The sequence below is a fragment of the Pelobates fuscus genome, chromosome 1 (genome assembly GCF_036172605.1).
Source record: "Pelobates fuscus isolate aPelFus1 chromosome 1, aPelFus1.pri, whole genome shotgun sequence".
NCBI classification, from domain to species: Eukaryota; Metazoa; Chordata; class Amphibia; order Anura; family Pelobatidae; genus Pelobates; species Pelobates fuscus.
The window spans coordinates 402,849,176-403,137,533 of record NC_086317.1 but is presented as its reverse complement, the minus strand read 5'-3'; the positions used below and the strand labels follow the sequence as shown (position 1 = coordinate 403,137,533).

At 44.5% G+C, this 288,358-nt stretch overlaps 3 protein-coding genes across 4 annotated transcripts in view; all 3 read left to right on the top strand.

The window, feature by feature from the left end:
- The first annotated feature begins 17,229 nt into the window (after positions 1 to 17,229).
- Positions 17,230 to 33,973, top strand: LOC134569165 (chymotrypsin-like elastase family member 1). Its single transcript, XM_063428078.1, has 8 exons — positions 17,230 to 17,306; positions 18,175 to 18,266; positions 18,726 to 18,826; positions 29,183 to 29,308; positions 31,177 to 31,310; positions 32,524 to 32,669; positions 33,472 to 33,621; positions 33,833 to 33,973. Exons 1-8 carry the CDS (start codon positions 17,267 to 17,269, stop codon positions 33,839 to 33,841), a joined length of 798 nt encoding a protein of 265 aa, XP_063284148.1. The 5' UTR covers positions 17,230 to 17,266; the 3' UTR covers positions 33,842 to 33,973.
- A 78,755-nt stretch (positions 33,974 to 112,728) lies between these two features.
- LOC134569137 (chymotrypsin-like elastase family member 1) lies at positions 112,729 to 231,468 on the top strand. 2 transcript variants are annotated; one of them, XM_063428052.1, is made up of 8 exons: positions 112,729 to 112,769; positions 208,041 to 208,129; positions 220,443 to 220,543; positions 225,013 to 225,138; positions 225,352 to 225,488; positions 227,052 to 227,197; positions 230,760 to 230,909; positions 231,214 to 231,468. In XM_063428052.1, exons 1-8 carry the CDS (start codon positions 112,730 to 112,732, stop codon positions 231,232 to 231,234), a joined length of 810 nt encoding a protein of 269 aa, XP_063284122.1. In that variant the 5' UTR covers position 112,729; the 3' UTR covers positions 231,235 to 231,468. The 2 variants fall into 2 exon arrangements, with proteins under 2 accessions (XP_063284122.1, XP_063284117.1); XM_063428047.1 differs by lacking the exon at positions 112,729 to 112,769 and adding an exon at positions 205,120 to 205,193.
- Positions 231,469 to 261,319: 29,851 nt separating this feature from the next.
- The window catches only part of GALNT6 (polypeptide N-acetylgalactosaminyltransferase 6), a 122,798-nt gene continuing 95,759 nt past the window's right edge, over positions 261,320 to 288,358 (top strand). Inside the window, exon 1 of the mRNA XM_063428018.1 lies at positions 261,320 to 261,804. Within this exon, the coding sequence (XP_063284088.1) occupies positions 261,320 to 261,804 (485 nt within the window). The remainder of the gene's footprint in view (positions 261,805 to 288,358) is intronic.

Below are 288,358 nucleotides of genomic sequence, written 5' to 3'. Positions count from 1 at the left end.
CAGTGCCACCACTCATATCTGGTGTCACAATAGCTTAAGCTTGCATTTAAAAACAAAATGTTTTTTTCACTGTAATAGATTGAATAGCAGTTAGTTGTCTGCAAGCGTCTGGGTGTCAGGCCATCAGCGTGTACTCTGCCAACCTCTGCAAGTGCACTTTGCCACTCATATCTGGTGTCACAATAGCGTGCCTTAAAAAAGCAAAAAAGGGGGGGCGTGTCCGACTTCCGGCCTGATCGGACGCATGGAGTGAGAGCTCCTCCAGTCACCGAGCCAAAAAGCTAACTAAAACGGACAAAACAGCACGGACAAACGCTAAACACCGGCAAGAGAATGCAGGGGTATATAACCACCGAAAGGATGTCTCCCTCGAAGCAGACAAAGCTCACTGACCCGTCCAGAAATCCTAAAAAAGACCGCCATAAACTAATCCAAGATGGCGCTGGACCGGAGACTCCAACGCAGGCCTCAGGAAACTCGACGGAGCCCGACCAGCCTCCAGATCCAGATTTGGAAGGGCATATTACCAAATCCTACATTAAAACCATGCTCCAGGATCTGAGAGCGACGATCAGGGAAGACTTTACTACTGCTATTTCAGGCATCCACCAAGAAATAGCAGAGCTGGGGGACCGCACTGACCACTTAGAACAGAAGACCGAGGAGCTCTGCTCAGCCCACAACGCAGCAGCAGACAAGCTCCAAGCACTGGAAGCTGATAATGCGAAATTGTGGCAGAAACTAGCAGATATGGAGGACAGATCACGAAGGAACAATGTGAGGTTTCGTGGAATAGCAGAAAACATCCCGTCGGACAAACTTCATGAATATATCACCAACATGTGCACAACGCTAGCTCCTGCAATCAGCAGCACGGCCTGGGAACTTGACAGAGTTCACCGCCTGCCGAGACCGCCACGCCTCACACCCGACACCCCACGCGATGTGATCGCTCGTTTCCATCACTATAAATCAAAAGACGCTCTCCTCCAGGCGGCTAGATCAACACCCAACCTACCTGCACCCTATGATGGCATTGCGTTGTATGCTGACCTGTCGGCCATGACTATGGCCCGCCGCAGGGACTTCTCCACAATCACTAAAACACTACAACAACACTACAACAAAATAGCTTACAGATGGGGATTTCCTACGAAACTGTTAGTCTGGAAGGAAGGAAAACTACACACACTGGCAGATCCTGACCGCGGTCTTACCGTCCTGAAAGAATGGGGCCTTTGGGACCCTCAGGGCCCGTCCGCTCCTCCAGAGGCCTCCCAGCAGCGATTCCGTCCGGAATGGAAGATGGTGGGCCAACCCAGGCGCTAACCCGACACACGTCACCAGCATAAAAGAACTTACAAAAGAACTTTCATAGAAACAAAAAAAGAAAAAGCAAGAGGTCTACTATCCGAGGACTCGCTCATAAAGTGACCGCGAAACTGTCTTTTCATGCTACTCGATTTATAGCTGACTACAGGACTGGTAGTATTACTTATGCACCATTGTTGCATCATAAAATGTATAAAATTGCTCATTTTCCAATTAACGTTCAGATACTAGAGTGTCCCTATTTTAATGTTGAATCCCTGGGGGTACTGGGGTTAGGAAGTGGGCCCCCAACACCACCCACCCACCGCTCCCCCTTCCTGCATGCAGGGCGCGAGCGGCTTTCGTCCCACAGAACCACCACACGATATGGCACCACGACCACCGGCACTGCTGGGCTACATAGGTGCTTATGACCACGTAGGGGCCACCGATAGGCACCAATTGCTGCATGGGGACGGGGCGGGAGGACAGGGTCTCCTTACCTTGGGCCACATCTTACATCACGAGGTGACCATGAGAGTGGGAGACAAGTCCACTTCTAACTATGAGACCATACAGGCCGTCTAAGCCTACTAACCACAGTACCTCACTCACGTAAACTAGCCCCCAGGGAGTTGAGAATGACAGTTACTAGTCCGGGCAAAGTTATTTTCTCTCCATTTCAAAAAAAAAAAAAGAAGAAGAAGAAAAAAAAAAAAAAAAAGTAAGCAAAAAAAAAAAAAAAATCCAAAACAAAGAAAAAATAAATAAATAAATAAAAAACAAACAAACAAAAAAAAAAATTACGATAGACAATAGAAAAGGAATACCGCCAAAGTTACCTACACAGACAAACCTATTACCATTCCCCACTATGCAGAGAGACTAGGATAGATAACCCATAATGACTCTGATACAGTGCCTCTGCATACCTGGAGGGCTAATTACATAGTTCTCCGGTCAAACTATCCCATATGTCAATTTGTGATGTTATGTTCTTCGCTGATACTACTATGGCTCGGGAGCACGCTCGCTCCACACGTTCCCCAATTAGGATGTACACTGGAGGTACGCTAATGTATTCTCCGGCTCATCCACAGGTTAACTCTCAATGGAGAGGATTCTGTACATACCTTATTTGTAATGTTTATGTTTTTGTCTCTGTCACCCTTCCCTTTGCTTCCCCCCCCAAAATCCCTAACCTTTACTTGTCCCACAACCAAGGTGGATTACCAAAGCTTAGATACCTGGTAGACAACTCTTATAGATATTACACGAATCTCGCCTATCATCGAGGCGGATGGTGGCATTATGGCACTACAACCCCAGCCCCAGCGACATACAGCTATAATAACGATTTCTCCATTTCCCTGATATGACACACCAATTTAAGTGCCTCTCCATGAACGTAAATGGTTTGAACAGCCCATTCAAGAGACACGTAGCCATGAGGGAAATACACGACTCCAAGGCTGCAATAATTTGCCTACAGGAAACTCACCTAAGCGCGCACAACCCCCCGGCCTTCAAACCAACCTGCTATCCACAAATTTTCCATGCATTCTCCCCAAACAAGTCCAAAGGGGTCGCTATACTGTTTCACCAAGACTGGGTCTTTCAACAGACAGGGATATATCAAGATAAATTGGGCAGACTATTAATCTTAGTGGGCACACTAAATGGCATAATGATCACGATAGGCTCCTTATACGCCCCCAATGAAGCTCAAGCACCCTTTTTACAATTAGCATTCAACAAAGTGGCTAAACTTAGACAAGGCCACACTATAATATGTGGGGACTTCAATTGCACTCTGGATCCCAATCTGGATATTCAGAGGGCGCAAGGTAAAAAACCCCTACAACACGCCACATCCTTGAGCCGCAAACTCTCCGCAATACTACACACTAACGACCTTTATGATACTTGGCGTAATCTTTTTCCTAGCGGGAGAGATTACACCTTTTTCTCACCCGTACACCACACGTACTCGCGCATAGACATGTGCCTGGTCGATGCAGTGACATTACAAAACGTAGAGGACGTGGAGATTAGAAACAGGACATGGTCAGACCATGCCCCGGTTATCACCACATTTAGAACTTTATATCCCACAAGGGGAAGGAGTACGTGGAGGTTAAACGACTCCCTACTTAATGAGAAAGCACTCATAACAAAACTAGCCAACGCAATTCAGATATTCTATGCAGTACATGATAAGGACGAGTCAACCATTTCGACACAATGGCTGGCTCTCAAAGCAGTAATTAGAGGTCTCTTAATACAAGCAGGAGCGCTCCGCAAAAGGAAAGGCAATCAGGTAAAGGCACAACTTTTAGAGGAACTCACACGAACGGAGGCCAAAAACAAAACCAATCCATCCAAGAAATTAACTACCCTAGCCAACAAAATAAAATCAGAGTTACATGCAATATCCCTAAACTCACTGGAACAACAAATGCGTAAACTCAACCTAACCCACTACATGCAAGGTAATAAGGCAGGCAGATCATTGGCTCGCCGCCTAAAAGCACAATACCTACAATCCAAACTCCCATACATGACCTCGGCCTCTGGCGAGAAACTCTATAACCCCCAAGACATAGTGGAAGAACTTGCATCATATTATGACGTGCTCTATAATTTAAAACATGCAAAAGACACCCACCAACCCTCCATAGACGAAATCCATGAGTTCATAAACAATGCAGACCTGCCACGTCTGACAGATACACAACTAGTATCTCTCTTAGCACCATTTACAGAGGAGGAAGTGCACAAAACCATCAACTCACTCCCCAAACACAAAGCACCCGGACCAGACGGGTTTCCCAATTCCTTCTACGCAACCTTTGCCACACAACTCACGCCACACCTCACCAGGCTATTCAACCACATCAAAGACACAGGGACCATCCCAGCAGAGATGCTCCTAGCTCATGTAATAACACTTCCAAAGCCAGGGAAAACTCCCACAGAATGTGCCAACCTAAGGCCAATATCGTTATTAAATGCAGACACCAAACTATATGCAAAACTACTAGCTACACGCATCTAACCGATGCTACTAGACATGGTCTCCCCGGAACAAGCAGGGTTTGTTCCGTCTAGGCAACCGGGAGACAATACACGCCATTTTTTAAACCTAATCCAATGGGCACAACATACCCAACAACAGGGCATACTACTGGCACTAGACGCGGAAAAGGCGTTTGATCGCCTAAATTGGACATACATGAGCGCAGTTCTGTCCAAAATGGGATTCCCCCCCAATTTCAAAGGAGCATACTGGCCCTCTACTCAAACCCTTCGGCCAAAGTGTACAATACCGGCTTCCTTTCTAGGCCATTTCCAATAACTAATGGCACAAGACAAGGATGCCCCCTCTCCCCGCTAATATTCATCCTATGTCTAGAACCGCTGGTCAGGCTCATCAAATCACAAGACTCAATCCAGGGTCTGGCCACGCCAATAGGGACCATGAAAATTGCATTATTCGCAGATGACATCCTTTTGTTCATATCTGACCCACCTCAGTCCCTCCCACACCTAATGACACTACTCGGCGAATACGGTAGAGTATCCTATTATAGAAACAACGCAAAAAAATCACAGGCCCTAGCGATCCGCTTGCCACACTGCACCATACAAGCTCTTAAAACTGATTTCCCATTCGATTGGCGCAGGACATCAATCTCATACTTAGGTATCCAACTGCCTGCCACACCTTCGCTAGTGACTAAGGTTAATCACACGCCCCTGCTGCACAAACTGGACCTCCAACTCAAACACTGGGACGCCAAAGGGACGTCCTGGCTTGGTCGTATAAACACTGTTAAAATGATGATCATACCACACATCCTATACCTCTTTCGCACTTTACCTATAGCGATCCCGAATGCGATAATAAAAAGATTCCAATCAACTATAAACGCACATATATGGAAGAGAAAACCCCCCCGCGTATCGCAGAAAATGACCTGGAGACCCTTCCTAGCAGGCGGCCTAAGCGTCCCCAATATTCAGTTATACTATAAAGCCTCCATTATGGCACAGGGCTTAACAATCCTGGAAAGCACGTCCTCCCCCATCTGGCTAAACTTAGAAAATGCCTGCATGGCCCACGGCACGATAACAGATGCCCTGTGGACACACTCGGAACGACAGATGAAAGACAGGGATATACTTCCACCCACGAAACTGCTACTCAGAACGTGGAGACAAGCGGTTATAAAAATGGGGATTGGGAAAGACCTTATGCACGCTGCCCCCCTACGTACTATGACCCCCCACACAACAGACATTTGCCTTGACACATGGACACGACATGGCATTATCCATATAGGTGCACTATACGACAATGAGGGAGTGATGCCCTTCCCAGCGCTACAGCAATCATTTAACCTCCCATCGAGGGAATTGTTTACATACCTGCGCATAAAAAACATATTACATGGCCGTAAACTACACAGTGATAGACACTACCCGTTACCACAATTTGTACTCAAATGCCAGGGAAAACTAAGAAACGCTAAAGCATTATCTTTCTGCTACTCGTCTCTTATGGAACTGGTAACCAAAGACAGCCCCCCATATATGAGCACGTGGGAGAAAGACTTACAGATACAAATTAGCCAAAGTACATGGAGGGCGGCATTGACTAGGGTAAAGAGGACCACACACAGCATGGCCCATAGAGAAGCGTTTTGCAAAATACTGATGAGGTGGTATTTAGTTCCCTCGCGTCTAGCACACATATACCCAGGCTCGACCTCCACGTGCTGGAGATGCCAGAGCAACGAAGGCACACTATTACATGTGTTTTGGTCCTGCCCGGTTTTAGCTCCATTCTGGAACGCATTGGAACAGTTTCTCCATAAAGAGCTGAAAATTCAGGTACCAAAATCCCCAGAATGCTACCTACTCCATATATTTCCGTATCCCCTAAAAGAAGATGAGCTACACATACTCACACACTGCCTCATAGCAGCAAAAATTACTATAGCGCACAAGTGGAAACAACCACAATGCCCTAACCTCTCAGAAATTCTCACACGCCTAGACCTGACAAACAATTATAAAAAAGCAAAAAAGTTTTGAAATGTAAGCTAATAGCAGTCAGTGTCCTTCAAGTGGGTGTCAGGCCTTCAGCGTGTACTCTGCCAACCTCTGCAAGTGCACTTTGCCACTCATATCTGGTGTCACTATAGCGTGCCTTTAAAAAGCAAAAACGATTTTCACTGTAAGCTAATAGCAGTCAGTGTCCTTCAAGCGGGTGTCAGGCCTTCAGCGTGCACTTTGCCACTCATATCTGGTGTCACAATAGCGTGCCTTCAAAAAGCAAAAAAGTTTTTCACTGTAAGCTAATAGCAGTCAGTGTACTTCAAGTGGGTGTCAGGCCTTCAGCGTGTACTCTGCCAACCTCTGCAAGGGCACTTTGCCACTCATATCTGGTGTCACTATAGTGTGCCTTTAAAAAACAAAAAAGTTTTTCACCGTAAGCTAATAGCAGTCAGTGTCCTTTAAAGCGGGTGTCAGGCCTTCAGCATGTACTCTGCCAACCTCTGCAAGTGCACTTTGCCACTCATATCTGGTGTCACAATAGCGTGCCTTTAAAAAGCAAAAAAGTTTTTCACTGTAAGCTAATAGCAGTCAGTGTCCTTCAAGTGGGTGTCAGGCCTTCAGCGTGTACTCTGCCAACCTCTGCAAGTGCACTTTGCCACTCATATCTGGTGTCACAATAGCGTGCCTTTAAAAAGCAAAAAAGTTTTTCACTGTAAGCTAATAGCAGTCAGTGTCCTTCAAGTGGGTGTCAGGCCTTCAGCGTGTACTCTGCCAACCTCTGCAAGTGCACTTTGCCACTCATATCTGGTGTCACTATAGCGTGAATTTAAAAAGAAAAACAGTTTTACACTGTTATAGATTGAATAGCAGTTAGTTGTCTTCAAGTGGGTGTCAGGCCTACAGCGTGTACTCTGCCAACCTCTGCCAGTGCACATTGCCACTCATATCTGGTCTCACAGTAGCTTGCACGCATAGTAACACTAATCCAAAAAAAAAATGACAGGCAGAGGCAGGCCACCCCGCAGGGGCCATCGTGGTCGTGGTGCTGTGATTCCCTTTTGCCCTAGAATAATGCCCAGTTTCCAGAGGCCACGTACCCCGAACTTGAAAAGTTCTGATGACATAGTTGACTGGCTAACAAAGGACACACAATCTTCTACAGCTTCCGCTCGGAACCTTGACGCACCGTCCTCCTCCAGCTTAGCTTCGGGCACCTCTCAAGATACCACTCACCCGCCTGCCGCCACCACCAACACTAGCACCACAGCCGCTTCACTTGGTATGTTAGAGGAGTTATTTACACATCCGTTTGAAGAAATGAGTGATGCGCAACCATTATTGCCAGAGGATGTAGATAACAGGGATATATCTCAGGCAGGCAGCATTACACATATGGACGTACGGTGTGATGATGATGATGTTGTACCCGCTGCTGCTTCCTTTGCTGAGTTGTCAGATACAAGTGAAGCAGTTGATGATGATGATGCGTCCATGGATGTCACGTGGGTGCCCGCTCGGCAAGAAGAAGAACAGGGCGAAAGTTCAGATGGGGAGACAGAGAGGAGGAGGAGATGAGTTGGAAGCAGGGGGAGGTCATCGCAAGGAGCTAGTGGCACAGTCAGACAGCATGCATCGGCACCCGGGGTCATCCCGACGGCACGCCAATCAACGCATGCTGTGTCCACCACCAGAATGCCGTAATTGCAGAGCTCAGCAGTGTGGAATTTTTTTTGTGTGTCTGCCTCTGACAACAGCGATGCCATTTGCAACCTGTGCCAAAAGAAACTGAGTTGTGGGAAGTCCAACACCCACCTAGGTACAACTGCTTTGCGTAGTCACATGATCGCACATCACAAACGCCTATGGGATCAACACATGAGTACAAGCAGCACACAAACTCAAAGCCGCCATCCTCCTCCTGATCCAGCATCTTCAGCCACGTCAACCACTGCTGTCCTCCTTGCCCCCTCTCAACCATCCGCCACTCCGTCTTTCGCCTTGAGCAGTTCCCGCTCATCTGCCCACAGTCAGGTGTCTGTCAAGGACATGTTTGAGCGTAAGAAGCCAATGTCAGAAAGTCACCCCCTTGCCCAGCGTCTGACAGCTGGCTTGTCTGAACTATTAGCCCGCCAGCTTTTACCATACAAGCTGGTGGAGTCTGAGGCGTTCAAAAAATTTGTGGCTATTGGGACACCGCAGTGGAAGGTACCCGGACGAAATTTCTTTGCACAAAAGGCAATCCCCAACCTGTACTCGATTGTGCAAAAGGAAGTAATGGCATGTCTGGCACACAGTGTTGGGGCAAGGGTCCATCTGACCACTGATACCTGGTCTGCAAAGCATGGTCAGGGCAGGTATATCACCTACACTGCACATTGGGTAAACCTGCTGACGGCTGCCAAGCATGGAATACGTGGCTCTGAAGAGGAGTTGGTGACACCGCCACGGCTTGCAGGCAGGCCTGCTGCCACCTCTTCTACTCCTCCTACTCCATCCTCTTCCATAACCTCCTCGGCTGAGTCCTCTTCTGCTGCTGCGTCTTGCTCCACATCAAGGGCACACCCCCAGCTCCCCAGGTACTATTCCACATCCCGGATACGGCAGTGTCACGCCGTCTTAGGGTTGACTTGCCTGAAAGCAGAGAGTCACACCGGACCAGCACTCCTGTCCGCCCTGAACGCACAGGTGGAAAAGTGGCTGACTCTGCACCAACTGGAGATCGGCAAAGTGAATTGAATTTGGGCAAGTTGACACATGTGCCGTCCATGGCACATGTGTGTAATCTGATCGTACAATGCTTTGTGCATAAGTACCCAGGCTTACAGGACGTCCTGAAGCCGGCCAGGATCGGCTTGGGGATTTCCGGAGGAGTATTCACAGATCACTGTTCAAGGTCTGTTTGTCTGGATAACCAGTCAGCATTGCCATTTTGCTTCCCAGGGCGATAGTGAATTGTAAAGTCAAAAGGCTGTAGCGCCAAACTCCAGCGCAACAGCCGGGCATTGTCTCCTGACACCCTGTTCAGCCACACCAACGGGTTGTGATAGGTGAGTAAGGTAAACGGTTGTCCATACAAGTAAGGTTTCAGCTTTTTGAGGGCCCACACCACCGCCAGGCACTCCTTTTCAATGGCAGTGTATCTACTTCCCTGGGCAAAAGTTTCAGACTTAGATAAGCTCCGGGTTGCTCACCGCCATCTGCTCCGACTTGGCTCAGTACTGCTCCCAATCCAAACATAGAAGCGTCTGTATGGACGAGAAAGCGTTTAGTTGGATCAGGAGCAGAAAGTACAGGTGATTTAATGAGCGCCGTCTTGAGCTGTTGGAAGGCCTGTTCACACTCTGGGGCCCATACTACTATCTTGGGGAGGTTTTTACGTGTTAGATCCGTGAGAGGTTTAGCTACGGTGCTGTAATTAGCTACGAATTTCCTCTAGTACCCTGTGGTACCCAGGAATGCGAGGACCTGGGTTTTAGTGCGGGGGGTTGGCCACTTGGCGACTGCCTCTATTTTAGCAGGTTCTGGTTTCTGTAGCAGGCTCCCGACTCTGTGCCCTAAGTATTGAACTTCTGCCATTCCTATATGGCACTTACTGGGCTTTAGGGTCAGTCCGGCCTCCCTAATCCGGTCTAGTACGGCTCCTATGTGGGTCAGGTGTTCGGGCCAGGAGCAGCTAAAAATGGCTATATCATCCAAGTAGGCGCAGGCATACTCCCGAAACCCATCCAGTAGCCGATCTACCATCCTCTGAAAGTTAGCCGGGGCATTCTTCATCCCGAATGGCATGACCTTAAACTGATACAGGCCAAACGGGGTGACAAATGCCGACTTGTGGATGGCGTCCTCGGCTAATGGAATTTGCCAGTACCCCTTGCACAGATCTATTGTGGTGAGGTACTGGCCTCTGGCCATTTTGTCTAGGAGCTCGTCTATCCGGGGCATAGGGTAGGCGTCTGAGGTTGTTTTATCGTTTAGCCTCCGGTAGTCTACACAGAAACGGGTCGTGCCGTCCCATTTCGGTATTAGTACTACCGGGGAGGCCTAGGGGCTGTCAGAGTGTTCTATCACCCCTAACTGCATCATTTCCTCAATTTCTTTCCGAATATTTTCTTTAACTGCTTCGGGTATGCGATAAGCGGTTTGGCGAAGGGGGGTCTGGTCTAGGGTTTCAACTTTGTGAGTGGTTAACGGAGTGTACCCAGGTAGGTTGGAAAACCTGGCCCCCTTGTCCTGGATTAGTCTTTGAAACTGGGTTCGCTCCTGGGGGTTTAACCATTCTCCTAACTGTACTTCTCCAAGGTCTCCGCTCTTGCCCTCTTGGTCTAGGAGATCTGGGAGTGGCAAATTATCATAATCTTCAGTGGCAGGTGCACAGATCGCGGTTACCTCTTCTGTGCGCTCGTGGTATGGCTTGAGCATGTTCACATGGAGCATGTGCTTGCCTCCCGTGCCTGTGACCGCACCAATCACAAAGGTGGTATCACAAACCTGCTCTACCACCTTGTATGGGCCCTGCCAGGAAGCCTGCAGCTTGTCCTTGTGGACAGTGTCAATCCATATCTGCCAAGTGACCCTATGTAGGGGTACCAGTCCCTATTCTGCTCTGTGTCAGTGTGTATCAGGGTCCATGAGGACAGGTGTCAATCCATACCTGCCAAGTGACTCTATGTAGAAGGAACAGTCCCTATTCTGCCCTGTGTCAGTTTGTATCTGGGTCTCTGAGGACAGATGTCAATCCATATCTGCCAAGTGACGCTATGTAGGGGGAACAGTCCCTATTCTGCTCTGTGTCATTGTGTATCAGGGTCCCTGAGGACAGGTGTCAATCCATATCTGCCAAGTGACCCTATGTAGGGGGAACAGTCCCTATTCTGCTCTGTGTCAGTGTGTATCAGGGATCCTTAGGATAGGTGTCAATCCATATCTGCCAAGTGACCCTATGTAGGGGGAACAGTCCCTATTCTGCTCTGTGTCAGTGTGTATCAGGGTCCCTGAGGACAGGTGTCAATCCATATATGCCAAGTGACCCTATGTAGGGGGAACAGTCCCTATTCTGCTCTGTGTCAGTGTGTATCAGGGATCCTTAGGATAGGTGTCAATCCATATCTGCCAAGTGACCCTATGTAGGGGGAACAGTCCCTATTCTGCTCTGTGTCAGTGTGTATCAGGGGATAGGTGTCAATCCATATTTGCCAAGTGACCCTATGTAGGAGGGGATAGGTGTCAATCCATATCTGCCAAGTGACCCTACGTAGGGGGAACAGTCCCTATTCTGCTCTGTGTCAGTGTGCATCAGGGTCTCTGAGGACAGGTGTCAATCCATATGTCGAGGTGTCAATGTGTCAGGTGTCAATCCATATCCATTGTGATTTAGGAATGTTAGGTGATTTATGCCCTTTATGGATTAAAACCAGACTCTGCATCAACTGTGTAATTTTCCATGGGAGTTTTGCCATGGATCCCCCTCCGGCATGCTACAGTCCAGGTGTTAGTATATTGAAACAACTTTTCCATCGCTTTTGTGGCCAGAAAGAGTCCCTGCGGGTTTTAAAATTCGCCTGCCCATTAAAGTCAATGGCGGTTCGCCGGTTCGCGAACATTTGCGGAAGTTCGCGTCCGCCGTTCGCGAACCAAAAATGTTGTGTCCGCGACATCACTATTATTATTATTATTATTATTATTATTATCATTTATATAGTGCCAACAAATTCTATAGTGCTTTTATTGGTATGCTTCTATGTGCATGTGTGTCTGTATGTATGTCAGTATGTATGTTTGTATGTATGCATGTATGTATGTATGTCTCTGTATGTCCTTATGCATGTGTGTGTCTGTATGTATGTTACTATGTGTCTGTGTGTGTGTGTGTGTGTCTGTATGTCTGTTTCAGTATGTGTGTGTGTCAGTAAGTATGCCAGTATGTGTATGTATGTCAGTTTCAGTATGTGTCTCTGTTAGTATGTATGTGTGTTTGTCAGTATGTTTCCGTATGTCTGTATGCGTCTATCTTTGTGTACGTGTATCTGTGTGCTTTTGTATCAGTGTGTGTATCTGTGTGTGTATTCTGTGTCAATGTCTGAGTGCCTGTGTATCTGTGTGAGTGTCTGTGTGGGTATATATGTGTGTGTGGATCTGTGTGCCAGTGTGTGTATCTGTGTGTCAGCGTATTTGTCTGTGTATACACTACAAACAAATGCACATGTGCATTCAAACACCAACATTTACACACACACTCCATACAAAAACATGCTAATATTCAAACACAACTTGTGTGTGTGTATATATATATACATGGGCATCCGCAGGAATTTTTCGGGGGGGGGGGCATAACTGTAATGACATCCATGCTTGGTCCCTTTTTGACAGTGTCATGAAAGGGAAGGGGCATAGTCATTATCACATAAAGCCAGGATGAATAGCGTTTTCACAACTATAGTGTCAGGAATAAATGTTTATATTCCTGACACTATAGTGTTCCTTTAAGCAAATTGAAGGAACATTCTGGTCACCATAACAACTTCATCTAAATGAAAATGCTATGATGCCAGGAAGCCCCTGGGTGCTCTCTTTCCTTTATGGGGTTAAACTGCTCTCAAGTGGTTTAAACCCAAAGGCTTCCTCCAGCTCCAGATCTCCAGGTCCCTCAATGGTATTCAGCTTCTGAAACGGAGTGTCAGGAAGTGCAGATTGACTTCAGGCATGGGTGCCGCTGAATGGCCAATCAGAAGGGAGCTACTGTAATGGTAAGTAAGCACTTGCTGCTGGGCCCCCACTGTACTTTCCAAGCCACCGGACCACCAGGGAATACTATATCCCCCCTCCCTGGTAAGAAGCAGGGAGGGGGGACTAAAAAAAACAAAAAAACATTTAATTTTTTTTTAAAAAAAGCCCTTCCTTCCCCCATTTTACACAAATTATATACCTACACAACACACACACACTCTCTGCATTATATACACACTGTGACAAGACCAATCTCGCCACATTGCATTGGAAGAGCCTGGTTGCCCGCCTCTTGCCCTGTGACTATGGACCCTGGGAGATTTGGCCCGTTCAATTCAGTATGATAGGAGTTATGTATTTTTGTATGGCATATGAGTTTCAGCGCTAAGTAGATATCCCCCTTCAAAAATAAAAAGGGTGCATTAATATGTAAAAAAAATATATAAAAAATCATATAGATCAGAAAAAAGAAAAAAGAAAAAAATGTCCAAAAGTTCTGTCTATAACAAAGTCCTGAACAAGAGTCCAAATTTCGTGATGGTTTGCAGGGACTCGGTAATGAGTGGAGATACCTTAGAAAAACGGAAACAGGGAAAGATACATAGCGTAATACTGTATCAAAAAATATTTATTGTCCAAAATACAGGATTTTCCAGCTAGCGTTTTCCCTTTGAACACATTACCGACAGCCTACCCGAGTGCACCGGAGAGGAGCTGTCACAGGGAAATACACGAGCCGCTGGGACAGATCTTTTTTCTGCATTACATATCACGATGAGTACTATATTTTATTCTATGTAAGAGTTTTATGTTGGGGGGATCCTTTCTATTTTGTTCCTGTATTTTGGACAATAAATATTTTTTGATACAGTATCACGCTATGTATCTTTCCCTGTTTCCGTTTTTCTAAGGTATCTCCACTCATTACCGAGTCCCTGCAAACCATCACGAAATTTGGACTCTTGTTCAGGACTTTGTTATAGACAGAACTTTTGGACATTTTTTTCTTTTTTCTTTTTTCTGATCTATATGATTTTTTATATATTTTTTTACATATTAATGCACCCTTTTTATTTTTGAAGGGGAATATCTACTTAGCGCTGAAACTCATATGCCAATTTGTTTTTTAGAATCTGGGAGAATTCTTTTCGTTTTAGCAGCTATCATTGTCTGAGTACCAGAAGGTACCATATTCATTGTATTATTTAAGCTATATATTGACTTTTTATACAGGTCCTTTATTTTATTTTCATATTGCGCTCTCTTTTCAAGTATTATTGTATAATGTATTTTTGTATCCTTTTGTGTTTTCCTGGTAACATGTGCTCAATGGAGTCTGCCTCTATCCCTGGATATAATTGGATTATTTCCCTCATTGTTTCCAGGATAGAGTGCTCTGTAAAACCGGTTTGGGCCAGATAGCCATGCTGCCAGCCAGGCCCCAAAATATACTTTACTAACTTCTGAACCCCTGGTCTGATTCATGCAATTTTTTGATATGTTGTTCCCCTGAATGGATTGATTGTGAATATATAATTTATGTGAATGTGATGTATATTTTAGAAGTTATGAATATGCTGTAAAAACTGTATTTTTCTTGCCTGTGATAATTGCATCTTCTTATGTATAAGATAATTGTATCACAGGCAGAGGGGAGGATTTTGTGTGTAAATGCTGGGAGTGTCTTTTGAAATGTACGTGTATGATTGGTTATTTTGTAACACCCTGTGGGTGGTCCTACCTAAGGGAAACTGTCATAAAAGAAGGTTCTTTGTGTGCCATTAAACAGACCACTGCTTGACTCTCAACACGGAGCTCTGTCTCGTTCTTGGGGGGATTTACTGTATGCTGTTAGAGACTGATTGCCAGGAGTGTAAGCTGATTGTCTGCTTTTCCTGTTCATCTGCTAGCAGCTATTCGTAAGGTTCCAGTTCGGGAGTTGGAGTGCTATTTCGTATCCAGTTCGGGTGTTCTGCAGTAGCTGTGCCTGTATCTCTGGAAGGGGAAGATCTTCTAAACGTCGGTTTAACCCCTTGTCTGCTGAAACGGTCCGTTGCACACACACACTATACAAACACACACTCTGCATTATATACACACTACACAAACACACACACTCTGCATTCACTATATATACATACTACACAAACACTCACTGCATTCACTATACACACTACACAAACACACTCTGCATTCATTATATACACACTACACAAATACACACTGCACCCCCATCTCTCACTTACCTAATCTACATACAGACACACACACACATACATACAGAGAAATACAGATACATACAGACAAACACACACACATACAGACATAGACACATACAGACACATACATACAGAGACACACACACATACAGAGACGCACACACATACACACACACATACAGACACATACATACATACTGTATGTATGTGTCTGTATGTGTGTGTGTCTGTATGTATGTGTGTATGTATGTGTCTGTGTGTATGTCTGTTGGGGGTTTGTGTGTCTGTCTGTATGTATGTGTGTGTCTGTAGGCATGTGTGTATGTATGTATGTATATATGTGTCTGTGTGTCTGTCGGGGAGTTATGTGTGTGTCTGTCTGTGTGTGTCTGTTTATGTGTCTGTATGTATGTATGTGTCTGTGTGTATGTATGTGTCTGGGGTGGGGGGCATGGATCAGTAGGGGGGGCACGGATCGGGGGACTAGACTTGGTCTTAGCCAAAAGGACAAGGTCAAGTAGCGATGTCATCATCTTTTTTTGAAAAGCAAATCTGGAATCTGATTAGCTTGGGTGATCTTAGAAGCGTAGAAGTTATTGTATTCCTTTTTTTGCAATAACGTTCATAGGTCAGACTGAATGGGAAAGCAGATATTTTTTTTTTCTACAATAACAAAATACTGGAAATGTTTATTATTGTAGAATAATTTTATATTATTATTATTATTAATAATAATATTACTAGCAGTTTTCATTTAATGTATTCAGTTTTTTATTATGCAATTAATTCCTACTTCATCTTATGTTATCTTTGAAGCAGAATATGTTATCATTATTATTACTAGTAATATTACATAAAATAAAACATTTTTCAGTTTCCAATTAATATTTTAAGATTTCTATTACACAAATCATTCTTTTTTATCTGACTGTGAGTATGTGTATGAAATTGCATTAAAAGTAATATTTTGCTCTCATATTGCATTTATCCTGTATCACACATATGATTAATTTCTATAGAGACCAAAAGTGGAATGAAATTGGTTAAATGAACAAAAAATTTTAACGCATTTCTGGCGAACCAATCAGATGTGTGAACAAATAAGATGATCCGAAACTATTTTCCTGAAAAAAAAATTCAGAACAAACGGAAATATATATTATTGCCTTGCACATGTCTGAGAATCAGAAATTATTCCATTCTAAAACTTTTCAAATAATTTTTCTACAGAAATCACCATTAATCTATGAAAAATGTTGTAACTATAACAATTTGAGGACTAATGCTTTGATTTAATATCGTTAGGTACATTTTACAAATAATCTAGTATTTTTAATATTTTTGGATAAACCTTTTAAAGGATTTAATAGTATGTTTAAATGTTTGTAATATTTTGATGTTATTTAATATATATTGATTTTTTATATATAGCATTTGATTTGATATTTTGATATGTTGAAAAAGATAATTTGAAAGGTTTATCCAAAAATATTAAATAATGTGGGAATCTTTCTAACAAAATTAAAATTAATTGATGCCTAAATAAGAGAAACTTTAGTAAGTAGAAAAAGCTAGCAAGTGAACGGTATATCCAGTTGAAGCTGATACACTAAAAGAAGTGTTTCACAATAATATGATATGGAAAAGGTCAGCTTGTTTTTAAAACAAAAATCTATCTCAACAACCTCTAAATATATATCAGGGCGTTGCTTAATTGTTTCCTGTTTGAGTATTCTTGGAATAACTCTACAAATATACTGAAGGAAAATGTAATAGTAATTGAGAAGATGTAATAGACAATTTGCCACCTGTTAAACTTTTAACATCTGTAACTAGTCCCACTATTGTATGGTTACGAAATGAATGCGGTATATCACTTGCAGAAGTGGTATATAAAGAGAGAGCACAGAGCAGTATTTCTGCACAATTTAATCAGTGGTTCTTCGAAGATGTTGAGACTCCTTGTACTTTCAGCTCTTGTCCTTTCTGGTAAGTCATTATTATGATGTTCACGTTGTAATGGACTTTGTGGGATACTCCTGTTGTACTTTGACAGCCTTCATACAAATGTTTCTCAACAAGTCAGGATCTACCTCTACCTACACTCAGAAAGTCTTCAGACCCCATTATTTTATTTTTTTCCTCTTTTTTTTTTTTTACATTTTATGTTGCAGCCTCACGCTACAATTGTTTGAATTATTTTTTTTAATTTTATATCAATCTACTCTAAATACTCCATAATGACAAAGCAAAAAACACATTCTTGACAGCAAGAATAACAGAAATATCTATCATATTGACACAAAGATCCAGACCCTTTTCTGGGACACTTGAAATTCAGATGCTTCCCATTTCACTGGCTCATGTTTGAAATGTTTTTACACTTTGATTGGAGTCCACATGTGGCAAAATCATCTGACATGATTGGACATGATTCAGCACACACCTGTCTATATAAGGTCTCACTGCTGTAAATGCATTTCAAAGTAAAAACCAAACCACGAGGTCAAAGGAACTGCTTGCAGAGCTAAGATACAGCAAAGATCTGAGAGAGGCTACAAAAAGCTGCATTAAAGGTTCCCAAGAGCACAATGGCCTCCTTAATTCTTAAATGAAATACATTTGGAACAAACAGGACAAGCAAACTTAAGGTTAGAGTAATAAACATTTGACAAATAATTAATGGTAAATATGCCCATTATTACATGTCACTGCCCACAATTTACTGATCTTATTATGATCAGTGTAGAAACCTAGAATGTTTTTGGAAAGAACAGACCCACCTTCAAATATTCCTCAGGTATAGTTATTTAAATTCAGGTGATGATAATATTTGCAATGATTTATACTCTCCTAGGACATTGTGCTGATGACCTCCAGTATTTGGGGAACAGCAATACCCGTGTGGTAGGAGGAACTGATGTTTTCAGAAATTCATGGCCTTGGCAGGTAAGTGTTGTCTTCATTAAATCTCAGTTACTCTTCACAGCAGAGGCTCGGACTGGCAAACCAGGCTAATGTTCCCTAGGCCATTTAGACCATGGACCAAGGCCGACAGGGAGGATCAAAGGATATCCCTGACAAACTCATAGAGAGCTGGTGCTACCTGAGCACTGGCCCAAAAAGGAGCTCCATGGTTAGTGGGGAGATCAAATATTTCCCGCACCTGCCAGCCCTCTATAATGTCGAGGGACCCATGGAGTTTGCACTTTACACCTCCAACTGGTGCAGACAGCATTAATTGCTCCAAAAAGTATATCAGCATGTTGTTGCATATATATATATATATATATATATATATATATATATAAAATTATTATTATTTATGTAAATGCCTTATATATTCATGTTATATATACATTTAATTTGTTTGATCATATTTATGTTGTATCTTTTCCCTTCACTCAGATATCTCTCCAGTTTTATTTAAATGGTGAATGGCTTCACTCGTGCGGAGGTTCCTTGATTCGAGAAAACCGTGTGTTGACCGCTGCTCACTGTGTAGACAGGTAACAGTTTCTGAAAGCAAAGGTGACCTAATACAAAAATATGCTAGCCAAAGTTAGTGGGAACACACTTTTTATTTTCATTTATTACTTCCCTAAATGGCCACCTTTTCTTATTGCGTAATCCATTTTTTCCCAGCTCCTGGTAAAGGCATGGTGCAATTAATAAAAGACAAAACAATGAGTGAGCGCTGGATAACACAGTAGGCAGCAACTTGATAAGGGAATCCCTCTAAAACCCTTAAGGGAGATATAACAAAAAAGAAAAAACAATAAAAGCTGCGCCTAACAACAGTCAAAAAAATATAGTCCAAATAAAATAGATGGATAAAAGGGAGAAAGTCTTATCTAAGAGTGTCCCGTGCAGTCGTCTAGTACGGCAGTATTCAGTCTGCAATAAATGTCCTTGTTTGATTCTTCCTTGTAGATCCACTCAAATATAGGAGACAAAAAGGGTATATACAGGAAGCCGGATAGTGTAGTAAGTTAAAATATAAGTGAATAAAATATATAAAACTTGTGAATGTAAACTCACATTTGAGAGAGCTAAAACCAGCTCAGGTGGAAAGGGCGTTCAGCGGTATGATCCCCGCTTATGGGATATACAGTGGGTATCCTCCGTCTGTGGGAAATTTCCTCCGTTCTTGGTACAATAGGCACTCGGGTACAAAGAAACAACCAATAGTGCACACTGGATAAAAAGCTGATTATAAAATAAAGAAATAAAATGGGTACTCACAAGGGGGGAGCAGAACAGCTGCTCTCTTTTGATAGCGCTGGTGGTATTATCCCCACCTAGGATTACTTGGAGTCCAGAGTGATGATTAAAATGCCAGGTAAAAAGTGGATAAATATGTATTAAAAAAATACAATTAAAAGTAACAAATTATACTTTAATATTTAAAATACATAATATTATAACCATAAACGCGTTTCGCCAATACGGCGTTATCAATATGGGAAAAGAGAACCTAATACCTGGCAGAAAGAGCATTAAATAGCAAATACAATACTTTAAAATTGGCGCCAAAAATTAGGCAACCAATCACAGAGAGAGTAAGAACTAATATAAAAAATCATTTTAGAAACAGTTAAAATCAGTTATGACGTGGTTACAATTTATAATTGCAGCAACAGTGTACTAATAAATATGTAAAACGAACTATTAAACAGAAGAAAATCAAAAACATGTATTGAATATAGCTCGGTCACATGACCGGCATAAACAACCAGGGGGGTATTGGGAAGTGTAGTCGGACGCCGGCGAGCACTGCGCAGCTGCCGGCGTCCTAATAGGAAATCGGCTGGGAAGGGGGCGCGGTCTGAATCACGTCAGCACGCACTCTAACGTGCGGCTGACGTGAAGGGGAGGGACGACGGCTCGCACCAGGCTGCGGCTGTCGACATGGGAGGGAAATTGGGTCTATGACGCGGCGGGTAGTAGCCGTTGTCATAGAAACCGAAAACAAAGTGCCGGTCGGCTCGCACACAGCTGCGGCCGGCTGGAGGGATGGGGAAAGATAAAATAGATGAAATATATATGATAATTGAATAAATATAAATAAAAACACCTCTTGTAAAATACATCATGTCCGATAACCTAAAGCAGTGTGACCAGGCATGATGAGAATAAAAAGGGGAAATACAAAACGGAGTAGAAGATGGCTTAAAGTGGCAGCTATAAAAATCTGATAAAATCCAGAGAGAATACAATATAAATAAAGGGAATAGTAGCAGCAGTGTGAATAATTATAAGAAGTTAAACAAGTCAAAATCAACATTCAGACCATGGGGGGCAAGGGTTTGGAGTGTGTGAACCCACTCCATTTCTTTTTTACCTAAAATCTTTTTAATATTACCACCCCTCCATGGAACAACACATTTTTTTATCCCAATACATTTTAACATTTTAGGGTCTCTGTTATGCATAATAAAGTGTTTGGATACTGAACGATTCAGGTATCCATTTTTGATGTTTCTGCAATGCTCGCTTAAGCGCGTCTTTAGGCACCTTGTGGTCATTCCAACATATTGGAGGCCACAAGGGCACTCAAGCAGATATATAACATTTTTTGTAGAGCAATTAATAAAATCGTTTATTTTAAAAACCTTGTTTGTCCTTTTTGATGTAAATTCAATAACTTTCTGAGGGACATTGGGGTCGGTGGTTCTGCAGACTATGCACATTTTACACTTACAGAAACCTTTAATTTGAGGAAAGAGAGATACTGGTGGGGTCTTTTTAATTTCTTTAGTAAAATTCTTAGTTAAAATTGACTTGAAGTTTTGTGCTCCCCTAAATATGATATTTGGACATTCAGGTATAATTGTATTTAGTATTTCATCTTGTTTCAAAAGGTGCCAGTGTTTTCTTATAACCTTTTTTATATTGTTGCTTTTATTATTAAAATTAAAAATAATTGGTAATGGCATCGTCATATCTGTGGATTTGGGTTTATATTTTAAGAGTTCATTTCTATCTTTTTTTTGGATATCCCTGATGGTATTCTCAAGTTCTATTTTAGGATAGTTTTTCTCAACGAATTTATCTTTTAGTAGATTTGCTTGCATATTGAAATCTGTAATTTCTGAACAATTTCTTCTGAGTCTGAGTATTTGGCTTTTCGGAGCGCTGTCTAACCAGGGTTGGTAATGGCAGCTACTTTTGTCTATAGCAGTGTTTGCACAGACTTTTTTAAAAAACGTCTTTGTATTTAGTTTTCCATTTGTTATAAAGATATTCAGGTCTAAAAAATTAATTTGATCTCTACTGTATTCGTGAGTAAGAATTATACCTCTATTGTTTCTATTCAAATTAGTAATAAAAGAGTTAAGATCATCTTCGGTGCCATCCCAGATAAAAAAAAGGTCGTCAATATATCTAAAATAGGAGACTAGGTTTGCTCTCCAAGCGTGATTGCTAAAAATGGCTTCGGACTCCCAATCTGCCATAAATAAATTTGCGTAGCTGGGAGCAAACCTAGTCCCCATAGCAGTTCCTCTCTTTTGAAGATAAAATGAATTTAAAAACCAAAAATAATTATTTTTTAGAATAATATTAATACCTTCTAAAATGAATTCAATTTGTTTGTCAGCAATTCTCCCTTCATCAATAAGTATATTTCTTACAGCCTGACAGCCAATATCATGGGGTATAATTGTGTACAGTGACTGAACGTCGCATGTCACTAATATAAAATTGGGTTTCCATGTAAAATTGTTTAAAAAGTTTAAAAGAGCCATGGAATCTTGGAGGTAGGATCTCATGAGTCTGACTGCAGGCTGTAAAAGGATATCTATATACTGAGAGAGATTACATAAGAGAGAACCTATGCCGGAGACAATAGGTCTTCCTGGGGGGGAGGTTTCATTTTTATGAATTTTCGGGAGAAAGTATATAACTGGAGTGATAGGGAATTTGTTGTTTAAAAAATTAAATTCGTGTTTACTTAAAATACCTAAAACTACACCATTATTTAAAAATTGTATAAAAGTGTTTTGAATTTGTTTGATAGGGTCGGAGGGGAGTTTCTCGTACACATTCGTATCATTTAATTGTCTATATGCTTCATTTATATACATTTGTGTGGATTGGATGACTATCCCTCCGCCCTTATCAGCATGGTGCAATTAATACCTATATAAAAGTAGTACTGGGATTGAAGGCACTGGGCTTTTTCTTAGAACAGTTTGAATAATGGATCCCAATATTGTCTATCACATGTTTGTTTGCAAACTATGGGGGATACACAAGACACAGAGAATGAAAACTTGAATCCAGAATGCAGAATAATAGAAAATGACATAAAATATGCATGTATAAAACATTTACTTAAATTAAATGATAAATAATAATACTGTACAAATTATCAAAGTTGCAACAGTTTATATGCCTTCAATAAATACCCAATAAAAGAGCAACTGACCCAGTTACTCACTGTGCACTTGATGAATTTGATGCAAGTAATGTCACTCAAACATTTAATGAAAATTCTGCAACATTCCATTCAGGCTATGTATACTGCATCCTTAACTGGCATTTTGAGCAGTTGAGTAGTGATGTACCGAACTGTTCGCTGGCGAATAGTTCCTGGCGAACATAGCGTGTTTGCGTTCGCCACGGTGGGCGAACACATGCGTGGTTCGATCCGCCCCCTATTAGTCAACATTGACTAAACTTTGACCATGTGCCTCACAGTCAGAAGACACATTCCAGTCAATCAGCAGCAGACCCTCCCTTCCAGACCCTCCCACCTCCTGTACAGCATCCATTTTAGATTCATTCTGAAGCTGCATTCTTAGATAGAGGAGGGAAAGTGTAGCTGCTGCTCATTTGATAGGGAAATGTATAGCTAGGCTAGTGTATTCAGTGTCCACTACAGTCCTGAAGGACTCATCTGATCTCTGCTGTAAGGACAGCACCCCAAAAAGCCCTTTTAAGGGCTAGAACATCAGTCTGCTTTTTTTGTGTGTAATCTAATTGCAGTTGCCTGCCAGCTTCTGTGTCACGCTCACAGTGGATACTGTGCCCACTTGCCCAGTGCCACCACTCATATCTGGTGTCACAATAGCTTGCATTTAAAAACCCAAATTTTTTTTTCACTGTAATAGATTAATTAGCAGTTAGTTGTCTGCAAGCGTCTGTGTGTCAGGCCAACAGCGTGTACTCTGCCAGTGCACAGTGCCACTCATATCTGGTGGCACAATAGCATGCATTTAAAAATCCCCAAACTTTTTTCACTGTAATTGAAGAGCTGTGATTGAAGAGCAGTTAGTTGTCTGCAAGCGTCTGTGTGTCAGGCTCACAGTGGATACTGTGCCCACTTGCCCAGTGTCACCACTCATATCTGGTGTCACAATAGCTTGCATTTAAAAACAAAAAAAATGTTTTCACTGTAATAGATTAATTAGCAGTTAGTTGTCTGCAAGCGTCTGTGTGTCAGGCTCACAGTGGATACTGTGAGCCTGACACAGTGCCACCAGTCATATCTGGTGTCACAATAGCTTGCATTTAAAAAACATTTTTTTTTTCACTGTAATAGATTAATTAGCAGTTAGTTGTCTGCAAGCGTCTGTGTGTCAGGCCAACAGTGTGTACTCTGCCAGTGCACAGTGCCACTCATATCTGGTGGCACAATAGCGTGCATTTAAAAACCGCAAAACTTTTTTTTCACTGTAATAGATTGAATAGCAGTTAGTTGTCTGCAAGCGTCTGTGTGTCAGGCTCACAGTGGATACTGTGCCCACTTGTCCAGTGCCACCACTCATATCTGGTGTCACAATAGCTTGCATTTAAAAACAAAAAACATTTTTTCACTGTAATAGATTAATTAGCTGTTAGTTGTCTGCAAGCGTCTGTGTGTCAGGCCAACAGCGTGTACTCTGCCAACCTCTGCCAGTGCACATTGCCACTCATATCTGGTGTCACAACAGCGTGCATTTAAAAACAAAAAGCTTTTTTTCACTGTTATAGATTGAATAGCAGTTAGGTGTCTGCAAGCGTCTGTGTGTCAGGCCAACAGCGTGTACTCTGCCAGTGCACAATGCCACTCATATCTGGTGGCACAATAGCGTGCATTTAAAAACAAAAAATGTTTTTTCACTGTAATAGATTAATTAGTAGTTAGTTGTCTGCAAGCGTCTGTGTGTCAGGCCAACAGCGTGTACTCTGCCAGTGCACAGTGCCACTCATATCTGGTGGCACAATAGCGTGCATTTAAAAATCCCCAAACTTTTTTTCACTGTAATAGATTGAAGAGCAGTTAGTTGTCTGCAAGCATCTGTGTGTCAGGCAAACAGTGTGTACTCTGCCATCCTCTGCCAGTGCACATTCACACTCATATCTGGTGTCACAATAGCGTGCTTATAAAAACAAAAAACGTTTTTCACTGTTATAGATTGACTAGCAGTTAGTTGTCTGCAAGCGTCTGGCACATCACAAACGCCTATGGGATCAACACATGAGTACAAGCAGCACACAAACTCAAAGCCGCCATCCTCCTCCTGGTCCAGCATCTTCAGCCACGTCAACCACTGCTGTCCTCCTTGCCCCCTCTCAACCATCCGCCACTCCGTCTCTCGCATTGAGCAGTTCCCGCTCATCTGCCCACAGTCAGGTGTCTGTCAAGGACATGTTTGAACATAAGAAGCCATTGTCAGAAAGTCACCCCCTTGCCCAGCGTCTGACAGCTGGCTTGTCTGAACTATTAGCCCACCAGCTTTTACCATACAAGCTGGTGGAGTCTGAGGCGTTCTAAAAATTTGTGGCTATTGAGATACCGCAGTGGAAGGTACCCGGACGAAATTTCATTGCACAAAAGGCAATCCCCAACCTGTACTCGATTGTGCAAAAGGAAGTAATGGCATGTCTGGTACACAGTGTTGGGGCAAGGGTCCATCTGACCACTGATACCTGGTCTGCAAAGCATGGTCAGAGCAGGTATATCACCTACACTGCACATTGGGTAAACCTGCTGATGGCTGCCAAGCGTGGCTCTGCACCACGACTTGCAGGCAGGCCTTCTGCCACCTCCTCTACTCCTCCTACTCCATCCTCTTCCATAACCTCCTCGGCTGAGTCCTCTTCTGCTGCTGCGTCTTGCTCCACATCAACGGCACCCCCCCAGTTCCCCAGGTACTATTCCACATCCCGGATACGGCAGTGTCACGCCGTCTTGGGTTTGACTTGATTGAAAGCAGAGAGTCACACCGGACAAGCACTCCTGTCCATCCTGAACGCACAGGTGGAAAAGTGGCTGATTCCGCAGCAACTGGATATCGGCAAAGTGGTTTGTGACAATGGAACAAATTTGTTGGCGGCATTGAAGTTGGGCAAGTTGACACATGTGCCGTGCATGGCCCATGTGTGTAATCTGATCGTACAATGCTTTGTGCATAAGTACACAGGCTTACAGGACGTCCTGAAGCAGGCCAGGAAGGTGTGTGGCCATTTCAGGCGTTCCTACACGGCCATGGCGCACTTTGCAGATATCCAGCGGCGAAACAACATGCCAGTGAGGCGCTTGATTTGCGACAGCCCGACACGTTGGAATTCAACACTCCTAATGTTCGACCACCTGCTCCAACAAGAAAAAGCCGTTAATAAATATTTGTATGACCAGGGTGCTAGGACAGCCTCTGGGGAGCTGGGAATTTTTTTACCACGTTACTGGACGCTCATGCGCAATGCCTGCTGGCTCAGGCGTCCTTTTGAGGAGGTGGCAAACCTAGTCAGTCGCACCGAAGGCACCATCAGCGACATCATACCATTTGTTTTCTTCCTGGAGCGTGCCCTGCGAAGAGTGCTGGATCAGGCCATAGATGAGCGTGAAGAGGAAGAGGAAGAGTTGTGGTCACCATCACCACCAGAAACAGCCTTATCAGCATCGCTTGCTGGACCTGCGGCAACGCTGGAAGAGGATTGTGAGGAAGAGGAGTCAGAGGAGGAATGTGGCTTTGAGGAGAGGGAGGAGGAAAACCAACCAAAACAGGCATTCCAGGGTGCTCGTTGTCATCTATCTGGTACCCATGGTGTTGTACGTGGCTGGGGGGAAGAACATACCTTCATTGAGATCACTGAGGAGGAGGAACGGGAAATGAGTAGCTCGGCATCCAACCTTGTGCAAATGGGGTCTTTCATGCTGTCGTGCCTGTTGAGGGACCCTCGTATAAAAAGGCAGAAGGAGAACGACCTGTACTGGGTGTCCACGCTACTAGACCTCCAGTATAAGCAGAAAGTAGCTGAAATGTTACCAAATTACAACAAGTCGGAAAGGATGCAGCATTTGCAAAATAAATTAAAAAGTATGCTTTACACAGCGTATAAGGGTGATGTCACAGCACAACGGGAATCTAACAGGGGAAGAGGTGAAAGTAATCCTCCTCCTCCCACGACCACGCCGACAAGGACAGGACGCTTTAAAGACGTGTTGTTGATGGAGGACATGCAGAGCTTTTTAAGTCCTATGCATCGCCACAGCCCTTCGGGATCCACCCTCAGAGAACGACTCGACCGACAGGTAGCAGACTACCTCGCCTTAACTGCAGATATCGACACTCTGAGGAGCGATGAACCCCTTGACTACTGGGTGTGCAGGCTTGACCTGTGGCCTGAGCTATCCCAATTTGCGATAGAACTTCTGGCCTGCCCCGCTTCAAGTGTCCTGTCAGAAAGGACCTTCAGTGCAGCAGGAGGTATTGTCACTGACAAGAGAAGTCGCCTAGGTCAAAAAAGTCTAGATTACCTCACCTTTATTAAGATGAATGAGGGATGGATCCCGAAGGTACTGACAGTGGGCGATACATTCGACTAAAAAAGGCCTGATGAGATGAGCTGCCTTGGGCTAAAAATGGTGACCCTATGTAGGAGGAACAGTCCCTATTCTGCTCTGTGTCAGTGTGTATCAGGGTCCCTGAGGACAGGTGTCAATCCATATCGGCCAAGTGACCCTATGTAGGGGGAATAGTCCCTATTCTGCTCTGTGTCAGTGTGTATCAGGGATCATTAGGATAGGTGACAATCCATATCTGCCAAGTGACCCTATGTATGGGGAACAGTCCCTATTCTGCTCTGTGTCATTGTGTATCAAGGTCCCTGAGGACAGGTGTCAATCCATATCTGCCAAGTGACCCTATGTAGGAGGAACAGTCCCTATTCTGCTCTGTGTCAGTGTGTATCAGGGTCCCTGAGGACAGGTGTTAATCCATATCTGCCAATTGACCCTATGTAGGGGGAACAGTCCCTATTCTGCTCTGTGTCAGTGTGTATCAGGGTCTCTGAGGACAGGTGTCAATCCATATGTCAAGGTGTCAACATGTCATATGTCAGGTGTCAATCCATATCCATTGTGATTTAGGAATGTTAGGTGATGTATGCCCTTTATGGATTAAAACCAGACTCTGCATCAACTGTGTAATTTTCCATGGGAGTTTTGCCATGGATCCCCCTCCGGCATGCCACAGTCCAGGTGTTAGTCCCCTTGAAACAACTTTTCCATCACTATTGTGGCCAGAAAGAGTCCCTGTGGGTTTTAAAATTCGCCTGCCCATTGAAGTCTATGGCGGTTCGCCCGGTTCGCCGGTTCGCGAACGTTTGCATAAGTTTGCGTTCGCCGTTCACGAACAGAAAATGTTATGTTCGTGACATCACTACAGTTGAGCAGAGCACTAGAACCTGGATGCTGGTGATAATACATAAAAAATTGAGCAGTTCTTCTTATGTATGTTTCAATACCCTTTTAATTGCAGCATTGTGGTGCACAAGGCAGACTTAAAGAGGATTTGTCACTTCCATAGAAGTTACAGTTCTTTGTATCTTTAAAGGGAATCTCCAGTGCCAGGAAAACAATCTGTTTTCCTGGCACTGCAGGTTCCCTCTCCCTCCCACCCCCCAATCACCGGTTACTGAAGGGGTGAAAACACCTTCAGTCACTTACCTGAGGCAGCGGCGATGTCCCTCGTCGCTGTCTCCTCCTCCGCGTCGCTCCTCCTACTGTCTCCGTCGGCCGGTGGGCGAGACTGATCCCGCCCACCGGCCGGGGCCCACCGACCGGCGACGCTGGAGGTCCTCACACAGCGTGCTAGAAATAAGGAAGTGCCCTCTAGTGGCTGTGTAGTAGACAGACACTAGAGGTGGAGTTAACCCTGCAAGGTAATTATTGCAGTTTATAATAAACTGCAATAATTACACTTGAGGGTTAGGAGTAGTGGGAGTTGGCACCCAGACCACTCCAATGAGCAGGAGTGGTCTGGGTGCCTGGAGTGTCCCTTTAACCCAGTAAACACAATTTCAGCGTTTCCATTTACTGGAGTGAATTACACAGCTGAGGTGATTAAAGGATTGGTTTACCTCCATGTTCTTCTGTATTGTGATGACTTTGCCATGTCATGACCATGTCCATCCTTGCTTGGACATCTAATGGAGAAATGCCAAACATGTGCATGAACAGATGGAATATTTTCCATTAGTGTTGTACTATAGCTTAAACCATGAAGACATTATTCACAGTAATGTCACTTAGAAGAAGAAGTAAAAGAAAATAAATGCTGGGTGGGGTGCAGTCAAGAACACCAGCTGTCAACCTGTTCCCTCAACCTACAGACCAGATGTGGGATTTTCCCTGAACAGAGTAACTTTAGACCAGGGGTGCCCAATAGGTAGATCCCCAGATGTTGTAAAACTACAACTCCCTTGATGCTTTGCATTCCTTTAGAATGACAAAGCATCATGGAAGCTGCAGTTTTTAAACATCTGGGGATCTACCTATTGGGCACCCCTGATTTAGACCATTCAGTTTATATAGTCATTCTCTAGATAATTACCTTGAAAAATTATGTATTTTGTTTCTCCCATTTGTACAGAGGTGGATCCTACCGTGTGGTTCTTGGAGAGCATGACCGCACAGTATATGAAGGAACTGAGCAAATCATCTCTGTATCCAAGGTTGTGCTACACGCTAAGTGGAACCCTGCCGATGTAGTAGCTGGGTGAGTACTGAAATTAATAACAACGTTTTTAGCCAGTCCTAAATAACAGTAAAAACAGATTCAATTAAAAAAAAAAGTTTCTCGCATATTTAAAGTTGATAATAGCCAACTTAATTTAGATGTAATAAAAAAAACAACAACAACACATTTGGAGGAGGAACACAATAGGGATATTATATATATATATATATATATATATATATATATATATATATATATATATATATATATATATACACACATATTATTTGTATTAATTTTTGTAAGGGTTTCTGCTTTTTTATTATTATTTATTTTTTGTATTTTTGCAGTACATTAGATTATAACAGGCAGGCTTGAGGTACCCTAACGGCAATCCTCAGGCATAGCATCACACATTTCACCTTGGGCAGTAGAGCGGACATACACAATTTAATAGGAACAAGAATTGGGAAAACACAAGAAAAACAGAACATTTCGCATGGGTACATTCTGTTAATATACTGATGTGTAGCTAGAAACATCATTAAATAACATGCTAGGTTAGGCTTGTTTGTCACTAGAACTGTCATAAAATAACAAGCAAAATAGACTGCAGTGTAGCTAGAGACGTCATGAAATAACATTCTAGGATAGGCTTATGTGTCGCTAGAAATGCCATGGCATAACATACTAGGTATACTGTGCTAGGTAAGACGTACGAGTTAGGTTTACCACTGTGTCACCCCACTCTAGAGCCTTTATTTTCAGCTTCAAGGGTAACCCCATTTGTGTTGCCCCGTCCCCCTCAGCACTTCCGATGGTATAACGAGAGAAAAAGAAAAAAAAAAAACATGGCTAGCTATAGCTAAGCACATGACTAGGAATAATGGTACCGGGTTATAAGGTGATGGTAATCGCCTTTTAGCAGACTGCAGGACACAGTTGCCTGCATCAGTCAATGCCAGTACTCGGAGGTCGGTAGGGACACCCATGGAGTGTTGACACACAGGCATAGAGAGGGGCTTCCCTGCTGCTCCAGGCCGTGATGAGGGCCTGCATCATGGTTCCATGGACTTGGGACCTCATGGCAGAGTCCAGGTCCTTCCCGTAATGGGAGTAGCTGCCGCTCCTGGTGTTGCTTCGCCACCTGCGGCACTGGGGCTTCAGCCTCTGTGGGTGATGCCGGGGGAGTGTTCCCCGTTTGACTCTCAGCCTGGATGGACCTTTGAAAGTTGTCGTACGCTGGTGCTTAATCGGTGTGCCCGGAAGGGGTCTGCTGACACCCTGTTCTCCTCCACCATGCTCCTTCCCTCTGCTCCGAGCCGTCTCCAACAGAAGGTGAGCCTCTAATTGTGCCCAGAAGCGGTTGAAGGCTACATCGATGCGTTGCGTAAGGCTGTCTGTTGTGTGCAGGGGGGCTGGTGCAGGATGCAGGAGCTCGCGCTCAATGTGCTTGGTCCAATTTTGGAAGCTTGTGCTGCAGTCGGGACTCATACTGAGCAGGCTACTGATAGTCTAGCAGGGCATAAGGAGTGGATTAGATAACCCCCGCCGGTCCATAGTGGGGGTAGCGGTAGATGGCGACCACCCGTTCGTGTTGTGAGCCAGGAGAGCGGCCGTCTCTCCACGGCTCTCACACGAGTACGCCACAAGCCTCATGGCGGGCATTTCAGCGATGGAGGCACTGGGGATAGGTACCCCTAGGTGCAGCGTCGTCTCGCAGACAAGATGATTGCTGGCAGTATGCATTACAGATAAGTAGACTGGAAATAGTCCCCAATAATCAAGTCCAGACATGGGAGCTGTTGCTGGACACGTCCGATCCCCATGACAGTCAAGCTCCGCCCCTCATTTCTGCTTTTTTATATACGTATTCTTTCTATGTATGATTTCTCCTTTCTTTACAGGTATGATATTGCAATCCTTCATCTAGCCTCCAACGCCATCCTGGACAGCACCGTACAGCTGGCAAAGCTGCCCAGTGAAGGAGACGTCACTAACACTAATGAATGCATTATAACTGGATGGGGCAGATTGAGCAGTAAGTTAGCTAAAAAGGGCTACTAAACTGGTTCATGGATTGCAGGGCAAAACTTACGAGTAAAGGTTAAAGGTTTTTAACATGTATAGCTTGGAGCAAAGGCAAGACAGGGGGAATATGATAAAAAATATGGAGTTTAAGCATGCGTGGGATAGGCATAAGGCTGTCCTACATATAAAACACTAGATTGGGCTGAAAATTGAGCAGACTAGATGGGCTGAATGGCTCTTATCTGCCGTCATATTTTATATTCTCTATGTTTATGTTAAGTCTTGTTAGCACTCATCAGAGCTGTTTTGTCAGCATGAGGTAACCTACAAAATATTAGGCAGGTGGTTTTAATGTTGTGGCTGATCAGTGTATAAAGATGATAAGTAAAGGCTCATTCTCATGAAAAGAGCCCTAAAACATCTGTTAGAATATGTAACACAGTGGTGACTCTCTAGGGGATATTATTCCTTAGTCATCACTTTCACAAGGCTCCAGACAGGAAAAGTATGGTAAATAAACATTATTGTGTTTTAATATCAAATATACCCTACTATAACAATAAAAGCAGCTTTAGCTCCCTGAGCCAAATGTACACGTGATCAAAACAAAACCTGGAATTTGACTACATGTCTGTTCAACCGTAATTCACTTCTTTTATATTAGGTGCACCCACACTTATTATATATCATTTTATTCAGGGGAAAAGGAGTTTTCATTTAACATCAAATATTTAGGTATGAAACATAATTTAATATGAATAAAATATAAAAAAAAAATGGGAATGGGAAAAATAAGAATTTAAAAATAAATGTTTAGTTCTACGTGACATTCTAACTGTGACTGTCATAATACTGTTTGCTTTTACTGCAATAAAATACACATATTTGTATTCAGCAAAGTCTCACATGTAAAACAGTACCCCCTATGTACAGGTTTTATGGGGTTTTGGGAAGTTACAGGGTCAAATATAGCATGTTAAATTTTTCAGCTTTTTCACATTGAAATGTTTTTATATTCATATACTATTACTTGCTATTAACTAGATTCTAATACTAAGACTATAACATCAATTTGATTGATTATGCAAATTATCAAAATAAACCCTGCAAATAATTATTATTTTTTTGTCTTTATCATATCATAATATAACACACTCTGTAACACCACAACGTCCTTATTTCCTGTTAACTGTGTGAAACAATAACATTTATTTTCTTTACAGCCGGGGGACCCTTGGCCATCATTCTCCAGCAGGCCAGTTTGCCTATAGTAGACTACCCAACATGCAACAGCAGCTCTTATTGGAATAATGTACTCAACTCCTCGATGTTGTGTGCTGGTGGTGATGGAATTCATGACGCATGCAATGTAAGATGAATATATTGTAAAATAGATAAATGAATTAATAATCTCCTCTCTTCAAAGAGATGTAAGGTGATGCGTCAACAATGCAAAAAGGAAAAAAAAAGATTTAAAAACTCTAAAAGCAACAAAGCATTTAGGGGAAGGGGGGCACAAAAACCTTACATAGAATTCAACCTACTTGATGATCACTACACAGCTCAGAATTTTTTACTTTTCTTAAATCTGAAATGACTTTAAATATGACAATTTATGGTTCCATTAATGTCTGATAGTTTTCACTCATTTATTCAATAAATTATGTTTCAACTTGTTTTTGTAATTAAAATAATCTGTATTTCCAACATTGTCTCTGCAATTTTCTGGGCATCCCTTAAAAGCTTAAACAAGAAGTTTACCATAGCACCCCATCACAGTGATGTGCTCAGCCAATCCAATTCTGCCCCAAGCGGAACAATTGTGGAGACTAATGTACGTGCGCCAATCAGCATCTCTTCATGCAGAGTGTGAAGACACAAAACATTGGTTCCTCAAAGATTGCAGGATTGCAGAAGGAAGCACCTGTTGTACCTGTCTGAGTGAAAGCCACTAGACAGCTACTAGAGGTCACCTTAGAACGCAATATAAACACTGCCTTTTCTCAGAAGCGTCAGTGTTTCCATAGCTGTGCCCGCAGGGAAAGTCTCATTGCACTAGAACCACTACATGAAGCTAGTGCTTAGAGTGTCCCTTTAAGAAACTATTCTTCATCATGACTGTATGTCATTTCTTTATGTTCAACTACTTTATTTTAATTTTTTATTTACAGTCAGATTCAGGTGGACCCCTCAACTGTGTCGTCAATGGAGTTTACGAAGTTCATGGTGTAACTAGCTTTGGATCGTCTTCAGGTTGCAACACATATCTCAAACCTACTATCTTCACCAGAGTTTCTACTTTTATTTCCTGGATCAATGCTGTGAGTACTTGTTCTATCTTGTTATATGTTCAACAAAGGCTTTCTTTGTCCTTTCTCTATCAAAACAACATCTAAATGAATCCAGCATTTATTACTGCTCACTTTACTGTGTTTATACTAACTGCATGACCTGTAGCATCCACTGTAGAAGACATTAGTGGTACAACATGTATTTTATTTGACTGATAAATATGTTTACTTTCTATTTCAGAATCTCTAAACCAGTTGCAGCTGAAATTCTGTTAAGAAACACTATTGACACATTGATGTTGTGAATTTTTAACAATGCAGATGGAATTCTTTTTTTTTTTTTTTGCAACCCACATTCTAATAAAGATTATTCTTGAATGATTTTGTTTTGTTTTAGCTTTCTCTCTATAGTCTATATTTTAAATTCGTTATTTTTATTGTGCATGGGATTTACAGCAGTGCTTGCATAGCCACAACAGCTTCCACAAGCGCAATAGTATTTGAACATAGGTACGTTATGCGTTAAACTAGCACATTTTTACATTTAGTGGTTTGTATAATGGGATTGTGTTAAAGAATCTCCAGTGGGAGATTTGCGTTATGTTTATAGATCTTATATGTTAGTCAGGTATGCCTAGATTGGGTGGGTGTGTAGTGTTGGTTTGTCTGAGAGAGTCTAGGCATGTGCTTAGGGGGTTTAAGCTGTTCGTCAGCTTACGTTTGGTTGGTGGAGGCTGAGGGGCCCCTGTATAGGCGCTACGTATTGGTTCCATAGGGGGTGTGGATCATTCCTTAGGGGTTTGGAGGAGTTGTGCGTATAGATTCGCTATGTGTGGAGCGCTACGTACATCTGGCTGAGCAGGCTCATACGCAGCCAACTGTTAGGGATTGTCGACTAGCATAGACCCCACTGTGTCAGAGGGAGGGAGGGGGGGGAGGGGGGGTGCTTGGACCCACTGGAGTCACATGAGCTCTTATTAGTGTAGGGAGGAGGATGCTGCAGCTGTGAGGGACAGATTAGGAAATAATTCTGTTGTTGAATCTGCAAACTACAGCAATTATTTTTGTGGGTGCTACTACATTTTTGTACCCTGCCCTGCAACTGCATGTTTGCCAGGCACATTACATTAATCCTGTTCTGGTAGCTCAGTGGGCAACATCTAGGCATTTGTAAATACTGCTGTGACATTGCAGTTTGACATTTTTTTGGTGCTAAAAAGTAAATTTGGGGCGTGCACTTCATATCTGAGAGTCAAATAGAACCGTCAAATACTGTGGTTACATCGCAGTTTTACCAATTCACATTTTTCTTGTGCTAAAAAGTAAATTTGGGGTGTGCACTTCACATCTGAAAGTCAAATACAACCGCCAAGTACTGTTGTTACATCGCAGTTTGACCAATTCATATTTTTTTGGTGTTAAAAAGTACATTTGGGGCATGCACTTCATATCTGAGAGTCAAATAGAACCGTCAAATACTGTGGTTACATCGCACTTTGAAAAATTCAAATTTTTTTGGTGCTAAATAGTACATTTGCGGCCTGCGGTGCATTTCTTGCAGTCCAATAAAACTGTTAAACACTACTGTTACATTGTTGGTTTTAAAAAATCACACTTTTTTGTGCTAAATAGAACATTTGCGGCCTGCGGTGCATTTCTTTCAGTCCAATAAAACCTTTAAATACTACTGTTATATTGTGGGTTTAAAAAATCAGTTTTTTGTGTTAAATAGTACATTTGCGACCTGCGGTGCATTTCTTGCAGTCCAATAAAACCGTTAAATACTACTGTTACATTGTTGTTTGACAAATTCACATTTTTTGAGACAATGAAGTAACTGTATTAATTACGCCTGTCACAGTGTTGTGTGACCTCTAGAATTTTTTTCTCTTTAGGACACCGGCACTGCCTTACTGTCAGTGAACTTAATTGTTGAATATTGGCGGCTACATTGTCCCCTGACATAAACCATCTGTTAGTTTGGTGGGTCAACGCAAAGAATGAGGAGAGTGTCAAATAAGGGACGTGGCCCTGGTCGTGGTGCTGCTGGTGTTGGTGGAGCTCCTGTTGCAGGGAGAGGACGTGGTCGATCTGTGCCAGCTACAAGCACAAGTGAAACGCCTTCCTCAGGTGCGAGTAGGCGACAGAACCTTCAGCATTATTTGGTAGGCCTGAATGCCGCTCTACGAATGGTGAGGCCAGAACAAGTAAAGGTGATAGTAGATTGGATGGCTGACAGTGCCTCCAGTTCCTTCACATTGTCTCCCACCTGGTTCCCTGCTGAAAGCTTAGAGTTGGCACCTGCAGCCCATGGTCATCTGTCTTTCACCTCACCCCCTTGCAAATCAGCCAAGCAGTCTGAGCCACAAGTCATGCAGCAGTCTCTTATGCTTTTTGATGACTCTGCTGGCAGGGTTTCCGTGGGCCATCCACCTAGCCCTACCCTAGAAGTGGAAGAGATTGAGTACACTGATGCACAACCACTTATGTTTCAGGATGTGGACATGCAAGGACCACCGCATCACGTCTCTGATGATGACGAAACACAGGTGCCAACTGCTGTGGCTTTGTGAAGACCAGCAAGGAGGGCAGGGTTGAGGAGTGGGTGGAAGATGATGTGGAGGATGATGAGGTCCTAGACCCCACATGGAATCAAGTGACGTGTGCAGTTTGGAGAAATAGGGGGTGGTCGCACAGAGGCACCAGCACAGCATAAGAGGGAGCAGGCTGCAAAAGTGGAGCAGCTGTCCCATAGACAGTACGCCTGCAACTGCCCACCGCACCCAGGGACCGAGCACACCAAAGCCAGCTCCAAGGAGTTCCCTGGCGTGGCAGTTCTTCAGACAATGTGTTGACGACAAGACACAGTGCATGCTGTGCAATCAGAGCCTGAAGCGAGGCATAAACGTTCTAAACCTGAGCACAACCTGCATGACCAGGCATCTACATGCAAAGCACGAGCTGCAGTGGAGTAAGCACCTCAAAAACCAAGAAAGGTCTTAGGCTCCTCCTGCTTTCTCTTCTGCTGCTGTCTCGGCCTCTTCCTCCACCTCTGGAGTTACAGTGGCACTTGCCACCCCGCAAACAGAGGATGTGGCAGCAACGCCACCACGTCCGCCACCGTCCCCAAGCATCTCTACACTGTCCCATGGAAGCGTTCAGCTGTCCATCTCCCAAACACTGGAGAGAAAGAGGAAGTACCTCCCTACCGACCCGCGATCCCTGGCCCTGAATGCCAGCATTTCAAAATTCCTGTCCTTTGAAATACTGTCATTCCGTCTGGTGGAGACGGACAGTTTTAAAAACCTGATGGCGGTGGCTGTCCCAGCCGCCACTACTTTTCTAGGTGAGCCATCCCTTCCCTGCACAACCAATTGGCGGACAAAATCAGGTGTGCACTGCGCAACGCCATCTGTGGCAAGTGTGATGGACCGCTGGCACTCTGACTGAGTACCTCCGCCAATCGATGATCCTAGTGCTTCCTGAGGACTCCAAGCACTCCAACTGACACCATCAGCACTGCAGACCCCACTTCCAGCGATGCAGCTGCGCCAGGGTTTCGCCGTCTCCACCCACCCTGGACCCAAGGCCAGGATCCAGCTTCCAGTGGGTGAACCTCTCTTTCCCCAGAGAGCGTAACAGGAACAGAACAGCTCTTACAAGAGCTCTGTGATTATAGCAAGAGAGTACGACGGGCAAAGCAATCCCTTGTAGCCGATTCCCCCAACAGGAGATAGAACTCAGATTGAGGGTGAAGAAGAACTGAAGCTTTTAATGAAACACTCTGCATTTACCCCCATTCTACACACATAGTACCGCCCACAGGGTTTTGTAAAACAACCACAATGGGTTAAAGTAATTATCACAGGCAAGAAAAATACACTTTTTACTCATGTACTGTAACTTTAAAAATATACATTCAATCTTCATATTAATACTCAGCACACTTTAATTACACACATATCCAAAATTCAGCCAATTACTTCCAGGGGTTAAAAAGTTAGCTGGAAGTCCTTTATGACTGACCGCAAGCACATTTTCATGCCCAAAACAGTTCCATAGATTTGGGCTGTGCGGTCGTTTTATTTCACACTGAAAAAAATGACCGAACAGGACTTAGTCTCTGCGGCTGCAAACTCAGTGGAGAAGAAGGTAAGGGTCAGCGGTGTTCGTTGAAATGTGCAGCCGATTTCAGTTCCATGAATTTGGCTGCACACACCGCTGACTGCGTTCGGCAGAACAAATATGTACGAACGGCGGCCACCCAGCGGTCGGCAATTTACCTACAGCAGGCTTCCAGCCTGGGAGGTAAATTGCCTGCACGCTTCCACTTCTGGGTGGTCCGCCTGTGTAATACTTGGTTCAGTAAGCCCCATTTACTGAACCAAGTTGGAGAAAGCCAGGAATAGTGATGTCGCGAACACGAAATTTTCGGTTTGCGAACGGCGAACGGGAACTTCCGCAAACGTTCGTAAACCGGGCGAACCGCCATTGACTTCAATGGGCAGGCAAATTTTAAAAACCACAGGGACGGTTTGTGGCCACAAAAGTGATGGAAAAGTTGTTTCAAGGGGACTAACACCTTGACTGTGGCATGCCGGAGGGGGATCCATGGCAAAACTCCCATGGAAAATTACACAGTTGATGCAGAGTCTGGTTTTAATCCATAAAGGGCAGAAATCACCTAACATTCCTAAATTGTTTGGAATAACGTGCTTTAAAACATCAGGTATGATGTTGTATCGATCAGGTAGTGTAAGGGTTACGCCCGCTTCACAGTGATAGACCAAACTCCCCGTTTAACGCACCGCAAACAACCGCAAACAGTCCATTTGCACAACCGCAAACTCCCCATTCGCACATGTTTTAGTGCAAACTAGTCTAACTACTAATATAGTTGAAACATGCTACTTTTATTCATGCCAGACAACCATGCAGGCCAGACTAACAAACATGCCAGGGCCAATCATAGTTAACCACCTCAGATAGTAACATGGCTCCCTCTATATACAGAGTAACATGGCTCCCTTTATATACCGTGTAAACATGGCTCCCTCTATATACAGAGTAAACATGGCTCCCTCTATATACAGAGTAACATGGCTCCCTCTATATACAGTGTAACATGGCTCCCTCTATATACCGTGTAAACATGGCTCCCCTCTATATACAGTGTAACATGGCTCCCCTCTATATACAGAGTAACATGGCTACCCTCTATATACAGTGTAAACATGGCTCCTCTCTATATACAGAGTAACATGGCTCCCTCTATATACAGTGTAAACATGGCTCCTCTCTTTATACAGAGTAACATGGCTCCCCTCTATATACAGTGTAAACACGGCTCCTCTCTATATACAGAGTAACATGGCTCCCTCTATATACAGTGTAACATGGCTCCCTCTATATACCGTGTAAACATGGCTCCCCTCTATATACAGTGTAACATGGCTCCCCTCTATATACAGAGTAACATGGCTACCCTCTATATACAGTGTAAACATGGCTCATCTCTATATACAGAGTAACATGGTTTCCCTCTATATACCGTGTAAACATGGCTACCCTCTATATCCAGTGTAAACATGGCTCCCCTCTATGTACAGAGTAACATGGCTCCCCTCTATATACAGTGTAAACAAGGCTCCTCTCTATATACAGAGTAACATGGTTCCCTCTATATACAGTGTAAACAAGGCTCCTCTCTATATACAGAGTAACATGGCTCCCTCTATATACAGAGTAACATGGCTTCCCTCTATATACCGTGTAAACATGGCTCCCTCTATTTACAGAGTAACATGGCTCCCTCTATATACAGAGTAACATGGCTTCCCTCTATATACCATGTAAACATGGCTCCCTCTACATACAGAGTAACATGGCTCCCTCTATATACAGAGTAACATGGCTCCCTCTATATACAGAGTAACATGGCTCCCCTCTATATACAGTGTAAACATCGCTCCTCTCTATATACAGAGTAACATGACTTCCCTCTATATACCGTGTAAACATGGCTCCCTCTATATACAGAATAACATGGCTCCCTCTATATACAGAGTAACATGGCTCCCTCTATATACCGTGTATGCTGTGTGTGTATAGTGTGTGTGTATAGTATGTATGCAGTGCGTGTAGTGCATGTAGTGTGTGTATAGTGTGTGCAGTGTGTACAGTGTGTGTAGTGTGTGTATATTGTGTGCAGTGTGTATGCAGTGTGTGTAGTGTGTGTGTATAGTGTGTGCATAATGCATGCAGTGTGTGCATAGTGTGTACAGTGTGTGTATAGTGTGTACAGTGTGTGTGTATATTGTGTGTATAGTGTGTGTATAGTGTGTATGCAGTGTGTATGCTGTGTGTGTATAGTGTGTATGCAGTGTGTGTATAGTGTGTGCAGTGTGTGTATAGTTAGTGCAGTGTGTGTATAGTGTATGCAGTGTGTGTATAGTGTGTGCAGTGTGTGCAGTGTGTGCATAGTGTGTGCAGTGTGTGTATAGTGTGTGCAGTGTGTGCATAGTGTATGCAGTGTGTGCATAGTGTGTGCAGTGTGTGTGCAGTGTGTGCAGTGTGTATGCAGTGTGTGTAGTGTGTGTATATTGTGTGCAGTGTGTATGCAGTGTGTGTAGTGTGTGTGTGTGTGTGTGTGTGTGTGTGTATAGTGTGTGCATAGTGTATGCAGTGTGTGCATAGTGTGTACATTGTGTGTGTATAGTGTGTACAGTGTGTGTATATTTTGTGTATAGTGTGTGTATAGTGTGTGTAGTGTGTATAGTGTGTATGCAGTGTGTGTATAGTGTGTGCAGTGTATATAGTGTGTATATAATGTGTATGCAGTGTGTGTATAGTGTGTATGCAGTGTGTGTATAGGGTGTATGCAGTGTGTGTATAGTGTGTGTAGTGTGTGTACAGTTAGTGCAGTGTGTGTATTGTGTATGCAGTGTGTGCAGTGTGTATGCAGTGTGCACAGAGTGTGTATATTGTATGCAGTGTGTGTAGAGTGTGTGCAGTGTGTATAGTGTGTGCAGTGTGTATGCAGTATGTGTATATTGTGTGCAGTGTGTATGCAGTGTGTGTAGTGTGTGTGCATAGTGTATGCAGTGTGTGCATAGTGTGTACATTGTGTGTATAGTGTGTACAGTGTGTGTATATTTTGTGTATAGTGTGTGTATAGTGTGTGTAGTGTGTATAGTGTGTGCAGTGTGTGTATAGTGTGTATGCAGTGTGTGTATATGGTGTATGCAGTGTGTGTATAGTGTGTGTAGTGTGTGTATAGTTAGTGCAGTGTGTGTATTGTGTATGCAGTGTGTGCAGTGTGTATGCAGTGTGCACAGAGTGTGTATAGTGTATGCAGTGTGTGTATAGTGTATGCAGTGTGTGTAGAGTGTGTGCAGTGTGTGCAGTGTGTGCAGTGTGTGCAATGTGTGCATAGTGTGTGCATAGTGTGTACAGTGTGTGTATAGTGTGTGCAGTGTGTACAGTGTGTGCAGTGTGTGCATAGTGTGTGTGGAGTGTGTGTAGAGTGTATGCAGTGTATGTATAGTGTGTATAGTGTGTGTAGAGTGTGTATAGTGTATGCAGTGTGTGCAGTGTGTGTATAGTGTGTGCAGTGTGTGCATAGTGTATGCAGTGTGTGTATAGTGTGTGCAGTGTGTGTATAGTGTGTGCAGTGTGTATAGTGTGTGCAGTGTGTATGCAGTGTGTGTAGTGTGTGTATAGTGTGTGCAGTGTGTATGCAGTGTGTGTAGTGTGTGTGTGTGTATAGTGTGTGCATAGTGTATGCAGTGTGTGCATAGTGTGTACATTGTGTGTATAGTGTGTACAGTGTGTGTGTATATTTTGTGTATAGTGTGTGTATAGTGTGTGTAGTGTGTATAGTGTGTGCAGTGTGTGTATAGTGTGTATGCAGTGTGTGTATAGTGTGTGCAGTGTGTATATAGTGTGTATGCAGTGTGTGTATAGGGTGTATGCAGTGTGTGTATAGTGTGTGTAGTGTGTGTATAGTTAGTACAGTGTGTGTATTGTGTATGCAGTGTGTGCAGTGTGTATGCAGTGTGTGCAGTGTGTATGCAGTGTGTGTAGAGTGTGTGCAGTGTATGCAGTGTGTGCATAGTGTGTACAGTGTGTGTATAGTGTGTACAGTGTGTGTACAGTGTGTGCAGTGTGTGCATAGTGTGTGTGCAGTGTTTGCAGTGTGTGTAGAGTGTATGCAGTGTATGTAGAGTGTGTATAGTGTGTGTAGAGTGTGTATAGTGTGTGCAGTGTGTGTATAGTTAGTGCAGTGTGTGTAGTGTGTATGCAGTGTGTGTAGAGTGTGTATAGTGTATGCAGTGTGTGTATAGTGTGTGCATAGTGTGTGCAGTGTGTGTATAAAGTGTGCAGTGTGTGCATAGTGTATGTAGTGTGTGCAGTATGTGCATAGTGTATGCAGTGTGTGTATAGTGTGTGCAGTGTGTGTATAGTGGGCGCAGTGCGTGTATAGTGTGTGCAGTGTGTATGCAGTGTGTGTAGTGTGTGTATATTGTGTGCAGTGTGTATGCAGTGTGTGGAGTGTGTGTGTGTATAGTGTGTGCATAGTGTATGCAGTGTGTGCATAGTGTGTACAGTGTGTGTATAGTGTGTACAGTGTGTGTGTATAGTGTGTGTATAGTGTGTGGAGTGTGTATAGTGTGTGCAGTGTGTGTATAGTGTGTATGCAGTGTGTGTATAGTGTGTATGCAGTGTGTGTATAGGGTGTATGCAGTGTGTGTATAGGGTGTATGCAGTGTGTGTATAGTGTGTGCAGTGTGTGTATAGTTAGTGCAGTGTGTGTATTGTGTATGCAGTGTGTGCAGTGTGTATGCAGTGTGCACAGAGTGTGTATAGTGTATGCAGTGTGTGTAGAGTGTGTGCAGTGTGTGTATAGTGTGTACAGTGTGTGTATAGTGTGTACAGTGTGTGTACAGTGAGTGCAGTGTGTGCATAGTGTGTGTGCAGTGTTTGCAGTGTGTGTAGAGTGTATGCAGTGTCTGTAGAGTGTGTATAGTGTGTGTAGAGTGTGTATAGTGTGTGTAGAGCTGCGGGTGGGGGCCCTAAATGAAAATCCCCCCCTCTCCCATCAAAGGTGACTAGGGGTCCCCAAGCCCCTAGTCACACAACCAAATAAAAAAGCCCCTACCTACCCCCCTCACCCTAAAAAATAGTGATGGGGGAATAAAATTACTACCCTGTAAAGTAAAATTCAACTTACTATTCAACGTCTTCTTTTTTCTAAAATCTTCATTTTTCAGCCCCAAAAAAGGCCAAATAAAAAGCCATCATACCCGTCGAACTTAAAAATAAAATAAAAAACCAGAGCGCAAAAAAAAATTAATCCATCTTCACCCATGGAGGGCTCCGTGTCAGTGTTTATCAGGGATCCTTAGGATAGGTGTCAATCCATATCTGCCAAGTGACCCTATGTAGGGGGAACAGTCCCTATTCTGCTCTGTGTCAGTGTCTGGAGGGAGTATCTGCAGTAACACAGAGTGTCTGGGGGGAGTATCTGCAGTAACACAGGGTGTCTGGGGGGAGTATCTGCAGTAACACAGGGTGTCTGGAGGGAGTATCTGCAGTAACACAGGGTGTCTGGAGGGAGTATCTGCAGTAATACAGAGTGTCTGGGGGGAGTATCTGCTTGTAACATTTATATGCACTAAAAAAAATAAAAAATAAAAAAATACTAAATTGAAAAAAAAAAATGGTTGCAGCTTCCGAATTAATCTAAAATGGATGCTGTCCAGTAGGTGGGAGGGTCTGCTAGGGGGGGTGTGCTGCTGATTGGCTGTAATGTGTCTGCTGACTGTGAGGTACAGGGTCAAAGTTTACTCAATGATGATGAATAGGGGGCGGACCGAACACCGCATGTGTTCGCCCGCGGTGGCGGACGCGAACATGCTATGTTCGCCAGGAACTATTCGCCGGCGAACAGTTCGGTACATCACTAGCCAGGAACACAGTATATTAAACGTTTGGGGACACCGTCTTAAAGGGTCATTGTCCCAAAAAGTCTCAATATACCCACATAGAGTTCTTAAAGGGCCAGTAGCAGCACAATAAAAATCCATTATGCCCAAATACTGTATTTAAAGGGCCAAACCTCCCAGGGACCATAATCACATGGCAAGAGGCTGGCAAGCAGTCCTATCCAGGCACAAGTGGCGATGTTAATTTCACCACAGCAAGGTCCACATAACCACTGATACGTGGACCACTAAGCACGGGCAGGGACGCTATATCTCCCTAACTGCACACTGGGCAAATGTAGTGGCGGCTGGGCCTGAGGCGGATAGCAGTTTGGCGCATGTCCTTCCGCCACCGAGGATTGCAGGGCATTTCTCTTTGCCTCCCGTTGCCTCCTCCTCCTACTATTCCGCTTCTTCCTCCTCTACCACCTCCTCATCCAGTCAGCGTAACACCTACACCACTAACTTCAGCACAGCCAGGGGGAAACGACAGCAGGCTGTTTTATAACTCATATGTTTGGGGAGAAAAACCCACATCGCGCAGGAGCTGTGGACGGGAATGGAACAACAGACCGATTAGTGGTTAGTTGCCACTGAGCCTCAAGCCCGGCCTGGGGGTGTGCGATAATGGGCGAAATCTCGTAGCAGCTCTGGGCCTAGCCGGTGTGACGCACATCCCTTGCCTGGCGCATGTGCTGAATTTGGTGGTGCAGAAATTCCTGTAAAACTACCCAGATATATCAGAGCTGCTGCAGTCTGTGCACGCTTTCGGCGTTCTCACCCGTGCACTGACTCACAGGCCAGGTGAATTCTTACCTGACCACCTTGGCCTGTGTATAATTGATAGAGTGAGCAGAAATCTCTGCCTACCGGACTCCCAACTAAGGTAAGCCATGACATTTGACTACAGTTATACTGTGATGTAATTCCAGTAAAATACAAGTTTAGCAGGCTAAGATTGCCACAAGGCATATGTATGTATATGTGTTTGTAGTATCAGTTAGTTAAGATACTGTCATCACTGTACTGACCAGGTGCAGGAATGTAAGAACTGGAATTACGCGTCCCTCTCCTTTGTATCAGATGAGCCACGTGGTTAGACCGGATGGATGAGTTTAGACTCTATTCATTAAATAGGTTAAGGGTATGTGTGGGTGTAGTTAATTGTGGGAGGAGCTACAGTGCTATATAAGGAATGTACTCTATGTATTCAGGACTCAGACTTTGCTGTATTTTGGTGACGCTAGTCCCTCTGAGTCCCGATCGGTGATCCAATAAAGAATCTCTTCCTTCCTGAAGAAACCTGTGTCCATCTCTCTGTGCTTGGCTTCCGTCAGTTTCTCCGGTATCAATACCTCCTCAGGACATGTCATTAACCCCTTAAGGACACATGACATGTGTGACATGTCATGATTCCCTTTTATTCCAGAAGTTTGGTCCTTAAGGGGTTAAGAGCAGTATTTGACAAAACAGAAGCTGAGAAGTTACTACCCCATAGACCGTTCAATTAGATTTACTACCTGGTTCTATACTTCCCAAGGGGAAAGTGTATCCTTTGTCTCCCCAAGAGAACCTTGCCATGGAGTAGTACATCAAGGAATCATTAAAGAAAGGGTTTATAAGGAGATCCTCTTCTCTAAAAAAGAGGGTGATTTAAGACCATGTATCGACTACAGGAGTCTTAACAAAATCACAACCAAAAATGCCTATCCCATTCCATTGATAACGGAATTGTTTGATAGACTTAAACAGGCTACAGTATTTACTAAGCTGGATCTCCGGGGTTCCTACAATCTAGTGTATATTAAAGAGGGTCATCAGTGGAAGACTGCCTTTAACACCAGGAGTGGTCACTATGAGTACAGGATGATGCCCTTTGGTCTCTGTAATGCCCCAGCAGTGTTTTAAGGGAGTACATACACACACTTAAATTCTTTATTTTTTTTTGCTACATAACCCTGTATAAAGAGTTAAAATGTAACTTTTAATGTTAAAAGTAAAGTCTTAGAAATAACGATAAAAACTAATAACACCCCAATCAAAGCTTAGCAAGCAAGTGAATCAGCATAAAGTCATTTGTTTTTATCGTTATTTCTAAGATTTTATTTTTAACATTAAAAGTTTAGTTTTAACTCTTTATACAGGGTTATGTAGGAAACATCAGTTCCTATTCTAGGAACTCTCCTCTGGTATTGTTGTTTGTGGGGTTTTTTGTGTTTTTTTTGTTTTGTTTTTTTTTCTATTGATAGTTACAGTTTAGGGTTTATCCACCCTTTTTCAGAGAATTTCACATATATAGTAGTGCCTAACCTTTCTTTCTCTCTTTAACTATCTTTAGTGTTGTGGCAAACCTAGCCACTTACAGAATGTCCTTGTATATATCTTGCTATTACTGCATTGCTATTCCTATCTGTGGCCAAACCAGCCACTTAAAGTGTAACCTCCCCTGAATGTAATGTGATGTAAAGTGTATTCCTGTGTACTGCTTGGTATCTCCTAAGGCAGGAGATGGCTATCTGTAACCCAACCCCCTCCTGCCTGGGACTAAGGGAAATGTATTGTGTGGAATGCAGACCCCCCCTGCGGAGGTCTGTGCTTAAAGGAAGCTGTAATCATTAAAGAGTTTGACTCAGCCTGGTGAGATGCCAGTGTTTTAACATCCAAGCTATGTGTCATCTAGTTTTTTGGGAGAAAAGGATTTTAACTACGCTACCTGCATTTTACCTACATTTTACCTGCTTTATCCTGTCTACCAGCGGAGATACCGTGGATAATACTACTACTCCGCCTCAATTGGTGGCAAGCGATGGGATTTAAAACCACACAGCAAATCCACGTTCGGCAGAAACTACACAAATAAAGAGGAGAGGCAGCAGCACAACGGAACAAACCATTCGGATAAAACGGATACAGTGTTCGGTAAATATGTCGAAGTATACGAACGATTGGTGAATGGAGGCAAACTATGCAGCATTGAAAAGAGCTACATTGAAAGAATTATTACAAGCAAGGGGAAGAAACGCCAGCAATAAGACAAAAGCAACGCTTGTGGCAGAGCTCATGGAGGGAGACAGAGCAACCCCTGCAGCAGCCCCACAGGAGGCAGAACGCAGTGAATTTGACAAGGAGCTACAGGGCAGACTAGCCTACTACCCAGAGCCCCACACGAGAGAAATAATAGACCGACTGATGGCGGACGTGCAAGAATACCTGGTGGTCAAACACCAAGCAAGTCAGCAAGCCGGGGAGAGAGCTCCAACGCCTGTCCACATTACCCAGGGGAAGGCCAAGATTCCGTACCAAGCGTTTAAAAGCTATACGGAAGCGGACGGCAAGGTAGATGACTACCTGCAAGATTTTGAGAGGTTATGCCATCTGCACAACATCAGTGCGGCGGATAGGGTACCTCTACTGGCAGGGAGATTATCTGGTCACGCAGCAGAGGCATATCGTGCCGTACCAGATGAGGACAGTACAGACTATGCAAAGGTGAAGGAGGCCATTCTAGCCAGGTATGCGATTACCTCAGAGGCCTACCGCCTAAAGTTCCGAGACATTAAAAAGCTCACCAAAGACACGCACACAGAATGGGCACACCGCCTACAACGAACTGCAAAAGGGTGGTTGGAAGCCACTCAAGTCACCACCCTAGAGGACCTGTTCCAGTTAATGGTAATGGAACAGTTCTTTGACGGGCTACCCCCACATCTGATGCCACACCTGGGCACACATCAGATGCCACACCTGCAACCAACAGGGGCATGTACAACGAGAATGCCCCCGAGGCAGGGCACGACAATCATGGTCCAACCAAGGCCGACCTCCTGGCTCTCGGGCTGCGGTACACTGCTATCAGAATGAATCATTCATCCAGCCCTCCACAGCCACCCAGGTGGAGGAACCTCTAGGCACCCTCCATGAAGTTAACCCCGTCCAAGCGGCGTCCGATAACCGCCAAAGCCACCGCCAAGTCATCCACGTAGAAGGGAAGCGTATGGAGGGACTGAGAGATTCTGGGGCCACCATCACCTTGGTCCGAAACCACCGTGTCCCAAAGGACCAGCTTACTGGGGATTGTGTAGCAGTACGGGTGGCAGGGGGAGCGATGTACAAGGTTCCCACTGCCAAGATACATTTGAATTGGGGAGCGGGGTCAGGGAATGTGGAGGTGGGGATGATGCAAGACTTGCCCGCAGATGTTATTTTGGGAAATGACTTGGGGGAGCTCACCTCCGCTTTTGTTCCGCGAACCACTGTACAGGAGGCCTACCCAGTCATCACCCGGCAGCAGGCCCGCACCACGGCCCCATCCAGTGACTCTGAGGCTCAGGTAAGCAATCAACCCCATAACCACACTGCCCTTCCCTGGGATGCCCCCCTAGAATTTGGTAGCGAGGTCGCTCTAGACCCATCCCTGCAGGTTTACAAAGACTGAATAGACAAGAACCAGGCAGGTTTAGAAGGAGAGAGATATGCTTGGGATCAAGGGTTATTATACCGGTATGCAAAGAAGGTAGTAGCCGGGTCTATTCCCATACCCATAAAGCAGTTGATTGTGCCTCGAAAGTATAGACAGGAGTTACTGCGCATAGCGCACGACATACCCTTATCCGGTCATTTAGGGATCAGCCGAACGAAACATCGGCTGACGCAGAACTTCTTCTGGCCAGGTATCTCCAAGGATATTAGGCAATACTGTAACACCTGTGATACCTGCCAGAGGGTAGGGAAGAGGGGAGACCACTACAAAGCCAAACTCCATTCCCTGCCCATAATAGAAGAGCCCTTTAGTAGTGTAGCGGTGGACATAATCGGACCCCTGAAAAAACCCAGTCCCTCTGGCAAGAAGTACATCTTGACCGTAGTGGACTACGCCACCAGATACCCCGAGGCGGTGGCTCTAACGAATGTACATGCAGAGACCATAGCGGATGCCCTTATGCTAATTTTGTCCCGCATGGGATTTCCACGGGAGATTATTTCGGATAGGGGTAGCCAATTCACTGCAGGGGTCGCCCGCCAGCTCTGGAAGGTCTGTGGGGTAAAACCTATCCTTAACTCGCCCTACCACCCTCAGTCCAACGGTCTCTGTGAACGGTTTAACGGAACACTTAAACAGATGATCCGGACGTTCATAGACACGCAGAAGGACTGGGAGAGGTTTTTACCTCACTTGCTGTTCGCCTATAGGGAAGTTCCCCAAGAATCCACTGGGTTCTCTCCCTTTGAATTATTGTTTGGAAGGAGTGTGAGGGGCCCCCTAGATTTAATCAGAGAGCACTGGGAGGGGGGAGTGACCACCAATGGTACCCCTATTGTATCCTATGTGCTAGAGTTCCGGGAACGCTTGGAGGCTTTGACCCAGACCGTACGTACCAACCTCCAAGCGGCCCAGCAAAGACAGTGCAGATGGTATGATAGGGGGGCCAGGGACTGCAGCTTTCAGGTCAGGCAGAAGGTGCTAATCCTACGACCCGTCCCTAATGACAAGCTGCAGGCCTCCTTGCAGGGCCCATTCAAGGTGGTAGAGCAAATCTGCGATACCACCTATGTAATTGGCCCGTGCGCTGGAGCAGGGGGCAGACGCATGCTCCATGTGAACATGCTGAAGCCTTACCACGAGCGCACAGAGGAGGTGACCGCGCTTTGTGCCACTGCCGCAGAGGATTTTGATAATTTGCCCCTCCCAGACCTCCTAGAGAAAGAAGGCCAAAATGAGGATCGGGAAGCAGTACAGCTAGGGGAGCACTTGAGTACCCAGGAACGGGCACAGGCCCAAAGCTTTTCTAACCTCCCTGGGTATACCCAGTTAGCCACGCACCGTGTAGAAACTCCAGGGCAGACACTCCTCCGCCAACCTCCTTACCGCATCCCCGAGTCTGTAAAAGAGAATATGTGTAAGGAGATCGAGGAAATGTTACAATTGGGGGTTATAGAACCTTCTGATAGCCCATGGGCCCCCCCAGTAGTTATGGTCCCGAAGCGGGATGGGACCACCCGCTTCTGTGTAGACTATCGAAGGCTCAATGATAAGACAGTCTCTGATGCCTGGCCGTGGTGTGGGCCCTCACGAAGCTGCAGCCCTATTTGTACGGACAACCATTCTCGCTACTCACAGATCACAACCCGTTGGTGTGGCTGAACCATCCACTACCGCCATGTGAAGCAAAATGGCAACGCCGACGGGTTATCCAGACAAACTGAACTTGAAAAGTGATCTGTGAGTACCCCTCCGGACATCCCCTAGCTGATCCGTTGGGATCAGACTGTGTATGCCGGCTTGGTTCTGGGGGAGCATTGTGGCAAACCTAGCCACTTACAGAATGTCCTTGTATATATCTTGCTATTACTGCATTGCTATTCCTATCTGTGGCCAAACCAGCCACTTAAAGTGTAACCTCCCCTGAAAGTAATGTGATGTAAAGTGTATTCCTGTGTACTGCTTGGTATCTCCAAAGGCAGGAGATGGCTATCTGTAACCAGGGCCGTCTTTAACACAGGGCAAAAGGGGCAGCTGCCCTGGGCCCTGTCATCCTAGGGGGCCCAAAGCAGCTGCCCCTTTAGTCCGCCGGCTGCCGTGGTGCGCGCGGCCCATGTGGAACTACCACCGCGGCCCACACGATGAGGGGGCCCATCGGGTGGCCCATGATCTAAGGGCCACCCGATGGCAATGTATGTTTGGGGGCCCGGTCAGCGCTGCAGCGCTTTAAAAGCGTGACCCTATGATGTTACAATGTTGGGAGGAGGTTACTGCCTCCCAGCATTCACCGAGCGCCACGCGGGAGGAGAAGGGAGTCAGATCTCACACTCATCAGCCTGAGGCAGCCACTGGACCCCTGGGGAGTCACAGGAGGGTGACTAAACAATGTACATTTTGCATGTTTGTATGTGTGTCTGTATGTGTATCTGTTTGTAAGTGTGTCTGTGTATCTGTTTCTATGTGTATTTGTTTTTGTGTGTCTGTGTATCTGTTTGTTTGTTTGTCTTTATGTGTATCTGCATGTGTGTCTGTATCTGTGTGTGTGTCCATTTGTGTATCTGTATGTCTTTCTGTGTGTCTGTATGTGTATCTGTGTATCCGTATGCCAATCTGTGTGTCTGTATATGTATCTGTGTGTCTGTATATGTATCTGTGTGTCTGTATGTGTATTTGTGTGTTCGTATGCCTGTGTCTTTGTATCTGTTTGCACGTGTGTAACTGTGTGTCTGTATGCGTATCTGTTTGTCTGTATGTTTATCTGTGTGTGTATTTGTCTGTATGTGTATCTGTGTGTGTTTATGTGTATCTGTGCATGTAAATGTTTGTCTGTATGTGTGTAAGTGTGTGTATCTAAATTTGCATCATTCTGTGTCTGTGTATCTGCATGTGTGTCAGTGTGTGTGTCTGTGTATCTGTGTGTTAGTGTATGTCAGTGTGTATATCTGTGCATCTGTATATGTATGTGTGTTGTTGTGTGTATGTGTATCTGCATGTGGGTCCGTGTATGTATCTGTATGTTATTGTGTGTATCTGCATATTTGTCATTGTATTTGTCTGTTTATCTGTATGTGTGCTAGTGTGTCTGTTTACCTGCATGTTTGTCAGTGAGTGTATCAGTGCATCTAAGGGCCACCCGATGGCAATGTATTTTTGGGGGCCCGGTCAGCGCTGCAGCGCTTTAAAAGCGTGACCCTATGATGTTACAATGTTGGGAGGAGGTTACTGCCTCCCAGCATTCACCGAGCGCCACGCGGGAGGAGAAGGGAGTCAGATCTCACACTCATCAGCCTGAGGCAGCCACTGGACCCCTGGGGAGTCACAGGAGGGTGACTAAACAATGTACATTTTGCATGTTTGTATGTGTGTCTGTATGTGTATCTGTTTGTAAGTGTGTCTGTGTATCTGTTTCTATGTGTATTTGTTTTTGTGTGTCTGTGTATCTGTTTGTTTGTTTGTCTTTATGTGTATCTGCATGTGTGTCTGTATCTGTGTGTGTGTCCATTTGTGTATCTGTATGTCTTTCTGTGTGTCCGTATGTGTATCTGTGTATCCGTATGCCAATCTGTGTGTCTGTATATGTATCTGTGTGTCTGTATATGTATCTGTGTGTCTGTATGTGTATCTGTGTGTTCGTATGCCTGTGTCTTTGTATCTGTTTGTACGTGTGTAACTGTGTGTCTGTATGCGTATCTGTTTGTTTGTATGTTTATCTGTGTGTGTATTTGTCTGTATGTGTATCTGTGTGTGTGTGTTTATGTGTATCTGTGCATGTAAATGTTTGTCTGTATGTGTGTAAGTGTGTGTATCTAAATTTGCATCATTCTGTGTCTGTGTATCTGCATGTGTGTCAGTGTGTGTGTCTGTGTGTCTGTGTGTTAGTGTATGTCAGTGTGTATATCTGTGCATCTGTATATGTATGTTGTTGTGTGTATGTGTATCTGCATGTGGGTCCGTGTATGTATCTGTATGTTATTGTGTGTATCTGCTTATTTGTCATTGTATTTGTCTGTTTATCTGTATGTGTGCTAGTGTGTCTGTTTATCTGCATGTTTGTCAGTGAGTGTATCAGTGCATCTGTGTATCTAGATGTGTGTAAATGTGTATCTGCATGTGTGTCTGTGTATGCACTTGTGTGTATGTGTATCTGTCTTTGTATGTCTGTACCTCTGTATGTGTGTATCCCTATGTATGTCAGTGTCTGCATCTGTATGTGTGTCAGTGTGTGTATTTTGTCTTTTTGAGTGCGGCAGAGTGTGTTTTTGTTTGTTTGTTTTTTTGTGAAGGGGTGGAGTGCATGAATGCATGCTATGCCTAAGGGGCCCAAGCAAATACCTGCCCAGGGTCCAATCAGTATTAAAGACGGCCCTGTCTGTAACCCAACCCCCTCCTGCCTGGGACTAAGGGAAGTGTATGGTGTGGAATGCAGACCCCCCCCTGCGGAGGTCTGTGCTTAAAGGAAGCTGTAATCATTAAAGAGTTTGACTCAGCCTGGTGAGATGCCAGTGTTTTAACATCCAAGCTATGTGTCGTCTAGTTTTTGGGAGAAAAGGATTTTAACTACGCTACCTGCATTTTACCTACATTTTACCTACTTCATCCTGTCTACCAGCGGAGATACCGTGGATAATACTACTATTCCGCTACAAGTGTTTACACTAGGGTTTCAATACCCATTCTCTGTAGAGCCATCCTAAATTTCTATCAATAATCAAATAGTAATTACCCTGTATTTTGTATATAATAATGTCATCATACCTAACAAATGTAATAAATCCAGATTTTGGATCCAGCGACATGAACACTGTGTTTTCATTAACCCCTTAGTGACCAGGCCATTTTTTAATTTTCTTACCGTTAAGGACCAGGGCTGTTTTTAAATTTCTGCGGTGTTTGTGTTTAGCTGTAATTTTCCTCTTACTCATTTACTGCACCCACACATATTATATACCGTTTTTCTCGCCATTAAATGGTCTTTCTAAAGATACCATTATATTCATCATATCATATAATTTACTAGAAAAAAAAAAGTAAAATATGATGAAAAAATGATTCTCAGCTCCTGTTAGGTGTTACAGCCAAAGAACACCCAAATATGTGTTCAGCAACATCTCCTGAGTACAGCAATACCATCCATGTATAGGTGCGTTGGGTTCTCTGGGGGCTGAAAGACATTATTTGGAGGGTGCGCATTCCAGTTTTCCAACTTGGAATTTTCACAGCTGGCCATCATGCACCCATTTGGGACATTTATGAAGCCGGACAATGTAATTTACCCCCATCAAACCATATGTTTTGAAAAGTAGACCCCCTAGGGTATTTCAAATGGTGGTATTTTAACATTTTCCATGCACTAGTTCTACCACCAGTCTCTGTCAAACGTTTGGGTAGTCATTTTGTTTGTGTTATATTTCACACACATTCTACTTTAGGCATGGATTCTCAGCTCCTGTTAGGTGTTACTGCCAAAGATCACCCCGATATGTGTTCAGCTCCTGAGTACAGTGATTCTACTTATGCATAGGTTTGTTGGGTTGTTTGGGGGGTGCAAAGACAAACATCTGACATGTGTTTTTCGAATTTTTCATATCTTCTTTGCCTATCTTCTTTTTGGGGGCCTTTTCAGATATCCAAATTTATTTTGCATATCTTTGAAAAGTTGACATCCCACAGTATTGTATATGGAGTGTTTTGGTGCCTTTGATGCAATTGTTTTAGTCAAAAAATTGGAGAAAGTGTGGTAATTTTTCAATTTTCATTTTGACACACACACTGCTTTTTGACTGTGATTTAGGAGAGCCTGTTGTTGGTTATTGCAACAAAACACTCCAGGTTTTGCAAGGCATCCTTAGTACATGCCCTCCATGCATAGGTTAAAAGTACAAAAAATAAAAAACGGACCAGTATGTGTTGTATTGTTTGAAGCAGTCCCCAATGCAGAGTCCAGGCTGTCCAGGGCAATCTCTTTTGGGGATTCTGCTTTGCCGCATTAAAGGGGAATTTTAAAAATAAAATGTGTAGCCCCAACTCTGCTCTCTCCCATCACCGCCCGGGGAGCAGGTGCATCAAGGTACAAAATCCCCAAAATGATCTGGAGCTGAAACTGTTGCATCCCGGGGTTTGCATTTTTGAACAACAAAAAAGCGTTTTGGGTTGCAATCTGCATTAGGTATATTGCAACCTATTTATACCAGGCCCTTGTCTTGCGTATAATTAGGTAGGGCTGCAGCAGCTGATCTGCCAGATCAACCCCACCCAGATACCAGTTATAGGCCTTGATGCACACTGGCTTCCTTGTGCTCTAAGCTCTGCCACGTACAGAGACCTCCACAGTCCCCTCAGTGTGGATGGTGGTAAGAAGGTACACATCCTTCTTGTCTCTGTACTTAACTGCCAACAGCTCCTCTTGGCGCAGAGCTGAGGTCTCCCCCCTTCGTAGCCGGATGCATGCAAGTTGTCCTGGGAAACCTGTGCTGTTCTTTTTGATTGTACTGCAAGCTACTTTATCAAAACAGTACAGTAGCTTGAACAAAGGGACACTTGTATAGAAAATTGTCAGTATACAAATGGTTCATAAGGGGGAATATCAGGTCCCAGACAATCTTGCCACTGGTTCCCATATGTTCTGGGCAACCTGTAGGGTCAAGGTCGCTATCCTTTCCCTCGTACACCCGGAAGACCTGAGTAAACCATGTCTCGCTATTACAGAGCTTATACACCTTTACACCATACCTAGAGCGCTTGGAAGAAATATACTGCTTGAATCCCAGCCTTCCCTTATGCTTCATCAGAGATTCATCCACGCTTTTTTATGATGCCCATCAGCATAGTCAATGCCCAGAATCTTTTAAATTCTGGCACATCGATGGGGGCCCATTGCTGCTTTGCAGCACAGAACTGATCGGCATATAAATTAGTTTGGGCAACAATGTTCCCCAATACATTATTGCCCAGAAACAGCTTCATAAACTGCTGAGGCCTAAATCTTGCGACATCCAAATTGATGCCAGGATTTGCAGTAAAGGGTGGGATATCTGGCCACTCCACAGCAGTACTGCCAGCTGGAGCAGCACGTCTCTTTCTGGCAGGGGGACTAGCAGGCAAAGATACAACATAACTAGATACATCACTAGCAGCAGTTACTGTATCTAGTGATGAAGTATCTGAGCACCTGCCAGGGTCAAAGTCAGGGTCAGAGTCTGACATAGATGCGTCACAAACTAGCGCAAGGATCGCATACGCCTGCTCAGCGCTATATGACCTCTGTGACCCCTGTGACAACAACAAAAACTAACCCCTAAAAAAATGCACAGACAACAAAATAAGTGCTGCTGTGCAAGAGTCTGTGATCTATACATTGATCACTGGCAGGACAGCGGTTAATAGCTCTGAAAAGAGCTTTTGGGTCTCACAAAAGAAAAAGTCACAAAAAATTAACCCCTAAAAAAATGCACAGACAGCAAAAAAGTGCTGCTGTGCAAGAGCCAGTGATTATAGTGATCACTGGCAATATAGGGGTTAATGGCTCTGAAAAGAGCCTTTGGGTTTCAAGATTATGCAAAGATTGCAGAGCATCTGAAGCCTACCCGATGGCTTCTGATGCTCTGCTTAACTGCTGGGTACCATGTGGAGCAACCCGGAAGTGATCGCTCCGGGGGGAGCGATCACCAGAAATGAACAGTATTGCACGATGCCTCAACATTGAGGCATCACTGCAATCCTATCAGAGCGACTGGAAGCTAGCACAATCGCTTCCAGCGCTCAAAATAGCCGCGGACATATCAGGTACGTCTGAGGTCCATAAGGACCGTTTTTTGTCGGATGTACCTGATATGTCTGCGGTCAGGAAGGGGTTAAATTCACTGACAGACTTTAAAATGACATATATTAACTTTTCTTCTCTGCTCAAAAATTATACAATGAAGAAATTAAAGGTTATTGGGAACTGGCAAGTTTAAGACAATATGTTGATCAAAAACTGGTACCAAGGAGTTTGAGACCTGAAATCGCAACCCCTGAGAAAGTAGACACTGAAGCAAGGTTGAATGAATGGAACGTATTTTACTGGACTGTTCACATAAATGAATGCATTTTCTGGTCGAAATTTAACAAGATAATTTTGAAACAGTAAATCAAAATCTCAAAGAAAAAAATATAACAGTTTAAGGAAATTCAAGGTAATTCAAATCATTCCTTTATAGAAACAAAAATACACTGAAAATTGGAAACACTTGAAATTCCAACGTGACCATTGAGATTTTAGATAAGGAAAAATATTCAGAGTAAAACCGAACTACAGGAGACGTTTTAAAGGACCACTATTGGCACCCAGACCACTTCAGCTCAATGAAGTGGTCTGGGTGCCAGGTCCCTCTAGTTTGAACCCTGCAGCTGAAAACAGTTTCATAGAAACTGCTATGTTTACACTGAGGGTTAATTCAACCTCTAGTGGCTGTCTCCCTGACAGCCACTAGAGGCAGCTTCCCTCATTCTCACTGTGAAAATTACAGTGAGAAGACGCTGAGGTCCATAGGAAAGCATTGCGTAATGCTTTCCTATGGGCGTTTTTAATGCGGAGGGGGAGGATAGGTCACCAGCGCAGAGGGAGCTGGATAAAGGTAAGTGGCTGAAGGGGTTTTAACCCCTTCAGTCCAGCAGAGGGGGACCATGATGGTGGGGGGACCTAAGGACTACATAGTGCCAGGAAAATGAGTTTGTTTTCCTGGCACTATAGGGGTCCTTTAACAAAAGAAACAGTTCAACATCAGGAAATATGGACTGGACTGATTCCGATTCTTCTAGAAACCTTATAAGAGCATTTTTAGATGCTAGGATAAAACAATGTAAATTTTGAATTCACCTCCACCAATAGAGACTATAATAGCCTCAGGGTCTTTTTTAGATCAGGACTGGCCAGCCCCTCAGAGGGGATGCTAGAGAGCCCGGAAACGATGGGGAACATATCAGACAGAGGACCACGGAGGAACTAATTGTAAATAAAAATCTGACAAACAAAGTGTGACAAACGCTCCTTTCCACGTACATCTGCCACGACTCCTGGAGGAGTGTGAAAGCCTCCTGCCCACTGACTATGGTCCAGGTCTGGGACACCATTTAGGAGTTACCCTGCCCAGTCGCCATTAGCAGCTTTCAATGGGTGCCCCTGGTTCGGCACTTTCCCTTCAAGTGAATAGAACCGAATGATGGATCTCTGGGGGCTGTTCGCATGAACCAAACCCACGAATAGTCCCAGCGGCGACATCTATTGAGTTAAATTCGGCATGAGGACTTTGTGGGTTCCTTGTCACCTTAGCTGGACTTAGCCGCGAATGTTATGGAACTGTTTTTGGCATGAAGTGACTGTGCGGTACCCGGACAACTTGGTTTGCGGTTTTGAACCACTTTTGAAAGCACTTTTTAGAGGGAAGGTGTCTGAGACTAAGTGGAACAAATGCTACCTAAGAGCCAGGCAGAGCACCCCGTATTGTAGCTGCAGGTGCTTCTGAAAGTTGACCAGCAAAAGCAACAACCATCCTGGGACTATTTTGGATATAGGACCATGTGTGTGGCCGGACAGAATTTTAACACAGTGACGTTGCCCCTATACTGCATGGATCTGAGCGCTATTTGGAGATCTTGGGCGCTCAGATCAGGGCTATTTAAATATGTATTATTTGTGGGGTTTCTCATGTTATTATTATGTTTTGGGGTACTTTTATGTTTTCATATTTTTGTGACTCTCTGTTCCTGGGAGATATGTAGCTTACCGGTCTTTAACCAAATTATTTCCCAGGCTCAGAGATTCCTGGGAGGGGCTTCTCCTGAATACAATGGAGACCCACTGCTGGGGTCTGTGCGTAAAAGGCAGAGTTTGGCTCATTAATATTAGTTATTCTCCCAGAACTATGTGTCGTCTATACTATGTGAAGTGCTATAATCACTGCTCAGCACCTTGTTCCAGCTCATGGAGGATTCGGTGGGAAAAGTCCTTGTAAGGACCAAAGCTTCTAGGACTGTGTGTTGTCCAGTCCCTGGGAAAGAATAGAGCTAGTCCCCTATCCTGTTTACATTACATTACATCCTTTGGTCACAGAACTACCGATACCGATTCAAGATACTAAACATAAATCTGGAAAATTTGATGGTTCCACCTTACACACTTCTAGCTAGCCTAGATGTGGTGTTACTGTAAAATAATATCCCGCATGAAATGGGCTTAAAGGCAACAACTTACTTTTTGGATCGCTCAAAGAGGTTTTCCCTGATACAAAGATATTTTCTTATAGACTTACTTGAGTTTGTTCTAACTCATAACTACTTTGTCTTCAATGTAGTTATTACCTACAAATAAGGGGCATTGCTATGGACAAAGCTTGTGTCCCTATCTATGCCAACCTATACCTAGGCTGGTGACAGGCAACCATCCTCAAAGAAGCAATGGCCACAAAATTTGCTAAGTATGTATCTAGTAGGGATTGTTATACAAACGATATCTTATTATTTTGGACAGGTTCTGAAAAACTCTTTGAAGAGATGGTGATCATGTTAAATACCAATACCATCGGTTTAAAATTGCCTCACGTAATTTAGTAAAACAGTTTGAAATTCCTAGATCTTATCATTAAACTGTCACCAAGTGGAGAAATTTAAACAGGGCTATATAGAAAACCTACAGTCTCTAACTATCTGCTCCACTAGAATAGCCACCAACCCTACAGAATGAAGGCTGGCATTCCCCATGGACAGTACTTGAGGGCAAAGAGGAACTGCTCAAATGAAAAAGCATTCTTAAAAGAAGCTAATGAATTAAGGATATGCTTTAAACAGCAGGGATACCCCAATAAAATTCTAAAAAAGTTCTTCCAACAAGTATGTAAGATCGACAGAGCTACTAGTCTAAGAACAATACCTAAATCAAACAAACCCATAATATGATGCAACGGTACTTTTGACCAACGATGGGATCCCATTAGGAAGATTTTTACACACAACTGGCCAATTCTGCAACATGATAGAGATATAGCTAACAACTTACCCTAATAAACAAGCATCACATCACATAGAGCACAAAATCACAGAGATATACTGGTTCATAGCCATCTGGAACTTGACAAACCTCCCACTACTTGGTTACAAAAGACCAGGGACGTTTGAAGGAATTTGGGGGCCCCAAGCAAAATGGACATGGAGACCCCTCCCCCCCCCCCCCCACGCACGCAAAGCCTACAGGAACCACAGCATAGCCATACAGTTTAAGTTCACCCACACTTTATATAAATAAAAAAGGTTTACAGTGCAAATACTGCTGTTGCATATACTGTGCATAAATAACAAATGTTTATAGTGCAAATACTGCAGTTGCATATAATGTGCATAAAATTTGAACATTTTCAACAATTGAAAATTCCCTGTGTTCTCCTCGTCTCCGCTTCTCCTCACCCCCTTCCCTGTGTTCTCCTCATCTCCCCTTCTCCTCACCTCCCCCTTCCCTGTGTTCTCCTCATCTCCCCTTCTCCTCACCCCCCTCCCTGTGTTCTCCTTTTCTCCCCTTCTCCTCACCCCCTGTGTTCTCCTAATCTCCCCTTTCCTCACCTCCCCCCTCCCTGTGTTCTCTTCATCTCCTCAACCCCCTCTCCCTGTGTTCATCTTACTCCTCCCCCTCCCTGTGTTCTTCTTACTCCTCCCCCTATGTTCTTCTTACTGCCCCATGTTCTTCTTACTCATCCCCATGTTCTTCTTACTACTCCCCCCATGTTCTTCTTACTACTCTCCCTGTGTCGTTCTTACTCCCCTCCCACCCTCCTTGTGTCCTTCATACTACCCTCCCCCCTCCCTGTGTCCTTCTTACTCCCCTCCCAGTGTCCTTCTTACTCCCCATTCCCCATTTTCTTTTTACCCCCCTCCCTCCCTCACTATGTCCTTCTTACTCCCCCCCTATGTTCTTCTCACTTCCCCTTCCCTGTAGCGTGGCCAAGCTCCTCTTCCTCCTGTCAGTCCGGCTGGGTACTGCGCGGTAACAGGAGATTCAGTTTACGGTTCCCGGCCGGACTAAAAGGAAGTGAGCACTCAGTGTGCACTTCCTGTCAGTCCGGACGGGAACAGGGTGACACAGGGTGCGTATGGCGCCATTATGGGTATACCAGAGGCTGGGCTGCAGAGTCGCATACTGGTAACGGCAATGTGAGTGGAGTCTGCTTGTTGGCTAATATTGTGGGTTTTTTTTTTTTAAACAGGGGCAGTGGTTTAGTAGAGGGGGTGTTGGGATTTAGTAGAGGGGGGACTCGGATTTAGTAGAGGGGGAGAATGGAGTTTAGTAGAGGGAGTGCTGGTGTTTAGTAAAGGGGGGACTGAGGTTTAGTAGAGGAGGATGACGGGTTTGTTTTATACAGTACTTTTCAAAATAAACGTAAGTTTATGCGAAAATTTACGTTTTTGTTTTTTTGCGGCCCACATAAACTTAAACCTTGTTTATTTGGCCTGTACTAGCCTTTGAGTTTGACATGCTTGGCTTACAGGATAGAGATAGAGTGGCTCTATCTCTATTGATTGTTTCTATAGATTTTCTTTTTCTGTTTGAGTCGATTTATTCTTTTGATTTTGTGTGATTTTGTTTTTTGTTTTTATATAGCTGTTATAGCTGTAATTTATTTTAACAGTATATATAGAATAAAAGTTAAGTTGTATTTCCCTACTACCTTCTTATCTGGAGTAATATCTATCCTCAATTTAACCTTTGTTAATTAGGGTTACCCTCTACTATTTTTCAGTGATTAATATTATTAGGCTCCTAACATCTCTCTACTAAAGTAATAGCTTTGCTATTTAAACTTCTACAGCTATTTAACCAACTTGCTCCATTTATTTTATGTTTAACGAGTTTACAATTATCTGGATTTGACATTATTCTACCTCTACAAGGTCTGACATAAGCTTGGTTGTTTACTTTACTGTTGTTTTGCTGCTCTAAATGTGCAGTAAAGAGAGAATGCAAAACATTTCCCTCCTGTCATTATTAAAATTAAGATTACTTCTTCATAAAAGCTAGTAATCTACAATTATTTTGACCAAAATTAATTAATGCATGTTCAGCTAATGTTTACTATTTAAAAAAAATACATAACTAAAAAGTGGAGAAATGTATGAAAATAAATTATCTTTTCACTCAATAAATAGTGGCGATTTAATATTGTTATGGCTAAAATAACAGACCATCAGCCATTTTAACCCCTTAAGGACTGAGCCAAATGTACACGTTGTGATGAACACAAATCGTAAACAAAAACTTGAAATTGCACTATTTGTCTGTTCAGGCGTAATTCACCTCTTTCATATTATGTGCACCCACACTTATTATATATCATTTTATTCAGGGGAAACAGGGCTTTCATTTAACATCAAATATTTAGGTATAAAACATAATTTAATATGAATAAAATATAAAAAAAAATGGGAGAAAATAATAATTTAAAAAAAGTTTAGACATTCTAACTGTGAATGTCATAATACTGTTTGCTTTTACTGCAATAAAATACACATATTTGTATTCAGCGAGGTCTCAGGTGTAAAACAGTACTCCCTATGTACAGGTTTTATGGTGTTTTGGGAAGTTACAGGGTCAAATATAGCATGTTAAATTTTTCCGTTTTTTTACATTGATTGGTTACGTTTTTGAATTGAATTTTGGCCAGTTCAAATAATTTTTTTGCATTTTTCACACATAAACAAATATTAACACTAAATTTGGCCAGTGTTTGTGACCAAGTGGCTACTAAAAAGACTGGACATACATTTGCAATAACTTGGGTTGTCTACTTTTGCAAATGGTATGCCATCATAGGGGTAATTCTCATTCCTGGGCTACCACATAGTCTCAAAGGCAACATAACCAACCTGGCGAATTTCAATGAGAAAAAAATGAATATTTGACTCGGTAACTTTTGAAAACACCATAAAACCTGTAACGTCGTTAAGAAATACCATCTGTTAATTATATTATTGTTTGCTGTTGAAGTAGAATAAATGCATATTTTTATAAAGAACGTCAGATTGTGTATTAGTACTTTTCATTAATATAGATGTATATTAATGTAGCGAGCCTTTCACCCAAGAAGAAATATCTACATATAAAAGACTTATTCAACGAAATAAACACAGACCAGTTATAATATTGATGAGCCAGCCAGACATTTTTTTCTGGTCTTTTCACACTTCCATTAAGGGGGGGGGGGGAGATTAGCAGAGGAAGAAAGAGACATGACAGAGCAAAGCATTATTTGTGAAAGCATCTTGAATTGAAGTGTGTGCAGACAGAAACAGAAAGAGAACCGTGTGTATTTATCAGAAGACAAGGATTTTTCAAATCACAAAGACTGTTCCAAGATTATTTTCTACAACAGACAAAAGCACGTGTTATAAAGAAAGCAGCACAAGTTACTACATGCATTCTGCAAGCAAGCATGTGGCAGGCATTGGCAAGCGTCCAGAAGAAAATCCACAGTGCGCAGCAGTACGAGTGAAGGCAGGCGGTGTGGTGCATTAAAGATTATCTTGTCTGGTGAGTAATAATGGATTTTGTTACTGATATTGCAGAGAAAAGTCAACTTGATTTTGTGTTTAATAGCTGCTATGCAGATAGTCAATTGTGGGCAATTTTGGATGAGCAGTGTAAACAAGCAAATTCAGCTATTGATAATAAACTGTTATGTTTAAATGAAATGAAAAAGAAGATTAGAAATGTTTTCAAATTAGTAGAAACATTTGACACAATGATCCTTAGAACAGAAATGGCTCCAACAAATTTGCAAGTACCAACACAAGTAAAGGTGCAAGATTTAAAAAGTACACAGACAGATATTAAAGATAAATCTGTATGTGTAACAGAAATTAAATGTACTAAATCTGATAGACTTCAGGCAAATGTTTGTGACTTGGAAGAACATTTGGATCTTAAATCTGAACTGATTTGTAAACTTAGAACTGAAGCCAAACAGTTGTGTGTAATTACAAGGAGTGATCATAATTTGATACCAGAGCCAGTTGATGTTACAGAAATATAATCACAGTCTGATTTGCAACGTAGAAAATTGTTAGATAAGGCTGCAAAACTGAAATAAAAAATTCAAGAGCAACTCATGAAAGTTACCAAAGATATTCCTCCATATAATCCATCAATGGATGCCTTTGGTAATGCAGATGTATTTGAGTCTAATGTATCTAAACATAATTTGTTTAAAATATGGCTTCCAACATACATTGCACGTCGATTGACACCACCCATCAGTTGCCCGTCTGATGATGATGGTGAAATGGTCCATGGGAATGAACGAAATAGATTGACACAATTAATAAGATTAACAACAGGAAATGAGCATGTGGATATTGAGATTTTAGAACAATTAAAACCAAATATAAATGAAGATGTATTCAGTTTCCTTTTAAAATTTGAGCTTGCATACAGGTTGGCAATGAGTATTCCTGATGATCAGACACCAAAATCTATGGTAAATGCATTTATAAAAAAATGTAAATATCTTGATCCAATATCAATTGCATGTGCACTACAGTGCCAAACTATGGAAGAGGCAGCAAGATTTCTAGATAGGGTTAGGAAAGAATCCAGACAACAAACTGTTAAAAAAAATCTGTCTGTGCAATTAGAAGAGACAGGAGAGAGGAACAGCCCAGCGTCAGGAAGAGCCCCCCTTACTCGCCTCCTGCAGCTGTTAGATCACAGACAAAGCTAAGAGAAGACCAAACTTTTAACAACTCCCACTCACACTATGAAAAAACTTGACACATGGTCTTGTCTGTTTCTATTGCAATAAGCAAGGCCATATAAAAAGAAACTGCAGGAAATATTTTTATGATTTACAATAATGGGATCATGGCAAATCAAATGGATATATTCAAAATAATCCTAATATAGAGAACACCAGAGATTCGCCATATACTCCTCTGATAAGGCAATTGAGAGAAATTGTAGATTCCTCAAATACAGGAGACAGACAGGGTGTGATTTTTAACATGTCTAATGAGGCTGACTACATTTTAAATTCACAATGACAAGCTAAAGGAATCAGGCCATGTCCACTTGAATTTTTGGCTCAATTAAATTTAGATGGATGTGGTAGACCATCTATGAAATGTTCTTTAAAAGGTTATGACACATAATTTCTAATTGACACTGGAGCTTAACTAAGTATAACAAGTTTACAATTACCTTTATCACCAAGTGCACCTATATGTACAATTGTAGGATTTGACAGAAGTGGAGGATCTATAGCAACATTAGTGAATAATGTTACTTTAGAAATACCTCAGTGTTTAAAAACAAAAATTGATATCTGGTACTGCAAAAATGTTGATAATAGCATAGGCACAGATGTAATGCAAAGAAGAGGTTGGATTGTTGATTTGGGAAACAAAGCTATTTGGAAAGATGCTCAGGGTAGGAAACCAGTGCTATTGATTACCCCCAGATTCAATTGATTTTATTGCAAGAGTCATTAATGATTTGGAACAGAGAGAGGTGATTAAGAAAGAAAATAGTCTATGTAACAGCAACATTTGGCCAGTGTTGAAAAAAGAAACAAATTCCTGGAGATTAACAATTGATTTAAGAACATTAAATAAATACACACCACCTTCTGCACATGTAGTAGCAGAAACCTCAGATATGTTGTCACGATTGATGTTGTTATGGTACTTTTTGAAAGTAAACCAAAATGTTCAAATGTCTATCTGTTCCTGTCCAAATCAATAAAATTAAATTGCGTATATACGCTGAAGTAATTAAGTCTGACACGCAAGGTTCAGGTTAAAATAACTTCGAGAAAGTTTATTGGCAAGTGAAGAAAAAGCGGGCGCGCAGGCCCTTTTAAGAGGCATTTTGCGTCATCATTGATTATTAGAATATCAGCAAATAAACATCATCAATTGGATTAATTGTTAAGTGTCGGTGTTAGTGTCTTACCTATTGGTTCAAAAAATTAAGAGGTTAGTCCCGTGTCCACCCACCAGAGGTGGGATTATTCTGGACACGGGTGGGGATATGGGGGTCCTAAGCGTCATTTTACACGGTCAATGATATCAGGCTTTATGTCCAGGTGCAAGGTCTCTTATGAATAGAACATTTCATTACTACTGTGTTCTGTGGCCTTCAAACTATACTATCTTACAAATTCTAAGGAGTAGCCAGCAAGTCTTAAGGAGTAACCAGCACCTCCTGGTATTTGTCCTTGCAGGAAAACACAGTCTTTGTCTACTGTACTAATTGGGTTGAGAAGTTCAGTCACGTAATGTAGTTTTAAAATGAACAAGTTAAGTCATGAGGACAAAATGGAGGATTGAAGAAGTCAGGTTAAGAGGACAAAATGGAGGATCATCACAGTATAAAGTTAAAATGGAGTTAGTACAATAATTCAATACAAGTACAATAAGGATTTTTTAATAATCCCACATCAGTCCCCCCTATGAAATGTTAGATTCTAAGAGATAAAAACTTTATTATGTTAGTATCAGAAGACGTGTTAACCCAAAGGCACAGAAACCCCGTGGCCGCTAGCTAGGTGTTAATGCAAAGTGCAAGTCTGTCCCTAGAGCTGACCCTAATAGGCTAACTCATCCATCAGTATGGCTCTCGAACACTTCACACCCATGGGTATCCCATGGCAGCTAACCCACCACTTCTCCGCACGGGGCCTTTACCATTCACTGACAGATGCTGTCCCTAAGCTAGTCCCTTCCTAGAATTCCTGCACTTTATCAACAAAAGGGATTGTTTGCAGCGGCAGACAGGGTGAGTTGACGTCTTGGAAGTCTTGGTCATCAACTTCGAGATGGGTGAAAGTGGGGGCCGCTTGGTCAACAGTCTTCATGAGGGATTTTCTCAGACATGGGAGGACACAACAAAAGAGAAGAGCAAAAATAAAAAGAAAAATTAGTATAGCCATACCAATCTGCATTAAAGCCTTTTGCCATCCTGTCATCCAACCGAACCATCTTTCCCAGGGATCTTTTATCCCAGAATTCCTTTTTAATTCTTCAGACAGGTCATTTAATTTTTCTATGGCTAATGTAACTTTACCATTAGGGCCTGTGTTTTCTGGGATATATGTACAACATGTCATGGTGTCGGGCAAAATTTTACAAACCCCTCCTTTCTCGGCTAAGATCATATCTAGGGCCATTCTATTCTGGAAAGTCATTTGGGATGTGGCCTGCAGCTGTTCGGCCAACCCCTGGAGGGCGTCTCTGGTGTAATTAACAAAACGCTGTTGGTTGTAATAAATATAATTTATCCAGTTTAAATTCATGTTTGCGGTAACTATGGTAAAAATTGATTCAAATCCTGCAGCAACCTCATCTCTTGCTTTAAACTCATTGGGTACCCCCCTAGGCACCCCAATGGCATCAATGTAAATGTGAGGGTCAAAACTTCCTTTTACTGGGGCTTCACGTTTAACCTTAGTGTGGCTGGGCCCATGGGTGTTGAGGTGTGTGTCAGAGATAATGTGTATAGGCATAATGGCCTTAGTCAAAGTACACTCCCCCCACCACGCTGTGTCCATTCTGGATCTTAACTGTAAATCCCCACACAACCAGTAAATATCTCCTAATGACCTAGTGTGATGCTGCAGTAAACGTACAGGAACAGTTCGGTATGTAGCACAATAGCCTTCGGGAAAGTTACCCACAAATTTACCAATCCCATCGTTCATGGCATAGCAAGTGTAATTACCTTTATATATTGTAATACCATCTGGGGGTTTGACATCCTGGGTTAGGAGAGGATACTCCTTTGTCCATGCAATACATATGGACCTGTTAAAATTATAGTGATAGGCAAAAAGGCTTAAAACACATTCTTCTATATCTACTGGTAGGATTAAAGGCACGGTACCCAGGTGAGGCCGGGCACCGCCACACACATAACATGCAGTTCTATTATGCTTATTGGCATTATATTTCATCCATTCTAACCATAGATTTACATCATTAAAACCTGTTTCAGCGGCCATGGTATCTTCAAAAGTGGGGTTAGCAATGGCCATCATGTCTTGAAAGGTCTGGATATGAGGTTTTAATGGGTTAGGGACCATATGGGTGGCCCCTTGCCACTCAGAAGAGTTGCACATATCTTTAAGGTAGAAATGCCCTAACTTTTTATAGGAACCCTTTTTCCAATACATTCCCATCACATACTGGTCTGCATCTGTTGGGCTTGGATGCTCAATGTTAAGAATTAATTTCATTGGTGTACTCCCCCCAGGCTTTCTCAAAGTCATCCTCTGGAGGAGGGATCTACCATGATCATCTACTTTAGATACGGCACTTTTTGGTTTGTAACCCCAGGCAGGCCCGGCATTCCATCCCGCCGCCCCCCAATGATCACAATTGTGCCCCCATTGTTTGTCAACTACACAAACATATGGGTCTTTCGAATGAGGGATATCTCTATAGATGCTCTGGATTTGTGGTGTGGGAAATGGGCATTCTACAATATCACAATAGTCAAAGGTATAAGTAGCCACCTGGGTGCACGATGAATTATACCAGAAGGTGTACCCACTAATGTCTTTGGTAATGGCTACTTGCTGGGCCTCCATGAGGCTAATTAAGGAGAAGATGTACCAGAGATACATGTTTGTGCGATATTCGCTTCCTCTGGGGCAGGAGATTTCTTGCAGTGGGAAGCGTGGATCCAATTTGGCCTACCGGCCAATTTGACGGAGGTTGCGGTAATCAGGAGAACTTGGAATGGACCGTCAAATCTTGGTTCCAGGGTATTTTTCCGCACAAACTTCTTGACCAGGACCCAATCTCCGGGAAGTAGGCTATGGGAACCTGTATCCAATTCGGGATCTGGAATTGAAGAAAAAACTTGGGCATGTATTTTGCTTAGGACACTTGCAAGTTCAGTTACATAGTCTACTAAAACATCGGATTGAAGTTGCAACTGCTGCGGATAATAACAACCTAGTCTGGGTGCTGTCCCAAATAGAACCTCATATGGGGACAGTGAATGCTTCCCTCTAGGTGTGTGCCTAACACTAAATAAAGCTATTGGTAGGCTTTCTGGCCAGGGCATCTTTGTTTCTTGTGACATTTTTAACATTCTGGTTTTTAGAGTGCCATTCATGCGCTCCACTTTACCACTACTTTGTGAGTGGTAAGGGGTATGGAAGGCTAGAGTCACCCCTAGGGCAGTCCAAATTTCTTTAGTCATAGTTGCTGTAAAGGCTGGGCCTTGATCACTCTCAATGACTTCTGGGAGTCCGAATCTACATACAATATCTGTAAGTAGGCGCTTTGCGGTTGTTTTTGCAGTGATATTGGTCACTGGGTAGGCTTCTGGCCAGCCTGAGAACATGTCCACTATTACTAGTGCATATTCATGGGGCCCACTCTTGGGCATTTGGATGTGGTCAATTTGAATTCGCTGGAAGGGGTACATGGGCTTTGCCAGGTGTTTCGCAGGCACCTTAATTGGTCTTCCTGGATTGCATTTTGCACAAATGACACAGGCCTTGCAGAAGCTATTGATCAATGTTGTGATTCCAGGTGCTTCATAATACTTCTGTATGAGGGCGGTCATCAATTCTTTTGACAGGTGTCCAGGCCCATGTGCCCATTGGACAACTGCTGGATACAAATTTCTGGGAAGGCAAAATCTGAAGTTGTTGTAATATATTCCGTCCTTTTGGACAGCTCCTTTCTTTTTCCATTTCTGGATTTCTTCAGGAGTGACTGCAGCTTGCTGTTCTTGTAAAATTCGCAAATCAGTAGGAAGAGTTTGCAGAGCAAAAATAGGAACTTCTTCTTCTTCTTGTCCGGACACTTCTTCATCCACTTCCTGTAGATCCCTGGCCGCTAGCTTAGCAGCCTGATCAGCTAGATGGTTGCCTTTTGCTTCATCTGTATCCAATTTCCCATGGGCCTTGACTTTCAAAACGGCCACTTCTTCGGGAAGTAGGAGGGCATCCATTAGCTCCTTGATTGCAGTGCTGTGTTTGACTGGTGTACCGGCGGTGGTAAGAAATCCTCTTGTCTTCCAGATTAGGCCGAAGTCATGTGCCACACCCAAAGCATATCTTGAATCTGTATAGATGTTGGCACGTTTTCCTTCGGAAATTTTGCATGCTGAAGTCAGAGCCTGTAATTCAGCTTCTTGCGCAGACATTGCTGGCGGTAAGGATGATGATTTGATGACTTCGTCTGTTGTGGTTACGGCATATCCTGTGTGATATGTTCCTCCTTCATCGGCATATCTTGATCCGTCCACAAACAGGGTAAAATCCGGATCTGGTAATGGATTCTCATGCACAGTTGGTAGGTGCACTGTTTCCATTTTCATCTGTTCAAAACAGTCGTGAGGTGTTTCTGGGTCATAATCATTCTTTATGACCAGGTCTTGAAACTCCTTTTCCAGGAAATGGCGTGGCCATGCTTCTAGAAGGTCAGTTGTTGGGTATTTGGCAATACCATTTTTCTGTAGTTGTTCTTCATTCATGGTGGCCCATAGTTTTGCCATGGGCCCAAGATCATTCCATGACCTTGTCTTCAACTTGGTAACAGGAATATGTGGGATAGCAGTATCCCAATGGCGGTAGAGGTAGTTGAGTTGTTGAGGTAGCTGGACCAAGACCATGCTATTACCTTCAGAGTCACAATAGAAGTCTTGTGCAGTGAGCTTTACATCGGTCCAGTGGTAAAGCTCATCTTCATAGCAAGGTTCGGGAGTAATGTTTGGCTTGTACCACATGGTACAGAAGGCGTAATCCGGGCCTTCACAAAGAGGTGTCTCATCTTCATAAAATGTCAAATGTGGATGCATGACTTTCTTGATACATCCACAGAGCAGATAAATGTAGGTTTCATCTGTGATAAATCCATAATAGATACCCCCCTCAGGGAGTGGAAGAAGAGTGGACGGATTAAGCACTTGACATCTTTGGATGGAAATGTTGTCAGGCAAAAGAAGATGACACTGTAGGCGCAGGTGCCTGGCTGGAGACACGTGCTTGAGCTGGACTTGGTTGATAATAGCAGAAATGTCATGAGGGGCCAAAACAACCAGAGGGTGGCCAAGGACCAGGTCCGAGGTTCTTTCTATGAGCTCTCTAGCGGCAAAAACAGCCCTGAGACAGGAAGGAGTCCCTCTGGCCACAATGTCTAGTTGACATGAGAAATATCCAATAGGCCTTTGGCGGCCTCTTAAGTCATTCGTTTGGGTGAGAACTCCTGTAGCGTGGCCTTGTCTTTCAGAGACAAATAATTTGAAGGGTTTGGAGTAGTCAGGTAGGCCCAAGGCAGGAGCAGAAGCAATGGCACGTTTTAAAGCATCGAAATTGTCCAGAGCTTCATTGGTCAGACAGAACGGGTCGGACTTAAGAGCATCATAGAGAGGTTGCATAAGCAGAGAGGCTTCTGGGATCCCTGCTCTGCAGTAGGAAATGAGGCCTAGGAAGGCATGAAGAGACTTTGAAGTCCTTGGGGGTGGAATGTCCAGAACAGCTTTTACCCGGTCCCGGGTAAGATGTCTGGTACCTTGAGATAGGCAATGTCCAAGGAAGATCACTGAAGATTGACAGAATTGTAGCTTGATGAGTGACGCTTTGCATCCCTGTTCTGCCAAATAGGAAAGAAGACTAATTGAACACCTTTCAGTAGTGGGAATATCATCTCCACACAGCAGTAGATCATCCACATACTGAAGCAGGACAACTTCTGGGTGCTCAGCTTGCCATGGGTCAAGAATGGTACCCATGGCCTTTGCAAATTGACTTGGAGAATTTTGTGCCCCTTGGGGCATGACAGTCCAGGTATACTGTTGCATCTCATGAGTGAAAGCAAACAGGTATTGACAGGATGGGTCCAGTGGGACACTGAAAAAGGCATTGGCCAGGTCAATAACTGTGAAGAATTTTGCAGATGGTGGGACTCCAGAGAGCAGAGTATGGGGATTTGGTACAAGAGGGGTGTCCAGGACGGTAGCTTCATTAACAGCACGGAGATCCTGAACCATCCGGTACTTCTCTGGCTCACCCTTTGGAGTTTTCTTTTTCACAGGAAATAACGGGGTGTTGCATTCAGATTTACATTTCACCAGGGCACCCTTCTCCAAGAGTGCCTTGATGTGGATAGAAATGGCAGCAGACTGGGCTGGTTTTAATGGATATTGTGGTTTTCTTGGTAACTTAGCTCCTGGAATAAGCTTTACCACCACAGGGGGAACATTTAGGTGACCTATGTCCTCTGGGCCTGAGGACCATAACTTGGCGGGCACCTGTGTTTTTAATTCCTCTGGGAAATTGGACCTTAATGCTGTTGCTTCCTCACGGGGCTTTTCTAAATGCAGCATCAGAGGCAAGGAGCACAGGGCTGAGGTGTCTGATACAGATAGAGGTGTGAACATTTCTACTTGCCCGTCTGGGGTGAAGGTGATGGATGCTTGCAGGCGTGAGAGGACATCAGCACCTAACAGGTTAATTGGGCATGTGGAGGATACCACAAAGCGAGCGAGCAGGCTAGAACCGACTCGTAGTGGAGTTGTTAAAGGGCTATGTCTCGGCTGGCCATCCACTCCAACACAAGAGACATCGATATTTGACAGGAAAGATGGGTCTGGCAGGTCTTGTTCTCGCAGAACACTACGGGCTGCACCTGTGTCAACAAGGAATGTGGTAGGGTGGCCTTCAATGGGCAAAGTCACTGTGGCAAGTGGCCCCCCTTTATCCCCTGTAGACACTGCCATTACAGGGGTTACAGACACAGGCTTGCCAGTTTCCTAATCATCTGGTTCTTCAACAATTGGAACCTTTTTCACGGTCTTGGGGCCTGGGGCAGGCTTGGAGAACTTTTTGGGTGCCCCTGGTTCCCTTTTAGGTTCCGGACAATCACTTCTGTAGTGTCCCTGAGCCCCACAATTAAAGCAAATTACATCCTCTAACTTGACTCCTTTGGTGCTAGAGGTGATGGGGGTAGCGCGGGCCACCATGAGGGGAGCTGGATTGGGTCTCCTTGGGGTCTGAACAGATTCCAAACCTCTAGCAACTAAAAGCAGGGTATCCAAGGGAACAACCTTATATTCAGGACGTGCAGCAATGATTCCCTTACGTATAGAGTCTTTGACACCTTGGACAAACGCACCTGACAGCATTTGTGAATGAATTTTGTCAGTAAGATCAAATCCTAAATCTGTGAACATTTGATACAGTCTTGCATGGAACCTTTCTACTGACTCTCCTTTATCTTGAATAACATCAGTGAGGCCAGCAGCCTGATCTGCAAGTTTGTCTTTAGCCCATTCTCTTAATTGGGTGCAAAACGTTACCCCGGAGGGGTAATCAACATCACTGGAAAGCAGATCTGTACTGAGGTGACGGGCCATGCTCGGCCAGTATGCATCCCCTGCTTTAATAGCACAAATGCTCAGCAAATCACGCCATGCGGCGGAATAGGTCTTTTGAATTTGAACTATCCCTCGGTAAAAAGGCATAGGCTGTTTTTCTGGGTCAGGGAGCGATTTCATTAATGCACTAGCTTGAGTAGGGTTAAAAGCAACATACTTAGGAGGGGTCCGCTCTCCCCGACCCTTGTGTCCAAAGGGATCATCGATAGAACGATGAGTTGAGGCTCCTGCAGCGGCTCCTGCAGCCTCCAACGAGTCCTGGGATAACCTATCCTCTTCTCCCTCATCTAATTCTATGATCTGAGCTCTCTTACGGGCAGGGCCCGAGTAAGGTGACAGGACCGGGGGATGAGAGGGGGTCCCGGATGCAGGGGTGGCTAGTGGATCATAACTAGATAGGTAGTCACCGGGAATTACTGGCATCAGGGCTGTACTGGGGGCCGCCATATTGGTGGCTGGAAAAGGTACTGTAGTAGGGTTAAGGGAAGAAGTGGCGGCCATGTTGGATGTGGGCACATCCGGGGCGGACTGTGCCGGACTGGGCATGACCGGAACCTGGGGAGTGGCTTGGGGAATGGGTAGTGGATATCCGGGATAGGGCAGGGCCATGGGATATGGGAAGGGGTAGGGCCAGGCTGGGGAGGGGAAGGAGGTGGGGTATTGAACTGGGGTGGAGATGGGAGGGAACGGAGAGGGATTGGTAGGGGTGAGTGTAGAGGGAGGAGCCGGGGCAAGGGTGGAGGAGGTGGTTAGTTGGGCGGATGAAGAGGGGAGGGGATCATTAACGGAGAGAGAGTGTAGGGAAGGAATGGCAGATGAAATATTAGGGGAAGGTACAGCAGGTAGCGTAGGGATGGATGAGGATGATGGGAATGTTAGAGACGGGGAAGGGGAAAAGAAAGATCCATCAGAATTCAGGACCGGGCAGACAGGGGAGGTGACGGGATGGGTGTTAGGAGGATCGGGAGTGGGGAACATAGTCAGCTGGCTACCACCTACGGCTGACTGAACCTTGGGGATAGATATCCCCTGGGCGACGTTTTGGGGCGCTGGCTGAGGGTAAACCCCAGTAACACAATTATTATGATACACAAACAATTTCACACCTTTGTGATTTATCTCTTCCTCAACCCAACCTTCTAACTGAATAGCCTTCGCTACTCTGTACCATGCTTCAGCAGTCTTTAATAAACCATTATCTGTAAGCTTGCCTTTCATTTCTGCCAGTAACTTACGCCAACTTTCTGGTTGCAATCTTCCACCCGTTGGCACAGTAATTTTACATACTTTTGCAATCTTTTCAACACCTTTAACCATCTCCTCACCCTCTCTGTTTTCTACCAAATCACATGCTAACCAGCCCTTACTGGGCTTGCTTAAATCCTGCCCCATAATCCCTTTACCCCTATACCAGCGTCCTAGATATAGAGAGAGAGAGAGAGAAAACTGAACAAGAACGTCTACAATGCTCGACTGCCACCCGAGAACCGTAGGACTTTCTCAGGTGCGTCTTCCCAAAACGTAGACTAGTCACTGAATCCGCCTACCCGGGGTGGTAGACACGGATTGGAGCGAGGTGAGAAGTGTGTGACCAATCACTTCTCTTTTAAGAGGAATGGGAGTGGATAGTATAATAATATAGGAAGTATAGAAAAGATGAAAGGCAAGGAAAATCCTTAGAGACAGACACAGGAGTTCATGAGACTCCTAATTAGACAAACAAGACAACAATACAATTGAAATACAGTGCATGCATCACAGTTCAAATGAAATCAACAATAATCCCTTTCCTTTTACACGTGCTTACTCCAAAGTCACCTCCCTCAACCTCGTAGTGTCCCCACTCGGAGAATGACTTCCTCAAGTCCCACTACCACAATTAAATAATCAGTGGACCTTCAACTCAACTAGAGCCGAAGGGTCCGGGTCAGGACGTCCCCAACTCAACTAGAGCTGGATGGTCCGGGTCAGGACGTCCCCAACTCAACTAGAGCTGGATGGTCCGGGTCAGGACGTCCCCAACTCAACTAGAGCTGGATGGTCCGGGTCAGGACGTCCCCAACTCAACTAGAGCTGGGTGGTCCGGGTCAGGACGTCCCCAACTCAACTAGAGCTGGATGGTCCGAAAGCGCACAGCGAAGCTAGCTAGGCTATCAAAGTGACACAAAATTGGATCACAGGAAACTATGATTCTACACAGATCCCACAGTTCCACAAACTTCTTTTTCCATACAGCCACAGCCACGAGGCTCCTAAAAGAAGTAAACAGGCAAAGAAGACCCCCAGGAACACATCCACAGGTCAACCCCCCTTTATCCCAAAAGGGGTAAAATACAAACAGATAGACAGACACACTGAAGACCCAGGCAAGTCCCCTCAGGTCCACCCCCCTTTATCCCAAAAGGGGGAAAACAAGCAAGACAGAACCCCAGGCAAATCCCCTGCAGGTCCACCCCCCTTTTATCTCAAAATGGGGAAACAGGCAAACAGTTCAAACACACCCAGGCAACAGATAGACTAAAATGCAGGTAAACAAGTGAGTAACGAGGCACCGGGCAAGATATTACCTGTCTTTGATGTCCTCCCGGGAAGCAGTCACAGACACGTGGACGGGTCAATCAAAGGGGCCGGAACATACCGGTGGCTCTGCAGAAGTCTCTACCGTGTACCTGGAGGTGATCAATCTCCTTTCCTTCCCCCCGGATTCCTCCGTCCACCCTTGTCTTCCTTAGGACGGCTCACCGGCCGGACATAGCCCGATGCCCCACGTTGGGCGCCAAGTTGTTATGGTACTTTTTGAAAGTAAACCAAAATGTTCAAATGTCTATCTGTTCCTGTCCAAATCAATAAAATTAAATTGCGTATATACGCTGAAGTAATTAAGTCTGACACGCAAGGTTCAGGTTAAAATAACTTCGAGAAAGTTTATTGGCAAGTGAAGAAAAAGCGGGCGCGCAGGCCCTTTTAAGAGGCATTTTGCGTCATCATTGATTATTAGAATATCAGCAAATAAACATCATCAATTGGATTAATTGTTAAGTGTCGGTGTTAGTGTCTTACCTATTGGTTCAAAAAATTAAGAGGTTAGTCCCGTGTCCACCCACCAGAGGTGGGATTATTCTGGACACGGGTGGGGATATGGGGGTCCTAAGCGTCATTTTACACGGTCAATGATATCAGGCTTTATGTCCAGGTGCAAGGTCTCTTATGAATAGAACATTTCATTACTACTGTGTTCTGTGGCCTTCAAACTATACTATCTTACAAATTCTAAGGAGTAGCCAGCAAGTCTTAAGGAGTAACCAGCACCTCCTGGTATTTGTCCTTGCAGGAAAACACAGTCTTTGTCTACTGTACTAATTGGGTTGAGAAGTTCAGTCACGTAATGTAGTTTTAAAATGAACAAGTTAAGTCATGAGGACAAAATGGAGGATTGAAGAAGTCAGGTTAAGAGGACAAAATGGAGGATCATCACAGTATAAAGTTAAAATGGAGTTAGTACAATAATTCAATACAAGTACAATAAGGATTTTTTAATAATCCCACATCAATGTCAACTGCTAAAGTATACTCAGTACTAGATGTAAGTAATGGGTTTTTCTCTGTTCCCGCTGAAGCATAGTTGCCCATACAAATTTGCTTTTACGTTTCAAAATCAGCAATGTGTGTTTGCTGTGTTACCCCAGGGTTTTCACAGTTCTCATACATATTTTCATCAGGCATTGGCAAAAGTTTTGTCTAAGTTCGCTAGGCCATAATGCTTGTTACAATGTGTTGATGATATGCCTTTGCAGACTGAAACTGAGGAAGAACACCTGATTCTGTTAAATGAATTATTTTTCCTTTTGCAGAATTCTGGTTTAAAACTGAACACACGCAAAGTAACACTGATGCAACCAGAGGTACAATATGTGGGTATACATATTGGTCCAGGACATAAGAAGCCAGTGCAGGAAAGAATCAAAACTATTTCTTCTCTTCTTGTACCGACTTCACACAAGGCCTTACACCAGTTCCTAGGATTAATAAATTTTTCCAGAGAATTAATTGAAGGGTTCACTGAAAAAGCCAAACTTTTATAGGATGTCTTGAAAAATAGTGAATCTTCATTTGGACCTTGAACAGATGAACATAAAAATGCATTTGAGGTACTTAAGAGAGACTTACAGGTTGCACCTGCTTTAGTGACAATACATCCAACTGCAACCTTTGCAATTCAAGTACATACTTCAGAGACGGCTGCCCCCGCAAAACTATTACAATTGCAGCAAGAGATATGGAGAATAGTGGGATATTTTTCTAAAATTATTTCCCTAGTGGAAAGAGGGCTATAAATTTGTGCCAGACATTTGGTAGGAGTACATTTTGCGGTAATGGCAACTGAACACATAGTGGGATTCAAGGACATAATTCTGCAAACACCACACACACCTTTGAAATTACTTCTTGAAAAAGGAATTCCAGGTGTGTCACATCAGATATTTTTTTTTTTATTACTCTTTATTTTTGTTGTGCATTGGTACAAACACAGGTATGCAATAATACATGACAGTAACGTGAGCATTGTACGGGGCACAAAAACTGCGTGTCATGGTAGGCTGCACATTTTTTTTAAAAAAGGAACAAGATATAATACGTACAATTAGGTTGACATAGAGTTGAGGGACTGCATAGTGAGGCATAATAATATGACAGAAAATTACATAAGCCGGTATCATAAAGCTTAAACTAAGTACACTTATACATCACGATAGCGTCAATGTGTTATATTATTTTTGGCGGCTGTGTGTATTAGGCGTATTAGGCATTGATATCATTATGGTCGCACTCTGGAACAGTAATTTGAAGTGTGGTCCAGATTCATTCGCTAGACAATGGTAACGTAAAATGATAGAACAGCATAAGTGGTAGCGTCTAAATAGGTTAAACATAAGGCATAACTAAGTTTTATGTGGTTGTCCCACAGGAGCAGTCTGTACACTTATCTATAATGATGTGCGCAATGATGGAGCGGCTTATATAGGCTCAGCAATATTTCTCCAGTTTCTGTATGTGCTGTAGAGGCAAGGTGGTTTAGGCCATCTGCCCTAGCCCCATCCCCATTATGCCCGAACGTCGAGGTAATAATAAAGCGTTATGTGTGTTGTGTTAGCCATTTCTGTTCTGAGTAGTGGTGTGATGTTGGGGCTATGTGTTCCTTCCCCCCGAAGGGATATTAAGAGCCATTCTCTGGTAGTCTAATATTACTATTAAGTGAAACCAAGGAATTTGCAAGACATCCTAGTAAGCCAATACAGAGCCATCCCTGCCTATCCATACACTAATCCCAGGTAAGCCATCAGAGTAGGAGGGCTGTTCAGACATTTGTTACTGGCAGTCCTGTGCTGAGACAAACCCCCTCCGTGGACTATTACTAGCTGTAAGTCTGAGGGGATCTTGTCATGTTAGCTCTTTGTTTGTTTCCGACCTGTTGGTTGCTCATTGGCAGGTGAAGGATCGTGGAGGGTGGGTCAGGGGTGTCGGGTTTGTGTTAGGGGGGTCCTTTGCCAGTTCGGCCTAGGTCTATGTGTGTGGAATGTTCCTCTAGAGTGGAAGGGGCTTGCATCCAGTAGTTTGGAGTGACGGAAGGGCCTAAGGGCGATGGGGGGCGGGGGGGTCTGGTCTGGAGGTAGAGGATGGGGTCTAGTAGGAGAGGGGGTGTCAGCGGGTCGGCTCCGGGTGGTCCCCCCCCCCCCGCCCCACGCCGGGAGGCATCCGGAGGCGGTTCCATCATATAAGGTGTCCTTGTGCACTATGGGGGCTGTTCTGTCGTCGTGGAGAGTTGTGTATTTCCGTTCCGGGTTGGGTAGATTGTTGTTAGCCAATGTGTCCAGTGGTACCAGATTTTCTGGTAGATTTGGCTTTTCCCCTTTGCGATCAGGATGATTTCCTCTATGTTCCTGATGTCTTCCACTCTCGCGATCCAGTCTTTGGTGGAGGGGGCTGAGCTCTGCCTCCAGAAGGTCGGGACGAGGCTGCGCGCTGCGTTTATCAAATATGGAATGACGGTTTTCTTGTAGGTCTTCAGCGGTATGGGGGTCATGTGGAGCAGATAGGTTTCTGGGGAGTATTCTACCGAGTCGTCTGTGAGCGCCGACATGATCCGGTGTATCTCTTGCCAATATGGCTGGATCTTGGTGCACGACCACCATATGTGGAATAGCATGCCCAGCTCCTTGCCACATCTCCAGCATTCCGGTGCGCATGTGTTGCCAATAGATGCGAGTTTCTCTGGGGTTTTGTACCAGTGAGAAATTAGTTTGTACCCGGATTCCTGGTATTTTGTGCTGATTGACGACTTATGCATCAGCGTAAAGGCGTTGGTCCATTGTTCTGTTGTCAAAGGGTGGCCTAAGTCTCGTTCCCAGTGTTTAGTGAAATACGGAAAGTTCTGGTTCGTTGGTGGTGTCTGCATTAGCCGATAAAGCAGCGATATGGCATGTGGTGGGGGGGCGGTTGGGTGCAGAGTGTCTCGAACGTGGTTAGCGGTCTGTCAGCTGAGTTTATGTTAGGTACTTGTTTGAGTCTGAGTGTAAGCTGGTGGTGTCTAAATCTTGTCAATAGATCTGGAGGTTCCGGTGTGGGCAGTTCAGGGAGTGGTGTGATGGCTCCGTTTGTGAGCAGGTGATGTAGGTTACATTGTGGCGGCAGTCTCAGGCTGGTCATTGTCCGGGCGGTGTCCAGGCCCCTAAATACCGGATTTCCCGTGATGGGGTAAAGGGGAGAGGTCGGTGGGGAGAGGTCTGCCCCGCCTGTATTTTTTTCCAGATGTGGAGGGTGGCAGCTATTGTGGGGTGGCTTCGGTCTCCCCTGGTCACTGGTGGTTTGGGTTGCCACGGGAGTGTTCGCAGAGGAAGGGTCGTGAAGCTGGCTTCTATGTTCGTCCAGAGTTTATCCGGGGGTGTTGTTGTCCATTCGATCACCCGTAGTAAGTGGATCGCTCGGTGGTAGGTGGCTAGGTCAGGGAGCCCAAGGCCGCCCTGCGGTTTAGGTTTGATCAGGATCTCGTATTTAATTCTGGCCATCCCGTTGTTCCATATGTATGTTGTGAAGGCTCTGCGCACCTGAGCAAAGAATGTCTGAGGGATTGGTATTGGCAGTGTCTGCAGAAGGTACAGGAACCTTGGGAGCACGTTCATTTTGAGGACACTCACCCGCCCCAGCCAGGTGATGTGAGGCACCGTCCACGTTTTGAGGTTTGCGGTCACCGTCTCCAGTAGGGGAGGGAAGTTGCGTTGGAAGAGGTGCGAGATATCAGAGGTTATCCAAACTCCTAGGTATTTGATTGCGTCCTTGCACCAGCGGAGTGGGTAGCGCATTTTAAGTGATGCTATCAGTGTGCGGTCACATCCGATGTGGAGAATTTCCGATTTTGTATAGTTGATTTGGAGATTTGTGAGGGCGTTGTACTGTTCGAATTCCTGCATAATGGCCGGGAGTGATGCTAATGGGTTCTGCACTGTGAATAGTAGGTCATCTGCGTACGCTGATATTTTGCTCTCTCCCCATCCGCCGCGTATGCCGTTAATATCTGGCCTTTCCCTAATGGCATTAAGAAATGGTTCCAGGCTCAAGACGAACAATAGGGGTGAGAGGGGGCAGCCTTGTCTGGTGCCATTCCGTATCTCGAACGGTTTTGACAGAGTGTTGTTTACGTAGACCCGTGCGGTTGGGTTGCTGTATAGAGCTCCGATCCATGCCCGCATGTTTGGTCCTAGTCCCACTTGTTTCAGCGTGTCAAACAGAAAAGGCCAATCCACCCTCTCGAATGCCTTCTCTGCGTCTGTAGATATCAGAAGCGAAGGCGCCATGGTCTTTCTGGCTGCGTGTATCAGGTTGATCACTTTGGTAGTGTTGTCTCGTGCTTCCCTGTTTCTGATAAACCCCACCTGGTCCGGATGGATCAGTTGTGGCAGGGTTGGTTGAATACGTAGCGCTATAATCTTTGCAAGCAGTTTTAGGTCCGCATTCAACATGACATGCGCACAGTCGTTATTCGGCAGGTGCAATGTTTACCCCAGCACCCCAATAACTTACAGACACCGTATTTCTGTTGGAATATAAAAGTCCACAGCTTTATTTATTATTATAAACAAGGTAACAAATTGGGGTAATTGCCACATAATATCAATTTACCCCCCATCCCCCACTGTACATAAATTACCCCCGGCAATGGCCCCGACCAATAACAATACATAACATTATAAATAACAAATAACACATAACACATGGCCTACCAAAGAGGCCCCATGTCCATAACTTTTTTAACTGTAGGGGTGTACCGAGACCCCCCTACACCACCTGGTTCGGAGCCACCGATGAGCTCGAACCCACAAACCACTTAACACTCCGGTCTAATCCAGCCTAACTTTAGCCTAACCACTTGATACTCCTCCTATCTTCCAATTACCCAAGCCCTATCCCGCCGCTGTGACCAAACGGGAACTCCAATACTACAGGGAGGGTGGGAGGGACAATTACCAGGTAAGTGTCAGTTCTGTTAAAATGTCCCTTACTCTTAAAATGGCTGCTTAATATACTCCTATCTTCCAACCCCCTTTTACAGATAACCACACCCCTTTAACTGGTTACTCCCCTGCCTACTCCTGGCTCTGTCAAGGCCCACTCCCCTGACTGCGCTGTTCCATGGGCTTCAGGGAGATTGGCCTGTAACTGAGACATGCGGTCGGGTCCTTCCCTTCCTTTGGTAATACTACAATATGCGCTAGTAGCGTGTTCCGGTCTAGCGTGCCACCGTCGATCAAGTTGTTTAGCATATTAAGGAGGGGTGTGGCCAAGGTCTTAAAGAACGTCTTGTAGTATTTGGTGGTAAAGCCGTCCGGTCCTGGGCTCTTCCCATTTTTGGTCAGTTTCAGGGCTAAGGATAGTTCCTCTGCCGTAATTGGCTCTTCCATGGAGTGTGCTGTTTCTTCGTCTAATTTTCGGTGGATATGGGTGTCTAGGTAAGCCTGTCGTCGTAAGGCGTGGTTGTTGAGTTCTCTTTCCTCTGAGTTTGTGCCCCACGGAGAGATGTTGTACAGTGTTTCGTAATAATTCCGGAAGGCTTCGGCTATGGATTTTGGCGTGGCATGAGTCGTGCCATTGTGGACAATTTTGTTTATGAAGCTTTTTTGTCTGGTCTTCCTGAGGGCTCTGGCTAGCATTTTGCTGCTTTTGTTGCCATATTCGTAATAATTCTTTTGTGCCTTGCGTAGTTGGAATGCTATCTTGTGGGATAGGTGCGAGTTTAAGGCAGCCCGGGCCACGACCAGATCTGTATATGCCTGCTCGTCCAGTGTGGTTTTGTGTCTTTTTTCCAGTTCGGCGACCGTCTGGATGAGGTCCATGATAGCTTCGGCGCGTAGTTTCTTGCGCTGCGTTCCCTGGCGAATTAAGGTGCCTTGTATTGCGCATTTATGCGCTTCCCAGATGGTCTCCGGTGTGGAGTCTCTTGGCGTGTTCGTGAGTAAGAAATGTTCTAATTGATCTTCCATTTCTGCTTTGAGCAGTGGGTCCTCCAATAGCGATTCATTGATTCTCCATACCTATTGTTTGTGGAAGGGCGTGGGTGACGTGAGCGTGATAATGTTCGGAGCATGGTCCGACCAAGTCATTGGCGCTATCATGGCCGAGTGCAGATCATCGAGGTGGTGGTGGGTAAGGAAAAAGTAATCTATTCGGGAGTAGGATTTGTGGGCCGGGGAGTAGTATGAGTAGTCTTTGTCAGCGTGGTGTAGAACCCGCCAGCAGTCGGATAGTTGAAATTCGTGCAAAGTCTCCCTCATGCCTCGGAGCACGTGTTCCGGGAGGTTTGAGGTGCCCGTAGAGGTGTCCAGTCTCGGGTCCAAGGGGGCATTGAGGTCTCCCCCAAGTATCAGGGTGCCTTCACTGAAGGGTTCTAGGGCTGCTAGGATTTTGTTGAGGAAGGGTTTCTGGCCTTTGTTGGGTAGGTACACGTTCGCCAGTGTGAAGCGGGTGTGGTGTATGGTGCCTTTCAGGAAGAGGTATTGATGTTCCTTTGGTTTTTGACTCCAGGTTCGTGGCATGAAAGCCCAGTGGGTAGTATTTAGAGGAGAATTGAGGATGGTTGTGCATCTTGAAGTGCGTTTCCTGGAAAAAGGCGATAGAGATACGTAGTGCTCTCAGCTCCCGTAGGGCTCTCACCCGTTTCTGTGGGGAATTGAGTCCTTTCGCATTGATCGAATAGAGCGAGAGGGTGGGTGCCGGCCGTGGCTCGATTCCGGAGCGGTATGTAGTCCCGGGCATCTCGGGGGAGGGGGGGGAGGCGGTCCAACCAGGGAGCAGGGAATGAGGAGGAGGGAGGGAGGGGGAGGGAGAGGGGGCAGACAGAGAAAAGGTAGTGTCCTCCTATGTGGAGGGGGGCGACGTAGCCGGGGGAAGTCCCACGGGCACGCCCGACCGGCGCTGCTGCTGGCTTCCAGTCGGGGGCACGCGGGGGAGCGCCCCCGGCCCGCCGGTGTGGGGTCTCACCCACAAGGGTGTAGGTGTGTGGTGGGGGAGTAGGTAGGGTAGATACTGCAGGCCTGGGGCCTTTTGTCTAGTATGTGGCGTGTTGGTACCTGTGTCTTGTCCGCCGTTCCTGGGTGGTGGCGTGAGAGAGGGGTAGTTTGCCTCAGGAGCGGTGTCCGCCAGGGAGCGTAACCCGGCGTCCCGGTCCTGTTGTATGGCAGTAAACCCGGTGGAGCGTGGGTGGCGTGCCTCTGACCGTCGGGGCTACCGTGGTAGTGGGTCTGGATCAGCACTGCATGGGGTTCTCCGAGCCCTGCTGTCAGTGAGCAAGTAGATAAACCATTAGGATGGGTAAAACATCATGGTATAACAAGTATAACAATCAGTTACCGTCTTCTGAAGCCGTCTGTGGTATGAGACCCTCCTGTCCCAGTTCCCAGTCCAGTTGTCAAACGGGTGTCAGTATATGTGTCCGTCGGGTTCTGTCTGGAGTGCGACGCCTGGTCTAGGCCATAATAGGGGTGCAGGGGGGAACACAGGGCCCAGCGGGGTCCCCCGGGCTCGCCCGGCCGCGCCCTCGTGTCCGCGGCCAGGGGAGTCCGGGGAAGCCCGTGCCATGCACGAGGGTGCGGCGTGGACTCCGTCCTTTAATGGAAAAATATAATGGTAAATTTCCCCCGTCCCCCGCCAACCCTCAGTCGGATCAGAGGCCAGGGAGGAAGGTCTGGACGGTGGCACCAGCCATCCCGTCCTCCCGCGGTCCTCCTGGTGAATACTGTGGTCTGTGTGGTGCCTGTCTTCTGGGGTAGTCTGTTGCCGGCTCCAGTCAGGGTGGTTTCCTGCGGTAGTAGTCAGTCGTGGTGGGTCTCTGTCCAATGGTCAGAGGGTTGTCAGATGGGGCCGCAGCCAGGGGTAGATGCACAGTGCAAGTCTTGGGGTTCACTAGTCTCTCCCCAACGTGTCGGGCAGGTGTTCTGGCGTCCGTAGTCCCTACGTGCAACTTCGTATTTCGGTCCTCCCTCCCCCCCCTTCCCTCCCCCCCCAGTCGTGTGAGTCAGATCTCCTGAGTCCCACCCTCCCCATTGCTTGTCCCAAGTGCGGTCTAGGCATCGTGTTACCGGCCTTCAGGGGTTGGCGTCCGGGTACTCAAATTTCAGCGAGGGGCAATATGAGATAGTGAGCAGGATGGGCCCAGCTCGTACACTGGGAGAGAATGAATAAATTAATTAAAGTACATTTGCATAGGTACATAAACATGAGAAGAAGAAAAAAAAGAAAAAGATAAAAAAATAAAAAGATTAAAAAAAATTAAAAAAAAAACTTGAAAAAATGTATCTTTTTTTCCCTCTTCCTTAACCCCTTAAGGACACATGACATGTGTGACATGTCATGATTCCCTTTTATTCCAGAAGTTTGGTCCTTAAGGGGTTAAAGAAAAAAAAATTCAGGAGAGAAATTTTTTTTTTTAAAAAAAATGTCTTTCTTCTGGTTCCAAGGGCAGATGTTCTTCTGGTCTGGTCTTTCCTGCGGTATGGGTACAAGTCCAAAATCACGAGGTGGGGGTGGGGTAGGTCGCATCCTGTCCATAAGTCCGTGCATCCTTCCCCTCGGTCTTTAGTTGTGGAAGAGGTTCGGGTGTAGTCTCCGGCTTCAGGCAGCTTTTACTCCTCGGGTGCAGCTTGGTGCGGTGGGGCCGTGCCTGCGTCTTGTTCGTCGGGAGATAATGTGTGCGTTACCGGCCTGCCCGTGAGTCTGTCGTTAAGGGGGCAGTTCGACCAATCCCTTATCTGGATGGGTGGGAGCCCAAGTGCTTCTAGGAAGATTGGAACATCCTCTGGCGTAGTATGGTGGCTTCCATCGTGCCTTTGCGTGCTACTAAGGCGAATGGGAACTGCCAGCGGTAACGGATTTGTTGGTCTTGTAGCGCAGTGGTGACTGGCCGGAGGGCCCGTCTTGCTTGTAGGGTGATATGGGAGAGATCATTATAGAGCTCCACCCTGTGCCTTCCAATCCTCCAGGTCCTCTCCGCCCTAGCCGCCCTCATGATTGCTTCTTTCAATTGGATTGAAGTCTTGGATGTGGCATATGACGTCTCTCGGGGGTGCTGATGGTGGTGGTTTGGGGCGGAGGGCACGGTGTGCTCGGTCTATATGCAGCCGTGCCTCAGGGGGCCTGTTCAGAATATAGTGGAAGATGGGGATTAGTGTGTCCCTTAGGTCTTCGGGTCCCTGTGCTTCCTGCAGCCCCCTCACCCTAATGTTGTGCCTGCGGCTCCTGTTATGCAGGTCTTCAACATGGAGCCGCAGGTCAGTGATTTTCCGTGACTGTGTGTCATGGGAGTGCTGTGAGTTGCTTGGGGCTGGTGGGCCTGCAGTTTCCAGGGCCTCTACCCTCCCCTCTAGTGCTGACAGGGAGGAGCGGAGTGTAGTGATTTCGGTGCGGAGTGTTGATCTTACCTCCGCCAGAATCTTTTGCAGGTCTTCCTTTTTCAGCAGGGAGGCAAACAGGGCATACCAGTCCGGCGGGCTGCTGTCCCTGAGGTCAGTCGGCTGCTGGCTGTCCTTGGAGATCGAGGAGCTGGGGGAGGACGGCGCCATTTTGGATACCTCGTGTTGCGAGGCGAGGATCTCTGTAGTGCGGAGGTAGGCGCGGGTGGACGAGGAAGGGTCTTCTCCCTGCGTCCGTGGTGTCGAGGGTGTCATCTGGGTCCGTTTTGTGCGACCCATGTTGCGCTGGTTTGTGCGGATGGTGGCAGATTGAGGCAGCAGGGCGCGGAGTGTTGGGATTAGGCGGCCATTCTCTTTCGGCACCAAGCCACGCCCCCACATCAGATATTTTCACATTGGTTAATAGCTCTATCACCAAAGCAGATTAAGGTAGAACATAAGGCAAAGTATGTACTTCTACAACTAATGCAATATGAAGGTAAACCCAATGAATGTTTGGCAGAAGTTGAAGAGAATTCTCTCTTTTCAGAAAGGAAGCAAATGATTCTGATGAACCTGTGTTTGTTGACGGGTCCAGATTCTGTTCAGATGGGAAGTACTATGCAGGTTATGCTATATGGTATCCAAAATGAGGATATTCCATAGAACATAAATTGCCAGGTCATTTGTCAGCACAGAGAGCAGAACTAGAAGCATTAAAACAGTACTAACACTTGAGGAAAAAGGAGGGCATCCCCTAGTGATATATAGTGATAGTTCATATGTGGTTAGATCACTAACAGAACATTTAGCTATATGGAAAAGAATAGGTTTTGTAGATGTCTCAAATAAAGTGTTAGCACACAAAGAGACACTAGAGACCATATTTGAAATTGTGTCTCAAGAGCCATGTTTACATGCTATAGTTAAAGTTCCTGCCCACCAAAAAGGTAAATATGTACTTAGTGAAGAAAATGAAATAGCTGATAAATTTGCAAAAAGAGGAGCTTTAACTGGTGAAAATGCATTGCAGTCAGAGCCTAACACACAGCCTCCATCTTTTGCAGAAGAACGGGCAAAGGATTCTTCCCTTGCGACTTCTTGGGTTGATCCAAAACCTCAATTTGTTCATGAGAACAGAGTTTTGTGTCATGACCAAAATGGAGAACTGTGTCCGGTCATGCCAGAACATCTAAAAGAGTTATTTACACAATATAATTATGAAAGTTTAGGTCACATTGGACAGTAGAAACTGTTAGAGGTACCCAGAGATACGTTTTTTGGGGGGATAACATGGAAAAGACTGTACAACAGGTAGTACAATCATGTTTGATATGTGCAAAAATAAATCCAAGACCTAATGGACAAAAAACACCTATACAACATATAGTACCTGCAAATGGTCCTTGGTCTACTTTACAAATTGATTTCATTGGACCATTACCAACAGGTAAGAATGGATTAAAGTATGCGTTAGTAGTTGTGGATGTATTCTCTAAATGGTTGGAAGTAATTCTACTAACAAAAGATGATTCACAAAAAACATGGACATACATGTTCTCAAGATGGGGATTTCCTAGACTTCTAGAGTCAGACAGAGGTACCCATTTCACAGGGAAAATCATGCAAGCACTGTGTGCTATTCTAGGCATAGAGCAAAGATTCCATGTTCCATATCATCCACAATCTGCTGGGCTTGTGGAACGTATGAATCGAACATTGAAATCTAGACTTTCAAAAATGTTACTTGAGAAAGGCAACACATGGGTACAGGCACTTCCTGCTGTATTTATGGGTATTAGAGGCACTATGTCTTCAGCTACACAATACACTCCATTTGAATTAATGACAGGCAGGAAAATGCAGTTGGATTTTCTAATGAACCATATTTGTCTACCCCACAGAAAGATGCAATTGCTAAAAATAAATGGTTGCAAATGCTGCAGGAAAATTTGGAGTAAATCCTTGCACATGCAGCTACTCATATGTGCAAAATTGCACCTCCTGATTTTTCAAAGTTTTTAAAGTGGGGTATGGTCATAATAAAAAACTTTTAGGAAAACTGTACCTTGGCAGGCAAACTGGGAAGATCCTTACAAAATAACTGATACATTGGGATAAACAATGGTACAAGTGCAAAGACCTCTTGATGGTTCACAGAATAAACAAAGGCAAAATTGTTTTTGGGTTCATGCAGATCAGTGCAAATTGTATAAACCTACAACACAATTTGATAATATATTGATACTGCTTTGTTTTTCTTGGTTTATTTTAGAGAATTTGTAAGCAGACCTACAGAGGAAAGTTGGCCAGTGACAGATGATGTGTTCGCAAAGACAACCGTGTAGCAGAAAGAAGTTGTTCGTCAGCATCCTGCTAACATTGATGACTACAGTTCTTGTCATAGTTATATTTAAGATGAACAAAACAACTTTCAATCAGGAATTAAAGAATGACTTATTGGGAAATATTAGAAAAAAGAGAGACAATGAACAAGTATTAAAAGGTCATGTTTGTTTTGGGACAAAGGATGGCTATCTACAAGTATGCAATGTGCGAATTAATTTCACACGAGATAGTGTTATTAATTTAAACATTACAAAAGGTCATAATGATTTATTTAGTTGGACCAAAGGTTCATTTGTACAAGATAATGTAAAAACGGGATAATGGGAACTTAACATATTACAAAATGCATATATCATGATTGTAGTTAATGGAGAGGAAATGGTAAATTGGTCAGGTGACATGTATGTGAACGTTGCACAACCTTCAGTAACAACACGAGGGCGAGTTGGTGAGATACTTTATACAATACAATATTGACTTACCGTATATACTCGAGTATAAGCCGACCCGAATATAAGCCGAGGCCCCTAATTTTATCCCAAAAAACTGGGAAAACTTATTGACTCGAGTATAAGACTAGGGTGGGAAATGCAGCAGCTACTGGTAAATTTCTAAATAAAATTAGATCCTAAAAAAAATATATTAATTGAATATTTATTTACAGTGTGTGTATAATGAATGCAGTGTGTGCGTATGTGTGTGTGTATGAGTGCAGCGTGTGTGTATGAGTGCAGTGTGTGTGTGCATGAATGCAGTGTGTGTGTGCATGAATGCAGTGTGTGTGTGCATGAATGCAGTGTGTGAATGCAGTGTGTGCAGGGCCGGTGCAAGGATATTTGCCGCCGTAGGCAAAAAAAATGTTGCCGCCCCCTCCCCCCCCATATGTCCTGACTTCCCCTCCTCCTCCCTCAGTGGTCCTTACCTCCCCACCCCCGTGTTCCTTCACTCCCCCCCCCCAGTGGTCCTGACTCACCCCTCCCCTAGTGGTCCTTACCCTCCCCTCCCCTAGTGGTCCTTACTTCCCCCTCCCCTCCCATAGTGGTCCTTATCCCACCCCCTCCCTCTCATAGTGGTCCTTATCCCCCCCCTCCCTCCCATAGTGGTCCTTTTACCCCCCTCCCTCCCATAGTGGTCCTTAACCCACCCCCTCCCTCCCATAGTGGTCCTTATACCCCCCCCCCCTCCCATAGTGGTCCTTATACCCCTTTTTTTATTTTATTATTAATTTTTTTTTATTTTATTTCTTATTTTATTATTTTTTCGTCCCCCCTCCCTGCTTGATATATGGCAGGGAGGGGGGCTCTCCTTCCCTGGTGGTCCAGTGGCAGTTCAGTGGGGGGGAGAGGGGGGCTGGCAGAGCTGTACTTACCTGTCCTGCAGCTCCTGTCAGCTCTCTCCTCCTCTGCGCCGTCCGTTCTGCTCTTCTGTCAGCTCCCAGCGTAAATCTCGCGAGAGCCGCGGCTCTCGCGAGATTTACACTGGGAGCTGACCGAGGTGCTGAACGGACCGGCGGAGGAGGAGAGAGCTGACAGGAGCTGCAGGAAAGGTAAGTACAGCTCTGCCAGCTCCCCTCTCCCCCCAGTCTGTATTATGGCAATGCAAATTGCCATAATACAGACTCTGACTCGAGTATAAGCCGAGTTGGGGTTTTTCAGCCCAAAAAATGGGCTGAAAAACTCGGCTTATACTCGAGTATATACGGTATATATTTAGAGCCAGAATTCCTCTTAAAAAAATAATACTCCAGGTATACCTTGGATATGAAAAATACGAACATCTAGGGAATCATTGACAGTAAGAGTTAACATGATGTTTCTGGTAACTGATTATGTTATGCAGGACATTATAGATATCTTGTAGATGTCCAGGAAGGAAATGAAAGACTTAGATTAACATGTAGTACACATATAATTTTACTTGAGTCTGTAATGACATGGGAAAGGGAAGGAAATTTTTTGGGTAGTATGTCACATGCAACGCCAGAGGTTATTCACAGAGGTGTAGTAGGAAAGGTGGATTGGTCGGAAGAAATGTTTGTTTTCTATTTAGACAATCCTACCGACAGTGATAGTGGAAACTATCAATGTTGTATAATGTTGAGAAATCATCACGAGAGATGTGGTGACGTTAAGGTAAATGTATTCTCTCCCAAAATGGTAGAATGCAAAAATAAGGTTTTTAAGAAGCAAAGAAAAAAACAAATTAATATTCTTAATAGCAGCAACCAGCTTTAGCTATTTTATGTGTGGTAAGATATAAAATAATGACATGTGCCACAGGATTGGAATGTAATAGATATATCATGTGACAAGGAGTCTCCCTAAAACAGAAATGAAAAAGACCACCAGGTGCTCATTCCTCAAGTACCTGTATGCTATGACCAAGGAGTCACTAATATCCCTTGTATAAATGTCATACAATTTCCACATGCAGGACAAAGGGATGAGAGGGGACAGAAATTCAATTAATGATGGATTAGCTAGTCAGCTTAACCCCTTAAGGACCAAACTTCTGGAATAAAAGGGGATCATGACGTGTCACACATGTCACGTGTCCTTAAGGGGTTAAATAGGCAATGAAAAATCTATAGTCCATTCTTCTTTTCAAAATTACAAACATACTTCATGCATAGTACACACAACATATATATATATATATATATATATATATATATATATATATATAATGGAAAATTTATTCATACTTACCGTAATTTTCTTTTCCTGGTTATATGCCATGGCAGCACAACATTGGGTAGCTCCTCCCTATCCCCATTGGACAGGAATAATAATTAAGCCGTATAAGTACCACCTCCTGCCCCTCCTTCCCCAGTCACGTGTTCCAGCAATATCCCCGGGCGGGACCCTTGTGCTGCCATGGCATATAACCAGGAAAAGAAAATTACGGTAAGTATGAATAAATTTTCCATTTTCCTGGCCATATCCATGGCAGCACAACATTGGGTAATACCCAAGCAATAAAACCAGGGAGGGAAAGAGACACAGACTCAAAAAATTTCATAAATGCAAAGTGTATTAACACCACAACAAGTGACAGACACAGAGATCAGGAATTAGATACAGACAGGACTGATTTAGCAAATTGATCAGACAACCCTGCTCTAACATCAATCTGGTAGCTCCTAATGAAAGTGTCAGAGGAAGACCATGTAGCCGCCTTACAGATGAGTTCAGGGGAGACATTAGCAGCGGCTGCCCAGGAAGATGAGAGAGCCCTAGTGGAATGGGCTTTAAGACCCACAGGGACCGGATATCCGGCGGACTGATAAGCCAGAATGATAGCCGCTACTATCCATCGGCTAATGGCAGATTTGGGAGCTTGAGAGCCCTTTTTACAGCCGCTATGAAGAACGAAGAGACTGTCAGAAGAACGCCAATCAGAAGTCCTATCAATATACATCCGGAGACATCTCACTAGATCCAGAGAGGACAGGTCAGCAGAATTCCCCATTCCATGGGCGTCCGACCTCAGAGACGGAAGAACAATATCCTCGTTAATGTGGAAGGAGGAAGTAACTTTGGGTCGAAACACTGGAACAGTACGGAGGACCACTCTGTCCTTGTGGAAGATAGTAAAAGGCTCTTTGATGGACAGAGCACTGAGCTCAGAAACTCTCCTGCCAGAGGCTAAGGCCACCAGCAAGGCAGTCTTAATAGAGAGAACCTGTAGGGAAACTGAATCAAATGGTTCAAAAGGTTTCAATTTCATGGCATCCAGAACCAGAGGGAGACTCCAGGAAGGGACAAACGGTTTAATAGGAGGTTTCATGTGAAGGACACCCTTGATGAATCTGATGATATCCGAGTCCAGCGCCCATCTATGACTGGTCAGGGCGGACAAGGCTGAAATGTGTACCTTGAGAGTGTTATAGCTCAGTCCTTTCTCAAGGCCCGATTGCAAGAAATCCAAAATATGGGAGGAGGAGGGATTTTGGACATCCACATCACTGTGAAGGGCCCAGTTGGAAAAAACTTCCCATACTCTATAATAAGTGGCCGAAGTGGAATGCTTACGCGCCCTCAGCATAGTATCAATCACGGTCTGGGAGAACCCTCTATTCAACAGCCGGTTCCTTTCAGTTTCCAAGCCATAAGGTTGAGAGAGACAGGGTCTGGATGAATGACAGGACCCTGGAACAGAAGATCCGCAACTTTGGGGAGTGGGAGAGGAGGTTCCACCGAAAGACTCAGAAGCAGAGGAAACCAAGGTCTCCGAGGCCAATAAGGCGCAATCAGGATGAGAGACACCCGCTCCGATCTCAGCTTCCTCAGGAGTGGTAGGATTAGTGGAAACGGGGGGAACGCATAGCCCATTGAGAACCTCCAGGGGCTTGATAAGGCATCTCTTCCCAATGCCAGGTGGTCCTCTTCCTTTGTGAAGAAAAGGGCTACCTTTCTGTTGGCCCGAGAGGCTAGAAGGTCCACTTGAGGCAGACCCCACTTGTCCACAATCATGCGGAACACCCTGTGAGCCAGGCACCATTCCCCCGGATCTATTCTGGATCTGCTGAGGAAATCTGCCAGTTGATTCCGTTTCCCTGGGAGATGAACGGCTACAATGCCCGCCAGGTTTCTCTGAACCCACCACATCAGGTGATTCATCAGTACCATCAACTTGCAGCTCCTGGTACCCCCTTGGTGATTGACATAGGATACTACGGTGGAGTTGTCCGTCCTTATCTTTACCCATTGACCCTTGAGCTGGATCGAGAAGTGTTTCAAAGCTTTGAGGACAGCCAGAAGTTCCAGCAGATTGGAATGGACCTTGCTTGTCTTGAAATTCCATTCTTCCTGCGCAAAGTGGTGGAGATAATGAGCGCCCCAACCCCACTGGCTGGCGTCCGTTGTCACGGTCCTCCATGCGATATCCCCTAATTGAAAGCCATTGGCTAGGTGCTTTCTGTTCAGCCACCAGATCAGAGAATGGCGTACCTTCAGGGGAAGCTTGATGGGCTGGAACAGGTTCCCGGATAAGAAACGACTCAGGAAGTTGGCCTGGAATGGTCTCATCCTCCACTGAGCCCATCTCGTCAGACCTATTGTGGAGGACATAGAACCAAGGAGGCTCATTACCGCCTTTGCAGGGGCAACCGGGGAATTCAGCATTCTCCTCAATAACTTTCTGAGTTTCAGAATTCTCACTGATGAGAGCTGGACAGTACCCTTTAGGGTGTCGAAATGGGCACCTAAGTAAACCATAGATTGAGTCGGGTGGAGGTGGCTTTTCTTGGTGTTGATCTTCCAGCCGTGGGCTTGCAGAAACTGAATGCTGGTGATAGCTTGGGATGTCACAGAATCCACGTCGTTTCCCAAGATTAAAACGTCGTCCAGATAATGGTAAATAGCGATGTTTTGCTTTCTGAGCTCCGTGATGAGAACAACCAGGACTTTTGTAAACGTCCTCGGGGCAGTGCTCAGTCCAAAGGGGAGGGCCCTGAACTGGAAATGACCTTCCTCTACAGCAAACCTCAGGAACTTCTGATGGATTCGGGCAATGGGTATGTGAAAATATGCGTCTAGTAGATCTATAGACAGCATCCATTGGTTGGGTGACACAACCTTTATTATAGACTGCAGAGATTCCATCTTGAACCTGCGAATGTGCAGATGCTTGTTCAGCCTGTGCAGATCCAGAATGGGTCTCCAACCCCCTGAGGATTTTTTTGTCAAGAAGATGTGAGAGTAAAATCCCTGAGTTCTTTCGCCTGCCGGTACTTGGACGATGACCTTCTCCTTCTGCAAGGAATGGACGAAATTTCGTAGAGCCATGCACTTTTCCCTGTCCCCTGGCCATTTTGTGAGGTGAAAGGATCGTTTGGGAGGATGCTTGAAGAATTCTAGTAGGTAACCTCTCCGAATAATATCCAGCACCCAAACGTCGCTTGTAGAGATGGTCCATCTTGAAAGATATTGGAGAAGACAAGCCCCGACACCTTCGGTTTTGGGCTGTACGTAGTCATAGATTCTTCGGGTCCTTAGAGGAAGACGACCCGCGAGACCTGCCTCCTCTGTACCCAGAAGGGGCACCTCTCCTCGGTTGGAATCGGGAGTATTCCCTACCAGGCTTGTAGGACCTACTGTCACGAAAGGAATGGTACTCTTTCCGGGCGCGAAAGGATCCTTTATACTTCCTCTCTTGGGGTAAAAAGGCTTTATTCCCTTCAGCCGCCCTCTTGATGCACTCATCCAAATTCTTGCCGAATAACATGTTTCCGTGAAATGGCAGAGAACACAAACTATTCTTGGAGGAAGCATCGGCCGCCCAAGATCTGAGCCAGAGCGCCCGCCTGGAGGAAACCGAGAAGGACATATTTCTAGCAAGGTTTCTCACCAGATCCACTGCGGCCTCCGAAGAGAAATCAATCGCTAGACGCATATCCTTCAGGGCATCAACAATAGAGGAACGGCTCCTGCCCCTCTTGATGTCCCCTTCCAGCTCCTGTAGCCAAACCTTCATAGCTCTTGAAACAGACGTGAGAGCAACGGCAGGGTGGAGACTCGTGCCTGAGGCTACATAGGACTTAGACAGGCAGTATTCCATCTTATCCCTGAAGGAGCCTGTATCATCCACTGGCAGGGTAGTGCGCTTGGCTAGCCTAACCACCGCAGCATCAACCTTGGGTGGAAAATCCCATGTTTCAGCATCTTTGGGATCAAACGGATATAATCTGGAGAATTTCCCTTTTGCAGAGGATCTCCTATCGGACCTGGACCATTCTTCTTTAATAAGGTCTCTAATAGTGGTATGCACAGGGAAAGCCGCTCTTTTCTTTCTAAGATCTGAGAAATAGCGGTTAGATGTAGAGGGTTCCTCCTCCGAGGGCTCTTTCAAAGTAAGGGTTTCTCTGACCCGAGCAATCAAATGATCCACCTCTGCAGGTATCAGGAAGTCAGGATCAGGCAAGGCATCCTCCTCCGAGGAAAAAGCCAAGTCTCTCAGCGAAGCCGTGTCCATAAACTCATCCTCCGAGTCATCAGGAGACCAATCTGACGGCTCAGAATATCTAGGTCGCTTGTGGGTCTTACCAACCTCTTTGATGCCCCGGGCAACTGCATGCTTGATAAGCTGCTTAAAGTCTGGTGTTAACTGAGAAGGTCCAGCGGCTGCTGAGAGACAATTCGAACAGAGACGTTTCCCTTCTATGGCTCTGTTATCACAGGATACACACAGCGTCCCTTTGGGCGACTTCCCTTTGGACGATCCTGAAGTCTTTGTACTTTTATCACTGAAATACACCAAACGTGAATATTAGTACATTACCACTCTTTTAGATATCAAAATATCAATAAATTCCAAAAATTGGATGGCTTACCTATATCGCTTAGATTGTGACCTACTATGATGAGAACATTCTGATTCTCTAGATCCTGAGCGCGAATCAATCTATAAATAATAGATGAAACAGCGAAACTAGAACCCAGAAGAAAACTACAGGAAACCAAACAAAAGAAAAAAGAGAAAGGAAAAGAACTTACTTTAGAAGAAAAAGACGAAGAATCAACAATCCACAGAACTCAACGGTGCCAGAAACTCTCCAGGAAGCAGAAAATTCAAACTGACAAAAAAAAAGGAGGCCTGGCGCTTTAAGAAGGCGTCTGACGTCATCGCGCATGCGCAGATGATCGAAAAGACGCGTGAAACGGCCAGATTTGCGCGCGAATTCCGCGCATGCGTCCCAGAGTCCCCAGAACCGCGCAGGCGCCCAGGAGACCCCTACACGCCGCGCAGGCGCACAGGAGACGCCTACACGCCGCGCGGGCGCTACACGCCGCGCGGGCGCACAGGAGACGCCTACACACCGCGCGGGCGCACAGGAGGTTCCCGACAGCCATGCAGGGAAACCCCAGAACGCTCAAAGAAAAAACTTTCCAAAGAAAGGAAAACCAACAGGTAAAATAAAACAATATTACCTTGAGCCTGGTGGGAGGAAATTGGATGGCTTACCTATATCGCTTAGATTGTGACCTACTATGATGAGAACATTCTGATTCTCTAGATCCTGAGCGCGAATCAATCTATAAATAATAGATGAAACAGCGAAACTAGAACCCAGAAGAAAACTACAGGAAACCAAACAAAAGAAAAAAGAGAAAGGAAAAGAACTTACTTTAGAAGAAAAAGACGAAGAATCAACAATCCACAGAACTCAACGGTGCCAGAAACTCTCCAGGAAGCAGAAAATTCAAACTGACAAAAAAAAAGGAGGCCTGGCGCTTTAAGAAGGCGTCTGACGTCATCGCGCATGCGCAGATGATCGAAAAGACGCGTGAAACGGCCAGATTTGCGCGCGAATTCCGCGCATGCGTCCCAGAGTCCCCAGAACCGCGCAGGCGCCCAGGAGACCCCTACACGCCGCGCAGGCGCACAGGAGACGCCTACACGCCGCGCGGGTGCTACACGCCGCGCGGGCGCACAGGAGACGCCTACACACCGCGCGGGCGCACAGGAGGTTCCCGACAGCCATGCAGGGAAACCCCAGAACGCTCAAAGAAAAAACTTTCCAAAGAAAGGAAAACCAACAGGTAAAATAAAACAATATTACCTTGAGCCTGGTGGGAGGATACCAAACCGGAAACCAGTCGCATTCCATGTACCTTTCCATGTCCTCACTGGAAAAATGGAGAGAAAAAACCCCCGGTCACTAAAGGGGTTTTCTCCAGGGGGACACCTTTGCGCAGGGCCGTATAATGGAGACTTCCCAGGGGAGAGAGGGTGAACTCCCCAAGGGCCAGAGGAACTAATCCTCAGGTAAGCCATAAAAGAAAAAATTTAGCAGTCTGAAAAGACCGACATGTCCTAGGGATAGGACAGGAAAAAAAGACTGGGGAAGGAGGGGCAGGAGGTGGTACTTATACGGCTTAATTATTATTCCTGTCCAATGGGGATAGGGAGGAGCTACCCAATGTTGTGCTGCCATGGATATGGCCAGGAAATATATATATATATATATACAGGGCCGGCCTTAGGGGTGTGCGAGCTGTGCGGCCGCACAGGGCGCCATGGTGCAGGGGGCGCCCTGCGGCCGCATAGCTCACACGGCATGTCTGTTAGCCGCAATGCTAACAAGACATTTGCCTTGAGCGGCATTTTCCAGGGGGCGGCAAAAAAAGCCGCCCCCAAATGCCCAAGGCAAATGTCTTGTTAGCCTTGCGGCTAACAGACATGCCTGGCTGCTGGGCGGTCGGGCGGCGCTGGCGGGCGGCTGCGAGGGAGCACTTTCCCTGAGCTGTATGCTCAGCTCCCTCGCGCGCCGCAGAGTGAGGCTGGGAGCCGGAATATGACGTCATATTCCGGCTCCCAGCCTCACTCTGCGGCGCGCGAGGGAGCTGAGCATACAGCTCAGAGGAAGTGCTCCCTCGCCAGCCGCCCGCCAGCGCCGCCCGACCGCCCAGCAGCCACTGGACCACCAGGGAGGAAGAGACCCCCCCCCAGCATTCCCAAAGGTAAGGAGGCTGGGGGGGGGTCTAAATAAATGTTAAAAAATTTGTTAATGTGGGTGAGTGTGTGTGTCTGTTAGTGTGTGTGTCTGTTAGTGTGTGTGTGTGTATGTTAGTGTGTGTCTGTGTCTGTTAGTGTGTATGTTAGTGTGTGTCTGTGTCTGTTAGTGTGTGTCTGTGTCTGTTAGTGTGTGTGTGTGTCTGTTAGTGTGTGTGTATGTTAGTGTGTGTCTGTGTATGTTAGTGTGTATGTTAGTGTGTGTCTGTGTCTGTTAGTGTGTGTGTGTATGTTAGTGTGTGTATGTTAGTGTGTGTGTCTGTTAGTGTGTGTCTGTGTGTGTGTGTGTGTTAGTGTGTGTCTGTGTATGTTAGTGTGTGTCTGTGTCTGTTAGTGTGTGTCTGTCTGTTAGTGTGTGTCTGTGTCTGTTAGTGTGTGTCTGTGAGTGTGTTTGTCTGTTAGTGAGTGTGTGTGTGGCTGTCTGCCTGTGTGTGTCTGTTTGCCTGTGTGTGTGTGTGTGTGAGACTGTCTGCGCGTGTGTGTGTGTGACTGTCTGCGCGCGTGTGTGTGTGTGACTGTCTGCGCGTGTGTGTGTGACTGTCTGCACGTGTGTGTGTGTGTGACTGTCTGCGTGTGTGTGTGACAGGGTGTGTTGGAAGGGGTAAGGAGTGGGGGAGGGGGGGAAGGGAAGGGGGGCGCTGTGAAGATTTTTTGCACAGGGCGCCCAAATGCCTAAGGCCGGCCCTGTATATATATATATATCACAGCACTATGCTATACTGATATATATAATAGACTATATGTATCACAGTGCTCTGCTACCACTTTTAATGAAACTTTTTTTTTTTTTTTTTTTAATTCTTTATTTTTGCATGTGCATATAAGTTACAGACAAGCGTGCAGGGCCACAACAGCAACTGCAGGCATATTCATGGCATTTCAATGAGTGGCATTTTGATACAGCACATTTTTTTTTTTTTTTTTACATGAAACAGCAAGTTTTGTTACATTCTAGACATGCATATGACATTCTTAGGTACTTCTAGGTTTAGTAATATATTTAGTGGATTATCATTTAATTGTCAAGCTAGGACAACAACATTACTATCATATTATTAAAATTAGGTAGTCGCTATGAAACAATGTTAGATTAGATTAACCGTGCTAGTGAACAATAAGATTAACGGCACATTTTTTGAAACATTACAGTAGTGTTGGTTAGATCAGGATATTAGTGCACTTGACATGACTGACACGGGTAATTAGCATGCTGAGTTGTTAGATCATTCTAACAAACTAGGGAATTGCCTGGAGTCTGAGGCTGGGTGTGTCGTCAATAGCATTATGTGAAAAACAGACATGTGCTCAGACATTTATAACTAGCAAATAGCTTAGCTAGGACGTTTACACTAAGAAAATAAAGTAAAGTATTGCAATACTATGATATCTTTTTAACAGCTAGTTTGGTACCGGCAGGCTGGGGTTTGACTGCAAGTCCTTTAGGGGGACATGGGTACCTTGCTTGAGGGTATGTAGCACGATCAGCCAATACCTCGGCTTGGCAGATCCATGTCTTCCCTGGGATTTCTCCTGATCGCCTGGTTGCATCTTTGTGGCAATGCTTGGTGTGGGTTGCGCCTGGCATCTTGCTTGTTTGTAGTTTCCGGATCCAATTCCTCCTGTGTGGGGTTGTGCTCTGCTGGCCTGAGGTTGTCGAGGATGCTGTGTGTGGGGCAAGTTGTGCAGGTTGGCAAGTCCCGCTCTGGGTTGTGGGAGCGCGGGTGCTTGCGCATGAGGTTTCCCGCCCTTGCGGTCATCGTTGTGTGCTTGGTCGGGTGGCCGCCCTGAAGGCTTGTTGTGGGAGTCCGTAATGGCGGCAGCGGGTCTCCGGACGGAGCCAAGAGGCCACCATTTGAGCCGCTTCACGGTAGGACATCCCCTTGTCACATAGGTTTTTGTAGAAGCTTGAGCAGAGTTGGTCTAGAGCTTCCAGTTGGCGAGCGTGTGTACGGCTGCTAGTGTTCCCGCTCTTTGGCCCCTGCTGGGCGGCCATCTTGGGTGTGCCCTGGCAGGCTGGAGCCTCTGCTGGCTGTGAAGCTGTGGTCATTTATTTTCGTGTCGGTCCGCTTGGTTAGTGGGTACCGGGATAACCCCCACCGGTCCAAGGGGGGGGGGGGGGAATCAGGAGTGCCTCGGAGGGGATCTGGTGTCGAAGAGAGCGGCCGCCTCTCCCCGGCCCCAACTCCTGTAGGCTGCTGGTTGCTTTTCGGGTTCTGGGCTCCGACAGGCTTCAGGAATGTTTCTGTCGAGTCTTTGGTGCACCTCCAATGTGGGTATCGCACCCCAGTGTGTCTTTGGGCTGAGTAGCCTCCGATATCATCGGCAGGAGGCAGGAGCTCCTTCCCTGCACAACTGTTCAGCTTGGCGGTCAGACTCCGCCCCCCTTTAATAAAACTTACACCTGCCCTCAGCAAAAGTTTACCATTCAGCCTATACAAAACTGCAATTTGAAGCATGTGCCTCCAAGGTGTGCGCTATTTTCTTAGTAAAAGCCTGCAGAAGTGTTTGGGGTCCCTACACCAATGGATTCTCTGTTTTGGCTCAGCTTTCGTAATTGCTGCTCTCCTCTTCTGTCATTAGTTAGCTCACCTTTGCATTGCATCTGACATTCCTGATAACTGTATGTCTGACCTTGACCTGTTTATTCTTGGAACAGCAGTAATGCTGAGTTTCTATCCTGCATAGCAGAGTAGATGGTGGGAACCGCACTCATTCCCAGCGGGCATGGGTGCTCCAGAGCAGGACCAGTAATCCCAGAGTAATAGGCAAAGAAGAAAGACTCACAGGCATTCCGAATTCAAGCCGCAGGCAGTTTTAGTGTAACAGAATGCAACGCAACGTTTCAACCGTAAAGGTGTTTTTCAAGCTTGAAAAAGACCTTTACGGTCGAAACGTTGCGTTGCATTCTGTTGCAATAAAACTGCCTGCGGCTTGAATTCGGAGTGCCTGTGAGTCTTTCTTCTTTGTCTATCCTGCATAGGACTTACATACAACTTGCTAACTCTGGCTTTCTCTTCCTTGCCAATATTTACTCCCACTAGCCTCCCCATACCGAAGTCAAAATTGTTATACCTTAGCCTAAAATTAAAATGCATTGCCATATTTTTACTGAATCTCTTCATATCTTTTCCCACGCATAAAAATAACATGTGATCATACAAAAAAAAGGAAATACATTCATAAAGCTGTTATCAATTGTTCATTTGTTTAACCTCCCATGATACAGCTGTCAGTAAAACCCCAAATAAGTGGAAATCAGAGTACATGGTGTGAACACAAGAGTAACCCAAATAGACTCCCACTCAGTAATCGGAACTCCAACCAAGGGTTTTTGCAGAAAACCCATTTCTACAAAACAAAAAAATGGTGGGTGCACAATATTCCATTCCAGGAAATGCTTATGGTAGAAAAATAAAAGAATGTTATGGTTTGGCTTATCAGCATTCATCATGCATACAAATACAAAAAGATAAGTCCTGCGCTCACTCCCATCACACCTGGGCGGCAGCAACAACCACAGTACACATCAGCAACCATACATACAGTAAAAACCAAAGAAAAAGTTACCTGCGCTCTCTCCGGAATCCCTATCTATATTTAAACAAATGGAGGTCATTTAGTTACTCCAATGGCCATTGGAAGGAATGCCCGCCTGCCAACGTCAAGGCAGACCCCCCTAGGCGGGTCCTATACTGACCCTGCACCTTGTTTCCGCCAAATATATCTCTGATTAATCATGCGTGCTACAGTAAACCTTTCCTGTATTGGCATATTGTGTTGCCCGACATGCCTTTTATTTAGTAAAACCAGTGTTGACCACCAAAAATGTAAAAAATGAGCTGTCATTCATTGATACATAAACTAACATGATAACTGATCGACCTTCTTCCTGCCATAGTTTTAAGACTTGACTAAGTCTAGTTGATCTGCACTATATTCCAGATGACAATGCTGCTGTGGCCTTATTTATTGTGCTCCCACGGTTATAATGTCACTGTTGAAGGCAAAAAGTGTACCTAAGTATACTGAGTTATTACTCAAAGATGCGTAGATTCAGAGAGGGCTACGGTAAACTATACAGAATATTCAACTGTAAGACAGCGTCTACCATTGGTCAATTGCTCAGCAATATAAGCAAAGAAAAACAAATAAATTGTATTAATTAATATTAAAACCACGAAGTGCTGGTGTACATAAGTGTAAACCTAAAATAGTGATAACCTGAAAACCCAACATAGGTGTAATAAATAAAATGAAGAAAGAAAAAGTCTCAGTCAGGACCTATATATCTATATCGTAAGTACGTAATAATATTATCAGGACTGATGAGTGGCCCCCAGGCCGCTGGGTAGGTGTGAGAAAATCTCAAACCCTTCTTACGGCAACAAAGGGTAGTACGTATAGTTTAGGGGGAACAGGCCAGTATGATAAGGCTCAGTCCTGAGTAAAGAATATCTAGGTGGGGATAGAAGGAGACAAGCCAGGTCGGGCGAAACGCGCGCGTCAGGGTGTCCTTCAGTACTTCTCCTATGATTTAGAGGGAAGCACTGGAACCAGCGACCACGCTATTTTTCTAACTATATTTAATTTTGCCTTAATTTGGAGGCTTCCAGTGTGCCCATTGACCTCTATTGCAGCACACCAGTAGTTAGAATTTACCATTAGTTCCTCATTATTCTGAGGATAGGTATCTCTACCAGGGGGGTTAGATCCGAGGTGCCCTCGAAGGCACAGTTTCCAGCGTTAGTAGCAGGGCAACTCTGTTCAGCAGCACTCTTTACTTCACCCTAGCGAAACCTAGCTCCTGCACAAACTATTTTTCCGGTATACTTAAGATACTCTGTTTGATCGAGTGGGGTTTTTTGTTAAGTGCCCATGAAGGCACGGGGACTAGCTTTTTTCCTTTCCTAAAAGACAACTTATTAATACCGCTCTGTTTACCGTATAAAGCAAGTATATACCAAAGTATACTAAAGATACTCTGTTTGATCGAGTGGGTTTATTGTTAGGTGCCCATGAAGGCACGGGGACTAGCTGTTTCCTTTCCTAAAAGACAACTTATCAATACCGCTGTTTACCGTATAAAGCAAGTATATACCAAAGTATACTAAAGATACTCTGTTTGATCGAGTGGGTTTATTGTTAGGTGCCCATGAAGGCACGGGGACTAGCTGTTTCCTTTCCTAAAAGACAACTTATTAATACTGCTCTGTTTACCGTATGAAGCAAATGTTCTTTAGAGGAGTTCGTTAGGGTGCAGAGAGCTGATACTCTACGCTATATTTGATCATCTACGTTTTCATGCTGATACTATCATATGGGTAGATTTACCACTGCCACTGCTATAGTATACGCAGAGACAACAGGTCACGAAGCTGTTAACACCACCGCTGGTATTACATCTGTGAAACAAGTTATTTTGCTACGGGAACCAGTGGCATATAATACAGCCGTGACCGCCACTATCTTTCCGTCTGTACGGGGAGAAAGTGCTCTTGTCTCCTTCTATCCCCACCTAGATATTCTTTACTCAGGACTGAGCCTTATCATACTGGCCTGTTCCCCCTAAACTATACGTACTACCCTTTGTTGCCGTAAGAAGGGTTTGAGATTTTCTCACACCTACCCAGCGGCCTGGGGGCCACTCATCAGTCCTGATAATATTATTACGTACTTACGATATAGATATATAGGTCCTGACTGAGACTTTTTCTTTCTTCATTTTATTTATTACACCTATGTTGGGTTTTCAGGTTATCACTATTTTAGGTTTACACTTATGTACACCAGCACGTCGTGGTTTTAATATTAATTAATACAATTTATTTGTTTTTCTTTGCTTATTTTGCTGAGCAATTGACCAATGGTAGACGCTGTCTTACAGTTGAATATTCTGTATAGTTTACCGTAGCCCTCTCTGAATCTACGCATCTTTGAGTAATAACTCAGTATACTTAGGTACACTTTTTGCCCTCTTTTTGCTATGTTACATTTGGGGTTACCCCCCGTTCTCTAAAGTGTACTTTCCTTTTGGCTCTTTCGTTACTCCCTGTTTGTCCTAATGTCACTGTTGTGCTACTTTCCCCAAACGTGCATCTGTCAGCTATATAATAGACATCTCTGCCATCTGATGGACAGATCCTTACTATCTGCTTTCTAGTGTTTGATGCCAACGATGAGACTCGCATCATGTTTGTGTTGTAAAAAGAAAGTGAGAATAACTTCATAATAAATATACTGTATACAGGATTATGCCTTTCCTTTTAATTTTATAACAGGACAGGAGGCTTCATATTTAGCATAATCTTTCTTTACTAAAACTCCAGCAGCACAGGTTTAACAATAAAGTTTAGTGAAAAAAACATTGCCATAGGGTATAAAAGGCCCTTCCTCTTGCATCATTTCCTCTTTCTTTGCTGCTCCAGTCAGACAGGTCAGAGTATTTTATTCTCTGCTATTGAATTTACATTTACACTGTCAGAGTTTCCTTTCTCTGCTCATTCTTACTACTGAATTTACATTTACACTGTCAGAGCTTCCTTTCTCTGCTCATACTTACTATTGAATTTACATTTACTCTGTCAGAATCTTGTATTCTCTGCCCATTCTTACTATGGTTTTACATTCACACTGTGTTTGATGAATTGTCTCTATATTTGATTAGCACTATTTATTTTCTTAAATTTTTCCCTTTCTCCCCTATATCCCCACCTATACTACCTTTGCTTCCCTCTCACTATCTCCCTGTCATTCATTTCGCAATCGCGGCAAGTTACCACGATTGCGCTTATCAAACCAGGGACTGGGGCATTGGTTAGGGTCAGCGGGAGGGGGAGTGTGGGAATCCGCGTTACCGGCATTAAGATTTGCACGCGAACGGTGGCCATTTTGGGTATCGCAGACCGCGAGATCCAAGGCGGCCAGCCACCTTCCCAGACCGTGATTCACACGGTCTGGAATGCTCTCATTTCTCCTACAGGGTTTTTCAATGCCAGTCAGGAGCTGTGATATACATAGCACCATGTGTATATGTGTGTGTGTATGTATATATATATATATAACGTGTGTATGTATATATATATATATGTGTGTATGTATATATGTGTGTGTGTGTGTGTGTGTATGTATATATGTATGTATATATGTGTATGTATGTGTATATATAGATGTTTCACAATGTATTTCATGCATTAGGTTAGCTCAATGGGCTAATACACTAGCAGTACACTGTCCATATCTTATGGTTCACAGGTTCTATCACCTATTTGGGTAACCAGAGAATGTGTTCACGATCTTATATCTTGTGATCTATTAATTTCTGTGTATTTTTCGTATCCACGCTGGCGGGCCGCAACTGCTAGCCGCGCTGTCGTTTTGCCGTGAACGGCGGCCATCTTAGATCTCGCACCTGCGAGACCCACGACGCCATTTGCGCCCCTAGCAGTTATGACTCACACGTTGGATATGTATAGTTAAGTATTTCCATTAAACAATAATTTACTGTGGAACATTGCTGATAACAAACTGCACTGTACATTAGCCATTACACTGCTGCAGAGTGTCTATACAGAGGTGACCCCTCTCAGTTGGGGGTGAACCCCACTCACGCTCCTGCCAATACAGGAGTGACCCCCTATGCTGGGTGACCCCCAAGCGGAGCCATACAGCACTCGGTGCAGGATTTATTCAGGGGTGACCCCCCTTTCAGATGGGGTGACCCCCCCACAGGCTCAAAGAGACACAGTGCACGCAGGTTCAACATCCTGCCATACACTAACAAGATGACTCTATGCAGTGAATATCGGACACCCACACTACGACTGGGGTGATCCACGCACCTCCTTACCAAGGAGTGAGGAAATTGCAAATGTACAGGCTCCACAATTCATATATTATTGGGTGAACCCCAAACCAAACAGGCCCTCCACCCTTGACAGGTGCGGCCCACTTATGCGACCGCTCATCCCGGTCGCACAGAGGGTGACCCTCTCTTCAGGCCACTCGACCCCATGCGACCTGAGGGTCTCGGGTCAGATAACACTCGGGTCAGATAAACCCAGTCATTAGTGGAAGCCGACTGTACTACTACTCACGTACTTCAGTACCTGACATTCTCCTGTCTTTCACAGAGAGGAATACTCCACTACTTCATGTTGAGTGACTCACCACAATCACCACCATCTGACTTCCAGTCAATGATAAATTCGGCGGTGGCTGCCTCAGTGGAGAAGGCTATTGCCACTGGTGCAGATCCCGAAAACAGACACCGACACCGCAACGGCCACTGAAACGGAAGACACTGACTTCCTTAGAGAAGTCCCCAGAATAAAACTATCCAAACGCTATTTTCTGTGCACTTTATTATTGGGGCAACCCCCCTTACTACTGGGGTGACCCCCACACTCAAAGATGTGCATTCACCAATGGATTACTGTGCACTTTTTTTATTGGGGTGACCCCTTTATAGGAGGCGACCCCCACAGGCACAAGTGTCACAATGGAAGCAGGCTCATCCCCTGCTATACAATTCAGAGTCACAGTACAAGCAGGCTCATCCCTTGCTATATCATTAAGAGTCACAGTGCAAGCAGGCTCATCCCCTGCTACATCATTAAGAGTCACAGTGCAAGCAGGCTCATCCCCTGCTATACAATTAAGAGTCACAGTACAAGCAGGCTCATCCCCTGCTATATCATATGTATATATGACTCTATGCATGGTACCCACAATACGACTAGGGTGATCCACATACTCCTCACTGAGGAAGGGGAAAAATGTTGCAGTAATCAGACTCCAACACTCGTCTGCGGACTTCTGTGCACTTTATTATTGTGATGAACCCCTTTACTACTGGGGTTATTCCCCCACTCACAGATGCGCATTCCACATGGAACTATGGCCGGAGGTGCTCTAGGTGTCCTAACACATTTACACATGTACCTAGTCCATATATATATATATATATATATATATATATATAGATATATGTACTCAACAGACGGAAAGGTCAACAGACGACCTCTCACTCAAGACTTTCAGCCTAGGTTAATTGCAATGGCAACCTCAATGCAGACAACAATCCCCAATAGGCTGGGTCAGGGTCTTGCAGAGACTGTGAACCATGGTACCCCATCTGCCTATGAATTCATGAGCTACTAGGCCCGGGGCCAAGCACCCATATACAAAGGACAAGTAAAAGTATTCCATCACGGACTCTCCAAATAATTACATCAAGCCTGGGAACAGAACCTCGATGTGCCGGAAAGTTATCCAAACAACATATTAAGGAAATCTCCGGAGACTCCACGGATTTGACCGCTGCACGTTCAGACAACACACAGAGATCGACGAAATGGGGGTTGCCAGGCCTTCATCCACGATCCATACAATTGTAGCCACAAAACCTGGGACAAGGAGACTGTATGTTCGACTCCGGGTCGCACGCCCTCACTCACTTCACCCCAACAACAGAACATTACTGAGAAACAGCTATACTCTTACATTTCTCCGGTTTCAACGCTCTCATGGTGTAACCATGGGCAGCGGTCTACCTTATTATGAAATAAGGAAGCTACCTCTACTCGAGTAGGGAGGCTAGAATACTCCGGATGGCCGAAGGATAGGACATAGGATTCCTCTATACTCCTGGGCTGAACGACCCAGTAGGGTAACTTAGCTCAATGAACTAATGCTTAATCTGGATACCTGGTAGACCATTGGGGGTCGAAGTCCACATCTTCCAGTACCACCCCTCTACGGGTACTGGAGGACCACAAATCTCACATATGAGGAAACTTACTTATTTCCAAGAAGCGCTGGGCATTCGCTCCAGACGTCACTGATTAACTCGGGGATAATTTTATGCTCACAGTAGTCGGGAGACTACCATTCTGGCACCATCCTACAGCTTCCCCACACCTAGGTGGGTTCAATCATTAGGATTGGGCGGACACATACCCGTCCAGGATAGTCACACCAGGGACCCATTTGTCCATTTTGTTTTTTCATCGACGGGACCAAACAAATCAATTCACATGTCTATCATTAAGGTACGACCCATGGTACCCAAGAAACCTTTATAACCAGTCAGGGCGCCCTTTGCCACAAGGGAATCCACTACCTCACCTATCTAGACTACAAGACGTTACTTACTACACAAGTAATCGCTGCACATACCCCTACCAGAGAACCATGATCTGGAGAAGAGACGGCCGGCGTTGAGATTACCGACAACCTACAGCTAGCCTGGGACAGATCTGATAGTTGTATTCTCCTACATTTGGACAATATCGCGGCAACCGACTACACAAAACACCTGGACGGAGTCTGGTAACGGACTCTAATAATATCGGAGGACATTTACCATTTCTAAATTACACGCAAGGTTACCCTACGACTAGGGTTCCCTCAGAAGATTACCTGTTTCGTGACAACAACTGACAACGGGACTCCTTGGTCACCATCGCATGACGGAGATCTGGGTGACACGCACCTCGCCACTACAGCAGAATCGAAGGGGCTCCCGACCCTATTGACTCCATTCTGGGCTATCCACTGCCCTTCCACTTTCTCCCATTTTACGGACAACCCACAAGATACCATCGGAGACTTTGGCGGCTCATGTTCCACGACAGGACTTTTCGTATGCTGCGAGGCGTCATACGCTCCAGAACCAGTATCGGAATACACTCGGTTATGGGTCTTAGTCGTGGTTCTCTCTATTCCTACGGGTTTGTCCTGTGGATTTGGATACTCACTCCAACTAACCCTCGAGGAATCTCACAATCGAGACAGCCTCTCTCTCTCCCTTTGTATACTATACCTTTCACACCAGTTATGGCCACCACCTTACCGAGTGGACACGTTGACCATTGCTCATATGGTTGCGGTGATCGATTGGTTATCAGTCATTCGGGTCATGGATGCGTCTTAGACATCCACGACGCATCTTCCTTCGCCGATGTTCATTGGCCGGGTCACGAGAAGAGAATTTCAGGGTGTTCTACTTCCTCGGACTCTTCACACATCCTGTGTTGTTCCATAGCGTTAAAAATGCAAAATATGAAGCCTCCTGTCCTGTTATAAAATTGTAGATTATGCTAGCGCAGTGTACCTATAATCTTAATTTTATTAAGGACAGGAGGCGAGTATTTTCCCACCCTGCTTTTTCCCTCCCTAATTATCATTCCTTGGGTTGTACTTCAATAAAAGATTTGAATTCAGGGGGTGTGGTTGTCTCTTTATTACATGGTTTATTTAATTTCACATCTTGAAATTACGACTGCTATCTGTTATGATTTCCTAATACATACAATTTGACTATATTAATGTCTCTATCATAGCTACCTATTTCGGTTAAAATATTCTTGTCTCATCTGATAAATTCTTTTTACGTAAAGTACTATGGAATAAACTGGCATTTTATAAACAGTAATATTGATTATGCTAATAATAATAATAATGAGGACAAACAGTTCATTTCCAAATCCCTTTCACGTCTTTTGTTTCTTTTCAGTTTGATTCTTCTTCATGGATCAATACATGGGATCGTCTTCGCACTCTACGACAATCTTCCAGTCGGGATTTGGATCATTTACAGTCTGATTCTTCGTCGTTATCATTATTTATTGTAATAGCAGGATATGTTTATGATTATCTCGCACCAAAGAAAGAGGAAATGATGCAAGAGGAAGGGCCTTTTATACCCTATGGCAATGTTTTTTTCACTAAACTTTATTGTTAAACCTGTGCTGCTGGAGTTTTAGTAAAGAAAGATTATGCTAAATACTCGCCTCCTGTCCTTAATAAAATTAAGATTATAGGTACACTGCGCTAGCATAATCTACAATTCCTATCAATTGTGAGTTAAAAGTCCCTCTTGTGAGGTAATTGTATTTATATGGCACTGTGTTATATTATATTGTGTGGTATCCTTATAAGGATTTTGTTCACTTTACGGAATTCCAGATTCAAAGATTTCCACCAAGTCTTGAATGATAACACTAAGAGAACTTTAATTAAAATCCATCACACAGTAAAATACACTTTTTTAAGTTCATTTCAATTTCTTGACAGTTTAAAAATCAGATCACATTTTTTTAAAAATAAACAAAAGTGGTCAATTTACAAAAAAATCACAGGCTATTTGATGACACTTCTACTAAATCATAGAAACATAGAAACATAGACATAGAAACATAGACATAGAAACATAGAATGGCAGATAAGAACCATTTGGCCCATCTAGTCTGCCCAATTTTCTAAATACTCTCATTAGTCCCTGGCCTTATCTTATAGTTAGGATAGCCTTATGCCTATCCCATGCATGCTTAAACTCCTTTACTGTGTTAAATTCTACCACTTCAACTGGAAGACTAATCCATGCATCCACTACCCTCTAAGTAAAGTAATACGTCCTGATATTATTTTTAAATCTTTGCCCCTCTAATTTAAGACTATGTCCTCTTGTTGTGGTAGTTTTTCTTATTTTAAATATAGTCTCCTCCCAAGGCCGGCTCTACCTGTAAGGCGACCTAGGCAGGCGTCTAGGGCGCAACTAAGCAGCGGGCGCCGGAGCCCTGCGTCCGGAATCACTGGTGCAGCTCCTCATGCTGCGCCGCCTGAGTGCTTTAGCAAGCCCCAGGCGGCGCAGCACTGCTGTATGGAGGGCGGTCGGATTTGAGTGACCGGCATGAGGGAAGTGCAGAGCGCTCCCTCCTGCAGGTCTCTCAATGTAGCGTGGCCGTGCGGTGCGGAACATGAGACAGGAACTTCTGTTACCTGTACCCGGCCACCGTCGGACTGACAGGAAGTGCTCACTCAGAGTGGGTAAGGACCACTAAGAGGGTAAGGGGACCACTAAGGGGGGGAAGAGGGTAAGGACCACGGGGGGGGGGGGGGGGAGAGAGGAAGGACCACTAAGGGGGGAAAGTAGGGGAAGGACCACTAAGATGGGGGGGGGAGAGGGTAAGGACCACTAAGGGGGGAAAGTAGGGGAAGGACCACTAAGAAGGGAGGACCACTAAGTAGAGGGGAGGAGGGTAAGGACCACTAAGGTGGGGGGGAGAGGGTAAGGACTACTAAGGGGGAAAGAGAGAACAACCCTAGGGGGGGAAAGAAGGTAAAGACCACTGAGAGGGGGGAAAGGGGAAGGACCACTACGGGGGAGGAGGGCAAGGACCAATAAGAGGTTTGGGAGAGGGAGGACCACTAAGGGGTCTGGGAGAGGGAGGATCACTAGGGGGTGGGAGGGAGGACCACTAAGGGGGGAGGGGGAGTGAGAAGACCACCAAAGGGGGACTGCAGAGGGACAGGGGGCCAAGGGAGAGCACTAAGGGACAAAAGGGGAGAACACTGAGGGACAGGAGGGAAGGGAAGATCACTAATTGACAGGAGGGGAGAGCACTATTTTTTTTTTTTTTTAAATAGAGCTGCACCCCTCTCAGTCCCTATCCTACCCCACAAACCCTCTCGTTTACACTACACATACACAGTGCATCCCCACACACAGACACACCCAAAACACACAATGCATCCCTTACGCTCACACAAACACTCATTCTCTTACACACAGAAACAAAATGCATCTCTCAACACACTCAATGCCCCCCTTACAGACACACACTGCATTCAATTACATACACAGAAACACACCTTGCATCCCTTACACACACACACACACACACACACACACAGAAACATACAATGCATTCCTTACACGCAAACATACCCTGCATCCCCTATACACACACTACATCCCTTACCCAAATTGGTATCCCTATACACTACATTCCATAACAGCACATACACATTACATCCTCTACAATAACACATAACACATCCCCTACACACATACACTCCACTCCCTGAGAGAACTCATGGGTGGGCCATGAAGGTGGATTTATGGGTGGGCATTGTAGGCATACTCATGGTCAAGCCCTTGGGGCCCAAACCTTAAGCTGTGTTAGGGGCCCAAAAATGGAGCTGCTTCCTGTTCGTTAATTGTTGTGAGCACTGTTACAAACAGTCTCCAGAGAGCCTCTTCTACACCAGACCTGTGGAGCCAGACTGAGCCCATCATCAGCCTCTTGTCCTCATCTGGTGGTAAGTATGCAATCCAATATATTATTAGTGGCACTAATCTCTAATTTACCTCACATTAAATGAATACTATTGTCACCAGAAGCACTACAGCTTAATGTAGTGGTTCTGGTGTCTATAGCCTGTGTCTGTAGGCTTTTTAATGTAAACACACTGTCTTTTCAGATAAAGGACACTTTGTGCAGACTGGCGTTTGCCCATATGATAGAGCATATTGGCGGGGCATTGTGATGTCACATGGTGGGCAGGACACATGGGGGGCATCAAAACATGTTTTGCCTAGGGCAGCAAAAATCCTTGCACCGGCCCTGTCTCCTTCTTTACTGTGTTGATTCCCTTTATGTATTTAAATGTTTCTATCATATCCCCCTGTCTCGTCTTTCCTCCAAGATGTACATGTTAAGTTCCTTGAACCTTTCCTTGTAAGTTTTATCCTACAATCCATGAACCAGTTTAGTAGCCCTTCTCTGAACTCTATCTAAAGTATCAATATCCGCTTGAGATACGGTCTCCAGTACTGCGTACAATACTCCAAGTGAGGTCTCACCAGTGTTCTGTACAATGGCATGAGCACTTCCCTTTTTCTACTGCTAATACCTCTCCCTATACAACCAAGCATTCTTCTAGCATTTCCTGCTGCTCGATTACATTGTCTGCCTACCTTTAAGTCATTCTGTACTCTGCCCTTGGGATTTTACGTCCAAGATGCATTACCTTGCAGTTATCCACATTAAATGTCAGTTGCCACAACTCTGACCATTTTTCTAGTTTACCTAAATCATTTGTCATTCGGCTTATCCCTCCTGGAACATCAACCCTGTTATATATCTTAGTATCATCAGTAAAAAGACATACCTTACCATCAAGACCTTCTGTAATATCACTAATAAAAAATATTAAAAAGAATGGGTCCAAGTACAGATCCCTGAGGTACCCCACTGGTGACAAGCCCATTCTTCGAATATACTCCATTGACTACAACCCTCTGCTGTCTGTAACTCAGCCAATGCCTTACCCATTCAACAATATTGGAATCTAAACTTAAAGATTGCAGTTTATGTATAAGCCTTCTATGTGCAACAGTGTCAAAAGCCTTACTGAAATCTAGGTAAGAAATGTCTACTGCACCACCCTGATCTATTATTTTAGTTACCCAATCATTCTTGTTATGTGAGATAATATTTTGATATGTTTACAGCATAAACATATTTGTTATTAGTTATATGATTAACTTGTTGATAATGTTCCCATTGGTCCCATTGTTTTCAAAAGATTCTAGTTCACTTCAATTTTCCATCCACAATCAAAGTATAAAAGAGGCAATGAGTCTTAAACAAAGCCCATTGAATGAGAGTTACTCAAAATGTTCCGATTCCTTCTCCTTTTGGCTCTAGTCCTTTGTGGTAAGTTTTAAGTTTTGGAAAATAACAATTGAAATTCTTATTAGAGAAGGAGAGAAATATTGTCCTATGCTGGGATAATTTTAAAACATAAATTTTAATAATAGAATAGATAAAAATAAAAAATAATAATTATTATAGAAAGTGTAGACAAAAAAAATGCTTACAAAAACCTAAATGTGTGATGAAGGAATTTAGAATAGATAATATATGAAACTTAAAAAGAGTATTAAACCAATAGACAAAATGTCCTTAGACAGAATGTCTGTGTAGACAGACCTAAGGAAACATATATATCTTTACTATGAATTCTAAAGTCTCATTAGCTAGTACGGTCTACAAATGTGCAAGGGCTAATGTTATTAATGTTATTAATGACGTTATTAATGTTGCAATAAAGTATACAATTGCTGATCAAAAATGCAAGCTGAACAGTAAATGCATATCGCCTAAACAGTTATCTTTGTTGTCAAGACTGTATATACTGTGAGATGCTTTAAATAGAATGAAACTTTTTAAAATATATTTTAATTGCCGGTCTGCTTGCTAACGTATTTACTGAATTGCAAAAAATGCTGGAGATTTTAAAACCTATTAGTGCTAGTTGACGTTACAAGTAGGATTCCAGAGTGAATCTATTAAATGAATGTAACTTTTATCTGTGCCTTCAAGGACACCTTTCTGTATTATCGGCTACTGAGCTGACTTCCTAACGGAAAATTCTATTTAGTGCTAGCATGCATGAAATTTAACATCCAGAATTTATTCTAATAGATGTGTGACGTTCAACTGTGCCTTCGAGGGCACCTATCCAAATAAGTAACTGCTCAACTAGCTTGCTAACGTAAGAACCACCTGCAAGACACAACATTTTTGTCTGCAGTGTATCACTGTGCTGTATCAGCGCTCGCCGTGATTTTGCAGATGGCTAAATCAGTCAGAAGCCCCAAGCCACCCAAAGTGTTAAATAGATTATTGAAGAGCATCCCAAGACTTTGTATTAATCAAAATAAGAGTGGTCAAAGAAATTAATCGAGAGGCTGAGTCTCAAGCCCCGGCGCGCATTTCGCCGGTAAGGGGCTCTTCAAATTTTACTTAAAATTCTTAGAATATTCTCAGATCTCAGCATGTAGAATTCTGTTAGAATTCAAAGAAGGTAATCTGACTTCTGTACTAAAAGTAGAATTAATAGTATTGTATTGTAAAAAGAAAAAAAAAGATAACTTAAAGATGTTTCGAACTATTTCAAATAGATAACCTGAAGAATTATCAAAGTATTATGAGAAGATATATTGAATTAATTTTATTAATACATAACTAGAATGCATATATTATTTGTATTTACATTTTTATTACCTTTATTTCATTATTTTTTTTTGAAATTCTTTATTTTTGAGTGCATGGATAGACAAGACAGCTTACTCTGCCACAATAGCGTTCGTAAGCATAGATATATCACATTGATGTTATATTTATGGCATTTGAGCAGTGCACAATTTTTATATATAAATGCATTAACAGAGCATGGTTTACTATCGGTTACTCATTACAATGAAATTTACTCGCTTAATCTGCGCTTGTTAGGAAGAGCATCCATGCTAGCGAGGGTCAGTGCTTGCAATATAACTATTTGAAACATAAAGTGAGAGCATTGATTTTAAGAGTACTAATAGTTCCACCTAGCTACGCTGGCATCTTAGCTTAATATGCAGACCTCACCTTTGGCTGTAAGTGAAGAGATTTATGAAATGAAAACCATGATATTTAAGTGTAGGCTACCAACAAAATGGGAGGTGAGTGCATGGTCTGGAGGCTTTTTTAGTCCCAGCCTTTCTAATGTTCTGTTTGTCAGGACAGGTGAGGTGTGTGATTAATTTGGGAAATATACCGTAATGCAATATATGGTCTGCATTTGTGAAATAAATGAACATTAGTACATTACTCAATGTTAGGTACACCTTATGAGAAACTCTGCATGTTGCTGTTCTGATTATTAGACAGGTTTGTGTCCATATGTCAGTCCCAGAGGCTAAGATGGAGGCATGCCAGGGGCTCACAGGAAAGCCTGAACTTGTCGGGTGTCCGCTAGGATATACCAGGGCTGCAGTGCCATCAGTGCCTGTGCCTTGAGACAGTCCGGGGCTTCTTGCCCGTTCATCCAAAGCCCTGTCTATGTGGTGGCCGGAGTTCGCTTGGCATTGGGTATGTGTCATGCCGGAATGTACCTGTCACCCAGACGTGAAACAGTGCTGTGCCCGAGTGCCTCATGGTGCTCCTGTACGGAGGTTCGCCATCTTGTGAGCCTTTGTTTGTTCGAGTCCCATTTGTTAGGCAGGTGTCTTGCCGGTCAGCCTTAGTTGCTGGGTTCTCTGAGTAGTCGGCAGCTTGTGTTATTTCATTTTTTAAGTATGTCCTGGAGTGTAGACTTGACTGGAATTGCCCACTGGGATACCAGGACATTTCCCAGTGGGCCGACATACCTTTAGGCACAGTGTGCTCCCTTCCTAATAGTCACTTCATGTAGCATGACTGAGCAGATCTTCTGTATCCTCTACATGGTCTGACAGGAAGTGCTCATTGAGAGCACATTCTTTCAAACTGGGTAGAGGATACACAAGATCCTCTTTCTCAGTCTGCTCAGCCACGCTACAGGATAGGTGAGCAGACATAGGGGGGAGAAATTAGACACATGGATGAGCTGGGGGAACACATGAAGGGGCTGGGTAGGAAATTAGACACATGGAGGGACAGGGAAGGGAATGACACAAAGAGGGTCTGGAGAAAATGAGACACATGGAGGGGATGGGGGAAATAAGACACATGGGGGAGCTGGGGGGAATTAAGACATTTGGAGGGGCTGGAGGTGATGAGACACATGGAAGGGCTGGGTGGATGAGGCACATGGAGGTGCTGGGAAAGACCGAGACACACAGGGGCTGGAAAAAAAGAGACACACATATTGGCAGAGAGAGATCCACACAAAGAGATTTGGAGGAAGTAAGAGAAAGAAAGGCTGTGGAAGAAAGAAACACACAAAATTAATTTGGGGGAGAAAGAAACACACAGGGCTGGGAAATGGGAAAAAGAGACACACAGAGGGGCTGAGGAAGGGAAACAAGAGGGGCTGTGGGGGAAGAAACATACAGAAGTGCTGATGTGGAAGAAAGAGACACATAAGGGCTGGGAAAGGGGAAAAAGAAAAAGACAAATAGGTTGGGGGATGGGTGAGCAGAGGCACACAGAGGGGCTGGTGAAGGGGAGAAGGAGACAATGTGACTGTAGCGGATGCCTGGTATTCCACAGGTTAACTCCACTAAAGATCCCAGTGAGGCTCAGGAACAAGTAGTAAAAATACCATGAAGTAATAATTCCAGCAAACAAAGTAATCCACAAATATCCCCATACAGATCCCAATGACCGGACGACACACAGCATCAGGAGCAGAACTGACTTTTAATTCACACTACTTCCTTATAAAGCATTCTCCCATGCAAGGGAGGGATTTACAATCAGTGGTACAGTATCCAATCATACTTGAGTAGCCGCCCACACATCTCCTCCTCTTAGCCTGACTCATAATCCCCTTATACAGTACACAAATTCCCTGGGTTTCTGGATGTACCCCTAAACATAGGGGTACCCCTTTAAATATTACACCCCCTGGTAGCTCTGATCTAGGTGAGTGACATATCCAAAAATCACCCATATCAGACCAGGGGTTCGGGAGATTTGTGGAAGTAGTAAAAAGACCGACCGCGCTGGAGGGAACAGAAGAAATTGGTTCCATGCCTTTTGGCCCTGCGGTTGGTCTCAGACAAAGGGAATAAACTGCATGAAAGACTTGTGCTATGGAGACAAGAGTTCGCATTAATCCCCTTGTGCGGTTGTTTCTTTCTACCGAACAAATTTACGGCAGTGTGGAGGTCTCAGCGGTGTTTGCCTAGCCGAGTGTCAGATTTGAGTTCCAGACACTCGACGGCAATACACCGCTGTTCGGGAGTTAAAAATGCCCGCTGCCACGTGTTCGTCTCACGAATGGCGGCCACCCAGAGAACAAAGAACCCACTACATGAAGGGCCAATTACCCGTTCGCAACATTGTTGCAAACGGTAATTGGAGGCACACTTACTACTGGGGTGGTCTGACTGTTCGGTAGTTTCACTCTCATAATAACTGATAACATAAATAGATTTCTCCTTGATATTACGATCATAGTTGACAAAAACTTTTCATGCAAGGCCCTGATGGACTCAGCAGGACATTTTCATTGATGTTCATTTTGTTAAAAAGAATGCTATACCTATCAAGGAGAGAATATCACCTCTGGCCGTTGAGGCTATTGACGGGAGACCACTCTCTCAACCCTTAATTAACCATGAAACCTTGCCCATTAACATGTCTATTGGTGCCTTACATAAGGAAGATATAAAATTCCAAGTTATTCCATCTCCTTCTTGCCCTATCATATTAGGCTTTCCTTGGCTTAGTAAGCACAACCCTCATATTGACTGGGCTAATGGGGAAATATTGGAATGGGGAAAGGATTGTAATGGGAAGTGTATGTTACACCTCACCAAGAGAGTGAGTACCATTAAATTACCCACTACTAGATCTCAAACCCCCAAAGTTCCCATACAATACCGCCTAGGGCAGCACAAAACCAGGATACACCACTGCCCATCACCAATATGACACGTAAGGGAGCTAGTAGTACGGTATGGTCTAAGGAAGCTATAGAGGCTTTTGAACTTTTTAAACAAAGGTTTGCTTCTGCCAACATACTGAGACACCCTGATACCAGCAAACCCTTCATATTGGAAGTCGATGCCTCAGAAACTGGGGTAGGGGTGGTTCTTTCTCAAAGGGAGAGGTCCACTAACAAGTGGAACCATGAAGTATCCTTAGGACCAGCAAACAGAATGATGATCACAGCGCAGCCAAAAGATATGTGCATACAATGAAAGAATAAAACTGGAAACAATTGTGTGATTTTTTTTATTATTCTCAGATTGTTTCAAGAATATCCCCTGTCAGACAGGTTGTATTGTTTTTGTATTTATGAGCTACCCCCTTCTTTGATCTATACTCCTCCCTTTGGTGTTGTATAGATTTGTTTTTGTTTAAACTCATTTGGTGTAAGTGAGGTACACTCTTGGGGTGTTAGCTTTTTTCCTTTTATCTTTCCTGGGTTTTATACAGTACACCTTTTGATATATTCCCATATAAACAGTTACACAGACACATTGATACACACACTGCAACACATGCAGATACAGACACACAGCTACAAACACTGCAACACATACAGTTGCATGGACACACTGAAACACATGCAGATATACAGATAAAAACACTGCTACACAAATACACACACTGACACATATACAGATGTACAGTCACAGATACAAACACTACCACACATGCAAACACTGCCACAGATACAGTTACACACAAATGATACATACACACAGATACAAAAACTGCCACACATGCAGAAACACAGACACACAGATACAAACACTGCCACACATACAGTTGCACAGACACATTGCCACACATGTAGATACACCATAGGCGTGCGCAGCCTATTGCATAAGGGTGTGAACCCTAAACCCTAAAGCACAAACACACATGCCGCATATATACATATATATATATATATACATGCATACACACACACACACACACACTGCTGTGTGTGTGTGTGTGTGTGTGTAGGTGCTGTGTGTGTGTGTGAGGGCGCTGTGTGTGTGTGTGTAAGTGCTGTGTTTGTGAGGGTGCTGTGTGTGTGTGTTTGTGAGGGTGATGTGTGTGTGTAAGGGTGCTGTGTGTGTGTGGCTGCTGTTAGTGTGTGTGCATGTGAGGGCACTCTGTGTGTGTGAGGGTGCTGTTAGTGTGTGTGTGTGTGTAAGGGTGCTGTGTGCGGGGGTGCTGTGTGTGTATGTTTGTAATGGTTGGTGTGTGCGTGTAAGGGCACTGTGTGTCTGTGTGTGTGTAAGGGTGCTTTGTGTGAGGGTGCTGTGTGTGTGTATGTGTGAGGGTGCTGTGTGTGTAAGGGTGCTGTATGTGCAAGGGTGCTGTGTGTGTAAGGGTGCAGTATGTGCAAGGGTGCTGTTAGTGTATGTATAAGGGTGCTGTTAGTGTGTGGGTGCTGTTAGTGTGTGTGCTGTGTATGTAAGGGTGATGTATATGTGTGTGCTGTTAGTGTGTGGGTGCTGTTTGTGTGTATTGTGTGGGGGTGGGGGGGGCATTTAGTTAATATCCCCCCTCCCTTCTTACCTTTTGTATGCTGCTGCCATCCCTGATGGTCCAGTGGTGAGTGAACTCTCGCAAGATCTGAGTGTTGCCACGGCAACGCTCCGACCTTGCGAGAGGGACCTGGCGAAGCTGCTGGCAAGAGCTCCTCGGGTTCTCTCCTGCCTCCCTCTCTGCCTGTGGGTCGGTGAGGGAGATCTTTGATTTCCCTCACCGGCCCATGGAGGGAGGCACATAGTGCGGGCCGGGGGGATTAGGGTACACCCAGCACATCCAGTGCGCACGCCTATGAGATACACCGTCCCACATATAGATACACTGACACACATGCAGTTACACAGATACAAACACTGCCACACATGCAGATACAGACACACCGATAAACACACTGACATGCATACAGAGGTACAGACACAGATAAACACTGCCACATGTACAGTTACACAGACACATTAATACATACTCACACATGCAGATACAGACACACAGCTACAAACACTGCCACACATACAGTTGCACAGACACACTGCAAATATACAGATACAAACACTGCTACTTAAATACACACACTGCCATACATACAGATATACGGTCACAGATACAAACACTACCACACATGCAAACACTGCCACAGATACACTTTCACATACACACTGATGATACATACACACAGATACAAAAGCTACCACACATCCAGATACACAGACAGACAGATACAAACACTGCCACACATACAGTTGCACAGACACATTGCTACACATGTAGATACAGATACAGAAACACTGCCACACATACAGACAGATACTGACACATATAGATACAAACTGACACACATAAGAAAATGCAGGCACTGGCACGCATGCAGATACACAGATACAAACACTGCCACACATGCAGCTATACAGACATACATACAGATACACACACTGACACATACACACTGATGATACATACACACAGATACAAAAACTACCACACATGCAGATACACAAACACAAAGATACAAACGCTGCAACACAAACAGTTGCACAGACACATTGCTACACATGTAGATACAGATACAGATACACTGCCACACATACAAATGTACAGTTACACAAGTACAAACACTGCCACAAATGCAGATACACACATTGACAGACATGCTGATACACTGACACAGGCACACTGGCACACATGCAGATACATAGATTCACAGATACACACTGCCATACATAAAGATGTACAGATATTCAGATACAAACACTGCCACACATGCAGTTGCACAGACACACTGAAACAAACACTGACATGCATACAGATAGAATGATACACAGAAACACAGATACAAACAATGAAATACATACAGATACAGAGACATACAGATACACACAGATATAAACATTACATACATACACCCCAAAACACACATACAATTCCCCCAGTTTTCTAACTTTTGGGTGCAGGAGGGGGGCTCCTGCTGGCTGGGGCTGTTGGGAGTTGCGGGCTTGCTCCTCTCTCGGTCTGCCCCCTTTTATCTTTTTCCAGTGCGACTAGGCCTGTGGAAGCTGGGAAGAAGTGAACGTTTCTCACGTTTCTCACTTCCTCCCAGTTCCTGAAGATCAGAAGGGGCCTCCAAAACCGCCCACAGGGACCGCCTCCAAATCCCGCCCACAGGAATACACACACAGACACAAACACATTCACTGATACAAAAGGACACATATACACACACACACATACATACTAACAGACATCATTACTGATACGCATATAGGCATACATACTGACACACACATACATACACACATATACAGACACACAGGTGTACATAGTGACAGACAGACATATACTAACATACATACAGACACACATTCATAATGACATACAGACAGACAGACATACATACATTCATACTTGCATACAGACACTGATATCTATACACACATACATACACTGACATTTATACACACATAATGACAGACAGACAGACAGACAGACAGACATGCATACACAGTATACATGCATGCATATAGACATACATACATGCATGCATGCATACATACATACATACATACAGACATACATAGACATACATAGACATACATAGACAGACATACACAGACATACACAGACATACATACATACACACACACACACAGCTCATTTTTCAGCCACCCTCCTGTTTCTTACCTTTTCTTTGCAGGAGGGTGGCTGGGGCTGATAGGATTCGGCGCGGGTGTCCCTCTTCACTGCAGGGCTATCTCTCCTCCCGCACGGCTGCTTTTTTTTTTTTAAAAGGGGCCCGGTCACGCTATAACACGGCCACAGTGCTGACCGGGCCCCTGAAGATATAGGGCCCATCGGGTGGCCCTAAGTGCATTTTCCGCCGCTACATGTGGGGCCCGGGCGGCCGGGCCCCCCAGGGCCGCCGGGCCCATAACAACCATCATGGTTGTCACCCCCTGATGGCGGCCCTGGTAGGCATGGTGACAGTGTGGTGGGGCAATGTGTGGGAGAGTGACAGTGGGGGTGGTGACAGTTTGTAGGAAAGTGACAGTGGGGATGGTGACAGTGTGGTGTGGCAGTGTGTGGGAGAGTGACAGTGAGGGTGGTGACAGTGTGGTGGGCCTGTGTGTTGGAGAGTGACAGTTGGGATGGTGACAATGTGGTGGGCCAGTCTGTTGGAGAGTGACAGTGGGGGCGGTGACAGTGTGGTGGGGAAGTGTGTGAGAGAGTGACAGTGGGGAAGGTGGCCGTGTGTGAATGTGTGGCAGTGGGGACGGTGGCAGTGTGTGGATGGGTGACAGTGGGGAGGGTGGCAATGTGTGGATGTGTGACAAGAGGGTGGCAGTGTGTGGATGTGTGGGGATGGTGGCAGTGTGTGGACATGTGACAGTGGGGACGGTGGCAGAGTGTGAATGTGTGACAGCTGTCTGTGCTGGCGGCCGCAGGGGGAACTCTGATTGTGGCCGCAGGGAGAGCTCTGATGGCGACCGCAGGGGGAGCTGGCTCTTCTAGCGGCCGCAGGGGGAGCTGGCTGTGCTGTCTCAGCTTAATGAGACCGGCACCGGAATATGACATCTTCCGGCCCAGGTCCTATTAAGTAGCATGCGAGGGCGGGGGAGCAGATACTGCACAGACAGCTCCCCTTGCAGCCGCCAGAAGAGCCAGCTCCCCCTGCTGCCGCCAGAAGAGCTCCCCTTGCGGCCGCAGGTCAGCCAGCTGTCTCCCCGGCCCCAGGTGCCAACAGCCCACTGGGATATTTCCCGGTATCCCGGTGGGCCAGTCCGGCTCTACTCTCATATGAAGCCTTTGTAGGCCCTCCAATAAGGAAGCAAGGAGCAGAGTTGGGGCAGAGCCGGGGGCGGGACTTCGGCACAAGGAGAATGCAAGCTAAAAGTTACAGTGCTTGGCTGCCAATGAAACTTAGGGCATGGGGACAGTGTGCAGTTGCACATAATCAGCCTGCGGATGTCAGTTCCGCCATTACAGAATTTTTTGCGCGTACCCCCAAGGGAACTGAATTGTACTCCTGGGGGTACGCGTACCACAGGTTTGAAACCACTGGTATAGGGGATTCTGATGTCACACCCAATGCTGGTCCCCTGAGCGACCTTAGGTGCGACGGTTTTCCGGACGCACCAGACAAGTCAATCTGAGATGCCCCTTCTGGCCACAATATAAGCAGAGCCCCTCTTTTCACCTATATTGTTTCTCCACCACAGACAGTTTGGTCACCCCTAGTTGCATGGGCTCAGTATCTGTAGATGAAGAAACATCAGGTACTGAGGCTCGAGTAGTTATAGGCAATGTAGGACGTCTAACACGATTCCTCTGTTGCGCTCTCTCCCTTAACCAGTTATCAATGTCAATATGATAATCGATAAGGTCCTCTAGAAGGACTGGAAGGTCTCTGACTGAAACCTCACCCAGAATCATTAACCAGCTCCATGAATGCATATACTAAGCAACTATTGTTCCAATCCACCTCAGAGGCACGAGTGTGAAAACATACCATACTGTGCTATTGATCTATTTCCCGTCTTAATCCTCATAAGAGATTTAGCGGCACACCTCTCTCTACCAGGTGGATCAAACACCTTATGGAAAGCTCTTACAAAGGTCTTATAGTTATAAACCAAATCTTTGTTTGGGTCAGGATACCAGAAAATCACAAAGAAATCACAAGGGAATCTCTAGGAGCACTAAACGAGAATCTATCAAGAAACCACAATAGGGCAATGATTAGGGGCTAAAACAAGCCTTTAATAGGCTTACCTATGTTCTAATAGGCCACGTCATCATTGCCACTCAAAATAATTTACGTTTGCAATGATGACGTGGTCACTTTACTAACAGGCGTGACGTCACACCTCCTTTCTATATATATAGATGTCCTGCCACGCAGATCGGTCAGACCGTGCGCCATACTCAAGTGCACTCACCTCCTCCTGCCGCACAGTCTGACCAATCTGCGTGGCCGTCCATCTATATATATATATATATATATATATATAGAAAGTAGGCTTGACGTCGGACCGTGCGGCAAAAGGAGGGCTGCGCGACTTGAGTGGGGTAAGTACATGCTACAGAGACATACATAGGGGCTGGATAAGGGTAAAATGAGACACACAAAGGGGCTGGGAGAAAGTAAAAGATACACAAAGGAGGATTGTAAGACATGAAAAAGGGGGCGTTGTAAGAGACATATAAAAGGGGTGTAAAATAAGCAAAGGGATGGGGGATGAGATATACTAAAGCAGGTGAGACAATCAAAAGAGGGAATACAAAACACAAAAGGAGGCAAGAATTTGAAAAGGGGGGGTTAAGAGAAACACATGTGAAGATGCATTTTTTGGGGTGTGGGGGGTGCGAGAAATAGTTTTTTTCCAATATATACATGTATGTACGTAGTGGGGAATTTCGATGCAGCATAATACATAACTAACCCCATTCAACCCCCCAATAACGACAGACAACTTAGTATGGACGAAACAGGCCACCGCATTTATTATAACATAAAATAAATTACTGCATAACACATCCATAACTTTATTTATTAATTATCTTCTTTTTTCTGTAACCAAAAAACGTTAGACATAAATAAGCATAATTTAACATATAAACATATAACTCAACACATAGGGTTATACAGTGATCCAAACGTCAATGCCAATAAACATACATTGTTCCTAATTAACCTCTCCCCTCGTCATAAAATCATATCTTTCCAATGCCCGCCATCAGCCGACCTTATCCACGCTCGATGGGCATGACACCATAGGTAACCTAATGTTAACCCTTTGAAGCAGGGGAGGTTGAGACCTGCAAACATATTGAACTTACTCCATCCTTAAACATAACCCCTCAAACTTAATTGGCAAGGACATACCCCCACAACCAGACCCACTGTTTAACCCCTAAAATCAGCAGGGAACTCCACCAAAACCACCCGTGGTCTGTTCCACCGCTTCCTGTAGGGCGAGATTAAAAATGTCGAGCCTGACCTCCGTAAGGTGTACACCACCCCCCCCGAAAAAAAATTGGCCGCCTCCCGTATGGCGGACCGGGATCCCCCAAACCCCCAAAACAAACTGGAAAACCTGCCTGTTAAACTTGCGTCGGCAACGCTCCATGGCACTCTGGCTCCGAGCGCCACGCCAATAGTTACGGGCAATGACCTCTGACCAGACCAAGCGCACGTTGGGGAACAAAACTAAAATGCAGGCTAAGTCCCACTTCACCGCCGAAATCAAATCCCAAATGGGCACTGAACCCAGATCATTCCCCCACCAGGACACTCGGCACCCCCAGGAGATAGGACAGCTGCCCCACCTCAGGGAGGAGCCGAACCCACCTCATACCCCTCATACCGAGCCATCAAACCTCTGCTTCGGAAGGCGTGAAACCCAACCACTCACCTCCAGGCTGAACCGCTGCACGCTGCCCAGCCCAGTAAACATATGAATGTCCGATGATCCAAATCCTGAGGGGAACCGAAACTGCGGAAAGAAATTACGTCAGTAAACCAGCCGGGTGAACATAGGAAACATAACGTCTCGATTCCCACCTCCCAATTCTCTGAACCACCTGCCCTGGCATGCCAAGTCTAGAGGCCTCGGTAGCCGCCTCAATACAGAATGAATGGCCCGCAAAATCCCTGCTATCTAAACCCATGGCTTCCGGCCCCAGACAAAACACTCTAATAAACTGGAAATGGGAAAGGAAACTACCATTCCCATGCACCAGGAGGGGTAGCGCGGGAGGAGGGCGTAAGGCACAATACTCCCCAAAGGACCAAACAGGACAAACGCCGGAACCCGGCGCGGCTCCCAACCGGACCCATTTTCCCCTCCCCAAGACATCCGTCTAAGAGCGGCGGATCCTGAATGAGATCCGATCAGTAGAGCACGTAACGTCCCCAAATAGTACCCCCCCCCCCACCTGCTGCCAACTGGGGCACACCAGCTCCCCAATCTGCATGGCACCAAAGAATGTCAGGGAAAAGGCCAGGCGAAAGAGCCGAACCTCGAATTACGAATGGCAAACCCTGTGCAACACCTCACACAGATTAGTTAGGAGAGTGCCCGAGACAGGACGCCTTGAGTCTTGCGAAGACACCCTCCCCCGCTTCAAACCTTTTAGTGCCTGGCGAACTATAAATGCTTTGGTAGCATCTTACCCACCCCGCAACTTAAACAGGAAGCTGAGTCCCGCCAAGCGCGCAAAAATGGCCAAGGGAGAAAACCCAGCGGCCTCCCAGTCCCCCAGGAGAAAAAACCTTGTTATAGTGGTCCCATGTAGCCACAGTGACCAACCCCTGGACCAATTCCATTAGTCTGTCAGACCCAACAACCACATCTCTGTCGGACACAGGACACCCTCCAATTCGGCTTGCGGAGCCACTGCCCAAAACACGTCCTACTTGGAACAAGAGAGAGCATCGGCTATCACGTTGCGAACACCCGGTATGTGTACAGCCCTACAATACACATTCAGCTCCAAACAGCGCAGAACTAAGCACCGCAGCAAGCGTACCATGGGGGGGGGGGGGGGGGGGAGAGGCAGAGAGTTGGTTGATAGCTTGCACCACCCTCAAATTGTCGCAATGGAAAACCACTCGTCTGTCCACAAGCAGGGAACCCCATACCTCCAAACTCACCAGAATAGGGAAGAGCTCCAGAAAAGCCAAGTTCCGAGTGAGCACTGCCGTATGCCAGGCCTCCGGCCAGAATGGCCCCAAAACCGGCAGTGCCAGCTGCATTGGTAAACAAGTGGAGGTCCGAATTAGAAACCTCTGGGGCCTGCCAGTATGACCTACCATTATATGAGGCCAAAAAGGAATCCCAGACAGCCAAGTCAGCCCGCAAGGGCCGCTTAAGCTGGATAAAGTGCTGGGGGCGAACAACCCCAGACATCACTGCCGCCAAACGCCTGTTAAAGATACGCCCCATGGGCAATATCCGACAGGCAGAATTTATTTTACAGGCAGAGATTGCAGGCCGCGCACCTGGATCTTACGCTGCCCCATGGCTCGAGACACTGCTAGATGCAGGTCCAGGACCTTGTCTAGGGGCAACCGACATTACCTGGCCACCGAATCGATTTCGATGCCCAGAAAACTAAGGCACGAGACCGAACCCACTTTATTGTCATGAGCCAACGGAACACCGAATCGCTGAAAGACCTCCCCGAGAACCCACAGCAGGAGGGCACAGACGTGTGACTCTGCCGGCCCTACACACAGGAAATCAGCCAGGTAATGCAGGAGGGAAGCGACCCCTGCTTCCCTCCGCACCACCCATTCCAGAAAAGCACTCAAAGTAAAAACAGGACAGCCAGCAACCCGTAGGGAGGCACATGTCCACAAAGAACTGTCCCTCAAAGGCACAGCCCAGGAGATGATGGCACTCCGGATGCACCGGGAGCAGCCGGAAAGCAGAGCCAACAACCCCCCGGGCCCTCTGCCCGCACCATGCGAACCGCCGCATCAAAGGATGCGTAGGAAACCCTGCAAAGCTCAGCCGAGATGTCATCATTCACCGAACCCCCTTGAGGGTACGACAAATGGTGAATCAAGCGATATTTACCAGGTTCCTTCTTAGGCACCACGCCCAAAGGAGAAACCCGCAAATTAGGCATGGGTGGGGCGGAAAAATGGGCCAGCCATCTGGCCCAAGGAGACCTCCCGATCCTGTTTTTCCCGTACCACCTGAGAATATTCCCGGACAGACTTGAGGTTCCGTACGGAGAGCAGCGGAGGGCACTCAGAGAAGGGGATCCAAAAACCCTGCTCAAACCCGTCCATCATGGTCCGCGCCGCGGCCCAATTCCTATAAAGGTCGAGCCACGGGCGCATCGCGTTACCGGGGTCATCGCACTTAGCCCCATGTCCCCTTTCTCGCCCGTTTTGCCCTTCTTGAAAAAGTGGGAGGCAGGATGTTAAATTTCGTTAAATTTCCAACAACAGCCTGGCCTCTTACCAGGGCCCGATGGGGAGGAGGATGTGCCCCTACCGCCCCCCCAAGAAAGGATGAAAACGCACCCTGCTGGGGGGCTGGATGGGTCATGATGGAAATATCCATCTGGTCCCACAACAGCGAGGGATGCACTGCAAGCCGCTTTTTAAACTGCTCATCGTATCTCCACCAACCCAGCCCCCCATAGGTGCGACAAACGTTCGAGATTGTGTCTTTATAACAGAAAAACGCGGAGCACTTCTAGGGAAACTTCTCCCCCACCACGCTGGCCAAAATAGAGAACGCCCGAATCCAATTCCCAAAGGTTTGGGGAATTTTCCGATAGCTGTACTTTTCCCTATCCTTTTCTGACTCCTTACTGTCCTTGTCTGCCACAGGAGGAGCTTCCTCCAACGGCAGGAGTGAAAATTTCCACAAATTCCCCTTTCCAAATCTTTTCCCTGATCTCCTGCTTCAAGTGCAAGCCCAGAGGGCCAGACCAGCACATGTAAGCAGCGCCCCACGCCGCGTCCAAAATACCCGGCTCGAGACAAGCATCACCCGAAGCGGAACCAACACTGGTCAACACGGGCACAGGGGATCCCAGTTGCACCGAACCGCTACCCACCCCGGGCGGGAGCCTAGAAGGGGGTGAAGACTGAACATTAGGGGGGACCTGGGCGGGGGACCAAACCGACTGAAGCTGACCATGAATGGAATTGACCCCACTGATCTAAAAAACCCCGAAGAGCTGAGAGGAACCTACCCAGCCCGGGACCCGTAGCGCTAAAAGTGGGGGGATCATTGTACTAACCGGTTGCAGCCTGGCGATCCAAGCACTGCACTGCATTCATAGAAGGCTGAGGCAAAGAAACAGAGCTTCCAGCAGCCACAGAAGACATCAGCTGTGTTCCAGGCGCCACCTGCTGGACGGGTCCATGAACTGCAGCAGTGTCCTGAGAAGAAAGCAGCAGAGAGGATGTGAGCCCACGCCCCATAGGAGATGGTCGAGGTAAGTAACCTGCAGAGGGGGGAGTGAGCCCAGGCAAGGTAGAGAGAGAACAGATGAGAGAACAGAGGGGACCCAGAAGAGAGAGGGAAGGGACCTGGGGGGGGGGAGACCTGAAAGGGGGGGGACAAGAAAGGAGGAAGGGGGGGATAGGCCCACTAGAGGGGGAAGGGAGGTAGAGTAGCCCAGAAAAGAGGTAGGGGGACCATGGGTAAGCTGGACCCCTGGAAGAATGGCCAGCACCAACAGGGGGAGGATTGGGGACAGGAGACATAGAGGAGAGGACACTGGCAGAGGAGGCTCCTGACAGGCAAGGGACCCCCCCCCCCCGGATCCCCAACGGCGGTACAGAAGTAGAGAGGGCTTACTTACCACCCCACCTTCCCGCCAGCCACGAGGGGACCTGGACCACATCAGTTGCTGCCCACCGCCTCCGGCCTGCGATCCAGTGCTGGCGGCCGGGGCAGATGGTGTAGAGGGAGCCCACACCGGCAGCCCTACCTCCAGTCATGCTTGCAAATTGCTCCCTTAGTTTCCGGCCACCATCTGGTGCTGCAGCAGCCCAGAGGGACACCAGGATCGCCTCAATATCCATCACATCAAGCTGTGGAAAACTACAGGTCCAGACAAACAGGAGCAGGGGACAAGAAGCTGTTTGCTGCCCCGAATCCCAAGTGGCACTGAGGTAAGACCACCCCCCCACTAACTCACATAGAACCTAACCCCACCCACACACTCCTACATGTTCCCTTGTCCGCTTAGCTGAGCTATCTCCCCAGGGCCTTTAACCCCTTAAGGACACATGACATGTGTGACATGTCATGATTCCCTTTTATTCCAGAAGTTTGGTCCTTAAGGGGTTAAGCTAGCAATCCTGCTAACACAATGTAGAGGTAGAAGTTGTAATTGATGTGCTTCTGGCAGTAATACATATATAAATATATGCATGCATATTGTGTGTATTAGTAATATATATATATAATTATGCCTCTAATATTTACGCATATATTAATATAAATGCATTTATGCTTAATACATACAGAAATTTAATTAATATGTAACATATATGTATTGAGCATGCATTGGCCCAGTCTTGTTGCACACTCCAGCACAATGACATATTCAAAGCGAAGAGAACACTCATAGGACTTCATAATGAGCAAGATAACTTCACAGCATACATTCATTTTTGTGCATCCACAATTGTATGCTTTAAAGGGAAAAAATACCCTACATAATTTCTTCTGTTTGGAAAGACATCAGTCATTGCTGCTCTTTGTATTGGTTCTATTGTCCGGGATAACCCTATATACTATCATGATAAGTTCCCGGTTCCATGGTAACCTTCAATTTTTTTTATTTATTTTTTAAACAAACAATGCTATTAAATTTTTTACAGAATCTGGTAAAACCTCCATTTTAGACAGACAATTTCACATCTTAATGAACCCTTTCCTTTGCTATAAGGAAAATTGTGGATGACCTTGATAATTGAAACTACCTGCTTTCTTTCAACTGGCTGTAGGTTTCAGAGATTCTATCTAAAGTCACAGGCATTAAGTAATGATTCTCAATGCAGGGTTAATAAGGGATTTATTTGCCTCCAGCGTTATACAGCTTTGATCAGTATCCTCTCTAGTCCCATCAGCCTTAAAAGGACAATTCAGGCACCATAAGGCACAGTAACAACTTTTTCTAAATGATTTAGGAAGATTTTGGAAGAGCAGAGAGCCGCCAGGCAGGGACACCAGAGGCAGTTGATGCTCTCAGCCAATCAGTGACTCCCCATTTACAAAACTTGCTTGGAAAAGGTACATTTATTTCTAAAAGAGGCAACTTCAGGGTTAAACTGTTCAAAAATGGTTTAACTCCTGAAGGATTATATGGAGGCATGGAGAACCTGTGCCAGGTCCTACATTATTGGCTGCTCACTGTTAGGCAGACATGCTCCTACTAATTGCACAGTCGGTAGGAGCAGAAGAAAGATTTTAACTTGCCTTATTTATTTACTAATATTAATTTACTAATTTTGGTCTTTAAGCTTTTTAGTAGATAGCTCCCTAATCATTGTGTGATTTAGGGGGCACTCTACTATATGGCTGCAAGATAAAGCTACAGCCCGGATTGGACTGGAATTTCATTCTCCAAATGAAATTCCAAACTGAAAATAATGTAATCCTAAAACAAAAGGACAAACTCACGGCATTCTATTAGGAAAAATTCTGTCTTTTCACCAGCGTCTTAGTCTAAATGACTCGCTACCCGATTCCAAAGTGCATATGATGCATATCCAAATGGAATAAAAAATGCGTATGTGATCCCAATGTGAATGGGATCCAAATCGAATAAAACCATAAAATAGATATTAAAAACAAATACGTTAAATGAAAAGTGAAAGATATTTTTCCTGATTGAGGCCCTTTGGAGACAGAAAATGAAGTTTTAATCTTTTTATTTTATCCCCCCTTCTCGCTTCAGGTACATGTTCGACAATCTTAAAGCATAGCTGAGAGATATTGTGCTTATGTTCAAACGTGCAATAATAGGTAGATCCACCAGACCTGTCCATATGGCTGACTTGTGTTTAAAGAATCTCTCACATTTTTTGGGTCGTTTCCACTGCGCAGCACTGACGTTCAGCATCTCCAGACTCTGCATAAATGCACTGAATGTTCCTCATAGAGATGCATTGATCCACTGGTGCACTGTGCATTCCTTTGGGAAAGCAGTAGATTGTCTGAGATCATCAATATTGAAGATGTCAAGTGAGCGGGCTTAAAATTCTTTAACGAAACCAACGGAAGTGCCCAGACTTTCATACTTGTTACTATTGCATATGCTTGGGAAACTCAACCTACCTGTTTGGAGCACCCTGGTGGGAGGATTTCCCAGATAATGAACCTATTTCAGAATACCTTTACTCATCAACAGTTATATCATTATCTAATAGCTTACACGTAGTACGTTTTTAAGGTTGTAATTTTCAAGACTTCTAAATAATGAGTATTCATATATTTATAATAAAGTTACCTTGTTATCAACAAGAGTACAGAGAGTTGTCATTAATGGTAAAGTGATGTCCCTAAGAGTACTGTTAGGGGACCGCATCTATTAAACATATTTATAAATGATCTTACAATAAACATTGAAAGTAATTTTGCTTGCAGATGAAAAGAGATGTGAGAGAGGCTGAACTTGATGGACATGTGTCTGTTTTTAGCCTATGTAACTATGTTACTATAAATATGTGCATTTGTTTTAAATAAGTGCTTATTTGTTTAAAGGAATGCTATAGGGTCAGGAACACAAACATGTATTCCTGACCACATAGAGTTAAAAACAATGTCTAGTCCCCCACTACCCTTAAATATAGTAAAATCTTATGTTTATTCCAGTCTGCTGGTGCTGTCGCTGTCTCTGATATGCCACTTTAGCTGACATAATCAGAAGTGATGATCTCAGGCAATCACAAGGCTTTCCAATAGGAAAGCATTGGATTGGCTGAGATTGTAAAGTAGGTAGATCAGGGACAGAGCCAGCACAAGCCAAACACAGCCCTGGCCAATCACCAGATATGCATTGAATGAGGAAAGTTTAGTGTCTCCATGCAGAGGTCAGAGACACTGAATCTCAGTGCTGCACACTGTGCAGCACTGCCCCAGGAAGCACTGCTAGTAGCAATCTGATGAGTGGACAGTGGACATATCACTAGGCTGTAATGTAAACACTGAAAAGTGTTATTGCAAAAAGCCAGAAGGGACTGACTATACTCAGCAGAGCAACTACATTAAGCTGTAGTTGTTTTAGTGTTCCTTTTATTATTTTGGTTGCTGTTGGGAGATCCTCACTAGTATATGTCTCAAGTATCGTTGATTAAAATGCATTTAAAGTAATATTTCCCAAATCCTTCAATTCCCATAGGACAGTGTGCTGATGACATCCAGTTTTTGGAGGATATAAATCCCCATATGGTTGGAGGAACTGATGCAGCCGTAAATGCATGGCCCTGGCAGGTAAACATTAATTCCCAAGTAAAATCGATTTTATTAAAAAAAACAAACTGATATATATATATTTAAAAAGTGGAAATTTTTATTTCAGCACACCCTACGGGATCTACTGCATGTATTTAATATGTAATAATAACAATAATAATATGGAATAATAATACATGCTTTATTGTCATTTAGAATTTATATTAAATATTAACTTCTATCTAGCTATTTTACTTAATTAGCTCAATTACTTAATTTATTCATTTAATAGAGAATTGAAGTGACTTGAGATTCCAGGTTGAAAATGCAGGTTAAATTGGATACTTTTTTCAGTGTAGATTATTTGGGCACAAAATGTGCATTTCCCTTTCACTTTGTTACAATTCACTGTCTAGTAACAAAGCCTTCAGTCTGAAATAAACACAGTTACACTAAACTCTGACTTTTTACTAATTAGTTAGAAAATGTCAAATTACCTTAAAATAAGTGTCCATGAGGCTTGAAACGCATTAGCATCCTCTGGTGGTTCCCCCATATCATAGCTTTATGGTAATTATAAAAGTGTTTGGTCTTTTCCCCTAGATTTCCCTTCAGTATAAGTCTGGAAGCAGCTGGTCCCACACCTGTGGAGGTTCTCTGATTCGTCCTAACCGTGTCCTCACCGCTGCTCACTGTGTAGACGTGTATGTATATAGTCCAAATCCATAAATCAATTCATACACTATTGCTGGTTCATAAATTATATATTACAATTCAATACTATATTAACATACAATAATCACTTCAGGAACACAACTTGTTTTTTCTTTAAAATATTAATGTATCCCCCAACATGCATCTTTTTTTAGTTTACATCCCCAAATTAAGAATATTAAAACTGTAAAGCAGTTAAGTGTCAAACATAGAACTTTCTATCTCTCGATGCTTATATCCTTATAACTGTACTTTAATAATATTATTTCTCACCAGCAACATTCTCATAACCTTATTTCAGTGATGTAACTACTAGACTAGATTATAACCTCACAAATTGTCATTCTAAGGCAGGGGTAGACAATCTTGGCACTCCAGATGTTGTGAACTACATCATCCATAAAGCTCTAACAGTAGTGATGTCCCGAACGGTTCGCTGGCGAATAGTTCCTGGCGAACATTGCGTGTTCGCGTTCGCCACGGACGGCGAACATATGCGATGTTCGGTCCGCCCCCTATTTGTCATCATTGAGTAAACTTCGACCCTGTACCTCACAGTCAGCAGACACATTCCAGCCAATCAGCAGCAGACCCCCCCTCCCAGACCCTCCCACCTCCTAGACAGCATACAATTTAAATTAATTCTGAAGCTGCATTCATTTTTTTTTGTATTATTATTATTTTATTTTTTTGTGGTCTTTCAGCCAAATTTACTAATACTAAGTAAAAATTACCTTCCCTGAGCGGGTGGGGGCCCTAAAGTAAAAAAAGGGGGGAGGACCTATCATCCTCCTCCTGGCCCCCACCCCTGAGCGGTGGGTGGGGGCCCTAAACACAAATGGGGGGGGGGACCTAATGTCCTCCCCCCTGGCTGACAGGTACGTCTCTACATTTACCTGTCACAGCATTCTGATTGGATGGCTTAAACCCAACAATCAGTGTGCTCTGAGCCTAATAGCAGGGCGGGGCAAGTCTTTATAAGCCTTCCCCCGCCCTGCAGAACTCAGTCTGCGAGGAGCACTCGCAGGGTGAAGAAGGATTTTTTTTTTTGCGCTCGTTTTTTTTGTTTTTTTTGTATTGCGTCGGTTATTATGGATATATATTTGGCCTTTTTTGGGGCTGAAAAACGAAGATTTTAGAAGAAAGAAAACATCGAATGGTAAGTTATCATTTTTTTTACAGGTTCTTATTTAAATGTCCCCCCCTCATTATTTGGGTTTGGGGACCCCTAGTCATCTGGGGGGGGACAATTTTTTTTTAGGGCCCCCACCCGCCGTTCAGGGGGGTGGGGGCCGGGGGGGAGGACAATAGGTCCCCCCCTATTGGTATTTGGGGCCCCACCTGCCGCTCAGGGGTGAGGGCCAGGGGGGAGGACATTAGGTCACCCCTATTGGTATTTAGGGAACTCACACGCCGCTCAGGGGTGGGGGCTGGCGGGGAGGACAATAGATCCCCCCCTTATTGGTATTTAGGACCCCCACCCGCCGCTCAGTTGTGCGGGCTGGCGGGGCGGACAATAGATCCCCCCCTTATTGGTATTTAGGGCCCCCACCCGCCGCTCAGGGGTGGGGGCCGGGGGGAGGACAATAGGTCCCCCCATTGGTATTTAGGGTCCCCACCCACCGCTCAGAGGTGGGGGCCGTGGGGAGGACAATAGGTCCCCCCCTTTTGGTATTTAGGGCCCCCACCTGCCGCTCAGGGGTGGGGGCCGGGGGGAGGTCAATAGGTCCCCCCCTTTTGGTATTTAGGGCCCCCACCCGCCGCTCAGGGGTGGGGGCCGGGGGGAGGTCAATAGGTCCCCCCCTATTGGTATTTAGGGCCCCCACCCGCCGCTCAGCGGTGGGGGCCGGGGGGAGGACATTAGGTCCCCCCTATTGGTATTTGGGCCCCCACCCACCGCTCAGGGGTGGTGGCTGGGGGCAGGACAATAGGTCCCCCCTATTGGTATTTAGGGCCCCACCCGCCACTCAGGGGTGGTGGCCGGGGGGGGACAATAGGTCCCCCCTATTGGTATTTAGGGCCCCCACCCACCGCTCAGGGTTGGGGGCCGGGGGGGAGGACAATAGGTCCCCCCCTATTGGAATTTAGTGCCCCCACCCACTGTTTAGGGGTGGGGGCCAGGGGGAGGACATTAGGTCCCCCCCTTATTCTTGTTTAGGGCCTCCACCCACCGCTCAGGTGCCCATCACTATTGTGGCCAGAAAGTCCCTGTGGGTTTTAAAATTCGCCTGCTATTGAAGTCTATGGTGGTTCGCCAGGTTCGCCCATTCGCGAACATTTGCGGAAGTTCGCGTTCGCCGTTCGCGAACGGAAAATTTCATGTTCGCGACATCACTATCTAACAGCCATAATGAAGGCAAAGCATAAAGGGTGCTGAAAGTAGTCTACCCCTGTTCTAGGGTATTGAAGTCAGACATAGACTGTATGCTTGTAACGGCACCCCCAAGCATAAAAGGGGTTAAACCGCCGTTTAGAAGATCTTCCCCTTCCAGAGACACATGCGCAGCTACTGTAGACACCAATCCACCGAACCGGAGAAGCATATGAATGCCGTAAACAGGCAAGTCGGAACCATATGAATGATGTAAACAGCCGAATAGGAAAAACCATACGAATAGGTTTACACTCCTAGCAGTCAAACTGGAACAGCATACAATACATCCCCCCAAGAACGAGACAAAGCTCCGTGTTGAGGGTCAAGCAGTAATCAGTTTTAATTAACACTCACAGACTTTTATGCAAGTCCCCATGCAAGGGGACATCCCACAGGGAGGGACAACATGTAACCAATCCCGTACAGTAAAACATAAAACACACCCAGCACAAACACATAAAATCCTCCCCTCTGCCTGTGATAGAATTACTGAACACAATGGGTTAATGTAATTTATCACAGGCAGGAAAAATACAGTTTTTACAGCATATTCATAACTTCTAAAATATACATCACATTCACATAAAATCATTCACAATCGATCCATTCAGGGGAACAACATATCAAAAAATGGCATGAATCAGACCAGGGGTTCAGAAGTTAGTAAAGTATCCTTTGGGGCCTGGCTGGCAGCATGGCTATCTGGCCCAAACCGGTTTTACAGAGCCCTCTATCCTGGAGACAATGGGGAAAATAATCCAATTATATCCAGGGATAGAGGCAGACTGAATTGAACAGGCCAAATCTCTCAGGGTCCATAGTCACAGGGCAAGAGGCAGGCAATCAGGCTCCTCCAATGCAATGTGGCGAGATTGGTCTCGTCACAATGCTTTAATCACATTATAGTTGTAATGTAGTGATGCCAAGCTCAGCTGTAATACCCTTATACCTTTAGTGTACAAAGTCATCCTTTGGAGCAGCCTTACCTTAAAGGGACACTGTAGGCACCCAGACCACTTCAGCCTTTTGAAGTAGTCTGGGTGCCAACTCCAATCACCCTTAACCCTGCAAGTGTAATTATTGTAGTTTTTATAAACTGCAATATTTACATTGCAGGGTTAAGTCCTCCTCTACTGGCTTCTTTGACAACTTTTGGTCGTCTAAACGACGCTGGACGTCCTAACTCTATGCATGAGCACCTCCAGCCTCAGACAGTGTTTGAAAACTGACTGTCAGTGTCTATGGTCTTCCTTGCTATTCTGCAGTTAGCATAGGCATGCGCTCATGATGTGCCGGGTGTGCCCAGACACACTCTAATGCACCCAAGAAGCAAGACCAGCCTTTCACCTATTTATTTATTTTAACATCATTTTGATCAATACTATGTATATTATTTAATGTTGTGGGTGGAGCAAAGTGATACAGCAGCCCACCATACAATGCTGCTGATTACCATTGGTGGTATAGTGGTGATATTACCATTGCTGCTGCTTACTATTGGTGGTATAGTGGTGGTTTACCATTGCTGGTATAGTGGTGGTATTAACATTGTTGCTGCTTACCATTGGTGGTTTAGTGGTGGTATTTCCATTGCTGCTGCTTACCATTGGTGGTATAGTGCAGCATTAGAGGTCTTCACCGAGCAGAGCTTGTAAGTGAGCAGGAGGATGTAACATTACATCCCCTCGACTTACCAACAGGCAATGCTCAGTAAATGCCAGCAGGCAGATGGGGAGATACATTGCCTCTCTATAATGCATCTCTTGCCAGACCGCCAGACCACCAGGGATTGGGATTTTACCTCCATGGTCAGATAAGTCTTTAGGGATGGGGAATAACATTATTTAGGTTTCTTTATTTACTCACTCTACTACAACCTCTAATCCACCTTCTACAGCACCCAATTCCCCTCTGAATCCCTTAACCTCCTTACTGCAGCCCCCAATCCCCCACTACAGCCCCTAACTCCGTCCGCAACCCCTATCCACCCTGCTAAAGCCTCTAATCCCCCAGCCCCTACAACAGCCTCAATCCCCATGCAACAGCCCCAACCCCCAACGCACACTACAGCTCTTATCCCTCCACTGCAAGCCTATACTTCCAACTGCAGTCGCTAATAGGAGTAGACACTATTTCTCAAAGTTTCCCTTATCCCCCTGCAGCTCCTTTCCCTGCACTTGGCACTGTATTGGGAGGGTTAGGGACTATAATGGGAGGGCACCAGGGCACTCCTGGCACACTGCACGGAGCTCCACTTCAATAAATATTTTGTTTTGTAATGTGAAGCTCAGTGTTTCATTTTTGACACCTAATCTCTTACTCCTCTCTTATCACACCCATCTGACAACTAATCGAACTGCTCTTCCTCTTCCACTATCACTTCCACTCACTCTCACTTCTCTCTCTTCAAGTCACTCATCCCATCACTGCAACCCACCCACCCCTTCCCATATCTCTCAACCCTCCCTCTCACTCCATCCTTGTATCACCTCAAACCCTTTTTTTACCTCCACCCCTTTTTCATCACTCCCATCCATCCCTTCCTCTATCCCATCCTCCTAAAACTGCCACCCAGTCATCCTTTCCTTTTACCCCATGCTCATTTGAACCCCACATATCTGTCCCTCTCTCCTCATCTTCCTATCACTCCCACCCATGGCTTCCTCTCTCTCTTAATATTTCCACTCATCCCTTCCTCTCTATCCTAGGCTCATATCACTCCCATTATTTCTTCCTCTCATGGCCCTTTCCTCTCTCCTCCTCAACCCATCCAACTACCACAGCCATCTGTCCCTTCCCATCCTCATTAATCACAGCTAGTGGCGGAAACAAGGTCTGCACATTCATGGACAGACCATCAAGTGGTCCATGCACTTGGGGCCATCCGATGGGTATTGCCAAAAAGGGGCCTGGTCGGCACCGCAACCTTTTAAGAGCGTGACTGGGTCCCTGTAGTATTGGCCAGCTGAGAGGAAGTTAGAGGCAGACACTTCTTCCCAGATCATACAGAGAGCCATGTAGGAGGGAGGAGGTGGCAGCACAGGCAGCTGGAGGAAGAGAAGGAGGGGTGAGCTGCTGCAGACCCCACACTCACTCCCATCAGTCTCAGCTTGTAGGACGCGAAGCAAGCAACCCTCCCGGACACAAAAGATATGCTAACAGGGTGGCTGCAAATATTAAAATTATTTACTTTTATGTGTGTATGTGTATATGTATGTCAGAATGTGTATGTATATATATGTCAAGGTGTGTGTATGTATCAATGTGTGTATCTGTGTCAAATTGTGTGTGTGTGTCAGTGTGCATGTCTGTGCATCTGTGTGTCAAGATGTGTGTATCTATCTGACAGGGTGTGTGCATGTGTCTGTATGTGCATGTGTCAGGGTGTTTGTGTGCATGTGCAAATGTGTGTCAGGGAGTGCATCTGTATGTCAGGGTGTGCATCTGTATATCATATATATATACTTACTTCTTTGATGGTGTTGCAATAGAGACTATAATACCCAGGTTTATTGTTTGCTGTTTATTTTGACCATTTGGTCTTATTTATATGGTACTGTTCTCTGTCCAATCGCGCAACCCTTAACTTATCCTTTTTTTCTCTTATCTTATCAAGGGTCTTGAGGGATTCCCTTTTAGGGTTGCTGCTTAAATCTCTGTTACTAAGCGCAGACTCTTCCCCTTTGTTTTTATCTGTATATCAGCGTGTGCATATGTGTGTGTATCTGTGGGTTATTATGTGCATCTGTGTGTGTATCTGCGTGTCAGTGTGTGTGTGAGAATGTGTCAGGGTGTGTACATCTGTGTGTTAGGGTGTGCGCCTGTGAAGGTGTGTGTGAGTGTGTATCTGTGTCTTTGAGTGCATGTCAGTGTGGATATGAATGTGTGTATATGTGTCAGTGTGTTTATATGTATGTATGTATGTATGTATCTGTGTGTAAATGTGTATGTACATCTTTGTAAGAATGTATGTGGCAGTGTATGTGCATGAATCCAAGCAATCAAACTCCAACACAACATGCATGCACACACCTGCAATCTAACACAAATATTATATACAAACACAGCCCTGCATTCAAACATCAAAATTATAAACAATCACATCCCTTCATTCAAACTCCAACACACCCCAGTACAAATGCTGCTCACAAATACAACCCTGGATTGGCAAATGGTAGATCCCCAGCTAGCATAGCATCGCTGGAGTTCTCCAACAGATGGAGATCTACCTTTCGGACTCTCTTGCACTTGAGGAGGCTCCAAGGAAACAGGATCCTCTCTACATTAGGTGTGCCATTGCTTCCGGCAATCCCTCCATCTCTCTTTCCTCATCACACCAACTCATCCATTCTTCTCTGCAACCTCCTATCACTCCCAACTATTCCTCCCAAAGCCACTCCTATCACTTCCACACCTAATTTTCTCTCCCCATTTTTATGACTCACATCCCAGCTTCCACACTCATAGCACACTCATCTGCCCACACAGCAACACACATCACACACAGCAACATTTAATTTTTTTATTTCTTTTTTGTCCCACATTTACAGCTCTCACGTCTATCGTGTTGTTATGGGAAACCACAACTTAAGCACAAATGAAGCCACTGAACAGGCAATCTCTGTGTCCAAAATTGTGAAACACGAGAACTGGAACAATGCAGAGGACGGGTAAGATGTTTGAATAGTCCAAATATTAAACACAAAATTGGGCGAACAGCAAAGAAACAATCTAAGATATTGAAAAGTAGACAAGAAAAAAAGGGAGGGTGACTAAGACCATGGGCTAGACTGAAGTGTATGGATGGGTATGATCAGCTTTCAAAGAGGGGGCAAGAGAATATATATACATACATACATACCAAAAGAGTTGTAGAAAATCCCCGCCACAACTCTTTTGGTATGTACTTTACAAATAACACCAAGCCTCCATAGCAAGCCAGTAACAAACCTCATGCTGATGAGTTGCATTAACAATGAAACAGCTGTCCATGAGTGGTTCACTGGCTTTGCTCCTCTTCCTGAGTTGTGTTTCAAAGCTGTAGTATACAGCAGACACATACTCCAAGGAATCCATGTATAAGGTGGAATTATGAGGCAAAAATGTGGTTCTTTGGTGAGGTAATTTGCATACGCCTACCCAGAATCCCCTGTAGTAGTGAGAGCACTGTTAAAGTGAGATTTTTATGGGAAAAGCAAGTCTTATGGCTTGACTGGTGTTTGTATTTGTGTTTAGCAATGTATTAACTATATATATATATATATATATATATATATATATATATATATATATATATATTATTATTATTATTATTTTATTATGATAGCACCAGCAAGTTCCATAGCGCTGTACAGACATGTAATTGTAGAGGAAGTGGGGTATAGTGACACAAAAGGTATAAGTAGGGGTAATGAAATAGGTTGCTAGAAAAGTATTCACTGAGAACTTTGTTTATTTTTCACGGTTGCGGGAGAGGAGTCATGAGGGGGGGGCTTTCCTGAAGAAGTGTGTTTTCAAAGATTTTTTGAAGGAGTGGAGACTGTGTGGAAGTCTATCGGAGAAGGGAAGGGAGTTCCACAGAAAAGGTGCAGCCCTGGTGAAGTCTTGGAGGCGAGCATCAGATGTGGGAGTATGGACAGAGGAGAGACGTAGGTCTTCGGCAGAGCGCAGGGGCCTCAACGGGACATACTTGTGTATTAGGGAGGATAGGTAGGTTGGAGCAGCATTATGTAGGGACTTGTAAGCAAGCACCAGTGTAACGGATTGACGGGCACCCCGACTGGGTACCTCCGTTGAAGGATGCTCCTAGCGCTTCCTGAGGACTCCAAGCACTGCAGCAGACACCACAATCACCGAACCGGAGCAGCATATGAATGTTCTCAAGCATATGAATGCTGTAAACAGCTGAACAGGAAAAGCCTACAGCAATCAGCTTACACTCCTGGCAATCAGCATGCAATCCAATTCCCCCAATAACGAGACAACACTTTGTTTTGAGGTCAAGCAGAACTAACTGTACTGGTACATACAGCCTCTTTTATTCACAATCCACAAACATAGTACTGCCCACAGGGTTTTGAAATACAACCAATCAATCCATACAATACACACAGACACTCCCACACAAAATCCTCCCCTCTGCCTGTGATATGATTACTGAACACAATGGTTAATATAATTATCACAGGCAGAGAAATACAGTATTATAAAACATATAACAGGGACCCCAAAACATGCAATAACCCCATATTGTATATTCTCGGAACCGGAAGAACTGGGTGAACCACATATCCAAAATTCACCCAGATCCGTTCAGTAGTTTGGAAGATACAGTTTAATGCAGATTCCGCAGAACATATACAGGCTATATGAAAAATACCATATTTATCGGCATATAACACGCACTTTTTTCCCCTGAAAATAGGGGGGAAATCGTGGGTGCGTGTTATACGCCGATATCCCATAATTACTTACCTGTCCTGAAGCGTGGGCCGGCTTCACAGCTTGCACCGCGGTACAGGAACTTTAATTTCATGTTCCGGTTTCCGGCGGGACTGAAAGGAAGTGTGCACAATAGTGTGCACACTTCCTTTCAGTCCCGCCGGAAACCGGAACATGAAATTAAAGTTCCTGTACCGCGGTGCAAGCTGTGAAGCCGGCCCACGCTTCAGGACAGGTAAGTAATTATGGGAGGGGAAGTACACTATGGGAGGGGAGGGGGGGGGGAAGTACACTATGGGAGGGGAGGGGAGGGGAAGTACACTATGGGAGGGGAGGGGGGGGAAGTAAACTATGGGAGGGGGGAGAATACTATGGGAGGGGAGGGGAGAATGGGAGGGGAGGGGGAGAATACTATGGGAGGGGAGGGGGAGAATACTATGGGAGGGGAGGGGGAGAATACTATGGGAGGGGAGGGGGAAAATACTATGGGAGGGGGGAGAATACTATGGGAGGGGAGGGGGGGAGAATACTATGGGAGGGGAGGGGGGAGAATACTATGGGAGGGGAGGGGGGGAGAATACTATGGCAGGGGAGGGGGGGGAGAATACTATGGGAGGGGAGGGGGGGAGAATTCTATGGGAGGGGAGGGGGGGAGAATACTATGGCAGGGGAGGGGGAGATTACTATGGGAGGGGAGGGGGGAGAATACTATGGGAGGGGAGGGGGGACAATACTATGGGAGGGGAGGGGGGGAGAATTCTATGGGAGGGGAGGGGGGGAGAATACTATGGGAGGGGGGGAATACTATGGAAAGGGGGGGACACTATGGGATGAGGGGGGGACACTATGGGATGAGGGGGGAATACTATGGGATGAGGGGGGGGGGATACTATGGGAGGGGGGGAAATTTCCTGGAATTTCTTTCTAAAAATGAGGTGCGTGTTATGCGCCGGTGCGTGTTATACGCCGATAAATACGGTAATTACAGTATAATGTGTCCCCTGTTGTATAGTTTAAAACTACTGCATGATGTCTTTGTGCACCAAATACCGGCGAGATGGCACCGTGTAGAAAGGTCCAAACAGTGTCTGTGAGTTAAAATGGCCACCATCCATTGTTCTCACCATGTGCTTCATCCATTGTTCTCACCATGTGCCTCTGATACATGAAATGGTGGCCACCCAGTAACTTCACAGTATGCCCCAGATGGTTCTTAAAGGGCCAGCAGCATAATAAAATACAATATGCCCAAATCAGTTCCTAGAAGGGCAATACATCCCAGGGCCATAGTCGCAGGGCAAGAGGCTGGCAAGCAGTCCTCTCCAGGCACAAGTGGCGGGGCTGGTTCCGTCACAACCAGAATCTTCAATTGAGCCCTATATCTAACTAGAAACCAATGTAGGGACTGACTGAGGGGGGAGGCGTGGGAGGTGCGGGCGGACAGGAAAATGAGCCTCGCCGCTGCATTCATTATAGAGTGCAGTGGTGCAATCTGAGAACATGTAAGACCACTGAGAAGGGGATTGCGGTAGACAAGGCAAGAAAGAACAATGGCATGGACCAGCACCTTTGTCGCGTCTGGTGTAAAATAGGGGTGGATGCGAGCTATGTTTTTGAGATGGAAGCGGCAGAATTTGGTGATCAACTGGACGTGAGGGGTGAAGGAGAGGTCGGAGTCAAAGAGAACACCTAGGCAGCTAGCCTGCGAGGTAGAGGTTATGGTGGCGCCATTGACTTATTTATTTTTTCTTTAATTACCTCTTATATATACCTCTTCTGTTCCCTCTTGTAACTGTCTTAGCACCCAAGTCCTACCTGCCTTTACGTATATGATTATTGGGGCCACCTTTGACCAAATAAATAAATATATATATATACATATACATATATGTGGCGAAAGTGACCTCGCCACTGGGTCCTGGAGAGGCCTGGTTGCTCGCCTGTTGCCTCAGGATTATGGCCCCTATGTTAAACCTTTTGTTCTCCCCTGCAGAAAGACGTGTTCGTACCTTTCTGCTATGGCGTTTGGTGAATGGAATGTACCGAACAAACATACGAATGGCCGGACCACCTGTTTAGGCAGTGTGCAGGCAATTTACCGCCCTGAAACTGCGGTTAACCGCAATTAATTGTCGGACGCTGGGCAGCCGTAGTTCGAATGCACAGCGGTGTTCGTCGACGATTTCATGGATCTGAAAACGGACACTATTTTCTCACGAACACCGCTAAAGCCGCCGACCTTCTGTTCACCAGCTCATACGAATGCAGGGCCGTTCGGGAGATTAATCATACGAACGGAGCTACCTCAGATAGCTATCCCATGGAGCCCATTCGTATAACGAAAGACTATGTGAAAGACTTTGGCTCCATGGCGATTGAACTGTATGTATGAGATCTGAGCGCTATTCGGTAATATTGTGCGCTCAGATCTAAGCTATCTGGGGATACGTTAAATGTGTGTATTGCATTCGGTAGTTTATAAGTTATTGATTTTTATGTGTTTTTACTATGTATATAAAATGGAGGTTATGCTCTATCCCTGGAGGTACTTGAGTTACTTCCAGCACTTAACCCAATTATCTCCAGGATAGAGAGGAGGGTTTAAAAAGTTCCTGTGGGAGTGTTTAACCATGTGTATGTTTGTGATTGGTTACTGTGTAAGTTTGTCACAGTTTTCCACCAGGTCCCTCTGGGAGTGTCCACCTGGTGGGAGACCTGCATAAAAGGCAGGCAGGTAGCCCAGATTAAACAGATTCCTGCTTGACCCTCAATACAGAGCCTCGTCTCGTACTTGGGGGGATTTATTTGTATGGTTTTCCTGTTCAGCTTTTAGAATGTGGATTATTTGTATGTTTTCCTGTTTGGCTGATTGGAGTGTTCGGTAGCTGCCTTTACATTCGGGAAGGGAATATCCTAAATGACATTAACCCCTTTTATACCCGGGGTGCCGTTACAATATATATATATATATATTAAATAAAAGGTGCATTTACAGGACTTGTGAATAAATTTGGGGTTTAATGTGGCAGAAAACAATTACATCTGTATTATAATCAATGTTTTGACCCTCAGCGGGACTGTACTATCAAGTGATAATAAATAATAAATGTAAATGTATTTTACACACACACAGACATATATATGTATTAAGGCCTTTTGGCCTGGGAGGGGCGTATGACACACCTCTTCCCTACTTAAGGGACACCCCTTACCTGGCTCCATACCGTTTGAGGTCAGCGCTGCATGAGGATCCACTTCCGGTTCTTGTACGGCGCCATCTTGGTTTTCAGAAACCCACGATTTCTTCACGTGTAGCTGTGTCCAGGAATCCTCTTCAAGGTTTTTCCTCCCGTCCAGCTCCTCGTGGCTCCGGTCTGCGTAGAAAATAACGTCCCAGGGACTTCAAAATCGTAAGTCCGACGACCGGTTTAGTCCCACGACGTTCCGTTCTCAAATGGGTCCTCACTTTACGGCTTTACGGCTTTACGGCCATGTCGCAATTCATACGTTAATTTCTCATTTTGGTTTAACTTGTTCGTGCCATAATCCTTTCGGTATGTTCTACCGTATGGTACACAGGTTCCTAAACACCATTTCATTTTCATTTCATTTCGCTTCATTGTACCAAAGCCCCCATTATGTTGCTTTCCGTTTCGGCTGTTACAAATATCTTTCATTTAGGTTGGTCAAATTTTTACGAATTACACTGTTTTCTTTCTATTTATTCTAAGTATGCGTTCGGCAGTTTGCTCAGTTATGCACACATTCATTTCATATCTGTCATACGGCAAACTCTGTTTCTGTTATATTAAAGCAAATTCGGTTCTTTTACCTTTTCTAGGTACTGTCATGAATTCGTATAAATCAGTTATACTTGCCATACTTATTCATATGATACTAAGTTCCTATCTTGTTAACATTGTCTCTTATGTATTGGTTTAGATTATAGTGATTTTTGAATTACCAGATTATAGATATTTTCATGTATATTACAGTAATGGTTAGCCTATGATTCTGGGTTATTTCTAAGGTTTTTATGTTGATCATGCTTTTACTTACAACCATGTACATCACGTTTTACATGGCACTTACAAACTCAGGCCTTTTCTTGGCATACTCAGACGACGTAACACGAGTATTCAAGAACACGGTCATATATTTCACAAGATTTCGGGTTTGAATCACACGTTTTGGTTCAACCATTCATACGTCACGTTACAGCAACATTTATGATTCTGCATATTGTCATTTCACATTTAAAAATCCCTAGCATTTCCCAGATCAGTTTAGTGACATGCATATCATCTGACCACCCTCCATATACACACAATTACACGGCCAAGCCCCTGCTGCCAGGTATCGGACTCAGCGTAACGCTTGTCACCAAGCATGGGCAGTCATGTCACTATCATACTCATAGACTTTTACACCTCCCACACATACTGGTAGAAGCCCTAATCCCAGCCTATACAGACTACACAGGTCTCACAGGATCTATTCTCACTCTATCACATTTGGTTTTCTACCCTTTTAGGTTTATCCAGGTTTATCATACCTGTCAAATCTCAAAAACGTTATACATACTACCAGGTACGTAAGCCTGCTCACGTTGTAGTTCACATACGTTTCATTTTCCCTAGGCTATAGAGTACTGGCAAGTTAGGGGTATAGGCCCAAATAGGTACCTCCCTTCTTGGCATTTCTGCCTATCGTTTAGTGGTCCGCGAGGCCAACACCCCGCCTCAACGTTTCGGAGGCAAACGCCCATCGGGCCACATGTGAGTTAGCCGCCTCACAATATTATAGAGAGGGCCTCACCTGTCACTCCCTCCCCCTGTTTTCTTTTACTATCACCGAGAGGCCTACGATTCCTGCCACTACGATGGGTGGCCTCAATAACCCCTCGCGCCAACTCATAGACAGAGCCTCTCATAGCCACTTGGCAACTAGCAGGGCCTCACCTGTCACAAAACAAGATACATTTTTCGCCTTTCAGGCCTAGTTAGCCTGCCAGTATCACCCCAGGGTTTTTCATACACTAACCACATATTTTGTCAATTTAGTATGTCTCAAGAAGGGGTAGAGGATTTCTCCCTACCGGACACTCCGGCTAGAGCAAACACCCCATCACAGGGAGGAGAGGTGGCTAGTCCAGCATCGTTCAGGTCATGGACAATCCCTCGCATAACCAACGAACTCAGGAGACGGCAAATCCCATTTCCTGCAACAGCAAGGAAAGCGGAACTCTACAAGTTACTGCACACCTCAACCGATAACATGGACGCTGGGGAAGGGACTAGCCAGTCTAACCCAGGAGATATACATGGCATGCTCTCATCCCTCATGGCATCCATGAGCAAGGTCAATTCTAGGCTGGAGAAACTCGAATCGGTCACTACAGCCCTTACCATGGCTGGACTGGCCGCTGCAACCCCTCCAGCACTGGTCGAGTTCAATCAGTTTCTCCAGCCATCACCTCGGATGATCAAGAGGTTTACCCTGCCCATATGATACCTGAGCACCTCAAAGATATCCTGGAAGGTAAAGATATCAACTTGGCTTCATTGCTAATTGCCTCCGAGGATGTGGTAGAACATAAGACTTACGCATATGACGATATTTCTGTGGTGGTCAAATCTAGGGATGCCCGCTTAAATAGGAAACTGGCTATCCCTGAATTTGTGTTGGCATTTAGCATTTATCGTGATGTTATCTGTGCAGTATATCCCCACAGACGCGAGGAGTTTGACTTGTATATGCACAAGCTGGTGGACCTGGGCAACAAATATGGTGGGTCAGCTTTCTATGATTACCATAGATCCTTTTCTGCCAAAGTGTCTGGCGCTTTCTCCCAGTACGGAACAAGGTCCAACTGGAGCAAGATTGATACGGTCATTTTCTGCAGGCACTTTGCAGGTCTAAGAACGCCAGCTTGTGCATACTGCTCCTCCATGGCTCATACGGCTGACTTCTGTCCAACCATTGCGAACGAACCTACCCCCTCACAGGGCACTAGTTCCGCTGGTTCTGCAGAAAAAACACCCAAAGACAAACTGGGACGGCCTATCAAGTTTCTGGGCAAGTCCCAAATATGTAATTTTAATGTCGGAGCATGTAATTACAGTGGATGTCGGTTATTGCATATATGTTCAAAATGTTTCAGGGCACATGCTAAAACTATGTGTCCAAATAAAATGTATCCTAAACAATACTTAATGTCGATAAACATTTCTGTACTGACGACATTACTGTCACATCATTTATCTAGACATTTGGTAGAATTCATTATCTCGGGTCTATCAGAAGGATTCCACACAGGTCTCATACACATGCCTTCCGGAATCCTGGAATGTCCTAATTTACAATCCGCACAACAAAACCCTACAGCGGTGGACACACTCATAGCCAAAGAAGTGGCAGAGGGCTTCCTATTGGGGCCCTTTCAGTCTCCTCCTTTCACCACATGGCAGACAAACCCCATCGGTATTGTCACAGGGAAATCTTCCCACAAACAGAGACTCATTATCGATCTATCTGCACCTCACACTTCTGCCACTCCTAGTCTGAACTCCCTCATACCCTCTGAGGAATTTTCACTGCAATATTCCACCATAGATCACGCTATCACGGCTATCATGCAGGCAAGGGTCAGAGCATGGCTCAGCAAGACTGATATCACAAATGCCTTCAAGTTACTGCCTATCCACCCTACACTGTGGCACCTGCATGGTATTAAGTGAGCTGGGAACTACTATTTTTTCTCACGCTTAACTTTTGGTTCCAAAAGTAGTCCGGCCATTCGCCGAAACCCTATGCTGGTTATTATTAAATATAGCCAGATGCCCTACAGTTGCATGCGCATCATACCTCAAGGCCGGGCTTTCATCTCACAACTCCTTTATATGTTCCCACTTTTTAGACATGATGCACACAGGTTACCCTTGGATACCCAACCACGGCAGACCTACTTATGTGGAGAAACTTTTTAACCACCTGGAATGGGAAAAGCATGTTCCTCCCTAAATTGTCTGACTCCTCACCTACCATCTGGTCAGACGCGGCGTCTACCACGGGTATTGCAGCAATTTTCGGGAACAAATGGCTTTGGGGCAGCTGGCCTTCAGAGGTCTAGGACCTTGAGGGTTTTTCCACTACCTCAGCTCCGTTTGAGATATACCCCATTGTAGCGGCTGCCGTGGCATGGGGGCATTTATGGGCAGGTTCATCAGTACGTTGCTACTCAGACAACCAAGCAACTTGTCACATTATAAACAAAGGCCGATCCAAATCACTGACTATTATGAGATCCCTGAGGAAACTCACTTGGCTGGCTGCATGTCATAATTTCTTCTTGTTTTGCGTTCATGTTCCAGGTGTATGCAACACAGCTGCTGACAATTTGTCTCGTTTTAATTTCCAGGCTTTTCGTCAAATACTCCCGTCCGCCGCACTCACAGACACGAACACCCCACTATTCCACCAGCTAGTAATGGACTAGATGCTATCATGCGACATAGCAGAACATTGTCCCAATTAGCACTGTCTACTAATACCCGACAGAGCTTTTATTTTATTCAAAAGATTCCTTTCTGAACACAACATCATACAACCTTTGATCATGACATCCTTGTTGTGCTTTGCCTCTTTTTGCCACCTCAAACTCAAACTATCATACAACACAATCAAACTATATCTGACAGGCATCCAACATCACATGCTAACCTTACAACCAAACAACTCAAGTTTCATGTCCTCCTACCAAATTAAGTATTCAGAGATCCGAACCCCCACGTACGGCCCAGAGGCTACCCATAGATTTCCATATTTTTAAAGACTTATCCAACTTACTAGATTTAAAACCCTTTGCCAACAACACAAACCTCGTCATCAAAACCGCTATATACATGTGAGGAGAGTGACCTCAAATGAGTGGGGACATGAGGGGGAGTGACATGGATGGGTGGGGAACATGAGGGGGGAAGAGACATGGATGAGTGGGGGACATGGGGAGAGAGACAGGAATGGGAGGGAGACATGAGGGGGAGAGAGACGTGAATGGGTGGGGGGCATGGGGGGCAGAGTGACATGAATGAGCAGGGGACATGTGGGGAGAGTGACATGAATGAGTGGGGACATGAGGGAGAGTGACATGGATGGGTGGGGGACATGACGGGGGAGACATGGATGAGTGGGGGACATGGGGAGAGAGACATGGATGGAAGGGAGGCATGAGGGGGAGAGAGACATGGATAAGTGGGGGACATGGTTCGGAGAGAGACATAAATGAGTGGGGGCATAGGGAGAGAGTGACATGAATGAGTGGGGGCATGGGGAAAGAGTGACATGGATGGGAGGGGGATATGAGGGGGGAGAAACATGGATGGATGGGGACATGAGTGGGAGAGAGACATGGCTGTGGGACATGTGGGAAGAGAGACATGGATAAGAGGGGGACATGAGGGGGAGAGTGACATGGATAGGTGGGGCTTTAGTAGTGTGTGTGGAACTGCACTCACTCCCATAAATCCAGGGTGCTTGCTGAACCGGAATCAAACACCAGATTTCCAAAAAATTAATAAAATAATAGAGGTCCAGGCACTCCTTGGTTCAAGACAGGTACTTTATTAAGAACCACAACAGCAACGTTTCGACCCCAAAAGGTCTTGACAAAGACCTTTTGGGGTCAAAACAGTGCTGTTGTGGTTCTTAATAAAGTACCTGTCTTGAACCAAGGAGTGCCTGGACCTCTATTATTTTATGGATGGGTGGGGGACATGAGGGTAGAGAGACATGAATGGGTGGGGACATAGGTGAGAGAGATACATGGATGGGTGGGGGACATGAGAGGGAGAGAGACATGGATGGGAAGGGTACATGAGGGTGTGTGACATTGATGGGAGGGGGAAATGAGGGGGAGAGAGACATGAATGGGTGGGGGACATGACAGGGAGAGAAACATGGATGGGAGGGGGAGAGTGACATATATGAGTGAGGGATATTGGGGATAGTGACATGGATTAAAGGAAGAGAGTGACATGGATGGGAGGCGGACATGAAGGGATGGGAGACATGTATAGGAGAGATACATGGATGAGTGCGGGACAGGGGGAGAGAGACATGGATGGGAGGGGGGCATGGGAAGGAGAGAGACATGGAGTGGGACATGGGGGAGCAATATAAATGGGAGGGAGATATGGATAAAATGGGGGGACATGGATGAAAGGAGAGACATAGAAGAGGAACAGAGAGATGGAAGTGGAGGAGAGACATGAATGAATTGTGGAGCAAGATATGGATGGAAGGGGAACAGAGAGATGCAAGGTTGAAAAGAGACATGAAAGGAAAGAGAACAGAGACATAGATGGAAGGGGAGGAAAAAGAGACATGGATGGAAGGGGGATAGAAGCGAGAGAAGCGGAGAATGCTGCAACACCTTACCCTGCCTGGAGATTGCAGAGGGAGTGAGCGGAGTGGACAGTGCGGCTACACCTATGTACTCATCAGGTTATTACTAAGATAAACACAATAGCACCGTACACAGCCAGCACAAAACCATCACAAACACAACCAGTTCACATCACACATTTACGGAAAAAAATAATCACACACATTTTCATCACACAGAGCTAGCCCAGTGTTAACATACAGTCTCCATCACATGTACACAGCCCAATATCACATATACACAGCCCAATAGCATCACACACAAACTATTCCTATCACACACAGACACCCCAGTACATCAAAGCAGTCCCCAATACACTCAGACAGCATGAGTTCATCTGTCACAACCAATGTATTTGTTAGTAATACAAAAACAAATTACAAGGGGGCGGGGCCAAGCCATCTTGGTGAATAGAAATGCTTTATGTGAGCTCCACACATCTTGATTGAAAATAGTGATTTTCTGGTGGGACTCTCACCTCGAGGTATACCAAATCGAATACTCACCTGTTCCAGTGTGTTGGGGAGCTCTAGTGAGCAAGTTTGAAACCTCAGTTCACAACCTGTGATCAGGAATTGCAGTGCGGCCTACGGGCCTAAGGTGCTCCTTGGAAGGGAGAGGTGGCCTATCTCCCGGGCTGGAACTGCCGGAGCTAGCAACAACTGCAGCTACTGCCCCATTCCCTCCCCCCCTCTGGACCGACTATGGATATCCTGGTCCCCACCAGGCTCAGCTACTGTAAGTCCAGTGGCAAAAAGGTTCATTATCCTGACACAGCAAGAACACGTGGGATAGATAAGATGGCCACCACACCGACCCCTTGTTCGATGTCACAATGGGAACTCAGGTTTCTGGCAGCATTTGATGCAGTGTGCACGGCCTTCTGGAGGTGGATAGAATCCCGTCATGAACACCAATTACTCACCTCGCCCGTGAATGCTGTGATTCCCGTTGGCGTCTCGGCGACCCGCTCGTCTTCTTGGCCAGGAGCCAAGATGGACAGTGTACCCTTAAGCCATCCACTGCCTCGTGAGACAACTTGCAAAATGGAAGTCCCACAGGATATCGACCCTACCGCAGGAACTGAGGGGTCTCCTGGTCTCCAAACATCGGCTCCTAAGCAGGCCCTGGGGTCTGAATTTGGGAATATAATGACTTGAGTGGGGTCTAACCCAATAGGGGATAATGGCAGAGAGATTCCATTGACGCAATATCCAGCGCTCCTCTCCTGGCGGTCAATTCATGTATAGAAACATAGAATGTGACGGCAGATAAGAACCATTTGACACATTTAGTCTGCCCAATATTTCAAAACACGTTTAATTAGCCTTATCTTATAGTTAGGATGGCCTTATGCCTATATCACGCATGCTTAACCCCTTAAGGACAGATGACGGAAATATTCCGTCATGATTCCCTTTTATTCAAGAAGTTGTGTCCTTAAGGGGTTAAACTCCTTTACTGTGTTACCCTCTACCACTTCAGCTGGAAGGCTATGCCATGCATCCACTACCCTCTCAGTAAAGTAATACTTCCTGATATTATTTTTAAACCTTTACCCCTCCAATTTAAGACTATGTCCTCTTGTTTTGGTAGTTTTTCTTCTTTTAAATATAGTCTCCTCCTTTACTGTGTTGATTCCCTTTATGTATTTAAATGTTTCTATCATATCCCCCCGTCTCGTCTTTCCTCCAAGCTATACATGTTAAGATCCTTTATCCTTTCCTGGTACGTTTTATCCTGCAATCCATGAACCAGTTTAGTAGCCCTTCTCTGAACTCTCTCTAAAGTATCAATATCCTTCTGAAGATACGGTCTCCAGTACTGTGTACAGTACTCCAAGTGAGGTCTCACCAGTGTTCTGTACAATGGCATGAGCACTTCCCTCTTTCTACTGCTAATACCTCTTCCTATACAACCAAGCATTCTGCTAGCATTTCCTGCTGCTCTATTACATTGTCTGCCTACCTTTACGTCATCAGAAATAATCACCCCTATATACCTTTCCTCAGATCAAGTTGATCTGGTATGCCTACTGCAACACACAGGAATGAGGGAGTCTGACTTACAGTGAATAGCTCAAACTGGATACAGGCAGAAATTTCACCAAAAATCTGTCTAAAGAATAATAGTAAAGTGATTGACACCTGGAGTCAAGTGCAATGAGTCCCGGAGCTAATTCACTAGGAAAGGCTATTTATATATTCAGATGAAGATAAATCTAGTAATCCGGGATAAATCGCGGCACTTATGTATATATGGGGTGTATATCTTTAAATCTAATAGAGACAGAGTCAATTTAATACACACCAAATACTATTATTTGTGCAGAAGGATTTAGACCACATATAGGATATAGAAAAACAGTATAAGGAACTGTTTCCTATAGTATGATGTAATAGATGTTGTCACAGTTTTATATGGTGTATACGTCTTTAAATCTGTTAGAGACAGAAAAAAGTGAAGTATATACCAGATGTTAGCAAAGATATAAACTTCATGAGATAGAAATACAGTATATGGAACTGTATTCTACAATGCAATAAAATTAGATATTGCTTTAAAAATAATCAAATAGATTGAGAATAATAGATAAAATTAATACAAAGTTTATTAGGCGTAATACTTATATCAAATATAAAAACACTAAAAATATATTGTAAATATTAAAAATATAAGCCAGGAATGGTTTGCAAGAATATTACCAGCAGTTATGCAGTTCTTATTCCAAGTTAACCGCAGGGACCGGCTAGGATGGATGTGGATACAATGTTGCTAGAACAGAGATCTCTAGCTGTCGGCTGTGAGGTTGGTGTGCGCCCCAGACCTCACTCTGAGTGAAGCACGCTGCTGGCCGATCGGTCCCCAGATCTTGGGATGTCTTTCTCTCGGTGGATGAAAAAAATCCTTTGCTGCTGGTTTCAAAATCTGCGTCCGTATCCTGCTTGGTCTAATGCTGTCTAACGCGTTTCGTGGGTGTCAGCCCCACTTCTTCAGAGACGGAATGAAGATTCAGTGGTCTACAATGATTTAAATATACATCTGGCTGATTGCAAATGGGTTACAGCTCATAGATCGTTTATGGGGATTGTATACTAAATCGTTGATTCTTGATGCATGTGTAACGGCTACCCAGGTAGAGAGAGGGTATCTGCCGTTGAAGACGTCCTTTTTCCCCTGCAAGCTGCTGTGGAGAAGTAAGCTGATGTAATCCCATCCACGACATCCAGAGCGAGAGTCAGGTTCAGCTGTAACAGGAGCAGAATAACATCCCCAAATAATCCCCTTCCAAGAACGAGACGAGGCTACGTTTTGAAGGGTCAAGATGAACTGAGGACTGGAACACCCAGCCTGCTTTTTATTAGGAAAAGGCACACACAGGACACTCCCAGGGGGAGGATGAAAACAACCAATTATACACAGGGTAACACCCCCACGTCTCCTCCCCTCAGATAAACATATAACACAATTATAACGTACAATATTTTACCCCAGTTCTGGATGTACCCCAAAAAACAGGGAGTACACCTTTAAGCCAGCACCGCTTGAAAGTTCTTGGTTAATTTCTTGTCCGTACAAATATGGGGTGAGTTTCTTTAGTGCCCAGACCAGGGCCAAGCATTCCTTTTCCACTGCCGCGTAACTCACTTCTCTAGGTAACAGTTTTCTACTGAGGTACGCGATAGGGTGCTCGCCCCCATCTTCTCCGACCTGGCTTAGAACTGCCCCCAGTCCATACATGGATGCATCTGTATGAACGACAAATCTTTTGTTAGGGACGGGGAAGACAGGACAGGTGCATGAATTAGAGCATTCTTTAGGGCCTGAAAGGCGGTTTCACAGGCGGGAGACCACAGGACTATCCTAGGCAAGTTCTTTTTGGTTAGGTCTGTCAAGGGTTTTGCGATGGCGCTATAGTCAGGGACAAACCTCCTATAATATCCTGCAGTCCCCAAAAATGCTAAGACCTGAGTTTTGGTGTGGGGTGTGGGCCAGTTAGCTACAGCTTCAACTTTAGCGGGTTCTGGGCGCTGCTTCCCACATCCCACCCGGTGTCCCAGGTACTGGACTTCGGCCATGCCGAAGTTACACTTTTCTGGTTTCAGAGTCAAGCCTGCGGCCCAAATCTGATCCAGTACGGCCTCTACATGCCTTAAGTGCTCTCCCCAGGTTTCGCTATAAATCGCAATGTCATCCAGGTACGCGCAAGCGAAATCCTGGAAGCCATCAAGGAGGCGGTCCACTAAGCGCTGAAATGTAGCCGGGGCGTTTTTCATCCCAAATGGCATGACTTTGAACTGGTACAAGCCAAATGGGGTGACAAAGGCCGACTTAGGGATAGCCTCCTTGGCCAGGGGAATCTGCCAATACCCTTTGCACAAATCGATGGTGGTCAGATAACGTCCCCTGGCAATACGATCTAATAGCTCGTCTACTCGGGGCATGGGATATGCGTCTGTCACGGTTCTGTCATTGAGACGTCGATAATCGACACAGAACTGGGTGGTTCCATCCTTTTTGGGAACTAGAACCACAGGTGAGGCCCAAGGGCTGTCAGATGGCTCTTTCACCCCCAGTCTTAACATCTCTTGGATTTCCTTCCTCATCTCCTCTTTTACTGCCTCAGGGATCCTATAGGGAGTTTGTCGGAGAGGGGTTTGTCCTGGGGTCTCTACATAGTGAGTTGCTAAGGGGGTGTACCCAGGCTCTTGGGAAAACGTCAACCCTTTCTCAGTCAGCAGCTGTCGGATCTGCCCCTTTTCGGCGGGGGTTAACCGCTCCCCTAGCTGTACGGTATTGAGCAGGGTTTTAGGTTCCGAGTTAGCTAATAGGTCGGGTATGGGTAAGCTGTCAGGGTCTTCAGTGGCTGGTATACATATGGCGGCTATATCCTCGGGTCTTTCCTGATATTCTTTTAATAGGTTTACGTGAAAGGACTTCTGGATCCTTTCATCTTTGCTGCTGGCGATTACATAGGTGGTGTCACGCCACTGGTTCGTTTAATGTTTCCGAACTTAAATAATCAAATAAAGAGGTCTGAAAGCACAGACAAAAAAGTTTGATGCACGGGCGGCTTGTTGGCATAGCGGCATCTTATTCTGGCGTTCTGGGCGGAGAGCATTCAACCTCGGCTTATGCAGACCTATTAGTCCCAGGTAACAGAGGACTGAGGCGGTAACACTGTCTATATTTGTGCTATTCTGTGGTCCTTGGACACAAGCATATATATTTGAATGTAAGAGTTCCTAGTGGGGGCGGGTGCTTAAATAAAACAGTGTTACACTATTTTGAATCCTCTTGTACTTTTTAAGGTACTTGGAAACTGTTGCCATTTATTGAACAAGGATACATTGTTACACTGGATTTTGACTGTAGGATATTACAGACTGCTCCTGCTTCAGAATACCCCAGGACTCTTTATTATCTTATTTTTAAATTAGTATTTTGAAGTTTAATGTCAATGTTTTTGTTTGACACTCCTGATAATTTAAATTAGGGGCTAATCTATTAAGCGCTCACACCCATTTGTGATTTGTAAACTACTGGAATTTGTTTTTTTTTATGTGTACAGCTGCTTTTTTATGGAATTGCACTACTTTATTGAATTGTATTATTTTTTATATATTTATTCTGTTTTATGTGAAGTAGTATTACTGTGTTTACGCTCTTTTATTGGTTATAAAACAAATAAAATTGCGAGATTCATTGTCATATTAAATTGCCATTGTTAGTCAGAGAGGTAAGCATGATGTTTTTCAAGTGATATTTACTGATATCTACAACATATATAGTACATATTATTTGTTTTATAAAAGTAAAGGGCAGCACTGACCTTAATGGGCACAAATCTAAAGAGTCTTAAACATGTCTGTAAATATAACCATGTCTATATACACTTGGAAACGCTTACATACAATTTCCTAAATAAACCACCAGATTCTCCATACTCTGTTGTTCTTTTTTTTCTTACAGAAATGATATTGCAGTCATTCATCTGGCATCCAGTGCCACTCTGACCCCCTCTGTGCAGGTGGCTAACCTGCCCGCTGATGGAACTGTCCTAGCCGACAATTACCCCTGTGTTGTTACTGGCTGGGGCAGAACTAGCAGTAAGTTGTTTTATGGGAAACACAAAATGTCTTGCCTACCCCATGACTTGCCACAAAAAAATAATTAGTAATTGATTGTCAACATATAAGATAATATATAGAAAAATATGAGTATTGAATAAAACAAAATTGATTCACTGCTAAGAACCTTTGCAATGTAGTAAATGGTAATAATGTTACAGGATTTGATTAGGAAATATGCTCAAAATGTTTTAAAAATCATAGAAAGATTCCAGTGAAACCACTAAAGATTTTTTTTTCTAAACTCAGATTTTCTTTCTTTACTGAAGAAGCAAATCCACCAATGGGGTATTTGTCACAGCAAAAACAGGTTACCAACCTGATACAAAGTTCTAAATGAGAAGAAACCACAATGCAAACAAACAGAATGGTTATTCACAGGTTGCTCTATGCACCATGGAGTCTGTATGTGCAGCATTTCACTTTGAAATGCTGTCCAGTGGCAGAACTACCAGCCAACTACAGCCAGTGTGACTGTAATGGGGCCCAGAGTGCAAGGGGGGACCAGCTCAGGAACGGGAGTGTGTGTCAGTGTTTATCTGTATGTGTGTCAGTGTGTGTATTTGTGTATCTAAAGGTTTGTCAGTGTGTATATGTATATGTATCTGTGTATCTATATGTTTGTCTGTATATCTGCATGTGTGTGTGTATCTGTGTGTTTGTATATCTGAATGTGTTTCAGTGTGTGTTTGTATCATAGTGTGTGTGTGTGTCAGCGTATGTGTATATGTGCATACATAAAAAATACACTTCTTTATTAAAGCACAAACACTACACATTAAGGCGGGCTTGCATTCAAATATCAACACTACATACAAACACACTTCTACATTAACACATAATGTATGTGTTAACATACTCCATGCAACAAATGCTTACATTAAAAAACACAAACACTACTTAGTGCTAAATACAACCCTGCATGGATGGGAAAATGGTAGAATTCCAACTGGCAATGCATTGTGGATGTTGTACAATCTTTTTGCCAGCCTTTGCAATAGGGTAGGGGACAAACACATTCTTGCACCAGGGCCCTCTCTGTGCATTTGTTCCGCCATTAACACTCCACATATGCAGTTTAAGTCCTAATGACCCCTCGTCATTGGGGCATCATTAGCCAGCGCAGTACTAGATTTCAGTCTGAATAAAATCAATTCTGTGCACAGTGTGCCGTTCTTTCGCTCTCAGTCAATGAATGGCGACTGGATTGGCTTCTGACCTCTGCAGCTCTGAAGAAGCCTGAAACACATCAGCCAACAAGCAAGGAGCCACAGAGCATGGCGGTTTGAGAAAGTCTTTGACTTTGGATTTAAGCCCTTTAATTCCTTTGGATGTAATTCCTTGAGTGCCACAACAGCTTTTAATTCTATACACTGTATGTATAGGGTATGGAGTCACCCAAGACTGGAAGGTTCCATTGAAATTTTCCTCTGCTTAGTGTGTGCAATCCCATTTGTTTAAAATCAGAGCCTGGCTGGGACCTAGGTAAGAGGGTACTCCTGGCATCAAAACCACTACAGTAGGCTGCAGTGGTTATGGTGCTTGGAGTAACTCTTTAAAAAACATTATTTGCAGAATAGCACTTTATTGTGTTTTTAAATATAACTAAAATATGCTTTCCCACAGGCCTTTTAGACAATTCATGGTGAGTAATACAATTTCATAAAAATGAATTGTCACTAGCTGGTAACTAAAACTAAAACAATCATAGCGTCCTTTCACAAATATGGATTGAAATATCACAAAAAGATATCAAAGAAATACAGAATGGAACTTGATGAACTGTGTTGATAGTGAAGACATTAAATCCCTAACTTTATGATTTCCACCTTTGTCTCCTTTCATGAGAAATAGCATTGAGTGCAACAATAACATTAACGTTTCCCACAGCCGGTGGATCTTCTCCCTCAGTCCTCCAGCAGGCCCCTCTGTCTGTTGTAGCTCACTCAGTCTGCTCCAGCAGCTCTTACTGGGGAAGCACAGTCAAGACCACAATGTTGTGCGCCGGCGGTGACGGTGCCCATGCTTCATGCACTGTAAGATGACTTGATTTTCATTTCCCTATTAATATATAGACCTATGTTGACTAGTAGCTTTATTAAATAAGGGTATTTATGGCTAATTGACAGTACAGTGTACAGTACTTGATGTTTTTCACAGTAACTGTTAGTAAATTTACACTTCTAATTTACAACCACGCCAATTTGGTGACTTAACTGCTACTGGGTGGGTATTTTTTTTTTTGCATAACTAGTTTGCACTATTATATGGATATTAACACATGAGCTATATTCTTGTATTAGAAGTCATGGAATCACAGTTTATCTGGGCTTTGAGTTCTACAGGGCTCAGTTACTATGTATAGCTGGGATCTTAGGGCGTGAACAGGATATGGGTGCTAATCTCTTCCCAGTTAACTTTATTTCAGACATTTAATGTTTGTAATGTTCTATATGTATAGTTGTTTCTGCGACTTGCGTTTATTATTTGATTATGTGTATTATTTCATGATTATTATGCTAAACAAGTACAGATTTACTTTTAATATTATTCTAATATGTACTAAGAATACAAAAATCTTAATATTAAAGATATCTAAGTATTACTGATCATCGTGATTCCTCACCATTCTTTAAGTTTAAAAACAATGATTAATTGTTATTTTGTATTTATCAACTATAGGGAGATTCTGGTGGACCTCTCAGCTGTCCCGTAAATGGAGTCCAACAAGTCCATGGTATTAACAGTTTTGTTTCCTCCCTTGGTTGCAACACTTTACGCAATCCTTCCGTGTTCACCAGAGTATCCGCTTTCATCTCCTGGATCAATGCTGTGAGTTATTTTAAATAAATTAAGACTCCCTTCTTCTACTTCTTCATTAGATCTATCACTGTGTCTCCTAAATACATTTACCTACTGCTGTATATAGTTACTGTACATTACTAATCTATCTTTCTGAAACCAGTAGCATTCATTATTGAAGATATCAGCAATACATAAACTTATTTTACTCTGACAATGTTATATTTGTCTTTTTTTTCAGAATGTCTAAACATCGGAAACATTTCCAGGAATCGTGCAAAAATTATGAATATTAATCTTTTCATTTTCACATACAATAATTAATAATAATTTGCAATACTAATTAAGTAATTAATTAATTAATTTAATGTCAATTTACTACAAAACGTACTGCAAGCAACAGGCTATAACATGATAGCAGTAATAATGAATTACAGTACAATGCAAAACTCCAACATATAGTTTACAAAGGCCCCGAGTCCTTGACAGGAGCTGGGGAGCCAGAGCTGATAAGTCTACATCATGGGCAGTCAAGAGAGAGAGCCTGAATCTTTATTACCTCTGCTTTTTATTCAGTGCGATGCTTTCTGGGAGGTAACTTCCCTAGAGCATTCTGGCCTGTGATGTCACTGCCAGAAGCACATGGCATAAGGAAACCATATAGTGGATACATACCTTATTATGCTTTATTGATGTCATAAATCATTATTTAAATTCATTACAACACCAATGTTGTGTATTAAAAACAAATGTGATTCTCTTTCTGTAACTAACATTCTAATAAAAATTGCTTTCATCATTTCCGGCTTTATGTGCTCTATATAATGAACATTAAGTAAATATTGTGGCAAGGTCAGAGAGGCTTTCTATGTTAGTAATAGATTGGAGCGCTCTCTGTTCCCAGCATGATGGGGTTAATTAGTGGGAGTCACCCCTTGAATGTTATCAACCAGGTGAATGTAATTAACCAGCACTAGGGTTTTAAAAGGTTAGACATCAGGGAGTCTAACAGATGGGAGAGAGGAGGCAGTTAAGCCTGAGACTCTGAGAAAAAGGTACTGTGTGAAACCTGCTTAAAGTGCTGTATTTGATTTTGTTTAAAACTGGGAACCAGATTAGCTGGCCCAGGGCCGGACTGGGAGAAAAATTCGGCCCGGGCATTTTTTTAGCACAGCGGCCCACTAAGGGGGCGGGGCAGAGAGGAAGTGTTTCGTCATCACCAATGACAAACACGCCCCCTCTCAAAGTGAGCGTTGGGTCAATGCTCTTCCAGGGCAGAGCTCTGCTAAAGAGCTCTAGCATGAGAAAAAAATGCCCTGTATTTGTTCTGCACAGTGCAAGCAAATTTAATAACATGCTTGCACTGTGTTTCCTTGCAACTTGTCTCTGGTGCCTCTATAAATGGATACCAGGAGACAAAAGGGCCAGGAAAGAGTATTGTGCGTGTGTTTGGACCCTGCTTGTGGGATTGTGTGTGTGTAGAGTGAGCTGATTGTGGTGTGGTATTGTGTAATAAGGTCGGTTTTAGTCGTGTTGTGTTTGTGGTGTAATGTAATGCATATGTGGCTAGGGGCTGTAGAGAATGTGTGTATAGGGGATGTAGTAAGTGTGTGCTTACAGGCTATAGTGTGTGTGTGTGTGTGTGTGTATATATAGGTGATGTAGTGTTTGTAGGGGTTGTAGATAGTGTGTGTTTAGGGGTGTAGCATGTGTTTGTTTACAATTAATCTAGTGTATGGATCCAGAGTGTGTATGTTAGGAATGTAGTGTGTGTGTGTATACAGCAGTCTAGTGTGTGTTTGAAGGACCCAGAATGTGTAGGAGATCTAGTGAGTGTGTGTATATAACGGAATCAGAGTGTATATAGGGATCTAGTGTGTGTATATGATCCAGAGTTGGGTAAGGGATCTAGTGTGTGTCTGGAATGTAATGTGTGTGTGTGTGTGTGTGAGGGGTGCTGTAGTGTGTGTGTGTGTGTGTGTGTGTGTGTGTGTATATATATATATATATATATATAATATAAATATGTTTGGAAGTATTGTGTGTGTGTGTGTGTGTTGGGATTCTGTGTGAGGGGTGTAGTGTGTATGTGAAGGGTGCAGTATGTGTGTGTGATGGATGCTGTGTTTGAGTGGTGCTGTGTGTGATGTGTGCGGGTGCTGTGTTTGATTTGTGTGTGTGGGTGCTGTGTGTGCTGTGTGTGATGTGTGTGAGAGTGCTGTGTGTGATGTGTGTGAGGCTGCTGTGTTTAAGGGTGCAGTGTGTGTGAGAGTGCTGTGTGTGATGTGTGTGAGTGCTTTGTGTGAGAGTGCTGTGTGTGATGGGTGTGAATGTTAGAATGGATTGTGTGTGTGTGTGTGTGTGTTTGGGGGGTAAAAAATAAAAATAACTAAACAGGCATTATGTCCCCCCCCTCCCTTCTTACCTTTTAGCCTGGGAGGGGGGGACCAGCACTATCCCTGGTGGTCCAGTGGGTGAGTGAACTCTAACCTGCGGGTTAGAGTTCACTCTCGCGAGATCCGGTCGTTGCCATGGCAACGTGCCGGATCTCGCGAGAGGAACTCGGCGGAGTTGCAAGATAGAGCTCCGCCGGGTCCTCTCCCTCCCCAGCCGCAGGTCTCTCCAAGTGGGCCGGTGAGGGAGGTCTTTGATCTCCTCACCGGCCCTTCATGGAATACAGCGGGGCCGGCGCTAGAATAGTGCCGGCCCTGCATAGACCGGCAGGGGAGATCCTGTGACCTTCCCCTGCCGGCCTCGGCCCATGGCCACCGCGGCCCACCGGGCATTTGCCCGGTGTGCCCGATGGCCAGTCCGGGCCTGAGCTGGCCGGTTGGATAGTTAGTAATACTGTTGTTTAGTAAGTCTCCAAGTTGGAGTAGGATTTATTTTCCTTTTGTTTTATTTTGTGGGAGAGCACAACATTGTATATATTGTGGAAAGTGACAAACTACAGTACTATTTTATCCTGAGTGTTGCATTTGAGGTTTATTGTTAAGAGCCTGGCCATCCTGCCACAATATGTTTTTGAAAATGCCCGTTGTGTGCCTCTTAACCCCTTCCTGACCGATGACGGAAATTTTCCGTCAACCTTGTCCTTCAGTTAAGGACCGTTGACGGAAAATTTCTGTCATTTACTAAAGTTAACCCCAGATCGCCGCGATCGCGGGGTTAACGGTGCTCCGGTCTGCCTCTGTATTAGAGGCAGACCGAGAGCACCCGATCGGGCTGTCCCAGCAAATGTGCCCGCTCTGACAGCATGTCAGAGCAGGCACATGTGCTCAGTATACTCACCTCCGCCTCCCTGCACTTCCGGGTTCTGTGTGAAGTGCAGGGAGACGGATCTTCACTGATCCTGCCCCCTGGTGGAAAAAAAATAAAGTTAAATCCCACCCCCCCTTTCCCCTGTTTTAATAAAATGAACCCCTTCCCTGCCAATTGATCACTGACTACAGTGATCAACATACAGATCGCAGTATTATACTGTGATCTAATTTTTTTTAACCCCTGAGGATTAACTTTTATTTATTTTTTTAACCCTCAGGGGTTCAATTTATTTAATTAATTCATTTAAATATTTTATAATTATATATATTTGCTAGCTGGGGTGGGTGGGAGTTATGGGAAAATGGGGAATGTACGGTTAGTGCTGCTTACTGCTAGTTAGGGGTTAACGGTAAAAGAAAAGTTTAGAAAAAAATTTAACAGTTTAAAAAAAATGTAAGAAAATGTAAAACATTTAATAAGTAAAAAAAAAACGGGTTTTACAAAGTAAAAAAAGTTTTACAAAGTAAAAAATGATTTACAAAGTAAAAAAATACATTAAAAAATGCTCATTACCTAGCTACAAGCTAGCGGAAAAATGATCCCACGCTAAAGTTCAAAATATGCCTTTTGAATTACCCTGGGATGTCTTCTTTAAGAAATGGTATGCCTTTATGGAGTAATTGGATTATATAGCTTTGTAAAATACTCTAAAATGAGACATGGACACAGCGTAAAAATTCAAAGTTTGAAAAAAAACTGGAATGGCTGTGTCTCAAATGTGCCCCTTCAATGTCCACACATACCTGGCAAAGGTACATACGGGGATATTGCTGTACTCAGCCGACATAGCTGAGCAACATATTAAGTATTATACAGTCGTAGTACACATAAGGTTTGCAAAATATACTGCGCAAACTCACTTGGTGTGTCAAAAAGGCAGAAAAATGCTTTTTACCACTACACTTGGTACAAACTAGCGGAAAAAATATCCCACGCTAAGGTTCAAAATATGCCTTTTGAATTGCCCTGGGATGTCTTCTTTAAGAAATGGTATGCCTTTATGGGGTAATTGGATTATATAGCCTTGTAAAATACTCTAAAATGGGACACGGACACAGCGTAAAAATTCAAAGTTTGAAAAAAACTGGAATGGCTGTGTCTCAAATGTGCCCCTTCAATGTCCACATATACCTGGCAAAGGTACATACGGGGGTATTGCTGTACTCAGCCGACATAGTTGAGCAACATATGAAGTATTATACATTCGTAGTACACATAAGGTTTGAAAAATATACTGCGCAAACTCACTTGGTGTGTCAAAAAGGCAGAAAAATGCTTTTTACCACTACACTTGGTACAAACTAGCGGAAAAAATATCCCACGCTAAGGTTCAAAATATGCCTTTTGAATTGCCCTGGGATGTCTTCTTTAAGAAATGGTATGCCTTTATAGTGTAGTTGTAATATGTAGCCTGCTCAAGTGCTCCAAAGTGGGACACGGACGCATCAAAACCCTCCATGAAAATTCACACTTAAAAAACGTAACTTGTTATGTCTCTTTTACAGCAGTGTAACTTCACAAAATAGTGTCTAGGTCATACATTGGGCATATTGTTTTACTCAGAAGGCTTAGCTGAGCATAATTTGGGGGGTTTGAACTTAGTGGCACATATGAAATGTACAAAATGCCCAGCAAAAATGTAATCCATATGTAAAAAATGCCCAAAATTATATTTTACCACATACTTTGGCATATATTGGTGAAAAAATGGGGGCATGTTAAAGCACAATATGCACCATATGAGATACGCTGAGGTGTCTACTTTTACAAATGGTAGGCCTTTGTGAGGTTTTTGAACAGTCAAACTGCTATAATACCCCAAATGGAAGCATAGGCCCATTAAATCCGCCTCTCAAAATTCTACTGTAAATGTTGAAACGGACAGGTCTCCTATATGGCACTGTGGCTTCACGAAATAGTGCCAAAGACATACAATGGGGGTACCGTTGTACTCAGCAGAAGTAACTGAACACATAATAAAACCTTGTACAGGAATAGCACACACAAAATACACATGAGAAGTTCTTTGTTATAAGTTTGTGTGTCAAAAACCCCAAAATACTAAATTTTACTCCAATATTTAGCAGAGATTGGCGGTGAAATGGCTACTTAGAAAGTGTCAAAACAACCTTAGGACAATAGCCTGTGATGTCTACTTTATATAAATATTTACTTTTGTGTGGCAATTTTGTTTTCTTTTATGGCTATTAAGCTCACAAGACAAACATACCAAATTCTAAAATCGCTCCATATTAAAAGTTTATTTTACTCCTTGTGCTTTGTGACCTGTAACTACCAAAAAAAACTGAAAATCCCAGACACATTATATATTCTGTAAATCAGAACAACTAAATGAATTTATTTTTAATTACTTTCTTTAACCTGCACTAATTAGGCACACATTATTATTGCAAAAACTGTACAAAAAACACAAATTTTGGATTTTTTCTAATAATAAATAAGCATTTATATATATATATATAATGTTACATCAAATTAAAGCCCTTTCTGTCCTCTAAAAAAAAAGTATATAATATGCGTCGGTGCAATAAACGAGAGAGATGCAAATTGAAGTTGAACGCATACAGCAAGAAAATGCAAAAATTGCTTGTGTCATTAAGCGTAAGACAAGCTTCTGAAGCTGTGTCCTTAAGGGGTTAAGCTAAGCCATTTTTTTCTAAATCTAGATGACTTTAATGAGAAATTTAATTGCAATCTATCTTTTAAGGGGAAATGGATGGATTGCATTTATGTACAGGGCAGCATAATTTCAATAATTACTATTAAAAAAAAAAAAGATACAATAGCATAAGTAAATACAGGATTTAGAATTTTCATCATCTGATCTATTAATTAATGTAGCAGGCCCTGGGTAACCCAGCTGGTTACCCCCGCTATTAATGTATTAGGATACCCATTTCCTACAGTAACTGGATGATGCAAAATTCCAGGGGTATAACATTTGCCAATCTTTATTAGGACGCACAGATTTTTATACACAGAACCCCGCAGGGGGTCTCCATCCAACACAACACAATCCCAGGAAGGAGGGGGCTGGGTTATAGTTAACCATCTCCCACTCTGTGAGATACCAATAGTAAACAGGGACACACATAAAAACTCATTACATACAGGGGGGTGAACTTTGGGGCTTGGCACCCTGGAAGGGAAGGGGTTACAGAGTTGGAACTCATTTCGCCAAATAGCCTGGGTCCCATCTGGGATCCCTGCAAAAAGCGTGGCGATCGGATGTACAGTGCCCGAGATATCAGCATCCAAACTCTGGATCTTGAGGCTCTGTACATCCCCGAAATTTGTTCCATGGTGTTGCTTGGTTTAGTCTGGTGAATTCAAACTTCGCGGCTAAACCAAGCAACAACCAATCAGTTCAAAGGGAGCGAACCAAATCGCGCCAATCGGAGAAAGGAAGGAGTTTTGCCGCCATATCCGAAGAACGGGAACCTGTTTTAATGCGTGCTCCTACTCTGATTGTTTGCCGGTACCTCAATCAGCGCTCCCTTGTGCCGACCAACCAGGAGAATGGCGCAAACCCAGTTTGAATGGGCGCTCCTACTCCCATTGGTCGGCACGGACTTCCACACGGCCATCGGGACCCTACGGCCGTGAGACCGACTCACAGCCCCACGCAGGGGTAATCAGTGAACATAGCTCTGTTGGGGAGGGGGTAAGACAATCCCTGACATGGGAATCGAAGACAGTGCGCGGAAGCCGGTAGGGGATGTGAATGCCTCCCCTGTTGGGTGTTCGGTAATACGAACGGGTGGCCACCCAGGGGAAGTGCAGGCCGCCTGTTTCTCTTGCGGTTTTCACACCTCATTGGCGAGGTGGGAACATTCTAACCACACATTTTAAATGAAGTATCTAGGTGGTCCGGCAAACTGGGTTTCATGCGCTGGAGCGCCCCCGCGTGGTTGACGCATGAGGTCTGTGGTTTTCACACATCACGAGTGAGGTGTGAACATTCTAAATAGGGTATCTGGATGGTACGACGCATGGGGCTCCGTGCACCGGAGCACCCCTGTGTGTTTGAAAAGAAATTTGCATGATTTATTGTAACAATTACAAAAAAGGGGAAAACTACAAAGAGGAAACACACATTCCAGGGGAGCACATCCACAAATAGGAAAGGGCAATTCATGGTTAGGCAGCGGTCCTGCTACAATGAAGATGCAATTTTTGCACACCTCTACACAATTGCTTGGATTGCCCTAAAATTACTGGATACTGGTTCTCTAGCATACGCACACATTACTGAAACTCCCTTGATCATAAGCCAGAGGAGGGCACTTTCAAATCTCACTCTTAATCCACTTAAAAATGAAAACACACAGTTTTACCTTACTTGCTCCTGCAGGGGCAGTCCATGACATTGTGCTACTTGGGATACTGTGCTTCACTTCCACGGTCTACCAAAATCCCACCTTCTGAAGTCTTTACATCCTCTCCTCTAAATGTCCCCCAGGGTATATTAAATGTCCCCACTGTATTTCCTCATATCCTCAATATATATATATATATATATATATATATATATATATATATATATATAATCTCTATCTCCTTATGTCCCCAGTGTAATTCCCCATATCCTCATTAACATCCAGCATCAGTTAGGCGACCTGGAGTTCATTAGTATCCAGGAAATGCCTCTAGTAGCTGTCTGACTGACAGCTACTAGAGGCAGTCTTGGTCGTGCAAGGTAATCATTGCAGTTTCTCTGGTCTGGGTTCCTATAATGTCTCTTTAATACTTTCCATCTCCAGGGCCGGACTGGCCCACCGGGATACCGGGAAATTTCCCGGTGGGCCGTCGGCACCTGGGGCTGCGCAGACATGCGGGTATGCTGGCGGCCGCTGGAGGAGCAGGGATGGCGGCCGCAGAAGAAACTGGGATGGCGGCCGCAGGAGGAACTTTTCTGGCGGCCGCAGGGGAAGCTGTGCTGTGTCTGCTCTCCAGCACGCTACTGAATGAGACCGGGGCCGGAATATGACGTCATATTCCGGCCCCGGTCTCATTCAGTAGCACGTGAGGGCGGGGGAGCAGACACAGCACAGCTTCCCCTGCGGCCGCCAGAAAAGTTCCTCCAGCGGCCGCCATCCCTGCTCCTCCAGCGGCCGCCATCCCTGCACTGGCGGATCCAGGGGGGAGCAACGGGGCAATTGCAAGGTTCTCCCTCTCCCTTGCCGGCTAATGCAGGGCTGGCCTGTCCAAGCGCCAGCCCTGCAATGTGCCTTCATGGACCGGAGGGGAGATGAGAGATCTCCCTCTCCGGTCCGCAGGCACTGTTTGCTGGCCGCCGGCAGGGGAGGGAGAGAGAGAGAGGACACGGGGGAGCTCAGTCTGCAGCTCCTCCAGGTCCTTCTCTCGCGAGCACGGAGCGTTGCCATGGCAACGCTCCGGATCTTGCGAGAGTGAACTCTAGCCCTGGAGACCGGGGCTAGAGTTCACTCTCACCACATGGACCACCAGGGATTCCCCACCGGACCACCAGGGATCGAGAAATGTCCCCCCTCCTCCCTAAACAAAGGTAAGAAGGGAGGGGGGACATGATGTATATTTAAGAAAAAAAAAACATTTTATTAAATTTAAAAAAGCCCCACATCCTTATCACACACATACCCTACACACATTGTCCCCCAACTACATAGACTGCCCACATACACACATTGCCCACCACACACATGCACTACTGATCCCACACACATACACTGCCCACATACAAACACATACACTTCCCCCATACACACACATTGCCCACATACACTGCCCCAATACACACACACCCTACACACACATTGACCCCCCACACACATACACTGCCTCATACACACAAACTTCCCCCCATACACACATTGCCCCCCACTCACACTGCAACGCACACACACACACACACTGCCCCCCTAACACACACTGCTGTCCTCACGTACACACTGCAACTTTCACACACACACCCTGTTCACACAGTCCTTCTTACACAAACACACACACACTGCATCTCTCTGGGGAACCTTCAGCGTCTCCAAAGCGTGGAGGACCTGAATGTAGGTGCTGCACACTGTGCAGCACTGACACAGGAAGCACCTCTAGTGACCGTCTGAGTGGCTGTCACTAGAGGTGTCACTTGGAAGTGTTTACATTGAAAAGCCTGCAGGAACAGGCTATAGACACCAGAACCACTACATTAAGCTGTGTGTGTGTGTGCGCGCCTGCTAGTGAGCTTGCTTGCTTGCATGTGTGTGTGTGTCTGCTACTGAGTGAGCTTGTGTTTTTATGTCAATGAGCTTATGTATATCAGTGAGATTGTTTGTCTATGAGGCTGTGTATCAATGAACGTGTGTGTGTCAGTGACATTGTCTGTGTCTGCATGTGAGTATGCTTACTGTATAATTAAACGTTTTACTATGAAAGGACCAATATTTTATATTAGAAAAAGCAATATATATATATATATATATATATATATATATATATATATTTACTCAATCATCTAGGGTGGCAAGACATAGCCTTACATATTACATGCGACAATATATGGCGCATTGACTTATGGGGCTGGCATATTTTTTTTTTCCAGGGCTGCTTTGTATCCCCAGTCCGGCCCTGACCATCTCCCTCCTGAGTTCCTAAATGGCAAATAATGAATAATAAAAGAACTCTTTTGCTGTGAAAAAATTGCAAAAGAAAGAACACATTACCCGTTGTCATCTCCTAGTAGACATTACCTTAAAAAGACTCCAGAGTCTTCAAAATGCCATGCACAACGGCGGAGCTTGACAGCCGAGCCGAACGGCCGCATAGACTGAGAGCTCCGCAGCAAAAAACGAGAAAAACGGAAAAATAACCGGGCTGCAAGCCCTCAAACCGTAAAAAACACTCTATATAACCACCTGCGAGCCATGGGGCGAAAAACGAGGAAAATACCCAAAGAAAAACCCATTCCGGGACTCACAATTGGTGATATGTGGAGACAGGCCCGCGTGGTAAATGAGGCCAATATGGCGGCGCTTCACGGAGGCTGCTCCGACTTTTCTGATGATCTATCTGGGGAGGAGAGCCTGCCAGCCCCCACACGGAGTGAGCCGATACAGCCGACTAACAGCAACCCAGACACCGCTCCGGTGACTATTGCGGTCCTCACGAGGCTACTTGCGGGCCACCACAAAGACTTGCGTGAGGATATCACGGCCTTAAGAGGCGACCTGAAGGGTCTGACGACCCGCCTAAATGCACTCGAATGCACAACCGGCACCAACACACAGGAACTGGGGGAACTTAAACAGGCTGTCCGAGACCTCCAACGGCAGCAAAAGTTACACGAGCATCGGATGGCGGAGCAGGAGGACGCCGGGAGGCGAGATAATTTGAAACTCAGAGGGATCTCTGAAACGATCCCCGATACAGAGCTACCACAGGTGACCCAGCGTTTACTCGCCACTATACTGCCACCTGCAAAGGCTCACAAGATGGCCCTCACTAACATTTTTAGAATCCCAAAACCACCAACAGCGCCAACCGAAGCCACGCAAGAAGTTATACTAGCATTCCAAGACATGAGGGACAAAATGGCGGTCCTGGCTGCCTTGAGGGGCAAGACACCACACCGATTTGAAGGGATGGCGGTGAGTTTCTTTACCGACCTATCGAGAAACACCCTGGCCTGGCGACGTTCCCTCCAGCCTCTCACCACACTTCTCCGCCAGCGGGAGCTCAAATACAGGTGGCAGACGACACACGTCCTCACTGTGCAGCTGGGACCAGACTCCCACAGGATCCGGGAATTGGAAGACGCAGCCCCGCTCCTGCAGGCGCTAGGGCTGCCATCAGACACCCTCAATCCGGCAGGCCTTGAGAGGGCAACTACCTACCAACTCTCGTGGGACCCGGAGAGATCCATCCCGTTCGTGCCAACAGGTGGCATGCCTGACCCGTACGTGGCACTCACCACCTGAAGGAATAAGCGGCACATGGCGGAACAGAACTACCGATCTGCAACTCAGCCTGCCTCACTGAAACCTCCTCCTGATGAGAGACTTTGCAATTGGGACTCTAGTTTCAAGGACTCTAATGGACACTCCGAAAGGGCCATAACTCCGACTCCAAACTACCACCATACTCCAGATAACACAAGCACCTAACCATGACCTTCACCCCCCCCCCCCCGACACTAACAATAGGACACAGGACCCCCCCCTTCTTGCCCCACCTACCGACGATGCACAGCAGGGCTCCCCCATTAATCATGCCGCCTCTCCAGCGCTACATATCACTCACAATAGCAGTTTTGGCTTCAAAATCTTCTTCCTCACAAGGAACGATGACCCCAAGAAGGCCCCACTATTATTGAGCTTGATTAGGCCAACATGTCCCCTACCATGTATAGGGCTCTCTTAACCAGATGTTCACCCGCTGTAACACAACATACCAGTAATCTAGCGTTATACAAAAGTGACACACAATGCCACTAGTCTAACACAAAGCATGCCACCCTAGAACAAGCTCAGTTCAGCTAAAAGGTATCTATGACCAGACAACACAAATAATGTCAGCCTGCTAAACAGCGTGTTCTCTGCTTCTTGTTTTTAACTTTGACACCCGAGGTATATCATCCGATGTTTTAATGTTCCGCCTAACCGTTTGCCATGTTATGCTACTGTAATGCCAACTCATATAAAAATGTACCACCTCTCCAATCCCCCCCCAAAAAAGAAACGTACACCAGGTATATATGTCTAGATGAGTGGTCCACAGCCTATATCTTGTTCTAAGAGCGTAAATCAGACATATCACTCTACCACTAGATAAATGCTTAACAGAGTCTACTTGCTAAATAAGGTATAATTAACGGTAACCTCAAAGATCCAAAGTAGATCTGGATCAGACACTCAAATAATGGTTGTATTCTGTTTCTCAATGTCATGTGGACACTTTTAAAGATCCCCAGAAGCTTGATAGAGGTTAACAGGGCAATCATGCTCTCATTGAGGGATCCTCATAATTGCAGATAACCCCAACATAGCATGTTCCCCTTAGGTGCCAATTAGCCTGTCAACTTAAGCTACCATGCTGTAGTTGAACTCTGACTTTTCTCCCTAGTTTTCAATATACCAGATAGCCATCTCTAACACGTTTAACACCCTTTGAACAGGCTCATACCTTTAAAGACATAAGCTTGTTGACCCTACTATGACACACTACAATAGACAGACTAACTTAGCTCGCACTGTGCCTACATTTCGTATAGCATGTTCCTAGTACTATAAATGTCACGTGAACAGCAGTTACGTATTTATCATTTCTCACCTTCTTTATTTTGTTAATTTCACGTACTAGCTAACCAAGCGTATATTGAACTGTCTAAACCCTATAAAATCATGGCAGTCCCTCCTGGGAGTGTGCCCTAAACAAAGCGGATACCTTTACCTTGTTTCACCCCTGTAGTAACGCTTCTCTTAATCGTACTCTGCGAAGCAAATGCCATAACGAATAACATACCCCCACATCATAAGCGCACTATAACGAAAGTCTATTTTCCAATGTAAGGTCCAATGTGACTGAATATCTCCCATGTATATAACCTATAGACTTCTAACGTTGAACCAGTTATACCTGTTAAAAAAGTGCAAGGTAACTATGCCACTGCCTTATATGTATATGTATATGTATATGTATATGTATATGCATGCAAGTATGAACGCTGTTGTGGCGTCCTGAAAATGATATTATACTCACCTGCACAAAAATTTCAAAAATAAAGAAAAAAAAAAAAAAATGCACAACACAACACAAGATCTACAGGCATAAGGAAATCAGCATTCATAGGATAATACTGTCAAATGCTTCACATTTTAAACTAATATTATCCAGGTAGCAGCAATTGCAAGACATATCTACATTCCAAGGGTAAATCAGCCACATATTTTGTTAGTTCAGTTCTTTTTAACATTTAAATGTTAAAGAGAGACTGTGCAGAACATGACATCACCACGTCTATCACTGGATGAAATGTAATTAGAGTATCAGCAATCAATAAAAAAAATCCTACAGGTTTTTTTCATTTTGCAACACTTTTTTTTCAACGGCAACGATACAATCAGTAGTGTACGGAGCATGTGCAGGAATACAGGATATACGAGTATTCCCCTCCTCCATTGTGCTGGGCAAGCCATGTGGTCAAACAGGAAACTAGTCTTTATTCTGTTGATTGGGTAAGAGTACGTGTGGGTGGAACTGATTATAGGAGGAGCTATATGTCTATATAAGGTGCCTACATTGTACGATCAGGGCTCAGATTTTAGCTGTTTTTGGTGACATTTAGTCCCTCTGAGTCCCGGTCGGTGAATCGAATAAAGATCTCTTCCTTCCTGAAGAAACCTGTGTCCATCTCTCTGTGCTTGGCTTCCGTCAGTTTCTCCGGTATCATTTGGTGCATTGGCCAGAATCTCATCGTTCAACGGTAGCTGAGAGCAGAGGCGTGAGACGATCTATCTTTGCCCACGCTCCCTACGGCTTCACCCCTGAACTTTTGCGTGGACCTCCCTTCGTCTCGGCGCCACTGGTCTGTTGTCCAGGAGATCATCGGCCTCTACGTAGTAAGTGCTGGGGTGCCCCCGTCGATGAGTGTGAACTCAGGTTCAGGAACGAGGAGGTAAGACGACTACTGTTTTAGACGGTGGACCCACTAGGGATATTGGATACCGATTGTGCGGTAGGCCCATAAGGGGTTTGTATTGTGTATGGAATTGGCCTCCTCAGTAGAGGGAAGGAGCGAAGGCGCAACGCTCGTAATTAAACGCCCTGTAGTCAGCCCGTTTAATCTTGGTTTGGAGTCAGGCTGGGTCCTGTGTAAATAGCCCAAGCCGTGTCTTGTCTAGACTAACGTATCTAGGGTGTATATTTTGTTCGTTAGGTCGAAGGGACCGGGAGACTAAGCGGAGTCTGGTGTATATTCTGTCCGCTAGATCTCAACCTATCTTGGCTAAGTGGGAAGGTGTGTGAATTTGGAACCCACTAGACTATTGATAGATTAGATAGACTAAGAGGGTTTTTGTGTAAATTCCGCCCTCTAGTTCGCTATATGTGGTGCTTAGGCAGCGACGGCTAACCAAAACGGATGTAAATAGTTTTAGGTAGTCCCTCGAGGTACTGGCCAATAGATTAGTTGGGAAACTGTAAATGTGTTAAACATTATTGTAGTAGAGTGTATATCTTGCTAGATAGCGTGAGCTCTGCCATCTAGCGAGAGTGTGAATAGTGTGTAACTGTATCATAGCGCATGGTACCATAACCATGTATTCTAATTACTGATACTGTAAATAACCACTAATAAGTGTCGTTTATGTTGTATGTTTAACATCATAACCACTACTAACTGAACTGTGACTTTAAAATTGTACTTTAACCAATGCTAACCGTACTATAACTACTGTTTGTAAAGACGATGTTACTATGGTGTGTTATAGACGGGTAATTTAAATACTGAGAATTATAACGTGGGTGATTGTATAGTTTCCCCAAAAGGTACAGTAATAGTTATTTAGTGACTGGTGTAACAGCTGTGTGTGTACGGGAATTCCCTGTATGTTCTGTTGTGCGTTTGGCCTAGTAACTGTACCACGTGGTGCTGTTGCCAAGGGGAACGAGTGTGACTGTTGGAAGTGTGTTTGTTTTGCTTCTGTTGGAGACGACGCTCCGTTGCTAAGTATGGGTGCGTCAGATTTAAAGATCATTGATCCCTTAGAATGCATGTTAATGAACTTTAAAAAGGGATACAATGTACATGATTTTGGAGTAAAGATGTCCCCAACACGCCTGACTACTTTATGTAGTAGGGAATGGCCTGCCTTGGTGGCTGCATGCCCTCCACGTGGTAGTCTTTATCCTAATCTGGTGCAGTTGCCGTAAATGACTTGCCAAAAGGGATCAGGGTATGCCAAGAGGAGCAATCTCGCCTCCTGTTGGCCAGAACTTGTTTGTCCACCAGGGCCGTGATTACGCCCATTCTGGACACGCCCCCTGAGTCAGAAATCCCCATGCCACTCCCTTACTCCTCCTCTACAGGGGCTGCTAGTAATACTACTCCCCTTGCTCCATTGTCTCCACCTACCCCCTCCTCTAGCTCAGAGTCTAGCCCACTTGCTTTACACCCTCCCCTTCCGGTATCTACCCCTATTAACCCCACCTATCCAGATTTGGCGTCATTTCTGGTTCCTGGTCAGGCTCCTCCCAGCCCGGTTCGGAATATTCTACTTACTGATCTTCCCTTCAGTAAAGAAAAAGCGTCCCCTTCCCCTTGTCTTACTACCCCTCGACCGGAACCCATAACTGGCCTTCCTCAACGAAGCCCCATACTAACCCGACAACTGACCGGTACCCTCCAACCCCGACATTATCAAATGCCTCTCCGACTGACACCGGGCCCGACACATATTAACGGTGAGGGCCAGTTACAACATGCTGATCCCGTATTTGTCTATGTTCCCTTCACCACTACTGATTTATTCAACTGGAAGACACATAACTCCTCCTACACAGATAAACCTCAAGCCATGACAGATTTGATTACCTCTATAATCCAGACACATAATCCCACTTAGGCTGATTGCCAGCAATTACTTATGACATTGTTCAATAACGAGGAAAGAACTCGGATAAATCAGGCGGCAATTAAACAGTGGCATCACTAGGGGGGGGGCAGAGGTAGCCATGGCCCACCCTACATCATGCTGTGCCCCCCCTTGGGCCCCCCCAAATGCCTGCAACTTGCTGGCCATGTCCTTACATTCTATTCCCTCGGGCTGTAACACTCTGTTACAGCCCCAGGGAATGCAGGGCAGGACAGAGCAGCTGGAACGGTGCTGGGTGTTTTCAGCACCCAGCAGCATCCCTGGCACAGGCCCCACCCCCAAACAAAGCCCTGCCTCCCGCACATAAGCCCCGCCCCCGCCGTTAAGCAGCAGCCCATCAGGCTCCAGTGACAGGTAGGCTTAATGTGCTTGTGTGTGTGTGTGTCTGTCTGCTAGTGAGGAAGCTTGTGTGTGTCTGTCTGCTAGTGAGGAAGCTTGTGTGTGTCTGTCTGCTAGTGAGGAAGCTTGTGTGTGTGTGTGTGTATATGGACTCTGTATGTGTGTATGAACTCTGCAGTCTGTATGTGTGTATGAACTCTGCAGTCTGTATGTGTGTATGAACTCTGCAGTCTGTATGTGTGTATGGACTCTGCAGTATGTGTGTGTGTGTCTGGACTTGACAGTCTGTGTGTGTGTGTCTGGACTCGACAGTCTGTGTGTGTGTGTGTCTGGACTCGACAGTCTGGGTGTGTGTCTGGACTCGACAGTCTGGGTGTGTGTCTGGACTCGACAGTCTGGGTGTGTGTCTGGACTCGACAGTCTGGGTGTGTGTCTGGACTCGACAGTCTGGGTGTGTGTCTGGACTCGACAGTCTGGGGGTGTGTGTCTGGACTCGACAGTCTGGGGGTGTGTGTCTGGACTCGACAGTCTGGGTGTGTGTGTCTGGACTCGACAGTCTGGGTGTGTGTGTCTGGACTCGACAGTCTGGGTGTGTGTGTCTGGACTCGACAGTCTGGGTGTGTGTGTCTGGACTCGACAGTCTGGGTGTGTGTCTGGACTCGACAGTCTGGGTGTGTGTCTGGACTCGACAGTCTGGGTGTGTGTCTGGACTCGACAGTCTGGGTGTGTGTCTGGACTCGACAGTCTGGGTGTGTGTCTGGACTCGACAGTCTGTGTGTGTGTCTGGACTCGACAGTCTGTGTGTGTGTCTGGACTCGACAGTCTGTGTGTGTGTCTGGACTCGACAGTCTGTGTGTGTGTCTGGACTCGACAGTCTGTGTGTGTGTCTGGACTCGACAGTCTGGGTGTGTGTCTAGACTCGACAGTCTGGGTGTGTGTCTGGACTCGACAGTCTGTGTGTGTGTCTGGACTCGACAGTCTGTGTGTGTGTCTGGACTCGACAGTCTGTGTGTGTGTCTGGACTCGACAGTCTGTGTGTGTGTCTGGACTCGACAGTCTGGGTGTGTGTCTGGACTCGACAGTCTGTGTGTGTGTCTGGACTCGACAGTCTGGGTGTGTGTCTGGACTCGACAGTCTGGGTGTCACCACCAAAACTAGCACTAGGTGTGTGTCTGGACTCGACAGTCTGCCGCCACCACCAAAACTAGCACCACAGCCGCTTTACTTGGTATGTCAGAGGAGTTATTCACACATCCGTTTGAAGAAATGAGTGATGCGCAACCATTATTGCCAGAGGATGTAGATAACAGGGATATGTCTCAGGCAGGCAGCATTACACACATGGACGTACGGTGTGATGATGATGATGTTGTACCCGCTGCTGCTTCCTTTTCTGAGTTGTCAAATACAATTGAAGCGGTTGATGATGACGATGCGTCCATGGATGTCACGTGGGTGCCCGCTCGGCAAGAAGTAGAACATGACGAAAGTTCAGATGGGGAGACAGAGAGGAGGAGGAGACGAGTTGGAAGCAGGGGGAGGTCATCGCAAGGAGCTAGTGGCACAGTCAGACAGCATGCATCGGCACCCGGGGTCAGCCCAACAGCACGCCAATCAACGCATGCTGTGTCCACCAAGAAAATGTCGTCATTGCAGAGCTCAGCAGTGTGGAATTTTTTTTTGTGTGTCTGCCTCTGACAACAGCGATGCCCTTTGCAACCTGTGCCAAAAGAAACGGAGTCGTGGGAAGTCCAACACCCACCTAGGTACAACTGCTTTGCGTAGGCACATGATCACACAACACAAACGCCTATGGGATCAACACATGAGTACAAGCAGCACGCCTACTCTAAGCCGCCATCCTCCTCCTGGTCCAGCATCTTCAGCCACGTCAACCACTGCTGTCCTCCTTGCCCCCTCTCAACCATCCGCCACTCCGTCTCCCGCCTTGAGCAGTTCCCGCTCATCTGCCCACAGTCAGGTGTCTGTCAAGGACATGTTTGAGCGTAAGAAGCCAATGTCAGAAAGTCACCCCCTTGCCCAGCGTCTGACAGCTGACTTGTCCAAACTATTAGCCCGCCAGCTTTTACCATACAAGCTGGTGGAGGCTGAGTCTGCGTGGGACACCGCAGTGGAAGGTACCCGGCCGAAATTTCTTTTCACAAAAGGCAATCCCCAACCTGTACTCGATTGCAAAAGGAAGTAATCGAATGTCTGGCACACAGTGTTGGGGTAAGGGTCCATCTGACCACTGATACCTGGTCTGCAAAGCATGGTCAGGGCAGGTATATCACCTACACTGCGCATTGGGTAAACCTGCTGACGGCTGCCATGCATGGAATGCGTGGCTCTGCAGAGGAGTTAGTGACACCGCCACGACTTGCAGGTAGGCCTTCTGCCACCTCCTCTACTCCTCCTACTCCATCCTCTTCCATAACCTCCTCGGCTGAGTCCTCTTCTGCTGCTGCATCTTGCTCCACATCAACGGCACCCCCCCAGCTCCCCAGGTACTGTTCCACATCCCGGATACGGCAGTGTCACGCCATCTTGGGTTTGACTTGCTTGAAAGCAGAGAGTCACACCGGACAAGCACTCCTGTCCGCCCTGAACGCACAGGTGGAAAAGTGGCTGACTCCGCAGCAACTGGATATCGGCAAAGTGGTTTGTGACAACGGAAAACATTTTTGGCGGCATTGAAGTTGGGCAAGTTGACACATGTGCCGTGCATGGCACATGTGTGTAATCTGATCGTACAACGCTTTGTGCATAAGTACACAGGACGTCCTGAAGCAGGCCAGGAAGGTGTGTGGCAATTTCAGGCAATCCTACACGGCCATGGCGCACTTTGCCGATATCCAGCGGCGAAACAACATGCCAGTGACACGCTTGATTTGCGACAGCCCGACACGTTGGAATTCAACACTCCTAATGTTCGACCGCCTGCTCCAACAAGAAAAAGCCGTTAATGAATATTTATATGACCGGGGTGCTCTGGGGAGCTGGGAATTTTTTGCCACGTTACTAGACTCTCATGCGCAATGCCTGTAGGCTCATGCGTCCTTTTGAGGAGGTGACAAACCTAGTCAGTCGCACCGAAGGCACCATCAGCGACATCATACCATTTGTTTTCTTCCTGGAGCGTGCCCTGCGAAGAGTGCTGGATCAGGCCGTAGATGAGCATGAAGAGGAAGAGGAAGAGTTGTGGTCACCATCACAAACAGAAACAGCCTTATCAGCATCGCTTGCTGGACCTGCGGCAACGCTGGAAGAGGATTGTGAGGAAGAGGAGTCAGAGGACGAATGTGGCTTTGAGGAGGAGAAGGAAGACCACTGCCGAGGGTGCTCGTCTGGTACCCGTGGTGTTGTACGTGGCTGGGGGGGAAGAACGTGGCTGGGGGGGAAGAACATACCTTCATTGACATCACTGAGGAGGAGGAACGGGAAATGAGTAGCTCGGCATCCAACCTTGTGCAAATGGGGTCTTTCATGCTGTCGTACCTGTTGAGGGACCCTCGTATAAAAAGGCTGAAGGAGAACGACCTGTACTGGGTCTCCACGCTACTAGACCCCCAGTATAAGCAGAAAGTGGCGGAAATGTTACCGAAATACCACAAGTCGGAAAGGATGCAGCATTTGCAAAATCAATTAAAAAGTATGCTTTACACAGCGTATAAGGGTGATGTCACAGCACAACGGGAATCTAACAGGGGGAGAGGTGGAAGTCATCCTCCTCCGACCACGACCACGCCGGCAAGGACAGGACGCTTTAAAGACGTGTTGTTGATGGAGGACATGCAGAGCTTTTTAAGTCCCACGCATCGCCACAGCCCTTCAGGATCCACCCTCAGAGAGCGACTCGACCGACAGGTGGCAGACTACCTCGCCTTAACTGCAGATATCGACACTCTGAGGAGCGATGAACCCCTTGACTACTGGGTGTGCAGGCTTGACCTGTGGCCTGAGCTATCCCAATTTGCGATAGAACTTCTGGCCTGCCCCGCTTCAAGTGTCCTGTCAGAAAGGACCTTCAGTGCAGCAGGAGGTATTGTCACTGAGAAGAGAAGTCGCCTAGGTCAAAAAAGTCTAGATTACCTCACCTTTATTAAGATGAATGAGATCCCGAAGGGACTGACCGTGGGCGATACATTCGACTAAAAAAGGCCTGATGAGATGAGCTGCCTTGGGCTAAAAATGGTCCACACGCTGCTGTATTTTTGCTCTGAATGCCGTTTGATTTACGTGACTTATCTGCCACCAACTAGGGTTCAAGCCGCAATGTTTTAGGGCACTTTCTGCCTGGGAATCAAACATCAATTATTATGGCCGCTGCAACAGCAGCGGCTGAAACAATACCTCATTTTTCAGGCATGTGTACATGCCTAATTTTTCGGCCCTCTGGTACTGCACTGTGGCTTCAAAAACCAAACCAAAAAAAAGGCACATAGTGACCCTATATAGGGGGAACAGTCCCTATTCTGCTCTGTGTCAGTGTGTATCAGGGATCATTAGGATAGGTGTCAATCCATATCTGCCAAGTGACCCTATGTAGGAGGAACAGTCCCTTTCCTGCTCTGTGTGAGGAGGAGGAACGGGAAATAATTAGCTCGGCATCCAACCTTGTGCAAATGGGGTCTTTCATACTGTCGTGCCTGTTGAGGGACCCTCATATAAAAAGGCTGAAGGAGAACGACCTGTACTGGGTGTCCACGCTACTAGACCCCCGATAAAAGCAGACAGTGGCGGAAATGTTACCGAATTACAAGTCGGAAAGGATGCAGCATTTGCAAAATATATTTAAAAGTATGCTTTACACTGCGTATAAGGGTGATGTCACAGCACAACGGGAATCTAACAGGGGAAGAGGTGAAAGTCATCCTCCTCCTCCCACGACCACGCCATATCTGCCAGGTGACCCTATGTAGGGGGAACAGTCTCTATTCTGCTCTGTGTCAGTGTGTATCATGGTCTCTGAGGACAGGTGTCAATCCATATCTGCCAAGTGAACCTATGTAGGGGGAAGAGTCTCTATTCTGCTCTGTGTCAGTGTATATCAGGGATCCTTAGGATAGGTGTCAATCCATATCTGCCAAGTGACCCTATGTAGGGGGAACAGTCTCTATTCTGCTCTGTGTCAGTGTGTATCAGGGGCTTTGAGGACAGGTGTCAATCCATATCTGCCAAGTGACCCTATGTAGGGGGTGTGATGGACCGTTTCGCCCACAAGAGGATAAAAACCGTTTAGGCGATAATCCCCTTTACCATAGACCAGCAGCTACTGCAAGCACCAATCTCCCGAACTGCATACTGTACGAATCTCCCAACTCCCGAACTGGAAACACACGAACCCTGGAATCAGACGAACAGGAAAAGCATACAATCCGCTTACACTCCTGGCAGTCAGCATACAATCTAATTCCCCCAAAAACGAGATAACACTTCGGTTTGAAGGTTAAGCAGAATCTGTTTAATGAGGGCTACCTGCCCAGTATTTATGCAGGTCTCCCACCTGGTGGACACTACCCTAAGGGACCAAATGGGAGACTGAAACAGCAGACAGACATGTATTATTTTAGTACATACAGCCACAATACTTTCCCACAATGCATCATGGCTTCCTCCCCTCTGTCCTGCAGATAATTAGAGAAGTAATTCAATTATCTCCCAGGACAGAGGCAAGACTCCATTATGCACGTGGTGACAGAAATACAGTATATCACTTTAAAATATACAATAGGACAAATGGCACAGAAAATACACACATTTAACATATTCCCAGATAGCTCAGGTCTGAGTGCACATTATTAGGTGAATGGCACTCAGACCACACGAATACAGTTTAATTGCCATGGAGCTAAAGTCTTTAATTACACGAACCGGCTCCATGGCATGGCTATCTGGGTTAAAACATTCACATAAAATAAACTACCGAATTAACATGCATTCGCTCAATCCGTACGAATAGAACCAGGGGTTAGAGGTTCAGCGGTGCCTGCACGTAACAGTGTCCGGGTTTGGTGCATGAAAGCCGGGCAGAAAAGCGCTGGCTGCCCGGGGAGCTCCAGAACACCGCCATCGTGTGGCGGCTAAGTGTAGTCGCGACCACCCAGTAACAATCAATTAAGCTGCGGTTAACCGCAGCTACTGGGTGGTCAATTGCCGGCACACGCTTGTTAACCGCGGCTTCAGGTAGGTAGATGGGAGGCACACGCCAGCTTCTGGGTGGCCCATTAACAACGTTGGCCGGCTTCCCACGGCTCTGGGGAGGTTGGTAAATGGCTGTTTGTTCGGTAGATGGAATCTACCGAACTGCTGTGCAGAAAGGGAGAAATAAATCCTTCTGCACAGTGAAATTAACCCTTTAGCTGCCGGTCCATAATCTAAAGGCAGCAGGCAGGCAACCAGGCTCCTCCAGTTCACAGTGGCGAGGTTGTTTTCGCCACAGGGGGAACAGTCCCTATTCTGCTCTGTGTCAGTGTGTATCAGGGATCCTTAGGATAGGTGTCAATCCATATCTGCCAAGTGACCCTATGTAGGGGGAACAGTCCCTATTCTGCTCTGTGTCAGTGTGTATCAGGGATCCTTAGGAGGGGTGTCAATCCATATCTGCCAATTGATCCCATGTAGGGGGAACAGTCTATATTCTGCTCTGTGTCAGTGTGTATCATGGTCTCGGAGGACAGGTGTCAAGCCATACCTGCCAAGTGACCCTATGTAGGGGAACAGTCTCTATTCTGCTCTGTGTCAGTGTGTCTCGGGGATCCTTAGGATAGGTGTCAATCCATATCTGCCAAGTGACCCTATGTAGGAGGAACAGTCCCTATTCTGCTCTGTGTGAGGAGGAGGAACGGGAAATGAGTAGCTCGGCATACAACCTTGTGCAAATGGGGTCTTTCATGCTGTCGTGCCTGTTGAGGGACCCTCGTATAAAGAGGCTGAAGGAGAACGACCTGTACTGGGTGTCCACGCTACTAGACCCCCGATATAAGCAGACAGTGGCGGAAATGTTAACGAATTACAAGTCGGAAAGGATGCAGCATTTGCAAAATAAATTAAAAAGTATGCTTTACACAGCGTATAAGGGTGATGTCACAGCACAACGGGAATCTAACCGGGAAAGAGGTGAAAGTCATCCTCCTCCTCCCACAAACCACCCCATATCTGCCAAGTGACTCTATGTAGGGGGAACAGTCTCTATTCTGCTCTGTGTCAGTGTGTATCAGGGTCCCTGAGGACAGGTATCAATCCATATCTGCCAAGTGACCCTATGTAGGAGGAACAGTCCCTATTCTGCCCTGTGTCAGTGTGTATCAGGGTCCCTGAGGACAGGTGTCAATCCATATCTGCCAAGTGACCCTATGTAGTGGGAACAGTCCCTATTCTGCTCTGTGTCAGTGTGTATCAGGGGCTCTGAGGACAGGTGTCAATCCATATGTCAAGGTGTCAATATGTCATATGTCAGGTGTCAATCCATATCCATTGTGATTTAGGAATGTTAGGTGATTTCTGCCCTTTATGGATTAAAACCAGACTCTGCATCTACTGTGTAATTTTCCATGGGAGTTTTGCCATGGATCCCCCTCCGGCATGCCACAGTCCAGGTGTTAGTCCCATTGAAACAACTTTTCCAGCACTTTTGTGGCCAGAAAGAGTCGCTGTGGGTTTTAAAATTCGCCTGCCCATTGAAGTCAATGACGGTTCGCCGGTTTGCGAACGTTTGCGGAAGTTCCCGTTCGCGAACCGAAAATTTTGTGTTCGCGACATCACTAGTGGTGAGATGTCTGTTAAAGGCACACACAGCCATTCAGGTGGCAATAGGTTCACTTTCACCAAGGGGAGCTTAAGTGGGCTGTATACAAAGTAGCTGAAGTGTCTACAGATAATACAGCATTGGGCCTGATAAATGGGGAGATGTGATGGTCCTCCATAATGTTTCTGTAAAAACATAAAATGGGGGAGGGGCAAAAGGGGCAGTAGAAAGGGGGAAATATATATTTTTTTTTTTTAAATCATAAAAAAGATGCTGTGGGTTCTGTGGATTACCATGCGTTTAAAGAACAGAAGGAAAATGAGGGGTTCAGCGAGCATTCAGGAGGATATGTATGCAATTTATGCAGGAGAAAAGAGATGTCAGGTTATCAGTTTGCACACTACGCAAGGTGGAGATGCTCTGACCTCATTTTTTTTATTTCACCAGAAGATATAGCCGAGGTGATTGCACAAAGAGCTTGACAATAGGAGCAGACTATTGGTTTAACGGGTACTGGCAGTAGGAGGTACCCTTGTCACGGACAGGCAGAGTGGTGAGGATATACCATACCCATGGCAGTGAGAATCACAATAGCTTGAATGTGCCCAATAAGAGGTAGCTATTGCTCCGAGAAATTAAGACACAAATGGCTGCTGCCTTTATGCAAGACGCCTTTATGCAAGAAACACACCTTCTGATATTGTCTCATATCAAATATACATGTCATATACATGATAGAGCATATGCTTCTAGGTCTTCCCATAAAGAAATGGGGTAGAAATAGTGTTAAGCGAAAGCTACTTATTCCAAGCTACTAATACACTAATATCAAGGCTAATGCAGCAGGACGATATGTGCAGGTGTCTGGTGCCATCAACTACTCAGTTTACCACTTGATAAATATATAACTTCCGAATTCTCATGCTTTTGGAGGGAGCTGCGGGATCAGGTTTAGGCCCTAGAGAGAGGCATACTAGTGATGGGGGGATACTTTAATATGGTGCCATGTCCGGCAGGCGACTGAAGCAAATTTACTGGAGGGCCTGGTTCCCATGGAAGAGGCGGCCACGATAAACTGTTAAATAAGTTTATAACTGATTTAGATCTGAAAGACCCCTGGAGGGCACATCATCCTGTCATGGTGGAGTAATGCTGCCCGGTCATCATCAACTTCATACGTATTTGAGACACTTGTGCCATCAAATATTCATTGATCACGACCCCATCACCTCTCACCTAATTTCTGCCAAATAGGGGATAGGGCCTTATACCTGGTCTGTGGCCCAGGGATTTCCAAAGCTTGGAGAAAACAGGAACCCTCATATTGTAAATAATACAATAACATACCGTATATACTCGAGTATAAGCCGACCCAAATATAAGCCGAGGCCCCTAATTTTACCCCCAAAAACTGGGAAAACTTATTGACTCGAGTATAAGACTAGGGTGAGAAATGCAGCAGCTACTGCTAAATTTCTAAATAAATTTAGATCCTAAAAAAAATATTAATTGAATATTTATTTGCAGTGTGTGTGTATGAGTGCAGTGTGTGTGTGTGTGCAGTGTGTGTGTGTGTGTGCAGAGCCTTGGTGGGGGGTGGGCAATTTTTTTTTTTTATTATTATTATTTTTTTATTATTATTATGTATTATTATTTTTTTAATTGAATTAAATTTTTATTATTTTTGTATTATTTATTATTTAATTATTATTATTTTTGTATTATTTAATTATTATTATTTTTTTATTATTACTAATTATATTTTTTTCGTCCCCCCCCCCCTCCCTGCTTGATATATGGCAGGGAGGGGGGCTCTCCTTCCCTGGTGGTCCAGTGGCATTGGCAGTTCCGTGGTGGGAGAGGGGGGCTGGCAGAGCTGTAACTTACCTGTCCTGCAGCTCCTGTCAGCTCTCTCCTCCTCCGCGCCGTCCATGCAGCTCCCTCTGTCAGCTCCCAGTGTAAGTCTCGCGAGACTTACACTGGGAGCTGACCGAGGTGCTGAACGGACGGCGCGGAGGAGGAGAGAGCTGACAGGAGCTGCAGGACAGGAAAGTTACAGCTCTGCCAGCCCCCCTCTCCCCCAGTCTGTATTATGGCAATGCAAATTGCCATAATACAGACTATTGACTCGAGTATAAGCCGAGGTGGGGTTTTTCAGCACAAAAAATGTGCTGAAAAACTCGGCTTATACTCGAGTATATACGGTAATTATGTAAAAAGATTACATATTTATACATGTAGAATGTTTAGTGTTAGGGTTAGGTGTAGAGGTAGGTGTGACACTGGGTTTTTGTCACTGGGTTTTTATGTTACCAACTGCCCTTTGCCCCTGGCTTTGGGAGAGGCCTGCTTGTCAGCCTCTTGCCTTGTGACTATGGCGCCTGGGAAGTATTGCCATTTAAAAAGTCTGTTTGGGCTTATTCGATTTTGGGACACTTTTTCTGCCCTTTTGAATCCATGGGAAGGTGTGCCTCTTCCCCTCCCCCGTTTCCTGTCCCATAGTTCTCCAGCAGGGCATTGTACCAGGGACACTGCCAGACAAGTTGGAACTGGCTGCTTTGTCCCTCCTTGGTCTCTAATCAGCCCTTGCTAAACTTTAACCCCATGGCGATTTGACTGTGTTTGTGGGATCTGAGCGCTGTTCTTGGATCAACAGCAAAAAACAAATGTGAGGAAGGCTGAACTTGATGGACGCAAGTCTCTTTTCAGCTATGTAACTATGAGAATTGCATGTATGGTTTGGAAGTTATGAATATTGTATGAAACTGTATATTTTCCTGCCTGTGATAATTAAGTTAACTCATTGTGTACAGTAAGTATATCACAGGCAGAGGGGAGGGTTTGTGTGTCCTAACTGGGAGTGTCTGACTGTATTATTATGTTTTTGGCTGTTCCACAAAACCATGTGGGTGGTAACTGTGTGTAAAAATTTGCATAAAAGAAAGCCCTTTGGTGCTGATTAAACAGATCATCTTGTACCTTCATGAAGTTTCGGCTCATGTTTGGGGATTGGAGAACTACACTCTGGGGATTGCTATTATCACTATACTCCCCAGGGTATAATCACTAAGCTCTGCTAAGAGCTTGTTCCTGTTCCTGCTCTCTGGAATTCGGAGAGGTCGACCTACTGCAAGCTGGACCCTGGTCTTGTGTCCAGAGTGGGTGGAGACGGAGAGACCCCATCAAGCTGCGGTGGTTCGTGCGGTCTGCAGGGGTTATGGTGTCAGGTGGAGTGCTTGGAGCCCTCGGAAAGCACTAGAAGCATCCGTCAACGGAAGGTACCCGGTCTGGGTACCAGCGGTTCCATTACGGTAGGGTTAGGGTTAGGGTTAGAGGTAGAGGTAGGGTTAGGGGTTGGGTTAGGGGTAGGGTTAGGGTAAGAGGTAGGGTTAGGGAATTGCTGAAGTCTTGAATTGCCGAAGTGCTGAATTTTGGATGTGCCGAACCGAAGTGCCGAAGTGCCGAATTTCAGAAGTGCTGAACCAAACCAAATTTTTTTGCCCATGCACATCCCTAGTCCCTGTTCCATACTGCACTGAAAGAGTATCTGTTCTCGCAGCTGTGCCCACTGAATATCATCTGTTTTACCCCATTTTCCACCTATAGATATTTTAGCGGCAACAAAAAAGTGGAATATTAACAGGGTCTGATTTTCTTTTAGCCTCGGCCATTTTAGATGCAATAATGCAATTTCAGGTTTCATCTCAATAATAACATTACCAATCAAATATAATTTTTCAAAAACCAAATCCCACATCTTTTTAACACTTCCACCAAATGTCAAGATAATCCCCCTCTACTTTCCCATATCTCATAACATTTAGAACTACAAGTATTTGAAAACACAGCCAACCTGGCAGGAAAATAATACCAAATTTGTATAAGTTTGAATTGGTTTTCCAGAATATTAGTGCAATGAATAGATTAATTATATCTTTTTAATGCCTTAGACCATTCTGAATTGAATTCCATCTGCAGCATTTTACCCCATTTATCCCTGATATCCTGATGATTATTATCATATTTTATACTTAAACAACTATAGACTTTGGACATTATTTTTGTTACTTTATGTCTTCCAAATATTTCTTCAAGTTTTTTCATCTGAATATTATTTCCCTTAGGTATAGAAGCTTCAAAAAAGTGTTTAACCCTTAAATAAGGGAAAATGTGTTTGTTACTCAATCCAATTTCTTGTAATAAGTGTGGAAAATTCTTAATTACACTGAACAAAATTATAAACGCAACACTTTTGTTTTTGCCCCCAATTTTCATGAGCTGAACTAAAAAATCTAAGACTTTTTCTATGTACACAAAAGGCCTATTTCTCTCAAATATTTACAAATCTGTCTAAATCTGTGTTAGTGAGCACTTCTCCTTGGCCGAGATAATTCATCCACCTCAAAGGCAGGGCCGGTGCAAGGATTTTTGCCGCCTTTCATGTCGCTCACTCACTGACAGACGCTCACTGACAGACACACACACACGCTGACACACATACACTCACTCACTCACTGACACACACACAGAAACTCACTGACAGACATACACTTAATCACTGACAGACACACACAGATACTCACTGACAGACATACACACACACACACTCACTGACAGACATACACTCACTCACTGACACACACACACAAACTCACTGACAGACATTCACTAATTGACACACACATACACCCACTCACAAAGACACTCACTGACAGACATACACTCACTCAATGACAGACACACACACATTCACTGACAGATACTCACTCACTGACATACAGACACACACACACAGACACTCACTGACAGACATACACTCACTCACAGTTATAGCTGTGTGCCGGTTTCCTCGGGAGTTGATTTGCTTTACACTGCGGTCTTTTTTGAAGATACCGAGCGCAGTGCAGCACAACATACCCAGCGTGAGAGAATATATCTTGGCCCCATTGGAGGAGTGCTTTCCATCTACACCGCGGTCTTTTTTGAAGATCCCGACCGCGGTGCAACGGTTGTTCCAGCGGTTATTTTATAATTAGTGGCCACTGTTATTCCTTCCCATCTATACCTCGGTGGGGGCCCCCACCGAGGCAAGGTACTATTTTTATATTTGTGTGATACCTATGTCCTGTTTACTAATTTGTTAGCATTGGTCACACCTCCAGATACTTTGTTTCATTTTTTCGACAGAGTATCTGTTAGGTGTTTATCCTGGTTTTTTATTTCATTTTTTATTTTATCAGGATTTGTGTATCCACTTTGATTGGTTATTTACCTTTTAGCAACAGATCCAGTTCGTCATAATTGCATATGTTTTTTAGATGTCTTGATTATAAAGGTCTTTTTTACTTATTAAATATACGTTTGTATTATAAGTGTTATGTTTATTTTTTATTTTACTTTTTAGGAGCGCACATATACTTGTTCAGATTTTGAGCTTACACTCTATTTAGGTCACTTGTAGTTATATGTTGCAGCCCATTTAATTTTTTTGCTTCTAATTACACCTTTCCATTAGTTTTTATACACTCACTCACTGACACACAGACTCTCAATGACAGACATACACACACACACACACACACACACTCACTGACAGACATTCACTCACTGACACACACACATACACTCACACAGAAACTCACTGACAAACATAAACTCACTCATACTCACTGACAGACATACACTCACTCAATTACTTCCATAACAGTTAAAAACAATGAGCATATCACCACTGGGCGTCCTACGCGTTTCGTCCTAAAATGGGACTTCCTCAGGGACTTGGTGCATCAATGACAGCAAGACAAATGTATAAAAACATTCCCCCCTCCAAGTGTTCATTATTCAATTATTCCTGGCCGGTGTTGTTTCTCTGTTCCGGCGGCACTTCCTGCTTGGACGGGATGTCATCACGCACGCACTTTGCGTTCCAAACGTGCGTTCCACATACCCGGAAGTAAATGGCGATCGTAAATTTTCAATTCTCTCGGAGGCATATGAATAGACAAAGGCATGTGGGGGGGGGAAAAAGAAATTAAAAAAACTCTGGATGGCACAATATATTTTGTGGATATAAAGGTATATCATCCTATTTGGAAAATACAAAGAATCATAAGTGTATATATAAATATAAAAAAATATATATAAGCTATGTAATGTGTATATGGACTATATACATATATAATCCTAATCAATGAAATGAAATAAAATAGAACACAATAGAACATATATATATATATATATACATTAAAGCTAATACATTCAAAATGGAGAAGGAAATCTATAATAGAGAATGTCATACTCCATTTATTCCATATATGCTAATTATTTCATTCCTCATTATGAGAATGTGTACAAAACAAGCAAATAAACCAACAGACAACCAAATATCATCACTTTACTTTCCTTATAATATATTAGTGATTAGGTGAAGTGGAACCCATTTTTATATGTGTATATACATTAAACACTCCTCCCCTTTGTCTCATTTTTATTTTTTATTTTTTATTTTTTTACAGTGCTTAAATATTTAAATATTTCCCACCAATATAAATTTCTCTTTTGGATTTTTTTTTTTTTAAAATGCCCAAACGTTAATAACAATGCCAATAATAAGTTGTTCTTTATGTATGAGATTTATCCTTTCTGGAATACACAAATGACACCCCGATCTAGATGTTAATAGGAAATATACAATAAATGAAATGAAAAAAAGGAAGAAGGAGTGCAACATCCACAAGAATATTCTATATATAACCAAAGTTAATCCTCAAAAAAACTCCACAAATCAATATCTAGATTAAGACCCCAAGGTTGGAGTGTTTTTAATTTATTTATCCAGAATGTTTCTCTTTGTGAAAGTTTCTTTGTCAAATCTCCTCCCCTCCAGTGGGGATCCACATGCTCAATGCCCATGAAGGAAACACCGGCCGGGAATAATTGAATAATGAACACTTGGAGGGGATATATAAGAACTTGCGGGGGGGGGGGGGGAGGGAATGTTTTTATACATTTGTCTTGCTGTCATTGATGCACAAAGTCCCTGAGGAAGTCCCATTTTAGGACGAAACGCGTAGGACGCCCAGTGGTGATATGCTCATTGTTTTTAACTGAAATGTAAGTTATTAAATTCTTTTTTTTACTTCACTCTGGAATTGCACTTTATTCTCTCCATATATTTTCTCTTTTGAGCAAATATTCTAAACTACTGATGGGAGTATGAAGATGAACATAGAAAATATTGAAGAAAAGGATTACACTCAAGGCTTTTTTACATCTTATAATTTGTGAGTGGCCAATTGTTAACTATACATCTCCATTTACTCCCACACAGTTAAACGCTATGTTTTTCCATTTGATCTGTATTTAGCAGATGATCCCCTATTCTATTTTGTATGTATGCTGAAGACAAGAGGAAGTCTTTGGGGACCTTTTCTGGATACTTCACCTAACACAGGGAAGTTCCATTTTTGTTCACTTATCTTCACTATTTTTCACTTGAGTTGTGTTCACATATTTTGTTTGTTTGCATACACTCACAGACATACACACACACATTCACTGACAGACATATACTCACTCACTTACAAACACACACACAGACACTCACTGACAGACATACACTTACTGACAGACACACACACACACTCACTGACAGACATACACACACACACACACACTCACTGACAGACATACACTCACACAGACACTCACGGACATACACTCACACAGACAGACAGACACACACACAGACACTCACCTCCATGGGGTCGCGTGTGAGGCAGCTCCTCACTCCTCCTGCCTGCTGTTTACTATGCCGAGGCCTGAATGACATCATATTCCAGCTCCTGGCATCACAGAGGGTGCGCGATGCCTGCTCTACTCCTCTACTCCGGTCACCGGCATTTGATGGCAGAGCTGGCACCTGTCATCAAGGTAAGAAGGTGTCTGCTCAGTCATACTGTGACAGGGCTCCTCTGTGCACCCCCACCTTAGGGCGCCTGGAGGAGAGGCCCCGGCGCTGAGGGGGGCGGCTCTAGAGCTGCTCGCCCAGCGCTGCGGCCCAAGACAGGGGGAACCCACCAGGAAATATCACGGTGGGCGGCCCCAGCAGGCCGGCGCCCTAGGCTAGGATCTGTACACAATTCCTGGAAGCTTAAAACATACCAGTTCTTGCTTGACATGTCACCCATTGAGCATATTTGGGTGCTCTGGATCGGCGTATACGACAGCGTGTTCCAGTTCCTGCCGATATCCAGCAACTTTGCACAGCCATTCCATAGGCCACAATCAACAGCCTGATCAACTCTATGCAAAGGAGATGTGTTGCACTGCGTGAGGCCAATGGTGGTCACACCAGATACTGACTGGTTTTCGGACCTTCCCCCTCCTCCCGGATCCCTCCAATAAAGTAAAACTGCACATATTAGAGTGGCCTGTTATTGTGGCCAGCGTAAGGAACACCTGTGCATAATCATGCTGTCTAATCATCATCTTGATATGCCATACGTGTGAGGTGAATGAATTATTTTATTTTTTAGGTTTTTAGTTACCTCCCACCTGCCACATTAAGGCAGACCTCTTAGGTGGGTCCTAACACTAACCATTCGCCTTGCTTCCTTGAGCTTCTGGCAAAAATATCTCTAATGAGACAGAAAGGGGTATTTTTTATATACATCCCTATATACTTATCAACTAAAAACCTCCATTTGTTTAAAAATACATAGGGATATGGAAAGAGCGCAGGTGACTTTTTCTCTTTGGTTTTTACTTTATGTATTTTGGCTGATGTGTACTATAGTCATTGCTGCCGCCCAGGAGTAATGGGAGTTTGAGCGCAGGACTAGTTTCTTTGTATTTGTATTCACTTTTGTATCACACAGCTGTAGGGATGTAAATAAAAAAATACCCCTTTCTGTCTCATTAGAGATATTTTTGCCAGAAGCTCAAGGAAGCAAGGCGAATGGTTAGCGTTAGAACCCACTTAAGAGGTCTGCCTTGATGTGGCAGGTGGGCTTACCCTCGCATGGCCATTGGAGGTAACTAAAAACCTCCATTTGTTTAAAAATACATAGGGATGTGGAAAGAGCGCAGGTAACTTTTTTTTTCTTTGGTTTTCACATTAGAATATAGGTCTACTTCCTTTAGTAAAGCTGGTACTGACATTAATGGGTTATCTAAGGTCAGAATGACATCATCTGCATACAGGCCCGGACTGGCCATCGGGCACACCGGGCAAATGCCCGGTGGGCCGCGGTGGCCAGGGGCCGAGGCCGGCAGGGGAAGTCCTAGGATCTCCCCTGCCGGTCTATGCAGGGCCGGCACTATCTGAGCGCCGGCCCCCCTGTATTCCATGGCGGGCCGGTGGGAAGATCAAAGATCTCCCTCACCGGCCCACATGCTGTCCAATGCGGCCGCCGGTGGGGAGAGAGAGAGAGAGAGGGAGGGAGCCAGCCTGCATGGAGAGAGGACCCGGCGGAGCTCTAACTTGCAGCTCCGCCGGGTTCCTCTCGCGAGATCCAGAGCGTTGCCATGGCAACGACCGGATCTCGCGATAGTGAACTCTAGCCCGCAGGCTAGAGTTCACTCACCACGAGGACCACCAGGGAACACTGCCATTCTGCCTCCCAGTCCCAGGTACCAGTCCCCTCTCCCAGGCTAAAGGTAAGAAAGAAGGGAGGGAGGGGGGAGGGGGGAGGGGGGAGGGGGGGGGGGGGAAATAATGCCCTTTATTTTATTTGTTCATTTCCCCCCCCTTTACACACAATCCATTGTAACATTTATACACAGCAGCACTCTCACACCCATCACACTCAGCACTCTCACACACATAATACACAGCACTCTCACACACATAATACACAGCACTCTCACACCCATCACACTCAGCACTCTCACACCCATCATACACAGCACTCTCACACCCATCACACTCGGCACTCTCACACCCATCACAGTCAGCACTCTCACACCCATCACAGTCAGCACTCTCACACACAGCATACTCAGCACTCTCACACCCATCGCACTCTCACACCCATCACACTCAGCACTCTCACACACATCACACTCAGCACTCTCACACACATCATAGTCAGCACTCTCACACCAATCACACACAGCACTCTCACACAGCACTCTCACACAGCACTCTCACACACAGCACTCTCACACACAGCACTCACACACAGCACTCTCACACACAGCATACACAGCACTCTGACACACAGCACTCTGACACACAGCACTGTCACACACAGCACTGTCACACACATCACTCACACACACAGCATACACAGCACTCTGACACACAGCACTGTCACACACAGCATACACAGCACTCTGACACACAGCACTGTCACACACATCACACACAGCACTGTCACACACATCACACACAGCATCCATCGCACACACATACTGCACCCCTTACATACACACAGAACCCCCCCCCCCCCCAACACACTGCACCACACACATACACAATACTTCCAAATATATATATATATATATATATATATATATATATATATATATATATATATACACACACACACACTCTGGATCCCCTATACACACACTAGATTCCTTGTAAGCAAACACATACTACACCCCTAAACACACACTTTCTACAAACACTACACCACCTATACACACACACTATAGCCTGTATGCACACACTTGCTATATCCCCTATACACACACATTCTCTACAGCCCCTAGCCACATATGCATCACATAACACAACATGACTAAAACCAACCTTATTACACAATACCACACCACAATCAGCTCACTCTACACACACGCAATACCACAAGCAGGCTCCAAACACATGCACAGTACTCTTTCCTAGCATTTTTGTCTCCGGGTATCCATTTATAGAGACACCAGAGACAAATTGCGAGGAGAGACAGTGCAAGCATGTTATTAAATTTGCTTGCGCTGTGCAGAACAAATACAGGGCTTTTTTTCTCATGCTAGAGCTCTTCAGCAGATTTCTGTGCATGGTCTACCCTGGAAGAGCATTGAACCAACATGCTCACTTTGAGAGGGGGCGTGCTTGTCATTGGTGATGACAAAACACACCTTCTCTGCCCCGCCCCCTTAGTGGGCCGCTATGATAGAAAAATGCCCGGGCCGAATTTTTCTCCCAGTCCGGCCCTGTCTGCATACATGCAGACCTTATGTTTCTCTTGAGCAATGGGAAAACCCCTTATTTCGTTATTGAGTCTAATCTTTTGAGCTAAAATTTCTGTGGTTAAAATATAGATTAGTGGTGATAAAGGGCAGCCTTGTCGTGTCCCGTTACTTAATCGGAAACAGTCTGTACGTATATTTTGTCCCACAGTTCTAGAAGTGGGATAACTATATAATATAGCCCTAAGAAAAAACAAAAAACCTTAAATCCAAAAGCCTCTAATGTTTTAAATAAAAAAGACCAATTAACATGGTCAAACGCTTTTTCAGCATTGACTGCTATTAACACAAATAAATTTTTATTTCTTGCTGCATCTATGATGTCAATAATCCTCCTTATATTGTTTAAGGAACTTCTATTTGGTACAAAACCGATTTGATCTTTTGGAATTATATATGTCTACTGGCCAAAACTGAAGATAGTATTTTAACATCCGTGTTAATTAATGATATTGGCTGATCGCTTAATGCCGAAGATCTTTGTCTGGCTTAGGTATTGGTAATATATTTGCCTGTAGTAATTCCAGAGGCATATTGGTATTTTTAATAATATCATTAAAGGGATTCTCCAGTGCCTGGAAAACAAAACGTTTTCCTGGCACTGCAGGTTCCCTCTCCCTCCCTCCCACCCCCATCCCATGTTGCTGAAGGTTAAAACCCCTTCAGTGACTTACCTGTATCCAGCGCCGATGTCCCTTGGCGCTGGGTCAGGGTCCTCCCACGCTCCTCCCCCGCCGACGTCAGCCGGAGGGGGAGACCTATTGGACATGCGCGGCAGGCGACGGGGAGACATAATGTGCGGGATGCCGCGCATGCGCATTAGACCTCCCGATAGGAAAGCATTGAATAATGCTTTCAATGTTTTCCTATGGGGATTTTGGCAACGCTGGAGGTCCTCTACTAGACAGCCACTAGAGGAGGACTTAACCCTGCAAGGTAAATATTGCAGTTTATAAAAACTGCAATAATTACACTTGCAGGGTTAAGGGTAGTGGGAGTTGGCACCCAGACCACTCCAATGGGCAGAAGTGGTCTGGGTGCCTGGAGTGTCCCTTTAAAGACTTTTGTAATTTCTGGTACTATTTAATTTTTTTAGATTTAAAAAAAAGAGCCTGTAAATCCATCGGGACCTGGTGTTTTGTTTCTTTTCAATTCGTCAATGGCTTTACTAATTTCTACATTATTAATCGGGGCATTCAATAACATTTGTTTCTCCTCTGGTACTTGTCTTATATCTCAATTTTTCAAATAATTAATCAGTTGTTCCTGGTCCTTTGGTGCTGTTAAAATATATAGAGAACTGTAATACTTATTAAATGCCTGGCCTATATCTTCCGGAGTTAGACAAACCTTATTCGAGTGGACTATCTTATTTATTCTATATACCTCTTGTCTCTTCTTTAATGTTGGTTAAAATGTTAATTTTGTTATTTTTAATGTACCGTGTTTGTTTTAATTTTTCTAGATTTCTATTTATTTATTCTGTCCATCTCAAGTTGTTTATTTTGTCTTTAAGTTCATGTATTTCATTAGTACTTTTTTTTACTTGGGGACTCCTGATTTAATTTATCTATTTTGTAAAGCTTAAAGAATAATGTTGGAATATTATTATGTATTTTTCTATTTTCTATAATGTTCTTGAACTGGATTGTTACTGGTAAGTCAATACATTTTTATGAAACTATAAAATATTAAGTCAAATTGACCACTAGGTGACAGTAGGTGATACTGTATGTGCTAACAACCTTATTATATTATTCATGGAATATGGGTATTAGCACATTAAGTGAGTAAAGCCCAACAGGTTAAGGGCAAAGTTTATAGAGAGGTGGCAGATCAAACCATGGTGACCCACCATTACTGGTACCCCCCAATCTCTCTTTAAACTAAAAATATATACTTGTCAAAAAAACGTGTCTGCAAATATTTGTATCATATTTAGTATATTTTTATTTTTTATAAAATATTTTACCAGGATGGATACATTGAGATTTCTTTTGTTTACAAGTATGTCCTGGGCCCACAAAACTTTGCATTGTTACAATAGGATACAATATTATAAAAATACAATATGCAAACTATAAATATATATACACATACACACATATATAAATGTAACACATAACAGATAATAAATATATTCAACCATGACATATGCATTCTGTGCTGAGGTATATTGATCTCATAAAAGATTTTAGATTGAATGAAGATTTGACTGTGTCCCTGAGGTTATTCTATAATTGCGGTGCTCTGTAGGAAAATGAGGAGCGAGGCCCTTTATTTTTGTATTGCGGTATGCTAAATATCGTGCTAGTACTGGATCGGAGGTTATAGGAGGTGGGAACAGCCGGGGAGAGCATTCTACTCAGGTAGGGTGGGAGCTTCCCAGAAATGCTCTTATGCACAAGGCTGGAAAGATGAAGTGTGCGTCGGGATTCCAGCGACAGCCAGTTTAGCTCTTTTAACATGTCACAGTGGTGGGTAAAGTAATTACATTCTAGTACAAAGTGGCAGAACTAATTATATAACGTATTACGTTTATTAGGGTGGGGGTGCATACACTACATCCCCATAATCAATGACCGGCATTAGAATTTGTTGCACTTTTTCCTTACTGTAGGGCTTAGGCAGGATTTGTTTCTGTACAGGACACCTAGTTTTGGGTAAAGTCTTGAAGAGATTTGTGAAGGTCAAAGGATAGATTGGGGTCTAGCAACATACCTAGATATTTAAAAGAGCAGACTGCTGTCAGTGTGTTATTTGGATTTGTTCTGATACACAGTTGTTGATTTTGTAGTTTACGTAATTTAGGGACAGTTCCAAAGATCATTGTAGCGGTTTTGTCAGTGTTTAGGAAGAGTTTGTTATCCGCTATCCACTTTTCTACCTCTGAATTGATTTTCGAGCACAGCCTCAAGCTGCGGTAGATTGGGTTTACTAGTGTAGATTACAGTGTCTGCATACATGTGTACAGTTGAGGATTTGCAGATATTTTGGCCACACAAATGCCTCTAAAAAAACTCCTGGAAAGGGCTAGAGGGCTGCAAAAGGAAGTAAAATGGGGGTAAGAGTAGGACAAGTGCCCTGCAAACAAATGTGGATAGGGAAATCACTTAAAATTACATAAAATAAGCAGCCGCTTAGTAGATAACTCCCTAATTCACAAGGTATTAGGGAGCTATCTACCAAAAGACTGAAAGACCTAAATTGGCCACATTTACTAATACTAAGTAAAGATTACTTAGTATTAGTAAATTCAGCCCCTACTCGCTAGTGGCTGCTCACTGTAAAAAACAACAAAAAAAAAAAACTATTGCCCCCACCCCTGTGCGACGGGTGCGGGCCCTAAGTAAGAATGTGGAGGGGGGACCTACTGTCTTCCCCCCCGGCCCCCACCCCTGCGCAGTGGGTGGGGGCCATAAATAAACATTTAGGGGGAGGTCTACTGTCCCCACCCGGCCCCCACCCCTGAGCGGTGGGTGGGGGCCATAAATAACAATTGGGGGGGACCTACTGTCTGCCCCCCGGCCCCCACCCCTGAGAGGTGGGTGGGGGCCATAAATAAAAATCCCCCCCCCAGGTGACTAGGGGTCCCCACCCCCCCAAAAAAATTAGCCCTACCTACCCCCCTCATCCTAACAATAATGAGGTGGGACCCTTGTCTAAATACCTGTAAAAAAAAATAAAAAATAGACTTACCATTTGATGTCTTCCCACCCATGGAGGGCTCCGCGCAGACTGGGCTCTGCAGGGTGGGGGAAGGCTTATAAAGCCTTGCCCCGCCCTGCAATTAGGCTCAGAGCACTCTGATTGGTGGGTCAGAGTGCTCTGACAGGTAAATGAAGACACTGACAGGTAAGTCTCTACCTTTACCTGTCACAGCACTCTGATTGGTTGGCTTGAAATCCACCAATCGGAGTGCTCTGTGTCATTTTACACAGCATGGGAAAGTTCTTTGGAATTTTCCCACGCTGTGTAAAATGACACAGAGCACTTTGATTGGTTATTTGATCCACCAATCAGAGTGCTCTGTGTCATTTTACACAGCATGGGAAAATTCCAAATAACTTTCCCACGCTGTGTAAAATGACACAGAGCACTCTGGTGGATTTCAAGCCAACCAATCGGAGTGCTGTGACAGGTAAATGTAGAGACTTACCTGTCAGTCTCTTAATTTACCTGTCAGAGCACTCTTAATGGATGGCTTAAACCCACCAAACAGAATGCTCTGCGCCTAATTGCAGGGCGGGGAAAGGCTTTACGAGCCTTCCCCCGCCCTGCAGAGCTCAGTCTGAGCGGAGCCCTCCATGGGTGAAGAAGGATTAAGTGCGTTGGTTATTCTGGATTTTTATTTGGCCTTTTTTGGGGCTGAAAAAAGAAGATTCTAGAAGAAAGAAGACATCAAATGGAAAGTCTATTATTTTTACAGGTATTTAGACAAGGGTCCCCCCTCATTATTTTTAGGATGAGGAGGGTAGGTAGGGGTAATTTTTTTTTTTTGGGGGGGGGGGTGACTAGAGGTTTGGGGACCCCTAGTCACCTGGGGGAGATTTTTATTTATGGCCCCCACCCGCCGCGCAGGGGTGGGGGCCAGGGGGGGAGGACATTAGGTCCCCCCCTTATTGTTATTTATGGCCCCCACGCGCCACGCAGGGGTGGGAACAAGAGGGGGAGGACAGTAGGCCCCCCCCCTATTGTTATTTAGGGACCCCACCACAGGCTGCTCACTGCTTAATAGACACGCCCCTACTCGCGATATAGCGAGTAGGGGCATAATTTACTAATACTAAGTGACCAGCTTCTATAGAGGCTGGGTCACTTGCTGCACTGGCCAATCACAGCCATGCCATTAGTAGACATAGCTGTGATGCACATGAGTCAAACGCTTGTTGATTGGCTGCCCTGCAGCCTTTCAAAACGCGTCATTAAATCGACGAACTCCGAACTCCGAACTCCAACCCGAACATACAGTGATATGTCCGTGTTCAGGTCCGGGGTCCAAAAAACGTAATGTTCGGTTCGAACTTTTCAGTTCAGGTTTGCTCAACTCTAATTATGAGCCTTTTCACGCCTTTAAGATACAACACTGCCCTAAGTAGGTACTAGCAGAATGAAACATGTATTACATGAAATCATATTTGAACAAGAAAAATACAAATTAAAGATTCGTCCCGAAGAAAAAAAAAATTGTTATGCGTTTGACAAGAGGTAGGGTGTACGTGAAGACCCTAGTCTAATAGTGAATAATAATAATAGTGAACATTTAATATCGAATAATTAGAGGACTGTCAATATTGTGCAACAGCACTGGAAGTCACGCATGTCACCTCCACTTGTCTCTCCCATCGCCGGCCTCTCATCCAAGACAGGGGTCGCCCAGCCCTCCAGCTACTGGTCTGCCAGAGGCCACAGCCTCAAACTAAGCAGGACTCCCAGCAATGAGGCAGAGGGTCCATCCGGGTAGCAGGCTTTCAGCCTGGCGTAAACAGCATTGGGCTGGTAGCTCCCAGGCATATGAGCGGTTGGGACACACTCCTCCAGTCAGGTCATAGACAGCGTCTGCATTTTTCAGTTAGATGGTGAGTGGAAATGTGGTGAGGGTCACTGAGTGGGGGAGTCTACCAAGCAGCTTCATGAGTTCTGTTAGGAGTGAAATTGTCAAGCAAACAGAAAACTCAAAATGTGTAACATGTAACCTCCACCTGTCCTGGGAGGGTAGTATAGTATGATCTCCACTGGCTGCCATTGCAGTTCAAGTGTGACAGGTATGTCCATGTTGGGATGTTTCACCCAGGAAGGGCAGGAGTCTCCAGTGTCTATTAGTAGGCCGCAGGCTCCTGTTAGCGAGTAGTCCCAAAAGCAAGGCATCTTCACATTCACAGGTAGGGACCAGGTTGACGACCCATGGGCTTACCATCTAGCCCATGGGTCGTCAACCTGGTCCCTACCGCCCACTAGTGGGCGTTTTAGGATTCCAGATGGGCGGTAGGGATTTCCAGGTTTTGACGACCGGGCGGGCGGGTGCGAGCCGGCGGTACCCCTGCTACTGGATACCGCCGTGACCATTTGCGGCCTCGGCCCGCGCGGCAAACCGCCGGGGCCGCATACGGAGGGGTCCATCGGGTGGCCCATGCTGTCAGGGCCACCCGATAGATGTGGATTGTGAGGGGGCCCGGTCAGCGCTGGGTGCTTTAACAGCGCAACCGGGCCCCCTGTGATGACATCACAGAGCTGGGAGGAAGTGACTGCACGTCACTCCTCCCAGCTAACACTGAGAGCCACGCGGGAGGAAGACCAGGGAGTCAGAGTGGGAGCTCTGACTCCCATCCACCTGAGCCACCACTGGACCCCAGGGAAAGTCACCCTCCTGCATCTAAAAGGTAGGAAACAGGAGGGAGACTTAAATATAATGTGTGTGTGTCTTTCAGGGCCGGCGCTACCATTAAGGCGGACTAGGCAGCCGCCTAGGGCGCCCCTTGGGAAGGGGCGCCGCCAGGAGCGCCGACCCCCTAATGCTGCAGCCGCCCGAGCGCTCTGTAGAGCGCCTCAGGCGGCTGCAGCTTCGCCCGGGCTGGTGCGTCCATGAGGGCGCACCGCCCGGGCGCAGCATGAAGAGAGGAGCTGACAGGAGAGAAGCGCTCAGCGCTCCCTCCTGTCACTCCTTCACTGTAGCGTGGCCGAGCTCTGTACTGCCCGCCGGTACAGGGAGCATTTGTCTCCTGTATCCGGACAGACTAACAGGAAGTGAACACTGAGTGTTCACTTCCTTTTAGTCCGGCCGGGTACAGGAAACAAAAGCTCCCTGTACCCGCAGACAGTACAGAGCTCGGCCACGCTACAACATAGGTAGGGGAGGGTGGGGGGAATAAAGGGAGGGGGGAGGGGAGAAATAAATGGAGAGGGAGGGAGGGGGGTTAAATAAATGGGGAGGGGGGAGAAATAAATGGAGAGGGAGGGAGGGGAGGGCAGGAGAAATAAATGGAGAGGGAGGAGGGGGGGAGGAGAAATAAATGGAGAGAGGGGGGGAGGAGAAATAAATGGAGAGGGAGGGGGGAGAAATAAATGGACAGGCAGGGGGGGAGAAATAAATGGACAGGGAGGGGGGGAATAAATGGACAGGGGGGGAATACATGGACAGGGAGGGGGGGGAATAAATGGACAGGGGGGGGGAATAAGTGGACAGGGGGGGGGTAAATGGACAGGGAGGGTGGGGGAATAAATGGACAGGCAGGGTGGGGGGAATAAATTGAAAGGGGGGGAATAAATTGACAAGGTAGGGGGAAGTAATTGACAGGGAGTGGAATTGACAGGGTTAGGAGGGGGAATGAGAGTGGGGAGGGGAGAAGAGAGTGACAAGGGAGGGGGAGAAGAGAGGGACAAGAGGGGGGAGAAGAGAGGGACAAGGGGGGAGAATAGAGGGACAAGGGGGGGAGAAGAGAGGGACAAGGGGGGGGAGAGAAGAGAGGGACAAGGGGGGGGAAGAGAGTGACGAGGGAGGGAGAGGGGGAGAAGAGAGTGACAAGGGAGGAGGGAGAGATTGACATCTATCACACACACACAATGCACCCCTCGCACACAGAAAAACACACAATGCATTACACACAGACACACACACACAAGCAATTCAACCCTTACATACAATGCATCCCTTACACACACAGAAACACACAATGCATTCCTTACACACACTCAATGCACCCCTTACACCCACTCAATGCACCCCTTACAGACGCACACACTGCATCCCGTACATACACAGAAACACACATTGCTGCCCTTACACATACAAACACAGATTCACACAATGCATTCCTTACACACATATCAGGACATCCCCTACTCCTGTGAACAAACTATTTGGTGGAACATGAAGGTGGACCCTGGGGCCCAGACCATGAGCTGTGTAAAGGGCTTTTAAAAAAATGGAGCTGCTTTCCGTTCTCCCAGAACACAAACAGCCTCCAGAGAGCCTGTTCTACACCATACGAGTGGAGCCAGACTGCAGCTAGAGCCCATCACCATCCTCATCTGATTGTAAGTAGGCAATCTAGTATATTATTCGTGGCACTAATCTCTAATTTACCTCACATTAAAGGGACACTTTAGTCCCCAGAACCACTGCAGCTTAATGTAGTGGTTCTGGTGTCTATAGCCTGTCCCTGCAGGCCTTTTAATGTAAACACGGCGGCACTGCAGCACTTGCGTTAGTTAACATGGGGCATTGTGATGTCATATGGTGGGGGGGGGGCAGCAAACTTTACTTTTGCCTAGGGCGGCACAAATCCTTGCACCGGCCCTGGTGTCTTTGTATGTATGTCTTGTGTGTGTGTGTCTTTGTATGTCTTATGCGTGTGTGCATGTCTGTGTGTGACTGTCTGTTGGTATGTGTGTCTTGTGTGTGTGTCTGTATGTATGTGTGTCTGTCTGTGTTCCTGTATGTGTCTTTGTGTGTGTCTGTATGTGTTGTGTGTGTCTTGTATGTGTGTGTGTCTGTATGTGTGCCTGTCTGTTATAGTGGACTATAGTAAGTGGGCTACCTAGCTCAGCCTTCCTACTGGGCATTGCTACAAGGAAGGTTAAAAAATAGATAAAAGGGGAAAAAAGGTGGGGAATTGAGGAGGGAGAGGAGATGAGCTGACGCACAAATGAGAAATCATATTATGCGCAAACAGAGAAGTCGTCTGAATATCACTGAAAGAGACCTTTGTTTGTTCCTTACGAAAATCGAACCAGATCTCAAATATTTAGTCTCGCAGCATCAACCTCAAGGATCTCATTAATCACTAGTAAAGGTAATTTCAATTTACTTTATTGTTTTCTCATTAAACTTTATAAAGTTAAAAACCTTATAAACCTGCATTAATTAGAAATAAAAAGATAAATGTACATACATTTATTTTTTTTGTAAAACACTCTCCTTTCTAAAAAATATTCTGCATTTGCGCGAAAACTGGTGGGCGGTAAGGAATTTTTTTCAACCAAAAAGATGCATTAGTGGGCGGTAGGTAGAAAAAGGTTGACTACCACTGATCTAGCCCCTCTGTAATGAAGAGGTATTCCCCCATTGAGATCCAATCTCTTGGAGAACCAATAGTTAGCCTGTGTCTGGTAATTTGAAATTTTCTCGTGATCAGGACTGGAGCTGCATGAGATGGCGTCCCATCAACTCGATGGTCCGGCCCCGTCGTATTACCTTTCATTAAAAATTATCACACAGTTAAAGACACCTTTACATGTCCATTTGAATTTTAACATTTATTGACAGTTTAAAAATCAGATCACATAATTTTTAAGAAACAAACAAAAATATTTGTATTAAAAATAATCACTTAAGGTTACTTGATACTTCTACTAAACTATGTTTGTCCTTGCTATGTGAGATAATAGTTGGATTTGCTTACAGTATAAACACATTTGCTATCAGTTGTATGTTAACATGTGGACGTATTCCCACTATTTTCAAAATATGGCAGTTCAATTTTCCATCCACAATCATGGTATAAAAGAGGCAATGAATCTTAAAAAAGACCATTATCTGAGTGTGACTCAAAATGTTCAGATTCCTTCTCCTTTCGGCTCTAGTCCTTTGTGGTAAGTAGTATATTTTTTTCTTATATTTTAGAAAATAACACTTAAAATTCTAGGAATTTTCTGAGAACACAGAATGTAGTCTGCTGTTGGAATTCAAAGAAGGTAATCTGAGTTTTGTACTGAAAGTTGAAGTAATAGTATTGTAAAAAAATAGTAATAAAAATAAAGATAACTTGAAGATGCTTCAAAGAATTTCAAAACAATAACATGAAGAATTATTGTATTTTTTATGAGAAGACTATATATAATTAATTTTAATAATTTATAACTAGGAAGAATATATTATTATTATTATTATTATTATTAGTATTAGTATTAGTATTAGTATTAGTATTTGCTTTATTCAGTTTTTAAGCATGTCCTGGGGTTTAAATGTTATAATTAGACACCTTAATTCAATTGCACTCATTTTATCAACCACAGAATGTTTAATTCTGTTAATACTGCCAGAAATTAATCATGCAACCATTGGGTTTAAAAGGATATATTACAACTAGAACATTGACTACTGAGCATGGGACCATAGCCTGCACAACTCTAATGGGTTATGTTGTTGATAAGAGCTTTTCAACTTTCCCCGGGGTTGTAAGAAACCCTGAGGAAAGTTGAAAAGTTCTCATCAACAACATATAATAATTTCTCAGAACTGGAAAATGTTTAAAATAACGCAAGAACACATGATTGTAGTCTAATTCTAAGAAGACATCCTCTTCAAGTATCAATCTATTCTTGCTAGAAAACCTATCAAAGTATTTTGAAATTAACATAAGATTATCATTGCAAATCCCTTTTCAAAAACCCCAAATTCCTAGTTTATTGATGAAACTCCATTATATTGCAAACATCTGATACAATTTGATTAAAATATACTGACTTTAGAATTCACCTATAAATGTTTTATGGAATTATAAAGTGATAACTAAAGCATTTTGTATTCTAATAACATTTTCTGAAGGTAACCTTTAGAATTCTCACTGTTTTTGAGAAGGCACCATACAATTCTCATATTTTAAGAAAATCCCCTATAGACTAAAGAACAATTAATATGTAGAATTGTAAAAATTTCTGACATCTGAAGAATTTTCATAGCATTCCATTACATGAAGAATTCATAATACATCTAATGTGATAACTTAAAGGAACACTATAGCGTTACGTATACAAACCTGTATTCTTAATACTTTAGTGTCCTACTAACTGTTTTGGTTATTGCCCCCTCACCTCATGTGCAATAAAGAGCCATTTTTACTCATCGTTCAGCCCACATTGCTCCAGTCTTGGCCATGCTGGCTCACCTCCATGGTTGTGATCATCGATATTCCATAATGAAGCATTGGAAGACTATTGTGCATGCGTTCCAAATCGCAAATTTATGAGAACATGTGATTGACTAGGTTATTTCAGCAGAAGCGCTTCTAGTGGTTGTCAGGAAGATACATACCCCGTATAACACACATAGATACCCACATAAACTCTCAAAACATACACTCTTCAAGAACAAATGAAAAAACACACTGCTGGACAATCATACACATATACACATATGTGTGGTGGCTGATTATGATGTTGTATGTTTGTGGGATTGCATGTGTGTGGGTGGCTGCTATATGTTACAATCACACACTCATGAATACACACATACAGATGGATTAACAAAGACACAAAAATATACACACAAATACACATAGTCACATATTCAAATGCATATAGAGACACACACTCACACACACACACTAATCCAAACACACACTCCCAGATAGACATTCAAAGTCATATGTACACTCACAGTTAGCACACACATATGAACCCTCCATAATATAACAACTTCCTGTAAAGAGAAGGTTCCATACCTGCTTTGGAGTATCACTCCCATGCAGTCCTGGCGTGTTGAAGATGCTGGTCCTCAGATGGAGGACTCCGACTTAAGGCCACTTTTCAAATTGTGAGGCCGTGGTTGTTCATTCGTTGTTGGAGGGCCAGGCCGGACCGGAAAATAGACCAATAAGTCACTAGCTTTGCAGTCTGAAGTGCAGTTCATCATCTCTTTGTACTTCACACTGGGAGAGACAAAGCCATGGCATGTAGTCCAGCACGTTGCTGGACTGGAGCCATGGCTTGTGACCATACCCACTTAAAAGAACATCGGCCCACCAGGTTTTTGTCCAGTGTGTTCTATGGCCAATCCAGTCCTGCATCCCACAGCATGACAATCAGCTGACCAGTTATGGAGATCTTCAATCTCCCCAATGCCCATGCCGCCCCTCTCCAGCCTGCCATCCTAAGGTTGTGGCCTTGGTGGCTTTGTGGGAAATCTGGCCCTTTCTGAGGTTGTGCACAATCTCAGACTGGCTTTTAAGATATATACGTCATCATAGCTTTATACACATTAACGTATTCTTGTATTTCTTTATTTCCTTTAGATGCAGCACAATAGGAAACCTACATTGTATATCGGTGGCATGGCATAGTCTTTAAGATTAAATGCTGATGTTAAATTGGTGACTGTTTTATTTTTCCTGGCAACACCACTTAAGTAATTACTGGCATAAAGTATAAAACAGACTCTGCTGCATGCTTGGGCATGTATGCCTACCCAGCATTCTTAAATACTGCCATGTACTCGCCTTCATGTATAAAATGTACAGCAGGGCATAAATCAGGCCTTCATTTAGGATATAGTCCCAGTAATACATTCCACCTAGATTACATACACTAGTTATTTTGTTGAAGGATGTAAGTACAACTATTGTACTGTACATTTGAATCTCTCGTTAAAAGTTACCATCGGTATGCTATTGATAAGAGTCCATTCATTTTTTATTTAACTCTTCTACTTTTCTTGTGTAGGACACTGTTTTGAAGAATTAAGGGTTTACGATGGAAGTTCACGTGTGGTAGGAGGAACCGACGCAATTAAAAATTCTTGGCCATGGCAGGTTAGTGATGATCAATGAAAACGTTTTAAAAGTAATAAAAAACTAAATTAACTAATAACTAAATAAAAAGTTCAACAGCTTGTGCTATTAATATAGATTAGAGCTTTGCATGCTGCTTGCACCATGTAACACCTTGAAAATATTTTATTTTAAGGAGTAAAATTAAAATATAGAAAAACATAGAAAAATATTATGGGAACATGCTAGGAGACATATATAGGAAGTATAGGAACAACATGGCAAACTTCAATATTAATATATTGGACCATTTTATTTATATTGTGTCTTGTATTGTAAGAATCATACAATCTTACCAAGATTTCAGTAAGGCTTTTGACACTGTTGCACATAGAAGGCTTATCAATAAACTGCAATCTTTAAGTTTGGATTGCAATATTGTTAAATGGGTTAGACAGTTGCTGAATGACAGGCAACAGAGGGTTGTAGTCAATGGAGTATATTCGAAACAAGGTCTAGTTACCAGTGGGGTACTTCAGGGATCTGTCCTTGGACCCATTCTCTTTAATATTTGTATTAGTGATATTGAATGTTTCTGTGGTAAGGTAAGTCTTTTTGCTCATGATACAAAGATATGTAACAGGGTTGATGTTCCAGGAGGGATAAGCCAAATGGAAAATGATTTAGGTAAACTAGAAAAATGGTAAGAGTTGTGGCAACTGACATTTAATGTGGATAAGTGCAAGATAATGCATCTTGGATGTAAAAACCCAGAGGCAGATTACAGAATATTTGATAAAGTCCTAATCTCAACATCTGAGGAAAGGGATTTAGGGGTGATTATTTCTGATGACTTAAAGGTAGGCAGACAAAGTAATAGAGCAGCAGGAAATGCTAGCAGAATGCTTGGTTGCAGGGGCGTACCTAGAGCATTTGGCACCCGGGGCGGACCCTGAGTGTGGCACCCCCCCCCCCCCCATAATAAAAATGTAAGAAAACACCCACATATTTTTTCAATATTTTCAATACCAGTGCTTTTGTAGAAAGGGGCTGGTGAGAACCTTCTAGAAAACTCCTGCCCTGCCCCTTTCTACAAAGCCCCTTGTCTCGCCCTTCATATAAAAACCCTGCACCCCGATCACATAAATTTCATTCACTCCCTACACATAAAAATCCTGCACACCCCCTTAATAAAAAACCCTGCACACCCCCTTAATAAAAAACCTTGCACACCCCCTTAATAAAAAACCCTGCACACCCCCTTAATAAAAAACAAAAACGTACACAACCCCTCTTAATAACAAAAAACCTGCACACCCCCCTTATAAAAACCCTGCACACCCCCTTAACAAAAAAACAAAAATCTGCAGTGCACATCCTCCCTTAATAAATAGAATACTGCAACCCCCTTAATCAAAAAAAACCCTGCACCCCCATTATTTAAACCTCCCCCTTTAATTCTTTAATCCACAGCCCCCTTTAATTAATCCACACCCCCCTTAATTAATACACCCCCCTTAATAAATCCTCACCCCCTTAATACACACCCCGTAATTAATCCTCACTCCCCCTTAATTAATACACCCCCTTAATTAATCAGCACACCCCTTGATTAATACACCCCCCTTAATTAATCCACACACCCCTTAATTAATACACCCCCTTAATTAATCCACACACCCCTTAATTAATACACCCCCTTAATTAATCCTCACTCCCCCTTAATACACCCCCCTTAATTAATCCACACCCCCTTAATTAATACACCCCCTTAATTAATCCACACACCCCTTAATTATTACACCCCCTTAATTAATCCACTCACCCCTTAATTAATCCACTCACCCCTTAATTAATCCTCACTCCCCCTTAATACACCACCCTTAATTAATACTCACTCTCCCCTTAATCCACACCCCCCTTAATTAACCCACACCCCCTTAATACACCCCCCTTAATCCACACCCCCCTTAATTAATACTCACTCCCCCCTTAATCAATACACCCCCTTAATTAATCAATACACCCCCCTTAATTAATACACCCCCGTAATTAATACACCCCCCTTAATTAATACACCCCTTAATTAATACACCCCCCTTAATTAATACTCACTCCCCCCTTAATTAATACACCCCCTTAATTAATACTCACTCCCCCCCTAATTAATACTCCCCCCCTAATTAATACTCCCCCCTTAATTAATACACCCCCCTTAATTAATACACCCCTTAATTAATACTCACTCCCCCCTTAATTAATACATCCCCCTTAATTAATCCACTCACCCCTTAATTAATCCAATCACCCCTTAATACACCCCTCTTAATTAATACTCACTCTCCCCTTAATTAATACATCCCCCTTAATTAATCCACTCACCCCTTAATTAATCCAATCACGCCTTAATTAATCCTCACTCCCACTTAATACACAACCCTTAATTAATACTCACTCTCCCCTTAATTAATACACCCCCCTTAATTAATACACCCCCTTAATTAATACACCCCCCTTAATTAATACACCCCCTTAATTAATACTCACTCCCCCCTTAATTAATACATCCCCCTTAATTAATCCACTCACCCCTTAATTAATCCAATCACCCCTTAATTCACCACCCTTAATTAATACTCACTCTCCCCTTAATTAATACATCCCCCTTAATTAATCCACTCACCCCTTAATTAATCCAATCACCCCTTAATTAATCCTCACTCCCCCTTAATACACCACCCTTAATTAATACTCACTCTCCCCTTAATTAATACACCCCCTTTAATTAATACACCCCCTTAATTAACACACCCCCCTTAATTAATACACCCCCTTAATTAATACTCACTCCCCCCTTAATTAATACATCCCCCTTAATTAATCCACTCACCCCTTAATTAATCCAATCACCCCTTAATTAATCCTCACTCCCCCTTAATACACCACCCTTAATTAATACTCACTCTCCCCTTAATTAATACATCCCCCTTAATTAATCCACTCACCCCTTAATTAATCCAATCACCCCTTAATTAATCCTCACTCCCCCTTAATACACCACCCTTAATTAATACTCACCCCCCCTTAATTAATCCACACCCCCTTAATTAATACACCCCCCTTAATTAACCCACACCCCCTTAATACACCCCCCTTAATTAATCCACACCCCCTTAATTAAGACTCACTCCCCCTTAATTAATACTCACTCCCCCCTTAATTAATACTCCCCCCTTAATTAATACTCCCCCCTTAATTAATCAATACACCCCCCTTAATTAATACACCCCCTTAATTAATACACCCCCCTTAATTAATACTCACTCCCCCCTTAATACACCCCCTTAATTAATACACCCCCTTAATTAATACACCCCTTAATTAATACTCACTCAAACCTTAATTAATACACCCCCTTAATTAATACACCCCCTTAATTAATACACCCCCCTACACCCCCCCTTAATTAATACACCCCCCCTTAATTAATACACCCCCCCTTAATTAATACACACCCCCCTTAATTAAACCTCCCTTCCCTTTAATTCTTTAATCCATTATCCACCCCCCCCCCCCCTTTAATTAATTTAGCCCCATCACATAAAATTACTACTTACATTTTATTGATGCCTTGACCGACTGGGTGCCTCACCGCCCGGATCCTTCCGCTGAAGATCCGTGAAGGCGGGCTGACGGCGCTGCGCACGACGTCATCACGTTGCGCGACGCCGCGGCCCGCAACACTCCTCCCCTTCTCATCCATGTAAGTCCTGCCGGGCCGCAAAGGTGCTGCGGCTGTGCGCAGCGTAATGATGGGGGCCGGGGGGTGACACATGACACCGGACGTCATGGCACCCCCCTAGTCAGTGGCACCCGGGGCGGGCCGCCCCCCCCCCCCCCACCCCCCCCCCCCCTTAGTACGCCACTGCTTGGTTGTATAGGGAGAGGTATTAGCAGTAGAAAGAGGGAAGTGCTTGTGCCATTGAACAGAACACTGGTGAGATCTCACTTGGAGTAGTGTACGCAGTACTGGAGACTGTATTTCCAGAAGGAAATTGATACTTTGGAGAGAGTTCAGAGAAGGGCTACTAAACTGGATAAAATTTACAGGACAAAATTTGCAAGGAAAGTTTAAAGATTTTAACATGTATTGCTTGGAGGAAAGATGAGACAGGGGGGATATGATAGAAACACTTAAATACATAAAGGGAATCAACACAGTAAAGGAGGAGACTATATTTAAAAGAAGAAAAACTACCACAACAAGAGGACATAGTCTTAAATTAGAGTAGCAAAGGTTTAAAAATAAAATCAGGAAGTATTACTTTACTGAGAGGGTAGTGGATGCATCACTGTTATGTGCAGGAGGGTGGCTTGCTTGGGCTCTGCTCAGTGGTGGTGCTAATGTAGAGAGGGCTTTGGTGCATCTGTGCAGAGTTGTATTTGCGTGCAGTGTTTGTGCATTTGAATGTAAGCACATTTTTGTATAGAGTATATGTGTGCATGTGGAGGTGTATTTGTATGTAATGTTATCATTGGAATGCAGTGGTGTACTTGTGTGTAGTATTTGTATTTGAATGCAGGGTTGTGTTTGAAGGGGAGTTTATATATAATTGTAGTATTTTTATACAGGGGTATGTTTTATGTAATGTTTGTGTTTCCTTGCAGTCGTGAGTTTGTATTTAATGTTGGCTTTTAAATGCGGATGTACATTACATTACGGATGTGTGTAGTATTGGTGTTTGAATGAACGGGTGTGTTTGCATATATTGTTGGAGTTTGAATGCGGCAGTGCTTCTGTATGTAATATTTGTGTATGATTGCATGGATCCCATGTACGAGAGGCAAAGAAAACAGAAATATGGTAACCGAGAGGTAGAAATAATAGGAATGCAAAAGAGACATCCCGAAAAACTCTCATGGGAATGACAAACAAGTGGATCACATTATCTATAGTCTCAAATTGCAAGATATGTGATAAGATATAGCAAAGAAAACACTGGACTAAATCCAGAGACTGATTATTTTGGTAGTAGACTATAGTGATGTACCGAACGGTTCGCTGGCGAATAGTTCCTGGCGAACATAGCGCGTTCGCCACGGCGGGCGAACACATGCGCGGTTCGATCCACCCCCTATTCGTCATCATTGAGTAAACTTTGACCCTGTACCACAGTCAGCAGACACATTCCACCCAATCAGCAGCACACCCTCCCTAGCAGACCCTCCCACCTCCTGGACAGCATCCATTTTAGATTCATTTGTTTAATGTATTTATTTATTTTATTTTATTTTTTTTAAATTCTTTATTTTTGTAGTGCATGGAGGTATAACAAATGAGCATGTGGTACCCCAACGGCATTCCTCATGCTTTTCAAGTAACATTTGTAACAATAGGGTATATGTTAATACCCTAGTCTGCGCGGAGCCCTCCATGGGTGAAGATGGATTCATTTTTTTTTTGCGCTCGGGTTTTTTATTTTATTTTTAAGTTCGACGGGTATGATGGCTTTTTATTTGGCCTTTTTTTGGGCTGAAAAATGAAGATTTTAGAAAAAAGAAGACGTTGAATAGTAAGTTGAATTTTACTTTACAGGGTAGTAATTTTATTCCCCCCTCACTATTTTTTAGGGTGTGGGGGTAGGTAGGGGCTTTTTTTATTTGGGTGTGTGACTAGGGGCTTGGGGACCCCTAGTCACCATTGATGGGGAGGGGGGATTTTCATTTAGGGCACCCACCCGCCGCTCAAGGGTGGGGGCTGGGGGGGACAGTAGGTCCCCCCCCTTGTTGTTTAGGGCCCCCACCCGCAGCTCAGGGGTGGGGGCCGGGGGGAGGACAATATGTCCCCCCCTCTTATTGTAACTTAGGACCCACACCCGCCGCTCAGGGGTGGGGCTGGGGGGGGAGGAAAGTAGGTCCCCCCCCCATTATTCTTTTATAGGGCCCCCACCTATAGAGGGAGCCATGTTACTCTGTATATAGAGGGAGCCATGTTACTCTGTATATAGAGGGAGCCATGTTACACTGTATATAGAGAGGAGTCATGTTTAGACCGTATATAGAGGGAGTCATGTTACTCTGTATATAAAGAGGAGCCATGTTTACACTGTATATAGAGGGGAGCCATGTTTAGACTGTATATAGAGGGAGTCATGTTACTCTGTATATAAAGAGGAGCCATGTTTACTCTGTATATAGAGGGGAGCCATGTTACTCTGTATATAGAGGGGAGCCATGTTACTCTGTATATAGAGGGAGCCATGTTATTCTGTATATAGAGGGAAGCCATGTTTACAAGGTATATAGAGGGAAGCCATGTTACTCTGTATATAGAGGAAGCCATGTTACTCTGTATATAGAGGGAGCCATGTTACTCTGTATATAGAGGGAGCCATGTTACTCTGTATATAGAGGGAGCCATGTTACTCTGTATATAGAGGGAGCCATGTTACTCTGTATATAGAGGGAGCCATGTTATTCTGTATATAGAGGGAGCCATGTTATTCTGTATATAGAGGGAGCCATGTTATTCTGTATATAGAGGGAGCCATGTTTACACGGTATATAGAGGGAAGCCATGTTCCTCTGTATATAGAGGGAGCCATGTTACTCTGTATATAGAGGCAGTGGCGTACTAAGGGGGGGCGGCGGGGGCGGTCTGCCCCGGGTACCACTCACTAGGGGGGCTGCCCGGGGCGAACTTTCGCCGCCCTGTGTCTTGTGTAAAGGGACCGTCCGCTAATAAGACTATCTACCAGAGTTTCCCATCCAGCAGCAGCAGGGTCCTCTGTTCTCGCGATCCGCGAGAGCGTTGCCGTGGGTTGCCATAGCAATGCTCTCGCGGATCGCGAGAACGTTGACATAGCAACGCTCTCGCGGATCGCGAGAACAGAGGACCCTGCTGCTGCTGGATGGGAAACTCGGGTAGATAGTCTTATTAACGAGCATGGAGAATACTGGGCCCCTCTAAACTGCCCAGTGATGCTGTGCCACCGGACCACCATTCGAGGAGGATGGGAGGGAAAGGTAAGTGGCAGCACTTATTCCACACAACATACACACTGCATCTGCATACACTCTACACACACTCTACACACTCTACACACACTGCATACACTCTACACACACTCTACATACACTCTACACACACTGCATACACTCTACACACACTGCAAACACTGCACACACACTGCACACACTATGCACACAATATACACACACTACACACAATATACACACACTGCATACACACTATACACACACACTATACACACACTGCACACTCTATACACACACTGCATACACTATACACACTCTACACACACTGCACACATTGCATACACTATACACACACTGCACTAACTATACACACACTGCACACACTATATACACACACTGCACACACCCTATACACACACACTGCACACACCCTATACACACACACTGCACACACCCTATACACACACACTGCACACACCCTATACACACACACTGCATACACACTATACACACACTGCACACACAATATACACACTATACACAAACTGTACACACTATGCACACACTACACACACTGCACACAATATACACACACTGCACACACTGCACACAATATACACACACTGCACACAATATACACACACTACACACACTGCATACACACTACATGCACTACACACACACTATACACACACTGCACACACTATACACACACACTATACACACACTGCATACACTATGCACAAACTGCACACTCCATACACACACTACACACATTATACACACACTGCATATACTTCATACACTATACACACACTGCATACACTGCACACACTGCATACACTATACACACACTGCACTAGCTATACACACACTGCAAACACCCTATACACACACTGCATACACTATACACACTGCACACACTGCACACACTGCACACACTGCACACACTGCACACACTGCACACACTATGCACACACTATACACACTATACACACACTGCACTAACTATACACACACTGCACTAACTATACACACACTGCACACACTATACACACACTGCACACACTATGCACACACTGCACACACTATACACACACTGCACACACTATACACACTATACACACACTGCACACCCTATACACACACTGCATACACCCTATACACACACTGCATACACCCTATACACACACTATACACCCTATACACACACTATACACACTATACACACACTGCACACACTATACACAAACACTATACACAAACTGTACACACTATGCACACACTGCATACACTATGCACATGCACACTACACACACTGCACACAATATACACACTGCACACACTGCACACAATATACACACACTACACACACTGCATACACATACATTTAAAAAAAATTGCAGTTGTTTTTTACATTTCAAAGTTGGGGAGGGGGGTGCCAAATAAAGGATCCACCCCGGGTGCCAAATGCTCCAAGTACGCCCCTGTATAGAGGGGAGCCATGTTACTCTGTATATAGAGAGGAGCCATGTTTACACTGTATATAGAGGGATCCATGTTACTCTGTATATAGAGAGGAGCCATGTTTACACTGTATATATAGAGGGGAGCCATGTTACTCTGTATATAGAGGGAGCCATGTTATTCTGTATATAGAGGGAGCCATGTTTACACGGTATATAGAGGGAGCCATGTTACTCTGTATATAGAGGGGGCCATGTTATTCTGTATATAGAGGGGAGACATTTTACACTGTATATAGAGGGGAGCCATGTTACTCTGTATATAGAGGGAGCCATGTTATTCTGTATATAGAGGAAGCCATGTTTGCACGGTATATAGAGGGAAGCCATGTTACTCTGTATATAGAGGGAGCCATGTTACTCTGTATATAGAGGGGAGCCATGTTACACAGTATATAGAGGGAGCCATGTTATTTTGCATATAGAGGGAGCCATGTTTACACGGTATATAGAGGGAAGCCATGTTACTCTGTATATAGAGGGAGCCATGTTACTCTGTATATAGAGGCAGTGGCGTACTAAGGGAGGGGCGGTCTGCCCCCGGTACCACTCACTAGGGGGGCTGCCCGGGGCGAACTTTCGCCGCCCTGTGTCTTGTGTAAAGGGACCGTCCGCTAATAAGACTATCTACCCGAGTTTCCCATCCAGCAGCAGCAGGGTCCTCTGTTCTCGCGATCCGCGAGAGCGTTGCCGTGGGTTGCCATAGCAACGCTCTCGCGGATCGCGAGAACAGAGGACCCTGCTGCTGCTGGATGGGAAACTCGGGTAGATAGTCTTATTAACGAGCATCGAGAATACTGGGCCCCTCTAAACTGCCCAGTGATGCTGTGCCACCGGACCACCATTCGAGGAGGACGGGAGGGAAAGGTAAGTGGCAGCACTTATTCCACACAACATACACACTGCATCTGCACACACTCTACACACACTCTACACACACTCTACACACACTCTACACACACTCTACACACACACTGCATACACTCTACACACACACTGCATACACACTGCATACACTCTACACACACTGCATACACACTGTACACACTATGCACACACTGCATACACTATGCACACACTATACACACTCACTACATACACTATGCACACAATATACACACACTACACACACTACACACACTGCATACACACTGCACACACTATACACACACTGCATACACACTATACACACACACTATACACACACTGCACACTCTATACACACACTGCACACTCTATACACACACTGCACACTCTATACACACACTGCACACTCTATACACACACTGCACCCTCTACACACACTGCACACACACTGCACCCTCTACACACACTGCACACACTCTGCACACACTCTACACACACTGCACACACTCTACACACTATACACACACTATTCACACACTGCATACACTGTACACACTATACACACTCTGCACACACTACATGCACTACACACACTGCATACACACTACACGCACACACTGCATACACTATGCACACACTGCACACTCTATACACACACTGCACACTCTATACACACACTGCACACACTATACACACACTGCACACACTATACACACACTGCACACTCTATACACACACTATACACACACTGCATATACTTCATACACTATACACACACTGCATACACATACATTTAAAAACAATTGCAGTTGTTTTTTACATTTCAAAGTTGGGGAGGGGGGTGCCAAATAAAGGATCCACCCCGGGTGCCAAATGCTCCAGGTACGCCCCTGTATAGAGGGGAGCCATGTTACTCTGTATATAGAGAGGAGCCATGTTTACACTGTATATAGAGGGAGCCATGTTACTCTGTATATAGAGGGAGCCATGTTACTCTGTATATAGAGGGAGCCATGTTACTCTGTATATAGAGGGAGCCATGTTACTCTGTATATAGAGGGAGCCATGTTACCTCTGTATATAGAGGGAGCCATGTTACCTCTGTATATAGAGGAAGCCATGTTTACTCTGTATATAGAGGGAGCCATGTTACTATCTGAGGTGGTTAACTATGATTGGCCCTGGCATGTTTGTTAGTCTGGCCTGCATGGTTGTCTGGCATGAATAAAAGTAGCATGTTTCAACTATATTAGTAGTTAGACTAGTTTGCACTAAAACATGTGCAAATGGGGAGTTTGTGGTTGTGTAAATGGACTGTTTGCGGTTGTTTGCGGTGCATTAAACGGGGAGTTTGGTCTGTCACTGTGAAGCGGGCGTAACCCTTACACTACCTGATCGATACAACATCATACCTGATGTTTTAAAGCACGTTATTCCAAACAATTTAGGAATGTTAGGTGATTTATGCCCTTTATGGATTAAAACCAGACTCTGCATCAACTATGTAATTTTCCATGGGAGTTTTGCCATGGATCCCCCTCCGGCATGCCACAGTCCAGGTGTTAGTCCCCTTGAAACAACTTTTCCATCACTATTGTGGCCAGAAAGAGTCCCTGGGGGTTTTAAAAATTAGAGAAGAGGTATAGCTTATGGCGCTAAAGAACAGCTGCTGAAACACACTAGTGGGATTTAATCACAAAAGGTCCCACAGCAATAAAGAACACAACAAATACCAGAAAGTGTGCAGCGCTATTAACAGATATACAAAATATGGTGTATTCACCCAATGTGTATATATATAAACAATAAATACCCAATTGTAATGTATATCAGTGGGTAGTATATCAGTAGGTATCACTCCTATATAAAAAAGATAAGGAAAACCATAGCATAATACTGCATAAATAAATCAATTAAATGCAGCAGTCTTTATGGTCTCACTCACATGGGTTGGAGCCTGTTATTACACTGGCTCAGGTAATATCACTTTAAAAGGAGTCTTTCACCAGTTTTTCAAACGGATGGAGCTTTATCCTCTTGATCCTCCCAAAGTGGAATGGGTAAGATAGGCAAACACCAAATAAGAATATAGCAAAAGTATCATTTATTACAAAAGCATATAAAATCTTACATTCAAGGTATTTTGATGTCAGCCACGAGCACAACGCGTTTCGACGTCACAGATACGTCTTCCTCAGGTGCAATAATCATTATTGCACCCGAGGAAGACGTATCTGTGACGTCGAAACGCGTTGTGCTCGTGGCTGACATCAAAATACCTTGAATGTAAGATTTTATATGCTTTTGTAATAAATGATACTTTTGCTATATTCTTATTTGGTGTTTGCCTATCTTACCCATTCCACTTTGGGAGGATCAAGAGGATAAAGCTCCATCCGTTTGAAAAACTGGTGAAAGACTCCTGTTAAAGTGATATTACCTGAGCCAGTGTAATAACAGGCTCCAACCCATGTGAGTGAGACCATAAAGACTGCTGCATTTAATTGATTTATTTATGCAGTATTATGCTATGGTTTTCCTTATCTTTTTTATATAGGAGTGATACCTACTGATATACTACCCACTGATATACATTACAATTGGGTATTTATTGTTTATATATACACATTGGGTGAATACACCATATTTTGTATATCTGTTAATAGCGCTGCACACTTTCTGGTATTTGTTGGGTTTTAAAAATTGCCTGCCCATTGAAGTGTATGGCGGTTCGCCGGGTTCGCCCGTTCGCGAACATTGGCGGAAGTTCGCGTTCGCGAACCGAAAATTTTATGTTCGTGACATCACTAGTAGACTATGAATAATCTACGAAAGAGAGCTTGTGTTTTAAGGGAACTGCAGGCTACACTTGCTGAAGTTCCAACATTTGTCCTTTTTTTTAAATAAAGCTTCACACAAAATAAAAATTCTTTTCATGACGCTTATTCTATTGTTTTCCATAGATTTCGCTACAGGTTCTCTCAGGTGGAGGTTGGTACCATATTTGTGGCGGAACTTTGATCCGTTCTAATTGGGTCTTGACAGCTGCTCACTGTGTCGACAGGTAACAGTTGCTGGAGAGTGAATTAAAATGTTTTTTTAATGTGTTCAAAAGAATGGAAGATACATATTATAACTTAATGTTGTATGTAAAAAAATATTTATATAAAAAGGTTCCACTCCTAAGTGCAGTAAGTGAACTACCTTGTAAGGAGTCCATAGGTCTCCATGTAACCACAGGGTACTGTAATGATTCCCAGAAAATGTAATCCCTAGTGATCACCTACTAATCAAAGACGTGGATTAATTACCACAAAGTAACATATTTTGTTACATCAAATTTGATGTTTTAATGTTTTTTGTTTGACATTAATTGCACTGTATAAATCAGTAGAGGACACTGCTGAGTAGCAGAGGCGGCTCTAGACTTTATGAGGCCTTAGGCGAAACGCAAACATGAGGCCCCACTAACAAAAAAGTGTCACATATACACATTGATGCACTGTCTACCTGTGTATGTGCCTGAGAGTGTGTCTGACAGAGAGTATCCTTGTGTGTGTGAATGTATGTCTCTGTGAGCATGTTTGCGTTTTTGTCTGAGACCCTTTGTGTATGGGGTAGCTGATGGTGAGAGGGAGCGGGGGGTGTGATGGTGAGAGGGAGCGGGGGGTGTGATGGTGAGAGGGAGCGGGGGGTGATGGTAATGTGAGAGGGAGCAGGGGGTGATGTTAATGTGAGAGGGAGCAGGGGGTGATGTTAATGTGAGAGGGAGCGGGGGTGATGTTAATGTGAGAGGGAGCGGGGGGTGATGTTAATGTGAGAGGGAGCGGGGGGTGATGTTAATGTGAGAGGGAGCGGGGGGTGATGTTAATGTGAGAGGGAGCGGGGGGTGATGTTAATGTGAGAGGGAGCGTGGGGGTGATGTTAATGTGAGAGGGAGCGGGGGGTGATGTTAATGTGAGAGGGAGCGGGGGGTGATGTTAATGTGAGAGGGAGCGTGGGGGTGATGTTAATGTGAGAGGGAGCGGGGGGTGATGTTAATGTGAGAGGGAGCGGGGGGTGATGTTAATGTGAGAGGGAGCGGGGGGTGATATTAATGTGAGAGGGAGCGGGGGGTGATGTTAATGTGAGAGGGAGCGGGGGGTGATGTTAATGTGAGAGGGAGCGGGGGGTGATGTTAATGTGAGAGGGAGCGGGGGGTGATGTTAATGTGAGAGGGAGCGGGGGGTGATGTTAATGTGAGAGGGAGCGTGGGGGTGATGTTAATGTGAGAGGGAGCGGGGGGTGATGTTAATGTGAGAGGGAGCGGGGGGTGATGTTAATGTGAGAGGGAGCGGGGGGTGATATTAATGTGAGAGGGAGCGGGGGGTGATGTTAATGTGAGAGGGAGCGGGGGGTGATGTTAATGTGAGAGGGAGCGGGGGGTGATGTTAATGTGAGAGGGAGCGGGGGGTGATGTTAATGTGAGAGGGAGCGGGGGGTGATGTTAATGTGAGAGGGAGCGGGGGGGTGATAGTAATGTGAGAGTGAGGGGGGTTAATGTGAGAGTGAGGGGGGTTAATGTGAGAGTGAGGGGGGTTAATGTGAGAGTGAGGGGGGTTAATGTGAGAGTGAGGGGGGTTAATGTGAGAGTGAGAGGGGGTAATGTGAGAGTGAGAGGGGGTAATGTGAGAGTGAGAGGGGGTAATGTGAGAGTGAGAGGGGGTAATGTGAGAGTGAGAGGGGGTAATGTGAGAGTGAGAGGGGGTAATGTGAGATTGAGGGGGGTTAATGTGAGAGTGAGGGGGTTAATGTGAGAGTGAGAGGGGGTAATGTGAGAGTGAGAGGGGGTAATGTGAGAGTGAGAGGGGGTAATGTGAGAGTGAGGGGGGTTAATGTGAGAGTGAGGGGGGTTAATGTGAGAGTGAGGGGGTTAATGTGAGAGTGAGGGGGGTTAATGTGAGAGTGAGGGGGGTTAATGTGAGAGTGAGGGGGGTTAATGTGAGAGTGAGGGGGGTTAATGTGAGAGTGAGAGGGGGTAATGTGAGAGTGAGAGGGGGTAATGTGAGAGTGAGAGGGGGTAATGTGAGAGTGAGAGGGGGTAATGTGAGAGTGAGGGGGGTTAATGTGAGAGTGAGGGGTTTAATGTGAGAGTGAGAGGGGGGTAATGTGAGAGTGAGAGGGGGTAATGTGAGAGTGAGAGGGGGTAATGTGAGAGTGAGAGGGGGTAATGTGAGAGTGAGGGGGTTAATGTGAGAGTGAGGGGGGTTAATGTGAGAGTGAGGGGGGTTAATGTGAGAGTGAGGGGGGTTAATGTGAGAGTGAGGGCGGTTAATGTGAGAGTGAGGGGGGTTAATGTGAGAGTGAGAGGGGGTAATGTGAGAGTGAGAGGGGGTAATGTGAGAGTGAGAGGGGGTAATGTGAGAGTGAGAGGGGGTAATGTGAGAGTGAGAGGGGGTAATGTGAGAAGGAGGGGGTGATGGTGAGTGGGGGAGGCTGAGGGTGGTGATGCTGAGGGTGGTGGGGGGTAATGCTGAGGGTGGTGATGCTGAGGGTGGTGGGGGTGATGCTGAGGGGGGTGAGGGGGGTGATGCTGAGGGTGGTGGGGGGAGTGATGCTGAGGGTGGTGATGTTGAGGGTGGTGGTGGGTGGTGAAGCTGAGGGTGGTGAGGGGTGATGCTGAGGGTGGTGGGAGGTGAGGCTGAGGGTGGTGGGGGGTTATGGGGGATGGTGAGGCTGAGGGTGGTGGGGGGCGAGGCTGAGGGTGAAGGGGTAGTGGTGAGGGTGGTGGGGGTGAGGCTGAGGTTGGGGAGGGGTGATGGTGAGGGTGGTGGGGGGTGATGGTGATGGTGGGGTGATGGTGAGGGTGGTGGGGGTGAGGCTGAGGTTGGGGAGGGGTGATGGTGAGGGTGGTGGGGGGTGATGGTGATGGTGGGGTGATGGTGACGGTGGTGGTGGGTGTAGCTGAGGGTGGTGGGGGTGAGGCTGAGGGTGGTGGGGGTGATGGTGGGGAGGGGTGAGGGTGGTGAGGGGTGATGGTGGTGGGGGTAAGGCTGAGGGTGGTGGGGGGTGATGGTGACGGTGGTGGGGGGTGAAGCTGATGGTGGTGGTGGGTGTAGCTGAGGGTGGTGGGGGTGATGGTGGGGAGGGGTGATGGTGAGGGTGGTGGGGGGTGATGGTGGGTGGTGATGGTGGGTGATGGTGGTGGGGGTGAGGCTGAGGGTGGTGGGGGTAATGGTGAGGGTGGGGAGGGGTGGTGGGGGTGAGGCTGACAGTGGGGAGAGGTGATAGTGGTGGGGGTGAGGCTGAGGGTGGTGGGGGGTGAAGTTGAGGGTGGTGGGGGGTGAAGCTGAGGGTGGTGGGGGGGTGAGGCTGAGCGTGGTGGGGGTGATGGTGGTGGGGGTGAGGCTGAGGGTGGTGGGGGTGAGGTGAGGCTGAGGGTGGTGGGGGGGTGATGGTGGTGGGGGGTGAGGCTGAGGGTGGTGGGGGTAATGGTGAGGGTGGGGAGGGGTGATGGTGGTGGGGGTGAGGCTGAGGGTGCTGGGGGTGATGGTGGGGGGTGAAGCTGAGGGTGGTGGGGGGTGATGGTGGTGGTGAGGCTGATGGTGGTGGGTGGTGAAGCTGGGGGTGAGCCTGAGGGTGGTTGGGGGTGATGGGGAGGGAGAGCCTACCTTTCCCTGGTGGTCCAGTGGGCTCCCTGGTGGTCCGGTGGCCACTGCTCACGGTCTGCAGCTCCTCAGAGCTGCAGACCGTGTAATCTCGCGAGATTTCAGAGCGTTGCCGTGGTAACCAGCGGCAACGCTCTGATTGGCCAATTCTCGCGAGTCACATGGTCTGCAGCTCTGCACACTGCGGAGCTGCAGACCAGTGTCTGCGATGGTGGCCGGGCAGCCAGGAGGGGCCTCGCACCCGGCGGCATACCGGGCAAGCCGCCGGGCCCCCTCCTGGTGTCAGGTCCTCGGTCACTGACCGAGGACCTGACACACTCTGCCAACAGGCGGTTTAGGCGGCCGCGAGGCCCCAGCCAGCGCGAGGCCTTAGGCGGCCGCCTAAACCGCCTAATTAGAGAGCCGCCTCTGCTGAGTAGATTGTCTTTTTGCAAAACTAGAGATTTGAAAATCAGTAATTTGAAGTGGTCATGGTGCTTTCCATCTGTATGTGCAGTGTTTTCCTTTGAAACTGCTGGAGGCAAAAAAAAATGCCTGTGTTATTACCACGAGATATATATATATATACACATTAACATGTTGGAGTGCTCAGTAAATGTTTTAGCTACTGGTGACATCTGTAACCACTTCACTCTGACATAATGATACATCTATTACCTTGTCGCCATGACTACATTAAACTTTCAAAACACTAACTTTCCTTTCTAAAATTTCTGGTAAATCAATCATTAATGATCACTGGAATGTCAGTTACTTTGATGTATGCAAATATTACGTTTTAGGTCATATGATATTGATTTTTTTTTAAACTGGTCTTTTTAGGTGTTTTTCTTCAGCTTTTACATCTTCATTAAATATGTCATGTTTCACTTTCACTTTGATGCAGTTATGATACTTATCGTGTGTCATTGGGAGATCATAACATTTATGAATCCGAACCAACTCGTCAGGTTATCTCTGTGGACAAAGTAATATCTCATGCCCAGTGGAACACCAATGATGTATCAGCTGGGTAAGCAATGGGTTAAATGGAGTGGGAGAAATTGCGGCTCACCATGACAATGTGTAATGCAGCTGAAATGCAGATCACCTTTGATACTGATTATCCAGTGACTATGGTTTCTTTGTGTAAGTCATCTACTGTAAAATACATTTTAATAAATCTACATTTTCAATGTAATAATATGTGGTTTGCAGAACATTAACATACATTGTATTTTTCTAGATATGATGTTGCTGTTATTCGCTTGGCCACCAACGCCGTCCTGAACAATGCCGTCCAACTCGCTCAATTACCTGAGTCTAATGTTATCCTTGCAAACAACCATCCTTGCACTGTTACTGGATGGGGTTATACCAGCAGTAAGTTCTATTATTGGAGGCATATCTAATTCTGAATCTTTTAAAACGTTCTAATCATGATTACAATAAAACGTAAGATTGGTGTAACAAAATCCTCAATGAAGTGGTCTTGGTGCCAGGTCCCTCTAGGGCTAACCCTGCCTGCTGTAAACATAGCAGTTTCATAGAAACTGCTATGTTTACATTTGGGGTTAAGCCAGCCTCTAGTGGCTTTCTTCCGGACAGCCACTAGAGGCGCATCTGCGACGCTGGAGGCATTTAATGCCTCTATCACGCAGAGCGTCCAAAGGAAAGCACTAAATCATTTTTAATTGGTCATTTATAGTACCACTGCATTTTACTTTGCATTTAGGTTCATTGTATTGCCTCGGTACAGACACATTTCAAATCCTTTCAGGAAATACAGAAACCAGATCACAAAATCTCTTCTGTTCTTCTGTTCTTCTGTAATCCTGTAATCCTCTCCATTCTCCACTCTTTGCAACTAAGGGGATAATTCACTAAAGTCCAAATGGCCCTGTAGCGAATGGGGGTGGAGCCTGTTAAATAACAGTGTGAATAGTCCCCCCCCCACCCCCCCATGATCCCATCCAATTGGAAGATCACTGTCCAACTCCCTCCCACCACCCATGGAAAGCAGATGGGGCTATTTAATAAAAGAAAAAGGGGGAACATCCTAAAGTCTCCTCTGCCTGCACCTGTAGTCAGACGGTTGGGGGTTGTTCTGATATAAGTGGAGGGACCTAGTGTTCCTCTGATCCTTACCCATTGGCAGCAGGTGGGGGCCCTAATTATAATATTTAGGGGGAAGAACCTAGTGTCCTCCCCAGATCCCACCCATGGAAGGATGGGGGTTCTAAATAATTAAATAATGGAGGGTGGAGATATGATTGTCCAAGATTGCTAGGGGTCCTCAATCCCCTAGCTACCCAGCCATTAAAGTTAAATAACCTCATCTAACCCCCAACCCTGATAATACTAAGCGGGTAAATAAAACTAATACAAATTAAAAATCAATAATTCTTGAAGCAACTAATAAAAAATTTATTTTTTTAATTATTTGCAAAAAAAAACACAACAAATTCTAAAACACAACGTAATAGAAATAATCCATCTTCATTCAAAGAAGGCACACTGCAGACTGAGCTCTCATAGCAGAGGTCCTTATGCTTTGTCAGTTGTTACAATTGCAATAGCTGCCAGGGCACTCTGAGAGACAAGAAACCTTCGATCCTCCCCCCTAAATATTATATTTATGGCCCCCGCCTGCCACTAAACTGTTACTTATTGCAAATTCACCACAGAATGACAAGTAGACAAGTAGACAGATATAATAAATGGGAAAAAAATATCAATTCAGCTTTGCTTCCATCTTATCAATTACCTGGTAAATTCAATATCAATTCTCGGTGTTGTGAAAATTCTTATTGTTGTTATTTATCTGAGGTTTTACCTATGTGCTGCAGACCATATAAGCACTGGGGGGGAAAAAAACTTTGTAAGACATGACTTGCACATGTAATGTACTACATTAGATGAATAGCTAACTTCTCTTTTAACTAGCAAATGGAGCAGTGGCAGCAGTTCTCCAAGAGGCTCCTCTACCAGTGGTGGACCATAAAACATGCTCTGGCCTTTTGTACTGGGGTTCAACCGTTAAGACTTCCATGGTTTGCGCTGGAGGAAATGGAGCTCAATCAGGGTGTTTTGTAAGTTCTTATGACCTATTGTACACTACACTACCTAAACCTAAATAGTCATATTCCTTCTGCTATTTTCTTGGGTCTCCCCTGAATTGAGCATGCACATATTGTTGGTGGGACGCCAGGAAGATGCATACAATAGACAACAGCCTTTTATTCCTCGATAAAATGGACACACCCATGATAGTGATGTCTGAACGGTTCGCTGGCGAATAGTTCCTGGTGAACATAACGTGTTTGCGTTCGCCACAGATGGCGAACATATGCGATGTTCGGTCCGCCCCCTATTCGTCATCATTGAGTAAACTTTGACCCTGTACCTCACAGTCAGCAGACACATTCCAGCCAATCAGCAGCAGACCCTCCCTCCCAGACCTTCCCACCTCCAACACTGCATACAATTTAGATTAATTCTGAAGCTGCATTCTTTTTTTTATATAATTTTTTTTGTGTGTTTGTGTTTATTATACATTATCCCCCCATAGCCAGTAACCTGTGTTTATTATACATTATCCCCCATAGCCAGTAACCTGTGTTTATTATACATTATCTCCCCCATAGCCAGTAACCTGTGTTTAGTATACATTATCCCCCATAGCCAGTAACCTGTGTTTAGTATACATTATCCCCCATAGCCAGTAACCTGTGTTTAGTATACATTATCCCCCATAGCCAGTAACCTGTGTTTATTATACATTATCCTCCCATAGCCAGTAACCTGTGTTTATTATACATTATCCTCCCATAGCCAGTAACCTGTGTTTATTATACATTATCCCCCACAACCAGTAACCTGTGTTTATTATACATTATCCCCCCATAGCCAGTAACCTGTGTTTATTATACATTATCCCCCATAGCCAGTAACCTGTGTTTATTATACATTATCCCCCATAGCCAGTAACCTGTGTTTATTATACATTATCCTCCCCATAGCCAGTAACCTGTGTTTATTATACATTATCCTCCCCATAGCCAGTAACCTGTGTTTATTATACATTATCCTCCCATAGCCAGTAACCTGTGTTTATTATACATTATCCTCCCATAGCCAGTAACCTGTGTTTATTATACATTATCCCCCCACAACCAGTAACCTGTGTTTATTATACATTATCCCCCCACAACCAGTAACCTGTGTTTATTATACATTATCCCCCCACAACCAGTAACCTGTGTTTATTATACATTATCCCCCATAGCCAGTAACCTGTGTTTATTATACATTATCCTCCCCATAGCCAGTAACCTGTGTTTATTATACATTATCCTCCCCATAGCCAGTAACCTGTGTTTATTATACATTATCCCTCCCATAGCCAGTAACCTGTGTTTATTATACATTATCCTCCCATAGCCAGTAACCTGTGTTTATTATACATTATCCTCCCATAGCCAGTAACCTGTGTTTATTATACATTACCCCCCCACAACCAGTAACCTGTGTTTATTATACATGACCCCCCCCCCCATAGCCAGTAACCTGTGTTTATTATACATTATCCCCCCCCCCCATAGCCAGTAACCTGTGTTTATTATACATTATCTGGTGTAACAGTGTACATTTAAAAAAAATACAGGGGGCTTGTTGTCACCTTTCGGGGACCCTTGGTGTTGTACGTGGCTGGGTGGAGGAAGAGACCTTCAATGACATCAGTGAGGACAAGGAATGGGACATGGCTAGCTTGGTATCCAACCTTGTGCAAATGGGGAGTTTGCGGTTGTGCAAATGGACTGTTTGCGGTTGTTTGCGGTGCGTTGAACGGGGAGTTTGGTCTGTCACTGTGAAGCGGATGTATCCCTTACACTACCTGATCGATACAACATCATACCTGATGTTTTAAAGCACGTTATTCCAAACAATTTAGGAATGCTAGGTGATTTGTGCCCTTTATGGATTAATCCAGACTCTGCATCAACTTTGTAATTTTCCATGGGAGTTTTGCCATGGATCCCCCTCTGGCATGCCACAGTCCAGGTGTTCGTCCCCTTGACACAACTTTTCCATCACTATTGTGGTCAGAAAGAGTCCCTGTGGGTTTTAAAATTCGCCTGCCTATTGAAATCTATGGCGGTTCGCCAGGTTCGCCCGTTCGCGAACATTTGCGGAAGTTGGCGTTCGCCGTTCGCGAACGGAAAATGTCATGTTCGCGACATCACTAACCTCATGATCAATCAGAAGAATCTAATTTAGACATTTTGCAGAATGTATTGTAAAATGCTATATTACAATAGAAGATAATACCATGTAGGTAATTTAGGCACCCTTAAAAAAAGATTAAGAACAACTGATATAACCATATAGCTTAGTGACTTTCAGAATTTTCACAATCATACAACTCATAGCAGACTTAATTAAATGGCTAAAATGCTTTAATATACATAACTTTTTTTTTTACTGATCATTTGCATAACCACCATCATTATCAAAGTATTTTTTGTTACAATGCTCCTGAAAAATGTCAGCAAAACGGGGGTAGAAATATTTTAAGGCTACTATTTTTCATTTGTTTAGAAGTGGTTTTTAAATCAATATTTTTGCTTATTTGCATTTACAAAGTGAGTGGTTATGTGTTATTGACCATCTGCATGATCATGGTAACGCTTGCTAATTTATATGCTACTGATTTTACAAACTGCAGTTACGTACTCAACATGGGACAAAACGAGGCAGGATATATGTCATGTTTTTTTCTTATCTTTGGTTTTTTTTAAATCACTTGTGGCTCTGTTTAAAAAAAGGGGAAATCTGGTGCATTTTTTTAAATAAATCTGTATTAAATTCAGTGTTATAAATCAGTTGTGCTGAAATTCATATTGAAACGGATGTTTAGTGTTGCACTGTTGAAATAATTAAATAAAATATTTGTCTAGTTAAATGAATTGCAAAATCATTAATTGCTCTTTTGTTTGCACCAGTTTTAGAAATTTAATTAACATCTGCCATTTATAAAATGAAAACAATGTGCTCTCTGTAAATATCTCATGTTTGCAGTGAAACGTTCTACCAGTTTCAGGCATATGTTACATTCCTGGATACACCCAGCACAAAAACTAGCCTCAACAGTAAATGTAATTTGAAACCCAGATACATATTAAATTGAGCTTATATCATGCTTTGAATGAATCACTGACTGGAGATATTTAATTAAAACAAAAAACATTTATTTATTCAAAGATTATCTTCACTTTGCAGCTCTCGTTTGTTGCAATAATGATTCAATATTCAAAGTAATATTTTATATATTAACTAATTATATTCCAACTTGCTCTTTATTAAGGGTAGTAGAATTAGATTGCAAACGTAAGGTGTTTTTTTTTTTTTTTTTTAGCAAAACGTTCCTCGCCCCTTTCTCTAATTGAAGTGCTGTGGAATATGTTGTGGCTATATGTATACTATTACTAATAATAATAGTTCAGTTGGATCATTTACCAACTGGGCTACTTTTTAATTACCCCTTATGTAAAGCAAAAATGTCTAAAGGATTTTTGACATATCACTTTTTTCCAGAATGTATGCATTATTGTCTCAATTAGTTATATTTTGTTTTTGCTTCTAACAACATAGGGAGATTCTGGAGGTCCTCTTAACTGTCTAGTCAATGGAGGCTATGAAGTCCACGGTGTAACCAGTTTTGTTTCGTCTCGTGGATGCAATGCCATACGCAAACCCACTGTGTTTACCAGAGTCTCGGCTTACACTAGCTGGATTAATGATGTAAGTTTTCTCCCTATATGTAAATATATATATTTTCAATTTTTTTTTTACTTTTTATAGGTTTCAAGTTTTTCCTTGCTCGACTCAGTAGAAAATGTTTGTTGGCAAATAGATATTTTCTTCTCTGTTAGAATGTATGTCTTGGACTTCTTTCTTTTCCCTCGATGTTTGTTGCCTTAATTTACTGTATTTTCTCAATTGTTGTTTCTTTTATTAATGATGGCATCACCAGTAGTGTAAATCCAGTGTCTCCAAGTAAGATGTTACATGAATGAGCTAACAAGGGTTTTATTCTGCCTTTCAGAATATTAATGCTAACTCTTAAGATGGAATGATGAAGCTGTGGATAAAGGACTCAACCAACAAATTTCACTGTTTTTCAGTAAAATAAAGCATTTTGTATTGGTTACTGTCCCATTCATTTGATATACCATGTGCAATAAAACTTTAGTTCATATCATTTGAGACATAAACACGGTTATTTATTAAATTGAGAATCCAAAGGGAATTTTAAATGTAGGTTTGAAATAGTTAAACTGGAAAAACTGCTGATTTCACTTTCAGTTTGGCTTCTCTGGCCTTAAATTACTGTATTCAGTCTTGGATTGTTCCTTTATGCAGGAGGCTGTCTATGAATTGAATCACAATTTTTTAAACCATTGGTGCAAATATTTTTTTAAATAATATGAAGGGAATGGCTTTAACACTGGTTTGATTACTCTTCTACTTTTATTTTTTTTAATAAATTAATTTATCTATTACTGAAATAAAATAATAAAATGTCTCCTGATTGCATTCCTGCCATATATCCACCATTGTTAATCAGTAAGGATGTTCTGCAAAGATAAAAAAGGAAAGAGGGCTACAGATAGAACGTTTTCCCTACAACATGAGTTATTTCTTTTGGGCCATACTGTCACCATTTTTGCTATAATTAGACATTTGACAAGATATATTCCCACTTACAACAGACATTAAAATATAGCTCAACGAGGACAGTTCTGATTTGTGCTTATTTCATACAGTTTTCTATAATACAATGAATATTTATAAAGATTAGCTGTTGTACACTAGTGTTTCAACAAAAGGTACCAAACAAGTAGTACACACTGGACAAAGTCATCTGTGAGCGAAGAGGAACGCTTGTTTCCTGGAAATAATCAATTTATTTACGATTTAAAATATGCTAAAAACAACTTGTGGCAAAAGTAGATCTGTCTCCCATGTGGTGCCTTGCTGACATTGTAACGCATTTTACCAACCGATGGCTTCCTCAGAAGATGTCAGTACTAGTGCGCTGTCTATATTTATTCCACTTTCTATTGACACTCATTTTTCTTATTGGATGATTTTAGTATTGAGACATGTCTGAAATGTAACAATGTATCAGTTCCTGTGCGGTTACTTTACTAAGCTCAAAGTTTCTCTTGCTTTTAATGAAGTCCATTAAAATACATTTTACGTTCCAAGAATCATATACCAACAGGCTAATTGTGGATGAAATGCATTCAAATTCATATCACACCAGAAATGTAAAAGTCTTGTAAAGTGTTCATTATAAAAAATAAAAAACATTTTGTAAAATGCATATAAAAAGACATATTAAGTAAACATATTTTATACAGCGACACATATTGTACATTGCTCTACTTTTTCTATGTCTAAAAGATCATACATCTTTAAATAATGATTGATTAAAAGTTGCTGACATAAATACAATTAAGAAAAAAATTTTGTATTGTATTAAAACACTGATGCATAGGGGATGGGGCCTGACTGCCAGCTGAGTCAGTCATATCGTGTTGCAGCTCCTCTGCGAAAATCACATACTGCACCTTAAATTGGTCTTTTATGCTCTTTTTTTCTGGCTGCAATCTTGTTCTTAAATGCTACATATTAGTATTAGTGATGTCCCGAACACATGCGATGGGCGAACACATGCGATGTTCGGTCCGCCCCCTATTCTTTATCATTGAGTAAACTTTGACCCTGTACCTCACAGTCAGCAGACACATTACAGCCAATCAGCAGCAGACCCTCCCTAGCAGACCCTCCCACCTACTGGACAGCATCCATTTTAGATTAATTCGGAAGCTGCAACCATTTTTTTTTTCAATTTATTATTTTTTTTGTGCATATAAATGTAACAAGCAGATATTTAGGGCCCCCACACACCACTAAGGGGTGGGGGCTGGGGGGGACAGTAGGTCCCCCCCTTATTGTTTTTTTTTAGGGCCCCCACCCACCGCTCAAGGGGGGAGGACAGTAGGTCCTCCCCCCCATTGTGATTTATGGCCCCCACCCACCGCGCAGGGGTGGGGGTGGGGGAGGACAGTAGGTCCCCCCCTAGTGTGTATCAGGGTCCATGAGGACAGGTGTCAATCCAGAGCGGGTAAAACTTTATTTTTCAGATCTAATCTGCCAAGTGAATAGAGACTGTTCACCCTACATAGGGTCACTTAGCAGATATGGATTGACACCTATTCTAAGGATCCCTGGGATATATATATATATATATATATATATATATATATATTCCCTCCAGACACCCTGTGTTACTGCAGATACTCCCTCCAGACACCCTGTGTTACTGCAGATACTCCCCCCAGACACCCTGTGTTACTGCAGATACTCCCCCCAGACACCCTGTGTTACTGCAGATACTCCCCCCAGACACCCTGTGTTACTGCAGATACTCCCCCCAGACACCCTGTGTTACTGCAGACACTCCCTCCAGACACCCTGTGTTACTGCAGACACTCCCTCCAGACACCCTGTGTTACTGCAGATACTCCCTCCAGACACTCTGTGTTACTGCAGATACTCCCTCCAAACACCCTGTGTTACTGCAGATACTCCCGCCAGTGGTGGCTCATCAAAATAAATCAGGAAAATTCCAAACCCCAAGGTTGAATACGGTGAATAGGCTACAGATGGCGACTCCCATCACCCAAGGCCAAGTTCTTCAACAGTGTTACCCCTAAATGTCAGTCCTCTGCCTCTTCCTAGGAAAATGTTCAAGATGCCAATACAGTGCCTGGCTGAAAGTGATAGTAGTTGCTGCCTACAGCCTGAGACCAGATCCCATAATTCCCCAACTGGGACTGGGGTTTAGAGTTTACAGTCTGCCGATCCACTGTGGATTGTTATACTAGAAGAATGGCTGCATTAGAGGGTCGAGGGGTCTATGCTCCAGCTCAGAAATCACAGCTGCGGCATGCCACTTGCACCACTTGTGTCAGCGCCAGCAGGCAGTAGCGGTCAATGCGGCATCTATGTATTCTATGTCTATGTGAGCCCCCATCAGGGCACTATAGAGTCAGGAAAACCGCTTTGTTTTCCTGACACTATAGTGATCCTTTACGTTTTCTATGGCTACTTAACCCAATTATCTTCACAAGATAATTGGGTCTAGAATCTCTAGACTGAAAAGTTGAAATCTTTTTATTTGGAGCATTAAAATTTAAATTTTACTGAAGAAGTCCTTGGAGTGCGGTTTATTTTTCATGTCTACATTTTTGCCGATCAAGCACCGGGCACTATTTGGATTATACAGTGAGTGCAGCACCTTTTGTATTTATATATATATATATATATATATATATATATATATATATATATATATATATATTTATTATTAAAGAAAAGAGGAGTCAGAAGTTGTAATCCAATATTGTTTTTATTTAGAAAAGCAAGTGGGAGAAGCAACAAAGCAGAGGCAGCCCAGGTTGTTAGGAGCAGTCCTGGGAGGATATAGTGCAGAGGAGAATGAACCAAGGTATATTCAGGGGAAGGATAGGGAAACCAGGAGGAAATTGAGAATGTAACAACCTATAATGAACAGCGTCAGTTGTGTTCACATTTGTGGATGATAATGAGAAATAAACATCTGAGTGCATTCTTCCCACAGATATCTATTCATCATCATCATCCCTTCTGGGAAGACCCTGCGCACGTCGTTCACGAACTAGGCTATCTACATCAGCAATGGTTATGCCCAAATTATGGGCAGCTTGCGCGTGCATTAAAATGCACTCTTCCTCCCTCATTTCCATAAAGCGCTGCATATTTTGCTGCAAGGAAACCATTGCTGATGTAAATTGCCTAACGCCCTCATTCAAAACGTTAGACATGGAGCGTACCTCGGTTATTACATTCTGCAATAGTTCTCGCTGATTCTCCATATCCTGTCTCCAGTTCAGCTTGACGAGCCTGGATCATCGCATACAGCGCAGCCAACGGTGGAGGAAGTTGTGGCGACTGCATTTCTTCGGCCACTGATGTCCCTGAATCAGGATCCACTGCTGTTAGGGTAATGGTACCCTCCTCTTGCAGGGGGAGAGTACGATCAGAACCTATAGGGGAGAACAGAGAAAGAACATTGTTAGCATGTGTCATATGTTGCAATGCTTACTATCATCTGTACAACAATATTATTTAAACTTGGAAATAAGATATATGCAGTCATGCTATTAATTTATTATTATGTCTAAGTATAGTTATGCATCTTTGTCCCCCCTAGCCCTTTCTCCGTCTCTTTGTTAAAGCATTTTTTACTTACGCTCAGCAGTGGATTACTGTTCCTGGACACCAGTGGCCGGCTGTTGGAGGGAAACCACACTCATACGTGGTGAAGAAACGTCGACAAGTTGCGAATGGTCTGAAATACATGTATGTGATAAATTAACTTCATATACAGTAAAATCACATACTTGTGTGTGTGTGTATGTTTAAATGTGCACGCACGCACACACATACACACACACACACACACACATAACATTTATCTAACAATGCTATGCAAGTACTTACGAGAGGAAAGTGAAGCCAGGCGCATTTCCAGGGAGACAGGAGGTGAACCTGCTGCCCTGCTCTCCATGCAGACAGCATCTCCTGCAGTTCCTAGTGCCTCTTCTGGGGATTGAGGGGCTTGCACTGATGGCATAGAAAACACACATTGGAAGGTTAACACAAGAAAACTGATATATGTACATTTCGACTAACAAAAATGAATTTAAAGGACCACTATAGGCACCCAGACCACTTCTGCTCAATGAAGTGGTCTGGGTGCCACGTCCCTCTAGTTTAAAGCCTGCAGCTGAAAACATAGCAGTTCTAGAGAAACTGCTGTTTCACTGAGGGTTAATCCAGCCTCTAGTGGCTGTCTCACTGACAGCCACTAGAGGCGCTTACGCGATTCTCACTGTGAAAATCACAGTGAGAAGATGCTGGACGTCCATAGGAAAACATTGAGTAATGCTTTTCTATGGCTGGTTTGAATGTGCGCACGGCTCTTGCTGTGCATTCGGAGCTGACGTCGGCAGAGGGAGGAGTGTTCCCCAGCGCCGAGGGAGCCCGCCGCTGGAGAAAGGTAAGTGGCTGAAGGGGTTGGAGAAAGGTAAGTGGCTGAAGTGGGAAGGGGGACACGAGGGTTGGGGGGGGACCTAATTACCCTATAGTGCCATGAAAACGAGTTTGTTTTCCTGGCACTAGAGTGGTCCTTTAACAACGTACCTTCAGATGTTTCAGCGCCAGATGTCCCCTCAATCCCAAGGAGGTTGTCTCTTCCCAGGAACTGCAGGAGCTCCTCTTCATAGGGCAGCAGGTCCGGTTCTTGTGAACCGCCTCCTGTCTTCCTGGGGGCGGCTGCTGCCTTCACCTTCCTCTTCACCATCCGCCTGATGTCGTAGTAACTGCAAAGACATGTGTAATTGATTAATTACTTTAATATGTTTCTATATATATGTTTACTGACATGTTTAAAGGGATACCATAGGCACCCAGACCAATTCAGCGCATTGAAGTGGTCTGGGTTCAGTGTCCCAGGTCGCTTAACTGTGTAAAGGTAACTATTGCAAGTGCAACTGCAATAATTATCTTTATGTGTTAACTCCACCTCTAGTGGCTGGCTACCAGATGGCCACTAGAGGGACTTCTGGGTTGTTAGGCAACTTTTGGTCACCCCTCCATATCCCCCATCCCATGTGTATCACCCCTATTAACCCCCTGTCCCTGAGTGTCACCCCCCATTAACCATGCATCTCCCTTATTTAACACCACATTCACCTACACTGTGTATGTTACTACACAGTGAAAGCTGTGGTACAGAAATCTGTCAGATTTTTAGATCAGATTGCAATATCTGATGGATGTGCTGCACGCATGCACAGTACACCCATCCGATTGTTATATCTGAATGATGTGCTGCGCGTATGTGCTGCACACCCATCAGATCGCTATATCTGATGGATGGGCTGCGCGCATACGCATTACACCCATCAGATTTCTATAGCTGAAGGATGTGCCGAGCGCATGCACGGTACACCCTTCAGATTAAAGGCCCAGCTGATCGAGTGTCATCAGAGGCGGCACACATGCTCGCGGTACCTCCACCAGAATTCTATACCTCAAGGCCTGCTAGCGCGCAGCTGATCTCGTGTCACTTCTGGTGACATGGGGACACCGGAAGTGACGTCAATATAGAAATCCGATAGATATAGATATCTGATAGAACAGCGGCGTTTTGCAACATGACAGCCTCCCAATGCTTTCCTATGGGAAAGCATTGGATTTGCTGATCTTGTCAATTATGAAGATCGCAGCCAAGGAGGCAGAGCACAGCTCTGCTATAAGGATGAGTAATTAAAGGGACACTCCAGGCACCCAGACCACTTCTGCCCATTGGAGTGGTCTGGGTGCCAACTCCCACTACCCTTAACCCTGCAACTGTAAATAAATATTGCAGTTTTCATAAACTGCAATATTTACCTTGCAGGGTTAACTCCTCCTCTAGTGGCGTCGCTGAAACCCCGATAGGAAAGCATTGAAAGCATTTTTCAATGCTTTCCGATGGGGAGGTCTAATGCGCATCTGCAGCATTGCCGCACATGTGCAGCATTGCCGCGCATGCGCATTAGGTCTCACCCCGCCAGCGTCCGCACATGCGCAATCAGTCTCCCCCTGGGGTGGGGGGAGTGGGAGGGAGAGGGGCCCTGCAGTGCCAGGAAAACGATTTGTTCTCCTGGCACTGGATTGTCCCTTTAATTACAGTTACATTGCTGAGAGGGAAGTTAAACTGTGTTTTCACAGTTATAGTGACAGGAATGCAAACATGTATTCCTGTCACTATAGTGTTCCTTTAAAGCTGAGCTGCACATGGTGTTTTTTCCCTCTATAAGGGAAAAAAAAAAAATAAGTTTAAAAAAAACATGGCATAAAGAAAATTATTTTTTAGGAATATAAGTGCACTTACCGTTTCCTCACCACATCCTGGGTGCGGTTGTTCCCTCCAACAGCATTCACCGCTGCCACCAGGGGCGGACTGACCGGTCGGGCACTTCGGACATGGTCCGAGGGCCCCGCCGGGAGGGGGGCCCGCCATCAGGGGGCCCGGCCGCCCCTTTAAATGCTGCAGCCGCCTGAGTGCTCTCTTAAGAGCGCTCAGGCGGCTGCAGATTCTCACCTCCCCTCCCCGTAGCGTGGCCGAGCTGCTCTGCGTCCGCGGTGCCGGCCGGATTGATAGGAAGGTGCACACACACTGAGTGTGCACCTTCCTGTCAGTCCGGCCGGGTACAGGAAACAGAAACTCCTGTTCCGCGCGGAACAGGAGTTTCTGTTTCCTGTACCCGGCCGGACTGACAGGAAGGTGCACACTCAGTGTGTGTGCACCTCCCTATCAATCCGGTCGGCACCGCGGACGCAGAGCCTCTCGGCCACGCTACGGGGAGGGGGTAAAAAGAGAGAGGGAGGGAGGGAGGGTTAAAAGAGAGAGGGATGGGGGGGGTTAAGAGAGGGATGGGGGGGGGGTTAAAAGAGAGAGGGGGGGGGGCGGAGCCTGGGACTGAACCCGACCAGACGCCATCTCTGTCAGCTCCCGTCCAAAACCAATGAAAACGGCAAAAAACTGCCCACCAACCTGCAGCAAACTACCTCCGAGACCCCTCACCGACTCAGGGCACAGCGGGGAACGGGCGGATGCCCTTCTTTCAGCCACCGAAGACCGGGAAGGCAAAGCGCCGAACCAAGGCCTGCTACTCGCCGGCCCTCTGCTCCCTGGAGACTCTCCTCGGCGATTACCGGGGTTACCACGATCCGGGAGACGGTGAGGTGGACCCAGCGGTACACACACACACCTCTGCGACAATGAAACGCCGCACACAAAAAGGTCAGCAGCACATGCCGGCAGAACAACCCGATATAGGGGAAATGCTACAACGCCAGCCGCAATCCAAGATGGCGGCGGCGGCAACCTCCCAAACACCAACGAGGCCTATTCCACCAGCCCCAACCTCGGCCTTACACAGCACTGATCTACCAGCCCCTCAAAACGTGGGGGATCATAATCTGGCTACTAAACAAGACCTCCAACAATGGCTGCACGAAATCCAGACATTGTTAGCCAAAGATATAGGCACTATAAAAGCTGAAGTACGCCAAAACACTGAAAATATCGATGCAGTGGCAGCGAAAGCAACGGCAACCAACAACGAACTCACCCAGCTTAAAGAGGCAGTGCACACCCTGCAAGCTGCCCACCAGGCGCTAACGGTGCAAGTCTCAAACCAAGGTGATCGCCTGCGCCGCAACCACATCAAGCTCCGCGGAGTGCCCACGACAATCACTCAGACCGAGTTACCGCACTTCCTTAGGAGGCTACTGGCTACAATCCTAACACCAACGACAGCCCGGAAAATCACATTGGAGAGCTTCTACCGGCTACCAGCTGGACCCAACTCACCACTCACAGAAGCAAGAGACATTATCCTGTGTTGCGCCACGACTCAGGACAAAATCACTATTATGTCGGCAGTGAAGGGCAAGACGCCCCTGACATTTGAGAACGCACAACTTCTTTTTTTCCAAGACCTGACTAGGGCAACGCTGCAGTGGCGGAAAACTATGTACGAACTAACTAGCCGCCTGAGACGCGCTGGAATACAATATCGCTGGGGGGCACCCAGAGCTATATCACTCACCCACAATGGCAACACCTACAGAGTCACATCCGAGACTGAAATCCCCACTATACTCACCTCACTGGGACTTACCACCCTACCCACACCTGGAACAGCGAGTAACTCATCTCAGATGGGACACCCTGCCACGACGAGCCCATTTACACCTAGATCCCCTGGAAGCACATCCACAACGCCTTGACGGGGACTACATATCTCGGCTAGCCATAGCCGTAACAGCATCTCGGGACTCAGAGAGAGATATAGGGCACTGACATGTCCCCCGTGACAAATGCCTCAGCAGTTATCTAAATGTTACTTGTTTTATGTTATATGTTTGGCTCATACATGTTCACATACAGTAGATAACAAAGTCGGGTTCACCAGACAACTCGCACCACACACTTTCGAACTCACACCCCCCCCCCCACATGCCCCCGGGGTTAAGGGCAACCACTACCTTGTAACTGCACTTTCGCCCCCCAAATTTTATACATAGCACGGCACTCTTAGCTCATACAAGTACACACAGACAAAATCTCCCTCCCTCGGCACTTACACCACCACAGCCTAATCTAACAACCACGCAACACCGGAGGAGCCACGACACTAACACAGGGTAACACACTATTGCTTACCACACCTAAAGCCAACAGAAGAGACGCACGCGCTAAAACTTGTTTTACTATTGTAATGTAACTTGTTTAAAAAATTATAAAATGTGTGCAAACCTATGTGACAGAGGAACTAACCAATTTCTATTCTAACATGTACAATGCATAACTCTTGTCGCTGTTTGAAATATAACCAAGCACATCTAAAATAAAGAATTTAAAAAAAAAAAAAAAGAGAGAGGGGGGGTTAAAAGAGAGAGGGAGGGGGGGTTAAAAGAGAGAGGGAGGGGGGGTAAAAAGAGGGAGGGGGGTTTAAAGAGAGAGGGAGGGGGGTTAAAAGGGAAGGGGGTTAAAAGAGAGGGGGGGTTGTTAAAAGAGATGGGTTAAAAGAGAGAGGGAGGGGGGTTTAAAAGAGGGAGGGGGGTTTAAAAGAGGGAGGGGGTTTAAAAGAGGGAGGGGGGTTAAAAGAGAGAGGGAGGGGGGGTTAAAAGAGGGAGAGGGGGTTAAAAGAGGGAGAGGGGGTTAAAAGAGAGAGGGAGGGGAGGTTAAAAGAGAGAGGGGAGGTTAAAAGAGAGAGGGGGGTTAAAAGAGAGAGGGAGGGGGGTAAAAAGAGAGAGGGAGGGGGGTAAAAAGAGAGAGGGAGGGGGGTAAAAAGAAAGAGGGAGGGGGGTAAAAAGAGAGAGGGGAGTAGGGGGGATAAAAAGAGAGAGGGAGGGGGGTAAGAAGATAGAGGGAGGGGGTAAGAAGAGAGAGGGGGGTAAGAAGAGGGAGGGGGGGTAAGAAGAGGGAGGGGGTAAGAAGGGAGGGGGGAGTAAGAAGAGGGGGAGGGGGAGTAAAAGAGGAAGGGGGGAGTAAGAAGAGGGGGGAGGGGGTAAGAAGAGGGGAGATTAAGAAGAGAGGGGGGAGTAAAGGGGGTAAGAAGAGGGGAGGGGGGAGTAAAAAGAGGAAGGGGGAGTAAGAAGAGGGGGGTAAGAAGAGGGGGGAGGGGGTAAGAAGAGGGGGGAGTAAGAAGAGGGAGGAGTAAGAAGAGGGAGGAGTAAGAAGAGGTGGGAGTAAGAAGAGGGGGAGAGGGAGTAAGAAGATGGGGAGAGTAAGAAGGGGGAATAAGGAGAGGGGGAGGGGGGAGTAAGAAGAGGGGAGAGTAAGAATGGGGGTAAGAAGAGAGTGGGAGTAAGAAGGGGGTAAGAAGAGGGGGAGGGGGGTAAGAAGAGGGGGAGGGGGGAGTAAGAGGAGGGCAATTGCCCCCTCCCCTGTCCGCAGGCACCGTGCGGGCAGCCGGCAGGGGAGGGAGGAAGAGAGGACCCGGGAGCTCAGCCTGCAGCTCCTCTGGGTCCTTATTGCGCGAGCACAGATCGTTGCCGCGGTTACCACGGCAACGTTACGGCTCTTGCAAGAGTAAACTCTAGCCCTGGAGCTACGGGCTAGAGTTCACTCTCAACACTGTGACCACCAGGTATTCCTGGTGGTCGCAGTGGTGAGAGTGAACTTTAGCCCCATAAACACACTGCCCCCACACCATACACATTCACACACTGCCCCCATACACACACACTGCCCCCACACACACCATACACACACACTGCCCCCACACACACCATACACATTTACACACATTGCCTCACACACACACACATACACTGCCCACCCATACACACACAGCCCCCCATACGAACATTGCCACACACATACACAGCCCCCTCGTACACACATTGCCCCACACACCCTACACATTCACACACTACACCCCCTCACACACACTGAACCTTTCACACAGACTGCACCCCTTACACATTGCACCACTGCTCCTATACCCTACTACAGCCTCATATCCCAGCAGACCCCAGGTAAGTTGTCAAACTGTTCTTAAACGGTTTGACTACTTACTCTGGGAGGGGGGCCCGACCCTCCTGGCACCATAACGACTACACAGAGTAGTAGTGGTTATTGTGCATGGATTATTTCTTTAAATAATCTACGAGTGCCCCAGTAGCCAGCAAGCCAGCCAACCCACAGGCCAGCCAGCCCACAGGCTGGCCAGTAGACAGCCAGCCAGCTTACAGGCCACCAGTTAGGCTTAAAGCCAGCAACCCCACAGCCTGCCAGCCGCAGCCAGCAAGCCCACAGCCAGACGGCAGTAGCCAGTAAGCCCACAGCCTGCCAGCAAGCCCACAGCCTGCCAGCCGCAGCCAGTAAGCCCACAGCCTTCCAGCAAGCCCACAGCCTGCCAGCCGCAGCCAGCAAGCCCACAGCCTGCCGGCAGTAGCCAGCAAGCCCACAGCCTGCCAGCAAGCCCACAGCCTGCCAGCCGCAGCCAGTAAGCCCACAGCCTTCCAGCAAGCCCACAGACTGCCAGCCAGCAACAGTAATTAAGGTAAGAGGAGCCAACTTGGCCTAGGTATCAGCTATGTTGTGTTGCTATATTGTGAATAGGAACCAGAGTGTTGGAGAGACCCCCCTCCAGGCCCCATTAGACTCCATTGTAGTCTCTAATGGGACCTGGAGGAAATTCTTTCTAACACACTCTCTAAAGGACACTGAGATAGCCTCTGCTAGAATGCTCCCCCCCTCCATGGCCCATTAGCCCTCAATTGTAGTCTCTACTGGGGCCTGGAGGCGACTGTTTCCAGCAGGGACACTGAGATGGCCTCTGTTAGAAAGACCCCCTTCCAAGCCTGTTAGACTCCATTGTAGTCTCTAATAGGGCCTGGAGGGGATTCTTTCTAACACACTCTCTAAAGGACACTGAGATAGCCTCTGCTAGAAAGACCCCCCTCCATGGCCCATTAGCCCTCAATTGTAGTCTCTACTGGGGCCTTGAAGGGATTATTGCACTTTTGTTCCTTGTGTCTAAAGATTGTGTAGGGTGTGGCTGGAGGCGGTGCATGGAGGCGGGACATGGGTGGCGCTTGCTGCGGAGTATGGGTGGGGCCTGTAAGGGGGCCCTTGATTTATTTTGCCCGGGGGCCCTGAGGGTTCTCAGTCCGCCCCTGGCTGCCACAATCTTCCTCCACTTGTCCTTCTTTGCTCTTGAAGTCTTTTTGGCTGCTCCCCCAAACATACATTGGTAGTACTGGCAAAGCTTGTTTACCAGTACTGTATTCTCCTCTGCACGAAAGCTATCAGCGTACTTATTTTTCTTCCCAGGACATACTGCTTTTAACATTCTAGGCTGTCTTTGCTTCTTCTTGCTTCTCCCACTTGCTTCTCCTTCCTCCTGGCCAGAGTGGCCAATGCCCCCCTCCACTATATCCATGTCTATGTCACTTGAGGAGCTGGAGGAGGACATGACCACTTCTGGCAAGGTCCCTATCAAAGTGCCTAAAATGGCTGACAGGGTGGTGGGCTGGCTGACCTCCAAAATGGCTGAATGGCTGGCCTATAGAAAATCTGGATAGATTTTGCATTGAAGGACTGCCTTGAGTTGATACTTTTATTTTTTATAGTTTTGTCTGGGAGTATGTAAAAGCCTATTTAATTGGCTCCTACTTTCTCACTCTCTTATAAAATGATACTGTGTTTCCAGTACCACCTGTCAGGGAAGCATGATGATTCATGAGCCCAAGAAACTAAGCAAAAGCAATGTATTGCATTTGCAATGTCATTCGACATGCGAATGACTATAGTAAGTGGTGTTCGGTAGTTTACTGATAGTGCCAATACATTTTCATGTGATTGGCAGCGTTCGCGCATTAGACGGTTCGGGAGTGAGTTCGGGATTTTTTGGCGTAAATTAAACGACATACAACATTCAATGCCATGCTGTTAGATCAATGTACAAAATTTGAAACGAATGGTTATACTGAGTTCGGTTGAAGCTATTCGGTATTTAGGGATTAGTTAGGGAACATAGTTTTATGTATTGAATTCATTTGGTTCAATTAAATCGTGCCGAATGAACAAATGAGTTTATCCAAAACAAAAATATTAACGAATATCGTACGAAAACAAATGGAAGAATTGACGAATTTCAGGTTCTGACTAAACTAATTTCTTTTTCGTACGAATACATTCATACGAAACGAATATTTCTGAAGTGCCCAAGTCTAATGAGTAGTTTGGTTCGTTTTAGAGGTTTGTAGAGAAAGTATATAGTGATCATGATTTTTAGTGATATCCAATATTTTTAAGGTGGTCTCTAGTGATGTACCGAACTGTCCGCCGGCGAACTTAGCGCGTTCGCGTTCGCCGCGGCGGGCGGACACATGCGCAGTTCGATCCGCCCCCTATTCGTCATCATTGGGCAAACTTTGACACTGTGCCTCTCGGTCAGCAGACACATTCCAGCCAATCAGCAGCACTCCCTCCCTTCCACACCCTCCAACCCCCCTCCCAGCATCCATTTTCGATTCATTCTGAAGCTGCATGCTTAGTGAGAGGAGGGAAAGTTTAGCTGCTGCTGATTAGATAGGGAAATTGATAGCTAGGCTAGGGTATTTAGTGTCCACTACAATCCTGAAGGACTCATCTGATCTCTGCTGTAAGGACAGCACCCCAAAAAGCCCTTTTTAGGGCTATAACATCAGGCTGCTTTTTTTTTTTTCCTGTGTAATGTAATTGCAGGTGCCTGCCTGCCAGCTTCTGTGTGAGGTTCACATTGGATACTGTGCCTACTTGCCCAGTGCCACCACTCATATCTGTTTTAACAATTGGTTAAGCTTTAGATTTAAAATAAATAAAACATTTTCACTGTAATAGAAGAGCAGTTGCCTGCCTGCCAGCTTCTGTGTCAGGTTGGATGCCTTGCCCATTTGCACAGTCAGTGCCACCACTCATATCTGTTTTAACAATAGCTTAAGCTTTAGATTTTAAAGAAATAATTTGTTTTCACTGTAATAGAAGAGCAGTTGCCTGCCTGCCAGCTTCTGTGTCAGGTTGGATGCCTTGCCCATTTGCACAGTCAGTGCCACCACTCATATCTGTTTTAACAATCCATATCCATTGTGATTTAGGAACGTTAGGTGATTTCTGCCCTTTATGGATTAATAGCAGACTCTGCATCAACTGTGTAATTTTCCATGGGAGTTTTGCCATGGATCCCCCTCCGGCATGCCACAGTCCAGGTGTTAGTCCCCTTGAAACAACTTTTCCATCACTTTTGTGGCCAGAAAGAGTCCCTGTTGGTTTTAAAATTCGCCTGCCCATTGAAGTCAATGGCAGTTCGCGCGGTTTGCCGGTTCGCGAACATTTGAGGAAGTTCGCTTGGTTGCTTCATCTAAGTGTTGCTTCTAAGTGTGTGTGTGTGGTTGGAGATATTCTGGAGAGTTTTACAGAAGCTTCAACTGTCTAAGAGTTGTGCTAAGAGTTTTCTTTTTTACTGTTACAGGTAAGATTCATATGTAGGAAAAGGTTACTGATTGCACAAGGTTTGATTTCCTGTTGGTATTTATAAGGCATTTGATTTGATTAGGTAGCTACTTGCTATTGATTGCTGTGTAGATTAGCTATTGTTTGCTAATAAGCAGAGGCCTACCCAGGTGTTAAACATTCCTAGTGGGAGGCTAGTGGTGTTGTGCAGAGAGGCACTGAGGCTAGTGGTGTTGTGCAGAGAGGCACTGAGGCTAGTGGTGTTGTGCAGAGAGGCACTGAGGCTAGTGGTGTTGTGCAGAGAGGCACTGAGGCTAGTGGTGTTGTGCAGAGAGGCACTGAGGCTAGTGGTGTTGTGCAGAGAGGCACTGAGGCTAGTGGTGTTGTTGAGAGAGGCACTGAGGCTAGTGGTGTTGTGCAGAGAGGCACTGAGGCTAGTGGTGTTGTGCAGAGAGGCACTGAGGCTAGTGGTGTTGTGCAGAGAGGCACTGAGGCTAGTGGTGTTGTGCAGAGAGGCACTGAGGCTAGTGGTGTTGTGCAGAGAGGCACTGAGGCTAGTGGTGTTGTGCAGAGAGGCACTGAGGCTAGTGGTGTTGTGCATAGAGGCACTGAGGCTAGTGGTGTTGTGCAGAGAGGCACTGAGGCTAGTGGTGTTGTGCAGAGAGGCACTGAGGCTAGTGGTGTTGTGCAGAGAGGCACTGAGGCGAGTGGTGTTGTGCAGAGAGGCACTGAGGCTAGTGGTGTTGTGCAGAGAGGCACTGAGGCTAGTGGTGTTGTGCAGAGAGGCACTGAGGCTAGTGGTGTTGTTGAGAGAGGCACTGAGGCTAGTGGTGTTGTTGAGAGAGGCACTGAGGCTAGTGGTGTTGTTGAGAGAGGCACTGAGGCTAGTGGTGTTGTTGAGAGAGGCACTGAGGCTAGTGGTGTTGTGGATAGAGGCACTGAGGCTAGTGGTGTTGTGGAGAGAGGCATTGATGCTAGTGGTGTTGTGCAGAGAGGCTTGAAGGCTATGGTGAGGCCTAATAGAAAGCAGTTGTTGTTGGGGGATTCCATCATAAGAGGTGTGGAGATGGACAATGGTGGTCTTGTGAGGTGTCTTCCCGGAGCTACTGCTCACAGAGACAGTAGACGTATCTGTAATATTGTTAAGCAAGCAAAGCAGGAAGAGGAATTGGATGTACTTGTCCATTTAGGGACAAATGACTTGGCTTGCAATGAGGTTTCAGAGGTTAAGGAAGTTTTTAGTGTTTTTGCCAATGATATACGGCAGGTTGCTTCCACACTGTCATTCTCTGAAGTTCTGCCTGTGCATAACACTCAGAACGACAGGCGGATGCGTATTAGGGACTTTAACTTGTGGCTTGGTGAATGGTGTCGGGAGCAAGGATTTGGCTTTATTGCTCATGGTAGCTTTGTTTGGAATGGAAATAAACTGTACAAAAAAGATGGTTTGCATCTTTCTCAAAAGGGAACAAATGTTCTCAGTGAGCAGTTCAGAGGTTTTGCTAGGATGTATTTAAACTAGGATGGGGGGGCAAAAGGGTGATAAAACATCAATCCAATTGTCCCCCAAAACAAGGACAGAAGGTGCCTGTAGCAAGTGTGTTAAAAAATGATAAGCTTAGAGTCATGTCTACAAATGCTCGCAGTTTAGGGAATAAGATCCATGAACTTGTGGCAATAATGGCAACTGATAGTGTAGATTTAGTCGCTGTTACTGAGACATGGTATAATGAGAAAAATGACTGGGACATAGCAATACCAGGGTACTCTTTATATAGAAAAGACAGGGAAGGCAAGAAAGGGGGAGGGGTGGCCCTGTATGTAAAGGATAGCATAAAATCTAGCCTAATAAAGGTTAGTGAGGCGAACATAGAGTCTGTTTGGGTTACGTTAGAATTTGGTAATCACACAGTAACTCGTGTAGGTGTGATTTATAGGCCCCCAGGACAAATTGAAGAGTTAGATAATCTACTAGTTGAAGAAATAGCTAAAATGACAATGAAGGGGGAAGTTATCATCATGGGTGACTTTAATCTTCCTGATGTGAATTGGAAAACAAAAATAGCTACTTGTGCCAGGAGCACACATATTCTAAACTCCCTACTGGGATTGTCTCTAAAACAAGTCGTTGAGGAGCCAACTCGTAAAGAGGCCATACTAGATTTAGTGTTAACAAATGGAGATTTGGTATCAGATATTACTGTAGGTGAAAGTTTAGGATCCAGTGATCATCAGTCAGTGTGGTTTAATATAAGAACAGTGACTGAGTCACACCACACAAAAACAAAAGTTTTAGACTTTAGAAAAACAGACTTTTCTAAAATTAGAATATGTGTAAAAGAGTCATTATTAGACTGGAGCAATTTAAATGGAGTCCAAAAGATATGGGATTATTTAAAAGCACTACTGAAGGCAACAGAAAATTGCATTAGGCTTGTCAGTAAAAGCAAAAAATTCAAGAAACCACTGTGGTACTCCGCAGATGTGGCCAAAATAGTAAAAAACAAGAAGTTAGCATTTAGTAATTATAAAAAAACCCAGAGTGAGGAAGACAGAATGACCTATAAGATTAGGCAGAAAGAGGCTAAGCAAGTTATAAGAGCTTCCAAAGCACACACAGAAGAGAAAATAGCACAGTCAGTAAAAAAGGGGGACAAAACTTTTTTTAGATACATAAATGAGAAAAGAAAAGTAAAACAAGGATTAGTTAGATTAAAAACAAAAGAAGGAAGGTATGTAGATGAGGATGAAGGTCTAGCTGACTGCCTCAATGAATATTTTTGTTCGGTATTTACAGATGAAAATGAAGGAAAGGGACCTCAGTTAAGAAAAAGGATAAATGAGTCATTTATTACACGGGAGTTTACAGAGGAAGAGGTTCTATTTCAACTCTCAAAAGTAAAGACAAATAAGTCAATGGGACCTGATGGAATACACCCAAAGCTATTAAAAGAGCTTAGTGGTGTACTAGCAAAACCATTAACAGATTTATTTAACCAATCATTGATAACAGGAGTAGTCCCAGAAGATTGGAAGTTAGCGAATGTTGTGCCCATTCACAAGAAAGGTAATAGGGAGGAGTCGGGCAACTATAGGCCAGTAAGCCTTACTTCAGTAGTGGGGAAAGTGATGGAAACCATGTTAAAGGATAGGATTGTTGAACATCTAAAAACACATGTATTTCAAGATCAGAGGCAACATGGGTTTACTTCAGGGAGATCATGCCAAACTAATCTTATTGATTTTTTTGATTCGGTAACTAAAATTATAGATCAGGGTGGTGCAGTAGACATTGCTTACCTAGATTTCAGTAAGGCTTTTGACACTGTTGCACATAGAAGGCTTATCAATAAACTACAATCTTTGAGTTTGGATTCCAATATTGTTGAATGGGTAAGGCAGTGGCTGAGCGACAGGCAACAGAGGGTTGTAGTCAATGGAGTATATTCGAAGCTTGGGCTTGTCACCAGTGGGGTACCTCAGGGATCTGTACTTGGACCCATTCTCTTTAATATTTTTATTAGTGATATTGCAGAAGGTCTTGATGGTAAGGTGTGTCTTTTTGCGGATGATACTAAGATATGTAACAGGGTTGATGTTCCAGGAGGGATAAGCCAAATGGAAAATGATTTAGGTAAACTAGAAAAATGGTCAGAGTTGTGGCAACTGACATTTAATGTGGATAAGTGCAAGATAATGCATCTTGGACGTAAAAACCCAAGGGCAGAGTACAGAATATTTGATAGAGTCCTAACCTCAACATCTGAGTAAAGGGATTTAGGGGTGATTATTTCTGATGACTTAAAGGTAGGCAGACAATGTAATAGAGCAGCAGGAAATGCTAGCAGAATGCTTGGTTGTATAGGGAGAGGTATTAGCAGTAGAAAGAGGGAAGTGCTCAGGCCATTGTACAGAACACTGGTGAGACCTCACTTGGAGTACTGTACACAGTACTGGAGACCCTATCTTCAGAAGGATATTGATACCTTAGAGAGAGTTCAAAGAAGGGCTACTAAACTGGTTCATGGATTGCAGGATAAAACTTACCAGGAAAGGTTAAAGGATCTTAACATGTATAGCTTGGAGGAAAGACGAGATAGGGGGGATATGATAGAAACATTTAAATACATAAAGGGAATCAACACAGTAAAGGAAGAGACTATATTTAAAAGAAGAAAAACTACCACAACAAGAGGACATAGTCTTAAATTAGAGGGACAAAGGTTTAAAAATAATATCAGGAAGTATTACTTTACTGAGAGGGTAGTGGATGCATGGAATAGCCTTCCAGCTGAAGTGGTAGAGGTTAACACAGTAAAGAAGTTTAAGCATGCGTGGGATAGGCATAAGGCTATCCTAACTATAAGATAAGGCCAGGGACTAATGAAAGTATTTAGAAAACTGGGCAGACTAGATGGGCCGAATGGTTCTTATCTGCCGTCACATTCTATGTTTCTATGTTTCTATGTTTCGCGTTCGCCGTTCGCGAACCGAAAATTTCGGGTTTGCGACAACACTAGTGGTCTCAAACAAACATAAAATGCTATATAAAATTTGTGGAAATATCAAATAGTCGTGTACAGTAAATCAGAGAGGGCTCAGAATATCGAACCATCGATCGGTAACCTGGATGAAGTAGGGGGTCTATCTGTTTTATTAAATACGCGGTAATATGCTTTTAATGGGATAGGACGTTAGGAAAGGTGTGTGATTGGGATAAGTGGTTGTGGCTGTATTTACCTTATCCTGGGACCGACCTGGCTCCTAAGCTTAAGCCGCGCGTGGCTGGATCACTCCTGCCTCCACACGAGCCGCATGCGGCTTGACCTCCTCTTCTGACTTAGCCGCGTGCACTGACAGCAGTGATCGGTCACGTGGCCCGCCTGGCACTAGGAGCACGGCTCGAGTCACGAGCTCGCTCTAAAAGGGGCAGTGGGAGCCAGAAGTTGAATCAGGCTCCCATTGGCCCACGTCATTCCAGCACCCCCACACACAAACGTTTTGGGGGCGTAGGCATGATGTGGGCCAATCACTGGTGTTACAGTAGTGTACATTACAAAAAAAAACTAGAAATTTGACTGTGAAATAATAGCAGTCAGTTTCCTTCACACGTGTGCATTTCAGGGCCTGCCAGGGCACAGTGTCACACCATTGCAATTCATATCTGGTGTAACAGTAGTGTACATTTAAAAACAAAAAATACTGGGGGCTTGTTGTCACCTTTCGGGGACCCTTGGTGTTGTACGTGGCTGGGTGGAGGAAGAGATCTTCAATGACATCAGTGAGGACAAGGAACGGGACATGGCTAGCTTGGTATCCAACCTTGTGCAAATGGGGAGTTTGCGGTTGGGCAAATGGACTGTTTGTGGTTGTTTGCGGTGCGTTAAATGGGGAGTTTGGTTTGTCACTGTGAAGCGGGCGTAACCCTTACACTACCTGATCGATACAACATCATACCTGATGTTTTAAAGCACGTTATTCCAAATAACTTAGGAATGTTAGGTGATTTATGCCCTTTATGGATTAAAACCAGACTCTGCATCAACTATGTAATTTTCCATGGGAGTTTTGCCATGGATCCACCTCCGGCATGCCACAGTCCAGGTGTTAGTCCCCTTGAAACAACTTTTCCATCACTATTGTGGCCAGAAAGAGTCCCTGTGGGTTTTAAAATTCGCCTGCCCATTGAAGTCTATGGCGGTTCGCCAGGTTCGCCCGTTCGCGAACATTTGCGGAAATTCGCGTTCACCATTCGCGAACGGAAAATTTTATGTTCTCGACATCACTATTAATAAGTTATAAACATTGCACAAATCATGAGAAGTGACTAGAGAGCAACTTCCCAAACAAGACGTTAATGCTCATAATTAGCCAATATCCAGTCGTATTATGTTTACAAGTACTATGAGTATTATGAAGTTTCCCTGCTGCTCAACAATATGAACAATAAGAACATGTAGAACCCAATAAAGAGACCAAGAGGGCTAGGAACAGAGACATTACTTGGAAAAAAGAAAACAGAGCGAAGAAAAAACCCCAAGGTGGAAAGACAAATGGTAACAAAGAGAGAGAAAAAAGAAAAAGAAATAAAGAGGTGAGGAGTGAACCAGACCAGCCATGCTTAATTCAAGGCCGGAGTTTTATCATGAGAACCTATAGTCACAGAATTCTCAAGCACCCCTCCAATCCCTTACTTCCAAGCCAATATTTTATTTTTTTTTAAAGTACTTGGACTTTAAAATTTGTTGAAATTTGTTGTATGCACACACACATAAAGAGTAAGTGGGTAAATGCCTGAATAAGTGTCTATGTGTGTATGTATCTCTAAATAGTTGTGTCAATTTATGTTTGTGCATAGTGTGTACAGTGTGTGTGTTTATTAGTGTTATTACGTAAAAGTGTGGGTAGTAGCAGTATGTATTTAAAAAAAAAAAAGAGCCACCCTATTTCTCCGCAATGCTGGGAACAACCCACAAATACATTAAACGGATGTCAACTTTTGCTTAATGAAGCAGAGACTGTAAGGTGTATATACCCTGCAGTGTCATTGCTCAATTGCCTATAGTATCCCTATCAGCCAAAAATATAACAAAAAGAGAAAGAAGGAAATGGGATTACCACTTAGATAATATACCCCTATATATATAAAGCGCTTACTATATTAATTATGACAAGTCATTGAATGACTTATACATAATTCCTCTATCTGAGGGAAACAAATATAGAACTCAATTTAATATTTCCTGGATAACATTTTCAAATATTTTCAAATAAATAAATATATCGAGTCATGGGAAAAAGAAAGTACACGCTCTTTTAATTCTATGGTTTTACATTATTATTATTATTATGTAATTATTTATATAGCGCCGACAAATTGCTTTACAGTGGTTGGACAAACAGACATGTAGTTGTAACCAGACAAGTTGGACACACAGGAACAGAGGGGTTGAGGGCCCTGCTCAATGAGCTTATATGCTAGAGGGAGTGGGGTAAAGTGACACAAAAGGTAAGGATATTATTAGACAGTTGCAAGAGAGGAATCAGTCGGGAGCTATTAACAGTTTAATTGATATGCTTTTATGAAGGGTTTTTAATGATTTTTTGAAGGAGTGGACACTGGGTGAGCATCTAACGGAGGAGGGAAGCGAGTTCCACAGGAACGGTGGAGCCCTGGAGAAGTCTTCAAGGCAAGCATCAGAGGTGGGAGTACATATCAGGACATAATAGAAATTATCTGTTCCTTAGCAGAAATGAGATAACTGCAACCTCGGATGAACAATACATGACATAATACACAGTTTATTTATTTTTTATTTAACAAAAATAAAGCAAAAATAAAGACGTTATGTGTACACCTTATAATTGAATAGCTTATAGAACCACATTTAGCAGCTAAAACTTGAAGTAATAATTTTCTTTATGACTTTATCGGTCTCTCACATTGTTGTGGAGGTATTTTGGTCCACTCTTCTTTCCAACGTTGTTTCAGACCATTGAAGTTTGCTGACGTTTGTCTATGCTCAGCTCTCTCCAGGTCTCACCACAGCATTTCAATCAGGTTGAGGTTTGGACTTTGACTGGGCAATTGCAACACCTTGATTCTTTTCTTTTTCAGTCATTCTATTGTAGATTAGAGTATTTGGGATGATTATCCTGTTGCATGACCCAATTTCGGCCAAGCTTGAGCTGTCGGACAGATGACTCCAAATTTAAATCTATAATACTTTGGTATATAGAGAAGTGCATGGCTGACTCAATGACTGCAAGGTTCCCAAGTCCTATGGCTGCAAAACAAGCCCAAATCATCAACCCTCCACCACCGTGCTTGATAGTTATTATGAGGTTTTTGCGCTCATCTGCTGTATTTGGTTTTTGGCAAACATGACACTGTGCATTATGGCCAAACATCTCCACTTTGGTCTTGTCTGTCTAAAGTTCAAGAAGTCTTGTAGTTTGTTCAAATGCAACTTTGCAATCCTTAGCAATGCTGCCATGTTCTTTTTATGCTTTCTCCTGACAACCCTTCCAAACAAAACATACTCTCTTTTTTTAAATTGTCACAAACTTTAACATGTAACATGCTAACTAGAGCCTGTAGAGTCTGAGTTGTTTTTCTGCATTTTTTCTGAGCATTGCACAGTCTGACCTTGGGGTGAATTTTCTGGGACATCCACTCCTGGGATGATTGGCAACTGTCTTGAATGTTTCCCACTTTTTAATAATCGTTCTCACTATAGAATGATAGACTTTGAATTGTTTGTAAATTACCTTATAACCCTTCACAGTTTGATGGAAACCAACAGTTGCTTCTCTAAGATCATTGCGGTTGTCTTTCCTCCTTGGCATTGTGTAAACACACACCTCAATGCTCCAGACCAGCAAATTACTAACAAATCAGCTTTTATAGAGGTGGTTTCATAGAGTTATGCACATTTTCCTCTATCACCCACTCACTATTCTAGCTTGCCCCCGTGCTAAGTACCCAGTACCACCACTAAAGTCTTTATAGTATGCCCTGTTTCTGTGTAGGCAGTGAAGCAGGAAAATCACAGAGACTAACAGTGTCTGACCCAAGGTGTATATATGGTTGAGGATCTTGTAATATACTAAAAGTAGGGATGAGTTGTTCTCATTTTTACATATACCTTGTTTTTTGTTTAAATCAGTTTCCTTTCAAACTTTGTTAAAAAGATTAATGTAATAAAAAATAGTTTTGCGGTGACAGTTGTCCTTTAAAAAGCCTATGCTCACCCACCCAATCATCTTCACTCATACCCTTATTTATAAGTAGCCAGTGCCACCTAAGCTCCCTCCTTCTAAAACAGTTGTAGGCAACCTTTGCCAGATGGTGTTGACTATATCTCCTCAATGTTTTGCCACCATTATGGCTGCAAGAGCATTATGGTGATGTAGTCCGCTGTCACAGGGAATTTACACTAATTTATAGGATATGGGAAAGGAGGGTCAATAAAATACGTATTGCCGGGCTTTGGATTTGGAATGTTATAGATAGATAGAGACAAAGTCTGAAATATCCCAGGTCAGGATTATAGAAATACACATATATGGCTAAAACAAGCAGGATCAGGATTCCAGAAGTACAAACAGCTAATAAGCAAGTCAATGTCAATAACAAAAAATCAAGAGAAGCTTACAAAACCCACTATCCATGTACCAAGGTAGAAACCATGATAGGACACAGAATAAGGGCCCGAATAAGAGTTAAATAGGTTTACTTAACTTCTAATTGGTCCACTGTCAGGATTATAGTTGATCCAGCACGCAGAATTGTATCACACCTAAAGACTAAGGATATTGTCTAACCGGACCTTAGAATGGCCGGGCTTAACATACCAGAGAATAGTCAAAATACTTGCCCAGGTCAGGGAAACAGAATGAGACGCAACGATGAGGAAAGCCAGAAGTCAAGGATACCAGAAATCAGGGAAGTCAAAAGAAAGCCAAAGTCAAATACCAGAAAAAACACTATCAGGAACACACTCTCGTATAACCAGCTAGTGGAAACCACGACAGGGCACTGGCAAAAAGGTAGTTTGGGTTTAAATAACCCTCTTTAGGCTGTAATTGGCTGTCCATGACCACTGACTCCAAAACGTACAAGCACATCTATGATGTGATGTCGCATGCACGTCGGCGCCATCTTTAATGTGGGCGAAGGTACGTTTATTTTACAATCCTGAACCGCAACAGCAGGCTTTCCTATGAACGTCGCACCCGCTGGGGACCGGAATGGAGGGAGACCGGTCAGCTGCATGCCACGACCAAGGTATGTTTGAAACCTTTCTGTCGGCGTGGCTGTCTAGTTTATATGCAGCCATGCCGACAGAAGAGCTGAAAGCCGTGACAGTGCCCCCCACTTGAAGATCACCCACCAGATGGGCAGGACCAGGCTTGAGGGGAAACCTGGCATTGAAGGAACGGATTTTGCGGCCCGCATGTACGTCTGAAGCAGATACCCAAGAACAATCGGCAGGATCATAACCCTTCCAATCGACCAAATACTGCAGAAACCCTCGAGAAAACCTGGAGTCGATTATAGAGGAGACTTCGTACTCCTCCTGTCCAGAAACAACAAAAGGAGGTGGAGGGACAGAAGGGCCGGTGTACCTGTTACAGATAACAGGCTTAAGTAGGGATACATGAAAGGTGTTAGGAATACGCAGAGAGGCAGGAACAGCCAGAGAAAAAGACACAGGATTAATCCTACAAATAATTGGAAAGGGACCAATAAACCTGGGTGCAAACTTCATGCTAGGGACTTTGAGTTTAATATTCCTTGTGGAGAGCCATGCCCGGTCACCCACTTGGTAAACAAGCTTTCGGTTTGAAACGAACCATAGCTGTTTCCAAAGCAGAGTTCACCTTTGTCCAAGTCTCACAAATACATGTGAGATGGTCATCCAGAGTGGGAATAGCAGTGTCAGAAAACACCGCAGGGAGGACAATAGGATGACGACAGTTAACAAAAAATGGACAATGTCCAGATGAGTCATGGATAGCATTATTTCTGGCGAATTCGGTCGATGGTAACAAATCAGACCAGTTTTCCTGAGTGCCACCAAAAAACATCTCAAATATTGTTCCAATTATTGATTGACTCGCTCAGCCGCACCATTGGTATGAGGATGGTAAGAAGATGAAAACGATAATTCTATACCCAACTGTTTAGAAAATGCTCTAAAAAAACGTGACACAAGTTGGGAACCCCTATCTGACATAATATTTTGCAGAATACCATGTAATCTGACTATTTTGCGTATAAATATATGAGCCAGCTCTTGGGAAGAAGGTATCTTTTTGAGCGGAACAAAGTGTGCCATTTTAGAAAAGCAGTCAACAATCATTAGGATGGTGTTATAGCCTTTAGAATTTGGGAGTTCCACAATAAAGTCCATAGACAAGTGAGACCATGGGGCACTGGGTATAGGGAGCGGTTGCAATAACCCACAAGGTAGGTTATGGGGAACTTTAGAAACCGCACAAATAGTTCACGCCTCCACATCTCCACATACTCTCTGATGTCCTTTCTAAGAGATGGCCACCAAAATGATCTAGAGACAGCGGACACCATTTTATTAATACAAAAAGAAAAGTCCTGCACTTACTCCCATCACTCCTGGGCGGCAGCAACAACCACAGTCAGACACACTGCTCCAATACATATAGTAAAGACCAAAAAAAAATACCCCTTTCTGTCTCATTAGAGATATCTTTGCCAGAATCTCAAGGAAGCAAGGTGACGTTGGCAGGCAGGCATTCCCTCCAGTGGCTATTGGAGTAACCAAATGACCTCCATTTGTTTAAATATACATAGGGATTAAGGAGAGAGCGCAGGTAACTGTTTTATTAATAGTAAAAACAGAGGAGAAGAGTCTGCGCTTAATAACAGAGATAGGAGCAGCAACCCTAAAAAAGGGAATCCCTCAAGACTCTTGGTACAATAGGAAAAAGAAAGGAGTTAAGGGCTGAGCTATTAATAGAGGAATAGTACCATAAAACTTCAACTAATTGGTGTATATAAACAGCAAGTGGTAAAACCTAGGTATAATAGTCTCTATGCAATAATATAAAAAATATAAAAAATTTAAAAAACAGAGTCCATCCAGATGTTCAGTAAAGATCAAAGTGGTAAAAAACGTTGAATAAAATCAAATAAAAATAGTCTCACTGATATATGGATAGGGTATGTGTACAATCCTCAGGAGTTGATCTGTCCGGGTTGTAGATGATCCGTATATGTGAAGATAAAAGAAAGCACAGAAAACTGCCAATAGGGAAATATTGTTGCTCCAAGATAAAAATAGGTTAAAAAAAGGAGGGTTTTTCACTCACATTTGTTGGAGCTAGTGCCAGCTCTGGGATGAAAGGCACTTAGTGGTATAATCCCCACTATGGGATATACTGGAGGGATAGGTCCATCCGTCCGGCTTGGGTTCCGTTGTTATTCACAAGATATAAGAAACAGCAAATAGTGCTCTCAGTAAGAACAATAAAATAAAATATACTCACAAGAGAAGAGCAGAAATTACTGCTCTATTTCACAGTGCTGGTGGAATTATCCCCACCTATGGATTTCTTGAAGCGGGAAACAGTATAAAATTAGAATAAAAAATGCCAGGAATAATAATAGTGTATATGATAAAAATAAGTAAAAGATTATTCCTATAAACAAGGTAACCAAAAATAACTTTTATTATTATAAAATATACAATTTAGAACCATTAACGCGTTTCACCTTTAACCCCTTAAGGACCAAAGTTCTGGAATAAAAGGGAGTCATGACATGTCACGCATGTCATGTGTCCTTAAGGGGTTAAGGCTTTATTACCATTTTGTTCTGCCTCTAGGTCAAATTGCCTAGATAGGGCGTCAGCCTTAACGTTCTTAGGACCTGGTCTGTACGTGATAATAAAGTTAAAGCATGACAATAACAACGACCATCTAGCTTGTCTAGAAGACAGCTTTTTAGCATCACCAATGTATGCCAAGTTTTTGTGATCCATTATGATCAGGAGTGGATCCCTGGAACCTTCTAAAAGATGTCACCACTCTTTCAGAGCTAGGATAATGGCTAACAATTCTCTGTTACCAGTATCATAGTTACGTTCTGCTGGCGACCACTTTCTAGAAAAGAACCCACAAGGATGCAAAAGGGTATCCTGACTCTCCCTTTGAGAAAGGACAGCCCGTAACCCTGTCTCAGAGGTGTTTACCTCTAGTATGAAAGGTTTGCTATTGTCAGGGTGTACCAATATGTCAGCAGAAGCGAATTATTTTTTAAGTAGTTTAAAAGCTTCTTTAGACCATATATTACGTGTTGTTGAGACAGGCATATAGTTAAGTTCTGCTGGCGACCACTTTCTAGAAAAGAACCCACAAGGATGCAAAAGGGTATCCTGACTCTCACTTTGAGAAAGGACAGCCTCTACCCCTGTCTCACAGGTGTTTACCTCTAGTATGAAGGGTTTGCTATTGTCAGGGTGTACCAATATGTCAGCAGAAGCAAATTATTTTTTAAGTAGCTCAAAAGCTTCTTTAGCTTCTTTAGACCATATATTATGTGTTGTTGAGACAGGCTCAGGCACTGAGGGCAGTGGTGTTGTGGAGACAGGCTCAGGCACAGAGTGTAGTGGTATTATGGAGATAGGCTTGGATACTATGTTGAGGCCTAATGGAAAGCAGTTGTTGTTGGGAGTTTCTATCATAAGAGGTGCGGAGCTGGACAATAGTGGTCTTGTGAGATGTCTTCAAGAGCTACTGCTCACAGAGACAGGAGACGTATTTGTAATATTGTTAAGCGAGCAAAGCAGGAAGGGGAATTAGATGTACTTGTCCATCTAGGGACAAATGACTTGGTTTGCAATGAGGTTTCAGAGGTAAAGGAAGTTTTTCATGTTTTTGCCAATGATATACATCAGGTTGCATCCAGACTGTCATTCTCTGAAGTTCTGCCTGTGCATAACACTCAGAACGACAGGCAGATGCTTATTAGGGACTTTAACACTGTGGTGGAAATTGCTACAAAGTATCAATTAGGCTTAACAAGCTCCAGGGTGGTCTCCGGTTCGTACGGCTGTTCGGTTCCCGAACCATATAGCCCAAATACACGAATGGAGACTTTTATATTACATTTTACATAGTCCATAGTCTGTGGGCAAGCAGGTTCCTCCAGGAGCTTGTGGCAAACTCACTTGGAAAGGGGAGTTTGTTACAGGCAGCATTGGCTTTCTTTTAAGTTAAATGGTTGGGAAGACGTTACCAAGCATTTTATAGTTCGTCAAATGTTGCAGAGTTTTTTCGGAAGGGTAAGAAGACAGAGGATACTAGGAGACAAGTGTATTTTGCGGTTCCTCAGCACTTAGTGGGAGTGCTGCCAGAGATCTGTTCTCCTTATGAGGTGGTATTATTTTCTGTTTCTTTCTCGTTAGCGTTTTTTGGGGCTTTCCGGATTGGTGAACTGGTAAGTCGCAATCGGGCTTGTGTTGGTGGGATGCAACATTCGGACGGTTTACAGGCAGATAGGGTGGCTATTTGGTTGGGCCGTTCCAAGACGGATGTGTTCGGTAAGGGTTGTTTGGTGACCTTATTTTCCCTACCAGGGTTGGGTGTCTGCCCGGTTTTGTGTGCGTTGAGCTACTTGGGGTTTCTCCCGGGGGTGGCAGGCTGTTTTTCTGGTACATGGCAATGGTTAAGCTTTGTTGCGGTTTCAATTCCTTAGGGTTTTTCAGATGGGTTTGATGAGATTGGGTTTGGATCCCATGCAGTTTGGGGCCTATTCTTTTCGGATAGGGGCGGCAACTGGGGCATCCCGACTGGGTTTGGGGGAGGAACTGGTGAAACATATAGGTAGGAATCGATCCAGTTTAGGTCCTACTTGGGGCCGAATCACATGGTTTAAAATGGTTATGGAGTTGGAGGTAGTTGGTTTGGTGTTTATGCCTTGTCCATTACTCTGTTTTCGCTTTAGGTTTGGTGGCCTGGTTGGTGGGAAGACATGGTGTACAGCTGGGCTTCCCTCTGTATTTGGTGACGCTGGTATGGTTACGTTTTCGGGGTTATGGTTGGCAAGGCATTAGTGGGGAAATTTTTCAGAGGGTGGCGGGGGTTTCCACTCCGGATGTGTTATTGATTCATGCTGGAGGTAATGACCTGGGGCCTGATCCTGCAATGGGAGTTGGTTAGGTGGATGAAGACGGATATGGACCGGCTACGGAAGCTGGTTCCGGGTGTGGTGGTGGTGGTCTGAAATGGTTCCTCAGTTCCACTAGAGACATGCCAGGGAACCAGTTCCAGTAGCTCGGTGTCGGGGGAAAATCAATAAGATGATGGCAGTCTTTGTTAGGCAGATTCGCATAGTGACAGTGATTGCTTAAAATGTAGTACTTTGCCCCTTAGTAGCATCTCTTTTTGCCATGATAAATCTAACCTAAAATAGTCAGTTTATGTGCCTCTACACTTTGAGGGAATTTTTGGGACCAGTATCCACAAAGTGTCCTCATTACATCACATGCAAATCATATAAAATTTATATTTTTAAAACATAAACACAGAAATTGGGTTTTATTGCAATTTCTTTCAATACATTTTTTAAACATGTTTTTTTTTCTAACAGTTCACATCATAGACACACTCATAAAATACCTATAACTGGACAACATTATAAGAAAGCTATAATTTTTATCTACCCAATTACCCAGTGTGAATAAAATGTAAGAAAATGGAGTTTCACCATATTGTGCAGATGATCAACATCTGCATTTGCGACATTATACTTTGCCAAATTTAAATTGTTTGTAAAAGTTTAAGTCAGGACATATCCTGTATTCCAGGGGAGAACTTCATGTTCAGTTTTAAATGTTTGTGTAAACCTGTTAGTTCTTTGTGTATGCACACTGCATTAATTATGTTTCGTGAGTCAATATGTGAATGTTTTACTATTGGATGAACTAGTCACAAATCTTGCCTACCTGTAGCACACTGTATCCATAGCTGTAAGGACTTCAAATAACTCACAATGAGATTACCGAGGAAGTACTGTAGACCTCTAAAGCTTGTAATTGTGGGCATATTTTATATGATATGTGTGTTCTTTATGAAAACAAAAGTTAATTACAGCACCAACATTGACCAACGGATGAACAATATAGTTGAGAGAAAAGATCAGGTGATTGACAGAATCATAACAACTGCAAATAATGTAAAGGGCTTGAGCCAAATACTCCATATCAAGAACCCCATGCAACAAGAGGAACATATTGAAAGTCACAGTTTTTGCCTTCCTGGATATTACACCCCTGCAGAGCTTGAGCCATTAATGGAGAGACCACCACAGGATCCCAGTAGCCCTGGAGCTGATGGAAGACCATTTGAGAAAGATCAATGGACCCAAGAAGAGACAAAGCAGAAAGAGAAGGGATATGAAAAGCATTCTTTCAATATGTTTGCAAGTGAAAAAATCTCCCTTCACAGAGCCTTGGGGCCTGACACAAGACCACCAGAGTAAGCATTTTCTATCCATTTATTTCCTGATAACTGATAAAGAAATATTTAAAAACAATTTAATTACTAAGAAAAAGTATTCAAATGGGCTACAGTTTAATTCATTGAATCTGTTTATGATTCTTGTATAACTGTCCTTTCTTTATCTGTACATACTTGCTAGCTAAATGTGAAACTGCTGCATGTGTGCCAAAAATAGTAAATTGCCAAAAATAGTAATTACAATATTTGATTTATGCACTCATTTATTAAAGTTACGGCTAGTGCCCTTGCTCTAGAATAGCATTTCTTTTAATTTGATAAATATGACCTCTAATACTTTTTTATTGCCGAAGTTTCTTTTTTGTTTTTTGTTCTTTTTATTTAACTTCCAAATATTGTATAAAATGGCAGATTTCCAACTAAAGCGTTGGTTACCATCCAGAGTCAGTATTTGTTCAATCGATGATGTTTTCTAAATTTAAATTGAATATGAATATTAATTGAATTTCAAAACAGTCATAATCCAAAAGTGTTGCAGCTTTTTATGCTGGTAATTCCACTGAATTTCAAAATGATTGACTTACAACTGGGTTTACTTCAGTCATCATCATTAATGGCATGTTTTGAGATTGATTCTCTGAGATTGCAAGATGAAACAAACAAAATCGATCCATCTGAAAGATCTGAACTGCCTGTTTGACCCATTTATAGAGCAGTTATGCTAATAGGTGAAATTTGTGTCATCATCCATATTCATGTTTCTTTAAGAATGTTCAAATCAGACATTTTGATTACATGTATACACAGTTGTGTGTATGTGTTTGTTATGTTATGTTATAAATTTTGCTACATTACATTAATGTACAGTGCCTATTTGTTGTTTCTTTGCTTTAATTGATCAACCAGGAATTGTTTGTATGTTTGATGATGTTACCTCCATGCATTATCACCTCCAGAGAGGTATATAGAGATATGTAGTGGCTATTCTGTTCATGTGCAATTTTTGTGGTGTTGGTTAATTATTTTAAAAAGTGATTATGTGTTTTATCAAGTTGTTTCGTAATTAATTCAATAGTTCCATTAATGTGTGGATTAATCTTCTTTCGAATGAGTGTGATCACTTAAAGGAACACTATAGGGTTAGGAACACAAACATGTATTCCTGACCCTATAGTGTTAAAACCATCATTTAGTGGCTTTCCCCCCTTAAAAGGTAATAAAATGTACCTTATTTGCAGCATTTTGCGGGTCTGCTAGCGCTGACCTAGCTCCCGATCCGCCTTCTTGGCTGACACCATCAGAATTTATCATTTCAGCCAATGTAATGCTTTCCAACAGGGAAAAGCATTGAATTGGCTGAGATCGGCAAGGAGGCGGGATGGGGTTTGGGCCAAATGCTGGCTTGGCCAATCAGCACCTTCTTGGAGACATTGAACTTTCCTAATAGAGATGCATTAAATCAATGCATCTCTATTAGGAAAGTTCAATGTCTCCATGCAGAGCATGGAAACACTGAACGTCAGCCCCAGGAAGCACCTCTAGTAGCCATCTGAGGAGTGACCAGTGGAGGTATCCCTAAGCTGTAATGTAAACACTGCATTTTCTCTGTTTACTGAAAATAGCCTGCAGGGACTGTATATACTAACCAGAATAAATATATAGTCTGGTGAGTATAGTGTCCCTTTAAGCTTAAGCTTGAGTGTATAACACTAGTATTATTATTATTATTATTAGAAGTAGTATTTATATAGCGCCAGTTTATTCCACAGCACTTTACAATAAGAGGGGAATTTACCAAATGAGACAATAACAAAATGTAACAGGAACAATAAGTAGTTGAAGACCATAAATGAGCTTACAATCTAGAGGAGGTGGGGTATAAAAACACAATAGGAAGGGTATTGAGGGAGACAGCAAATAGACATGGTGGGAAAGTAGCAGAACTGGAGGCGAGAGTGAAGTGTGGCCCTTTAGGAGAGAGTAAGAGGAAGGTTTGAGAGATAGAAATTACTCTTGGAGGCCATACTGGTTTTGAGGGACTTCTTAAAGGATTGAAGACTAGGGGAGAGTCTGACAGGGGTAGGCAGGCTGTTCCAAAGGAAAGAAGCTGCCCATGAGAAGTCTTGTAGGCATGAATTTGCAGTAAGGGTGCGAGCAGCAGACAGGAGAAGGTCACCATTAGAGCAGAGACCGAGAGGGGGAATACCTATGAATCAGTGCAGAAATGTAAGAGGGGCTAGAGTTGGTTAAGGCTTTATAGGTAATGGTAAGTATTTTAAATTGACACCTGTAGGATACAGGAAGCCAGTGTAAGAATTGACAGAGGGGTGAGGTGTGAGAGGTGAGAAAGATCAGATCACAGATTGTAGTAATCCATGTGAGAGATTACTAGAGCATGAATAAGCTCCTTGGCAGCATCTTGCATTAGAAATAGGTGTATGCAGGCAATGTTTTTAAGCTGGAATCAACAGGTTTTAGCAACAGACTGGACATGAGGTGCAAAGGTGAGACCAGGATCAAACATTACACCAAGACAGCGAGCTTGAAAGGATGGGGTGAGGCAGGTACCGTCAACCTGCAGGGAGAGTGAAGGAGGAGGATTAGTGTTATGAGGAGAAAAACTCAGAAAACTCAGAAAACTAAGAAACTCAGTTTTAGAGAGATTGAGTTTCAGAAAGCGGGAGGACATCCAATCAGAGATAGAAGACAGGCATTTGGTGACACGTTGTAGGACAGCAGGGAAAAGGTCAGGGCAGGAGAGGTATATCTGGGTGTCATCGGCGTACAAGTGGTAGTGGAATCCATATGAATTACTGAGTTTGCCAAGACAGGCAGTGTAGAGAGAGAACAAAAGGGGACCAAGAACTGAACCTTGAGGTACTCTGACTGAGACAGAACGAGGGGAGGAGGTGTCATTGGAAAAAGAGATACTGAAGGAGTATTGCAAGAGATAGGAGGAGAACCATGAGAGGGCTGTGTCACAGAGACCAAGAGATTGAAGAGTTAGGAGAAGGAGGCCATGATCAACAGTGTCAAAGGCAGCAGAGAGGCCAAGAAGAATTAGTATGGAGTAGTGGCCTTTGGATTTAGCTACGATTAGGTCATTTGTAACTTTAATAAGAGTATATAAAACTATTTTCTGTTGAACCAGTATTAGTTAAAGCACCATTAAAAAGTGTTGAAGCAGTGTGATTGTGATCACATCTATATTATGTTATTATGTTATTATTTATATAGCGCCAACAAATTCTGCAGCGCTTTACAGTGGGTGAACGAACAAACATGTAGTTGTAACCAGACAAGTTGGACACACAGGGACAGAGAGGTTGAGGGCTCTGCTCTATAAGCTTACATACTAGAGGGAGTGGGGTAAAGTGACACAAAAGGTAAGGATAGTATAAGACTAATGTTAGTTGCAAGAGAGGAATCAGTCGAGAGCTATTAATGGTTAAATTGATACACTTTTATGAAGAAGTGAGTTTTTAACGATTTTACAATGGAGTGGAGACTGGGTGAGCATCTAATGGAGGAGGGAAGTGAGTTCAACAAGAATGGTGCAGTCCTCGAGAAGTCTTGAAAGTGAGCATCAGAGGTGGGAGTACTGACAGAAGATAGGCGTACGTCTTCAGCAGAGCGTAAGGGCCTAGACGGTTCATGCTTGTGTATTAGGGAGGATAGATAGGTGGGAGCAGCATTATGTAGAGATTTGAAAGTATCAGTGTTTGCAGATGACACAAAACAAGTCATCAAAATGTGAGCAGGATATTGCTTTGCTGCAGAGGGATTTGGATAGAATGGGGCACTAAAATGGCAGATGAAATTTAACGTAGAGAAATGCAAAGTTATGCACTTCAGGGTTAAGAAAGCACAATCAATTCACACCCTAAATGGTAGTAACCTAGGGATAACCACACACGAGAAGGATTGGGAATTGTTATAGACAACAAATTAGGCAGCAATATACAATGTCAATCTGCAGTTGCTAAGGCCAGTAAGGTTTTGTCATGTATAAATAGGGGCATAAATTCTCGGGATGAAAATATAATTTTGCCTCTTTATAAATCGCTGGTAAAACTACACCTTGAATATGCTGTGCAATTTGGGGCACCTGTTCTAAAGAAAGATATCATGGCACTAGAAAAAGTGCAGAGATGAGCTACAAAATTGATAAAAGGAATGGAGCATTTTAGTTACGAAGAAAGGTTAAACAATTTAAATCTCTTTAGTTTGGAAAAATGGCGCCTGAGATGGGATATGATAATATTATACAAATATATTCGGGGCCAGTACAAACCTTTTTCTGGAAATCTATTCATAAACAGTGCTATATATAGGACACAATGTCACAGATTTAGGCTGGAAGAAAGGAGATTTCATCTAAGGCAAAGAAAAGTTTTTTTTACAGTAAGAGCAATAAGGATATGGCATTCTCTGCCTGGTGGTTTTGTCAGAGTCCATACAGATGTTTAAACTGCAATTGAAAAAATACTTGCAAAAACATAACATACAGGGATATAATTTATAATTAGTGGGGTAATAGCTGCTTGATTCAAGGAGACATCCGACTGCAATTTTGGGGTCAAGATGGAATTTTTTCCTAGTTTGTTGCAAAACTGGAAGCGCTTCAGACTAGGTTTTTTGCCTTCTTTTGGATCAACAGCAAAAACATATGTGAGGATGGCTGAACTTGATAGATGCAAGTCTTTTCAGCTATGTAAATATGTAACTATGTAACTATGAAAGCAAGAACCAGAATTTTAAATTGAACCCTATATGTTACAGGAAGCCAATGTACGGACGGACAGAAGGGTGAGGCGTGGGTGGTGCGGGCAGACAGGAAGATGAGCCTCGACGCCGCATTAATTATGGACTGTAATGGTGCAAGTTGGGAGCACGTAAGACCAGTGGCGTACTAAGGCGGGTGCGGGGGTGGTCCGTCGCCGAGACCAGCCTGCATCTCCGCAATGTGCAGAGCTGCAGACCATGTGTCTCACGTGCACTGCCCAATCAGAGCTTTTCCGCGGGTTACCAAGGCAACGCTCTCACTGGGTCTTGCGAGATCCATGGTCTGTAGCTCTGAAGAGCTGCAGACCAGAAATGATGGCCACCGGACCACCAGGGAGCCCACTGGACCATCAGGGATTTTATTTTCCAATTATTCATTTTTTTTTTTTTATTCAAAAAAGGGGTACAGAAAGAAAAAAGGGAAAGATAAGTTCATAGTCCACTGTAGTGGTCATTAATTTTTTTATTTCTTGTAAAGATGGCATGTTTGAAGATTTCCAATTTCTGGCTATTAGTGTTGCTGTTGTTGATAAGAGAAGAAATATGATTTTCCGTGAGACTTTGTCTATATTTCCTGGAAGGGCTTTAAGGAGTATCATCTTCGGTGTATGTTCAATCTTATAAGATGTAACTTCCTGAGCTACTAATTCTATATCTTTCCAGAGAGTATTTACCTTCTCACATGACCACCACATGTGCAGCATGGTACCTTTATGTAAATGGCACCTCCAGCATATGTCTTCTGTTTCCGGGTAAATTGATCTAAGACGGGTTGGTACCATATACCTGTCAGGGTACCTGTGGTCTCTACCTCCGAAAGAGGTAGAGACTTAGCTGTTCCTCCATCCAGACGGTCTGATGGCTCCCTTCCCCGCGGTCTATCCGGTCATGCTAGGCCGGCCGCGAGGGAGTGACTGCCTTTTACAGCATCTAGGCAGGAAGTAGTCATCAGGACACTCCCCCGGAACGACCTGTCAGTCAATTGCTGCAGGACCAATCAGGACGCCTCGGAGGCGTGGTTACTGCTCTGAACAGGGTATTTAACAGAGCTTCTTTCATTAGCTCATTGCCCTGTCGTGGTTCTAGCTTGTTCTAGTCACTCAGTGCTTGTGTATTCTATTATCCCTTTTGGTTTTGACCCGGCTTGTTTACCTTACTCTGCTTATCTCTGTTACCCTTGATTCGGCTTGTCTCTCGCTTACCTGTCTTCTGTTACCCTCGACCTCGGCTTGTCTTTGACCATTCTATACTGTACTACTTACGTTAGTCCGGCCATTCTAAGGTCCGGTATACGTATCTGGCTACTGTTTGTACTCTGCGTGTTGGATCCCTGTCCCGATCCTGACATTACGACAGGGCCAATGGATCCTGCAAGTACAAACAGTCAGCTGGCTGCTCCTGATCCTAGGTTTGAAGCCATGGATCACAGAATGGATCAGATGGCGCTTGCGCTACAGGCTCTATTAGCTTGTGCCAATAACCCACCAGAGGAGATACGTAATACCCCTGTTTCTCCTGTCGGTTCAGGTCTAGAGGTAGCCACAGTGGGTGCTTCTTCTCGCATTACCCCCCCAGTACGCTATGGTGGGGCTTCTGAGAAGTGTCGTGGTTTTTTAAACCAAATTAGTATCCACTTTGAATTGCAACCTCGCTCTTATCCTACAGATAGGGCAAAAGTAGGATTTATTATCACCCTACTCATTGAGAAAGCTCTGAGATGGGCCAACCCACTATGGGAGAACGATAACCCATTAGTTTATAACTATAACGCATTTGTAGCTGCTTTTAGAAGAACATTTGACCCTCCAGGTAGAAAGGTTAATGCAGCCAGATTACTGTTGCGCCTGAGACAGGAGAACCGAACACTGGTGGATCATGCACTAGAGTTCAGGTCTCTGGCGGCAGAAATCAAGTGGAATGAGCAGGCGTATATGGATGTATTTTTGAATGGCCTATCTGATGTAATTCTTGATGAGGTTGCTACCAGAGAACTCCCTGAGAATTTAGAGGATTTAATTTCGTTCATCTCTCGTATAGATGAACGTCTAAGAGAGAGACAGAACACTCGAGAGAGGAACCAGAGACCTTCTTTTAGGTTAGCTCCCGCTTTTCCAAGTCCTGACTCCACGATATCTTTGCTTACTGAACCTATGCAGATAGGGTATACCCGCCTCTCTGAGGAGGAAAGACAGCACAGGAGAAGAGAGGGTTTGTGTATGTATTGTGGAGCCAAGGGTCATTTACTCTCGAACTGTTCTAACCGCCCGGGAAACGCTCGCACCTAAGTCTCTCTAGAGGACAGGCCTTGGGTGTTTCTATTTTGTCCTCTGCTCCTAATTATAAAGATCACAGGCTTCTGCTACCAGTTTCTTTAACTTGGGGGAAGGAAGTAGTAAGAGCTATGGCATTGATAGATTCCGGTGCTGCTGAGAATTTTATCGACCAAGCCTTTGCTAGTAAGAACAATTTCCCATCCCAGCTAACGGAGACACCTTTGGCCGTTGAGGCCATAGATGGTAGACCACTACTAGACCCTGTTATCTTTTGTGAGACCATACCCATTGATTTAAATGTTGGTATCCTACACGTGGAGAATTTATCTCTTATGCTCATTTCGTCTCCTTCCGTTCCCATAGTTCTGGGGTACCCATGGTTGAAAAAACATAACCCTATTATCGATTGGGAGTTAGGAGAGATACTCTCGTGGGGCCAGGGCTGCCAGGATCGGTGTTTGTGCAAGGTTTCTCCATTAGCTAATATTAACATACCGGGGAATCCTACTCAGTCCACAGAAAGACAAATACCGGACCTTTACCTAGACTTAAGGGCAGTGTTTGACAAGAAGAATGCCGATTCTTTGCCTCCACACAGGTCATTTGACTGTAAGATTAAGCTTCTACCCGGCACTATGCCTCCGAGGGGCCATGTATATCCTTTGTCTGTTCAGGAAAACTCGGTTCTAGAGGAGTATATTCGGGAGAATTTAGAAAAGGGATTCATCAGGAGGTCTTCTTCTCCGGCCGGGGCTGGGTTCTTTTTCATTAAGAAGAAGGATGGCACGCTGAGACCTTGTATCGATTACCGAGGCTTGAATAAAATAACTGTCAGAAATGCCTATCCTATCCCACTGATTACCGAGTTATTTGATCGTCTTAAAGGCTCCAAAATCTTCACCAAGTTAGATCTCAGAGGGGCTTACAATTTGGTGAGAATCCAGCAAGGTCACGAGTGGATGACGGCATTCGATACCCGGTATGGCCATTACGAATACACTGTTATGCCATTTGGACTATGCAATGCTCCTGCAGTATTTCAAGATTTGATTAATGAGGTACTTAGGGAGTTTCAGCACGATTGTGTTATTGTTTACCTGGACGACATACTAATACACTCTAAGGAGATTGAGACTCACCATAGACAGGTCAGAAAGGTATTACACAAGCTGCTGCAACATGGTCTATATTGCAAATTGGAGAAGTGCAGTTTTGATCACTCTCAGGTACACTTTCTTGGATACGTGATTTCTGGGGAAGGTTTTAAAATGGATCCTGTAAAACTCCAATCTATTTTAGACTGGCCCTTGCCCAAAGGACTCAAGGCTATCCAAAGGTTTATTGGTTTTTCCAACTACTATAGGCGCTTCATTAAAGGATACTCCTCTATCATTGCGCCTATTACCAATATGACCAAACAAGGGGCTGATACTAAGTTCTGGTCTAAGGAAGCTCTTGGTGCTTTCAAGACTCTCAAGGAACTTTTTGCCTCGGCTCCCATTCTAGTCCATCCTGATACGACTCTGCCTTTCTTGCTCGAGGTCGATGCCTCTGAGACAGCAGTTGGGGCTGTTCTGTCTCAAAGGTTAGGGGTGGATAAACCATTACACCCTTGTGGTTTCTTCTCTAAGAAATTTTCTGGGCCTGAGAGCAGATATGACATCGGGGAAAGGGAACTGTTAGCAGTCATTAAAGCCTTAAAGGAGTGGAGACATTTGTTGGAGGGGACCCTACACCCTATTACGATTTTGACGGACCACAAAAACTTGTCCTATATTGGGGAGGCTAAGCGCTTATCCTCTAGACAAGCTCGTTGGTCCTTATTCCTGACTCACTTCAATTATGTACTGACTTACAGACCTGGTTCTAAAAACTCTAAAGCCGATGCATTATCTCGCCAATATGAACCTTCTACTGTACCTGAACCAGTTCTTTCTTCTATAGTTCCGAAATGCAATATCATTGCTAATACGAATCTCAGGATTCATTCTCCATTACTGGCCGAGATCATTAAGTTGCAACATCTAGCACCTAAACAGACTCCTGCGGGCCGTCATTTCGTTCCTCCTGCTCTTCAACTGGAACTTTTACAGTGTTTACATAATAGCAAGATGGCGGGACATCCTGGTATTCGCAAAACTTACGCGTTGATCTCTAAGGACTTCTGGTGGCCTGCTTTACGGAGGGATATTGAGGAGTTCATCGCTGCATGTGAAGTTTGTACTAAAACCAAACAACCCCATACGCTTCCATGTGGATTCCTGCACCCCTTGGAGGTTCCAGAAAAACCATGGTCCTGTTTGGCCATGGACTTTATTGTCGATCTACCTATCTCTAAAAGACAGACTGTTATCCTCACCGTGGTTGACAGGTTTACTAAGATGGCACACTTCATTCCCCTGCCTAAACTCCCGTCTTCTCCTGAATTGGCAGAGATATTCGCTAAGGAGATTTTTCGCCTACATGGGATACCCTCTCAAATTGTATCGGACAGAGGCTCCCAATTTGTTTCCCGCTTTTGGAGGTCCTTCTGCTCTCAACTTGGTATTAAATTAAACTTTTCTTCTGCCTATCATCCTCAGTCTAACGGAGCTGCTGAACGTACCAACCAGAAAATTGAACAATATTTACGATGCTTTGTTTCTGAACACCAGGATGATTGGGTCGGTTTGATTCCTTGGGCGGAGTTTGCACACAACAATCTCGTTTGCGATTCTACTCATTCAAGCCCCTTCTTCATGAATTATGGTTTTCATCCGTCTATTCTTCCTTCGGATTCTCCTTCCCAGGGGGTGCCGTCGGTTGATGCTCATGTTGCCAATTTGAGGAAGTTGTGGGATCAAACTCGACAAATCCTTATGCACAACTCTATGTTGGTCAAGAAACACGCTGATAAACGTAGAAGGGCGGCTCCGGTCTTTGTTGCAGGTGATAGGGTATGGCTGAGCACGAGGAACATCCGTTTAAAAGTGCCCTCCATGAAGTTCGCTCCTCGTTATATTGGACCCTACAGGGTGCTGACCCGTATCAATCCAGTTGCGTATCGTTTAGCTCTTCCTAATACCTTACGCATCCCGAACTCGTTTCACGTTTCATTGCTGAAACCACTCATATGTAACAGATTTTCCTCCACAATAGCCCCTCCTCGCTCCGTTCAGGTGGAGGGTCAGGAGGAGTATGAGGTTAACTCTATTATTGATTCTCGAATCTCCCGGGGGAGAGTACAATATCTGGTTGATTGGAAGGGATATGGTCCTGAGGAGAGGAGTTGGGTACCTCAGGAGGATGTTCATGCTCCCCGTCTCCGCAGGGCGTATCACTCTCGCTTCCCATCTCGTCCCGGTTCATTCCGCCCGGTGGGCGTATCTGAGAGGGGGGGTACTGTCAGGGTACCTGTGGTCTCTACCTCCGAAAGAGGTAGAGACTTAGCTGTTCCTCCATCCAGACGGTCTGATGGCTCCCTTCCCCGCGGTCTATCCGGTCATGCTAGGCCGGCCGCGAGGGAGTGACTGCCTTTTACAGCATCTAGGCAGGAAGTAGTCATCAGGACACTCCCCCGGAACGACCTGTCAGTCAATTGCTGCAGGACCAATCAGGACGCCTCGGAGGCGTGGTTTCTGCTCTGAACAGGGTATTTAACAGAGCTTCTTTCATTAGCTCATTGCCCTGTCGTGGTTCTAGCTTGTTCTAGTCACTCAGTGCTTGTGTATTCTATTATCCCTTTTGGTTTTGACCCGGCTTGTTTACCTTACTCTGCTTATCTCTGTTACCCTTGATTCGGCTTGTCTCTCGCTTACCTGTCTTCTGTTACCCTCGACCTCGGCTTGTCTTTGACCATTCTATACTGTACTACTTACGTTAGTCCGGCCATTCTAAGGTCCGGTATACGTATCTGGCTACTGTTTGCACTCTGCGTGTTGGATCCCTGTCCCGATCCTGACAATACCATCTGTATAGTATCTTTCGGGATGTTTCAAGATGTGCAGCGCATGAAGAGAGTCCTTCATGTGCTATAAAAATTTTCCTCCATTCTTCTTGCGATATTGTTTCTTGAATATCCGTTTGCCAGTCTGTCATAAATTTCCATGTAGTAATTTCTTGTAAGTTATTAAGGTTATCATAACAAGTCGATAATGTTTTCTTTGGTGGGGATATTGCTGCACACATTTGTTCGAATTTTTTAATAGAGGAGCATAAAGTTTGTTGGATTGTACTTGTCTTATTGTTGATCATAAGTGCTTTTATTTGAAGGTATGAAAAAATAAACTGTGAAGGAAGTTTGAATTCCGCCTGAAGATCTGGGAAAAGCTTTAAGGCTTCTGTTTTGTATAGATAGAAGATATGTGTAATTCCTCTTCTGCTCCATTGTGCGTAGGGAAATGTGTCGTTGCAGTCATATAAAATTTTGATAGGAGTCGCCAGTGACTATGGGTGTGCCGAGCATAATTTTCCTCTATTTGTATCCCAGATACTAAGTAGAAGTCTGTTAGTGGGTAAGATATCCGGGGATATTTTCCGTCTTTGCTGAGGCATCCATATTAAAGAAGGTAGGTCAAAGGTTCCACTGTAGCTATTCTCTATAGCTACCCATTGAGGGGTGTGAATTCTTGAAAATGCACTAACTATGTTGGATAAAATTGCCGAATGATAGTATAATTTCAGGTTTGGGAAACCCATACCTCCATCTTTTACTTGTCTAAGAATTAATTATTTTGGAACTCGGGAATGTTTCCAGCCCCAGCTAAAGCATACCAATATCGCCTGCAAGGTTGATATATACACTTGCGGGATTTTAATTTGTAATGATCTAAATAAGTATAAATTTTTTGGTATAATAGACATTTTGATTGCTGCTATTAAATAGCAGAAAAATAGCAGAAAAATACCATCAGGGATTTAAGGTAATTTTTTTAGTCCCCCCTGTCTCACACAATAACCCCCCGTTTCCCCCTCTCTCACACAATCACCCCCCTCCCTCTCCTCATCACTCCCCTCCCTCTCACAATCCGACCCCCTCCCTCTCACAATCACCCCATCCCTCTCCTCATCACCCCATTCCTCTCCTCATCACCCCATTCCTCTCCTCATCACCCCCTCCCTCTCACAATCACCCCCCTCCCTCTCATCATCACCCCCATCCCTCTCATCATTACCCCCCTCCCTCTCACAATCACTCCCCCTCCTCATCACCCCCCATCTCCTCATCAACCCCTCTCCCTCTCATCATCACCCCCCTCCCTCTCATCTTCACCCCATCCCTCTCACAATCACCCCCTCCCTCTCATCATCACCCCACTCCCTCTCATCAACCCCCTCCCTCTCGTCATCACCCCCTCCCTCTCACAATCACCCCCCCCTCCCTCTCACCCTCTCACAATCACCCCTATGCCTCTCACAATTTCCGGGTGTTTTTTAAATTTTTAAGCGGGGGTGAGGGGGGTGCCAAATATAGGATCCGCCCCGGATGCCAAATGCTCCAGGTACGCCCTTGCGTAAGACCACTGACAAGCAGATTACAGTAGTGAAAGTGAGAAAGGACAGTGGAATGGACCAGCACCTTAGTCGCATCTGGCAATAAGTAGGGTCGGAGGTGCGCAATGTTTTTGAGATGGAAGCGGCAGGATTTGGTGATAGACTGAACATGAGGCGTGAAGGAGAGGTTGGAGTCAAAGAGAACACCTAGGCAACGAGCCTGCGAGGTGAAGCTGATGGTAGCACCGTTGACTTGGAGGGAGACAGACACAGGAGTAGCATCACTTGAGGGAGGAAAGACCAGCATTTCAGTATAATCAAGTTGAGTTTAAGGAAGTGGACAGCCATCCAGTTAGAAATAACAGAGAGGCAGTTAGAGACACTATTACCTCGTCAATAGCCATTGCATTTACCAGGAGATTGTAATTTTAAAAATATTCTTTATTTGCAGAATATCATATATCAGTTATGACAGCTTCAATTTTTTACAATTTTAAATTGTTGGGTCAGTTCAAACATTTACTTAGTAAGCTGTAGTGGTGATGGTGCCTGGAGTGGTCCTTTAAATACAGAGTGCTAATTGTAAGCTTTCTACAAAAAAATATTTTCACTGATCGTTAAGTTAATAAAAATCCATTTTTTTTTACTAATATCAATTTGTGTAATGTTTCTGGTTTATTTCACGTTGTTCGTGTTCTTGACTGTTTTTTTTTTCCATTTATTGACTTAGAAATATAAGCAACATTTAAAATACTAATCTAAGGATCTCTACAACATTATAAACACAGTTTTACAAAGGAATCTGGATGTGAATACAGTGTGTTTTATTATTGTCATTAATCTTTTTTTCCAAGTCGGGAATTTAGGCAGATTTATTTACTAAAGTAAGAATTTAAAGTGTATTCAAAGAGAATTTCACATTTAAGACTAGAATAGCTGAACTGAAGGTAAGTTGAATTAGAGAATTTCCCAGTTTGGCTATTTTGACCTTAGATGTAAAATTCTCTTTCAATTCACTTTGAATTCTCCCTTTAGTAAATAACCATGACTATGCCAGACAGCATTAATATTCTTTATGATAACCACACCTAAAAACCTCTATGTTTCTACTTCATCCTTTGAGCTGCTAAATTTGATCAAAGTTTGGATCTCATCGATCTAGAGTTCAGCAAATAATAATAAATAAATATTTTTCGATAAAATTAGTGGTTAATGTAAGGAATGGTGGCTTTGCAGACCAGTAGTAGCTAAAACAGTGCAAGAGTTATTCAAACAATTCGAGTTTGTTAACAAAACATAAAATAAAAACTGATTTTAAAGTAAAAAATTATTGTAACCATTCCACGTTAGCAGTTGTAAAGTGCTCTTCCTTTGCCAGTATGTATGCGTGCTTATATATAAAAGAAAATAATAAAAAATACATAAAAGTGGTGACAATACTTTGGTATCTAACTATCCAACGATATCATTGCTCCCTGTATTGTCAAAAATCTTGGAAAAAAATGTCTATGTGAATATTATCAACGATCAAATTATCTGACCCCTGATCAATCAGGCTTTCTCACGAATCACTCAACTTCGACTGCCCTCTTAAAAGTTTGCAATAACATCCAAATGGGCATGGAACAAGGAGACTTAACTGGAGCTATTTTCCTTGATTTTGCCAAGGCCTTTGACACAGTAGACAATGGCATTCTTTTGCAAAACCTTAAAAATTCAGGTATTGGTAATCATCCGCTAACCTGGTTTCGATTATATGTTTAAGACCAATTGCAATATGTGACCATTTCTGATAGCACTTCCCTGCCTCTTCCAGTCACGTGTGGTGTTCCCCAAGGCTCCATTCTCGGCCCCCTGCTATTCACATTATTTATAAATGATCTGCCTAACGTCTGCAAATCCTCAAATGTACACATGTATGCAGACAACACTGTAATCTACGCTACTAAACCCAATCTACCAATTCGCAAAGGTAGAAAAGTGGATAGCGGATAACAAACTCTTCCTAAACACTGACAAAACTGTCACAATGATCTTTGTAAATTTACCTAAATTACATAAACTACAAATTCAACAACTGTGTATCCAGAACAAATTCAAATAACACACTGACAGCAATCTGCTTTTTTAAATATCTAGGTATGTTGCTAGACCCCAATCTATCCTTTGGCCTTCACATTGAAAAAATCTCTTCAAAACCTTACCCAAAACTAAGTGCCCTGTACAAAAAACAAATCCTGTCTAAGCCATACAGTAAGGAAACAGAGCAACAAATGCTAATGCCGGTCATTGCTTATGGGGATGTAGTGTATGCACCCGCACCGCACACCCACCTTAATAAACTTAAAACATTATTTAATTAATTCTGCTGTTTTGTACTAGAATGTAATTACTTTACCCACCACTGTGACATGTTAAAAGAGCTAAACTGGCTATCGCTGGAATCCTGATGCACTCTTCATCTTTCCAGCCTTGTGCATAAGTGCATTTCTGGGAAGGTCCCTGTAACAGAGCTCTCTGTACCCCAGCTGGGTACCTCCGCCAAAGGACCGCTTCCTGGGTGGAACAGGGGAAAAACCTTAGCGCTTCTGCCCCCCGTCGCATGGCTTGACTGGGGTCCTTTAACCTCTCCATCCTGGAGTCGAATAGGGGACTAGCTCTGTAATGGACCGTTTTGCTCACCAGAGGTTAAAACCCATTTAGGCGATGTTCCCCTTTCCAGATGCACAGGCAGCAACTGTAAGCACCAATCTCCCGAACTGCAAACTCTACGAATCCTGGAAACAGCCGAACAGGAAAACCATACGAAAGGGTTACACTCCTGGCAGTCAGCATACAATCCAATTCCCCCAATAACGAGACAACACTTCGTTTTGAGGGTTAAGCAGAATCTCACTGTCCTGGCACATACAGTCTCTTTTATTCCCAATCCACAACCACAGTACAGCCCACAGGATATTACAGAACAACCAATCAATCCGTACAATACACACAGACACTCCCACACAAAATCCTCCCCTCTGCCTGAACACAATGGGTAATCTCAGAGGAATACAGTTTTTACACAATATTATAACTTCTAAAATATACATGTCACAAACATAAAACATACATTTTCATAATCAGCATGCGAGAAATAAACACATACTCAAAAATCAGGGCAATCGGTTCAGGGGTTAAAAAGTTATATGGAAGTCCTTTAGGACCGACCGCAAGCACATTTTCATGCCCAAAACAGTTCCATAGATTTGGGCTGTGCGGTTGGTCTATTTCAGGCTGAAAAAAATGAATCTTCGAACGGGACTTAGTCTTTGCGGCTGCAAAATCACCGTGGGAGAAGGTAAGGCTCAGCAGTGTTCGCGGAACTGTGTAGCCGATTTCAGTTCCATGAATTTGGCTACACATACCGCTGACCGCATGGAATGAACCAAGATGGCCGCCGCCACGTGTTCATTTGTCGAATGGTGGCCACTTCGACTACTTCGGCATTTCGACGGCATTCGAAGTGCCAATTTAAAAGTACAAACCCTTTCTGTGAGATGTTAAAGGGCAAGCAGCAGCACACCAAAAATCCATTATGCCCAAATCTTGTAATTAAAGGGCCACATCTTCCCGGGCCATAGTCAGAAGGCAAGAGGCGGGCAAGCAGCCCCCTCCAAGACACGTGGCGAGGTCGGTTTCGCCACAAGCTCTATCCACTCCCAGGGACTGGACAACACACAGTCCTGGGAGTTGCAGTCCTTACAAGGACCTTCCCAGCTGATTAGCCATTTCCCCTTCCAGTAACCAGACAACACATAGTTCTGGGAGTACAAACTGGAATGCTTTAATCTGGCCAGATGGCCTGCTTTTATACATTTCAGAGTCACAGCAAACCCACCCAGGACACTCCCACAAACACACCCACACAATGTTTCCAAAGTGCAGTGTCACCATGACTCAGCAATAAAACATACAATATGAAAAACACATCAAAATACATATTTCCCATATAGGAACCCCCACAGTCTATATATCCCGGGATAGCCTGGATCTGAGCGCCCAACATATCCGAAAAGCACTCAGATCCCATGAACACAGCTGAAACGCCACTGGGGTAAAGTTCTGACCGGCCACACACATGGTCCTATGCCCAAAACAGTTTCAGGGTGATTGGTGCTGTTGTTGGTCAACTTCGGGATTTCCATGCAAACGAAATACCGAATACACACTCTGGCTTGTTGGTAGCGTTTGCTCGTTGGGTTCATATGAACAAACCTACCGAACCGCACTCTCCTGACATGTGTGGGGAAGAAGCAGCCGTTCGTCAAAGTTCAGCAGTGTTCGGGAGTTTCATTGTCTGATTAGAGTTCCATGCGATCGACGCCCAAACTCCGTTGCCTGCATTCTCACGAATAAGAACCCAGCAAAACAATTAGAACCCACGATGATAGAAGTTTCAGGAGAGGTTAACAGGGGTTAACAAGCACAGATGTGGTCCGCATTTCGTGAGTTGGTTCAGTTCCCGAACAGAACAAATAAATCCCACGAACCAAGTCTTTGTATGAGCCGGTTCCATGGCCCATAGTCTTGGGGCAGGAGGCTGGCTAGCAGGCTCCTCCAGGAGGTTGTGGCGAAAGACAAGACCAAAGGGCATTCGTCACACTCCCACCCTACCTGAGTAGATTGCTCTCACCACCTGTTTCCACCTCCTATAACCTCTGATCCAGTACTAGCAGGATATTTAGCATACCGCAGTACAAAAATAAAGTGGATTGATCCTCATTTTCCTACAGAGCCCCGCAATTATGGAATAACCTCAGGGACACAGTCAAATCTTTATTCATCTAAAGTATTTTAAGAGATCGATGGCAATATACCTCAGCACAGAATGCACCTGTCATGGTTGAATACATGTATAACCTGTTATGTATTAAATTTATATATGTGTTTGAATGTTTGTAATATTGTATCCTATTGTAACAATGCAATGTTTTGTGGACCCAGGACATACTTGAAAATGAGAGAAATCTCAATGTATCCAACCTGGTAAAATATTTTATAAATAAATAAAATAAATAATATATTTAAGTTGACATTTAAGTGGTAGCTGTCACTGTAGCATGTATGCGTCTTCATAAAAACTAAAAACAGGTTTGAGTCAAGTAATTTTAATTGATTCTGTGTAATATCCTGTAGGGCAGGTGCCAAGCTTAACATTTGTTTGTGCTACATGTCTGTAATATACTGTAACCTTGGACAAATAATGCAATTATTAGAATATCTGCATTTTTGTATATGAATGAATTTGATTGAGGATTTTCGTTGCATTTGAGCAATGAACAGTACTTTAGTATATACCATTCATAGTAACTGCACGGTTAACACAATATGTTACAAAGTGCAACAGAAGAAATAATATAGAAGGAGATATTAACAGAAGGTAGAATGGTTAAATAAGGACAAAGATAAATGACATGATGTACTACAATGAGCATTGGAAGTTGTGTCCAGCTGTGTGTAGTTTATCCTATGATCTGTGGGTGAAGGTGATCTGCCTAGTGATTGCAAATCCAGTAACCAATTTAGGTAATTAATTTATGTAATCAGTCAATTTAGGGAGGCAGCATATCACATGTATTTTACACTAGTATCACTTGAAATTGTTCATGTTATCGTGTTCCCTGTATAATATCTGTTAATCCAGTTATACCAAGTTTCATTAAATTTCTCTCTCTTAGATGCTGATTCAAAGGACATGCTTTCATATATATAGTAATGGTGTATCCCAGTGATGGCGAACCTTTTTGAGCCCGAGTGCCCAAACCGCAATATATGTCAACTTTTTTTTCCTCAAAGTGCCAACACTGCAATTAAACCTGAATACTGAGGTTTAAGTTTAGAAAAAACAACTTGTACAGTTGTCCGAACTAATTAACAACTTTTGTTTTAAAAGAAGAACACAACAGAGAGTTCAATGATACAGATTTTAAATAATGATATAAATAGATCAAATTCAGCTTATATTTATTAGTATCTCCAACAAATGCAATACATACACACAGACTGCAGAACACATTCTCACACAGTCCGCTAAATACATACACACACCGTCCGCTAAACACATACACACATTGTCCGCTAAATACATACACACATCGTCCGCTAAATACATACACACACACCGTCCGCTAAATACACACTCCCCATCCGCTAAATACATACTCCCCATCCGCTAAATACATAAACACACAGTCCGATAAATACACACACACACACACACACACACACACAGTCCGCTGAGTACACATACAGACAGACTGTTGAATACACACACATACTGCATTGAGGGGTGCAGTGTGTGTGTGTGTGTGTGTGTGTGTGTAAGGGTGTGGAGTGCTGTGTGTGTGTGGGGGGTGTGTGCTGTGTGTGTGTGTGTGGGCGGGTAGGGGTGCTGTGGATGGTACGGGTGCTGTGCTGTGGGTAGTGCTGTGGTGGTAGGGGTCCTGTGGATCGTAGGGGTGCTGTGGGGGGTAAGGGGTGCTGAGGGTGGGTAAGGGTGTTGAGGGTGGTAAGGGTGCTGTGGGGGTAAGGGGTGCTGTGGGTGGTAAGTGGTGCTGTGGGTGGTAAGGGGTGGTAGGAGTGCTGTGGGGGTAAGGGGTGGTAGGGGTGCTGTGGGGGTAAGGGGTGGTAGGGGTGCTATGGGGGTAAGGGGTGCTGTGGGGGTAAGGGGTGGTAGGGGTGCTGTGGGAGTAGGGGTGCTTTGGGGGTAAGGGGTGCTCTGGGGGTAAGGGGTGGTAGGGGTGCTGTGGGGGTAAGGGGTGGTAGGGGTGCTGTGGGGGTAGGGGTGCTTTGGGGGTAAGGGTGCTGTGGGGGTAAGGGGTGGTAGGGGTGCTGTGGGGGTAAGTGGTGCTGTGGGGGTAAGGGGTGGTAGGGGTGCTGTGGGGGTAAGGGGTGCTGTGGGTGGTAAGTGGTGCTGTGGGTGGTAAGGGGTGGTAGGAGTGCTGTGGGGGTAAGGGGTGGTAGGGGTGCTGTGGGGGTAAGGGGTGGTAGGGGTGCAGTGGGGGTAGGGGTGCGTTGGGGGTAAGGGGTGCTGTGAGGGTAAGGGGTGTTGTGGGGGTAAGGGGTGGTAGGGGTGCTGTGGGGGTAAGGGGTCGTAGGGGTGCTGTGGGGGTAAGGGTGCTGTGGGGGTAAGGGGTGGTAGGGGTGCTGTGGGGGTAAGGGGTGGTAGGGGTGCTGTGGGGGTAGGGGTGCTTTGGGGGTAAGGGGTGCTGTGGGGGTAAGGGGTGGTAGGGGTGCTGTGGGGTAAGGGGTGGTAGGGGTGCTGTGGGGTAATGGGTGGTAGGGGTGCTGTGGGGGTAAGGGGTGCTGTGGGGGTAAGGGGTGCTGTGGGGGTAAGGGGTGCTGTGGGGGTAAGTGGTGGTAGGGGTAAAATACATAAACAAAACAAAAAAAAAAGATATATTAATGCTGTATTTCCCCCCCTCCCCCCCTTCTTCCTCTTACCTTTGGTGAAGGGGGGGACGGACGGACACACAGCTATCCCTGGTGGTCCGGTGGTAAGTTTATTTCTGCAAGCAGCTCTTCTGTCCTCCTGTGCGATGCTGTGTGGAGCGTTGCCATGGTAACGCGCGGCAACGCTCCACACAGCATCGCGCGGGAGGACAGGGGAGCTGCTTGCTAGAGCCCTGCCCCTGCCTCCCGACCCGGAAGCAGAGTAGGCGCCTGCCGTTTCGGGCAGGCAGGTGCCTACTCTGCAGACAGCCAGCGGCCTCCTCTCTCCTGGCGAACTATGGCCGCGTGCCAACAGAGCGGGCCCGGCGTGCCACCTGTGGCACGCGTGCCATAGGTTCGCCATCACTGGTGTATCCTATCTTTGAGTTTCGAAAGTGAAGAGCAGCTAGTCTTTTTCCACGTGGCAGCAATTAAATTAGGAGCTGCAAGCAAGAAAATGGCAATAAGTTGGTGGGAGCTAGAGTACTTTGTCGGAGGCAGTAGAAGTGACAAACAAGTGGAGGGGGCATTGGAAAACTCCTAAATATCTAAAGAACACAATAATTCCATAATGGCTGGATTTCAACATCACCACCAAATGTGTAACAAATTACCCTCTTGTACTCTGCATCTCCAGGATTTTGGTGAGGCTGTTCAATGTACACTGAACAAAATTATAAACGCCACATTTTTGTTTTTTGCCCCCATTTTTCATGAGCTGAAGTCAAAGATGTAAGACTTTTTCTATGTACACAAAAGGCCTATTTCTCTCAAATATTGTTCACAAATCTGTCTAAATCTGTGTTAGTGAGCAATTCTCCTTTGCCGAGATAATCCATCCACCTCCCAGGTGTGGCATATCAAGATGCTGATTAGACAGCATGATTAGGGCAAAGGTGTGCCTTACACAGCCTAACACAGATTTAGACAGATTTGTGAACAATATTTGGGAGAAAAAGGCCTTTTGTGTACATAGAAAAAGTCTTACATCTTTGACTTCAGCTCATGAAAAATGGGGCCAAAATCAAAAGTATATACAGAATAGCGTAGTATGTCTATTCAATAATATATAATGAATAAAGTAAATGGTAGTTTCACTCACAAAGTTGGAGTCATACCATCATATGACTCTTTTAGTATGCTCCTTTGGACCATTCAGGGGTTGTCCAGACCCTTGTGCAGTCAAGATCTTGGTTTTCCTCTTAATGCTCTTATTTGGTACTCCAAAATAAAGCTGTAGGATATCCAGATATTCCTTTAAAAATGGTTTATTCAAAAAAATATAAAATTCCTTATACCATAAACAACTGGTCAAAAATACAGTGAACAGACAACTAATCAAATAAAAGTCTCTAAAAGAATGTCCTTAGTTAGTGTCCAAAACGCGTTTCGCCTATTGCTTAGGCTTCCTCAGTTGGATAAACTTCACTCCGGTTTGTTTTCTTCTTTTTAGCTTCCCGCCTGACTTTTTTCTCCAATAGGGCATTTACTTCCGGTATTTTCGTATATTTAAACGCAACGTGCGTTCCAGACGTAAGAAATGACTTCCGGGTTCCATCATTATCGAGCGCACGCGCGTCCCACATACCGGCGTTTACTTCCGTGTTCCGCCGAAGTGGAACGCACGTGCACTTCAACAACGATCTGCCACCTACGTCGTCTTCAATTTCCTATATCTGAACGCATGCGCGTTCCAAATATGTAGGGTGGCCAATGGGCTTTTATCTCTGTGGAACGCACATGCGTTCCAAAAGTCTTCCGAAGAGATACAATAAAGTGCATAAATTATACAAAAATGAATATCATTAAATATACTGATTGGTTAAAAATAGCTTAAAAATTAGACATATTTCTAAAATACAAGCCAGTTTCTGGTAAATGTAAAAGACAAAATAAAGTCATGAGGCATAGATGGTCTAAAAAGAAAATAACTTTGATAAAATATAGATATTTTAAACTTAAATAAAAGACCTTTCCAAATATGTTAAAATAGCATATTTAAAATCATTTTGTGTATACAAAATAATAGAAAGAACATAGAGAGAAAGGACAGGAAAAATAGGTAGAAATAATCCTGATAGAGTGGGTTTCCCTCAATCTGGAGGGAAACTGAAGTGGGAAAAAGTAGGTGGTTAATTCCCAACAATAAAACTTAGCTTTTAATTATAACTAAAAATAAAAGTGGCGGTTGGTATAGTGACCCACCAAAACACAAATATAAATATATATATATAAAAAATGTGGCAACACCAGGAGACAGTGGAACAAAACAGTGAGCCACTGTGACTTACAAAGTCGAAAGGGTTATACTGTTAATGATACAAAGCCACTAAAGTGTATACAGCGGTGTAAGCTGCTAACTAAATACCTGCTACTGAGTGTATATAGCAGAGCGTCTGTTCAAGCGGTATGATCATTAAATAGATGAGCTTGCCGTTTTCAAAACACTATTTAGAGACATTATAGCTGTAAAGTAGCTGTGCAAGCGGTCTGTAATGAAATAAGCTTGCCGTTTATAATGCACATATATACAGACGTTTAGGTAGTAAGTAGCCGAGTCGGTATATTAGCCAAATTGACCAAACAACTTTTGGCAGATTCTCAGACTGCTAAACCAAGGTTCTGGGAGAGACCGGTAAATTTGCAGTATTTAAATCGCTAATACTGGTAAAGCGTGAAAGGATGACTGAGCTCCTGAAAAGCTCAAATACAAAACTGATAATCAAAAGGGGAGGGGGGAGAGAAAACTGCAGATAATATGGTGTATAGTAAAGGAGACTATCTGCCTGTCACTAGTGACCCTAGCAACTTGTGCCTTCGAGGGCACCCCTTAGCAAAAAGCCTGATTTCTGTGACAAATGCCTTTGTTTCTCCTGAAGTTCTACCTTCTGTGTGGCTGCATGTGGAAGCAGCAGCATTATCACGAACAGACTTCTGTTCTTGCTGTGTTCGGGAGCCGGTGTCCGTACGAACGGAGTTCTGTCTGCAGTATAGGAGGATTTCAGCTCGCCAGGCACTTGATAATTAGTGCTTCTCTTGTTGTTGGAACCTACAACAAAATGCATCTGGCTACTGAGGTTCCAAAGTCCTGAAAGTCGCTACATTGATCCTAGTGATATGCCTACAATCAAATTGGGTTTGTGAGTGCAAATCATTCTTATCCATTAACCCATAATTTTTGCAAACAATATTGCCCTATGTATATTTCTATTGTTGTATTGTAGATTGCCGTTTTGGTATTTTTTGTATTTGCTATGAGGACATGAGAGGAGTCCTTTCATCTACAATACTTTGTAACTAAGGGTAATTTTTGTGTGTTCTCCTTCACCTATTACCCACTGTGTGTGTTTTGATCTGCACACAGGTGTATTTGTATCTATTTGTTGTTTTATAAATAAGATTGGAAAAGAAGAAATTAAATTTCTTTTTGATTTTAACACTATGATACCTGAAGGTCTAAATAATGATTTTGAGCTACACCATTTTATGAAATGAAATATTTTTTTTTTTCCAATTTGTATTTTATTGAAAGTTTTATGAATGGGACAGGGATACAGAAAACAAGAAGGAATCGGGGGGGGGGGGGGTAGGGGGACGAAGTATCACATAAGTTGACATAGCAGTGTAAATGTTTCACATAACATTTAGTAACAATTCACATCTCCATTGCATTGAAGAATATACACATCATTAATCAATCTTAATATTCTTCCAGCCATAGTGTGTTGGGTTATGGAAGCAGCCCACGAAGTATCACATAAGTTGACATAGCAGTGTAAATGTTTCACATAACATTTAGTAACAATTCACATCTCCATTGCATTGAAGAATATACACATCATTAATCAATCTTAATATTCTTCCAGCCATAGTGTGTTGGGTTATGGAAGCAGCCCACAAGGGCCCCCTTTGGTCCTGACCTGTTATAAGGGGTTGAAACTGTAACTATGAAACCATAACTATGGGATCTAGTGGGTATTGACCCAACGGTTGGCGAGAAAGTGACCTGGTGTCTCTTAATGGTCATGACTGATTCTCTCACCTTATTCCCACTGTATGTTTGCGTCATTCGCTTCTAGTTTAAGAATACCTGTGTCTTAGTATCTCTGAGTGAGATTGGAAGCCGCTATCAATGATAGGCGTTAATAATGTGAGGTACTGTAAGTCCTAATACATCGTATGGGTAATCTATGCTCTCGGAGCGATCCACCTGTGCCAGTTATGATGAGCAATTGTTATTTGTTTTTGCATAGAGGCTGCCAGCATTTCATATTTAAGATATTGTTTAATCTTTCCTTCCAGTAAGTTGGAAGCGGGGCATATTGTTTGCTTCCAGTGTAAGGCTATAAGGTTACGTGTCGCCAGTATCATTATAGTCACCAGATGTTTGTCTAGTTGGTTTATGGGGGTGGGTAATAGGAGCATGAGGCCCAATCGGAGCGATAAGGCCAGGTTTGTTATACCCATGCTGACCCATAGTCTGTGAGTGTCTTCCCATAGTGGTTTTATGAGGTGGCATTCCCACCATATATGAGTCATTGTACCTGCACTCGTCCCACATCTCCAACAATTACTCGATGTGAGTGGAAATATCTTGTGTAGTTTATCAGGTGTATAGTACCATCTATATATCAATTTTTTATGTGCCTCTATATGTGAATAGCAAGTGGACACCCCTTTCAGAGCCGTCAATGATTCGAACCACTGTTCATCCGAAAGTGCTAACTTGCACTCTTTTTCCCATTGGGCCTTGTACGAAAAGTTGTGTGAGGGTGTACCCGTTTCTAACACTGCATAACATAATGATAGGGTTTTTTGTCTGGTCGGTGCAGAGTGGCATCTATCATACAACTTATATCTGTTGGTATCAATGTCTTGCCCTGTGTTTGTGGGTGGTGTCACTTTGTCTATAATGATACTTTTGAGTTGGAGGTAAGGAAATATGTGCGAAGGTGGTAACTTAAATGATTTTTGTAATTCTGTGAAAGGCATAATCTTCCCTTGGTGACATATGTCTCTGATGCGCCTAACTCCATTTTCTTTCCACCCAGTTAGTGATAACCATGGAGAGATCGACTGTAAAGCGGTGATAGGAGCCCATGGGGAGAACAGTTTGTCAGGTCTTCGGGAATGGTGGAGAGTGTCCCATATTTGAATAGCATATCTAGTTAACGGTAGGAGTGTGTGTTGAGCACCCCTCAGATGTTTCGGCGTCCATATGGATTCTACCACCGACCCTTTAGGGCCGTGCTTGTTCTCAATGTCTACCCATTGTAGTAGCCCTGGTGGGGCGTGTAATTTAACCACATTTTCTAGTATTGCTGCTCTGTGGTACTGTAGTACATTGGGGAATCCCAAGCCTCCCTTTCTGGTTGGAGTATATAGCAATGTTACTGGAAATCTCGGTTTTTTGGCTGTCCATATAAAGGATGTTAATAATTTCTGTATATGTTTGCATAAGGTGGTGGAGAAAGGTAGAGGTAACATACGGAAGATATACAATATTTTTGGGAGTACCATCATCTTAACAGTATTGATCTTGCCGAGCCATGACAACATGACATCTTTCCACTTGTGCAGGATTTGTTTACACATTTGTGGCAAAGGGGCAAGATTGAGTGTAGAGATTTGCCTATGAGTGGCTGCTATTTTTACGCCTAAATAGGTGAGGTGTGATTGTCTCCAATCGAAGGAGAATGCAGTTTTCAGTTTAGCTACTACGGAAGAGGATAGACGGATCGGCAGGGCTTGTGTTTTTGATTGATTCAATTTGTAGTATGACACTTTGCTATATGCTCCCAGTATTTCGATAAGAGCAGGTAGTGACCGTTCAGGTTGGGATAAGGTGACCAGGATATCATCCGCAAACATTGATAGTTTGTAGTCGGAGGATTCAATTTTAACTCCTGTTATATCCGGGAGATTCCTAATCATATACGCTAGGGGCTCGAGAGAGAGAACGAAAAGTAGTGGTGAGAGTGGGCAACCTTGGCGTGTCCCATTTGTGATAGGGAACGGTCTAGAGACAAAGCCTGCATTTGTGACCTTGGCGGTAGGTTGTGTGTATAGGGCCATTATGCCAGTAATGTATGGGGCTGGGAAGCCAAATTTAACGAGAACCCTTTCCATGTACCCCCAGTGCAGCCTATCAAAGGCCTTTTCCGCGTCTAACGCCAGGAGAAGGCCTGTCTCGTTTTGAGATTCCATTATTGATAATATGTCCAATATCTTTCTTGTGTTGTCGGAACCTTGTCTTTTGGAGACAAAGCCTGACTGATCGTTGTGCACAATTCGGGCGATGATGTTTTTAAGTCTATCCGCTAATATCTTGGCATATAATTTAGTGTCACAGTTCAGAAGGGATATCGGGCGAAAGTTTTGACAGTGCGTGGGTGATTTGCCAGGTTTCGGCAGAGTGGAAATGTGGGCCTGCAACATGTCTGTAGGTAGCGTGCCGTTGCAGAAGCATTGGTTGAGTAGAGATGTGAGGTGGGGGGTCAGTATGTCTGAAAATGTCTGATAGTACAGGTTTGTGAAACCGTCTGGTCCTGGTGATTTATGTTTGGGCA

Excerpts from the sequence above, each read along its gene's own strand:
- LOC134569137 (XM_063428052.1), top strand. The coding sequence starts at position 112,730 with ATGTTCCGATTCCTTCTCCTTTTGGCTCTAGTCCTTTGTG. Across the intron at positions 220,544-225,012 it reads GCTGCTCACTGTGTCGACAG|TTATGATACTTATCGTGTGT; the intron begins GTAACAGTTGCT and ends ACTTTGATGCAG. Across the intron at positions 227,198-230,759 it reads GAGCTCAATCAGGGTGTTTT|GGAGATTCTGGAGGTCCTCT; the intron begins GTAAGTTCTTAT and ends CTAACAACATAG.
- LOC134569165 (XM_063428078.1), top strand. The coding sequence starts at position 17,267 with ATGTTGAGACTCCTTGTACTTTCAGCTCTTGTCCTTTCTG. Across the intron at positions 17,307-18,174 it reads TTCAGCTCTTGTCCTTTCTG|GACATTGTGCTGATGACCTC; the intron begins GTAAGTCATTAT and ends ATACTCTCCTAG. Across the intron at positions 31,311-32,523 it reads TGGATGGGGCAGATTGAGCA|CCGGGGGACCCTTGGCCATC; the intron begins GTAAGTTAGCTA and ends TTTTCTTTACAG.